This window comes from Carcharodon carcharias, chromosome 19 (assembly GCF_017639515.1).
Source record: "Carcharodon carcharias isolate sCarCar2 chromosome 19, sCarCar2.pri, whole genome shotgun sequence".
NCBI lineage: Eukaryota > Metazoa > Chordata > Chondrichthyes > Lamniformes > Lamnidae > Carcharodon > Carcharodon carcharias.
This window is the reverse complement of record NC_054485.1, coordinates 103,666,632-103,954,989: the sequence shown is the minus strand read 5'-3', so window position 1 is coordinate 103,954,989 and position 288,358 is coordinate 103,666,632. Positions and strand designations below refer to the sequence as shown.

At 44.2% G+C, this 288,358-nt stretch overlaps 7 protein-coding genes and 1 pseudogene across 16 annotated transcripts; 4 read left to right on the top strand and 4 right to left on the bottom strand.

The window, feature by feature from the left end:
• Positions 1 to 17,857: 17,857 nt before the first annotated feature.
• zcchc17 (zinc finger, CCHC domain containing 17) lies at positions 17,858 to 41,912 on the bottom strand. 6 transcript variants are annotated; one of them, XM_041213001.1, is made up of 8 exons: positions 38,671 to 38,912; positions 37,124 to 37,288; positions 36,965 to 37,022; positions 36,494 to 36,594; positions 35,055 to 35,146; positions 34,604 to 34,704; positions 31,972 to 32,099; positions 17,858 to 17,964 (listed from the first exon to the last, which is right to left on the bottom strand). In XM_041213001.1, the coding sequence occupies exons 2-8, from the start codon at positions 37,163 to 37,165 to the stop codon at positions 17,950 to 17,952; spliced, it is 537 nt and encodes a 178-aa protein (XP_041068935.1). In that variant the 5' UTR covers positions 37,166 to 37,288; positions 38,671 to 38,912; the 3' UTR covers positions 17,858 to 17,949. The 6 variants fall into 6 exon arrangements, with proteins under 6 accessions (XP_041068935.1, XP_041068932.1, XP_041068933.1 ...); XM_041212998.1 differs by lacking the exons at positions 17,858 to 17,964; positions 38,671 to 38,912 and adding exons at positions 27,086 to 28,623; positions 41,829 to 41,912; XM_041212999.1 differs by lacking the exons at positions 17,858 to 17,964; positions 38,671 to 38,912 and adding exons at positions 27,086 to 28,623; positions 41,746 to 41,764.
• Positions 41,913 to 45,099: 3,187 nt separating this feature from the next.
• Positions 45,100 to 48,157, bottom strand: LOC121291584 (zinc finger protein 623-like). Of its 3 annotated transcripts, none has more exons than XM_041212992.1 (2): positions 48,023 to 48,157; positions 45,100 to 46,141 (listed from the first exon to the last, which is right to left on the bottom strand). In XM_041212992.1, exon 2 carries the CDS (start codon positions 46,035 to 46,037, stop codon positions 45,168 to 45,170), a length of 870 nt encoding a protein of 289 aa, XP_041068926.1. In that variant the 5' UTR covers positions 46,038 to 46,141; positions 48,023 to 48,157; the 3' UTR covers positions 45,100 to 45,167. The 3 variants fall into 3 exon arrangements, with proteins under 3 accessions (XP_041068926.1, XP_041068928.1, XP_041068927.1); XM_041212994.1 differs by having other exon boundaries at positions 48,096 to 48,157; XM_041212993.1 differs by having other exon boundaries at positions 48,019 to 48,144.
• Positions 48,158 to 64,285: 16,128 nt separating this feature from the next.
• Positions 64,286 to 80,091, bottom strand: LOC121291303 (annotated as a pseudogene).
• On the top strand, positions 68,132 to 77,791 carry LOC121291585 (zinc finger protein 239-like). Its single transcript, XM_041212996.1, has 2 exons — positions 68,132 to 70,317; positions 77,638 to 77,791. Exon 1 carries the CDS (start codon positions 69,119 to 69,121, stop codon positions 69,959 to 69,961), a length of 843 nt encoding a protein of 280 aa, XP_041068930.1. The 5' UTR covers positions 68,132 to 69,118; the 3' UTR covers positions 69,962 to 70,317; positions 77,638 to 77,791.
• Positions 80,092 to 85,839: 5,748 nt separating the features above from the next.
• Positions 85,840 to 282,959, bottom strand: LOC121291302. Its single transcript, XM_041212375.1, has 37 exons — positions 282,398 to 282,959; positions 281,346 to 281,466; positions 276,084 to 276,137; positions 221,154 to 221,250; positions 213,969 to 214,335; positions 173,346 to 173,799; positions 171,215 to 171,738; positions 171,015 to 171,110; positions 170,660 to 170,893; positions 169,793 to 169,815; positions 169,576 to 169,688; positions 157,673 to 157,792; positions 156,859 to 157,409; positions 152,251 to 152,379; positions 150,555 to 150,601; positions 146,468 to 146,655; positions 144,744 to 144,757; positions 135,619 to 135,813; positions 135,243 to 135,521; positions 135,108 to 135,159; positions 133,921 to 134,030; positions 129,044 to 129,415; positions 128,833 to 128,928; positions 128,426 to 128,659; positions 125,902 to 126,012; positions 125,601 to 125,653; positions 124,890 to 124,944; positions 120,742 to 120,798; positions 120,548 to 120,572; positions 119,380 to 119,426; positions 112,119 to 112,559; positions 111,938 to 112,033; positions 111,611 to 111,844; positions 107,205 to 107,227; positions 106,990 to 107,105; positions 102,152 to 102,694; positions 85,840 to 86,556 (listed from the first exon to the last, which is right to left on the bottom strand). Exons 7-37 carry the CDS (start codon positions 171,632 to 171,634, stop codon positions 86,399 to 86,401), a joined length of 5,232 nt encoding a protein of 1,743 aa, XP_041068309.1. The 5' UTR covers positions 171,635 to 171,738; positions 173,346 to 173,799; positions 213,969 to 214,335; positions 221,154 to 221,250; positions 276,084 to 276,137; positions 281,346 to 281,466; positions 282,398 to 282,959; the 3' UTR covers positions 85,840 to 86,398.
• Positions 187,815 to 193,747, top strand: LOC121291582 (nuclear factor 7, brain-like). Of its 2 annotated transcripts, XM_041212988.1 has the most exons (6): positions 187,815 to 188,268; positions 188,365 to 188,460; positions 188,554 to 188,787; positions 189,973 to 189,995; positions 190,084 to 190,199; positions 192,366 to 193,747. In XM_041212988.1, exons 1-6 carry the CDS (start codon positions 187,858 to 187,860, stop codon positions 192,905 to 192,907), a joined length of 1,422 nt encoding a protein of 473 aa, XP_041068922.1. In that variant the 5' UTR covers positions 187,815 to 187,857; the 3' UTR covers positions 192,908 to 193,747. The 2 variants fall into 2 exon arrangements, with proteins under 2 accessions (XP_041068922.1, XP_041068923.1); XM_041212989.1 differs by lacking the exon at positions 188,365 to 188,460 and having other exon boundaries at positions 187,816 to 188,268.
• LOC121291301 (E3 ubiquitin-protein ligase TRIM39-like) lies at positions 213,417 to 222,334 on the top strand. Its single transcript, XM_041212374.1, has 6 exons — positions 213,417 to 213,941; positions 214,030 to 214,125; positions 214,219 to 214,376; positions 216,290 to 216,370; positions 220,813 to 220,916; positions 221,751 to 222,334. The coding sequence occupies exons 1-6, from the start codon at positions 213,417 to 213,419 to the stop codon at positions 222,332 to 222,334; spliced, it is 1,548 nt and encodes a 515-aa protein (XP_041068308.1).
• On the top strand, positions 254,317 to 266,966 carry LOC121291581 (zinc-binding protein A33-like). Of its 2 annotated transcripts, XM_041212986.1 has the most exons (7): positions 254,317 to 254,763; positions 254,858 to 254,953; positions 255,047 to 255,280; positions 257,122 to 257,178; positions 259,526 to 259,572; positions 259,660 to 259,775; positions 260,966 to 266,966. In XM_041212986.1, the coding sequence occupies exons 1-7, from the start codon at positions 254,356 to 254,358 to the stop codon at positions 261,520 to 261,522; spliced, it is 1,515 nt and encodes a 504-aa protein (XP_041068920.1). In that variant the 5' UTR covers positions 254,317 to 254,355; the 3' UTR covers positions 261,523 to 266,966. The 2 variants fall into 2 exon arrangements, with proteins under 2 accessions (XP_041068920.1, XP_041068921.1); XM_041212987.1 differs by lacking the exon at positions 257,122 to 257,178 and having other exon boundaries at positions 254,319 to 254,763.
• Positions 282,960 to 288,358: the final 5,399 nt, after the last annotated feature.

Genomic DNA, 288,358 nt, shown 5'->3' with positions numbered 1-288,358 from the left:
GTCCCAGAGAAGAATCAATAACCGCAAAATCCAATCCAATCCCTCCAGTCACAGTGTGTCAATCAGTGGGATGAACAAGTGAATCTCTTCCCTCATACAGAATATTAAAATAACCCCTCTCCAGTAAGAATGCACTGATCGTATATCAAATTATTGGAACTTAACTAGGCTGTTAACAGGTGGGAAAACTGAGTGAATCCCTCCGCACATGTGAAGTATCTGAGCGGTCTCTCTTCATTGTGACTGTACCAGTGCGTATATAAATGGGGTGACTGAGTGCTTTCCTTTCCTCGTGCAGCTGGTGATCAGTCTCTCCCCAACATGACCGTATCATTTTTCAAGTTCAGATGAGCAACTGAATCCCTGCCGACAGTCAACAACACCAACAACAACCTGCGTTTGCATAACACTTCTACCATCACACAAACATTCCAAAGCCTTTTCACAGGAACATTACAGTGCCTACTTTAAGTTCTGTTGAAATGTCATTGATCTAAAGCATTAGCTATGTTTCTTTCTCCACTGATGCTGCATAAATTAATGAGTATTTCCATTTTCCCAGTCCTTTGCTTTGGCCCCACTTTAAGACTTTAATTCCTGACACGTCTGTGCTTGTAGTTCCAGCTTGGACCCAAAAACACTGTTAGATTATTTTTCTGTGCAATAAAAAAATGAAAATGCACATGTTTTAAGGTGGTTCCTGCAGACAGGTTTCAGGGAGCTAGAAAAGTAAATTAGCAACCAGGACCTCTCCCGATTAGTCCCAATGACAGGTGCTGGCGCGTATTAAGGCCAGCGAGCAGGATAAAGCAGATCAATGCACTGCTAGAGAGATGGTGCAGGAAGTAGGGCTTTAGATTCTTGGGACTTTGGGGCTGGTTCAGGGGCTGGTGGGACTTCTTCACTCTGGACGGATTACACCTGAACAGGGCCAGGACAAATATCCTCGTGGGGCAGTTTGATTCTGCTGCTGGGGAGGATTTAAAACAAACTTGACAGACGATTGGAAAACAGGAGGCAACATTAGAAAGGAAAAACAAGGAATATAAAGTGAATTCCACAGACTAACGAACCTCTGAGAAAAAAATAAAATCTGCCATCGCCACCTTAAATGGCAGAATCTTCATTTTTAATCTGTGCTGGTTCCTGCAGACAGACTTTAGGGAGCTAGTTCCTCCAATAAGGGCGACACTCTCTCAGTGTCCATCCTATCAAGTTCCCCTGGGGATATTATGTGTTTCAATAAGATTATTATATTATTATTCAATAATAATGGAGATCTAGCTCAGCGGAGCAGGACTGGACACTAAATATTCATGGGTAGATATATAGGGAAGGAAAAAGAAGGTTCATGACAGTATTGATGAAGGAGATCATTGCAGTGTTGAAGAGAGTGGAAGTTCCAAATGGGTCAAGGACGGAAGCAATTTGGTTAGAGCTAAGAAACAATAGACGTATCCTTACAGTTCTGATGCATTCTGTTGGACACAAATTACTGGGAATGATATAGAGGAGCAAATTTTCAAGAAAATTGCGGAGGTTAGTCGAATTTGGTGGACTTGTAATAGATGGAAGTTAATCCAAAGTGTGAAGCAATACTGTTTTGCAAGAAGAACGAGGAGAGGCGAGATATACTAAGATGTACAATTCTAAAGAGGATTCGGGAGCCGAGTGACCTGGGGATATATGTATTCAAATTGTTGAAGGAAGCAGGGCAGGTTGCAAAGATGGTTAATTAGACGTATGGGATCCTGGCGAACCCTGGAAACTGCAAGGGAGCTAGACAACGCGCGATTAGACACAACTGTCTCTTGCTATATATTCATTCAGAATTTTGTCTGAGTGAAAAATCGAGTCTTTGACCAACTACTCGCATTCCCTTTGAGCATGTCTTCCACACTGACCCTACACAATCCTAAAATCACCCCTATTTGACATTCAATAGTCATGCTGATCATATTTTGCAAATACTTGTCCATCAAGTGTTTTATGAAGACCTGAGAACTTTAAGGCATAACTTTGGCTTGCATACGTCTTCCAATATTAAACAATATTGTTACTTGTACTTTAACATTCGTTGTAAGACAAGTATTGTGTCAAACGTTTAGAATTTCATTCATCTTCCAACTCCTTTACATGGCGTCATCGCATTCTTTACCGGTGAGCACTGAGGGCTTTAATCAGTTTCAGGAGTCATGGGGAACGTTTCAAAGCCAGTCATTACGTTTAGGTCATTTCTTTATTGGGGAATTCTTTCCTGCAGCACTGGGATTCTGTCAGCAGGTGGCAGCGGTGCACTTTGTAACAATGAAAACGACTTGCGTTCAGGCAGTCTCAACCCATCCCAGAAACATTCTGCTCCCGCAATGAATTACTCACAAGTGCAAGTGATCGCCATGATGTCGGAAATGCAGCAGTTATTTTACACACAGCAAGATCCGACAAAGAGAAAATGAGATAAATGAACAGTTCATCTCTCTTTTTGGTGCTGTTTGAGGGAGGAATATTGCTTAGGACACGAGGACAACTGCCCTGCTCCAGGGCAGCTAGCTATTGGTAATGATTCTGCTCTGTCCATTTACACCTCTTTACTTCTCCCATATCACCCCCTTTTACCTTACACCATCATCCCTTTTGTCATTTAATCACTCCTTGTATTCCACTCTTTCGCAGAACTTCCCTTCTGTTCCATCTTCCCTTTTCCTTCCTCTGTACTTGTTTCAAACCTGTCACATAATAGGTTCAGAGGTCAAACCTGTCCAGGGTGTCAGGAAGCGGCTAACGTTTGTCCCCGAGTCTCACGCTGGTCCGCTCCTCAGACAGGATGAGCTGGGGATTCGCTGTGTTCAGATCCAGAGTCAGAGAAGCTGAAGTTCAATAACACAGTCAGTGATTCAGTTTCTTGTTTGGATTTTTTTTAAGTTTCTCCTTGAAGTGTCCAATCGGAGTCTCTATTGTTTTCAGGAATCTGTACCCACTCCAAGGTTTGAGTCCCAAGGTAAATCTCTCTGGGCCGATTCTGCGCCGCAGCATAATCCGTGTCCAAAGAGACTGGGGTGAAAATGGGGAGGGTGGTGGGCAGGGGGAGATGAGGAGATTGAGGCCATTGGGGTCACTCAAATAACTAACCCTGCTAAATCTAAGTTGCATTATCGCCCTTTCTTCTCTTAACTTGGGCCTCTCTATCTTTTGTCATTGAGAATGAGACTATATTCTATCTGTGGTTATTTATCTTGACTATGGTAGTTCGGATCTTAAATACTCCATTAAGTTCTCCCTAAATCCTTTATTTCCCAGTGCAAACCCTCCCAGTTTCTGTAGCCTCTCCTCTTGACTAAGCTGCACATCACCGCCAAACCGCACCCCCCCACCCCCCCCCCCCCCCCCCCCCCCCCCCCCCCCCCACCCCCGTCACCACCACCACCCCGTATTAGATTAGTTACTTTTTAACACATGCTCTCCAATGCCTGTATGCATCCCTGATAATACGTTGATCAAGATCTTACCTAGAACTCCAGATGCAGCTATACCTTCTGTTCTACAAACACGGTTTCACATCCTGAGATTCATGCTCTATTCCTCTGGTTATATAGATCCCTTCACTGCTTTGACACACAGTGCTGATGGTTTCAGACACTTACCCAGAGGAACACAGAAAGTAACATATGAGAATGGAGATGCTCCGGAGAATTAGCAACCATGAATATGAGCACTCAATTTGGAGTCTGGAAACATGTTTAGGTTCTTCCATCCTGGTTTATAAATCGGGAAAAGGGAATAGAAGAGTCTTATCAAATTTAATGTTCACCCACCTGTCCTCTCCATGCCGAAAAGGGCTGTGAACTTTTCGATTTTCTGTTACTGGGAGAAAAAGAAAGTCCACACGTATCCTCTAAATATTAAACAGTTGATGTTATAAGTAAATCACATTTTCCTACACAGAGTTACCATGACAGAGTTTCAGTAAAAAGCATATCCTATCTTCACAGAAGAGCTGACAAAGACTGACCGCCTACATCCAGACAGCAGAAATTGCACCAGAATTGTTACAAGTTGGCAATAATCAGAATTCTCACTGCTGCTGACATAGAGATATAAAAATAAAATAACTTTTATATTACTTGATCTTGGGATCGTGGGGCATAGCATAAACATTTGCAGATGATTCAAAACGTGCAAACTTAGTAAACTGCGAGAGCTGCAAGGGAGTTCAGGAGGACATAGACAGGCGCATGAAAAGTGGAGATGAAATTTAACACAGAGAAATGTAACTTGATGCACTTTGAAAGAACGATTAATGAGAGGCAATGCAAACTTAATGCTACAATTTTTGAGGCATTTAAAGAAATGAGAGACCTGGAGTCGCATACAAATTTGACAAGGTCGGATAAAAACGCTAAGAGAATCCTTAGCTTGGTAAGTAGAAAGTCAAACTACAAAAGTGAACCTTAATAAATCATTGAAAAACTGAACTTGAAACATTGTGACCAAATCTCAGCATCACGCTTTAAAAAAAATGTCCTGGGCTACAGAAAGGACTGATGAAATTGACAAGAGTGTTATAATAATGAGGGACTTCAATTATGTGGACAGACCGGACAAGGTGGGATTGTTATCCATTAAACAGAGTTAAGGGGATATTGAGCTGAACTGAAGAAAATTATGAGGGATTTTGGTAAAGAAAACAATAGCCAGTGGGAGAACGTTCTTAAACTGAGGACAATGATTAAAATTAATTTGGAAACAGAGTGAAGAATGTTGGGCAAGGGAGATACAGCTTGAAGGGCAGTGGAGATAGAGGCAGAGAAGAGACCCCACAACAGGAGGAGTGGAGAGTGAAAGTAGGAGATGGAGGGGTAACAAAGAGTGGGGAGACAGAGTACGGGAGCAAAGAGATAAATTGCTGGTGGTGGAGGGAAGAGTGTGCACAGCATTGGGGATATGTGGCGAGGGTGAGGGAGAACATCATGGAGAGGAGAGAGAGGGAAATCGTGAGGAAGAGGGGAGAGTGAGAGAGGTCATGATGGGAGAGGAAAGAGAGAATAGAAGGGGAAGAAATGATAGCATGAAGTGGGAGTGAGAGAGCCAGGGGAGAAAGAGGGATGGGGGGATGGGGGTGGAATGGGAATGAGAGTGGGCGTAGTGAAACAAAGCATGAGAGGGCCTGGATGGGAAAGAGACTGGGTGAGAAACAAGGCATTGAAAGAGGATGTGAGGGCAAGGGGCAGAGAGCGTTTAAGGGGGAAGAAAAGGGGAAGAGAAAGTGTGGTGATGAGGGTAGGAGCAAGGAATGGAGGGATGAGGGAAGTTGTAGCAAGACAGTGAGTGGGAGTGGAGAGAAAATGCTAGGAGATAGAGAAAGAGTGTGTGAGGATGTCATGAAAGTGTAATAATTTTCATAATATTCTTCTGGTTTATTGTAAAGTATGTTTATGGGGGTAAATATAGTTGGGTCTGTCTGCGTGTGATTTAATTACATTTGAGGTCAAGTAGACTGCAAGCTTTAACTCATCAAAAGAAGCTAGATGCTTGACATGCTAATGAGTGAACATGGATGCTGGCTTAGCATGTAAGGTGTGAAGGGAATTTGCATTTTCAGAAAGATGAAGGGAGATTTGTATTTCAAAGGGATTTTAGTCTGTTTGCATAGCCAGATAAGCAAGGCTAAGGAATGTTTTTACTTTTCCGAAAGATTACTGGCAATATTGGCACCATGATAATTTTTATGTTATAATGAAGATACAGTTTCAAAGACATATGGAACAATAGAATTTACATATTAAAAAGAGAGAAACGTATATAAAGGAGAATGAAATGTTATGAGAGAAGGTTAAATAAGATCTAACAGAAGTGTGTGAAATAGCCTTAATGAAGCCTCTCACATCTCTGCATAAGTCTGCTATCGACTGAACTGAAGCTGGAGAAACGCCGTTTGGAATTCCACTGTCCAGGGGTTTGTGTGAATTTGCTAGATCTGTTTACAATCCAAAATCTATTTTCAGACATTGCCTTAAAGGAAGGGTAACTGGGTATCAGGTTAATTAGGAATTTTATAAGTTATAATTGTAAACAATTTGTAGTCATATATGTACTTGGAATCTTTTATTTTGTTAATAAATATTCTATTTTTGTTAATCTCTAGAAGCCTTGGTGGACTTATTACTTCTGAATTCAGTGCACACATTTTGTAATAAATACAACTTGCAAAACCGTTGTGATAGCACAACCAAGTTTCCCTCATGGATTTGGCCCACCTGGCACACATCATGACAGATGAGGAGGAGAGAGAGGGGGAAGGGAGCCAGAACAAGAGGTGGCAGGCAGAGAGGGAATCACGGAAGTGAGGGGAAGCATTGAGGGAGAGTGTGAGGACAAGTTTATAGAGTGAACATGGGAAGGGAGAGAGATGGGGAAAGAGATTGTGGAGAGATGACAGGGAACAATGAGGAAGAGGGAAAGAATATGGAATGCTGTGGGAAAAGAGATGATGGAGAAGGGAGAGAGTGATGGGGAGGAGGGAGAGAGAGAGAGAGTAGGAGAGTTGGAATGAAAGAGAGAGAATGGAAAGGGTACTAAGAAAATTATTAGAACTAAAAGCTGACAAGTCCTCGGGCCCGGATGGACTTCATCTTAAAGTCTTAAAATAAGTGGCTGCTGAAATAGTAAATATATTGGTTTTAATTTTCCAAACCTCCCTACGTTCTGGAAAGGTCCCATCAGATTGGAAAATAGTGAATGTGACTCCTCTATTCAAGAAAGGAGGGAGAAGGAAAGCAGGAAACTACAGGCCAGTTAGCTTAATATCGGTCATAGGGAAAGTGCTGGACTCTGTCATTAAGGAGGTTATAGGCAGGCACTTAGAAAATCTCAATGGGTGATGCAGAATCAACATGGTTTTGTGATAATAAAATGATCATGGCCATTAATAAAATGATCACCAAAACTCAACATGGTGCCAGACTAGTCTCCTTTACAAACTCGGTTTCACACCCTGAGATTCGTGCTCTATTCCTCTGGCTATACAGATCCCTTCACTGTGTTGACACACAGTGCTGATGGCTTCAGACATTTATCAAGAGGAACCCACAGAAAGCAAAATATAAGAATGGAGATTCTCCCGGGATTAACAGCCAGAAATTTGAGTATTTAATCTCTAACCTCGATGTTCCTTCACAACTTGATTTATAATCAGGAAAATTAGAAATTTACCTGGGTTAATGGAGTCAATCATTTCTTTCCACGCTGTGTACTGTAAAGGGCATTTGAACTTTCCGATAGAGAGGAAGTCATTTGTTGCTGAGCATGTGAGTATTTCGGTACTAAACCTGTAAATATTAAACAGGTGGTGTTATAAATTAACCTTTGTTAGAATATTTAAGAAATTATTTAAATGATTAAGCTATCCCACATTTCCCATCTTTCAGCACTTTTCCTGTTAGACCGAATATGTTAGAAAGTGGAATGTTACTATTGTTTCTATAACTGAACAAAATATAACTTGGAAATGCAAAGACAGAGTATAAAACACCCATGTCAAAAGAAAGGCCCATAGTCTGATAACAACCTCGATGCCAGAATATCACATATTACAAGGAAAAGATAAACATTTAGCCTACACACTTACTATTTAATAAACAAAACTTGTAGAACAAAGACACAGACTGAAAATACTACCAAGTGTCGCAAAAATCCAAAAATTGGGCATCAGCTTATAGTCCAGCTAGGTAACGCATGGGCTCAACAACCATCCTAGAAACAGCGCCCTTCTATTCTGGTGTCTTGAACATCTCTGAATTCAGTTGCTTCCCCCTCCCCCGCCCCCACCCCCCGCCCCCCCCCCCCCCCCCCCCCCCCCCCCCCCCCCCACCCCCCCACCCCCACCCAATGGTGACTGTGCCCTCAGCTACCGAGGCCCTAAGTTCTGGAAACCCTTCCCTAAACCTTTCTACCTCTTTCCTCTTTTAAGACACCACTAAAATCTACTTCCATCCTTTGTGTTAATACCTCCTTGTGTGGCTCCTTGTAATTTTATTCCTTTCTAATATGTTAAAGACGCTATATAAATACAAATTGTTGCAGTTGTGGTTGTTGTCGGGAGAATGCAACTTTCAATGATATTGTAAAAATAGAGGCGGGTTCTCGTTTAAGGTAAGACCTTCTCGGGTCCGTCAGGTGCCGTGCAGGTGCTTGAATGACCCACACCTTGGAACCGTGTGACTCTCTCAGAGTCAGTCTGAAAGTCACGACCTCACAGGCAGCTTACAAGCCATAATTACCCTTGAACTGAGTGGCTTGCTAGGCCATTACTGCTGTGAGTCTGGAGGCACATGTAGGCCAGATACATGAGTGGCTGATTCCCTTCCCTAAAGGGTATTAATAAATCGGTTGGCTTTTTAGGACAATTGACGATAGCTTTTATGGTCACAGTTGCTAAGAATAGCTTTATATTCCATGTTTGTTAACTGATAATCACCAGTTACCCTCGTGGGATTTGAACCCAGTCCCCACAGAATTACGCTGGTATTCGCACTTGCCAGTCCACTGACATGAAACCACTCCGCCACCACCCCGCCTTGCTACTTTAACAGAAGCACTTGTGCACGAATCATAAACGGAGTTAACGTCACCCAAATAATTACCCCTTCAAAATATAATTGTGGAACTGTAGGTAGAAAAGAAATCCGCCAACAACCATGACAACACAATTCTGAGGGGTTTTTTTTTAAACCAAACTCTGCAAAGTTTCAGTTAAGGGCCTGCCCTATCCTCTTCTTCCGACAAGCTTCCTCCTGAAATAAATAAATCGCAGTGAGGATGATTGTAACAGATTTCAGGAGATCGACAGGATGGTGTAATTAACAGACTTTGGAAAGATGTGATTGAACAATGAATGGTAAGGGAATGCATCTTGGAAGGAAGAGTGAGGAGAGGCAATTTAAAGGAAATCCTTCGTTTTAAAAGGAATGCGGGAACAGAGAGATCTGAAGGATTAAGTCCCAAAATCTTGAAGATAATTGGGGAAAAAAGAGAGGGGATTTTCTTTTATCAATGACTTGTGATGATCTAGAATGGGTTGATTGGCATCGTGGAGAAAGCACGATGTTTCGATAGTAATTTTCAGAAGGGATTTGGATATGTATTTGAATAAGAAACAAATATACCCCCACTAGACCACACCTATTTTTTTCAGGAAATGCTATATTATTTTAACGATTATAATCAGTTACTTTGTGACTGCATGAAGTTTCACTGAGCTGAACCACAATTTATTCCCTCACCTTCAGAAATATCAGTTCGTCTTTTTGCTCCATCTGCTTCTGCAACTTTGAGAGCTTCCCCTCAATCGAATTTAAATTCTCCCGAATCTCTCGACGGCTTTTCTCCATTGGTTCTCGAATCCTCTCCTCTTCTTCCCTGAGATCTCTGAGTGGATCGGATCAAATCTTCATTCTAAGACTTGGCTTCATTCAATATTGTCATTTGATTATATGTTCCTCACCCATTATTGCGCTATAACTGTAAAATGCGACGTTAATATCCACATTTATGTGGAAATATATACTCGTTACGGTCCGTCATTAATGTGTAAGATGTGTTACATCCTGCAGTATTTAGCTGGTTTTGAACTGCCCTACATGAACCAATATAATCGACAGCAGGGCATTGCTATGCCAACAGAATGATTTATGTAGAGCAATGGTGGAGAACAAGTGATTGGAGACTCAGGTAATGATCGCTGTCAGATTTTGTATCAAAACTCTGGCTTGGTCCAAATCAAATCCATTCTGCGCTTTTGGTCTTTCGGTTATTCCGGTAATACTGAAATGAGATTCACGTGCAGGACAAATTGTTTGACGCTTCGGGCTTCATTAGACTCGTCAGAGGACCATAGGGTCACCTAACGTTAGAAAATCGAATGTAAACGCCACCTAAAAGGCGTTTACTGAATTCACTGTTAACTCCTGTCTATGTTCCTGTTACAAAAGGGTTGGAGCATAAGAATAAACAATTTTGCCTTCAATTTTATGCGACACACCTAGAGTGCAATTCTGACCTCCTTACTGAAGGAAGGATATACTTGTCTTAAGATGAGTGCAGCGAAGGTTCTGTTTTCTTGGGGGCGGGGGCGGCCCACCGGTCGTTGTCCTGTGAGTAGATCAGGTTTATGTTGTTCAGAGTTTATAAGAATAGAAGGTGATCTCTTCGAAACATACACAATTCTTAAGGGCCTTCACATGCTGGGAGTATGTTTTCTATGGTTAAAGAAGCTAGAGCTGGGGGCCTTGGTCACGTAATGTTAATGCTCCTAATCTAATTATCCACAGGCTCAGGCTAATGACCAGGAAGCTTGAGCTCAAATCCCAGGATGGCAGCATGGAATTTAAATCCAATGAATGAAACAGACCTTGAATACAAAGCTAATTTCAGTAATGGTGAACATGAACGCACTGAATTGTCGTTAAAAAAAACCCCTTTGGTTCACCAGGGAAGGAAATCTTAAGTTCTTACTTGGTCTGGCCCACGTGTGACTTCACATACACAGCATCGTAGTTGGCTTTGCTGCCCAGCAAGCCCATCAGTTACCCAAAACATCAGTGGAAAAGTCAAATAAGTAGAAAATGAGCTGGACATCCTTTACAACAAAGGCACGCCCTGCCAGGTGGACCCGTCTTCAAACCCCTGCTCAATAATACCTGGGAAGTTGTGCCAAAACTGTGAGAGCCAGATGTGTTGACATTCACTGAGTCATCCCTTAAAAAAAAATGTCCTAGACTCCACCATCACCATCCCTTGGTTATGTCCCGTCCCACCAGCAGGACACACCCAGCAGATCTGGTGGCACAATTGTATACAGCAGAGAGGAAAAGGTACTGGGAGCCATCAAGAAGGAATCGGGACCACTGGAAGTCTCATGACATAGTTTTTATTTGTTGTTATGACGTGAGCATCACTGGGAATTTCAGCATTTATTATCCTTCCTGGGGCTGAGCTGATTAGCCTCCATCAACCATAACGATCTTCCTTTGTGCTTGGCCTAACTTCAACCATTGGAGAATTTTCCTCCTGATTCCTATTAACTTCTGTTTTCCTGGGGCTGTTTAATGCCACACTGTCATCAAGAAGACCATGAATAAACTAGATCTATATTTCATAGCGTTTAGAAGAATAAGAGGTGACCACATTGAAATATATAAAATTCTTAAGGGGCTACACAGCATAGATACTTGGAATACATTTATTCTGGTTAGGGAATCTAGAACTAGGCACCTTGGTAGCATAATGGTAATGTAATCAGACAAGTAATCCCTAGGCTCTGGAGATATGATTTAAAATCCCATCATGGCTGCAGGGAATTTAAGCTAAACTCATTAAATGATCCTGAACTAAAAAGCTAGTCTCAGTGATGGTAATCATGAAGCTGCTGCATTTTCGTAAAACCTCATCTTGTTCATTAATTTTCCTTTAAGAAAGTAAATCTGTTGTCCTTGCCCAACTGCACATTGTGGTTAACTACCTGCTGAAATGCCACCACCTGCAAGTTCCCCCGAAATCACACACCATCCTAACGTAGAACTATTTTGTAGTTCCCTCATTTATGGTGGATCAAAATCATGCAACTCTCTGACTAACAGCCCTGTTGGGTGCATCTACACCTCATGGACTGCAATGATTCCACCAAGCCACTTAGTTGTATCAAATAGCTATTGTAAAGTAAAAGAAGAATACACCAGTATAGACAACCTGGCATGATGTAGGCATCATTTAGGACAAAGACACATCCAAGCCTGTCAGGATTTCAAACATCTCCATCTGTTGACTTGCCCCAAAATTGGGAGAGCTGTCCCAGACATGAGTCAACCAACAACCTGACATAGTCATGTTCACAGAAATATCCCTTATAGACAATATCCCAGACTCCTCCATCACCATCCCTGGTTACATCTTGCATCACGAGGAGGACAGATCAACCAGAGATGGCAACACAGTGGTATACAGTCGGGAGAAAATGATCTTAAGTGCCCTTAACATTAACTTCAGACCCATTGAAATCTTGGAGAATCAGGGTTTTCAGTTTTATTCATTCATGTGACTGTCACTACCAGATCAGCATTTATTGCCATTGCCCATTGCCCTTGAAAAGGTGGTGGTGAACGGCCTTCTTGAATCAATGCAGTCCATGACTTGTGGGCACATTCATACTGCCTTCCGTGAGGGAGTTCCAGGATTTTGACCAAGTGACAGTGAAGGAATGGCGATATAATTCCAAGTAAAGATGGTGTGTGGATTGCAGATGGTGGTGTTCTCATGCCTCTGCCGCCCTTGTGCTTATAAATGGTAGAGGTCTTGGGTTTGGTTGAAGGAGGCTTGGTGAGTTACTTCACCATATCCGGGACTGGGATTATTGATCTCCAACAGCCATCTTCCTTTGTGCTGGGTCTGACTCTAACCAGTGGAGTGTTTTCCCCCTGATTGCCATTAAGTTCAGTTTTGCTGGGGCTCCTTGATGCTGCACTGGGTGAAATGCTGCTTGATGTTCAGGGCAGTCACTCTCACTCCACCTCTGGAATTCAGCTCTTTGCTCTGGCTCGTGGAGATGTTCAGTTTGGGTTCCTCCAGGACCACTCGGCCCCAGACCTCAGAATCACAGAATAACAGAATTACACAGTGCAGAAGAGGCCCTTCAGCCCATCAAATCTGCACCGACATGTGAGAAAAACCTGACCTACCTACCTAATCCCATTTACTAGCACTTGGCCCATAGACTTGAATGTTATGATGTGCCAAGTGCCCATCCAGGTACTTTTTAGAGGATGTGAGGCAACCCGCCTCCACCACCCTCCCAGGCAGCGCATTCCAGACCATCACCACCCTCTGAGTAAAAATGTTTTTCCTCACATCCCCCTCAAACCTCCTGCCCCTCACCTTGAACTTGTGTCCCCTCATGACTGACCCTTTAACTAAGGGGAACAACTGTTCCCTATCCACCCTGTCCATGGTCCTCATAAATGACACTGTAAAACTTACTCCAGTCTGAAAAATAACCATTCACCATATCAATGTTTCCTGCCACCAAACAAATTCATATTCGAGTTGTCACTGTCATTTTAATACCATGGGCTTCAACTTTGCTTGTGAGCCTATTATGTAACACTTTTGTCAAATGCCTTCTGGAAGTTTTAATAATCACATTAACCACATTACCCTATCAATCCTATCTGTGATCTCATCAGAAAACTCAACCAAGCTAGTGTAACACCACGAACTTTCATCAAATCTGTGTTGCCTTTCCTTAATTAATCCACACTTGTCTAAATGTTTGTTAACTGTGTCCAAGATTATTATTTTGAAACGCTTTCATATCACTGAGCTTATTTCCTGTAGCTGCTGGATTTATTCTTAGATCCGTTTCTGAAGAAGGATGAAACATTTGCAATTCTCCAGTCCTCAGCACCATCCCTGTATCTAAGGGGATTGGAAGATTATCGTCATTACCACTGCAGGGAAGATTAAGGGGATATTTAATAGAGAAGTTCAAAACCATGAAGGGTTTTGTCAGAGTAAATGAGGAGAATCTGTTTCCATTGGCACATTGTTCAGCAACCAAAGGATATGGATATAATGTATTTGGAAAAAGAAATAATGTGATGAGGAGGGTTTTTTCCTGCAGCCAGTTATGATCTGGAATGCACTGCCTGCCAGTGTAGTGGAAGCAAAATTCAATAGTAGCTTTCATAAGGGAATTGGATATGAACATTCACAAACATATGAAATAGGAGCAGGAGTAGGCCACATGGCCCCTCGAGCCTGTTCCACCATTCAGTAAGATCATGACTGACCTGATTGTAGCCTCAGACCCACACTCCTGTCTACCCCCAATAACCTTTCACCCCCTTGATAATTAAAAAGCTTTCTAGCTCTGCCTTAAAATATGCAAAGACTCTGCTTCCACCGCCTTTTATCGAAGAGAGTTCCAAGGACTCACTAACCTCTGAGAGGTAAAAAATTCTCCTCATCTCTATATTAAATGACCAACCCCTTATTTTTAAACAGTGACCCTTAGTTCTAAATTCTCTGACAAGAGGAAACATCCTCTTCACATCCCTCCCATCAAGATCCCTTAGGATCTTAAAGGTTTCAAACAATTCACCAGAATTCTAAATTCTAGTGGATACAAGCCTAAATGGTCCAACCTTTCCTCATAAGACAACCTGCTCATTCCTGGTATTAGTTTAGTAAACGTTCTCTGAACTGCTTCTAATGCATTTACATTTTCTTTAAATAAGGGACCAGTACTGTACACAATACTCCAGATGTGGTCTCACCAGTACCCAGTACAACCGAGGCATAACCTTCCTACTTTATTATTCAATTTCCCTTGCAAGAAATGATAACATCCTATTAGCCTTCCTAATTGCCGGCATACAAGCCTTTTGTGATTCATGCACTAGGACAGATCCCTCTGAATGTCGGAGCTCTGCAATCTCTCATCATTTATAAAATAATCTTCCTGCCAAAATGATTTCACATATGCCCACATCATACTCCATTTGCCAGATCTTTGCCAACTCACTTAACCACATTTAACAATGTCACTTTGTAGCCTCCTTATGCCCTCATCACAATTTACTTTACTACATATCTTTGTGTTGTCAGCAAATTTAGCAACCATTCCTTCACTCCCTTCGTCCAAGTTATTTATATAAATTGTAAAAAGTTGAGGCCCCAGCATGATGACAGTGGCAAACCACTCATCACATTCTGCCAACCAGAAAAAGACACGTTTATGCCAATTCTCTGCTTCCTGTTAGCTAGCCAATCTTCCATCAATGCCAATGTGTTACCCCCTACACCATGAGCTTTTACTTTACGCAATAACCTTTGATGTGGCATTTTGGCAAATGTCTTCTGGAAATCTAAGTGCAGTACATCCACTGCTTCCCCTTTGTCCACAGCACATGAGACTCCTTCAAAGAACTTCAGTAAATTGGTTAAACAAAATTTCCCTTCCACAAAACCATGTTTACTCTGCATCATTGCCTTGATTTTTTCTAAGTGCCCTGCTGTAACGTCTTTAATAATAACTTCTAACATTTTCCCAGTGACAGATGTTAGGCTAACTGGCCTGTAGTTTCCTGCTTTCTTTCTCCCTTCCTTTTTGAAAAAAGAAGTTACATTTGCTATTTTCCACTCTAATGGAACTTCCCTGAATAGAGGGAATTTTGGAAAATTAAAACCAATGCATCAACTCAACTATCTCACTAGCCACTTCTTCGAAGACCTTAGCACTTGTCAGCCCACAGCTCCAAAAAGTTGCTTAATACCACCTCCCTGGTGATTGTAGTTTTCCAGAGTTCCTCCCTCCCTTCCATTTCTTGATTTACAGCTATTTCCAGGATGTTACCTGTGTCATCTATAGTGAAGACCAAAGCAAAATACTTGTTTAATTCATCCACCATCTCCCCACTTTCCATTATCAATTCCCCAGACACACTATCTATAGAACCAACATTCAATTTGTTAACACTTTTTTTATTTAAATATCTATAGAAACTCTTACTATCCATCTTTATATTACTAACTAGCTTTCTCTCGTACTCTAACTTTCCCTCCTTATTAAACCTTTTATCATTCTTTGCTGTCCTTTATATTCTTCCCAATCTTCTGACCTGCCATGTGTCTTTACGTAATTATATGCTTTTTCATTATGCTTGATCCTGTCTTTAACATTTTTTAGTTAACCATGGATGGTGGGCCCTCCCCTTGTAAATTTTCTTTCTCACTGGAATGTATATATTCTATGTATTCTGAAATACCCCTTTAAATGTCTGCCACTGAACTTCTATTGGCATATCTCTTAACCTGATTTGCCAGTTCACTTTAGTAAGCTCTGCTTTCATGCCCTTATAATTTCCCTTATTTAAATTGAAAATACTAGTCTTGAATGTACTCGTTTCTCCCTCAAAATGAATGTAAAATTCAATCATATTATGATCGCTGCTACCTAGGGGTGCCTTCACCAGGAGGTTATCAATTAATCTGATCTCATTGCTCAATACCAGGTCTAGTATAGCCTGCTCTCTGTTTGGTTCCAGAACATGCTGTTCTAAGGAACCATCCTGAAAACATTCTATGAACTCCTTAACTACGCTACCTTTGCCAGTCTATATGTGGATTAAAATCCCCATGATTATTGCTGTATCTTTCTGATAAGCTCATATTATCTCTTCTTTTATACTCTGTCCTACCATGTAGTTACAATTAGGGGGCTAAGTGATTTCTTGCCTTTATCATTTTTCATCTCAATTCAAATTGCCTCTGCATATTGGCTTCTGAACTTAGAATTGGAACTGGATGAACAATTCAATGTAAAAATATTATAGGGCTTTGAGGAAAAGGCACAGGACTGGGACCAGTTGAATAGCTCTATCAAGGCACCTCTACATACACAGGGGGCCAACTGACCACCTTCTGTGCCTTCTGGTTTGTATAAATAAAACAAAATACATATTTTATCTGCTTCTTGGATTTACTTGTAGGGAGTTATTATTGAGGGGAAAAATTGCTTCTATTCTAGTGGTTCTCAATTTTTTTGGTTGAAGATTCCCTTTTCAAATGCAAACATGGACCTCCAGTATGAATTATAATTCAGTATAATAGCCATGCAAAAGTTACATGTATAGTATGTTTTAACAATACTTTTAATAAAACAGTTAGTAATAATAAGACATACTAGTGATTTGAGGACTGCTTCACTGATGTGGACAGTGATGAGGCAGGCCAGACAAATCAGAGATAAGTGATGACTGTGACTCCAATAACATTCTGATGCAGCAGCTGAACTGCTTTTCATGTAGTTAAACATTACCTATTAATGGCATACATACCCATCAGTTCACACATCATGTTCAATACAAACTGTCAAATCAGTATTCACAGCAGTGTCACATCATTCACATGTTAAAACAGTCTCAAATAAAATCTCTCATAAGCACATAGTTTCCTTCCCTCCAATTTTATTACAGAGTAGCCACTTAAGCGTGACAATCTGGACAATATTTACAGACCTGTACAAACCCAATCCAGTTTGTCTGTGTTATTTAATCATGCAAGGAAGTTACATGTTGAGAGTTTGAAGTAAGTCAAACTGACAGTTTTATCACGATTACAAGAAACAAACCAACTAGAGATTAATATAAACAGAAAATGATGGAAATACTCAGCAGGCCAGGCAGCATGATAACGGCACTTGCTCACTGCCTGAGCCCAAATTGAAGACAGCCGAGAATCACAGCAGCAGCTGGTCTCCCAGCTCCCCTTCCCTCCCCTCCGACCGAAAGGAAATGTCAGACTCGCCGCTGAAAACCATGACAGCCGAAATGTCCATCACCGTGAAAAAGGGGAGAATTCGGGAGTGGAAATCTTGACAGCTGCTCATGCTGGAATAACACTAACTCCTGAAAATTTATACAGAGTGGGGAACTTGTTATTTCCCCCACTTCATTTCATGTTGTCCGCATTGTAAAATGACACCTGTCCACATTCATAGTCAAGGAAAACTCCGATCTTCCGGGGATTCACATTCGGAGTGAGGAGTGGGTGTGGGCTGGGGTAGGGGGGGTGGTGGTATCAGATGGGGGGTCTACTGGGCAACATAGCCTCCTCTGGGATTCAACCACAGAACCCAGTATCCGGACTCAAGTTTCTGGTCGGTTCCCCCTTTCCTCTCAGCAGACTCTCGGGCCATTCCGATTTCGCACACATTCTTGTTCCCCACCTCCACCTCCCAGTAATGTCTCCCTGATGTGAATCTCTCTAATCCCAGGACACAGGCCCAGGGATCAAACCTCTCCGGGGTGTCAGGGAGCCGCTGCGGTTTGTCTCCGAGTCTCACACTGGTCCGGTCCTCAGACAGGATGAGCCGGGGATTCGCTGTGTCTGGATCCAGAGTCAGAGAGGCTGGAGCTGGGGGAAAGTTAAAATAACATATTCAGTGATTTAAGAATCGGATGGAAGCATCAAAGTTGAGAGTGGGGGGTGGGGGGTGGAGGAGTGGGTGGGAGGTGGTGGTGAAAGAGGAGGGAAGGCAGAGGAGAGCGGGAGGGATGAGTGAAAGATGAAAGTGAAGGTGAAAACGAGGCCAAGTGACAGGGAGGGTAGGGAGAAAGAACAGAAGGTGAGTGGATGGGAGAGTGGAGGGCCAGTGCAAGGAGGAGGGTAATGGAGAGGTGGAGGACTGAGTGAGGAAGCAGAGGAGAAGGCGGGAGACACAAATATAAAGATAGCGAGAGGCGGAGAGGCAACAGCGAACCGGAGGGGCAGCGGACCGACTGGGAGAGGGGAGAGAAAGAGTGTGGCAAAGGAGAGATAGAGTGTAGGCATAAAGAGGGAGAGCGGGAGGTGGAGTTGGAGAGGGTGAGATAGGAGAGAGAGTGCAAGAGGGAGGGAGAGAGAGATGGACGGAGTGAGCAATCAGGTAGTGCAGTGAGGGAGCAGATTGAAAGAAGGGGAGGACAGAGTGTAGGGGAAGGAAGAGACAACAGGAGGGGGAGGATAGAAAGAGGCAGAGGTGGGTGAGTGAGCGGGAAATGGACGGGTGATAGGTATTGGCAGAGGGGAAGAGAGAAGTGTGGGAGCAGGGAGATAAAAACCGGGATTTCAAAGGGAGAGGCCTTGCATGAGTGGGGAAGTAGAGGAGAAGTGAGGGAGAGTGGCAGGAAGATTGGGAAGGTCTTTGGGGGGGGCGGGGTAGGGAAGAGAGACAGAGAGAGGGAGAGAATATGGGACACAGAGTGATTGACAGGGAGAGGGAAAATGGAAGATGGGAAATGGGAGGGGCCATGGAGAATGAGAGCAAAGGGGAGGGAAGAGAGAAAATGTGGACAAGCAAGGAGCAGAAAGGGAGTGCAGTATAGCGAGGGGAGGGAGACAGTGCCAGGTGAGAGGGAGTGAGTGTGGTAAAGGAAGGGGAGGGAGAGAAACAGCTAGAGGAGAGAAAGGGTTGGGGAGAGTGGGAGTGTGAACTGGTGCAGAGAGACAAAGCATGAGAGAGTCTGAAGGATAGAGAGAGGGAGCAAGTGCGTCCAATCACGGGATCACATCTTATGTTAAACATTAGGTTCGAAGTTTTGCTAGCAAACTTTTGTAGATGTACTGGAACAGCATGGCTAGGGTCGTGGCAAGTTCTGGAGCAAAAGTCTTCGGTACTATTGTCGGAATATTGTCAGGCTCATGGTCTTTTCAGTATCCAGTGCCTTCAGCCGTTTCTTGATATCATGTGGAGTGAATCAAATTGGCTGAATACTGGCATCTGTGATGTTAGGGACATCTGGAGGAGGCTGAGATGGACCATCCACTCGGCACTATGAAGGTAAAAGGGGCAAGTTGGCTGTGGTGGACTGGGAAAATACATTAAAAGGTATGATGATAAACAGACAATTGCTACTATTTAAAGAGCCAATACATGGTTTACAACACATATAAATTCCTTTAAGACACAAAACCCCTCCAAGAAAAGTGAGTCAACTGAGGCTAACAAAGAAAGTTAAAGATTGTAATAGATCAAAGGAAGAAACTTATAAAGTTGCCAAAAAGGAAGTAGTAAACCGTAGTTAGCCAGAGGATTGGGAACATTTTTAGAATTCAGCAAAGGGCTAAGAAATTGATATAAAAGAGAGAACAGAATATGAATGTAAATTAGCAAGAAACATTAAAATCGACTGTAAAATCTTCTTTAGCTATGTAAAAAGGAAACGATTAATGAAGGCAAATAAAAACAGAAAATGCAGGAAAAACTTAGCAGGTCTGACAGCATCTGTGGAGAAAGAAACAGTCAATGTTTTGAGTCCATATGACTTCTTCAGAGCTAAAAGGAAGTAGAAATGTGAAGAAGGCAAATGTGGGTTCACTAGAGGTAGAGACAGGAGAATTTATAATGGGGAACAGAAATAGCAAGAAAGCAAAAATGCTTTGCGTCTGTCTTTACAGATAGATACAAATATCCTCCTGGGAATAACAGAGGAATACAGGACTAGTGGGAATGAGGAGCTGAAAGAAATTAGTATTAGTAAAAAGGAGGTACTGGAGAAATGAAAAGGTCTGAAAGCTGGTAAATCCTGGGAGCTACATCCCAGAGTGTTGAAAGAGGTGTCTACAGAGATGATGGATGCATTGGTGGTCATCTTTCCAAATTCTATAGATTCTGGGATAATGCCTACAGATTGTAAGGTTGCAAGTGTAACCTCACTATTTAAGAAAGGAGGGACCGAGAAAACAGGAAACTACAGACCTGTTAGTCCGATGTCAGCTGTAGGGGAAATACCAGAAGCTATTATAAAGGATGTGAAAACTGGACACTTAGAAAACAATGATCTGATTGGGCAGAGTCAACATGGATTTATGAAAGAGAAATTATGTTTGACAAATCTGCTGAAGTTTATTGAGAATGTTACTAGCAGAAAAACTAAAGAAGAACCAGGGATGTGGTGCATTTGGATTGTCAGAAAGCTTTTGATAAGGTCCTACACAAGAGGTTAGTGAACAGAATTTGAACACGTGATTGTGGGTAATGTACTGTCATGAATTGAGGATCAGTTAATGGACAAAATACAGAGAATATGAATAAATGGGTCATATTCAGGTGGACAGGCTGTGACTAGTGAGGTACCACAAGGATCAGTTCTTTGGTCCTGGCTATTCACAATCTATATGAATGATTTAGATGTGGGGATTAAATGCAATATTTCCAAGTTTTCTGGTAACACAAAACTTGGTGGGAATGTGGTGTTGTGACAATGATGCAAAAAAGCTTCAAGGGGGTTTAGACAGACTTAGTGAATGGGCAAGAACATGGTAAATGGAACATAATGTGAATAAATGTAAGGTTATCCACTTTGGAAGGAGGATCGGAGATGCAGGATATTTATTAAATGGCGAGAGAGTGGGAAGTGTTGATGTCCAAAGGGACTTGGGTGTCCTTGTTTATAAGTCACTGAAAGCTAACATGCAGAGGCAACAAGCAATTAGGAAGGCAAATAGTATGTTGGTCTTTATTGCAAGGGAATTGGAGTACAGGAGTAAGGAAGTCTTGCTGCAATTGTATAGGTCCTTGGTTAGACTACACCTTGGGTATTATGTACAGTTTTGGTCTTCTTATCCAAAGAAGGATATACATGCCATTAAGAGAATGTAGTGGATGTTCACCAAACCAATCCCTGGGATGATGGGACTGTCCTTTAAGGAGGTATTGAGGAGACTAAGACTATATTCTCTAAAGGTTAGAAGAAGAGAGTGATCTCATTGAAACTTAGACAATTTGTAAGAGACTAGAAAGAATAGATGCACAGAGTATGCTGGCCTTGACCCAGGGGGTGGCGGGTCTAGAAAAAGGGGACATAGTTTCAGAATAAGGGCAGTCCATTTAGGACTGAGGTGAGGAGGAATTCCTTCACTCAGAGGGTGGTGGCTTCTTGGAATTCTCTGCCCCAGAGGGCTGTGAAAGTTCAATCACTGAGAATGTTCAAGACAGAGCAATAGATGTATTGATACTAAAGACATCAGGGGATATGGGAATAGTGCAGGGAAATTGTGTTGAGGTAGGTGATCAACCATGATCGGAGCAAAGTCGAGGGGCTGAATGGTCTACTCCAGCTCCTATGTTCCTATGTTTCTATGTGAGACTTTCTATATCTGGGAGCATTTGAGGCTGTGATCCACAGATCCCCAACATTGCCTGGGTGAAAAATACTCCCGTCAAATCCCATCTGAATTTCCTATCTCTTAATTTAAATCAATGTCCCCTGGTTAATGATCCCTCCACCAAGGTGATAGGTCCTTCCTTTCGACTCAGCCTACAACCCTCATAACTTTATAAAATTCATTCGTTGTGCCCCCTATTGTGCCTCCTCTATTTCAATGAAAATAACCCTGACTTATCCAATCTTTCCATGTAACTAAAATTTCCCAGTCCAGACAGCATCCTCGTAAATCTCCTCTGTACCATTGCTAGTACAATCATATTTTTCTTTTGTGTGGTGACTTACACTGCACCCAGTATTCCAGCTGTGATCTAACCATTCCAGAATAATGGGAGCATTTGGTGCAAAGCTGAAGGTAAATCAAACTGTCTCCTGACCCACAGTCAATTGAAACTACTGCCCTGCAGAGTTACTCTGCAGACCTCCCTTCGCCGTCAATCTGAAACTGCATTACATCAACAGAAAGTAAATGGAATAAATGTGCCGATCACATTGAGCCATGACATCCTCCGTTAGGAAAATCAGATTCAGTTGAACTATAAACAGAAGTACTGAGCTTTATATACTGACACATTACAGCTTCAAAATAAGATTCGCCTCCTCCTCCAGCCGACATGATGTCCTGAAATTTAAATAGAAACATCAAGTCGCGCAATACCAAGTTTCGCATTGAGAAAGAAAAGTGCAGTGTTCACCCTCGTGTCCTGGCTAGGATTTATCCCTCAATCAACCGCTGAGCTGACCATTTGTCAGATTGCCCTTTCTGGGAGTTTACTGTGCACTATTTGGCTGCCGTATTTCCTGCATATCAACAGCGACGACACTTTCAAAAGCATTTCATTGGCTGTAAGACTCTTGGGAATGTCCTGAGATTGTGAACGGTGTTATATAACGGTGTTATGTAAATGAAAGTCTTTGTTCCAACAAGATTATTGCACCATGACATGCCTTGTGCTAGTATCTATCAGATACAAATCAACAACAGTTTGCAATTGATGGATTGGAGAAGATCAATTCCCGTGGTCGCTGATTCCATTATTTCCGCCTATCGCCACATTCTCTTTACTGTAGTATTTAAACAATAAAAGGCACACCTTAATAATAAAGGCAAAATACTGCGGGTGCTGGAAATATGAAATGAAAACAAAAAATGCTGGAAAAGCTCAGCAGGTCTGACAGCATCTGTGGAGAGAAAGAGATAGAGATAACTTTTCGAGTCCGTATGACTTCTTCAGATCTGAAGAATGGATGACAACCACTCACAAAAGATAGAAGGTTCTGTGCCAGATTGTTTTTATCCCATTACCATTGCCCACAATTATATTATTGGGATAATTTGCACTGAATGCCCATTTTTCTGTCACTTATTGCACATTTTAAGTGCTTTGATACTTCAATTGCTTGAGTTTGAATTCCAGGAGAGCGTAGTCTGGGAGCAGAATCCTGACAATTGCATCGCTATATCCAACCCCTTCTCCTGGAAGCTGAGCTGTTCCTTCATTTATCTTCACACTTGGACGCATTTTCTTGTAGTAAAGACAGTGCAACTCCTCACCGCTGTTCCTGTCACCACCCCAACCGGCCCCCAGAACACTATAGTCACGCGTTTGTGACTGGGATAAGGGAGCGGGATTTCAACAAACGTGGGGAGCAGGCATGCAGTCTTCAAACTAAAACAGCTCCAGTACGACAGAAATGAACAACCTGCATTCATATAGCGCCTTTAACAGAGCAAAATGTCCCAAACAGCTTCACGGGGAATGTCTTCAGACTGTTATAAAATTAAAGCACATCCAGCCCCCTCCTCCACCTCGCACCATCCCCCTCTCTTGAACACGCCATTCCCCTCCTCCTCCTCAATCCACCAACCACACTTCTTCATCCTCAATCTCATCTCTTACATCGTCCTCACACACCCCATTATCCCTCCTCACCCCAAAACCCCTTCCTACTCCTTAGTCCCCAGCAATTTCAATTTATTTGCCTTCACTGAAGTGTAGGAATTGCTAGTTGGAAAAAGAAAGGTCCACCTGGTTCATTGTCTGTTGTCCTGATCTTGCTTCTTTTCTATGTCTTTAGGAACATAAGCTGTGGTCACAATTTTAATGTCAAGTTCCCTAGACAGTCCATTGACCTGCCAGAGAGCAAGTATAACTCCAGGATGTAGTCCTCAGAGTGGGGGAAAGATATTATATGGTTTTGTCAGGGTTTCCACAGTCGCAGCCAGGCAAGGTTTTGAGGTGACACTTATACATCAGATGGCCACATTGGCCATGTCCAGTCCATAATCTATTGGGAGTTGTTCACATCAGAGGGAGGTGAAGTCTGCCTGTTGATATGTTGAGTTGGACACAATGGCCAGGATTTTCCAGCCCTCCCAACTCGCAGCAGGTTCCCCTGAAGCTGGGCTGACAAGCCATTGAAATCTCCTTTCACATTGGTGGGACAGTGTGAGGGGCTGGAATATTCTGGCCAATAAGTTTAATTGTGAAGCTGTTATCTGCCTAAGCTTTCCTCGAGGTTTCATCAGCATTATAGAGATGAAGATTTTCAATTCTTGTCCAGAGAATATTTTGTAGAGCTGGGGTATCTTGAAGGTTTCTGTGGATGGGCAGGTCCAAGTTGCTGCTTACACAAGTTATTTCTCTGCGTGTTGCTGTGACCTGTTGAATGGAGGGATGGGCAATATTTGAGAGGACTGGCAAACACTGAACTGGAGTTGATCACAGAGTTCCGGAGATTATCCTCATTACTGAGTGAAGTTGTGTATCAATGAGTTTGGTGTGACAACTTGAGGCCAATGCTGGTGCACAGTACTCAGCTGTCAAGAAAACCAAAGCTACAGCAGAAATGCAGGGGCAGCAGTCTTGGCACCTCAGCTTGTACCAGCGAGCTTACAGATGATATTCACACGTGTCTTGATCATTTTGGCAGTCTTTTAGAGGTGGCATTGATAAGTTAGGGAGTGGTCAAGGATTCCCTAGATTCTGGAAATGTTCCTCAGACTGGAAAGTAGCAAATACAACCCATCTATTCAAGAGGTTGGGGGGGTGCGGGGGTGGGTGGGGAGTGGCAGAAACCAGGAACCTATAGGCCATTTAACTTGACGTCTATCAAGAGGGAAGCTGTTGGGGCCGATCATTAAAGAGCTTATAACTAGATGCTTAGAAAAACATAAGGTAATCAGAGAGAGTCAGCATCATTTTATGAAAGGGAACTCATGTTTAACCAATTTATTAGAATTTTTTGAAGGAGTAAAATGTGCTGTGGATGAAGGGGAGCCTGTAGACATACTGTACTTGGATTTCCAGAAGGTATTTCATAATGTGCCACATCAAAGGTTATTGCAGAAAATAGATGCTCATGGTGTAGGGGGTAACATATTAGCCTGGATAAGATGATTGGCTGGCTGGCAGAAAGCAGGGAGTATGCATAAATGGGTCTTTGTCTGATTGGCAAGATGTGACAAGTGGAGTCTCGTAGGAGTTTGTGCTGGGGCTTCAATTTTTTACAATTTACATCAATGACTTAGATTAGCAGAGTGAAGACATGGTAGTTAAATCTGCAGATGACACAAAGATAGGTAGGAAAGTATGTTGTGAAGAAGACATAAGGAGTTTGCAGACTCTTTAGCTAGGTTGAGTAAGTGGGCAAAAATCTGGCAGATGATGTACAAAGGGAAAAAGTGAAATTGATTACTTTGGCAGGAAGAATAAAAAGCAGAGTATTACTTAAATGGAGAATGACTGCAGGATTCTGCAGTGCAGAGGAATCTAGGTGTTCTTGTGCACAAGTTTCAATAAGTTAATCTGCAGGTACAGCATGTAATCAAGAAGGCTAATGGAGTGCTATCCTTTATTAAAAGAGGAACTGAACATAAAAGCAAGGATGTTATGCTTCAATTAGGCAGGGCATTGGTGAGACCACACCTCGAATGAGGGGTAAATTGATTGAAGTATATAAGATCCTGAATAGTCTTGACAAGGTGGACATAGAAAGGATGTTTCCTCTTGTGGGCGAGTCCAGAACTAGGAGGCACTATTTTAAGATTAGGGGTCGCCTTTATAGGACAGAGATAAGGAGAACTTTTTCTCTCTCAGCACTGTGCAACTTTAGAACTCTCTGCCTCAGAAGGCAGTGGAAGTAGGGTCACTAAATATTTTTGAGGCAGAAGTAGATAGATCCTTGTTAGGCAAGGAAATCAAAGGTTAATGGGGTTGATGAGAATTTAGGACTCAAAACACAAACAGATGTCCTGATCTTATTGAATGATGGGGCAGGCTTGAGGGGTCAAATGGCCTACTTCTGCTCTGATTTCATATGTTATATGATCACTGCAAGACAGGGGTTATGCCACACTATTTCTCCACGGGTAACACGTACCTTACAATTTTCAAGGTGGATTGCACGAATTATGGCCTTGGCTCTGTTTGGACATACCCAATTGTAGAAATATTTAACTATTTTTGACACATCAGCCTTTAGCATGCCTTCCATGTCCTGGAAAGATTTTGCCTGAGTTGTCAAGGTAATATCATTGGCATAGATGCATTTTCATGATGAAGTGACAGGCATGTGGCTTTTGTAGATTTTAATAAGTGGGGTGGGTGATGACAGTCTTCTCGAGGCTAACCCTATCAAGTAGATTCTCGTACTCTTGAATCCATAACAAATGTCATTGAACCTGCGACCAAACATTCCTTTTAGGCCTCCCAGTCGATGGGCCAAAATTTTATGTGAATCGGAATTAGGTTCACTTCTGAAGTTATACATATTGGACATGGAATGTGGAAAACCATTGTGGAGTGTAAAGGACCTAATCTCTGCTTATCATTAGAGAAAAGCAACAAGCTGGGCATATTACACAGGGCATATAAAACAAAATTGGCCTGAATGCGCTGAAATTGACAACCCGAATAGACAGCCAGTGAATAAAACGGGAAATGGAATATTTTTACACGTGTACCAGAGGATGCGATTAACAGGGTAAAATTAAACATCATTATCCCAGTGAGACATGCATGATAGAATAATAATGCTGTACTTAACAGAGTAACCAGTTTTGCTGAACTGAGAAGTTTTAGCACAAAATCCAAAAATTGTAACAACATGATAAAACACTCTGATCAGAATGTCAGCACATTCAAGTCACCAAATTTTGTTTTCTGACAGATGGCATGGTTTCTTTTTTCTAGACTCTTATCTTAAATTCTCACATAGTTCCCCCAAAGGGAAACAATATGAGGAAACTCCATTCTTCAGCTTCGTTATTTAATGCGCCTCCTTGTATAATAACTTCATATGTAAAAAACCATCTTAAAATAACCGTCTTAACACTGTACCAGCGAATCTTTATTATAAACTGTGAAATAAACCTCAATTTATTCCAAGGCCACGACCTTCATTACAGGTCTTTTGTGACATTAAATATGAATTAACAAAAGGCCGTTCAGCTCAACATTCCCACCGATTGTATATAAATCGCATCCTGTACTCTCCCAACTTTTTTTTCTTAAGCTTAAGAGGTTTAAGCCCCACAATCATCATTACTACTTTCCCCTGGACCTTCTCTACCACTTCTTTCGAAGTAAGACGTTCAAATTCTATTGCAGTAGGGTTACAATAATGCAAATTCATTTTTACCTCATTCATGGAGTAGGCAATAATTTTTTTTAAAAGGAGCTGAAAATTAAAAGAGAAAAAAGTTCACACGCGTACACTCGGTAGGCCTATTTACTGTGAGGCTGGATGTATAATAGCCAAGGAGCTAAATAAGAGTACATCAACATTAATGTCACTCGTTGAGCTACTAATCTGCATTTAAACCTGCAAAAGTTGCCAAATTCTCTTTTATACTCAATACGCCTCCAAATGTTTTGGTTTTGATTGGAAACTGGGTTGTGACTCTCTGACTTTTCCAAGATAGATTATTTTATCATAGACAGAAAAAGAAAGCTTGCATCCCATAAATCCTAAACAAAAAGGTTCCAGAAGTATCTTAACCCACTGAACTGCCTAGTAGCTGAATACAGATTTTTTTTTTGCAAAAAGAAACAATTTACTGAAACTGTTCTCCGAATCAAAATTCAAAGCTAAAGATTCCTATTAAAATCTACATAGTTACATTGAAGAAAATGTATCTTCGGATAAGGTGATGTAACAAAAGCATTGAAAATTGTGAACTGGGTGAAGTAGACTGGTAATGCAATGCCTTGGAGTTGTGATGCTATGTACGAATACTTAATATATTCATAAGAAATTCCTGACTCTTCTGTCTAGTATTTTAATGATGATATTAATTCCTTTTAAATAAGCAGTTTCCAATTCTATTAAAATAGTGAGCAAAGGAATTTTATACAAACAAGGTGAAGTATTTCTATGTGAATATCTTAAAGTGCAATTGTACGGCTGAACTATTCAGGTTGGAGCAGTGAGATGTGCTTTGACTAGAAAATATTTGAACTGTTTCATTTTGTAATAACATTTTGCTACTACAGAACAATAGAGTGTATTTCAAATTGGATTCCATTTCGGGGTAAATAGAATGCAAAACAGTAAATTATTCTAAGGAACCACATCATTTCAACCTCCTTGAGTGTTAAGATTTCATATACCAACAACTTGAGCACAAAAGATAGGATTTCCGGTTTTCTACATCAGATACTCTTCCTTAATCTGTCTTTCTGGACTTCTTATGCTTGTGTTTTTTATGCTTTTTCTTCTTGTGTGATCGTTCAGTCTTTTCTGAATGCTTAAGTGTTTTGTTATCAGCACGCTCCTGCCTACTGTCTGAGTCTGACATCTCAGAAGAATAGGACTCGGAGGAAGATAACTTGTCTTTACTCTTCTTCCGTTTCTTTTCTTTTTCCTGCAGAAGATCAAACCTTTACTTTCAGCAACATTGATAAAATAGCTGTGATTTCCTTTCAAATGACAGGTTCAGAACTGCAGAACCCTAAAATGGGGCTTATACCTTGTTTTCCTTGAATTTCATCAGTCTTTCCAAACCTGAAAATATTACCTATTGTGAGATTGGTATGATCCAGCCTTGAATATTTAATAGGACACAGAAACCATCACTCAATCACCTCATCAGATCCACTGTTGCATTTCTTCTTTACCTCAAACAAGAATGCAAGAATTCTGCCTCAGGCATCAGAAGCACCAAATCAGTTCAATATTCAGGTGTGGCTCTCAGCAATCACATTTTATATGTTACAGATACTGAACCATTTGCAAAATATTTGCATGCCAGGTTTGAATAATATTTCAAGATTTGAAAGTCATATAAAATAGGCATTACCATCGTCTGCACAGCTGGAGAAACCTAATTAATTTGGAAAATATTAATTATACATATCTATTAGTTGTAAATGTTAGATTGCTTAAATTATATGATGCAATAAGACTTGTATGTGCAATAAGTACTTATTGGAGACATATTGTTTCCACATATCTGGATAACAAAGTCATTCTGAGGTTTTAATCCTACCAAGTGAATGCATATCCACATGGGAAAATACGCCTCCTACTGCTTCAGAAGTCAGTGAAAACAATTATTTTTACCAGCAAGGAATCCTGCGAAAAGTGCAAGTTATAAGACCTCAAGACATAGTGCTGTCTTTTACTTACACTAAACAATATACCTTAAAGCTGCACTGTATTATACTGTAACACAAGGTATCTGCAAAATGGAATCCAACAAGCTTACAAATGTAATAATGATTATACGTGTACATGTGTGTGTGAGGAAGTGAGAGGGAAAGGAGATTTAATGCCTATTTCTTATTCCCTCACTAGTTCTCTTGATCAAAGGATTAAAATGCAGGGGTATGGTTCCACAGAGGTTGGCAGTGCTCCAGTGTCATCCCCAAGAGGTAATTCATGTATGATCACAGACAGTGACACATAGGCTATTTGAGTACAGAGGTGTTATTGCCCAGTTCAATCCTTTCCTGAACTAATGTATACAAACATCCACCTTCTAGAAGGGGGTAATAACAGTAATAAGTGGGGAGCCTGTCTGATTTTTTCCCTGCCTTGGCCAAGCATAATTGACTTTCTTTAGCAAAATAATCAAGACAGCTATCAGGATTACAAATAAAAGACAACTATAAGAATCTATCAAACTGCATTCAACCACCATGGGAGTAAAAATGACTTTAGGAATGCAGGAGACTTTTGTAATAACGGTTTCCTTAAAATAAGCCTCACAAATATAGATTTGAGCATTACAGAACTTCCTATTTTTAAAGAGACTGTTGCTTGATTCCTTCTCAATTTCCCAGCCAGCTGCTTGATTGAGTTACTGTTGCAGAATATACATGACTCACCTTACCAGTCTGCGAAGAGATCAAATCAACGGATTTCCTCTAAAAGTACTCTTTATTAATTTACCTGAATAATCTCCCCAGTCCAGACTGTGGACATTTCCCTGTGCTGATGACAATGTCTTTGCTCCTGAAAAATGCACTCCAATTAGTGCATTTTCCACCTTGCAACTCACACCACTAATGATATGAAACTTATAGCAGGGTACTGGCTGAAATAGCATCTTCAAAAAATCCCACCACCACAAAACTTGCACCCTTCATCTTTAACTTATAGAATGCTAATGCATCTCCAAATGGTCAACTTCTTAAACATCATACTCATCTCAAATAACAGACCATGACCCTTGGCCAGCTACTAACCTACAACTACTGAACAGAATGTGTGACAACATTATGCTGCCAATTCACTTGATTTATAATAATCATTAACCTGCACACCAAGGGCTGGATTTTCACAGGATCGGGGAGACTTAGGACTTTTAAAAATGGGCTGGAACCCAATTCTGCGATTCCTGACGACCCCAATTTTCACTTGCGTGGAATAAGAGTACAGGCGACAGCCCATACTTTGCAGTCCTGACCTAGCCGGCTCTATTGTAGGCGACAGGCGCCTGATTGACCCTTGCAATATTTCTGGAGTTGGGCCATCTTTTCAAGGACTAAATGGATAAAGGTAAAGAGGTTTCAAGTGCTTGTAGTTTTTGCTCTTAATACTTTGAATGGTCTGGATGATTGACACTTTTACAGGGCAGTAGTAAAGGCAAATTTTTTAAAGAAAATATAAAGTTATGAATGAATGACTATTTTTGTAAAGCTTTTCCACACATGCTATTGTTACTATAGGGTTCACTGGTTCTGTACAGTGTATATACTAGGTCAATGGGCTTGGAGATAATGAAGGTTGGCATGGAGATAATGAGGGGCCATGGGGGTGAGTGGAGTGACATGAGGTGGCATGAACTGGCATTGATGGGGCAAAGGCAGTGTGCAGGAAGTGAGGGGGTGTGAGGGGTGAGGAGTAGAGGGCATTTTTTTGTTTTATTGTGACTGAGAGGAAGTCCCATCTCGGCACCTGGCAGCCCCTGTGGATGCCTCCAAACTCCTTCCGGAAGTGGCAGGCCTGACTCCAGTTATCAGCCATGCCCCCTGCCCACCCACCGCCCTCCCCAAACAAAAAAAAATCCTGCCATTTGCAGGCACTTTGTCCCAAGTCTGAAATTTCCTGACTCCCACTTCACGCCTCAAGGATGAAAACCAGCCCCAAAACCTTCCCTGATTCCATTGACTGGCAAGGATAGTGGAAAGTAGATGGCCACCAAGCTGCCTTCGACAGAACCAACCTCTACAACTGAGAAGGACAAGGGCAGCCAATGCAAAGTAATACCACCAGCTGAAAACTCCTCTCCAAGCTATATACCATTCTGACTTGTAACTATACTATGTCACTGGGCCAAAATCCTGGAATTCCTTTGCCAGCAGCATTTAGGTGTACTTCCATCAGATGGGCTGCAGCAGTTCAAGAAGGCAGCTCATCATCACCACCTTCTCAAGCGCAATTAGGGTTGGGCATCAAATACTGGCTTTGTCAGTGAAGTTCGCAACAAATGAAAGAAAAGGAAATCACCACATCATCTCCGACTCTCTGGACCATCATCCGGCCATGTCAGTGCTCGGTCTTCTCAACTGCTTTTGGACTGGACAGAGACAAAGCACAAGAAATCTTCACCTACTCTACGCAATGACAAACACAAACCAGAGTAGAGTCCATGTCGTTGAATCAGACCCACAAACTAGACTACTGGTGATTTGCAAGCTGGTGAAGGCAGTGCTCCCAGGTGGCTGTAATTATAGGCCGAGCCTGCATCCTGTAAATAAATACCTACCTTCTTTTTCTTCTTTGGAGGTTGACATTCAGATTGTCTGGAGCAGTCGGCTGGTTCCACCTCATCATCAGGAACTAGGCTGTATCTAACACCCCCAGGCTGCATAAAGCAGTCTTTTGCAAAATGTCCTGGGAAAGAAAACATAGTTAACTTACAGGTCTGAAGTTGTGATTCACTCACAGTAAATGTAAACGGGGTTACTACAATGGAGTCATGTAACGTGATACATTTATGTGAGTGCAGTTGTCCGCTGAACACAAATAGAAGAAAGTAAACATGAACACTGAGTGTGTTGGGCTATTTGACCACAGAGATCATCACCAATGGGTCCAGTCCTGGCCTTAACCATGCATTTCTTAAGTGTGCTTGTGTGTTGGGGGTGAGAAACGGGTCGGTCAGTCACAAACTACTATAACCTAGCCAATTTTCACCTTCATAACCTGGGACCTGTGAGTCTTCCGTTGCATGTGGCGAACGCAGCAAAGAACTGGCACCTCTATGGTCTGCCCAGCACATGGTGAATGCAGCCATCAAAGGAGGAATTTTTCCACCTTATTTCTTCAGACTAACTTTATCCTCCCTCTTCCCTTTCGAAGGCTTTGGTCTATTCTGGAGTTTAGTTCCATAATCACTGGTCTAACATCCACACAGCTGCAAAAAGAGTTGATGGATAGTACTTAAAACCAGAGAAGGACGATATGCGTATCACAACAAAAAAGAGTTCAACTGTGAAAGATTTGCATACGTGCTTGTATTGTTTTCCCCTTCATTTCCATGTTAATACCTCTTCGACAGGGTTGGCATAAACACACACCTCTAACAATACTTCTCTGTGTTCCGCTAGACATTTTCTATGCTAAAGGTGCTACACAGTGGAAATTGTTGTTGAGAGATGGAAGATAATCCTAGGAATGTCCAAAAGTATCTTGGCCTGACAGTCAAGACAACAGTCCCTCTGCCCAAGAACTACTCAGTTTCCTTTCAAGATTCCAATATCTGGATCAAGCGTTCATTGTATGGGAAACTGCCTGCAAAAAAGTTTTTTAATTATCACTGCCGCTGGTGCCATCACAGTTGATTTAAATCCTGCTCTAAAGCACACATTTCCAGCATCATACTGACAACTCCATGCACTGGGCTATCTTTAGTCAATGCCTGCCCTCTGAAACGCATAAAAAGAGTAGATTTTACAACGTCCAATGATTGTAATCACCATCAGTTCATTCTCACAGTATCCTGTACCCACAAACAACAGAAGTTGCACGAGATGATACATTTAATGAGGATTCACTATTAAGGCAGTAACATAACTTTTGCACAATTGTCACAAAGTATCATTAAAAACCTTTATGCTAATATCCTTTTCGTTCACTGGTACGTCTATACTCTCTATGTATACAGTAACATTTTAAAGCAGTTCTACATCAGCACAATATCACTGCACAAATGCTTAATTTTGTTCCAAAATGCTAAATCCAGAGGACCAATTAAAGTTCCTGCACATTCTTATAATTCCATTTTTCAAGTTTCAAAAATATAGCAGATTGAGATGATTCAGGGCAGAAAAAGGTGCATTTGCAAAGCTTCCAGGCACCAAAAAAGATCTTGCCACTTTAAGAACCCTCCCAAGTGCTGGCCACAAATTAAACCTTGCAACACAAGTTTAATTTTCCAGGTAAACATCTTCCCACCATCTCAAAGTTGACTGCTGATCATAATATTTGAATTGACCATGGTGGCTGAGTTCACTGGCAAACAGCTGCAGCATCAATTTATGAACTAGGTCACTGGGAAAGTTATTAAAATGCTCCCCATCTTTACTGCTTTTCCTCAAATTCAAAGCCTTCAGTTATTTGTGTTTAAATGAGATGTGTTGTTGCTTGCTTAGATTTTTTTAGGGTGCATTAATTTACCTACTTCCCTAATTTTGCAGACAAGGCAAACCCAGGCCTCTACCTGCATTACTCCTGAGCCAATGGTTAACTAGCCTGTTCAGGGAGAAATGGATTGTTTATACTGGGATCCTAATCCAACAGTGTTCTTGAGGAGTTCCCTGCAAGGTGAATTCACTGAGCACTGGTATGCAAATCCAGTCTACCTAGATCACTCCGGACATCACAGACCAAGCTTTATATTGTGTTGTGGGGTTCAGTTACACACCAGAGATTTAAAGTTGGTGCAAAGCTGAAACCATATTGCACCAGCACTAACCCTCTGGGTGTAATTTATGTACCAAGACTCAAACTGACTCCTAAACAAGTCTAAACAAGATCAACTCTGCCAGGGTGTCTCATTCATCTTCAATTGGTGTCAGATTGGGTCTAGACTCCAGATTCAAACTGCAATTCGAATATAATGCCCCCACATCAGTGCAGAGTAAAACTGTACTGTAAAAATTCTCCAGCTGCGATGCATTTCCACCCGTAGATAAGTAAAAATCTTAAAAGGAGAAAGAAACCCATTTATCACCCTGGAGCTTGACAGTTGCAATCAATTTACTGACCTGTAATTGACTTCAGCTATAATTAACAGCAGTTACAGTTTACCGGAATTAAGAAAGGGTGAACTTAAGTTAGTTTTATTTTACAAACTCCCAGCAGAAAATGAAAACAATTACGCACGCATTACATACCCTTACATCCACATTTTTTGCAAACTGTGTTTAGAACAGCTTCAAGTTTTATCTTTTGCCCTGTAAAGTCTTTGAACTTGCGTTTCCTCCTCTCGTCCTGGCTGCAAACAACATCACAAAAAGATAGAATTAATCCGCTGTGAAAAATAGATTCTATTCTATTTATGGGAATGGCATCCTCCACCTGCAAAAGCATTTGTGTGTAGTTCAGCATTGTAAATGAGGAACTTTATTCATCTTTTTTCATTAACCAAATTACTTGAGTTGACTACAGAATTTTTAAAAAAATCATAGTTTGGGAGAAGGATTGCAGTATCTGCCAAATGGACTAAAACCCTGAGCTTTGGGAAGTACCGCAACAAATCATTATGTTAGTGCGCAAATCTTTCACAGTTATCATACTGCATTTTATTTTAAAAAACAAGTCAAAGCCATTAACCAAAACACATACTCAAGAGCAACGTTATTGGGATCGAGATCCTTCCCAGATCCTTGATTGACAGCCTTCATTGAAAGAGAAAGCTTGACTTTGCCATCCTTTACCTTAAAACAAAAGCTTGGTTTTAATTATAGTCAGGAATCTTACACATACAAGGTTCATTAAAAAAAAAACCCTACTGTAGCAACTCACAAACGTGTAAAGAGCAGAGCAGGGGCTTCACAATTTACAGAAGCATAGAATTAAAGGTGATTGTCCATCTTTTATCATTAACTAAATTGCTTGTTTTGATTATCCTTCCCCACCCTTCCATGCTTATAATCCTGCTTAAAACATGTTATGTCTCCAACATCATCCAGTTCAGATGAAAGGTCACTGACCGGAAAAGTGAACTTTGTTTCTCTCTCCAAAGATACTGCCTGACCTGCTGAGTATTTCCAGAATTTTGCTTTTATGTCAGATTTCCAGGGGAGGGAGAACAAAAAGGAAGTTCTGTGATGGGCCGTAAGGCAGGGAGAGACTAAATGGCAAAAGAGATGATGGCACAAGGCAAAATGAGATGTTAATGGGACAGGGGGAAGAAACACAGCATGGGTTTAGAGGAGGCATGAATGAGCAAAATAAAACCATCACCAGCCTCTGCCATTCAAATAAAAAAAGGTGGGGCAGCACATTAATGTTGCAAATGCCAAATTGAGTGCGTGCTCTAGTTGTGATTAAGAGGTGATACTAATTGGGGAAAGGTTAGGGCACATAAATAAGAACCAGCTTTGTCTTTTGTTACAGTGCCCCTTTGAGGGGCTGTCAATTTGTCAATTAGTTTATTTTTTATTGGTATACTCAAAAGAGTATAAGAATCAGTTTCCACCTGTGGTGGGGGCTGCTGTGTGGAACGGAAGAGTAGTCTGTACTTACGTTATATTGGATTTTTTGAATAACCCTATGTTGAAGACCGACTAGCTCCAGCTTCTTGCTTTGTGATATGGATGTTCAGCAACTCAACACTGCAGAGGTCCTGATCTGAATTTGCTTTTGTCATTTAATTTCTCCTGCATTCCTGATTCCACATCATGGTCCTTACATTTTGTTGCTCCCTCCCCCCACCCTGCTCCTGTGCTTGCTCAAATCCTGCTAGATTTCTAATTTTTTCCAATTCTGATGAAAGGTCACCGACCTAAAACATTAACTCTTTCTCCCTCTCCACAGATGTTGCCTGACCTGAGGATTTCCAGCATTTTCAGTTTCTATTTCAATAGAACTGCTCTGATTGAGAGGGTTTTACTTAAACTGTGAGAAACAAAATTGCTCGTCCATTTATAACAAAAGTTTACCGAATTCTGTTGCACATTGCACATTCAGCAAATCTTCCCCACAGATCAGTAAAGAAACTGGGGGAAAAAAATCTCAGAATCACATGCAGCTATGAGAAAATCCAGGGACAGCTTCCATACCTCTTTCCCAATTATTTTAACCCAGACCCTTTCTCCAACATCAACAATCTCAGACGGATTATCCACCCGACTTGCTGACATGTGCGACTTGTGAACAAGACCTGCAAAAAAAAAAAGCAAGCATTAAGTGAATAGATCCTAACCATAATGCCCACACCACCCATGGCTATTTAGCCCTTGCTATGGCACATCCCTCTGCTCTGTTTCTATTTCTTATTTGTACTGCTGAGTTTGTTGACTTGAATTTGGAAGATCAAGTTTGGAAAAGTCACAATTGATGGAAAATATTGATCAGGCATTTTATAAAGCAGGGAATATCAAATTTTGTAGGATTCACAACAGTAATGGCGTACGTTTAGCATTATTTTGCAAGTGGAAATGATTTGTGGAGCTTAACAATAGTGCCATCTACATTTAAATATAAAACAGATTGATATACATAATGTGTATAAAGCTGCTGCGATACTGTACCTTGCCGTTTGCAATCAGGAATTTTGATAAATGCTCCATATTCGGTTACAGATGCAACCTGAAAAATTAATTTGAGCAGATTTTTTTTTGGCCAATAAAAACTGGAAGATGTTTGTGTACACTTAAGGAAAGAATCTGTGTACATGTTGAAAGATATACCTCGCCCTGGAGGACAGTGTACATTTCAGGCAAATCCTCCATCTTTACACAACCTACAGTACGTGAAGGAAAGAGAAACACCCTTGGAAGATTCTTGAAATGATGATCATATTCCTGGTAAAGATTATTTCATTGTGTCTTCTTCTCACCTTCTATCAGGAAGTTCTAAATGAAAAAAACATACACGATTTAGAAAAACACTTGTTGATGTGGTACAATGCTGGCAAGGTTGCATTTTTTGCTCGTTGTTGAGTGTCCTGAAAAGATGGTGATGGTTCTATGTGAACTGCTGCAGATAATAAAATCTCATACAACGGCAACCAATATTCCCTAAAGTAATCAGAAATATCTAACTAGGTGGCTTTTGTTTCCAAAATCGTACATGCACAGTTCTAGTGTTTAAATCTGTTACATCATTGCGAGCAACAGAGTAGGCGGCGGCCAGGAGCAGAGATGCTTATCGAGCAGTTACTGGAGTTGCAGGGCAGCATTTTATGCCTTCTGCTTCTTCCGAAGTATAAACAAAAGCTTCCAAAAAAAAAATCAAGGAAGCAAAATTGAAACTTGACCCATGAGTAAAAAAACAATTTTCAATATAGCTGTGCAGAAAATTGGATGCCCCTGTTTGCCTGAGTAACAACAGTCTAATAACCAGCATAGTAAACATTCAACAAGTTACGTGGGGTAATCTGTACCGATGTTAAACTAGGACAGCAAAGTTCATGAGTCTTTGATTATTAAGGTCTTAAAAGAACAATGAAATTGTAACATTCAGGAAAAAAAGAACATTTCTCAGTTTGCAGCTTCTAATTATACTTCAAAAAATATTCAGCCTATTTCTACCAAGGGAGCTAATGTCTCAGGAACAAATCATGTTTATTAAAAAAACATTGCCACCAGAACAAACTTTCTGGCAGGCTGGGTACAGCGGAGTGATGACATTGGTTTTCTCCATGCACGCACAGGGTATCGGTGGCCATCTTGCATTGGCAGGAGGCACAGTGGTCCTGCTATGGTCAGTAAGTTACTATGGGGAAAATAACTGTTACATTGTCAGAGTGTTTATTTTTCTTGGGCAGCCTTTTTCAACCCCTCCCAGTGTAGCTTTTTTTTCCACTCTCATTCATGGATGGTTCTCATGAATTAGCCAGTCAGCCTCAGTGATTGAAACAAAAGCTGTGGCATTCAGAACTTCACAGCATCATTAATCAGTAATAAATAGTCCAAAGAAATTAACTGAGGCTGTCAGCATTGGCAGAGGCCATTGGAGTCCCTACTGCAGCAGCCAAATCAATTTAGTGTTTGCAACGTGAGTAAAATGACCTCACAATCTGGATTGAGGTTTGCCTATATTAACTGGCATGCAACACAATACTCCTCAGACATTTTGTTCTTAATTATGAGTTTCATATTAGCCAACCCATCCCAGTAACAAATTTGCATATATCTCAGGCTGCAGTTATGTCACTACTGTTGTTCTGCTAAGCAACAGCTTTGGTAAACATTCGTGTAGTTTCTGTGGTCAGCAGCCAAACAAAGGCACTCACCTCTGATTTCGAAGAAAGTTGCCCTCAGAGATCTGGAGATCTCAGAGGCGTAACTTCCCCCTTTCCTGATAGCTGTGTAAATCCGCTGCCAAATCAAGGGGATGGTTTGCCGTGCAGCAGCATTGATGGTAGCAAGCCAATAAAGCAACCAATCACAGTGAAATTTTGCAGTTCCACCACAGCTTGTGTAAGGTCACGTGAGGGTGAGATGGCCTGTTGAAAGGCTCTCCCTTCACTTGGCTTTCAATTGAGGTGTGACAGCTGAGTTATCCTTGCACATTTGTAGCCCAGAGCTTGCAGTCTGTGCTCACTGTCACTACTCAACTAAATCTGACAGCAACATTTGGAGTCCACGTGTGAACAAAGTAACGCAGAAATCTAGGAGTCATTGCCAGTAATTCTTCACTTCCCCATCGGATGCGCTGCTGAATCACCCCATATTACAATCAATGGAAAATCTTCTGAATTGATGAGAACTTCCACTCAGAACCTTTTACGTTTCAATAAGATTACCTCTCATTCTTATAAACTCTAGGTGCTTGGCAGCAATCATGAAGTTAGTACTTCGTTAAAAACCCAGTTACACCTCATTCAACAAAGTATGAATTTTTTTAGATTTTTTTATAGTGAAGCAAACATTGTATGAGTAGAAGTTCTCATCAATCAATAAGGTTTCCCATTGATTGCAGTCTGGGGTGATTCACCATCACGCCGGATGGGGAAGTGAAGAATTACTGACAGTGACTCCTAGAGTTCTGTGCAATTTTGTGCGCATGTGGATTCCAGAAGTTGCTGTCACATTCCATGGAGAAAGAGCAGTGAACACAAAGCTTCACCATCATTAACAATGCAAAATCTGGACCATAAATGTGCAAGGACAGCTCAGCTGCACCTCAACCCTCTGCTTGTCAAGAACCTATCTACCACTGCCTTAAAAATGTTCAAAGACTTTGCTTCCATCGCCTTTTAAGGGAGTTCTAAAGACTCACCAACCTCAAGAGAAAAAATTTCTTCTCATCTCTGTTTTAAATGGGCGACCCCTTATTTTTAAACAGTGACCCCTATTTCTGATTCTCCTACAAAAGGAAACATCCTCTCCACATCTACCCTGTCAATACCCCTCAGGATCTTATAGGTTTTAATCAAATTGCCTCTTACTCTTCTCAGCTCCAGTGGATACAAGCTTAGCTTGACTAACCTTTCCTCATTAGACAACCTGTCCATTCCCACTCAACCTTACAAAAGCTGTAGTCCAACTACAACTTGATGGGAATTTATATTTTCAAAGCATTTATGACATAGGCGCTGCTGATGCACAGCCTGCAGCAGGGTAAACAATCATCCCAGGTTTTCCGGGACTGTCCAGGGATTTGCCCTTCTGTCCTATGTCCTGGGTGTGGACTTTGCGAGACAGTCATTGTTCCGGATTTTCTGATCTATTGTCGCTGCCCAGTCATGGTTGGTGACTGCACAAGTATACTGCACTGTGCTTGCGCAATCCAGAACCAGTATTGTGCGCATGGGCAGGCATGACCACAAGTATTGGCTGGCACCACATTCCTCCTGGCTTTGACAGGTGCGTGGTTGGGGCTGGGGTAGTCAGGGGAGGAGGAGGGGGAGGGGTAGGGATGTCCAATCCTGTTGTGAGGCTAAGTGAATTGGGCTTATATTCCTTGGAGTTCAGAAGAATGAGAGGTGATCTCATCGAAACCTACAAAATTCTGAAGGAGCTTGACAGGGCGAACACTGAGATATTGTTTCCACTGGTTGGGGAATCTAAACGGCGGGGGCACAGTCTCAGGATAAGGGTCCGATTATTTAGAACTGAGATGAGGAAAACTTACTTCACTCAAAGGGTTGTGAATCTTTGGAATTCTCTACCCCCTAGGCCCAAATATAAAACAGTTAAATAAAAACCGAAAATGCTAGAAATAATCAGATTGCAGCAGCATCTGCTGAGAGAGACAGGGAAATATAGTTAATGCATAAGGTCTGTGACCTTTCATTAGAACTGGGTACAGTTTTGACCAAGGAGTGGATGGGACAAGAGCAAAAGGAAGGTCTGTGGCAGGGTGGAAAACAGGAGAGATTGAATGACAGCAGGGTTAGTCTTTCAAGGCCAAAGGGAGTGGTGAGGGGCCAAGAAGTAAAAACAAAGAAACGAAAGATGTTCCCATCAAGTGGGTTGTGGGTGTTTCACCAATGAATATATTTAAGGCTGGGATAGACATTGGTCTCTCGGGAAATTAAGGGGCTTGAGGAGTGGGAAAATGGAGTTGAAGCCCAAGATCTGTCATGATTGCATTGAATGGCAGAGCAGGCACGATAGGCTGTATGGTCTACTATATAGATTTTTCTTTTCCCACCTATTTCCATTATTTTTAAATGTATTCCACCCATGGTTTATTTCACCCCACCCCCACTAGAGCTACCTTGCTCGTCTTGCTCTCCAATCTTAATTAGCACATTCTTTTAGATAATATCACCACCTCTTTGTTCTTTTGTCTGTGATATCTTTTGGTTATCTGCTCCTATCACTGCTTGCTTGTCCCAACAACCCCCCGCCTTCTTTCCCCCGCCCCCCCAAACCAGCTTATATTTCACCCCTTTCCTATTTCTACTTAGTTCTGTTGAAGGGTCATGAGAACTCAAAACATCAACTTTGTTCTTCTCCGCCGATGCTGCCAGACCTGCTGAGTTTTTCCAGGTATTTCTGTTTTTGTCTCCTGTTTCTTGTGTTCCTGACCTGAGAGGAGTGTTCTGGGCAGACCCGAGGGGGGAAAGCAAGGGTGTGAGCAGGAGAAGCCAGGGGTGTGGGTAGGAGTGTGGACGACAAATAAACTGCTCCACTGGTCTCGTTAGCAACCCCTTACTCATCAAGTCTCACCACCCCACCCTACAGTCTTATCAACACCCGCCTCTTCCTCACACATTCCCATTCCCACCGCACCAAAGTGCCCCTTACTTTCCCCTCCCACAGTTGGTCACACTGGCCTGCAGTATAAATTGAGTCCAGTGGTTGCACATAACACTTTACAGCACCAATTGCTACAAGATAACCGCAGCCCAACTCACACACTAAACTATCAAACAGTTGATCAAAAGATCCAATTCATTGACGGTACAGAGAGGAAAATGATGGAATAAATTCCACAAACCAGGTTCTGGCCATCCCGCAGGGCCCCCGCAATCAAGAGCCAATAGAAAGCAGCCTTACTCAATGAGGACCGGTCTAACGGTTAATTGAAACCCAGTTTGTCCAATAGAGTTGACGATCTCCATCGGAACCGCCCACTGAGGGGTGATAGATAGACAGGACAGCCAATCGTAGTGGCGAGAAAACAGGAGGATGGGGGGCCAGGCCTGATTGAGCAATGAGGAACCGCCTTGTTGAGAGGTGGAGGTGGAGGGGATTGGGCATCAGCAACCAGTCTCGAGGCGGAAGGTGGAAAATGGCCCGCGGGGAGGGGAAATGGCGCCGCTGGTCCAGGGCCGAGCAGTTGAGACCGAACAGCGGGGAAATCCCCGGAACTGCCGGTGCACTAGGCTTCTGGAGGCCGGTTTGAGTCTCCCCAGGCGGCGGTTGACCTCTCATCATGGACACGTAGCCCCCCAACCCTTCATCACCGGGCACCTCGTTCCCCCCGCCCCTTCTTTCCCCCCTCCCTCCCTCCCTCCGCACCCCCCCGCCCCTTCTTTCCCCCCTCCCTCCCTCCGCACCCCCCCCCTCCCTCCGCACCCTCCCGCCCCTTCTTTCCCCCCCTCCCGCCCCTTCTTTCCCCCCCTATTTTCTAAATGGGGAGAGAATTCAGAAATCTGGAGTGCAAAGGGACTTGGGAGTCCTAGTCCAGGATTCTGTTAAGGTTAACTTGCAGGTTGAGTCGGTAGTTAGGAAGGCAAGTGCAATGTTGGCATTTATTTCAAGAGGACTAGAATATAAAAGCAGGGATGTGCTGCTGAGGCTTTATAAGGCTCTGGTCAGACCACATTTAGAATATTGTGAGCAATTTTGGGCCCCGTATCTCAGGAAGGACATTCTGGCCTTGGAGGGGGTCCAGAGGAGGTTCACGAGAATGATCCCAGGAATGAAAGACATAACATATGAGGAACGTTTGAGGACTCTGGGTCTATACTCGATAGAGTTTAGAAGGATGAGGGGGGATCTGATTGAAACTTACAGAATACTGAAAGGCCTGGATAGAGTGGAAGATGTTTCCATTAGTAAGAGAGACTAGGACCTGAGGGCACAGCCTCAGAGTAAAGGGAAGACCTTTTAGAACAGAGATGAGGAGAAACCTCTTTAGCCAGAGAGTGGTGAATCTATGGAATTCATTGCCACAGAAGGCTGTGGAGGCCAGGTCATTGAGTGTATTTAAGACCAAGATAGATAGGTTCTTGGTAAGGGGATGAAAGGTTATGGGGAGAAGGCAGGAGAATGGGGTTGAGAAACTTATCAGCCATGATTGAATGGCAGAGCAGACTCGATGGGCCGATTGGCCTAATTCCTGCTCCTATGTCTTATGGAAGGGCGAGGCCAATCAAGGATTGAAAATAAGAATAACTTTGAAATCAAGGCAGTGAAATGTGATTTAGTGTGTGTTCAGACACGGGTAACAGAACTTTGGATCACCTCAAGTTGATGGATGTAGCATATTGGAGACCGGCCAAGAGTGAGTTGGAACAGTCAAGTTTAGAGGGAACAAAGGCATCAGTGTGGGCTTCAGCATCAAAAGAGCTGAGCCAGGGGTCGAATTGAGCAATGTTACAGAGGTAGAAATAGGCAGTCTTGGTAATGACATTGATATTTACCAGAACAAAGCCACCCACTTGATTAGCACTCCATCCACCACTTTAAGCATTCACTCCCACCACCATGGACCTACAGTGGCAGCAGTGTGTACCATCTAGAAGATGCACTGTAGCAACTTGCCAAGGATCCCTCGACAGCACCTTCCAAATGCAGGACCTCTACCACCAAGAAGGACAAGGGCAGCAGATGCATAGGAATACCGCCAGCAAGCCCTCCAAGCACACAACATCCTAACTTAGAACTACATCACTGTTCCTTCACTGTCGGTGGGTGAAAATCCTGGAACTCTCTTCCTAATAGTGGGTATACCTACACCACATGGACTACAGTGGTTCAAGAAGGCGACTCACCACCACATTCTCACAGGCAATAATGGATGAGCAATGGCCTAGCAAGCGACGCCCATCTCTCGTGAATGAATAAAACAAAAAATGTGGTTGGAAGCTCTTCTCAGGGTCAAATATGACATCAAGCTCGCGAAAAGGCTGGTTAATCTCAAACAGTTACCAATGAGAGGGTATAGAGCCAGTAGCTACAGAACAAAAACAATGGCTTAAGTCTGCAAAATTTAATTAGAGGAAATTTCTGCTCATCCACCACCGAATCTCAATCTAATAACTTAGCAAAAGTGGAGAGGTCAGGAGAGGTGGTGGTCAGAACAAGCAGGATGTTATCAGCGTACATGTGACAACTGACACTATGTTTTCAGATGATGTTGCGGGAAGTATATAGATTAGAAATAGGAGGGGGCCCCCAAGGATAGATCGTGACACTAAAGGTAACGGTGTAGGAGTGGGAAGAGAAGTCATTGCAGGTGATACTCTGGCTGTGATTAGATGGAAAAGAAAGGAACCAGGAAGGTGCAGTCCCACCCACTGGACGAAACTGGAGAGGTGTTGGAGGAGGATGGTGTGGTCAACTGTGTCAAAGCTGCAAACAGGTTGAAAAGGATGAGAAGGGAAAGTCTACCTGCATCGCAGTCACTTACAATGTCATTTGTGACTTAGATAAGAGTCGTTTCAGTTCTCTGGCAGGGGCAGGATTCTGATTGGAGGGATTTAAACATGGGCTTACAGGATAGGTGGGCACAGGTTTGGTGGGGGTTGGGATTGAAAAGACGTTCAGGAACTTTGGAGAGGAAAAGGAGGCTGGATATGGGACATTTGTTTGCAAGGACACTGGTGTCAAGGGTTTGTTTGTTGATGAGGGGTTGATGATGGCAGACTTGAAGCAAACGGGTAGTAACTGAAGAGAAATATTAACAATACCAACTAAATGGGGAAGTTAGGTGGTCAGCAGTTCTATTGGGAATAGGGTCAAGGGAGTAGGAGGGGTGTGTCATTAACATGATGATCTCTGAGAGGACAGGAGGGGAGATAAGAGAGGGATAGAGAAAGATACAGGTTTGGGCTAGGGCAAGGGGGTTTGTGAGAGGACATGAATGGAAAAGAGGAAAGCAGCAGAGCCAGCTGTTGGATGGTCTCAATCTTAGAGACAAAGAAGTTCATGAGATCCTTGGATTTGTTGTTGGAGGGGAAGAGGGAGATGGGGGGAGGGAGAACCCTTTACAAAAGGAATTAAACTGTGTTTGAGATTTTAAAAAGAGTCAACACACTATGTTTAACAAAAAGCTGATTTATTTGACATCTACCAGAATGTTACTAACAGCAGAATTCAATCGCCGTCACTACTTATGAACTTGCTGGTGTCGAAGCAGGTTGGATGACTGAGTGAATCCCTTCCCACATATGGTGCAAGTAAACGGTCTCTCCCCTGTGTGAGTGCGCTGGTGTACCATGAGGTTAAATGATCGCCTGAACTGAGTTCCGCAGTGAGAGCATTTGAAAGGCCTCTTGGCAGTGTGAGCACTTTGGTGGGACATCAGTTCCACAGCACTTTTATAGCATTTTCCACAGTCCTGGCATTTAAAAGGTCTCTCCTCAGTGTGAGCTCGCTGGTGTCTCAGCAGGGTGGATGACTGAGTGAATCCCTTCCCACACTCGGAGCAAGTGAATGGCCTCTCCCCAGTATGAACACGCTGGTGTGTGAGCAGGGTGAATAACCGAGTGAATCTCTTCCCACACTGGGAGCAGGTAAATGGTCTCTCTCCAGTGTGAGTACGCTGGTGTGCAATGAGATCACCTGAGCCCTTAAATGCAGTCCCACACTGAGAACACCGGAACAGTCTCTTGTCACTGTGAACACGTTGATGGCATGACAATTCTCCAGAACTTTTACAGCGCTTCCCACACTCTGGACATTTAAAAGGTCTCTCCCCAGTGTGAACTCGCAGGTGGATCAGCAGAGTGGATGACTGCTGGAATCCCTTCCCACACATCGAGCAGGTGAATGGCCTCTCTCCAGTGTGACTGCGCCTATGAATTTCTAGCAAAGATGGGTAACTAAATTCCTTCCCACAGTCCCCACATTTCCACGGTTTCTCCCCAGTGTGACTGCACTTATGCTTTGACAGGCTAGATGATCGACTGAAGTCTCGTCCACACACAGAACATGTGTTTGCTTTCTCTCCACTGTGATTAGTGGTATTTCCTTCCATGTTCAAAATCCAATGATATTCAGCTTGCAATAAATTCCGAAAATCTGTAAGATCCTGGTGTGATGCTTGATTTTCCAAAGTGCAAATCCTCCAATTCTAGTATGCTGTGAAATTGATTTATAACAGAAAAAAGGAGTGTGAGAGAATGCACAAAGGCATGTTGTGAAATTGAGTTGAACAAATCTGGTAATTTGTGGTGCAGGCTCCAGGGAAAAGTGACCATGAAAGCTCATGGATTGTCGTAGGAACACCACTGGATCACAAATGTCAATTAAGGAAGGGAACGTGCTTCCCAATCTAGGCCTACACAAGACTCTGGCCTAAAAGGGAGAACAAGAGTGATGTGGGAAAGGTAAGGAGCAATGGAGAGGGTGTTTATATATCTACAACTCGATAAGAACTTTGACAGGATCTCCAAAACCCTCAATCTCCATCAACTGGAAGCACCAGAGAAGCATGTGTAAGTGAACACCATCACCTCCAAGTTTCCTTTCAAGTCACACATAATCCTGACTTTTTTGACATTCATTTCCACGCTCCTCCATCCTGTAACTCCTTAGCTAACAACATTGTCACCACAAGGGCTGCATTGGTTCTAAAGGAAGGCCCATCATTGCCTTCTCAAGGGGTAACTGGGGATAAATGCTGGTCTTACCAGTGATGCCCATATTCCAAGAATTAATTTTAAAATAAATCCAATACTGAATGAACAGACATTTCCTGCAATTAAATATTGGGAAGCATTGTTTTTCAGTCCCCACCAAAAACCCCACACATGAGCCACCAACTCCTAGGCAAGTCCCTGAGACTGAACCCAGGCTGTTCACAACCTTGGTGTCGTATTTCTCCACAAGATGAGCTTCCAATCATATATCTATGCCATTACTAAGGTGCCTAACTAAGACGCCACATTGCCTGACCTTGCACTGCTTCAGCTCATCTACCTCTTAAACTCTCATCCATGCAATTGTTACCTCTAGACTTAACCTGATGCACTCCTGGCTGCTCTCCATTCAATCCTCTCCATAAATGAGGTAATCCAAAACTCTGCTGCCCATGCTCTTCCTTGCAGCAAGTCCCATTTATCCATCACACATAGGCTCCTGGTTAAGGAGCACCTCAATTTTAAAATGCAGATCCTTGTTTTCAAAGCACTAACTAATTAAAAGCAGTTGGGCTGTTCAAGAGGACAGCACATCCCCACCTTCTCAAGGGGAATTAGGCATAGGCAACGAATGTGACCTTGGAGGCAAAACTTACATCCCATGATCAAATTAATTTAAAAAAATCCCTCTATGGCCTCACCCCTCCCTATAATTATAATATTCCCTAGACCTACAGCCCTCCAAGATATCTGGGCTAATCTAATTCTGGTCATTGTGTATCCCCAATTTTAATTGCTCTATCATTAGTGATCATGCATTCAGCAAACAAGGCCATAAACTCTGGAATTCCCTTCCTAAAACTTTCCGTTTCTACCTCATTTTCCCTGTAAGATAGTCCTTAAAACCTACCTTGTTAACCAGGCTTTTGGTCACCTGGTTTAATATTTCCTTATGTGGACAGTATCAAATGTGGCTGTATGACACACCTGTGAAACACACTGGAGTATTCAATTACTTCAAAGGTGCTACATAAACACAAATTTAGACGTATATCCACGCTCCTCCACCCTGTAACTCCTTATCTAACAACATTGTCACCACAAGGGCTGCATTGGTTCTAAAGGAAGGCCTATCATCGCCTTCTCAAGGGGTAACTGGGGATATATGCTGGTCTTGCCAGTGATGCCCATATTCCAAGAATTAAATTAAAAATGAACCTATATATGCAAAATAGATTAAAAGTTTCACAGAAGTAGTTGCTCCTAAAACTATTCTCTTTTACATTTGATCATAGGATGTCCAATAAAGGGCGATGGTAATACCCCAGTTTTAGTAAGTACTATGTAGATAGAGTCCTTATTTAAAGAGGGATATACTTGCATTGAAAACCACTCAGAGAAGCTTCCCCAGCTTGATTCCTGGATATCAATAGCACTGGAGACAGAAATCATACCGCTCAGGGAATCCGTGGCGAGTAAGGTCATGTCAACTTGCAATTGTCGGTGCGTGTTGTCGTCACCACATGCGCACGACTCTGCGCATGCGCAACTGGCAGTCGGCGGGTGGGGGGTGTTCCCATGACGTCAGAGGTGGAGAAAAGTTGCGCATGGGCAATATGAGGCAGGAGCGAATTCGCCTTTTCTGTTCCATGGGCAGCAATGAAAACCCAATTGTTGAGACCCCAGTGAGTTCACATGAGGGCTGCATTTTTCGGTTATCAATCACACAGCAGACGATGAGTTCACTTGGATTTCTGTGTGTCTTTTTTAATTAATTTTTATTTCACTCACCATTACAGGCTATCATTCCCTCTGCAAAAACAAAAACAGAATTACCTGGAAAAACTCAGCAGGTCTGGCAGCATCGGCGGAGAAGAAAAGAGTTGACGTTTCGAGTCCACATGACCCTTCGGCAGAACGGTTCTGTCGAAGGGTCATGAGGACTCGAAACGTCAACTCTTTTCTTCTCCGCCGATGCTGCCAGACCTGCTGAGTTTTTCCAGGTAATTCTGTTTTTGTTTTTGTTTTGGATTTCCAGCATCCGCAGTTTTTTTGTTTTTATCATTCCCTCTGCTCTATTCAGGTAGTCTCAATAAGGGGGCGGTGACCCAACATTCCTCGCAGAAGTGAAAGTGCCCTATTCACGCTACAGGAGCCCAGAGTGAGACTGTACCTGGAGCTCGTGTAGGGTCACTTTGATCCTTGGGCGTACTGGAGACGCTTGGTACAGAATCACATAATTGTTACAGCACAGAAAGCTTGTGCCGTCTCTCCGAATGAACAATGCACCTGGTACCATTCCTCACCTTCTCCCCATAGCCCTGCACGTTATCCTTTTCAGATAACGATTCAACTCCCTCTTGATTTCCTCGATTGAACCTGCCTCCACCACACTCTCAGTCAGCACGCTCCAGACCCCAACCACCCGCTGCGTGAAAAGTTTCTATAACGTTCCCATTGCTTTTTCAGGGGGTAAGAGACCATGGGGCGCTGGGGAGGAATTGGAGCTGGCGGCTGGATGTTGGGGCTTCAGAAACACCTAAGAACGTCCACTTTCCACGTTTGCAGCTTGCAAGCTTTTTCTCAGGAACAGGCTCTGGTTAATGGTCGCCAACTTGGATTCAGTAAATAGCAAAGTGCCTGCATAGCCACCTCGCTGAGGTAACATAGAGTGGGTGGAGATTCAGGATCCTGGTGAACAGGAGAGAAAATAATTCAATTATTGATTTTAATATCAGTCTTCACACCGGGGCAGGAGAACTGAACCCATCCAAAGTAGAGGGAGGGTAAAAACTGGGAGCAGAGGAAAAATGGTGGTATAGCTTTGGATTTTAGCACAGGGAAGAGGGAGAGTGTGTGGGATAGAGATTTACAGCTTTGAAGGAACAAAAGAGGAAAATATGCTCCAGAGAAACTAGAATTGTCTGTTCAGAATTTGTATCCTGTACTTGTAGTGAAGACTTTTGCAAGGCCCTTTTACAGGGGCTTAGAAAGGGAGAATTTGCAAATGGGAAACTCAAAATGAACATCACATCATCTGATAAAGACGCTTCATCCATCAGGACCTGAACCTCACATATTTGCTCTGCCTGTGGAAAAAATATTTCAAACATCAGTTTGACTGGAAAAGCACTGAGCAAACACATCCAAGTGAGAGTGTTCCATTGCACCGACAGTGAAAAAGCTTTAATCAATTACACAGTCTGAAAAAAATATTGCACCATGCACAGTGGGTAAAACTGTACACATATTCTGTGTGTGGACGAAGCTTCCACTGATCATCCAACCTGGGAAAACACGGTTGACACCTACACGATGGAGAAAGCAGGGAAATCTGGGGATTGTGAGAAGGGATTCAATTACCTATCCCACCTGGTAAATCATCGCTATAGACCCACTGGAGAGATACCACTTACTTGCTCTGTAAGTTGGAAGGATTCACTCGATCATCCAACATTCTGACATGCCAACTACTTCACTCTGGTAACAAAGCCTTTAAATATTCTGAAAATGAGAAGAGATTTAGAAGAAAAAGGATCTGCTGACACTCCACTGTATTTATACGGGGTGTGGGGGGGAGGGGAGGGGAGGGGAGGTGGAGGGTATTCACCTGCTCTGTGAGTGAGAAGGGATTCATCCAGCCTTCTCAAACACCAGCATATTCACACTGGGGTGACGTTTTTAACCGTGCCATTTTTCAGAAAGGATTCACTCAATTATCCACTCTGCTGACACGCCAACTTGTTCACAGAGATCAGTAACTGTCTAAATGTTCTGTCTGTGAGAAGATCTTTAAAACAAAAAGGGACCTGTTGACAGACCAGTGATTTAACGCCATTTTCATGCTTCAATTGTAGGAAGGGATTCATACAGTCTAAAGACCTTCTGTCACACCAGCAAGTTCACATGAATAAGAGACCGCTTAAAGGATCAGAAAGTGAGAAGATCTTTAAAAGCAGAAATCACTTGATGCAACAATTACACTGAGGAGAGGCTGTTAACCTGCTCTGTGTGTGGGAAAGAAGTCAATCATCCAACCAACCTGCTGACACACCAGTGAGTTTACCTGCTCCAATTGTGGGAAGGGATTCAGTCTCTCATTGCAATTGCAGAAACACCAGCTAATTCACAAGTGAATGCAGGGGTTGAATTGTGCTATTACTGATGTCAATCACATCCAGGGCTGAACCATTTTGATTCCAATAGTTGGGGTATGTTTCTGTTGATGATAATAACCCCTTGAACTGACCTGGAGTTAATCATTTGAGTTTTTTTTTTAGTGATTATTTGAATTTGATTTCCTCTGGCAATTGACTCACTGACTAATGAAAATAGTTTATTCTCAATTACCTGAGGAAATTGTGAACCAGCCCTCAGATCTCCATGAATATTTTTCGATTGAAAAGAGCCCCAAGTTCTCTGATCTCCTCTGAGAACTAAATCCTCTCTTTCCTGCTAAAATCCCAGTGAATCTCTTCTGCATCCTGTCTGCGCTTTAGATATCCTTCAGAACATATGAACAAGGAGCAGGAGTAGGCCATTCAGCCCCTCGAGCCTGCTCCACCATTTAATAAGTTGATGGCTGATCTGATGGTAACCTGAAATCTGCATCCCACCTACCACCAATAAATTATCACCCCCTTGCTTGCCAAGAATCTATCTACCTCTGCCTTAAAAATATTCAAAGACTCTGCCTCCACTGCCTTTTCAGGAAGAGATTTCCAACGACTCACAACACTCAGAGTGAAAAACTTCACCTCATCACCGTTTTAATGGGTGACCGCTTATTTTTAAACAGTGACCCATAAGTCTAGATTCTCCCAAAAGAGGGAACACCCTCTCCACATCCACCCTGTCAAGACCCCTCAGAAACTTATATGTTTCAGTCAGATCACTTCAGGCTCTTCTAAACTCCAGCAGCTACAAGCCTAGTCTCTCCAACCTTTCCTCATAAGACAACCCGTCCATTCCAGGTAGTAGTCTGGTAAACCTCCTCTGAACTGCTTCTAACGCATTTACATCCTTTCTGAAATAAGGTGACCAATGCTGCTATACAGTACTCCAGATGTGGTCTCGCTAGTGCTCTGTATAACTGAAACATAATCTCCCTACCTTTGTGTCTGATTTCCCTTACAACTGAAGGCCTGTAACTCTTTGGTAGACATGTGAAGCAGTGGTACTGTTGATAGATGAGTCAGTGAGACAGAGTGCAGGGAAGATAGCTTGAATGCATGTGGTGACCCAGTGGAGATGAAAACCAGAAGGAGAATTCAAAACCCTGGAGGTGAACCTTTGCAGATGGCATCTGAGAGAAAACATTGGTTTGGGAGAAAATTCCAAGGTGAGGTCTTGAAGGGTGAATGTGGGAAACCGTTGTGTGAAAGACAGAGTGCAGTGAGACTGAATGGTTCATAGTGTGACAACTGTCTGGGGGGAGTTAATGAGAGATCTGTAGCATCTGATTGAGGTGGCATCTGTCACTTGGTAACAGAGTGTGGTGTGTCTGACCATAGGGTACCTTTTGGTTTACATGGACTGTGAAAACTGAAGTATAAGATAGCTTTTGTAACTTGTGTTATCTTTACAAATCTGTATATATTTAAAGGTATAGTTGTGTGTGAAGGATTGTTGTAATATACTTAACATTTTCTTGTTGAATACATGTTTATTCTTCTGTTAAAAGTTCATCAGCTGACTCCTGTGGCTTTGTTCAGTAGCTACTCTCCACATATCTAAACAAACAAATAAAAGTTAGGATCTATCAAGCTGGGTTCCGCCCTGGGATCAAGCTTGTTCAGGGGTAATCTTAGCTGGGATCCTAATACTCTCTATAACTTTTTGTAGCCTCCTTATGTCTTCTTCACAACTTACTTTCCGACCTATCTTTGTGTCATCAGCAAATTTGGCAACCATATCATCCCTCCCTTCATCCAAGTCATTTATATAAATTGTAAACAGTTGAGGTCCAGGCACTAATCCCTGTGGCATACCACTCGTTAGATTTTGCCAGGATGAAAATACCCATTTTTGCCTACTGTCTGCTTCCTGTTAGCCAGCCAATCTTCTATCCATGCCAATATCTTACCCCCTTTTATATTCCACAATAACCTCTGATGTGGCACTTTATCAAATGCCTTCTGGAAATCTAAGGACAGCACATCCACCAGTTCCCCTTTATCAACAGTGCATGTTACTTCCTCAAAGAGCTCCAATAAATTGGTTAAACATGATTTCCCTTTCATAAAACCACGTTGACTCTGCCTGATTACCTTGAACTCATCCAAGTGCCCCGCTATAGATTCTAATATTTTCCTTATAACAGATGTTAAGCTAACTTGCCAGTAGTTTCCTGCTTTCTGTCTCCTTCCCTTTTTTGTGTAATCAGGTTACATTTGCTATCTTCCAATCTAATGGGACCTTTCCTGAATCTAGGGAGTTCCAGAAAATTAAAACCAATGCATTAACTACCTCACTAGCCACTTCTTTTAAGACCCTAGGATGAAGTCCATCAGGACCCGAGCACTTGTCAGCCTGCAGCTCCAGCAATTTACTCAGTACCACTTCTCTGGTGGTTGTAATTTTCCTGAGTTCCTCACTACCTTCCATTTCCTGATTTACAGCTGCCTCTAGAATGTTAGTTGTATTCTCTGTAGGAATAAACTGATGCAAAATATGTGTTCAATTCATCTGTCATTTCTTGTTTTCTATTGTCAATTCTCCAGACTCACTTTCTAAAGGGCCAATGTTTACTTTGATAACTCGTTTCTTTTTAAAATATTTATATAAACTCTTATTATCTGTTTTTATATTTCTGGCTGGCTTTCTTTCGTACTCTAATTTTTCCCTCCTTATTAATATTTTAGTCATCTTTTAATGTTCCTTATATTTAGTCCAATAATCTGTCTTTCCACCTTTGTAAAACTAAATACTTTTTCCTTAATTTGATACCATCTTTAACCTTTCTAGTTAACCATTGATGGTGTGTCTTCCCTTGGATTTTTCTTACTCATTTGAATGTATCTATTCTGTGTATTCTGAAATATGCCCTTAAATGTTTTCCACTGCATCTCTATTGACCTATCCCTGAACTTAATTTGCTAGTTCACTTAGCCAGCTCAACTTTCAAGCCCTCATATTTGCCTTAATTAAGTTTAAAAACATGATCTCGGACCCACTCCTCTCTCCATCAGACTGCATGTAAAATTCAAATATGTTATGGTCGCTGCTATCTAGGGGCTCCTTCAATATGTGGTCACTAATTAAACCCATCTCATTGCACAATACCAGATCTAGTATAGCCTGCTCTCTGGTTGGCTCCAGAATATGCTATTTTAAGAAACTATCCTGGAAACATTCTATGAACTCTTCGTCCAGGTTACCTTTGCCCATCTGACTTTTCCATTCTATGTGTAGATTAAAATTTTCCATGATTATCGTTATGTCTTTCTGACAAGCTCCCAGTATTTGATCCTTTTTTCTCCATCCTGCCAGATGTTACCATAGGATGCCTGTGCACAACTCCCATAAGTGACTTCTTGCCTTTATCGTTTCACATCTCTATCCAAACTGTTTCCTGGTTTCTTGAACTTAGGTCATCCCTGTCTATTGTGCTAATGCCATCATTAATTAACAGATCCACCTCTCCACCTTTTCCTCATTTCCTGTCCTTCCTAAATGTCCTATACCCTTAAATATTCAGGTCCCAATCCATGTCCTCCTGCAGCCAAGTCTATGTAATCGCAATCAAATCATACTTTTTTATTTCTATATGCACTCTCAGTTCATCTCTTTTGTTTCAAATGCTTTGGGCATTCAGATAGAGTCTTTCATTTGATCCTTTCATTATTTTTGTAACTTCTAGCCTGATCTATTGATTTACAGTTAGATTTGTACTCTATCCCTTTCTGTCAGAGCTTATTTTTCATTTCCTGTAATCATACCTTTCTCTTTTGCCTTGCCTCTACTCTTTGATTCAGCACATCTTCCCAAATTTGTATCCTTTCCCCCTCTGCTTAGGTTAAAATCCTTGCTACTTCCATAGTTATGTGGCTTGCAAGAACACTGGTACCAGCACAGTTCTGGTGTTGACTGCCCCAGTGGTGCAGATCCCACTTCACCCAGTATTGGTGCCGTTGGCCCATGAACTGGAACACACTTTCCGACCCCAGGCTTTGAGCCACTCATTCACCTCCCTAAACTGATTTGTCCTACATCAATTTGCACCTGGCTCGGGTAATAATCCAGAGATTGTGATCTTTGAGGTTCTGCTTCTTAATTTGGTGGCAAGCTCCTCATACTGACTATGCAGAACCTCCTTCTTTGACCTGCCTATGTCATTGGTACCAACATGGACATGACTGGGTCATCCCCCTCCCACTGCAATTTTCTCTCCTGCCCTGAGCAGATGGCTTGGTACCAGGCAGGCAACACAGTCACCTGGACTCACGCTCTTTGCTGCATAGAGTGGTGTCAGTCCCTTTGACTATACTATCCCCTATTATCACTACATTCCTGGTAACTTTCCCCACTTGAATGGCTTCCTGTACCACGGTGCCATGGCCAGTTAGCTCATCCACCCTGCAGACCCCACTCAATCCAAACAAGCTGAAAAAACCTCAAACCTGTTGGACAATTACAAGGGCGAATGTTCCTGCACTCCTGTCCTCTGGGTCCCCTTACTTGTGTCACTTGCAATCACATCCTACTGTCCCTGACCACTGACCAAATCAGAAGACTCCATTCTAAGGGGTGTGACCATCTCCTGGAATAACGTGTCCCAGTAACTTTCCCTCTCTCTGAAATGCTGCAGTGTCTGCAGCTTGGCTTCCAGCTCAATAACTTGGAGCCAAAGTCCCTGCAGCTGCAAAGACTTACTATAGATGTGTGAGCCCTGGATCACACCAGTATCCAGAAGCTCCCATACCCTGCAATCGTAGCACATCACCTGCCCTGCCATCTCCAGTATGTGCTCATTAATTAATAGTTGCTAATTAATTATTATTATTAAAGCTTATGCCTCCCAATAGGTTTTGGCATTGCCAGTGAAATTCACAATACTGATAAAAGAATAAAATATGAATAACACCAGTTACCTGTTTACCTGTTCCTTCTGTTGAACCAAGTAGAAATCAAATACTGGAGACTGAAAAAGAGTGGAAGAAAAAGGAACACCTCCTCACTGCCCTTCACTGAAACCATAACCAATCCCCTCGCCCCCACCTCCCCCACCCCACCACTAACCCCCCTGCCCCCACCCCACCCCCACACACACTCCACCACAATCAGCACACTTTAATTCTTGGAGTAAACCTTAACTAAAGCACATCCTTACCCCTATGCACTGAATTCTCACATTGAACCAAATTCCTAAATATACTCACACAATTTCTGTCTCACTCAGGCCAAAATCTCCCCTCTCTGACCGTGCACCTCTTACCTGTGTAAAATTCCCAAAACCTGACATGATGTTCTAACTGCAGTCTAACCAATGTTTGTACAGTTTTACATGACTTCTGCTCTTTTGTATCCTACACACCTAATTATAAAACCTAGGATCCCATGTGCTCTTAAACCAGATTAGTAATATGGTCACTGGACTTATATTCCAGACACCCAGGGTAATGCTCTGCGGATCCAGGTTAGAATCCCAACATGGCAGATGGTGATATTTGAAAGTAATAAAAATCTGGAATTACAAGTCTATGATGACCACAAAACCATTTTCGATTGTTCTAAAAACCCATCTGGTTCACTAATTTCCTTTAGGGAAGGAAATCTGCTCACTTTACCTGGTCTAGCCTACATGTGAGTCCAGACCCACAGCAATGTGGTTGACTCTTAAATGCCCTCTGATCAAGGGCAATTAAGGATGGGCAATAAATGCTGGCCCAGCCAGCGACACCCACATCCCATGAACGAATAAATAAAAAAATCAACTTGTGCCCCCAAAATTAAATGTTTGTGCATCTGAACTCCTGTAGGGTTTAGAGACATTATCATTACATCATAAAATGCATTGACATAAAATGTCTGCTATAATGTGTATTATGGGATAGAGAAGCTTAGTCAGTGTTAGAGCCTCTGTGGGAGAATAAAATACATATACAGGATAACAAAGTGTTAAGTGGTTAAACCATAGTGGAATACTACAATGAAGTGTCCTTGCACCAGTACATCATGTAATAGACAAACCTGCACTGTCAGCTATTGTGGAGAAATAAAAACAAGTATAATGAGCAAACTACCAAGCGCCCTTGAAACAAAGCTAGTATGTCTGTTATCAGCACATGAGACAGGGCCTAGTCACGCTATCTGTTGTCTGTCCAGATGACTAATCACCAGATGGGCTACTCAAGGTTTTTGTGTAACTACTCAAGGTTCTGTGTAATTATAAACTAAGATAGACAATTGTATGCATGCCAAAAATAAAAATTTCAATGCTGTTAATTACTAAAAGTCAAGCAGCTTTGTAATTTGCATGACCTCTGTTACGCATGCTTTTGCTATAACTATGTGTGTACTCCGATGCTTCCTCAGAGTGCCGGCTAGCTCCATTGTATGCTGCTGGGCTCTCTGTGATATCACGATTCAATAAAGACTTCCGAGACAAACCTCCTGGGTCCGAGTGTTCACTCCATTTTCCATGACAAATTGGCAATGAGGATGGGATCCGACTGGAGTCCAGTAGCCTCTTAAGTTGGAGAGGTGATTGAAATTCTGGGCCGTCGGATCTCTGAAAAAGAACCCTCATGGATACAGGGAGGAACTACTCTCCCAAGTTAGGGAGAGTATGAACTGCATCCTAGCTGATAGGGGGAGTGCAGTGAATTAGCATCCTAGCTGAAAGGGGGAGTGCTAGAAAATGGGTAGCTACTAACCAGAGACTCAAAAGACCCAAAGAATCGGAGGACTTGTTAAGGAACTCTTAAACATCGGTGAGCGCATAGGTAGGGAAACGCGCTGCACTGTTAATTGTGTTCCCTTTCTAGACATAATGGGAAGTCATAACAGCAGAGTGGCATCTGCCACCTCCCCGGTTCCACGGGGTTCCAAAAACAAACCAAAGCCAGAGCCCAAATCAGGAACTTTGAAGATGGGTAAGAAAATGGAAAAAAGTAGTAGTAGTATACCCAAGGGTTCGAATCCCCTGGAGGTGAAAAGTAAGTAATTTCTGTGTTTTCTTTTGTGTATATTATTAAGTAAAATGGGAAATATGACATCAAAGAAACCCCAGGTTCCCCCTTTGAAGGGAACCCCAAATGCTTATATGTATGTCCATTATGGTCCTGAAATTGTCCAATATGTTTCTGATTGGGTTAAATGGACTCAAAGTAAAGGAGAGAGCTTCCCACCAGCTGGAACTTTTAATCTGGACAGAACTGAGCACTTATAATATGTTTTAAGTGAGGTAGATAGTCCACTACTGAATTTTCTGTAAGTTATAAAAAAAAATGAATTGATCTAAGTTACAAGAGCTGTTTGTGCTGAAGAGAGAGAGAGAGAGAGAGAGAGAGGGTACCCCTAGGGGGTTAATGAGCAATTGACAAGCAGCATCAGAGAAAATGTGAGCTTTCATCAGTTTGAAGGTCCCTATAGGGTGGAGCCTTCAAGATCCCTTTATTCCCCCACTGCTATTCGAAGCTTCATTTAGAGTTAAGTTCAATATTATAGGAGTATTGATACATACCTTTTATATATGTGTTTCTTTGTGTGCAATGAAGCATTTGTATGTGAGCTTTAATGTGTTTTCTTCCCTGAATTGTCTTGTGTGTGTGTAGTTGAGCACTTTAGAGTCAAAAGCCCCATATTAGATTAAAGGAAAAGTTTATTCAAATATTCCAAAGTTTTGAGTATAAGGTTTGAGTTGAAATTTCTGGAAAAAATCATAATTTGAAGGTAGTGTAAAGATAAAATGGGGCTTGCCTTTGTTTGAGATGAACCAACACTTATACCACCCTCTTGCAGACTAGTAGGGAATAACCCTCATCATCAGCTTCCAATCTGATTGGGATTAATACATACAAGCTCGTATTCTAAAATTCTGAAAAAAAATTACTTGAAATTCAGAAAGATTCTAGGAAAACCAAAAGACATAAACACAAGGTCTAGATGGTTCCAATGGATAAAAAGGGGTTTCTTATGAAGAGATGAATTAAATATTAAAGGAAATCTGCTCTCCACAAGCACTGGAATTTGAATTTAGGACAATCTTGAGATGTAAAGTGCAGTGTAATTTAACAGGTTACTTTTGAATCACTAGGATGCTATCTAAGATAAAGAATGTGTCGATAAACATACAGAAATTATAACTTGGATACAATTCCTTACAATCAAAAGGAGGTTGTTTTAATTCTGATAGTGTAAATTACAGTTCTTAAAAGGTTTAAAAAATTTGAGGTTTGGTTCCTGATAATTTCTCAAAAGGGAATTTTCATTTTAAAAGGTTTTTACAACAATTGGCAATAACTCAAATGCTGCAAGCTTTTGTGTTTGTAATTCTGTTCCCAAAATGTGAAGTTGACCTCGACAAAGTTTGGCAGAAATCCATTTTTTGGCCGAGTTAATGAATCTGGGATAATGCAAAAAAAAATTAAAAAGTCAGACATAATTTAGTGGGACAATAAGATGTTGTTTGAGAAGAAAATAAGGAAGCAAAACATGTCAATGCTTGATTTCTGTTTTAAAACTGTTATGAGAATATTTTATTGGACTGTAAAGTCTCTCCAGACAACCTGAACAAAATAAGATAGCCATCAACTGAGGCATTGGAACTGCCTAAAGAGTAAGGAAACATTTTAAACAATCAAGACAATAGAGAAACTGACCTCAAGAGAATCTTAGGATGATCATGGTCAAAAAAAAACTTAGAGGTAAAACTATGTGGAATCTGTAGTTCAGGAATTGAAATGTAAGGAGAAATAATACTTAACAACAATATACCACAAGATGGATACAGGTAAAGGGAAAGCTGGAAAAAGGCTAAATAGATGTATTACGGACTATATTAATGTGCCTGCAAGCTACAAAGAGTAAAACCACAGGAGTAACACCTTGATGACAGGCAGAGTTAAGCGGTTCCCAGAGAGAACCCCATCACTGGAAGTGAAGATACTGAGCCATTGAAAGATATGATAAGAAGGTGCAATGTAGAGTTGACTTCAGTCGGATCTGATATGAGACAGCAGCAGGAGAGAGTAAACTGGAAGGAGTGGGGGTGCCTACCCAGATGGATTCAGAACAGGAAACTCATTTCACAGGAAGAGTCATTAAAGAAGTGTGTAATCTTATGGAGATTAAACAGAAATTCCATATTCCTTACCACCCCAATAGTCCAGGGATGGTGAAAAGGATGAACTGAACTTTAAAAACATCTATAACCGAAGCAATTCAGGAGACAGGCAACAACTGGGCCACAGTATTGCCCAGCATTCTGATACACTTTAGGGCTACACCAAATAGGACTACCAGGTTCACCGCATTGAAATGATAACAGGAAGGGCCATGCAATTACCTGAAGGCATTATAGTAGGAGGTGTAGGGCCACAGAAAGGAAAAATACAGGACAATGTAAAGGAATTAAGTAAGCTATTACATGAGTTGAGAGAGGAAGTTAGAGACTGACAGATGATTAAGGATATGGAAACAGACAAATCCAAAGAGCAACAATGGACCCCTCCAAGTGGGGAATAAGGTGATACATAGGGTGAGCTCGGAGTGAACAGACAGGGAGCATACGAGATAATTATGACAGGTGATACATGCACACTTGTAGATATGAGAACGAGAGCCAATGTTAATGTCTCCACAGATCTACGATCCTGGTCGTGGGCGTATCAGTACTGGCAACAAGGTCGGGGATCATCACTGCTCATCCCGCACCGCAGGAGGAACTTTGGTACAGCATGGACAGTGCCTAATGCGACATGCAATGGGGAATGATAAATGTAACAGCAGAAGAACAAGTGCTTTCAAATTGTAGTAAGGGTTTGCTTCAGATCGGGCATGGGAGGTCCGCCTCTACCCAGCCACCTCCCACCTTTACTTTCACAGTCTGAGTAGAGATAATTGAAGACCCTCAAACCACACTGACCCATCTTGTCCGACTATGCATCCAGGACCGACGAATGGTTTGGTACTGGTTAATCAGAAGTTTTGTATGATAATGTACACCATGAGCTGGTACCCGTAGTCTTGAATATATCCGGAATCGTCCTGCCTCAGTGGTGCTCAACCCATACCCAAGCACTCTATATGGATCTAATACGCCAGTTGATGACTGAAGTAGTTCAGTTCAATGGCGAGATGCGATCAGGCTTGGGAGGGAACCGTGTTAAGCACAGCCTGATAAATGATGCCACTATGATATTCACTATAGGGACATCATTGGTTAATCCAAAGTCTGGCTACCGTGCTCGAAAGTCATGCGGGGACTATGAATAAATTAATTTAAATAGGGAAAAATATTTCAGACAAAGCAAGCAGAAATGATTTTTGCAACACCTATGGATCTTGGGCACTGGAACAAGCCTAAGAAAATTTAAGACAGATTAAAGAAGGGGTAGTCCCTTTATGGGTAACTAATGAGCATTTATTGAATCTCTCACGACTCAAGAATCATAACTTGACCAGAGGTTTAACACGTGTATGTAGAATGAATGTTGAATGTATAATGAATAGAATATGCTAATAGGCATTGTATTAGTAATACCTGTCATACTTATGTCAATGACATAACCCAGGCAACACGCCCACAGTGACTGCTGGTACGGGACCTCAGCCATAGGGCCCATTTGTACACCTACAAATGGATTTTATACAGATGCCTAAATGTATGGGATATAATTATGTTTTAGTTCTAGTATGTTTGTTCTCCCGATGGGTGGAGGCGTATCCCACCCGACGAAATGATGCTGTTGTTGTTGTAAAATTGTTGTTGTGTGAATACATACCCAGATTTGGGATACCAGAGATTTTATCGAGTGATAATGGGCCTCATTTTACTGCTAAAGTGATAAACGAACTGTTGAAGGCCTTACAATGCAACCATCACCTTTCCTGCCCATACACCCCCAGTCTACTGGGGCGGTGAAAAGACAGAATGGTATTCTGAAAAACAAACTAGCTAAATTATATGAAGAAACTGGTTTGAAAGGGCCTGAAGCTCTACCCTTGGCGCTCATGACTATATGCTCTCACCCTAACTGTACCACCTCCCTCTCTCATTATGAAGTTGTAATGGGATGTCCTATGCACCTCCCAGTGACCCCACCCTTGTCTGCTAGGGAAATGGACATCCATGCTATGGATGAGGGAATGATTATGTACTGTATAGCGCTCACTAATTCTCTCAAGAGCTTGCATATACAGGTAGTAGAAGCTCAGAAAAAGCACACCATTGAAGATTGTCATCAATACCAGCCCAGGGACCTAGTCCTAGTAAAGACCTTCAGGAGAAAGAACTGTTTAGAACCTCGATGGGAAGGGCCTTTCCAAGCCCTGCTCACCACCTATATGGCCGTGGAGGTTGAAGGACGCCCTTGTGGATCCATGCATTGCACGTCAAGCGGACGCTGACCTCGGACTGAAGTGCTTGTGCAAGAACTTTACCTGAGCCATCAGAATGCTGACTCTGATTTGGATCCTGTCCTGCGTGGTCCTTGTGGGGGCATGGACTACCAATTCTGCAGTTCAACAAATGCAGTCCGTAGCCTCGCAAGTTAATCAGACTAAATGTTGGATTTGTACTCATTTTCCTCAATGCAAAACAACAGCTGAATTGCGTGAGAGGGTGGAAAGGACCCTACCTTGTGCTGCTAACAATTCAAACGGCCTTGAAGGTTAAAGGGAAGGAAGACTGGGTCCATGCCGCTCGCTGTAAAAGACATTGTCCGGCAACAATATAGCAGCCATTATCAAGTGATTTGATTTGTATTATGTATTGGATACTGCTCCTTGCTATATTCCGTGGGGTATACCCAAACATTTTTTTGTCCCTATGCCGTACCTACGCTAGACAGGTAGGGCAGGGTGCCTGTTGGATATGTGCCCAGTCTCCCCCATATGGGGGTGAGATGAGTGATTGGCATGCTGTTCCTCTAAATGACACTGAATATGCTGACGTCCAAAAGTTTAGCACCGTAGTACAACTTCTCCATCAAAATCTCCATGTCTTGGGAACGCTTAGTAGCCAGGGCCGCGAGGCGTTACTCAACAACTCAGACCCTGGACTGCGTAATATGTTCAGGGGTTGGTTCTGTCACTCTCCACCTACTGATGGGTGGAACTATACAGATCATGGGATTAGAATCAGGCTCCCGCAAGAGCCAGTAAACGCCACCTGTTGGTGTTCCAACCTTACACCCATCACTTACGATCTGGGATGAAGCTCCTGTCATATTACGGTATCCTACCTCTATGGCCTATCTATCTGAAAGCCCGTCAGTACTGGTAGTAGCGAACAGCCACCAAACCCCCTCAAGGGTACATACTGGGTTTGTGGAGATAAAGCTTACCCCTGGTTGCCTGGGATGCCTCAACTATCCTTTTTCCTTTATGTACCTATAGGAAATTCGAAAAAGAACGGAACCACTCCCACCTGGAGTGGCTGTTGCTACCTAGCATGGTTGCTATACGTCTTAATTGGGTTGGTCGTAGTAGGTGTTTTAGGGTGTTGTGCATGTGTTGCTTTGCGGATTTGCTGTATCCAATGTATTAATGGAGCCATGAATGGAGTCACCACTGGGTTAGGAGGAGCTCCAGTTGTCCCTCAAATGATGCACACTGGTCCCAGTGAGGCCCACTGGTGGGGAGAAAAGTTTTACCCTGCCAGAGATCGGTCTTTTCCTTATGGTTATGAACCCCATATGATAATGAAGATACTATTCCTCACTGGTGTTAATCTAGAAGATTAACAAGGAGGGACTGTGGGAGAATAAAATACATATACAGGATAACAAAGGGTTAAGTGGTTAAACCATAGTGGAATACTACAATGAAGTGTCCTTGCACCGGTACGTCAAGTAATAGACAAGTCTGCACTGTCAACTATTGTGGAGGAATGAAAACAAGTATAATGAGCAAACTACCAAGCGCCCTTGAAACAAAGCTAGTATGTCTGTTATCAGCACATGAGACAGGGCCTAGTCATAATATCTGTTGTCTGTCCAGATGACTAATCACCAGATGGGCTACTCAAGGTTTTTGTGTAACTGCTCAAGGTTCTGTGTAATTACAAACTAAGATAGAACAATTGTATGCATGCCAAAGATAAAAATTTCAATGTTATTAATTACTAAGGGTCAAGCAGCTTTGTAATTTGCATGAGCTCTGTTAAGCATGCTTTTGCTATAACTATGTGTGTACTCTGATGCTTCCTCAGAGTGCCGGCTAGCTCCATTGTATGCTGCTGGGCTCTCTGTGATATCACGATTCAATAAAGACTTCCAAGACAAACCTCCTGGGTCCGAATGTTCACTCCGTTTTCTGTGACAGCCTCAAACGGGTGCTTCACTGCAGACAGGTCGCCATGGCAACACTGTTAAGCCATTCCAGTCCACAGTATAGACTCGTTGGAGACTAATCAGGCCAGGGAAAAGGACAGTGTTTGTTATTAACTACAGTATAAACTTGGATCACAGTGAGCCACAGAATTGATTAGATTTTAATATGTGATATTTATCCAATAATTATGAATCTATAACATATAACAGAATTAACAGTAGACAGGATAGCTTAGAAATAATCAAAGCATGACTGAAAAAATGTAACTGCTGAGAATCCAGAATGTGACCTTGTAAATCACAGATTAGAGACGTTCCAGTTGCCTTTCCCTCACTTCCTGTCAAATCCTAGCAGAGAAGACAAATAGGAATCAGGTATCACTGATCGGTCACTGCAGGGTATAAACGTGACAGGATACTGATGTAAGGGGATAGTCTGGACTGGGGACCCCAATGAATAAGCTCAGAGCAGCCCATGATCCATTCAGTGAGCTGGCCTGTGTAAGTGACTATGGGCACCGGAGGACTTGCATGTTTAGTCTGATTATAAATTGCATCAGAGTACAGATAATCAACTCAGCTGATATTCCTGAGTAAGATATTAAATTTTTTCACACTGGACTCTTAACTTGCTAATTAATAAAATAGGTTGTTAGCTATAATTTTCCTTCTTTGCTGTTGTGCCCTCTATCTATTTAAATTTTTACCATTTAGTGAGCATTTTACCTTATTTAACTTTCAAAATGCATCACCTCATATTTCCCTGCATTAAATTTTGTCTGACACCTACCCATTTACTGACTTGTGTCGTCACACTGAAGTCCTCTTCTCAGCTCCCACACTCCCTATTTTAAAGTAATCTGGACATTTTGATCTTATACCCATATCCCCATCCAAGATCTTTTCTCTATATTGAGAAGAGCAATGGTTCCAACACTGACCCCAGGGATACCATTGTTTACACCACTCCAGTCTGCAGAACATCCATTCACCGCACTCTCCCTTTTATTCCCTTTACCCAAATTCCTATCCATGTTGCCCCTCTCTCTTTAATATCATGAGCTTTAATTTTATCAATGAGCCTCCTGTCCAGCACATTAGGAAACACCTTTTGACGCTCCATCTAATCAACATTTGCTACCTTTCCTTTCTCACTACACTATGTCATTCCTGCAAATAATCCCTACCCTCTGTCCTGAATTAATTCATTTTACTAACAGATGTTGAAATGTTTGCTCCACGCCCACAGGATTTCAGCTGTTTAAAGCCATAGAGAAAGATCCAGTTTTCTCCTGTAATTTGAGATAAAACTTGATGTCTTCCAAAGAAGAATCATATTGGACTTGAAACGTTAACTCTATTTCTCTCTCCACAGATGCTGCTAAACCTTTTGAGTTTTTCCAGTGTTTTCTCTTTTTATTTCAGATTTCCAGAATCTGTAGTATTTTTCTTTTACCCTTTAAAATTAATGTGCTTCCGCTGTTGTGTGTTTACCCAATCTAATGCTCCATCATATATGCCACCTGCAGTATAATGCCTGTGTTTTCAGTCCAATATCACCTGGTTCCTGGCTCCACCTTTACACCAGTGATGTACAATGGGACAGGAATTGTGTGCTGAAAAAATGAAAAAATTAGAGACCAAATAACAGGTTCAGACACATTGTTAATCTTACACAATGTGTGAAATACTGAGCCCAACATTTCACCAACAATCATTCTTGTGCATATATTTTTCAATTATTCCTTTTCTGAAGCCATGGTTTTTGTAAGGGTCCAGTGCCCACGGATGGTTGTGCGAGCATTTCCTTTAGATAGCAAAACTTAAAGCATGGAACTCTGAAGACATATTCCATAAACATGACCATTTCCCCTTGCCAGCATTCACTGAATCACATCTGGGACTTAACCATGATAGATGGGAGTTTTATTTTTACTGATGTTATTAATGTATATATAACAAAGCTGGTGCCTAATATTTTACAAATGTCAATCAATCAGATTTGTTTCAAACACGGCATGAAATTCCTCGATGTTTCAAAGTTAAGGGGAAACGAGTGCATGTCTTGGTGCCACTTGTTCAATTTCTGTGCCTTTTTTACTCTGGAACTCTAGACTCTTTCAGTTCTCACCTTCTTGGTCACAGCTCCCTGTACATGCAGATTGCCTTGACAAACCTTAGTATCTCGAAACAAAAACAGAAAATGCCAGAAAAACTCAGCAGGTCAAACAGCATCTGTGGAGAAAAAAAACAGAGTTAATGTTTCAAGTCCTTATGACTATTTCAACACAATTCCCTGCTCTCATGCCCACATGTCCATCCTTGGTCTGCTACAATGTTCCAGTGAAGCCCAGCACAAATTGGAGGAACAGCACCTCATCTTCCGATTAGGCACTTTACAGCCTTCTGGACTTAACATTGAGTGAAACAATTTCAAATAATGAACTCTCCCCTCCATCCTCATCCTCGTTTTATCCTTCTTTTCAATATTCATTCTCATTTCTTAATTTATATTTTTCATTTTTAAATTTTAATTATTTATCCAATTATTTTTATTGTTATACTTATTTTTTATTTTATTTTATTTATTTTCATTTTTATTCTTGTTTTAAGCCCACCTTTTATCCTATTTTCAACCTTTTTTCCCAACACCCTCTCCTCCCTCCACCCCACCCCCAAAAGGACCATCTGTCATTTGTTCATGTTGTTCTTCTCAGAGTGCTTACCCATATCTTGCCGTTGTCACATTCTGTTTTCTTACCTTAATGCTAACATCAGCACCTCCTTTAGCCAGTATTACTATCATTAACACCTATTTGTCCTTATGTCCATGACATCTCTGGCAATCTCTCCTTTGCCTCCACCTATCACTGGCCTTCTATCCAGCTTCACCTGCTCCACGCCCCTTAAACAGTATAAATTTCATTACATTTTTACTTCTCTAGCTCCGAATAAGTCATAAGGACTCTAAACATTAAGTCTGATTTTTTTTCTATCCAGATCTGCTGAGTTTTTCCAGAATTTCCTGTTTTTGTTTCAAATTTCCAGTATACACAATATTTTCCTTTAACTTTAGTATCCCGAACCCTATTTCATTAATAACCTGGACCGTTAATCATAAAATCCTAACCTAAACACTAACATAATCCCTAACCCCAGCCTCAAATTCTAACACACTAGCTTGAAACAATAATGTCATCTCTAACCCTATCCTCTAACACTAACACCCTAACTATGGTCCTAATGCCTGTCAATGATCCCTGAAGTACTCAGGTAAAATATTGATTGTTCTGGGAACAAAGGGTTTAGGAGCAGGAATAGGCCTTTCAAGCCTGCTCTGCCATTCAACACAACCGTGGCTGATCTGGTTGGGGGTCTCAATTCCACTCTCTAGTCTGCCCCCCAGAACCCTTGGTGTGTCATCGAATATGCATGTGTCACATCAGTTTTTAATATACTCTCCTCTCCCTATTCCCGAGTAAAAATGATGGTAATGTCACTGGACTAATAATCCAGGGGCCCCGTCTAATGCTCTGGGCAGCTGTCATTGAATTTGCTTATCACAGAGGGCCAATTTTTAAAAATTCTTTCATATGGTCTTAATAAAAATTTGGAATCCAAAGCTAGTCTTAGTAATGGTGATCATGAAACTATCATTGACGCACATATCCCATAAAAGAATAAATTTAAAAAATGGCCCTCTGTGATCCTCAACAGCACCTTTCACCCAAAACCCATAATATCATTTATTGGCCAAGCCGCTGGTACGTGGAAAAAAATTATGTGTAATTCTGTAACGCCATAATAGCTCCAGTAATTACACAAAATGCAGAACATGTTCTTCCTGAATTCCAGAGCCAAGTGAGCACCGACTGATGCGTTACCCAGAATCCCCTGCGCGGTAGAGTGTCCCCTATCAATGATCGCAGGAGCCCAGTGCGCCGGCGCGGGGAGCCAGGCAGTGCTCTGACATGCGCAGTGCGGCTGGTGGAGGCGGACTGAGGTGGAAATAACCGCTCGGTAGGCGGCACGAGATCGTTTTCTACGGAGGGGAGGAATTAGAGCCGTGGGTGGGCTGGACAGCTTCAGAAACACTTGGGGTAGGCTGGAGGTCCTGCATAAGAGCATACGAGCCCCGTGTTTACGCTGGAGTGACAGGCATGTGGGAGCGGGCTCACTGGCTGCCATCTTGCGAGTGGGAATCAGCACGGACCAGGGAAGCGGGATTTCCTCCACGGTCTTAGGCCGCGGTTACCCGAGCAACCGGCCGCCATCTTGGCAGAGGAGGGAGGGGTCGTTCATGGAGTAGAGCAGAAGTGCAGCCATCTTTGCAACACAACAGAGGGTGGGTGGAGCTTCAGGGTCCCAGTGACCAGGAGGAAAACTCATTGACTCTTTGATTTTATTCTTACTCTGCACACAGCGGCTGGAGAACAGAACCCAACCAAAGTAGAGGGACGGAGAAATCTGAGATTGGATAAAAGATACAGTGTGATGGATTTGGATTTCAGCACAAGGAAGAGGAAGAGTGTGTGCGACAGAGATTTACAGCTTTGGGGTAACAAGACACGAAAAAATGTCCCATAGAAGCTAGAATTGCCTGTTATGGATTTCTATCCTGAACTTACATTGAAGACTTTGTCAACTCTTTTTACAGGATTTTAGAAGGCAAGAGTTGCCAAGAAACCCAAGCTAAATATGCAGTCAAGATCTGACAGTCACTCGATTCATTAGGACATGAATATCGGTGCCTTTGAATATGAAAGGAGAAATATTTGTCTGTCGTGGCTGCAGAAAAGTACTTCACACTGACTGACTGTCTGACTGGACAAGGACCAAGACGCACATACCTGAGTGAGAGCATTCCAGTACACTGACTGGAAAGAGCTTTTTCCAGTTACACTGCCTGAGAAAACATTCACAGTGGGGAGAAAGCATACACGTCTTGTGTGTGTGGACGAGGCATCAACTAATCTATCATGGAGAAACCGTGGAAATGTGGGGACTGTGGAAAGGGATTCAGTTATCCATCCCTGCTGGAAAATCATCATCGCATTCACACTGGGGAGAGACCCTTCACCTGCTCAGTGTGTGGAAAAGGATTCACTCAGTCATCCAATCTCCTGACACACCAGCGAGCTCACACTGAAGTGAAGCCTTTCACCTGCTCAGTGTGTGGGAAGGAATTTACTCAGTCATCCAACCTCCAGACACACCAGCGAGTCCACAGTGGGGATAGGCCATTCACCTGCTCTGTGTGTGGGAAGGGATTCAATCATCCATCTAACCTGCTGAAACACCAGCGAATTCACACTGGAGAGAGGCCATTCACCTGTTCTGATTGCGGGAAGGGATTCACTCAGTCATCTACCCTCCTGATACACCAGCGAGTTCACACCGAGGAGAGGCCATTCACCTGCTCCGTGTGTGAGAAAGGATTCAATCATCCATCCAACCTGCTGAAACACCAGCGAGTTCACACTGGGGAGAGGCCATTTGCTTGCTCCGTGTGTGGCAGGGGATTCACTCAGTCATCTACTCTCGTGATGCATCAGCGAGCTCACAGCGAGGAGAGGCCATTCACCTGCTCTGTGTGTGGGAAGGGTTTCATGAGTTCATCCAAACTCCTGACGCACCAGCGAGTTCACAGTGGTGAGAGGCCATTCACCTGCTCTGTGTGTGGGAAAGGATTCATGAATTCATCTATCCTCCTGATACACCAGCGAATTCACACCGGGGAGAAACCTTTTACCTGCTCTGTGTGTGGGAAGGGATTCACTCAGTCATCCAATCTGTTGAGCCACAAGCGACTTCACAAGTGACTGTAAGGTTTGGATTGTGATGTTAATGACATCTGGGACTGAACCACATTCATTCTGACAGATTAGGTTTGTTTATGCTGATGTTAATAATGCCTATAACTTGGCTGTTATTTAATATTCTGGATCACCACCTACCTCAACTCCTCCACTGTTGCTAAGTTATCAGACTGCTTATCTAACATCCAGTACTGTATAAGCAGAAATTTCCTCCAGATAAAAATTGGTAAAGCTGAAGCCGTTGTCTTTGGTACCTGCTCCAAGCTCCATTTCCTAACCCCTGACTCCTTCCTTCTCCCTGTAACAGCCTGGGGTTAAGCCAGCCTGTTCACAACCTCTGTGTCACATTTAATCCTCAGGTAAGCTACCTTATATCCATGCTATCACGAAGACTGCCTGTTTCTACCTATGTAATATCACTTGTCTTCTCACCTGACTCAGTTCATCTCTTGCTGAAATCCTCATTCATGCCTTTTTTTCGGCTAGACTCAATAATTCAAACACATTCCTGGCTGGTCTCCCACATTCTACTCTCCATAAACTTGAGGCCATCCAAAACGTGGCTCCCCCCGTCTTAACTCACGCTAAGTCTTGTTGCCCCATCACTCCTATGCACACTGACCTAAACTGGTCCATGGTCATACATTGCCTTGACTTTAAAATTCTCATCCTTGTTTTCAGATCCATCCATGGCCTTGCCCCTCCCTATTTCTGTAATCTCCTCCAGCCCCACAGTCCTCTGGGATAATTGTGCTCCTTTAATTCTGGCCACTTGTGCATTCCCGATTATAATTGGTGATCGTGCCTTTAGCTGCTTAAGCCCCTACCACCTCACTTGACTCCTCCACTATTGCTAAATTAACAGCGTGCCCATCTGACATACAATATTGAATGATTGGAAATTTTTGGAATGCTGAAGCTATTGATTTTGGCCCTTGCTCCAAACGCTGTTCCCTAGCTACTGACACCATCCCTCGCTCTGGCAATCATCTGAGATTAAGCCGCTCCCTTTGGAACCTCTGTGTCATGTTTGGCCCAAAGATGAACTTCCAACTTCATATCTGTGCCATCACTTATACCGTCTATTTCCAGCTCTGTAACATCGCCTGACGTTGCCCATGTCTCAGCTTATCTGCTGCTGAAACCCTCATCCATGAATCAGTTCTAGACTTGGTTGTTGCAACACACTCCTGGCTGGTCTCCCATATCCTACTGTCTGGAAACTTGAGGTCATTCAAAACTGCTCCCCACATCTTAACTCGCAGCAAATACCATTCCTCCATCAACAATGCCCTCACTGACTTACATTGGCTCCTGGTCAAGTAATGCCTTGATTTTAAAATTCTCACCCTTGTTTACAAATTGCTTCATGGCCTTGGCCCTCCCTGTCTCTATAATCTCCTCCAGCCCCACAACCCCCCCCGAGATATCTGCATTCGTCTAATTCTGGCCACTTGTGTATTCCAAATTATAATTGCTGCACCATTGGTGGCCGTGCCTTCAGTTGTCTAGGCCCCAAGCTCTGGATTTCCCTTCCTACACCCCTTCTGTCTCTCTACCTCACTTTCCTCCTTAAGATACACCTTAAAACCAACCTGTTTGACTAAGCTTTTGGTCATTGAACCTAATAGCTCCTTATGTGTTTTGGTGTCCGACATTGTTTTATACACCTGCTGTGCAGCGTTTTGCGACATTTTAGTGCTACATAAACATAAGTTGTTGTTGTTTTTGAGGACCTGTCACTCAGTGTGAGGGAGGCAGGTTTCCTGGGTGTGGACCCTTTTTAAGTGGATTGGTCAAAGCAGATTTCATTCAGAACGAGGGAGGCAGGATTCTGGGCCCAAGGGGCAGCAGATTGGCCAGGGTGTCTGTCATCAGAATGAGGGAGGCGGTCCTGTACCCTGTTGGAAAAAGGTTGCATTTGTTGCCAATGTATAGTTTTAGTGTTTACCTCTGTACATCGTTCCAAGCAACCGAGTAGGCAACAGTCAGCGTCTGTTTAGTATATACCAATCGAGAAAAGATTTTAATGCACCAACCTGCATGTCTTGTTTGCCTTGGCACTGCTCGTTGCCTCTTTATTAGAAATTAAAGGGTTCGAAACAGCCTCATAAAATGCCTGACCATTTTATTTGTTAGACACTTGATGTGATGATACTGCTTTATAATTCAGGCCCTTCAAGAAACAAGGAGAAAAAGTACACTGTCACATTGTTAATAATGCTAATTCAGTTATAGTATTGGTACAAGAACAATACTTGGAGTAGTTCCTGCTCACCCCGAACCCCAGCAAAGTAAAATGGATTTGCTCCTGTAATATTACCAGTGCATGGGCCACATCACCTGTTTCTTTTCTTCAAAAGACAATCCAAGGCTGATTAATCTGGCTAAAAGTGAAAGTCACTGTTGGATGAACAGAATGCGGATCATAAACCAATAATTTACAGAGAAACACCCATTGTTACAGCTGCTGCATCCTAACTCAAAGTCACTTAAATCAATCTATCAACAGTTCAAAATGTTGGCACCAATTCACATTACCCAAGCATTCACATTTTAGGGCAAAATACAGTAGCTTTGGATGGAGTGACAGCGGAGTGATGTCATTGGGTTTCTGTGCATGTGCAGACCAGTGCGCATGCAGAGACGGATATGGGTGGCCATCTTGCATTGGCAGGAGGCACAGTGTTGGAAAAATCCCTGTCAAAGGTCCCCAATGATTCACCCTCAGTATGCCTGTCCTCTTCACAAAACTTTGATTCTGCTAATCCAGTACCATGCACTTGCCTTTGCTAATTATCTTTACATTAGTTCTCACCTGCTCCGCTCAAAGAGCCAAACTTTTTTTTTCAGATTTTTGGCAGCTGAGACCAGTGAGTTGCTAGACCTTTTACTATTGACTCTCATGCTCTTTCATACTGCAAAGTTGAGCCTTGTTTAGTCTGTTTGTGCTCTGTCGTCTATCTGTGTGTTAATGTTAATGTTTCAGAAAAATGTGTCTGAGAAGCAGAGGTACAACACATTCTCTGAAAATAACTGAGCAACTTTATAAAGTGGCACATTGGAGTGTTTGTTTTATTTTTCCTGTTAAATATTTCATTTTCACATAATTAATGAAGATAAGCCAAACAGCAGTCTGTCTCCCAAAGCATTTAAAGGAACCCCAGTACAGTGTGTTGAGACTGTAATAAATATTCTCAATCCTGGTGCTAAGATCTGCTCCTGTTTTCTTATCGAACCCATAAAATTCTCGATAAAAGTGCACATCTTCTGAATATCAGATAATGTAAATATTCATACTGACTTAAAATAAATGAAATGTAGTCTGAAATATGTCTGATTCATACCTTATAATACAAATAATAATGACAATAAAAGAAGATTTAAAAAATGTTAGAAGCAATCAATCAGTATTAGGCTTGCTAGATTGGCCCCTGGGATGAGTGGGTTGTCCCCAATGATGGGAGGCTTTTTTTAAATTCGCTCATGGGATGTGGGCGTCACTGGCTAGGCCAGCATTTATTGCCCATCCCTAATTTAAGAGTCAACCATGTTGTGTGTCTGCAGTCACATGTAGGCCAACAGATTTCCTTCCCTAAATGGTCATTAATGAATAAGAGGGGCTTTTATGATCGTCATCATTAGACTTTTAATTCCAGATATTTTATTGAATTCAAATTCCACCATCTGCCAGAGCATTATCCTGGGTCTCTGGATTGCTAGTTTAGCAACAATACCACAATGCCACATCCTCACCAGGCTGAGTAAATTGGGTCTATGCTGTCTTGATTTTAGAGTGATGAGTGGCGATCTCATTGAAACATAGAAGATTGTGAAGGGCTTTGACAGGGTGGACACTGAGATGTTGTTTCCCTTAGCTGGAGAAACTAGAAAACGGGGGCATGGTCTCAGGATAAGGGGCCTTTAAGACTGAGGTGAGGAGAAATTTCTTCACTCGGTTGTGAATCTTGGTACTTGTCTGCCCCAGGGATATGGCTGGGATAGACAGATTCTTGGCATCTCAGAATTATGGTGTACGGAGAGTGGATGGGAAGGTGGATTTGAGGCAGAAGATCAGTGATAATTTTATTGAATTACAGAAGGCTCTTGGGGCTCTAGCTCATAATTCATTTGTTCCTATGGTCTAATTTAATCAATTCATTAGTAAGAAACACTGTTCTCAATCATTAAACCTGCTGGAATGGGTTTTTCTATTATTTTAACTGGAATATTATTACACAAAGATATTCAGAGCTGATTTGGTCAAATTGCTTTTGAGTGATATTTGTTTCTTCTCTCCCCCTCCTCCTATCCCCCAGACTCGCAGAGGTCCTAGCTTATCTTTCAGTTCCCAGTTCCCATACAGGATTTGTACCCACAATGTTAACCTGGCTTCTCTCTCCACCTTTGACTGAGACCGACACCCATCAGTTTACAGCTGGCAGGAGGAGTGAAGTTATGGGATGGATCTGTTAGTGACCTTTAATCCCGCAGATTGTCAGCGGTGCGGAGTTTTTCCCATCGATATTCCATCCAGGGTGGAAGAAGGGAAAGATTCTCTCAGTGAAAGTGTGGGTGAAAGTGTGGAGATGGGACATGTTGTCCGCATTGTAAAATGACACTTGTCCACTCTCATAGTCCAGGAAAATCCCGATCTTCCGGGGATTCACACTCAGTGTGAGGGGGGGGTCAGTGAGGGGGTAGTAACCGCGAAATAGTAACTTCCAAATTCCAGCCAAACAATCCAGTCTCAGGGCTCAGGTCGATTCTCCCCTTCTTGTCCACAGGCTCTTGGGCCACTCCCACAATCCATTGAGTCTTGTTCTCCACCTCCACCTCCCAGTAATGTCTCCCCAATGTGAACCCCTCCGATCCCAGGACAAAGGGCCAGACATCAAACCACCCCGGGGGATCAGGGAGCCACTGCGGTTCATTTCCAAATCTCACACTGGTCCGGTTCTTGGACAGGATAAGCCGGGGATTCACTATGTTTGGATCCAGAGTCAGAGAGGCTGGAGCTGGGGGAAAGTTAAAATAACAGTCAGTGATTTAGGGAACTGGACATGGAAGGGTAGCATGTGCAGGAGAGAGAAAGCGTGAGAGTGGAAGGGGATAGAGCAAGAAGGTGAGAGAAGAGAGATGGAGAGCAGGAAAGGAGGGGAGAGAGAGCAACAGAGGAGAGAGAGGGGAGGTGAATGGAGATGAGGGAGAGGGGAGAGAGCATGAGGGGCTAGAGAGAGGGGGAGGTGAAAGAGTAGGAAGCAAGAGAGATGGGGCTTGGGAATGACGGAGGGGAAGTGAGAGATGGGGCTGAGAGGGGGAGATGAGAGAGAGGCGGAGGGGTGTGAGGTTCAGAGGGGGAGGTGAGGGAGAGCTCAAAATAAGTGGGAGGTGAAAGACAATGGGAAGGGGAAGTGAGAAGAAGAGTTGGAGTAGGAGGTGAGGCAGAAAGGGGGAGGGGAGAGAGTGGGTGGTGAGAGAGAGTGGGAAGAGGAGGGGAAAGAGATGGTGGGATGGGGAGAGAGCAGATTGTGTGACATGGGCAATGCTGAAGTTGCAGCTCATAACACATTCTGCTAAATATTTGTTTCAATTGAATTCAATGGAAATTAACATTGGGCTCAATATCTGCTGAATGGCCTGACCACTGATCTTATAGTGCTTGCTGGAAACCCCATCAGAAATAAATCCCGCTGTTCTGGCCAATAATTATCCTGCAATCAACATCTTCAAAACAAATGACTTTGTTATTTTCACAATGTTCTTTGTGTGACATTGCTGTTATCAAATTGATTCTCTCATATCAAACATTACAGTAGTCACCATTCCTCAAAAGTACTTTATTGTCTGCGAAGCACCTTAGGCTTAACTGCAATTGCAAAAGGCACTATTAAAATGCAAGGTATTTTTCTTTCTCTTTTGTTTCTCTTACTAGGAGGTGCATGATTTTTTCTTACCACTGCTCATTGCTCCTTTGCTTTCCCACTCATTCCCCTCCATTATTTATACGGCCCCTTCCCCTTCCTGCCCATGCTTAACAAAGGAGTCGGTTGAATTCCTGACTCTCACCTGCAATCTCAAGAACCATCAAACACTTTCCCACACAATTCCATGAGCAACTCTCCAGCAATATTGTACTGGATCTCAACACTTAGAATGAAATCATCGGAGGAGCACTCAGCTCACTGGTTGACTGTCTACCCGATCAATGGGTGTCGCTGAAAATCTTAATCTTGTTCACTCTAAACTATCTTTTCACACTTCCTCAGCTATGTTTGACCCTCTGCTTTGTTGTAGACTCCATAACTGTGTTAAACCTATGGATGTTCCTCTTCCCTGTTCTGTTTTGAATCATGTACGCTTTCAAAAAGATCAACACACTTCCTCCCTTATCCAGTGCAGACTCGCATTTTCTGCAAGCACTTCTTTTGACTAATAGATTAGTTGCCTTTTAATAGATGATCTCCTATGCCTAACTTGCCTTCCTGATAATACATTGATAAAAATGGTACCCAGAACTCCAGACTAGACCAGACCAGTCTGCCCCACAACTGCGGTTTCACACCCTGAGATTGTTGCTCTGTTCCTCTGGTTATACAGATCCCTTCACTGCTTTGACACACAATGCTGATGGTTTCAGCCTCTTGCCCAGAGGTTCCCACAGGAAATAAAAAAGAAATGAGAATGGAGAGTCTCCTGGGATTAATAACCAGGAACCTGAGTATTTAATCTGGGCATTGGGAGTTCCTTTAGTCACTTAACAAGTGGATTTGTAATCAGGCAAATGAATACAAGAAATTTTACCAGGGTTGATGGAGTCTATCATTTTTCTCCATACTGTGTACTGTAAAGGGCCGTTGAACTTTCCGATAGACAGGGTGACATTAGCTACTGAGAGAGTGTGATGGTCACCACTAATCCTGTAAATATTAAACAGCTGATGTCATAAATTGATATTTATTAAAATATTTAAAAAATATTTTAAATGGTCAAGTTAGCCCAACATTGCATTCTTTCAGCACTTTCTGCAATAGAGTGAATGTGGTAGAAAGTGAAATTTTAACCTTTTCCTACACTGAGCGAAAGATAACTTGGAAATACAAGAGCAGAGAATTGAAACATTCAAGTAAAAGGCTCATAGCCTGAGAACAGATTAGTTGCCAAGACATCACATTCCACAGAAGAGATAAACATTCATCCTACACACTTGATGGATTATAACCAAAACTGGTTGAATAAAGACAAATTTTGAAAATATTAGAAGCTGTGTAAACATTAAAGCAGCGTACATGGGCCCCACAATGCTCTGAGAAACCCACAATTCTTGAGTTCTGGCCAATTGAACTTCCCTGATAATTGAAGGGAAAACATTTAACTGACAGGCTGGGCCTTCAGTTGTCGATGTCTTAAGATCTGGAATTTCTTCCCTAAACCCCTCTGCCTCTCTCTCTCTCTTTCCTCCTTTAAGAAGCTCTATCTAAAACCTATCTCCGTATTTGTGTTAATATTCCTTATGTGGTTCTGTGTCAATTTTGCTTTATAACACTCCGGTGAAGCGCTTTGGGACATTCTATTATGTTAAAGGTGCTATATGAATACAAGTTATTGCTATTGTGTTTGTGGGGGGGCACAGGACACGTTGGTACTCTAATTAAAATAGAACCCATTTCCTCTTTAAGGTATTCATTTCTCGGTTTGGTCAAGAGCCATGCAGCCAGCCTACAGACTCACATGATCACTTCAGGCCTGGGATCTAGTTTATATTATTTGCATGCAATCTTGTCAATTAATGCAATAATATAGCACAGTTATATGAAATCTAATACAGATTAATCACTGAATAAAGTTTTTATTATATAAAATTATGTGTGAACCGTAAGCAGTTATTGTCGCCTGACTAACAAACATTTGGGCCAGATTTTAACTCTGTGAGAGTGAAAGGGTATTATATGGGCTAAAATTGGGCTCAATTATTAATGTACCATGATAAACAAAAGAATTTAGCTAACAATAACAACACTTTGCTGAGTTATTTTCACAAATATGTGGAGCTTTCAGTAAAAAGCATGCCCTACCTTGTATTGTGACAAGCTTCCTCCTGAAATAAATAAAACACACCATGAGGAGGATAGAAACAGACTTCAGGCGGGTGCAGACAGCTTGGTGAAATGAACAGACACAGAGCAGGGGAGATGTAACGGGCATTTTGGGAGAAAGGATGCAAATTAAGTGATAATTTTAAGGGCATGCAGGAGCAGAGGGATCTGGTGGATGGCATATACAAATCTTCAAGATAATTGAAGGGAAAGCATCTAACTGACAGAGTGGAGAAATCATATTCAATAATAATTTTCAGAAGAGGTTTATTTAAAAGGGGTAACGATTTCAGGGCGATGGGAAAAGAGCAGCAGGGGTGGGACTAATTGGATAACTCATTCAACGAGCTTCTTCCATGACCAGGCAGATCTAGGATGGCCCAGATTTTTTCTTCCCCTGCTGGATGATCCAAGCGGGTCTTACAATGAAAATCTGATCTTTATGTCAGGTACTGGAATTCAGCAGCCTTTCCACTCAGATATAATGACTCTCTTTCTCTCAGCGGCACACAAACACTGACAACATTGTACTCCAACTGAATTATAATGTGAATCCAAATAGAAAATTAAACTTAGATAACACAAATAATTACAAATCACCAGAACAACTCATTCATTGCAGGTATTCCCCAGATTCTGCAGACAGTGCCGGAACCAGTTTGTTTAGTTAAAAAAAAGATCCGCCCCGGAATAGGCAAAAAAAAGCAATCAGGTTAATTCTGTTTCTAATATTTCAGTAACTGCGACACTTTTTTCACAATTAACACAGGTATTTTGGAAAGCCTTACTGAACTGACCCGCAATCTATTCCCTCACCTTCAGAAATATCAGCTCGTTTTTCTGCTCCATCTGTTTCTGCAGATTTGAAAGCTTCTTCTCAATAGAATTTAAATTCTCCTGAATCTCTTGAAGGTTTTTCTCCATTGTTTCTAAAATCCTCTCCTCTTCTTCTCTGAGATCTGAGTAAACGCTGCTCTTTCTCAGTGAGAATCTGATGCATTTTAGTGAAGTCGAATGTGATGTGGGTCTGCAGACTGCTCGACTGTTCCTAACAAATTAAATGTGAAACATAATTAGTGTCCCGTGATAAAGGGAGCGAAACTAACCGAGATCCCAGGAAATCAGCACAGGGGGACCTCACCTTAACTTCGGAAATTTTCCGTTTCTGTTTCTGTTCCGTTTTTAGAACCGCCGATTTCTTCTGTGTGAGAGAATCTAAGGAAGATTTCAGCTGACCCTAGGATTGGGAGAGAAAAATCACAGAATGAGAGTGTTAAACCATGAAAATGTGATAAAACTATCAGTTTAGAAAATATTTCTCTTCTACTTTGTAGATTTCAACAGCTTCTTTAATCGGCAGGAAGCGGTGCTCTCTGTGTTCCCGCGAACCCTTGCAAGTGTAACAGATCAATTTCTTGTCAATTTTGCAAAACAGCCTCAGTTCTTCCTGATGTTCCTCACAGTGAAGTTTACTTTCCATCTCTTTCTGATTCAGGTTTAATTTTCGAGCTTTCTCGGCCAGATTCGCTAAGGCCCGATTTACTCTGAGGTTTCTTTTCGGAAATTTCCCTCTACATTCCGGGCAGGAGTTTATCTTCTTTTTCCAACACTGGGTGATACAGGAGCGGCAGAAGTTGTGTTCACAATCCAGTATTACCGGATCGGTGAAGAAATCAAGACAAATGGGACAAATTGCCTCCTCGGTCAAACTTTCGGCCTCCTCTCTGGAAGCCATGTTCACACTCAGCACTTCAAACACGCTTTCAGTTTCGATGTTCCAGTACTGCACTGCTTCAGTTCCGCGATTTCCCGATGAAGTTCACTGCAGCCCTCAGGGAATTATTATTATAAACTCGTCTACATCACGTGGATCTTTAGACAGACAAAACGGCGAACCGTATCAAGGATGAACAGCGTTAGATAACAGAAGGTGAATTGAAGCCTGGCCGAGAGGGTGAATCTTCCATGAGTGCTTGGCAGTGGAGGATTGGGTGAGAGCGAGAGGAGACGGAGATTGAGATTCCATTGTCCGCTTCTCCAGTCTGGACTCGCTGCCGAATACAAACCCTCTGGTGAAACACGGTGTAAGATCTCTTAACGGACTGCAGCCACTCAGCCCAAAACGCAAAGTGCAATAAATGCCAATAAATAATTTTTGATAACAGTGAAACGGTCAATGCGCGAGTTATGTATACGCATGAGATTACATATTTTGCTTAGTCTTGCTGAATTTGCAGGAACGAATTAGGGCTAACAGAATAATTAGGGTAGGAGTAACAGGAAGCAGCTGGAAGCGTAGAAATGGCGACATATAGGGAGATGGTTTTGCTGTAAACGACAAGTATATGGTTATAAGGTTGAGTGGATTAGGGCTTAGTTATTTTTGATGAATTGTTGAATCATGATAAAAGGGGAGCCCAAAGGAACATAGAAACATAGCAGGAGTAGGTAATTCGGCCCTTCCAGCCTGCTCCGCCATTCAATATGATCATGGCTGATCCTCTGTCTCAACACCGTCCTCCCGCTCTCTCTCTCCGCAAACCCCTTCGCGCCTTTAAAATCTAGAAATCTATTTCCTTCTTAAATACATTCTGTAACTTGGTCCCCACAGCCTTCGGTGGTAGAGAATCCCACAGAAGGGAATGGAAAGTTGAGAAATTCAGCGTAAAATAGGGGGCGGGTGTTCTTGACGCGAGAAGGGGGAGAATAATGGAGGAACATGGACCAGATGTGGTTTACTTTGACATAGCCATGTATGTGTGGAACTGAAAGTATAAACAAGGGCACATGATCCATGATATAATTATGATTAATGTTAAAATGTCCGAAGAATGGTATAAAGGTGTTGGAGAAACTTTGAGCACAGCAATGAAAACGCGACCAAAACAGTTGTTTTATGGGTGTTGATTGAGAGAGAAATGAATGTCGGGTCACAGAGATGATATTCGATGTTCATGTTAGAATAACGCCATGCAATAATTTACGTTCAGATGACAGAGCAGACTAAGGGTCAGTTTAAGGTCTCGGCGGGAAAAAGAATGTTGCATTAGACATTCTATCATTCCTTTAGCACTGCAGGAGAACGACTGTAGGCTAAATCCAGAGGACTCTATCTCATACTCTTCTACCTCACAGGCAACAACACCATCACCAAGCTACAGCTGACACCTGGCATTGCTGTAGAGGGGGGGTCACCACCAGTCACTGGAATGTTCATTTGCAGAGCAAGCCTGGAGAGATGATGCAATGGATTTTCTGTCGAGGCCGGGTCCTACCAGACAACGCCATAGAATCAAGAACAAAGAAAAGTACAGCACAGGAACAGGCCCTTCGGCCCTCCAAGCCTGCGCCGATCATATTGCCTGTCAACTAAAACATTTTGCACTTCAGGGGTCAGTATCCCTCTATTCCCATCCTATTCATGTATTTGTCAAGCTGCCTCTTAAACACCACTATCGTACTTGCTTCCACCACCTCCTCTGGCAGCGAATTCCAGACACTCACTACCCTCTGCGTAAAAAAACTTGCCCTGTACATCTCCTCTATAGTTTTCTCCTCTCACCTTAAATCTATGTCCCCTAGTAATTGACTCTTCCACCCTTGAAAAAAGCTTCTGACTATCTACTCTGTCCATGCCACTCATAATTTTGTAAACTTCTATCAAGTCGCCCCTCAATCTCCATCGCTCTAGTGCGAACAGTCTGTGTTTCTCCAACCTCTCCTCATAGCTAATAACCTCCAGACCAGGCAGCATCCTGGTAAACCTCCTCTGCACCCTCTCCAATGCCTCCATATCCTTCTGGTAATGTGGTGACCAGAATTGCACGCAATATTCCAAGTGTGGCCTAACCAAGGTTCTGTGCAGCTGCAGAATGACTTCCCAGCTTTTATACTCAATACCCCTGCCAATGAAGGCAAGTATGCCATATGCCTTCCTGACTACCTTATCCACCTGCGTTGCCACTTTCAGTGACCTTTGGACCTGTACACCCAGATCCCTCTACCCGTCAATGCACTTAAGGGTTCTATCATTTACTGTATAATTCCTGCCTATATTAGACCTTCCAAAATGCATTACCTCGCATTTGTCCGGATTAAACTCCATCTGCCATTTCTCCACCCAAGTCTCCAACCGATCTATATCCCATTGTATCCTTTGACAATCCTCTTCACTATCTGCAACTCCTCCAACCTTAGTGTCGTCTGCAAACTTACTAATTAGCCCAGTTACATTTTCCTCCAAATCATTTATGTATACTACAAACAGCAAAGGTCCCAGCACTGATCCCTGCGGAACTCCACTAGTCACAGTTTTCCATTCAGAAAAGCACACTTCCACTGCTACCCTCTGTCTTCTATGACCAAGCCAATTCTCTATCCATCTTGCCAGCTCACCTCTGATCCCGTGTGACTTTACCTTCTGTACCAGTCTGCCATGAGGACAGGTCTCTGTGATGGTATGGTGGTAATGCTACTGGGCCAGTAATCCAGATACCCAGGCTATTGTTTTGAGGATATGGGTTCAAATCCAACTATGGCAGTTGGTGTAATTTAAGCTCAGTTATTAAAATCTAGAATTTAAAGCTAGTCTCAGTAATAGTGACCATGAAACTGTCATTGATTGTTGTAAAAACCCATTTGGCTCACTAATGTCCTTTAGGGAAGGAAATCTGCCATCCTTACCCATTCTGCCCCATGTGTGACTCCAGACCCATAGCAACGTGATTGACTCTTAAATGCTCCCTGAAATGGCCTAGCAAACCAATAATTTCAAGGGTGATGAGGGATGGGAAACTAATGGTGGCCTTGCCAGCATTGCCTGCATCCCATGAAAGAATATTTTTAAAATACATTAATTTTAGTGGAAGGAAAATCTGGGAAGGCTCTGTCATTCATGACAATCCTCCCCGCTGGAAGGAATTCTACTCTAGTTTGGAAAATACTTTCACCTATCACCAGCATGGTGGGACTTCTGTCATCACCTTTGAAATTAGAGGTAGGTAGTTCAGTTCACAATTTTACAACCAAAATAGGAAAACTTGGAATTCTCTCCCCTGAAATGGCAACGAGTACTTGGACAATTGGAATTTTCCAGGCTATCAAGGGATATGGAGCTAAGGCATGTAAATGTAGTTGAAGTAGAAGTCAGCCATGCTTTAATTGGAAGATGGAAAACATTTGAGGCTGGTCCACTTCTGCTATTATCTTTACATGACCAGCTCAACCCTTCCATTGAGATGCCTCAAGTGGGTGTTTCAGATCCCAGTGAAGAGGAGCAGGAGAGTTCTCCCGGTGTCCTGGACATCATGCCTCCCTCAACCAGCGTCACCAAAAAGAGGTCAGCTAGTTATTTGTATTTTATTTTCTCTCTGGTAGAACGGTGCTGCATTTAAATTGCTTTTAATTTTCCTACCGAGGGGCGGCTCTTGAACTTGCAAGTAATTTATTACGGGTCCAGTAAGTTTCTGGAATGGGTTGAGACTCCGTATGAATGAAAGTCTTTCAGCGTTACAAGGTGTATTGCTGCCACTGGCCTCATCTGTGCTGGATCATACTATGAATCTTATAATTAATATTACACTTGAATCTGATCAAATCCACCTTTGCAAAATTGATTTCCTTCAATCCCATTCTTAATTATGCATTCCATGACTATCAATGGGAAAGGTTAGATAGAAAATGCCATATTTATATCACAGTTACGTGGCATTAGGATTCAACATTAATGCACTGGGTTTGATATATGTTGCAGCATTCAGTTTGCTGGTGCCAGCGGACAAGAGATTTGAAAATGTAACACCCTTCTTCAAATAAAGATTATCATGATAAGGCCAGCATCTGCACACCAAGCAGTTTAATCTCAGTGGCGGAGAAGGTTTCACAAACGATAACTTCAGACAGCATTAATAGTCATGTGAGCAGGATGGATCAATTATGGGCACGGATTTGTTAGGGAAAATCGTCTTTAACTAACTTACTTGAGTTTATTTGATGAGGTAACAAAGAAAGCAGAGGGGAATGAAGTGATTAGTGTGGTGTGCATGGCCTTCCAATCAGTATTTGATAAAATGCAATATATGTGGTCCCAAAGACTCCATGCCACACATGTGAAACTCAGACATTATCTTAAACCATTAGGTGACAGCATTGCATCATTATTAACTTACTGTTTTTCATTTAAAAAATACCAGGCCTGTCAGCAAAACTAGAGCCCATGGAATAAAAGGCGCAGTAGCAGCATGAAGACAAAATTGGTTGACTGACAGGAAACAGCTGAATTGTTGTTTTTCAGACAGGAGGAAACGTTTTGTAGAATAACACAGGAAATTGTTCATGATCACTTTATACCATTAACTGTTTAACATTTATAGGATGAGTGATGACCGTCAAGAACATTAGTGGCAGCAGGCAACCTGTGTACTGGAAAGTTCAAATGCCCTTTACCATACACGGCGTGGAGAGAAATGGTAGACGCCATTAATCCCAGTAAAACTCACATATTCCTTTTCCTAATGTATAAATCCAGATGAGAAGTGTTAAGGTTACTTCCAGACATCCAGGTGGTTTTCTTCTGGATATCCCCGGGTAAGTGGCTGAATCCTTCAGCCCTGTGTGTTAAACCAGATAAGTGATTTGTGTAACCAGAGAGATGGAGCACAAATCTCAGAATGTGATATAAAGTTAGTAGAGCAGAGACTGTGTTCCGTCTGGAGCTCGGAGTAATGTTATAAACAATATATGATTAGAAAGACATTGGAGGACATGTGTTAAAAGGCAACTAATCTGAGAGGTGGGGTGAGATAACCTAGTCATGAGGAGAAGCTGGGAATATTTGCATTGGATAAAGGAAGGCCGACGGCGACCTTAAGCATTAAACATCTGAGGCAGTATAGAGGGATTGTAGGAACATAGGAGCAGGAGTAGGCCATTTGACCCGTTGGGTAGGCTCTGCCATTCAAAGGGATCATGCCGATCACCTACCTCTATGCTACTTTTCCCACTATCCCTATATCCCTCGTTGTCATTATTATCCAGAAATCTATCAATTTCTGTTTTGAACAAGCTCAATGGTTGAGCTTTCACAGCCCTCTGAGGTAAAGAATTCCAAAGATTCCCTACCATCTGAGTGAAGAAATTCCTCCTCATTTCAGTCTTAAATGGCCTAACCCTTATTCTGAGACTGTGTCCCCTGCTTCTAGACTCACCAGCCAGGGAAAACATCCTATTTACATCTACCCTGTCATGCCCTGTAAGCATTTTGTCAGTTTCAATGAACCTCTCATTGTCCGAACTCTAGAGAATACCAGTTTCCTCAATGTCTCCTCACAAGATGATCGGGATTAGTATTCAGAGGTTTTAATAAACTAATAAGTGCATTACGAGTAGGGTTAGCCTTGAAAATAGAAAAGAGAGAGAGTGGCATGGCAGTTTAGACGGAAAGAGTTTATTTTTGAGTGACCCCATCAATCGAGCAGGGACTGTGTAAATGAGCCCACTGCTCGCTTCATCAATTTGACCAGAGGCCCAATCCAATTTTAGTGTTGGTTGTTAGCACAGTATTGAGGGAGCCTTTCTCAAGGATTTAGAGCACAAATCTTGCATGGTTCTTGAGAGTGGAGGTGAATCCAGGAAATCTACCGACTCCTCCGAAGAGGCAAATGAAGTTGTTTAAATGTGTATGGGGTTAAAGGGGTGAGAGAGGGGGTTGAAAAGCCAATGAGTGACCAACATCATTAAGGATATTTCATGCAACCCCTGGCCACATAGAAATGATTACAACGGAGGTAAAAGAAAGGACTTATATTTAGACATTTCACCAACACAAAATGCCACAAAGCTTTTTATAGCCAATGAAATATTTTGAAACGTAATCACTGTTCTAATGAGATTCGGAACCTGTTACAAACGTTTGACCTTTACCAAAATTTCAACCTCTCCTCATCCACTGTCTTAGACTTTTCTAGACAGTTTGCAACCTTGCTGACCAATTAAACCTCGAACTGCCCTTCTGAGCAAATGTTGCCTACTGCAATCCCTAATACATGTGTCTAAATGAATGGAATTTGAGTGCGTAAAAATCTCGTTATCTTCAATACAAATTTTTTCCATCTGATGCTGAAAAGCTCCTGTATGATGTTTTCAACCCCAGTCTCCACAGTTCCAGTGTTTTCCTGATTGGCATCCCATCTTCAACCCTCCATCAAAATAACTAATAAAACTTCAGATGAACTGCTGCCTCCAACGGCCTGCAATAGTTGTTGCGCCCAGTTGGAGAAAACCCGCTGGGAGCCTTACATCCTCCATGGTGCAACATTTCCATACCATGATCATGCGATGTCCAAACTCAAGTCATTAAGCCTGATGAAGCATGGAAACAAAGCTTAGCATGGCTTTTGATGCAGGAGAATTGGCAAGAGTTACAGAGGTAGCTAATGCAGACAAGCCTGAATCCATTCCCTGACTGTATCATCATTTTCTGGCCATCAAGATCCCAGTCACCAACTAAAAGAAAACAGTGAAGAATTTGTATGATAAACATTTGGTGATATTCTTACCTTTTTATGTATTAACATGGTTATGATAAATCTAAAAGTTCCTAGGACATTATCTCAAGTGCTTGGTGTAGGAATTTAGATCACAGGGGAATAAACTTTGAGATGACATTTGCATTTGTGCCATATATAGAGAGGTAGTGGCATAGTGGTAATGTAGTAACACTCCAAAGGCCCGGGCTAATGTTCTGTAGGCATGGGTTCAAATCCCACCTTGACAGCTGGTGGAATTTAAATTCAGTTAAAAAATCTAGAATTGAAAGCTAATGGTGATCATCAAATTATTGTTAATTATTGTTAAAAACCTATCTGGTTCGCTGGTGCTCTTTAGGGAAGGAAATCTGCCATCCTTACCTGGTCTGGCCTACATGTGACTCTAGGCCCACAACAATCTGGTTGACTCTCAAGCCATTCATTTCAAAGGGCAATGAGGGATGGGCAATAAATGCTGCCTTTGGCAGCGACACCCACATCCCATGAAATAATGGATTTTAAAAAAGTTTGGAAGTTATGTGTTTTCTTTTTGCAAAATTGACTGATGGCCCATATCCCTGGCAGGGACTGACACACATGGTTGGCTTATCAAAACATTTCAGAGCTATTGACCTTAAATTTTCATCCATATAATGTTGGTGTATACTTGGAAGTGACTGGCTGGTGGAGGAGAAGAAGTGGCAAGCTTTTCTGATAATACACAGACTGTGAAAAAGCCTACATTGGTGATACTAGATGTAAGATAACTCTACTCTGGAAGTTGATATCTGTTGGGTCGGAGGCAACGTTAATTCTGTCATGCATTTTCTAATTTAGGAAGCATCAGAGGAGATGACCTGAGCCCAGAGGTAGGCCTGGCGTTCCAAGTCAGCAGGAGGGCGGGGCTGAGTCTCTGATATCTGGGAATGGATGATATGATGCATGTCCTGTTGGTCCAATATCAGAACATGTGATGTGGGATCGATGGCCTTCCTTCAGGAAGAATCATGTGTCCTGGAGTGTATCTTGTGTGTGTTCAAGTGGGAGATGAATTCCTTCTCTATGGCTTTTGGGGTCACTGAATTTGCTGGTATTTCTGGTCAGGCTGTTGGTCAACTCATGGGTATAGTTTCTTCCTCAGCTTCTTTATTCCTTTTTGTTTAAATTTTCCAAATTTCTCTGTCTCCAATTCTTTATCTTCTGCCTCATTTCTCTTTGTTCCCTCTTTTACTCCCCTGCTCTTTAGTATATCTTTCTTCTTTTGTACAGCAATAGTGTCTTACCCATTTCACAGAATCACAGAATATCATAGTGCAGAAGAGGCCCTTCGGCCCATCGAGTCTGCATCGACACGTGAGGAACACTTGACCTACCTACCTAATCCCATTTACCAGCACTTGGCCCATAGCCTTGAATGTTATGATGTGCCAAGTGCTCATCCAGGTACTTTTTAAAGGATGTGAGGCAACCCGCCTCCACCACCCTCCCAGGCAGCGCATTCCAGACCATTACCATCCTCTGAGTGTGGGAGAATAAAATACATCTACAGGATAACAAAGGGTTAAGTCGTTAAACCATGGTGGAATACTACAACAAAGTGTACTTGCACCAGTAGTAGACAAACCTGCGCTGTCAGCTATTGTGGAGGAAAGAAAACAAGTATAATAAGCAAACTACAAAGAGTCCTTGAAACAAAGCTAGTATGTCTGTTATCAGCACATGAGACAGGGTGGAGTCATGCTATCTGTTGTCTGTCCAGATGACTAATCACCAGATGGGCTACTCAAGGTTTTTGTGTAACTACTCTAGGTTCTGTGTAATTATGAAGTAAGATAGAACAATTGTATGCATGCCACAGTCTCCTCTACTTTGGAGAGTCCAAACGCAAACTGCATGACCGCTTTGTAGCACACCTTCGGTCTGTCCGCAAGAATGACCCAAACCTTCCTGTCACTTGCCATTTTAACACTCCACCCTGCTCTCTTGCCCACATGTCTGTCCTTGGCTTGCTGCATTGTTCCAGTGAAGCTCAACACAAACTGGAGGAACAGCAACTCATCTTCCGACTAGGCACTTACAGCCTTCCAGACTGAATATTGATTTCAACAACTTTAGATATTGAACTCCCTCCTCCATCCCCACCCCCTTTCCGTTTCTTCCCTTCCCCCCCTTTTGTTTTTTTCCAATAAATTATATAGATTTTTCTTTTCCCACCTATTTCCACTATTTTTATATAATGTTATATAAACATTAAGATAACATTTGGGTATATAGTAATCCTATCTCTCACTGTAACAAGAGTTCATTTTCCATGGGATCCTCTCATCATATCCTTTTAAGCCCTGTTAGTCTTATTTCACCCCACCCCCACTAGAGCTGTACCTTGCGTGTCCTGCCATCCATTCTTAATTAGCACATTCTTTTAGAAAATATCACCACCTTCAACACTTCTTTGTTCTTTTGTCTGTGCCATCTTTTGATTATCTGCTCCTATCATTGCTTGCTTGTCCCTACAACCACAGCCACCCCCACTTCTCTCCCTCCACCGCCACCACCACCCCCCCTCCCCACCTTAAACCAGCTTATATTTCACCCCTCTCCTGTTATTACTCAGTTCTGTTGAAGTGTCATGAGGACTCGAAATGTCAACTTTGTTCTTCTCTGCCGATGCTGCCAGACCTGCTGAGTTTTTCCAGGTAATTCTGTTTTTGTTTTTGATAAAAATTTCAATGTTATTAATTACTAAGGGTCAAGCAGCTTTGTAATTTGCACGCTTTTGCTATAACTATGTGTGTATTCTGATGCTTCCTCAGAGTGCCCGGCTAGCTCCATTGTATGCTGCTGGGCTCTCCATGATATCACGATTCAATAAAGGCTTCCAAGACAAACCTCCTGGGTCTGAGTGCTCACTCCATTTTCCGAAACACTGGGTAAAACGGTTTTTCCTCACATCCCCAACCCTGCCCCCCCAAAACCTCCTTCCCCTCACTTTGAACTTATGTCCCCTCGTGACTGACCCTTCAACTAAGGGGAACATCTGCTCCCTATCCACCCTGTCTATGCCCCTCATAATCCTGTACACCTCGATCAGGCCGCCCCCTCAGTCTTCTCTGCTCCAACAAAACCAATCCAAGTCTGTCCAACCTCTCTTCATAACGTAAATGTTTCATCCCAGGCAATATCCTGGTGAATCTCCTCTGCATCCCCTCCAGTGCAATCACATCCTTCCTATAACGTGGCGACCAGGACTGCACACAGTACTCCAGCTGTGACCTCACCAAAGTTCTATACAACTCCAACATGATATCCATACTTTTGTAATCTACACCTCGACTGATAAAGGCAAGTGTCCCACATGCCTTTTTCACCACCCCACTGACATGCCCCTCCACCTTCAGAGATCTATAGACACACATGCCAAGGCCCCTTTGTTCCTCAGAACTTCCTAGAGTCATGCCGTTCAATGAATACTTCCTTGTCAAATTACACCTTCCAAAGTGTATCACCTCACACTTTTCAGGGTTAAATTCCATTTGCCACTCCATTTGACCATCCCATCTATATCTCCCTGTAGCCCAAGACACTCAATGTCACTGTTAACCACCTGGCCAATCTTTGTGTCATCCACAAACTTATTAACCCTACCCCCCACATAGTCATCTATGTCATTTATATAAATGATGAATAACGGGGACCCAGCACAGATTCCTGTGATACGTCACTGAACACAGGTTTCCAGTCACTAAAGCAGCCTTCTGTCATCACCCTCTGTCTCCTACAACTAAGCCAATTTTGAATCCACCTTATCAAATTGCCCTGTATCCCATGTGCATTTGCCTTCTTTATAAGTCTCCTATGTGGGACCTTGTCAAAGGCTTTGCTTAAATCCATATAAACTACATCAACTGCACTACCCTCATTTACACACCTGGTCACCTCCTCAAAAAATTCAATCAAATTTGTTAGGCATGACCTCCTCTGACAAAGCCATGCTGACTATCCCTGATCAAACATTGTCTCTCCAAGTGGGGATAGATACTCCCCTTCAGAATTTTCTCCAATAGTTTCCTTACCACTGACATGAGACTCACTGGTCTGTAGTTCCCTGGCTTATCTCTCAAACCCTTCTTAAATAGCAGAACCACATTAGCTGTTCTCCAGTCCTCTGGCACCTCCCCTGTGGCCAGAGCGGAATTTAAAAATTGGGTCAGAGCCCCTGCGATCTCCTCCCTTGCCTCCCTCAGCAGACTGGGACACAAATCATCCAGACCTGGGGATTTGTCACTTTTAAGCCTGCCAACACCTCAAATATTTTGTCACTCCCTATATCAATTTGCTCAAGAACCTCGCAGTCTCTCCCCGAGTTCCATATCTTCATCCTCATTCTATTGGGTGAAGATGGATGTGAAGTATTCGTTCAACACTCTACCGATGTCCTCTGGCTCCACCCATAGATTGCCCCCTTGGTCCCTAATGGGCCCTACTGTTTCCCTGGTTATTCTCTTCTCATTGATATACTTATAGAATACCTTGGGATTTTCCCTACTTTTGTCAGCCAGAGCTTTCTCATATCCCCTCTTTGCTCTCCTAATTGCTTTCTTAAGCTCCACCATGCACTTACTGTACTCTACTAATACCTCCACTGATTTACCCCCCTTGTACCTGCTAAAAGCCTCTCTTTTCCTTCTCATTCCCTCTGTTGAAGTTTGTTTAAATTTAGCTCCCCTGCTCATTTTATCCTTTTAATAATTTTTCTTTCCTTCCCTGCTGTTGGTACTTTAAGCGGAGATAATCGATACCCACTTTTTCTTGAAACTATTTATTCATAATATTTACAAGACTTCATGATAAGAAAATGATTCACTGGGCAGTCTGTTCGTGTCTTGATCTCTCGGATTCTCTAGGTCATCTGACCCTGGTGTCATGCTTGCAACATCATTAACATCATAGTCTCATTACCATAACCATTAACCCTTTACTCGGCATTTTCCCCCCTCTCCCCACTTTGACAGTGCCGATTAGTGGTGTGTGACTGACGCCGCCTGCAGAGATAAATTGCAGTGTTAAAAACAGGTGGAAACGCAAGGCGGATGACAGCAAATCGGTCGCTCATTTTATGTCGAGTCCAATATTAATCTCCATTGAAGTTAACAGAAACGAACGTTGAGCAGAGCCCGATAGGAGCATCTAATACACTAGGACCTAAAACATGCCTCCAAGACACATTGGAGCTTCTGTGATAAACTCTTTGCTAATGTTAAAGGGTCTTGACGCACTCTGAAGGCCCTGAGAATAGCGGGAGACTGAGGCTGCAAGAGTTCCTCACAGTCGGTGAAGAAATGAGCAGGATGGGAGCGCCAAAAGGAAGGCCTACCGCCCACCCTTCCCCCCTTCCCACTCTCCCACATCAGAAAAAAACGCACATGTATCTCTCTGTACCAAGTGTCGGTCGTGTGTCTGTTAGGGAACAAGGAGATAGAAAGTGACACCCCCCACCCTCCACCACCCCACCTCCTTTACGTCAGTTTTACAGGTATAAATAGGACCAATTCCAGGTTTCAGTCTCTTGCAATAGGCCTCAGCTCGAATACTATGTACAATTATGGTCAGCCATAAGATGTCGAAGCCTTGGAAAGGGGCAAAGGCGATTCACCAAGGTGGCACCTGGTATCAAGGACTCCTGTTATATGGAGAGAGGCTGGAGAAACTGGGGTTGTTGTCCTTAGAAAAGAGAAAATTAACGGAGGATCTAATAGAAGTGTTAAAAGTTATGAGGTGTTTTGATGGAGTAGATAGATACTGTTTACTCTGGCAAGGGAGTCTCTAACCAGGAAGCATATAATTAAAATAACATTCAAACTAACCAAAGGGAAATGAAGATTTCTTTTTCACACGCAGTGTTTTTATGATCACTACCCGAGAGGATGACGGAAGCAGATTTCATAGGAAAGTTAGAAAGAGAATTGGATATAGAGCTGAGGAGAGTTCATTTGCCAGGCTGCAGGCAAAAGCTTTTTGCTGTGGGACTGAAATAGACTGCCCTTTCAAAGAGCCAGCACAGATACGTTGGGCCGAATGTCCCCCTCCGCTGTTGTGAAATTCCCTGATTCTAGCCCAATAGGAAATTGGGTTGGGTCATTTTGTTTTGGGCAGTTGCCGAAAACGCCCAAGCACTGGGCCCCATCAACATGCTAATGACGGCCTATTGGTTCTTTAGAATCCTGTTCAGAATAGGGATAACATGAGCTCATCTAGATGTGGGGACCAGCGAGAAAGGTATTTATTTTTCTACTTTTGATGTAGAGTGGGGAAAATCAGCCATTTTTGTCTTGGTACTCGCCGTTGGGATTTCCCCGCCTCCTCCCAACCTTCCCAGCTTCACAGTAAACCCTTCCCATTATTCCACTCTCCACCCATTGCCGCCTCTCTCCCTCCCGCTTTTTCCCACTCCCACTCATCACTGTCCACCACTCTTCCCTCCACTTCCACACTTTTTCCTCTCTCCCACCTGCTCTTTCTCCTCACCTCTCCTGTTCTCTCCCTATCTTCCCTCTACCTCCGACACTTTCTTCTCTGCCTGTGCCATCTCTTCCCCTCTTCCACCTCATGCCCTCTCCCTCCCTCTCCAGGAGGGTGCTCGCCCTACTCCACCCCTTTCCCTTCCTTCCCTTGTCTCACTCCATCTCCTTCACGCAGCATGCACTTTCTCCCCTTCCCTCCTTCGATATCTCCCTTCCTCTCTCTTTCTCTGTCCTCTCCACACTACAGAATTGCCCCCTCTCCATCTCCCTCTTCCCACTCACCGCCTCCTGCTCTTGCCTCCCTCACCATCCCTTCGTCCTCCCAGACGTCTCTCTCCCCCCTTCTAACTTACTGGGTAGAATGTGAACTACAGGAACCCGGTGACTTTCCTGCCTGTAATGTTGGTCCACAGGTGGAAGGTGGTGAGACATCACTGTGTTTGAGATGAATCAGTTCGACACCTCTGCGACCAGGGGCTGTTTTCTTCTTATTGTTCCACGGGTTGCTGGCATCACTGGCAAGGCCAGCATTTGTTGCCCATCCCTAATTGCTCTTGAGAAGCTGGTAGAGAGCTGTCTTTTTGAACTGCTGCAGTCCATGTGGGAAGGTACACCCATCGCACAGTTAGGGAGTGAGTTCCAGGATTTTGACACAGCGACATTAAAGGAACAGCGATACATTTCCTAGTCAGGATGGTGAGTGACTTGGAAGGGAACTGGTAGGTGGTGGTGTTGCTATGCAACTATTGTTGCTGTCCTCCTGGGTAGTAGAAGTTGCGATTTGCAAGGTGCTGTTGAAGGAACCTTAGTGACTGTGTCCTATAGATTGGCACTGTGGGCTCGTGGTGGATGGAGAGCCAGCCAAGCGGGCTGCTTTACCCTGGTTGGTGTTGACGTTCTTGAGCATTGTGGGAGCTGCACTCATCTAGATAAGTGGGGAGTATTCCATCATACTCCTGATTTGTGCCTTGTAGATAGTGGACAGGCTTTGGGGAGTCAGGAGGTGCATTACTCACCTCAGAATCCCCAGCCTCTGACTATTAAAATATGCCATGAAGCAGCAATGTTTGTTTTTAAATACAATGATTCAGTGCTTTATGAAATCAAATAATTATGAAGCAAAAGTGTTGTCTGTTTTATTTTCACCTTGTTCCAGACCCTCGTTTGTTACAATGTCCCAGTCTGAACTCACTCGGTCGATAATAAAAGGCGCCTTGTGTTAAGGAAGTGGCTCTAAAAGTTTCCAGTGGCGCTTCGATCATTTCCATCGGGAAGACCCAAGTGTTTCAGATGGGGAAACCTCATGAAATCATATAATCATTTTTAAAAATGTATTCTTTCATGGGAATGCCAGTATTTGATGCCATTCCTAATTGCCTTGAAAAGGTCATACAGCACAGAAGGAGGCCATTCTCCCTTCTATGCAGTGGCCCAGGGGACACGGGTTCAAATCCCACTGCAGCAGCTGGTAGAATTTAAGTTCAATTAATAAATCTGGAATGCGACATCTCAGTAAAGTTGACCATGTAACATCACAAATTAGGGAAGGAAATCTGCCATCCTTACCCAGCCTGACCTCCATGTGACTCCAGACTCACAGCAATGTGGTTGAGTCTAAAATGGCTTAGCTGTTCAGTTCGAGGGCAATTAGAGATGGACAACAAATACTGGCCATTGACAGCAATATCTACATCCCATGAAATAATGAAAAGAAGGTTATGTTGTCTGTCCTCATTGTGCTGACCAAAATGTATCATTTCAGATTTCTCTATGTTAAACTATATCTAGTGTTTAACTGCCCATTTCACCAGCCTGCCCATATCCTCCTGTGTCAGTTACTATCTTCCACACTGTTTGATACATTTGCAAATGTTTTGCCACCTGCAAACTTTGAAATTAAGCCCTTGATACCCAAGGCAATTTAAGTTAAAATGCAGATCAACCACTATCTAGATGAGTAGCAGATGGAGCTCGAGAGGCTGAATGTTCCCATGTCAGCCAAGAAAGTGATGTCACGAGTAGTGAGCTCTGTAAAACAAGCGAGCACATTGTCAAGAACTAATCATCCCATGACCAACTGGAGGTGAGGAGGAGGGGGAATGATGGGGATGAGGAGGAAGGGGGCTAAGTGAAGAAAAGGAGGGGGTGGAGGATAGGAGGAGGAGGAGATGGTGTTGAGGAAGAGGAGGGGAGATTTGGTCAGGAGGGGATGGGGAGAGAAGGAAAATAGGGTATGGGGTGAGGAAGGAGAATGGGTCTGACAAGGGTAGGTGAGGACGAGGAGGGGAGGTGGCGCTGAGGAGGAGGAAGGGAAGAGATGGATGGAGGTGAGTGATGTGTGTGACGTTGGAGAATGGATGGGATGAGGCGGAGAAGGGGATGGGAATGGAAAGGAGGGGTATGTGTCTGAGGAGGGGGAGGAATTGGGGTGAGGATGAGGGTATGTAGGGGTGAGGGATTGGAAGTGATCACATGAAGAGGAAGAGGGGAATTGATATTGAGGAAGAATGGGATGGAGGTATGAGATGAGGCGGAGGGCCAGGGCTTTGGGGGAAGAAGAGGGGCGGTGGTGAGGAGGAGATAGTAGAATGGGTGTCAGGAGCAGGTTAAGGCTGGGCAGATGGGTGGAGTAATAGAGAAATGGGGAGGAGGGGGAATTGCAGAGGAGGAGGGAGGTTGTGGAGAAGGAGGAGCGGGGAGCAATGGTTCAACAAGAACAGCATCTGGGGAGCAGGAAGAGGAGGGAAACGGGCAGCAGGATGGATAATGCTGTGAGGAGGGGGCTCTGAAGGAGGATGGAGAGGAGGACGAGGAGGGGGAAGTTAGGAGGGGGTTAGGGAAGAGGAAGAGGAGGATGCTGGGAGAGGCAGGATGGGGAAAGGATTGCAAAGGCTGATTCACTCCCTCCTGCCGTAGATGAAACCATGTATGCAAGTGGACATTAGACTTGTGCCCCCTCAGTGCTGGCTGCTTATTGCCTCACCGTTCAGTCTCTCAAATCTTTTAATGAATCATAGAATCATAGATTCATAGAATCATCGAAAAGTTAAAGCATGGAAGTAGGCCATTCGGCCCATTATGTTCCCGCTGGCCCTCTGAAGGAGCAATTCACCTAGCACCACTCACCTGCCTTTTCTCTATAGCATTGTACATCTTCCCTTTTCAGATAATGATCTAATTCCCCTCTGAATGCCTCGATTGAACCTGCCTCTGGCACAGTCAGGCAGTGCATTCCAGATCCTAACTACTCGCTGCGTGAACAAGCTTTTCCTCATATAGCCACCGCTTCTTTTGCCAATCACTTTAAATCAGTGTTCTCTGGTTCTAGACCCTTCCACCAATGGGAACAGTATCTCCTTATCCACTCTTGTCTACGCCCCTCATGTTTTTGAACACCTCTATCAAATCGCCCCTCAACCTTCTCTTCTCCAAGGGGAACAGTCCCAACTTCTCCAATCTATCTACCTAACTGAAGTAATTTTTTTGTCTTTCTGCATATAACTTGCCAGCACCTTATTTACCTTGCTGTTTGCTGATCAGTAACATTACAATGATGCCTCTAAACAGTTGAAATTCCATTTTGCGAGCTAGGACCGATGTGGTCACTGTAGGGGAAGAGCATGTGTGCCCGTGATTACAGGTTATCTCTGGCTGCATGTCAGAAGGGATTCTTGGCATGGAACAGTTGGGAAACTGCTTCAGCACTGTTCTAAAATTTCATGTAAATGAAATTCACAGATGATGGTCGCCAAATCATGCGGGAGAGAAGCAAAGTGGTGGGAAGCAAATACGCCATTATTTCTCCGGTTTCATACTTCTAATGTTCACAAATCACCGGAAAACTGAAACAAAAACAAAAATAGCTGGAAAAACTCAGCAGGTCTGACAGCATTTGCGGAGAGGAACACAGCTAACGTTTCGAGTCCGAATGACTCTTCACTGGAAAACTGAACCTTGCAGTTCCGAAGCAGGAAGGTGGCAACCCCAACAATGTGTAACATTGTCAGACAGCTTTCAAGTGGGTGAGGAATACTGGTCAAAGATTGAGTCTAATCGGGAGTAAGGAGTTTGCTACGGTCTGTACTATAATGTTTTAATCTTTGTAGAGGATTATTATACACATGGGCAACTCATTTAAAATATGTTTGCAGTCACGTGATCTGCTGACCAGTGAGGGAGCCATAATCCTGGCGGCTGGGTACAGGATATACCGCGGGGGATATAGATCAGATGTGTAATCCATTGGAAGGTAATGCACGAAATTGCTTGCTTTCCAAATCTCAGTTGTTTGGAGTGAGTGTGATATGTTGAATCATTTGAAATTGAACAAGACCATAGCCATGTCTTGAACTGCCTAGGCCTGAAGATTCAGAAGTAATTCCCTAAACCTTTCTTTCTCGTTCGTTAAGAATTCCTTCAATTCTACCTTTTTCTCTCTTCCTCTTTCAGCTTTCCACATATTACATGGAATCTTCGCAGTGCTGGTTGATCACCTTTCATATCAACCATGATTAGTTTGGATTTGGCTGGTGTTTTACAGCCACCCCTGCCACGCACCCTCCCCATTTTTCTGAGCTGGGCGTTGACACTGTCACGTGCTGGTAAATCTAACTTTTAGTCAGATGTCCTAATACCCCCTGATGTGGCATAAATTTCATGGTGTTTGGTGAAAGAGCAAGTGGTAACATGAGGAAGCTTTAACATTGCGAGATATGATGTGGAATGCACTGCCTGAAAAGCTGGTGTGGGCAAATTCAGCAGCAACATTCAAAGGAATAAATTGGATGAATATTTAAAAGGGAGAATTTTAAAAAGGAAGAAGATAGATCAGGACAGTGGGTTTAATGGAATAAAATTCCCTAATAGCTGACGGAGGCATGATGGGCTGAATAGTCTCCTTCTGTGTTGTTTCATTGAGAAAAGTTCTTCTGTAATTACACTGGCGCTGCTTCTGTAAGCTCTCCGCCCTACCCCACCCGGGGGGAGACTGTGGCCTAGTGGTAATGTCACTGGGCTACTAATCCAGAAGCCAGGCTTATGCTCTGGAGAAGTGGTTTTAAATCCCATCACAACAACCAGTGGAATTGTTAAATGTGGAACTATTAACGACAATGCTAGGAATTTTGACCATTTGGTTCACTAATGTCCTTTAGGGAAGGGAATCTGCCATCCTACATGTGACTCCAGACCCACAGCAATGTGGGTGACTCTTTACTGCCCATGGAATGGCCTAGCAAGCCATTCAGTTCAGGGAAAATTAGGGATGGCCAACAAATGTTGTCCTTGTCAGCGACGCCCACGTCCATCAATGAATGAAGCAAAAAACTGCAATCCAGATCTCTTATCTCAGTAACAAATTTGTGACCTCATTTTTTTTTTTGCTGGGGGGGCAGAATCATGTTAGGGATCATATAAAGATAAAAGCAAAATACTGCAGATGCTGGAAATCTAAAACAAAAATAAAAATACCTGGAAAAACTCAGCAGGTCTGACAGCATCTGCGGAGTGGGATACAGTTCATGTTTAGTATCCCTATGACCCTTCATCAGAACTAAGACATATAGAAATGAGATGAAATATAAGCTGGTAGAAGGGGCTGGGACAGGAGATCTCGATAGGGGGCTAGTGATAGGTGGAGGCCAAGAAAAGACTGCCAAAGATGTCATAGACAAAAGGATAAAGGGGTGTTGACGGTGGTGATCTGATCTAAAGAATGTGCTTGCTAGTGGGGACATTAAGGGAAGCAAGCTAGTGGCAGATGACCCTAGGGTCGGGTTGGGGAAAGGGCCATCTGCCAGTAGCTTGCTTCCCTTAATGTCCCCATTAGCAAGCACATTCTTTAGTTAATATCACCACCATCAACACCCCTTTGTCCTTTTGTCTATGACATCTTTGGCAGTCTTTTCTTGGCCTCCACCTATCACTGGCCCCCTATCGAGATCTCCTGTCCCACCCCCTTCTACCAGTTTATATTTCCTCTCATGTCCATATGTCTTAGTTCTGATGAAGGGTCATAAGGAGTCGAAATGTCTACTGCATCCTTCTCTGCAGATGCTGTCAGACCTGGTTTTTCCAGGTATTTTTGTTTATGTTCATATAAAATCTCCCATAACACACAGATATTCTTTGAATATTTTTAAGGCAGATATAGATAGATCCTTGGTAAGCAAGGGAGTGATAAGTTATTGGTGGTAGATGGGATGCAGGTTTCAGGTTAATATCAGATCAGTCCTGATGGTATTAAATAGCAGAGCAGGCTCGAGAGGCTGAATAGCCTACTCCTGCTCCTTGTTCATATATCTGTAATGGAATGGATTTAACGGTGTAAATGCTTGGAGCCAGCTTCCGGACTAAATTCTCCTGGAATTCAAATTGAATCAATTCCAGTATCAAAGTGTTTGAAATGTGCAATAACCAACTGGGAAATGAGAGTGCATTTAGTGCAAATTATCCCCAAAGCATATCAATGGGAAACCTGAGTCATGGGTTAAAGTTCATCGTATCTTCTGTCGTGCATGTGTGTGGGAGTGGGGAGGTGGTGGGGGCTATCATCTATTGTAAGGTATGCTTGTGTTTATTTCAATTAGGCTCACAGTGAATAGAATCTGTTGATAACTGGGGCGTGGCTCAGAACTGATGATATCACAACGGCACTAAATGATGTTTGGAAGGGCCATGTCAGTTACATATTATACTGTGGCTGACTCGTGTTTGACAGTTTCTAACAGAGGGCATGTCATGGGGCGATAATGCTGTGTATTAGCCCCAAGAAAGACTTGGATTTCATGAGATACTTAACATTTTACTATTGACTCCCGTGCTCTTTCAGCCTTGCCTTGCCTAGTTTAGCCTGTGCACTGCCATCTCTGCCTTGTGCTAAAATTTGTGGAAGGGTTTTGTATTTCAGAAAGGTATTTTTCTCCAAATCAAAACTGAGCGTTAGTATAAAGTAGCATATTGAAAGGTTTGCTTTATTTTCTGCTGTTACATATTTCACATTTACATTAGCAGAGAATACAGTCAGCGAAAAATAACAGACAGCAGTCTTTCTCTGGGAGAATGTAAAGGTCCCACCCAGTATAGTTTGTATAATTGAGATTGTAAACCTTGGTAAGGAATTCTTTTCCTGTTTTTTTTTTAATTTAAGCTGTAGAATTCCCAGTAAGTGTGCACGTCTTCAGGATATCAGACAAGAGGACAAGAATTTCAATATTATCAATACTGACTTCAAATAAAAACATGAATGAAATTGTAGCATGTAAATGTGTCTGATCCGTTGCAGAGACGACAACTATCAATTAATCAATAAAATTATTCTAGAAGTTGTTGAATCGATACAAGTCATTAGTGTATGAAACACTGATCTGAATCATCAAACCTGCCGCGATGGTTTCTCCCATGGCTTAAAATTGGGTAAAATGAATGTACAAGGCTATTCACAGCTGATGATCAAAGCAATTTTGCAAAGGAAACTTTCAACATGAAATATTCACACTTCGATTGAAAAAAGAATAAGAAATGGACTTGAAGGGGGTGGTACACGAGGAAAATTGAAAATATTTGGAAACGAAACGAACTAAATCAGAAAGTAATGGCTCAGTGATTTCAGGAATGTGTCATCTTTAATCTGTAGATTTTAAAGGGAAAGGGATAGAGTTCGAGAGAGATCAGAGATCTCGGGTTGGAATTTCTCCATAAATCTAACAGGGTGACGGATATATTGTCACCAAAGGAAGGATCGAGTATTTGATGGGTGGAGTTTCCCCACCGTCCGTCCCTTTCCACCGTGAGGGCCTGGTGAGGCCTCTGGAAAGTAATTAAACATGGAATCTCTTTTTCTTAAAGCAAGTGTTGTTTCTCTAAATAACAGGCTTAATAACAGGGCTTGACAGCAGAGGTGTTGCACTGATCCATCTCAATCATGGTGACCTGTTGCCACCTTCCGCCTGTGGAGCAACATTACAAGCAGGAAGGTCACCGGGTTCCTGCAGTTCACAGCTCATTCTACCCAAATGTTTCTTCTCTCCCCTCCTTCTTGCCCCCAATCCTCGCTGATCTTACGCTTTCTAGTTCTGCCTCAGGAGTATATAACCGGAACTTTAACCTGGCTTCCTGCTCTTCCGGCGTCGACTGACCTATGTATTTCCAGCATTTCCCTTTTTTTTATCATTTCATTGCTCTGGTTGTAGAAATTATTAATCGTTTCTAAGTGTATTAGCCACTAGCTAACCCCAGTTTAATCCAAAATGAGCCTGTAAATTAAGAGACTGCTTTGCAGTTAGAACTGGCCTCAGAGTTAATCCCAGATCATTCTTACTCTGTTTTACGTGAAGCGATCCCAGTGGAAGGAAAATCGCGCTATCCGCCCTGAATGCATGAATTGAAATCACATGTATATTCGCGCCCCAGCAACGAGCAGCTCCGCCAACGACTGTCGAAGTTTCCTCCCCTTTTAACCAGTTCTTCCCACTCACTGCCGGGTCCTCTCATTACCCAGCTGCCCCCCCTCTCCCCCTCCCTAGCCCTCCTCCTGCCCCCTCCTTCACCACTGACCCTAAATAGTTTTGCGTTCAGGAGTGTATATGAAGATTATTACAGCCTCTCATTAAAACATTTTGTCACTTCTCGCATTTCCTCCTTTTACCTGTATAAAACAAACAACCTCCCCCCGCCCCCCACCCCACCCACTACCCTCCAACTTTATTGTTCACTCTCCATTCTCAACACGTCACCCACTGACATGTTCCGTTCATTACCGTCCCCTCGGCTTGGCCATGTTTCTGATACTCCCACCTGTTCCCTTTTGATTTCACTTCTATCTGGTCACCCTTTTTATTGCTTATTTCCTTCGGTTATTATTTTATTTCTCAGGTCCCGGTTGGTTTTGTATGTCACGTCCTTCCCACTGGTGTCCAATTTCATCCTGGTTCCTCTCCCCCTCCCCCTCTTTCGCAGTTGGAGTCTGTTGTTCCCTTGGTGTATTTCAGCCCGGGGTTCTAATTCTCCCCTGGAAGAGGAAGTCTGAAACTATGGGGTGGATCTGTTACTGACCTTTAGCCCCGCAGATCGTCAGCGGCGCAGAGTTTGACCCGTCCTCGTTCAGTCCCGGATCGAAAAAGGGGAAGATTCTCTCAGTGAAAGAGTGGGTGAAAGTGTGGAGATGGGACATGTTGTCCGCATTGTAAAATGACACCTGTCCACCCTCATAGTCCAGGAAAACCCCGATCTTCCGGGGATTCTCGGTCGGAGTGAGAGGCGTTTTCGAATGGGAGTTAGCAGCAAAGTAACCTTTTTCGGGTTCCAGCCACACGGGCCAATACCCGCTCTCGGGGTTCGGGGCCAACATCAATTTCCTGTCGGCGGACTCCAGCGTCACTCCGAGCTCCCATTGAGTCTTCTCCCCAACCTTCACCTCCCAGTAATGTCTCCCTGATGTGAATCCCTCCGATCCCAGGACGCAGAACCAGTAATCAAACCTCTCCGGGGTGTCAGGGAGCCGCTGCGTTTTGTCTCCGAGACTCACACTGGTCCGGTCCTCAGACAGGAGGAGCCAGGGATTCGCTGTGTTCGGGTCCAGAGTCAGAGAGGCTGGAGCTGGGGAGCGAAAGTTAAATTAACACCGTCAGTGATTGAATTTTTGGCCGTGATCTATTCAAAAACTTCGGTGTTTAGATTCCACCACCCCCCCCCCCCCACCCCACCACCCCGCCACCCTCCACCCACCCCAACACCCCCTCCCCCAACGCCCAACCCCCCCGGCTGCATTTTAGGCTGTATTTCTGGAAGCTGCTGCCACTCGAGGGTTTATGTGGTGCCGATGGGCCGATTGGCCTCCTGTGCCACAAATGATTCTCTGTCGCTAGGTGAGCTGAAAGAGACAGAAGGGTTTGGGGAGAAGGTACTGGGGAGACAAAATGATGGAAAGGATAGACACGGAGGGGGCAGAGGGCAGGTCAGGGGAGAGAGTAGGGAGGAGGAAGACATTGGGCGAGGAGAGAGGCAGCGGGGCGGATACTGAGCCGAGAGAGGTGTGGAAGGAATATTCACTCAGCTGAAGAGGGGAGGGCGGAGGGTTGGAACTGGCTCTGAAATCTCTCCGTATAACAGAAGCCCCTTATCCCTGGTCTCCACCGAGTAAATCTCCCCTCTATATCCTAAAAGGTATTGAAGCTCTTCTGAATCTGTGCTGCCTACAACTGTGCACATTTTTCACCTAATGTCTAATTCAGGCGCCTTTGGGTGCTGAATGCTGCAGGGTGAGATAGGGACCCGTTTTATACCTGCAAAACCAGCAAGAAACGGATCAGTTTCTATGCACTGCTTTTCTAACCTCAAAATTATTGCTGAAAAAAGAGACATGCTGTCGAAGCTTGTCATCTTTACTCATCAGAACAGGCGCAAGAATGCCAAATTTCAAAGGGAAACAACAATTTATAACGCAAACAAGGAAAGGGTGCTAATTGGTTGGCAAGTGGACTCTGAATGGCTGGGGCATTGCCATGGAGAAAGCACCAAGGAACAGTCGCCCCAAAGCTTTTGTTTAAATTCATAAAAGGAAAGTCAACTCTGACTTGTTGGGAGGTGGGCCTTCACCGATCAGAGTCAACCTGACTTTTTGATTTTAAACAGCTGGGGTGACTGCTCCTTGGTGTATTCTCCATGACAACACCTCCACATTCAGCACTCTGTTTCTCATACAGTAGAAACTGCTCCCTTTCAAATTTGTTATTCTTTTGTATGTCCTGGTGAGCGCATGAGGAAAATCTTCAACAACATGTCTTTTCCAGCAATGTTCAGGACCTGTGCTAGCAAGTGACTATTCATATAACCCAGAAAGTGCTCTGCAGGCAGTTGTGAATCTTTGGAGCTCTCTTTCTCCCTGTTCCGATCTTGAGCCCAGGTGAGAAACCCGGTTCCTCAAATCTCTCACTGCAGAATGTGACATAGGTCTATAAAATACATAAGGAGTCAGCGACAGCAGCTCCAATTTGACTTTGAGACACATATGCTCCTTTCATGCTTCACTTAATATTAGTTTCCATTAACTTCAATGGAAATTAATATTAGGTGCAATGCGAATTGAGCGACTGATTTACAATACCACCCAGATTAATCTTACCCTGTAATCTCTCTCTTTCTGAGGCACACACACACACCTCATCAGCAATGATGAGTTGAGGAGAGGGGTAAGACCGAACATCAAGACAAAATAGAAAATGGGATAAAGAAGGGTAAAAGCAAAAGAAAAAAAAAACAGGCAGAGTAATTAAATTAAAGACAAAGTCTCACAGAGTGTGGAAGACAAAATTCCTGCAACAAAAAAGAGATATCACAGAAGAAGCGAGGGCAGGGGATAACAAAGCAGAAAGTAGAAGAATAAATAAATTCAAGACAGAGACCAGAAACGTGGAAACAAGAGAGTAAAGAAGTTGAGGAAATAATTGCAGTCACATTATAAACTGAACAACATGCTGAGCTGGAATGCAAGCAAAACTGGAACAACCAGTTAATCCCCAAATTGAGAGACCACAACACCCACAGAGAATGAACCCACCTTCTACTCCAACCTACATTAGATCGGGTGGGGTAGATGATTCAACCTGAACAAATTCTATCGATTCCACAATACATGATGTGGCTTTGGGCAAATAGGATAGGTACCAATTATTCTTTCTCAACGCACCCGAGCCTCCGCCCTGCCTTCCTGCAGGCTTCAGGATCATAGCCCTATATCTGGGCTCAGCTCATCTCTCCTGACACACCGTAAGGTAGAAAATGATTGACAGAACTATTATATCATTAACCATACTTCCGAACCTATTGACATAGCCCTCGGAAAAATCTTGCCATTCTTCCTCCTCTCCTATTAGTCGATCACTTCCAAGTAATTTCCATTCATCAGCATTAGGTGAATGGAGAATCGTGGGCTTTGGACCACACCTTGTGACTCCACCCACAGTAATAAGTATGCTCCCATAACCTCCACAACTCTTGCCAATCCTCCTGCAAGAAGTGCAAGAATTTTAGAGTGGTTATAATAATATAGACTGGAGCGGTAAAGTTTAATGGGCAGAGAGGGTCTAGTGTTCCTAGATAAGAACATAAGAGTAGGCAACACAGCCCTACAAGTCTACTGTGCCATTCAATAAGATCATGGCTGATCTAATTGTGGTCTTAACTCCACTTACCTGCCTGACCAACACCCCCTCCCCCCGCAAATAAATCTTGACTCTGCTATCAATCAAAAATCTGTCTAACTCAGCCTTGAATGTATTCAACAACGCAACCTCCACTGCTCTCTGGGGTAGAGGATTCCAAAGACTAAGACTCTGAGAGAAGAAGTTCCTCCTCATCACGTTTTAAATGGGAAATTCCTTATTTTTGAAACCGTGCCCCTGGTTTTGGATTCCCCCACGAGGGAAAACATCTTCTCAGTATCTACCCTGTCAAGCCCCCTCAGAATCTTTCCCTAAGATCACCTCTCGTTCTTCTGAACCCCAATGAGCACAGGCAGAACCTGCTCAATCTTTCCTCATAAGACAAACCCCTCACCCCAGAAATCAATCTCGTAAAACTTCTCTGAACTGCCTTCAATACCAGTCTGCCTGTCTTTCTAGAGGATGTTCAGGAGAATTTTGTACATCAGTGTGTTTCCAGTTTCCAGGGAGAAGGAGGCATTGCTGGGTCTGCCTATGGGGAATGAGGTGGCTCAAATGGATCAAGGTTCAGTATTGGAACCAGCAGGAGACAATGATCATTAATATTATTATAAGGTTTAGGGTATCTACAGAAAACGACAAGAAACAATCCAGAGTGAAATAAAAGTAATTAATTCAGGGATGGCTAACTTCAATGGGAGTGAGAATGGTTCTTGCCCAGATAAATTGGAATCAAAGATTGGCAGGCAAAACTGTAATTAAACTATGGGCTGTCTCCAAAGAGTAGATAGTTCAGGTGCAGTCAAAGTACATTCTCAAGAGAGGGAAAGACAGGGCAAAACATCCAGAGCTCCCCCAATGGCGAGAGTGATAGAGAGTGAGATGAAGCTGAAAAGGTGTGCACATGAGATATGTCTGGTGAATAGCACAATTGAGAACCAGACTGAATATAAGAGTTCAGAGGCGAAGCCAAAATAACATGAGTGAAGCAAATAGATGGTATGAGAAGAGACCGACAGCTAACAAAAAGAGCAATCAAAAAGTCTTATATAAACAGATGAATATTAAAAGGTCGGTTAAAGGAGCAGTGGATTCGATTAGCGACATAAAAGGGAATTAAATGCGGGGAAGAAGGGGGGTGGTTGAGATACGAAATTAGCACTTCGTATTTTCTGAGGAAAAAATGCTGCCCAAGTCATAATGAAAGAGTAAACATTCGAGAAACTGGATGGGCTAAAAATTATAAAGAGTATGTATTAGTTAGCCTGGCACTACTTAAATTTCCTAAGTCACTGGGACCGGATGTGAAGCATCCAAAGATACCAAGGGAAGTAAAATGTTGATGGATTGCCCATAATCTCCAATCCTCCTTTGCTACAGGGGTGGTGCCGGAGGACTGAAGAATATAAATGTCACGCCCTTGTATACAAAATGGTGTAAGGATCAGTCCAGCAACTACGGGCCTGTTGGTTCAATCTGCAATTCCGGCACCGCATCATGAGATCTGTGCTCTATTCCTCTGGTTATACAGGTCCCTTCACTGCTTTGACACACAGTGCTGATGACTTCAGACACTTACCCAGAAGCACTCACAAGGAAACAATATGAGAACAGAGAGCATCCTAGAAATTAACCACTAAAGGTGTGATAATTCAATATGGTGTATGCGTGCGCATTTAGGCTCTTCTGATCTGAACCAATAAATTCAAGAAATGAATATAAGAGTTTTACCAGGATTAATGGCGTCTATCATTTCTCTCCACATTCTGTACTGTAAAGGGCCTTTGAATTTTCCTATGGACAGGGTGGCATCTGCTATTGACAATAGCTGATCGTCCCCACTCACCCTAGAAATATTAAACAATTGATTTTGTAACTTGACCATAAACAATTTTCTGATTTATTTTACAAAACACTGTAGATTTTCAGTAAAGAGCATGCCCTACCTTCTCTTCTGACGAGCTTCCTCCTGAAATAAATACAACACAACCTGAGCTGACAGGACTGGCCGTCTATATACAGATAATCGAAATCACAGTGTAATTGTTTGAACATTCATGATGAAATGAATTTTCACTGAGACACATGCAGAAGAAATACAGAACTGCTCTTTGTGTTATACATCTGTGAGGAACCAATTTTTGGAAAATTTTGAAGAACATTGAATTTTGAACATCCTTCCTCCTGAGTTCATTTTAAATGTTTGTAATATTATTTCGGGGCTGTGAATATGCCATTCTTCAAGAAACCATGGGTCAGGATAGATGTCCGGCAGGGTGCACCTGCTGCGGGAAGAGATAGTTTGTATATTTAAGTTAACAAAGAACTGCTGGTGCCAGGCTATAGGCTCATGCTGTTTGGTTAAAAATACCTGGCTTGAAGAAGCATTCTCCAAACAGCTCAGTCTTTAAGACTCTCAGTCATTGTGAGGGCAGTGGTGTGCCTTAGAAGCAGGCTGTAAGAAAAAGACTCTCTCTTTCCCTCTCTCTGCTCCACCTTTGTGTTAAACTTTCCTCTGAAATGCCTCGCCAGGGTAACTCATCTGTTTTTCCTAAGAGTTCACAAAGTTGTGATATATAAGAGCCATCAAGGACAGTTTCACTAACAAATCCACCTGAAAGAACTTCCAATCTATTGTGACCAGACGTCTAGAACAAAAACAAAAATACCTGGAAAAACTCAGCAGGTCTGACAGCATCTGCGGAGAGGGATACAGTTGACGTTTTGAGTCCATATGACCCTTCATCAGGACTAAGAAATATAGAAATGAGATGAAATATAAGTTGGTAAAAAGGGGTGGGAAAGAAGAGCTCGATAGGGGGCCAGTGATAGGTGGAGGCCAAGAGACTGCCAAAGATGTCATAGACAAAAGGACAAAGGGGTATTGACGGTGGTGATATTATCTAAAGGATCTGCAAATGGGGACATTAAGGAAAGCAAGCTACTGGCAGATGGCCCTAGTGTGGGTGGGTAGGAGGGAAGGGATCGAAATGGGCTAAAAGGTGGAGATGAAACAATAGCTCGAAATAAATTTAAAAATAGGAGGGAAAAGAAAAAAAATTATAATTGTAAAATAATCTTAAATTATTGGGAAAAGGGGGATCAGAAAGGGGGTGGGGATGGAGGAGAGAGTTCATGATCTGAAATTGTTGAACTCAATATTAAGTCTGGAAGGCTGTAAAGTGCCTAGTCGGAAGATGAGGTGTTGTTCCTCCAGTTTGTGTTGAACATTGGGACCAAGGCTGTTCATGTCGGCATGAGAGCAGGGTGGTGGGTTCAAATGGCAAGCGACTGGGAGGTCTGGGTCATGCTTGTGGACAGACTGATGGTGTTCCACAAAACAGTCACCCAGTCTGCATTTGGTCTCTCCAATGCAGAGGAGACTGCATCGGAAGCAGCGAATGCAGTAGACTAATTTGAGGGATGCGCTGCTTCATTTGAAAGGAGTGTTGGGCCCTTGGATGAGGGGGGGGAAGTAAAGGGGCAGGTGTCGCACCTTCTGCGGTGACCAGATGTCTGCAGGGCTGTTTTGTCTTTGTGTGTGAGGGTATGGGGGTTTGAATATGTGTTTTATTTTTAAAAAGGGGAAAATCAGTATGCTTCTAAATTACAACTTGTTTGTTAACTCTTCAATTGTTTTTGAAAAGTAGTTTGTTTGATGGTAATTTATTTGTTTGTGTTTATTGAAAGAAGCCTGGTTAGAGTTTTTTGTGCCAGGAATAATAGTATCGCAGGTAAACAATTGACAGATTTCTGGGTGAATTAAACATTTATTGTTACGACCTGTGGAGAAGTGGGGCTAGGATTAACTGTGCACTCCTCCCATCTCGATACATAACACTTCAAGGACCTTAACTTGTGTGTACAAGGCACAAATGAAACGTTTGCAGTTGCCAAAAACTTCACATTGTGGTCAATAATGAGGGGAGCAGCAGCAGACTTCAGGAGAACAGACACATAATTGTGAAATGAGCAGTAAAATCTAATGCAAAGAATTGTGGAGGAAAATATGCAGAAGCAACATAAACTGATTTTAAGTGCACTGGAGTGCAGGAACAAAGATAGCTGGGGTCTCCCATAGGCAAATCTTTGAGGGTTGCAGGACAAGTGAATGAAGCTAATATAACGAATGGGTTCTTGGTTTTGTAAATGGAGTTATAGAATACAAAAGAAATTACTTTATGTTGAACCATTATAAATCACAAATTATGCCTCAGCTGGAGTATTGTGTTGAGTTCTGGGCACCCTACTTAAGGAGATAGGTTCAGGATTGGAAAGGTTGCAGAAGAGCTTCACAAGAATTGTATAAGGAATGAGGGACTTCAAAAATGTGGACATATTCGAGAAACTGGGATTATTCTTCATGCAGCATGGAAAGTTATAGAGAGATTTTATGGGGGAGTTGAAAGTCATGAGGAATTTTGGTAAAGTAAATAAAGAGAAACGATTTTCATTCCTAACAAGAGGAAGAATATATGTAATGAATGGGAGATAACCAGGGTGGAGAATTGGTTATTTTAACCAATGAATTAGGATAATCCGAAAGAGAATTACTGAATGATCGGTGGAAGCTGATTCAACTCAACATTCAAAAGGGAACCAGCTGTACAGATGGAAAGAAATTTAAAGGCCTCTTTCTGGAAAGAATAGTAGATTGGGACTTTTCAAGTACAATTAAGAGCAAAATAGGAAGAAATGGGGTCCTAAAATCAACACACAGCTTTAATAGAATTCACGGAATGAATTAATTAATTGAATGCGCCAGAGAAGCAAATTTAAACCTCACATTTTAAACTTTTTGTTTTCAAAATGCTCTATCGTCTTTTCCCTCCTCAAACTTTAACCTCCTCCAGCCCTACAAATCTCAGTCAGTATGTTCAGGACAGAAATCGATAGATTTCTAGATAGTAAAAACAACCAGGGAAATGGGGTCAGTGCGGGAAAATGGAGTTAAGATAGGACATCAGTTATGACCTAATCGAATAGCGCAGCAGGCTCGAGGGGCTGAATGGCCCACTCCTCTTCCTATTTACTATATTCCTGTGCTTCTATATTCTATATCCCTACGTTCTCTCACATTCTTGCACATCTCCAATTCTAGCCTCTTGTGCATCCCAAATTTTCATCGCCCTACCAATGGCAGCCATACTTTCGGCTGCCTGGGCATTAAGCCTCCCAAAACTCAATCACTCTCTCTTCCCAGTTAAATATTAGGAAAACGGAATCTATTGTCTTCAGTCCCTGCCACAAAGTATGTTCCCTTGTCACCGCCTCCACCTTTCTCCATGGCAATTGTATGAGGCTCAGCCACACTGTTTGAAATCTTGGTTTCATATTTGACTCCGAATCTGCTTTCAACCTTATATCTCTCCTGGCATTAAGTCCATGTATTTCCAGGTCTGCAACATAGTCCGACTTTTCTCTGCCTCAGCTCTTCTGCTACTGAAACCCTCGTTGATGGCTTTGCCACCTCTAGGCCTGCCGATTCTAATGCGCTCCTGGTTGTTCTCCCATATTCTACCTCCATGAACTTGACGCCATCCAAAACTCTGCTGTTGTACCCTAACCTGCACCAAGTCCTGTTCATCCACCAGCCCTGTGCTTGCTGACTTGCATTGGATTCGGGATTGAGAAACGCCTTTCTACAAATCCCTGCATGGCCTGATCCCTCCCTTTCTCTCTAATTTGTACCAGCACTAAAACCCTTCAAGACAACTGCCCTCTTCTAACTCCGACTCCTTGAGCTTCGTCGATTGTAACCGCTCCACAATCGGGAGCCGTGCCTCGGCCCTAAACTCTGTAATTTCCACACCCGCCCCCCTCCCACCCACCCCCCCTACCTCGCCCACACTCCTCAGCCTCTATACCTTGCTTTCCACATTTTAGCCACTCCTACCTTTCTTACCTAATATCTCCTTATGTGGCTCGGTGAAACCCTTGGGACGTTTTGTTACGTCCAAGGCGCCATATTAATAAAATGTCCTGTTGAAATGCTTCGCCTTTACCTTTCTCCTCCTTAATTAAGGCGCTCTTTACAATAGACCCCTTTGGATAGACTTTTGGGCAACTCTATTGATATAGGACATGATGCCGACTTTTGTTGGTAAGATTGGAGTGACGCGCCCAGGGATGCTTTATGCTGTGAAATGCGCTATATAAGTACAAGTTGTTGTTGAGGCTCTTTTGACCATTGGCGGGTTTCGGGACATGGTGTGAGAAGCGGTTAGATGGAAGGGAATAGTGGAATATCCCCAGAATACAAAGAAAATTAGGTTTCAGCCCATCTCTTTTCAACAATTGCAGCCTTTATTTCTATGTGAAGTTTCATTGACCTGCAAAATATTCCCCTCACCTTCAGAAATGTCAACTGGTCTTTTTGCTCCATCTGTTTGCGCAGCTTTGAGACGCTCTCCTCAATAGAATTTAAATTCTCCTCAATCTCTTGAAGGCTTTTCTCCATTGTTTCTAGAATCCTCTCCGATTCTTCCCTGAGATCTCTGAGTAAACGCTGTTCTTTCTCAGTGAGAATCTGGTGCATTTTAGTGAACTCGGATGTGATGTGGGTCTGCAAACTGCTCGACTGTTCCTAACAAATGAAATGTGAAACATAATTAATGTCCCGCGATAAGGGGAATAAAACTAATCGAGATCCCAGAAAATCAGCACAAGGAGACCTTACCATAACTTCGGAAATTTTCCGTTTCTGTTTTTGTTCCGTTTCTAGAACCGCCGATTTCTTCTCTGTGAGAGAATCTAAGGAAGATTTCACCTGGGCCTAGGATTGGGGAAGAAAATCTTAGCTTCAAGTTTTAGAACATTAAAAAAAAATAAACCAACTGATAAAACCTGTCCCCTTTTACCTTGTAAATTTCAACAGCTTCTGCAATCGGCAGGAAGCGGTGCTCTCTGTGTTCCCGCGAATCTCTACAAATCACACAGATCAATTTCTTGTCAGTTTCACAAAACAGCTTCAGTTCTTCCTGATGTTTCTCACAGTGAAGTTTACTTTCCTTCTCTTTCGGATCCAGCTTTAATTTTCGAGCTTTCTCGGCCAGATTCGCTAAGGCTCGATTTACCCTGAGGTTTCTTTCCGGAAACTCCTCTCTACACACTGGGCAGGAGTTTATCTCCTTCTTTTCCCAAGACTGGGTGATACAGGAGCGGCAGAAGTTGTGTCCACAATCCAGTATTACCGGATCGGCGAAGAAATCAAGGCAAACGGGGCAAATTGCCTCCTCGGTCAAACTCTCTGCCTGTTGCACGGAAGCCATGGGCACGTCAAACACCGAGCGCTTTTTGATTCAAACCGCGTTTGGCTGGCTGTTACTGTCTTCTGAATACCTCCCGTGTCCGATTTCCCTGTAAAGATCGTTGCAATACGCAACTAATCTTTGTCCCAGACACTTTTACGCAGGCAGGTAAGAGCAACTAAAGGAAAAACAGGGCGGAGGGGAAGAAGTGAAGGAGCTGGTGAAATCACATGGAATGCTGTTGGGGGGGGGGGGAGGGGGGGTGGGGGCGAGGGGGGAGGGGCGGGGGAAGGTGGGGGGAGGAGACTGAATTGGGCAGGGATCCAGATTCCGCTGCAGTTTGCTCCAGTCTGAACTCGCTGCAGACTATAAGCCCTTTGGTCAAATATGGTGTAAAGTTTCCATCCTTAAACGGAACTGTTTTTATTCATCGCCCCTGCTCACCCTAAAGCACAAATTGCCATAAACGACAAAGAGTGGATTTATGTGACAGGCACGGGGAAGATATTCACAGGGATTGGATCTGTGATTTCCTATCTTATCTGCCAAGGCATAGCGCCTTTCAAATACCCAAGACCTCTCAGAGCACTCTAAAGTAGTTGTGACACTTTTGTAGTATATACACTGCTGTGATGTATGGATTCCCATTAGACTAAGGGAGAGTTTCAAAACTGAAGGATATCTGTGCTGTCAGAGGGTCAGGACTGAGGGAGCTGCACTGTCAGAGGGTCAGGATTAAGAGAGTGCTGTACCATCAGAGGGTGAGAACTGAGGGAACGCTGCCAAGTCAGACGGTCAGGACTGAGGGAGTGCTGCACTGTCAGAGGTTCTTCCTGATGCCCCTCACAGTGAAATTGATTTTCCCACTCTTTCTTATTCAGCTTTAATTTTCAAGCTTTCTCAGCCAGACTCGCTAAGGCCTGGAAAATCCTCTCTACATTCTGGGCAGGAGTTTATCTCCTTCTTTTCCCAACACTGGGTGATACAAGAGCAGCAGAGGTTATGTCCACAACCCAGTGTTATCGGATCTGTGAAGAAATCAAGACAAATAGGAGAAATTAAAATCTTCTGTGGAACTTGGTCCTGCTGCCATGATCGACTTGTTGTGCTTCCGGAGTCAAGTTGCAGCTGTCTTATTTCTGTGGGCGGGCCCAGGCATGGTTCCCAGCCTGAAATCACACTTCTGTTACTGAAAGTGTTGTTCCCATCCGAAATAATGTCAAACACACAGAGGGACAAAGCAGCCTGTGACATCATCTTCAGGCTGATCCGATCAATGATCATTTCGCTAACATCTGGATAATGAAGAAGGATGAGAAATCACCACTGAATCCCCCACAATCAAAATCCTGGGGTTACCATTGGCCAGGAACTGAACTGGACTAGTCATATAAACATTGTGGCTACTAGAGCAGGTGAGAGGCTAGGAATCGTGCAACGAGTAACTCACCCCCTGCCTCCCCAAAGTCTGTCCACAAGGCACAAGTCAGGACAAGGCACAAGTAAGGAGTGTGAAAGAATACTTCCCACCTGCCTGGATGAGAGCAGCTCCCACAACACTGAAGAAGCTGGACACCGTCCAGGACAGAACAGTCTGATTAATTGGCACCACATCCACAAACATTCACTCTCTCCACCACCGTTGCACAGTAGCAGCAGTGTGTACAATCTACAAGATGCACTGCAGGAATTCACCTAGGCTCATTAGACAACACCTTCCAAACCCATGACCACTGCCACCTAGAAGGACAAGGGCAGCAGATATATGGGAATACCACCTTAAGGTTCCCCTCCAAGTAACTCACCATCCTGACTTGGAAATATATCGCCATTCCCTCACTGTCGCTGGGTCAAAATGCTGGAACTCCCTCCCTAACAGCACTGTGGGTGTACCTACACCACATGGACTGCAGCGGTTCAAGAAGGCAGCTCACCACCACCTTCTCAAGGGCAACTAGGGATGAGCAATAAATGCTGGCCCACATCCCGTGAATGAATGAAAAAAAAAACATAAGAAATAAGAATAAGAGGAAGCTATGACTCCCGCTGAGCCTTGAACTGACATTCCAGACAGGAGTTTATCTTCATTTCTCAAGCAACAGAATCGGTGAAGAAATCAAGGCAAAGGGGATGAATTAAATCTCTCTGTTAGCCAACGTGAGATCATTACTGATCTTTTACCCCAATTCAAATTTCCCGCACTATCCTGGTAAACCTTGCCCAAAAGCTGTCCATTTCAGTTTAGAATGTACTCGGTGACTGAAAATTCACAGCCCCCTTGGAGAGAGAGTTCCACAGAGTCGCAGCCTTGTGAGTGAAAGCTCAGACCTAGTCCCGAAAACAATATGAGGTTAAGCTGATATTTCTAGACGACCCTTCAGCATGAATCATAGAATGGTTACAACACAGGAGGAGGCCATTCGGCCTGGCATGGCTGTGCTGGCCTCTGCACGAGCAATTCACCTCATGCCACTTCCCCGCCTTTCCCTCGTAACCCTGCATATTTTTCCTTTCAAGATATTGATCCGATTCCCTTTTGAGATCCGCACCACATTCCAGATCCTAATTACTCGCTGCATAAATAAGTTTGTCCTCATGTCGCCTTTGTGTTTTTTGCCAATTGTGTTGAATCGGTGCCCTCTAAGTTGCCGATCCTTCCGCAGGTGGGAACAGTATCTCCCCATCTGGTCTTTCCAGACCCCTCATGATTTTGAATACCAAACAACGTTGTGTCTGAAAGGGAGAAATGTGGAAGAACTATTAAGATTCTAGATACATTTAAGACTTACTTCAACGGGATGAGGCAGAGACTGTCGACAGATAATTGGACAAATCTGTTAATGGGTGGGAAGGAATCTAATGTGACATCGCACGAGTTCATTCCCCCTACTTTACAAACAAGACAGGTTTGGGAAACCGAATATGCAAAGGGGTGACCAAAATTTAAAAAAAAACCCTACAAAACGCAAAAAGCAGCAAGAAATGCAAGTGGAAGCAAAGGTGACAACTGAGACGTTAAGAACTACAAATTTGGGTTGTGGAATGAAATATACAAGGGATACCCAAACCAACACAATTTTAAATATATATAATTATCTCGGGGAAAAGAGGATGGTCCGAATGAAGGCAGGTCCCTTAAAGACTAATATTGGTGATGCTGCAGCTGTACAGGGCCTTGGTGAGACCACACCTGGAGTATTGTGTGCAGTTCTGGTCTCCTTACATAAGAAATGATATATTTGCCGTAGAACTAGTGTAGCAAAGGTTTGCCAGACTGATTCCTGGGATGGCAGGACTGCCGTATGAGGAGGGATTGGATTGACTCGGCTTACATTCACTGTAGCTTAGAAGAATGAGAGGGGATCTCATTGAAACGTATAAAATTCTGGCAGGGCTGGACAGACTGAATGCAGGGATGATATTTCCTCTGGCTGGGGAGGGGGTGGGGCTAGAACAAAGAGTCACAGTCTCAGGATACGGGGTAGGCCATTTAGGACTAAGATGAGGAGGACCTTCTTCACTCAGAGGGTGGTGAACCAGTGGAATTCTCTACCACAGAAGGCTGTGGAGGCAAAGTCACTGAATATATTTAAGAAGAAAAGAGATTTCTGGACTCTTAAGACTTCAAGGGGTGTGGAGAGAGAGCGGGAGTTTGCCGTTGAGGTGGAGGATCAGCCATGATCACGTTGAATGGCGGGGCAGGATCGAAGGGCTGAAAGACCTACTCCTGCTCCTATTTTCTATGTTTCTATGTGTATGGGAAATCTGTTTCCCTTTCCTTTGACTTTAGTAGAATGGAACAATGGGCAGAGCAGAATGATACCAGCTGGTTTACACTATCACCAATAGTCAAGATTACCCTCTCTAAACTAATATTAAAGGCTAGTTGGGAAGTCTGGTCCCCATGTGGTAAGTTCTATGTAATTCTTGGACCTCTACCACCTTTAATGTTAGCATGTAAGAAATGTCCTTCAAATAAACTTTAAAAATCTTAAGAAATTAATCGAATATTATAGAAATAGATCTCTCCGCCCCACCCCCATCTCTCTCTCTCTCCTTCTCTCTCTCCCATGTTAATAAATATTCTATTGCCAGCATTGGCTCAAGCACAGAACAGCACGTTCTGTTTATTTCTGCCAAGGGCATGATGCTATGGGCCCGTGCAGAAGACATTCCTAAGTCTGATAAGATGGAATCTCATGGCCCATATCTGAAGAAACCGATAAGATATCCCAGGAAGAGATGAGGTGAGATGAGAATGGTTGCCTTTGATCTCAAGGCAGCATTTAACCGAATGGAACCCCAGCAAAACTGAAGCCAATGGGAATCGGGGTGGAGGTAGGGGATGGGGAACCTCTCTACTGGTTACTGGTTAGAGTCATACCTAGTACAATGGACGGCAGTTATCATTATTAGAGGTCAATCACCTCAGTCCCAGGATATTGCTGCAGGAGTTCCTCAGGGTAGTGTCCTGGACCCAATTATTTTCAGCTGCTTCATCAATGACCTTCCCTCCATCATAAGGTCAGAAGTGGGGATGTTTGCTGATGATTGCAAAGTGTTCAGTGCCATTCACAACTCCTGAGATACTGAAGCAGTCTGTGTCCACATGCAGCAAGACAAGATCAACATCCAGGCTTGGGCTGACAAATAACAAGTAACACGCACAAAACACAAGTGCCAGGCAATGACCATCTCCAATAAAATAAAACCGAACCATCTTCATTTGACATTGAATAGAATTACTATCATTGAATTCCCCCATTATCAATATCCTAGGCATTACCGCTGACCAGAAATTTAACTAGGCCAACCATAAAAATATTGTGTCTACTAGAGCAGGTCATGGGCTGGGAATTCTGCGGCCATAACTCACCTCCGAACTCCCCAAAGCCTGTCCACAACCTACAAGGCACAATTCCGGACTGTGATGAAATACTCCCCACTTGCCTCGATGAGTGCAACTCTAACAACGTTTAAGAAGTTTGACACCTTCTCAAGGGCAATTTGAGATTGGCAATAAAGGCCCAGCCAGCGATGTCCACATCACGTGAAAGAATATGTTTTTAAAAAATGACAGGACTTCATGGGCTATGGACTGGGATTTAGGAAGAAGAGACGCCCACTAATTCCCTAGAAATGAAATAGATAAACAGTTACTCAGGAAGGAAATGTTACAACAGATGATGGAATGTTTTCTGAGGTAGATCTATGCTCGTTTTGACCTCACACCCTGGTTAACTCAAGAAAATTGAGAACCGAAGAGACTACAGGCCAGCTACAGAGAAAAGCATCACTGTACTCCATCCACCCATTCGTTAAATCCAGGATTGGTAAACCATTCTCATATACTCTGGGTCTTTTCCATCAATTTAGGTTATGTGTCGCATCTAAATTGTTGCTTTTTAAGTAAACTGCTCTCAACCATTTGTGACCGAGACCCCAGTTTTAGGTAATCTGTGATTCCCGGACCAAATCTTACAAGCATGGAGGAGAGTCATTCAATTACAGAATCATATGGCACAGAGGAAACCTGTTCAGCCCATTGTAAATGTGTATGCCCCAGCTTTTTGAAAGGCCTGTCCAATTTAGGGATGCACCCTAGATTTTTCCCCAAACTCTACAAATTTATTCCCTTCAAGGACAGAACCAATTACCCTTTGAAAGTCTCCGTGGAACCTGCTTCCACCCCCCACTTTAACGGAAAACATTCAGATAGTAACAAAAAAACAATTTATCCTCATTTGCAATTACTTTAGATCTACTTTAATACCCTTGTTAGAGAGAACTGTTTTTCCATCAACATCTCCCAGTTTTGAATAAAATCGCCCAAGGGGCTACAAAGTCAGGTACTTCACTCCCTTCAAATAGCTCTACCCTGATGTCTTACTTGATGCACTCCGGCCCCTCAAGTCAAACCCTGACTTTGTTATCAAACCAGCCGACAATGGTGGTGCTGTTGTTGTCTGGTGTACTGACTTCTAACTCGCAGAGGCAGAGCGCCAGCTCACAAACACTTCCTCCTACCTCCCCCTGGACCATTACCCCACCACCGAACATCAAGCCATTGTTTCCAGGACTGTCAATGACCTCATCTCCTCTGGAGATCTTCCTTCCACAGCTTCCAACCTCATAGTCTCCCAACCTTGGACAGCCCGCTTCTACCTCCACCCCAAAATCCACAAACAGGACTATCTCAGCAGACCGATCACGTCAGCCTGTTCCTGCCCCACTGAACTCATTTCTTCCTATCTTGGCTCCATTCTCTCTCCCCTTGTCCAGTCTCTTCCTACTTACATTCACGATTCCTCTGATGCCTTACATCATATCAACAATTCCCACTTCCCTGGCACTGACCACCTGCTCTTCACCATGGACATCCAATCCCTCTGCACCTCCACCGCTCACCAGGATGGTCTGAGGGCTCTCTGCTTCTTCCTTGAACAGAGGCGGGACCACCATTCCCCTCCATCTGGCTGAACTTGTTCTCTCATTGAACAATTTCTCCTTAAACTTGCCTCACTTCCTCCAAATAAAAGGTTCCTGCAATCGTTCCCAGTTATGCCTGTCTCTTTATGGGTTATGTGGAGCATTCCTTGTTCCAGTCCTGTTCAGGCCCCCTCCCACAACTCTTTTCTGGGTACATCGATAACTGTTTCAGTGCCGCTTCATGCTCTCGCCTGGACCTGGAAAATGTATTGATTTGTTTCCTTTCTCACCCCTCTATCACCTCCACATGGTCCACCTCTGACACTTCCCTTCCCTTCCGTTCCTTGACCCCTCTGTCTCCATTTCTGGTGATAGACTGTCCACCAATATTCATTACAATCCAACCGACTCCCACAGCTACCTTGACTACAGCTCCTCACACCCCGCTCCTTGTAAGGGTTCCAACCCATTCCCTCAGTTCCTTCGCCTCTGTTCCGATGATGTCACTTTCCAAAACATCTGACATGTCTTCCTTCTTCCTTAACTGAGGTTCCCCCTTCATCCCCCCACACTGGTTGACAGGGCCCTCAAACGTGCTTGACCCAGCCTTCACACCTTCCTCTCCCTCCCAGAACTATGATAGGGTCCCCTGTGTTCTCAGTTTACACCCCACCAACCTCCACATTCACAGGATCATTGTCCGCCATTTCCGCCAATCCCAGCATGATGCCACCACCAAACACATCTCCCCTTCACACCACACCAACCCCTCACCCCCACCCCCCGCCCTCCCCATTGGCATTACGTAGGGACCATTGCCTCCGGGACACCCTGGTCCACTCTTCCATCACCCCCAACACCTCATCTCCTTCCCACAGCACCTTCCCATGCAATCACAGAAGGTGCAACACCTGCCATTTTACCTTCCCCCTCCTCACAGTCCAAGGGCCAAAACACATTCCTTTCAAGTGAAGCAGCACTTCACTTGCACGTCTTTCAATTTGGTCCATGGTATTCGCTGCTCCCAATTCGGTCTTCTCTACATTGAGGAGACTAAACACAGACTGGGTGACTGCTTTGCAGAACATCTTCGGTCTGTGTACAAGCATGGCCCAGAACTTCCTGTCGCTTGCCATTTCAACACTCCACCCTGCTCTCATGCCCACATATCCATCCTTGGCCTGCTGCAATGTTCCAGTGAAGCTCAACGCAAACTGGAGGAACAGCACCTCATCTTCCGACTAAGCACTTTACAGCCTCTCAGACTTAACATTGAGTTCAACAACTTCAGACTCTCTTCCATCTTGACCCCCTTCTCAAATCCAATATTTATTTATTTATTTATATCTTTTTCATTTTATTCTTTTATATGTGTTCTTTTTAATGTTTTTTCCCCAAGCCCCCTCCCCAACAAGGCCGCCTGTCACTTGTGTTTACATTTTACTTTCACAGCGTGCTGACCCTTGTTCTGCTATTAACACCTTTTGTTACCTCACCTTTATGCCACTATCAGGACCTTCTTTAATCTTTGCCACCATTACACTCACTTTTCTTGTGTCCAAGGCATCTTTGTCAGGCACCTTAGCCGTCACCTACCCCTGACCTCCTACCTTGTTCCACCTGCTCCACCCCGTCCTAAACAGTCTAAAATCCATCATGTTTCTACATTCCTTTAGCTCATACAGACTCAAAATGTTAACTCTGTTTCTCTCTCCACAGGTGCTGCCAGGCCTGCTGCATTTTTCCAGTATTTTCTGTTTTTATTTCCTATTTCTAGCAACCGCAGTATTTTGCTTTAACCTACTCTGATATCATCCTGGTGAGCCTTCTTTTTATCCTCTCCGAAGTCTTGGCATCCTTCCTGAGGTGTGGTGTGAAGAATTTTACACAATGCTCTAACTGAGGCATAATCAGTGATTTATAGTTTAGCATGACTTCTTCATTTTTGTATTCAATGCCTCGACTTACAAACCCAAGTAACACATAGACTTACTTAATTGTCTTATCCATGTGCCCTGTAAAATACAAAGTTTTGTAAATATGCACCCCCCCACCCCCATCAACCCCCCCCCCCCCCCACCCCCCACCACCCCCTTGTTTCTTTACCACACCCAAACTCAAAATAATGCCTTTGGATAATAATGTCTCACACTGTTGGTTCTGCTGAAGAGCAGCATTTCACACTTATCTGCATTAAATTCACGTCTGCAGATACCATATATTTTTGACACTTTGATCAACTTGTCCTATTACCTTCAGAGATTGTGGACGTGATTCCCTTCCCAAATGCCCCACCCCACGCCCCACCACCACTACCACCACAGGTTTCTCTGTTCCTGCTTCCTCTTGGAAATGGTATCATTTACATTTATATTGCTTTCCCTCATTTTCCTTCACTTCCCACTTGCCTGCATTACACCACATTTCATCAGGATGTCCACCTGTTACTATCCTGCCTATCATGCACTACGTTGCTCTGTTTTGTATTAGCTACAAATTTCGAAATGTTAATCCTTATTTATGAGTCCAGATCATTTATACACACCAAGAAATGCAATGGTCCTAAAATCGACCACCTGTGGACCTCATTGCACACTTCTCCGCAGTCAAAGCGAAATTTCCACCACTAGTCTCTGCCTCTTATCCCTCAGAAAATTACATACCAAAGTTATAACCGTCCCTTTAGCACCATGTGCTTCTATATTTCGAATCAGCCTGTCACATGGTGTTTTATCAACTTCATTCGAATATCCGTATATACATATAACAACTGCTGCACGTAACTCCACTTTAACTTCAACAGATAACTCAAATGGTTCGTCAGCTATAATTTGCCTTCAAGAAATAGATGCTATCCACCAAACCACGCCCCCCCCCCTCCCCCCCCCGCCCCCGGTTAACTGGTGCTTCTCCAAGAGGGCATTTAATTTTGGGCTACATAAATGGTCTTTACTTTTCACACTATAGGCATTCGACCGGTTGATCTCTGGTAGAATTACAGCACGTCTGAAAGCCCTTTATGAATTCTGTTTTGATTACATTCGTAGTGCTGTTCCATTCTTTTCCAGATCTCAAGCAAAACGCAACTGAATTCTGGACCTTGTTTCAGAGTTGCCCGAATGCACTTTATCTAGTGTCCGTCCAGAATGAGTGGAACTAATCAATTGATCTGAATGAACTATTCCATGCTTTCTTCTTATATAACCTTTACACTGGCAAAACATAGCAACTCAGTGCATGGTGAGCAAAAATTATGCTGGCAACTAATTTAAGATTGTCAGTCAGGCTCTCAGTATGGCGTATTGGTGAGCCACAAATGGAAGCTATATATATTATTTTTTCAAACCCATTTATGGGTTGTGGGCTGGCTAGGCTAGCATTTATCGCCATCCCTAATTGCCCTTGAGAAGGTGACGGTGGCCCTGTTCTTTGCAGACAGACAGATCAGGTACACACATTGCACCTGCTTCATAGAATAAGCTATAGCTATTAGCTGGCTCATTACTCAGGGCAATGCCTTGACCAATCAGAGAAAAGTTCCCTGGTTTAAATTTTCAAACAATGCTTGGCAGTTAACTGACAGTCACCATTAACTGGTGCATTCTCTGTGGCAACGCATCCACCAATCAGAGTCCACTTGCCAACTAATCAGCACTCTCTTCTCATACAGTTTGGAGTTGTTGTTTCCCCTGACATTGGTATCCTTGTAATTGTCCTCATAAGTGCATCACGAAAAGCTTCAATAAAAGGTCTTTTTTCAGCCATAATATGAACTTGTTAAATAAACTGATGAGACTAGACTAGACACACTCAGACTAGAATTTCTTATGAATGAGTAGGGGAGGTTAATCATTAACTTCTAAAGTTTCAAATTGCTATTTTATACTTTTTATTATAAAACAAGAGCTAAACAGATTAAAAGCTAAATTTTCATCTACAACCATAACTGAAGCCAACATGGAAGGTTTGGATTGGCAATTCGTAACGAGCATGGATAGGCGACTTAGAGATGTGTAGGATATAAATTTATCTGGAATATCAACGTGTGGGGATGGTCAAGCTGGTCCTGAATTGGGATCTGGATAAGGGGTTATGCTCAGCACATTGTTTAGGTTGACAAAAATAAAAATAGGAGTTAAGTCAATTCAAGAAGTACTTTCTTTCTTCAAAATTGCACAACCTAGAAAAGAAAAGGATTCTGTTGTTAGAAAAAAGTAATGGATCTTCTGATTTACACATACACACACACACACACACACACACACACACACACACACACACACACACACACACAGACACACACACACACACACACACACACACACACACACACACACACACACATAGATACAGACAGACAGACAACAGGGGCACACACTCACTCACACATAGGGACACACATGCACGGACACACACACACAGAAACATACACACACGAACACACACACTCACATACATACACACACACACACAAACACACAGTAACAGGAATCAGTGAAACATCAAACACATGCACGCACACATGGACACGACATACACATAGACAAACACACACACACACACAGTAACAGGAATCAGAGTGAAACATCACACACTCGCACACACAAGGGCCCAAACTCACACAGAATCACACACATACACACACACAGATTACAGACTGAACACACTCATTGTTCCTATAGTTGCAGCACAAGTATGCAAGTTTTCATCAGCATAAACACCACGTAAAGAGACAGCTTATTCAATTTAATTCGAAAATGAAACTTCTCTTTTGTTACACCTTTAAAACTGAGATGAAGATTTAGTTAAGGTCATAAGAACTAGGAGCAGGAGTCGGGCCATTTGGCCCATCGAAACTACTCCACCAATCAATAAGATAATGGCTGATCTGTCTGTGGCCTTAGCTCCACTTTCCTGCCTGTCCCCAATAACTCTTCACACTCCCTTAAATAAAAAAAACTTGCCCAACTCGGGCTTGAATACATTTAATAACCCAAACTCCACTGTTCTGTAGGGAAGAGAATTCCAAAAATTAATGACACTCTGAGAGAAGAAATTCCTCCTCATTTCCATCTTAAATGTATTGTTAATCTGTGCCCCCTAGTTCTAGATCCGCCCTCGAGGGGAAACATCCTCCCAGCAGCGACCCTGTCAAGCCCCCTCAGAATCTTATATGTTACAATAAGGTCGCCTCTCCTTCTAAACGCCAAGGAGCATAGGCCTAACTTGCTTAAACTTTCCTCACAAGATGACCCCTTCATCTCAGGAATAAGCCCAATGAACCTTCTCTGAACTGTATCCAATGCAAGTATGTCCTTCTTTAAGTCACGAGACCAAACTGTACACCATTGGTCTCACCAATGTCCTGTACATTGCAGCAAGACTTCTCTACTTTTATTTTCCACCCACTTTGCAATAAAGGCCAACAGTCCATTTACTTTGCTAATTTCTTGCTGCACCTGCATGTTAACTTTTTGTTCTGATCCGTGTGTGCTCAGACACCCAAATGCCTCGGTACCACATCATTTTGCACTGTCTCTCCATTTAAATGACATTCTGCTTTCCTATTCCTCCCACCAAATCTGACAACCTCACATTTTCCCGCAGTATCCTCCTTCTGCCAAATTTTTGCTCCCTCACTTGATCAATCATATCCCTTTGCAGACTCTTTGCATTGTCCTCACAGCTTGCTTTCCATCCATGTTTTGATTGTCAGCAAGTTTGACTACAATACACTGGGTCCCTTCTTCCAAATCATTCATATAGATCCTAAATAGTTAAGCCCCCAGCACTGATCCCTGTGGTACTTCACTCATTTCAGTCTGTCAACCTGAAAATGACCCAACTCTCAGTTTCCTGTTGGTTGGCCAATTCTCTATCTATTCTAAAATATTAGCCTCAAATATCTTGGGAAGTAACATTAGTTAAGCGAGAACTGCCTGTAGTTTTTACCAATTGGAGTCTTCCTGAGCCCATTGGACATTTACCCTTATACTCATTATTGCCACTGTGAAAACAAAAGGTTGATTAAACCATTACTGCTTTAATTTACTTGGTTTTAATTGCAAATATTTTCAGTTTTCCCCATATTCCACAGCCTAAAAGTATCTTTCTAATCTTCCCTTCAATCACGGATGTAAATGTTACATGTTTAAAGTTTCTTCTTATCATCATTCGAAAATCATTGGTGAATGTCCCTGTGCATCACTGTTCCAGTGTTATACCATGAAAGAAACCACAATGACAGGCTGGATGACCGGATGGCTGTTTTTTATCAATGATTCATTCACCTGATGGATTTCTTCATGGATAGTTTTGATTATCGTGATAATTCCACTAAAAGATATGAGTTTAAGAGGCATGTGCTTTCATTTATTTTCTTATTAAAGTGGATATGAATGTTATTTACAGTCTTACTCTCTTGTCTGGTATCCTGGAGATAAGCACAATTAATGAGGACTTTGCTAGTTAAGGAATAGTCAAAGATCAACATACCAGGGTTGAGAATGTCTATTACATGTCTCCACACTCGATATTGGGTGGGTCCTTTAAATGCTCCCAGGGTCAGACTGCCTTCCGCTATTTTTGGCTGATACTCTTCTTCACTATTAATGTAAAGATGAAATATTCAACAATGGAAATTAAATGAACATTTCAACATACGATGACATAGCTTTTGGAAAGACGCCATACCTCTGCTCCTCGGGCGCATCCTCCTGAAACAGATAAGAATACAAATGTTAACACGCAGCAGACAGCAGTGCACAAACAGACTAAACTAGACAGGGCTTTGCAGCATGGTTGCACCCAATACCACGGGTGAGTCACAGGAGAGCTGTGACAGGGTTCCTTGCAAACAAGCACGAGGTCTGCAAGAAACTGAAGTAGGCCCTGGAGGAGACCAGAGCTAAGAGAATAGGGGATGCACTGGCTGAAAGAGGAATTGTAAAGACATGGAAAATACCTCCAGATTGTGCAAAGATAGGAATAGCATGAGCGGACCATTCAACCCGTCAAGCCGGTTCAACCATTTGATAAGATTGAGCACTAATACGCAATGCAGAAGACCAAGGCACTGAGGAAGAAGAGGTAGTTCAGAAGCCAGAGAACATCGTCAGGACCAATATGGAGTGGGAAGGTGCACAGAGATTCTGTATGTATCAAGGTGAGTAGTGATGATGTGTTGGTATCTAAGGAAAGATATACTGGCATTGGAGGCAGTGCAGAGGAGGTTCACTAAGTTGATTTTCTTATGAGGAGAGGTTGAGTAGATTGGCCTGTACTCATTGGAGTTTAGAAGAATGAGAGGTGACCTTATTGAAACATATGAGTTTCTTAGGAGACTTGACAGGGTAGATTATGAAAGGTTGTTTCCCCTTGTGGGACAGTCTAGGACAGAGGACATAATCTCAGAGTAAGGGGACGCCCATTTAAAACAGAGATGAGGAGGAATTTCTTCTCTCAGAGGGTAGTGAATTTGTAAAATTCTTTACTGCAGAGGGCTGTAGAGGCTGGGTTGTTAAAGTATATTCAAAGTGGAGATAGACAGATTTGTAAACAGGGAATCAAACATTATGGGGGCAGGGCAGGAATGTGGTGTTGAGGATTATCAGATCAGCCATGATCTCATTGAATGCCGGAGAAGACCGATGGGCCGAATGGCCTACTTTTGCTCCTATGTCTTATGGTCTTATGGTTACCTACAGATAAGCATATGCACATTGAAGATAAATGACAGAAGGTACTGGATGCGCAGGAAGGGCTAAATTACAACATGGGAAATGATTTAAGGACTCTGAAAGCTCCCATGCAAGGGGTGGTCTGGAAATTGAAGGCCATTTTTTATTGTTGCATGCTGTCATGCTGGAAAAAAAAACTTTTGCAAAGAAAATCTCAATTGTCAATAACTGTCAATTCCCTGTGGAAAATAAACCCGGCACTTGGAGGAGTAGTTAAAAAAAAGATCACAAAACAAAAACTGCAAAACTGTTCGGGAATATTGAAGCATTTACATTTCACAGGAAGGAGAAAGCAGTGAGGATACGTGAGCTCACATGACATTGATTAAATATGGGAATCTGGACAACAGATGTTTGACGTACAAAAACCAGATAACATTAACAATGGGAAACTGGGGCCTAGAAGGATGGGAACATCTACAGTGATTGCTAAATCCATTAGAGATAAGCAATCCTAAAGCACGAGATCAGCGTGGTACTAGGGAACTAAAGTGTTATAGGAATGTTATAAATACACACAAGATGGCCACGCGGAACAGGAATAGGCCATTCAGGCCTATTTTCACGCCTGTCTCGCCACTCAGCTAGTCCAAGGCCGATTTCTACCTTAAGCGGATTCACCCGCCTTGGTTCCGTATCGTTTGGTGTCGTCAACCAGCATTGATCTATCCATTTCAGCTGTAACGTTTATTGACCCTTGCATCCATAGTTTTTGTGGGACAGATTTGCAGGTTTTCACGACCCTTTTTGTGAATGCTTTGTAAAAACCATTAAAAACAAACATTCAGGATTAGTAGGCAGGAAAGTTGTGATGTGACCCTGGATATCAAAGACTCCTAGGAGCCACCCTTGTGGGTGGTGTACAGTTGGGCCATTTTAATTACAACCTATCAGATAGGAAAAGGAAGGTGGGCATTTCACCCAATGGAGAGGTGAGAAGGGAGTGGGGAAGCAGGTTATGACTCAATATTGAGGTCAACAATTTTAGATCATAACCTCTGTCCCCATTTTGTTGCGTGTTTCTGTGCTCGCTGGCCTCTAATAACGTTTCTTTCTTGTTCCCTTTACTTTGCGTTGGGCCGCCAGCTCCTCTGTCCTTCATACCTCCTTCAGGCACATCCGTTGTTTGTTTTGCTGGTCCCATGACCACTCCCTTTGGCCTTGCGCCATGTAGCCTTTTCTCATTTTATTTCTCCTACCCTCAGCCACCATAGGCATTCAATATTGTTGTTCGCCCTGCTCTCCCCTTTCACTTGGTCAAAACCTAATACATTCCCAACTTTTCCCAGTTCAGGTCTGAAACGCGAACTCTGTTCTTTTCTCTCCCGGGATGCTGCCTGGCCTGCAGAGTATTTCCAGCATTTTCTGCTTTGATTTCAGGTTTCCAGCGCCCGCAGTATTTTGCATTGGCATTCAGGTTGTGCTAATGCATCCTTCAACCACGCAACAGGACACCCATGTGGTTCTGAATCTAATTTGATGCATGGAACTCATGACCGCCTCATGGCCCATCGCATTGGTGAAGCTACGGAAAACAAAGCGCATTCTTGCTTGATGATGGTAAGTGATTGATGAATCCAAGAATGAAAATAGCAGAAGGCCTAGATGGAGTGATCCTAGAGTGAACCGGCTCCACATCATCTGGGATGCGAAATGGCGACGACCAGCAACAATGGATGCCATTTTTTTTTACAAAACAACATAAACTAAACGAGAGAAGAGTTTATGTGACCAAACTAGCCGCGTTACCATGAGTAAAGTGACTCCGTCATCCATGCTCAATTGCCTCTCGATATTCGATAGCTTTTGCTGAGCGTTTTGCGAAATGCCTTGGATTTCACGGAGATTGGTTTCCATTCTGCCCAAAATATCATCCTTTTCCGCATTTAGTTCTTTGACCAGGTTCCGCTCCTTTTCGTCCAATAGGATGCGCAACTTCGAAAATTCAGAGTCTATGAGGATCTGCAATTTATTTGACTGTTCCTGTGAAGATAAGAAAATGGCCTGTTAGGGAAAGAAGCTATCCCGGGTCACATGCACCATGTTTAATTCACACTTCTGCAAGCGCACAAGGAGAGGGTTCAGCTAAATGGACTTGGGGTGCATAACACACCACCCGGATTAGTGGGACTTACACCGACCCACTGAGAATTTACCTTGATTTCAGAGATGCTCTCTTGTTGTTTAAGTTCAAAATCTTGATACGAGGTTTTCCTCTGCTTCAGGGAGAATAAGATTGTGTTGATTTTTTCCTGGAATTGAAATTCAAAATTGGGAAGAGGGGGTGGGGGTGGAAATGTTTGTTAAAGATAAAGGCGACAAGCCAAATGATATTAATATCAGCCACAAAGTCTGTCGGTCCCTTACCTTGTACATGTCGACAGCTTCGTTTAGCAGCATAAAATTATGAGCCGTGTGGCTCTTCTCATCCCTCCTATCCAGGCAATTCACACAGATCAATTTCCGCTCTGTCTCGCAAAACAACTTCACCTCCTCCTGGTGTTCCTCGCAAAAGGGGCGGCTTCCTTTTTTCCCTTTCCTATTCTCTTGGGGATCGGTGGCTTCCAAAGGTTCGTAGACCTGCTGCTTCCTTCGCTTACATTTGGGGCAGAAAGAGAGCCCGTCACTTTGGCGGGGCGGCGGGGCGCAGTCGCGGCAGAAGGTATGACCGCACTGCAGCGGTACCGCGTCCGTAACGATTTTCCCGCAAATGGGGCACTCGAATTCAGCTCCCAAACTCTGGTTCGGGTACTCAGAGGTCATGGTCCAGACTGCGTGGACTCTCAGAGGGCTGCCGCGCTATCAAAAGTAACTGTGGATGAAGGGAGTGTGACTTTGCTATCAGTGTGGGTGTTTGTCTTCCGCGCATGGGCGACATGAGATCGTTGGCTCTCTTTAAGTAAACTGGCTACTTCTATTCTTTCCAAATATGGAATGTCAATAAAAACTTCCTGTCGCAACTGGGAAGGGGGGGAGGGGGGAGGGGCGGAGCAACGCGACCGGAGGAATCCCTGGTAAGGACCCAATGTGAAGAGACTAACGCAAAGGTAGACCCAAAGACGTTGGATCTCCGCTAGAGTTCTGTCCACCTTCATTCAGTGGGATCGCTACCGCACCCCCCGCCCCTGCCCCACCCCTCCCGCCTTCCTCTCCCCAATAAGAGACTCGGCGAAACTGGCTATCTGAGATCACAGCTGCTGCATTTAAACAGGAAATAAACCGAATCCAGAGAGCTTGGGAAAGGAGAGCGTGGGGTCGAAATTCACCGAGACCCTCTCGCTCTGAGCGCGTTTTGGTGGGAAATAAGCAAAATCCAGGGAAAGAGTCTCAGGGAATCTTGGGTCTCTTGCCCGCCTCCTGAAGATCTTTGGATGAAATTTGGGCGAGGGGCAGGAGGGACTCCGGGGTTACCTACCATCCATCCCCAAAATGTATAATGGGGGCCTCAAATGCCACCGCTGAACCTCTGTTTCTTCTATGCAGCTTCCCCTGGATGGTCTCAAACCCCTGGAAAGGCTGTGTAAAGATTCGTTTTCACGCCAGTTGCTCCATCGCCAAGGTTTCTGCCCATATCTCACGCAAGTTATGCTGGGAGACCAGACCAGAAATTTAGAACTAATTGGTTCATCTGGAAGATTTAATCGAGATTGTGAAAATGGGATGACAAATGGGTAGTTTTTTTTAATTTATTGGTTCATGGAATGTGGGCATCACTGGCTCGGCCAGAATTTATTGCCCATCCCTAGTTGCCCTTGAGAAGGTGGTGGTGAACCACCTTTTTGAACCGCTGCAGTCCATGAGGTATACGTACACCCACAGTGCTGTTAGGAAGGGAGTTCCAGGATTTTGACCCAGCGACAGTGAAGGAAGTGTGATATATTTCCAAGTCAGGATGGTGAGGGGCTTGGAGGGGAACTTGCAGGCGGTGATGTTCCCGTGAGCCTGCTGCCCTGGTCCTTCGAGGTAGTAGGGGTCATGGGTTTGGAAGGTGCTGTCTAAGGAGCCTTGGAGAATTCCTGCAGTGCATCTTGTAGATGGTACACACTGCTGCCACTGTGCATCCACTGTGGTAGAGGGAGTGAATGCTTGCTGATGGAGTGCCAATCAAGCGGGCTGCTTTGACCTGGATGGTGTCAAACTTCTTGAGTGTTGTTGGAGCTGCACTCATCTCGACAAGTGGAGAGTATTCCATCACAGTCCTGACTTGTGTCTTCTGGATTGTGGACAGGTTATGGGGAGTCAGGAAGTGAGTGACTTGCCCCAAGATTCCTATCTTCTGACCTGGTCTTGCAACCACAGCATTTATATGGCTCTGAAGAAGACTCGAAACTTTAACTCTGTTTCTCTCTCTACAGATGCTGCTAGACCTGCTGAGTTGTTCCAGCATTTTCTGCTTTTGATTTAAATGGCTATTCCAGTTCAGTTTTCAGTCAATGGGAGCCCCCAGTTAATGCCATTAAATATCAAGGGGAAATGGTTAGATTCTGTTTTGTTGCAGATGGTCATTGCCTGACAATTGCGCGAGTGTTACTTGTCACAAATCAGCTCAGGCCTGTGTGTTGCCCAGGTCTTGCTGCAAATGGACACGGACTGAGGCATGTTTGTGGTAACCTCGCATGAGCATATCCAGCAAGTGAATTTATGCTGAAAATCCGCCATGTCTATTACAAAGGCGGAACTCTCTCGGTGGGGGCATCTCCAATCCTGTTCTATCAAAGAAATACGATGTTTATTTTTCTATGATTCCACACATATGTTTACATTATGTTCGCCAATAATTCAGGAATACTTAGGGGATCATCTGGAGAAATCCAATTTCTACTTGACACCTTAATAAATGAGCCTTTCGTGGCCGAAGCTATCAGTCAGCCATCAGCTTAATAAATTGTGTGACACATTCAGAGGCCGTTGGCATTTGAACTGGACAAAGGAATTTTACTCTCTGAAATTAGCACTCTGAGTCCATATGTTTTAACAAAAATATTTCGAGCCATAATTTGAGAGATCTTTTATTGTCCATAGTCTGTGAATGTTGAATGGACCTCCGTATGCTGTTTGTAATTTCCATTAAATTTACAGTTTAATCGAAGTAGCGTTTTTTTTAAACTGAGCCAATGCATTTTACCCTGTCTTTATTGAAACTTGGGTGGGTGAAACGAGGGGGGAGGAGAGGGGGTGGAGGAGGAGTTTCTATTGTGTGTTGGATGGGTTCATAAATTCGCTATAACGAGCGGCCTTCGGAATCCAGCCCCCACCAGCACCAACGCCTTCCCCGCTTCCTCCCACCACCACCCCCTCCCCCACCCTCCCCCCACCCACACACACACATACACACACATATGCACACACATACACACATTTACACACACACATAAACACACACGCACACACACGCACACATACACGCGCACGCACCTCAGCCCCTTCACCAACTTTAGCAGTCAAACAGAATTTGGCATCTGTTTCAAACGTCCTTGTGTGATTCTAAGTAACCATCGCAGTAACAACGTTGCAATGTTAAATACGCGTTCTGTAATAACACTCAGTTACTTTAAGGCAATGCTGACCTTGCTGAACAACTTAACTGCATCAGCGGGGTCAGAATGCCTTTCCTGAGATCGTTTTCTTCTGAAGCAACAATGAAACATGTCTCCTGCCGCAAAGTCCAAGAATCAGACAGCGATGAGTGAGACCATTCGTCCCATCGAGACTGTGACCGTTCTTTGAAAAGGTTATCCAATTAGTCGCATTTCCCCACCCCCACGCCCCCCCCCCCCGCCCCGACCCACCACGCCCTTTTCCCATAGTTTTAAATTTCTCCCCATCAGGTATTTTATGCAATTCCTTTTGCAAGTTACTGCTCCCTCTTGCCGTTCAGTTAGTGCATCCCAGATCACATCAACAGGCTGTGTACAATTCATTTCCCTGATCTTGCTCTTGGTTTTTTGCTGTTTACTCTATCAGAAACCTTCATAAATTTGAACACCTCTACTTCGTGTCATTTAAATTTCGGTTAGGAAGGAAGCCCCATTGTCACAGAACTGGCGTCTTGGGGGGTTCTTTTGAACATTCTTGTTAATCATGTCGTAACGCACAGGCTCCAGTCGTGAAGTTAGAAATCTTCTCTTCCTGCCTGCATCCCTTGCACAGCAATTAACACTTTGTTCAGTCCCCGAGATAGCAAAGCCGGTAGGTTACCTAGACACTCGTCATAAAAAAAAACTCATCTGGTTCACTAATGCCCTTGAGGGAAAGAAATCTGCCGTCCTTACCTGGCCTGGCCTCCCTGTGCCTCCAGATCCGCAATATGTGGTTTACTCTTATCTGCCCTGTGAATCAGTCCTAGCAAATCACTCAGCCCAAGAGCAATTAAGGATAGGCAACAAATGCTGGCCTTGCCAGTGACGCCCACACTCATAAAAGAATAAATAAATAAAAACTCGCTGGATTGATATGATGCTACTGGACCAGTCTTAGAACAGTAATAAGAAGATACTGGCCATTGCAGCCTCAGTTCCTCGGCTTACCCGGGGGGGAGGGGGGGTGGGGGGTGATGGTGGGGGGGGCTCTGGCACCAAGTTCAGGGTTTTTCACCATCATTAGAATGAGCGAACAGGAGGTTGGAATCGCCGAAAACCCTGGGCCGCCCTTAGCCCGTTGTTACAGCTGCCAGCCAACGGACTAGGGCTAAATCCTGGCCTTGGCAATTGGTCTGGTCGGATAACGCTGAACCGGATGGCATGACAGCGACGGCCCATTATTCGGCCCGCCCGAAATCTGGTTCCATTGCGGCCAGTGGAATGGAATAACGGGCGTGGCCCATAGCAGGAGGTCGGTGCGGTAGCGCCCGTTTTGCTCTACCAGCCAAGGCCATTAAAATTTCTACCCCAGATTCTCACCTTCTCAAGGGCAACTTTAGGGATGGGCAATAAGTGCCAGCCTAGCCGGCGACGCCCACATCCCATAAAACGAATTTTGAAAAAAAAATGTGAGTTGTCCTTGTTCACCCGCAAACAGACAGCGGGGGTTTGACGGGTAAGGGTAACCCAGTTTGCTCTTTAACCCTGACCCCTGGTCATGATGGCTGGAGCACCGGAAATAAACACTCCTTCCCCTCCTGCACTATCCCCAAAGCCCTCTAGTCCTTAAAGACCAGGAACAGTTTCCCCTCCCAGCAAAGCAACTCCCTCGGAAATGGGAAAGGAAACCGTTTTTTTTAAAGGGGCCAAGAAGGAAACAAATACTCGGGAGAGCTCCACTCCCAGCTCCTCAGGCGTTCGCAGCCAGCCCTGGGAGATGACGTCGACCATGCTGAGTTGCACATAATGTGCACACCGAGCAAGGCAGGGGAGGGCTGGAAGCGGGCAGGGGAAGAAATTGAAGGGGGGCTAAACTGTTTTCCCTGAAAAGCTCTTAGCGCTGCCTTTTTATGGATGCACTCGGGGCGTGGGCAGCAGGTAAGGAATCGGCACTTTCCTTAGCGCACGTGTTAAATCGTAGGGCCAAGTGCGGCAGTTGTTGAGAACTGAGAAGGATATGAAATCCAAACACCATGCGCCAGCCCCCTACAATAGATTTGATACCGTTTCCACGCAGGAGTTTCCTGATCGCCCACATGATTTGGGCGGAACAGCTGCGGAAAATCATAAGCAATTATGGAGCCGAAAATTCGCCTCTAAGGAAGTTCACCTCCACAGTCAGCAAAATTGAAGTCATTTATCTTTAGTTTTAGGAAATAATGTAACATTACTTCAGTGAAATAACGTATTTTGAAGGTTACTCAATGCATATCTGTGCAAAAGGAAATTCTAGAAATGTGGTAATTGCCCAGAAACATTGAGACGTGTTGAGCAGCGTCAAAGTTAAATCTGCCAACCCTACTAGCGGAGCCAGAAGTCCAGGGTTCGAGACCCACTCCGGGACTTGATGGCCACGGAAGGTGCGTTCATAATCCGTCCAAACAGGTTGAAAGCCAGCTTGTAAATCCTTCCTATATGCCTATGGCCGACAGTAAGAGGGGGGAGTCTGCTGGGCGGCGCTGCTTGATACCGAGTGGCGCTTCTCAAGCTATAGTGACAGGCTGACTACATGCTCCAGGAAAACAGACGTGCCTTATTTGCCTGAGGGGTTAGATCTACGTAAAGCAGGGAATTCGAAAACCTAAAACCCTGGGATTATGAAATTGCATCAACATCTAGGAAAGAAGGAGAAATACCCGTCAAAGTGCCCAGTTTTTAACCACTGAACTTTTTGAATTAATATTCCCAACTGAGTATGTCGTTAACGAGCCAAATTATGATTTTAGCTCATGGTTTCGTTAGCGGTGGCTCACTGCCTCACTGATCTAGGCAGTTTACCAATTCATTAACGGGCAAGACATATAAGGGATCTGGAATTTTACAAAGCTCTAACTTGGACTCTTTTTATTTACCATTCAGCACCTTCTGAAAGCCATCAATAGCGACGGACGCGGATGCCACCTCCTGACACACATTAGGTAAATGGAAAGAGCCAAAGTCTCTAGTTCTTAAAGAACAGGAACTGTTTCCCATCCCCCACGCGCTACAGAAATCGCGAGATCAGGTGCAGCTCTTCCTCTGGTAATCTCACTGAAAGCTTCAATCTCCTTGGCCAGGCGCTTTATTACTTCTGATACCGCCGCGGAGAGCGGCGGGCGACACAAGCGAACAACAAAAAGTGAAGGTGAATGCAGTTTGAGGCAGGAAGAAGTGAAGCCGGCCATGGCTTCCAAATCTTCAAGCCTAAGCTTGGGCGATGAGCTGAATTGCCCCATTTGCCTCGACATCTTCATCGATCCGGTTATGCTAGAATGCGGCCACGATTTCTGCCGTCAGTGCATCTTGCAGTGCTGGGAGAAAGAGAAGAAAGCCTTCTGCCCAGAATGCGGCGATGTCTTCCGGGAAAAGAACCTGAAAGCTAACCGTGCTCTGGGAGTCCTGTCCAACAAAATTCGAAGCTTGAACATAAAGCATGTGGATTCCAGCAAAGCCTTCCACCCGTTCTGCGATGAGCACCAGGAGGAACTGAAGCTCTTTTGTGAAACTGACAAGAAATTGATCTGTGTGATGTGTCTCGATAGGAGGGACGGTCGGAGCCACAAATCCCACAACTTCATGCTAATCAACGAAGCAGTTGAGATCTACAAGGTACGGGTTGCCACGAGGCGGTTCTTAGGCGGCGCTATAACTTTTAATTGGAAATTTACTTTTAATTAACCAACCCCTTTGTTTTCACTGCGGTTGTAACTACAGGAGAAGATGAGGGGAAACTTACAGGCTCTGAGTCAGAAAAAAACTTCCATACAAAACGTGCTACTCAAGCAACAGCAAAGCATTTCAGAAATCCAGGTAACCTGATTGCTCGGGTCACGTTCTCTTGGGTTAACTTGCCGGATTCAATATTGCACGGCTCATTGCTCTCTTTCTATTTTGTTTGGTTTTATTTTTGTCTCAGGAACAGTCCAACATTTTGCAGAAGCACATCTCGTCAGAATTTACCAGACTGCGCACTGTGCTGGAGGAAAAAGAGCGGGCTTTGGCCAAAGAGCTGGGGGACCAAGAAGAGGACGTTCTGAAGCAAATGGAGTCCAACCTCCGGGAAATCCAGGAGCATCTGAATGAGACGGAGGAGAAGTTAACGAGCGTCCAATCCCAGCTAAACCAGCAAGACGCTTTCTCCTTGCTCAAGGTAAGTTGAGGATTTGATGGGTGCAGTCAGGCTATAGGCAATGGGAAACCGTCAAAGGAGCTCATTCAAGAAAGTCAGGCATGCATTGACAAGAAGCGAAATAAAACATTTTCAAATGTTGTTCTTTTGAATTATCCTTTCTCTAATTCCTCATGCGCGGCGCTGCCGACTAGTTGTGTGAAATGTGCCATAGATTGGTCCGAGTCTACAGGGGCAAGTTATTCGGACCAGACCATGTCCCGCCACTCATAACCTGCTTCAGCTGCATGGCCATCCGAAGGAGTGCGGCGAACTGTTCTAGTGTTCTCGCCAACGATTGTTCTCCAAATCTGCGCAGGTCAAAGGCAGGTTGGCCGGCATCCATCTTGACAGTGCAGATTGTTAAAGGCTCGCTTTGCTCGTCCTCAGCCCGTTCAGAGAGTCCTCCCGAAATTCGCCCCAATGATTCGCTCATCTCCCCTATCCCTCTGAGGCTTTTCCATCTGCCGCGGCTTCCGATTTTTCTGCACGCAATCAACCAATGTTCCCTATCCCGCTCGCAGCGGGGAAATTCTCGTGGTCAAACCGGGCAGTGAGTTGTGACCCTTTCAACCACGCGATTGTCTGGAGTAGAATCTATGTTCGGATTCTCATAGCCCTGCGTCGTAACTTCGGTGCAGTTTAGCTCCCTGTGCAATTCTTCTGCGCTTTCCATCCAAATTAAGGCGGGAAATTGGGAGGACGCTGATGAAAATTCTACCCCCTTATCCCCACGTTCGATAAATAATTCCGATCTATGCCCCAAGTTGGATTCGACCCTTATCTCTATTCTTATCTACAGTCCCAATTTTCTCAAGGGCCGAGACATGGCCTCAGAACCGATGCCCAGACTCATTCAAAATGGCTCACCCATCAACCGCAGTCCGTAAACACCTACCACAGCTTTCCTGGCTTTGGGGTATATTTTCGCAGGATTTCCCCCATATTGAATGGACTCTCCGGTGGAAGATGGTCAGGAATATGGTATTAAGTCATAAAGGGTTCTTTGCCACCTTGTCACCGAGGTTTCTTCGGCCTTTCCAATGAAATTAAGGCAGCAGATCAGACGAATACCCCACTTGTACTCCTGATCTGTGGCCCTAAAGCTTCGCTACTCGGCTAAATTGCAGGTTGTAGACCGATAGTGGTTTGCCGCAAAGGAAGCGGCCGCAAGACATCTGTTTGCGTGCTGGAACTTGTCTGGAGCGACCCAAGAGCAACCCCACCGCCCTATCCCCAGATCCTGACCCTGTATCTCCCTTAGATTCAAATGGCTAATTTGATGATTCTATTGACTTACACTCATTTGTCATATGATGCAGGGAAATTAACGAACTAAATTGATGTACCTGTTTGAGTGAGGCGTACGGTATGTGGCCCAGGCAATAATTCTATTCATAGCCTTGAAATTACTGTTGTTGATTGTGGTGGATTGTCGGCCAACTCATCGATATACCGTTGATCTGTTACTTGAACGTAGTTGCTATTTTAACACTGGGCAATATCTCCTCTTCAAGTAGCAGACAGAGGAATGCCATACTGACCTGTCCAATAATACCTCAGCAGCAATTAATTCTAGCCGGTCCGATTTGAATACTCATCCAGAAATAGTTTACTTGCATAACTCTTTTTCTATCTCTCGGTGGGGCAGGGGAGAGGGGGAATTTCTCGAGCGGAACTGGTGAGTTTTTGACTATTCCAATTAAACCCGAAGCTGTACTGGGTTGCACGTCGCCATCATCCGGCATATGTTGCAAAAGATACCAAACGAGTGCTGTGAACTCCAATCTCTGTTCTGTTTATTTTAGGATGATCCAGATAAGGGGAAGAGGTATGGATGACCCTTCATTGAACTTGTGTAGAATTAACACAGTTCCAAATTTTGGCGCCTATTCTCAGTTTCTAACGTTTCCCGTTTCCATTGTTAGTGAAGGGAACTATCTGACGACAGTCACAGAAGGCAAGCTCCCTCTGGGGTCATTCAAAGGACCCATCCAGTACAAAGTGTGGCGGGACATAATGGACGTTATCAACCCTGGTAAGGTGGCATTTTGCTTCCCATTACACCATCAATGAGTACAATAAATTCAAGCACACGAGGCAACGGAGATTGAACATGACATTTTCAAACCTGTATTTTTAACTTAATGCAGGCAATTAAAGGATCACCGTGCAAGGACACTCGGTAAGTAGAAAAGCATAGGTCAAAATGGAAGCAAATGGAAGTGCAGTGGCCAAGCTTAAAGCATAATAGTCTATAGCTTGCTGCAGACAGGAAAGAAAGGGGGCTTATAACGAAATATAATTGCAAGAAGCTTTCTACAGTTATGAAATAACTGACTAGCTGATGTGAAGTAAGTATCTCTGCTACAATGCAAATACAACACCGTACAGTCATGCGGTGGTACGGCACAGAAGAGGGCCATTCGACCCATCGTGCCTGTGCCGAATCGTTGAAAGAGCCATTCAACTAATTCAATTTCACTGGCCAGTCCTAACAGTCCTACAAAGCTCTTCCCTCCAATTTCCCTCTGCAAGTCATATTGAATCTGCTTCAACCATCCTTTTTTTAATGCATTACAGGTCAGAATAACGCGTTTTTTTTTTTAATTCTCCTTTCCTACTGTGCTTCTGCTAATTAGCTGAAATTTGTCTCCTCTGGTTATTGGCCCTTCTGCCACTGCAAACAGATTCCCCTTGTTCCTTCTTTCAAAACCCTTTCTGATTTTGAACACCTTCTGCTAAATCTCTCCGTAATGGTCTCTGCTCGAATGGAAACAACCTGACCCTTTCTCGCCCACAACCACCACCCCCCCCCTCCCCACCCCCCCCCACCCCCCCCCCACCCCCCCCCCCCCTCCCCCCCGCCCATGTAACTGAAATCCCTTATCCCTGGCATGATTGCAGGAGAACTTCTACTTGCATTCTCTAAGGCCCTGACTTCTTTCCTAAAATGGGTGGTTCAGAATTGGCATAACATTCCAGCTGGAGCCAAAGCAGTGCTTTGTAAAGTTGAGCACAGCTTCACATTAGCAGTTACAAAAAAGAAGCAGAATTCTATACTGATCAGGCAACTTGTCCTTCCGAATCTAGAGAATAATGTTAAGGAAGGTCAGCACTGTGACTATCCAAATAATCATCTGTTATGCCTGCTGGCCAATGTTCCCCTTTATTTGTTTATTTTTGTCATCTAGTTTTGGACTCCCCTTCAAATGCCAATAAATCCCCTCTGCCTATTGTATCAACCACATTTATTGTTTCCTTAGGGCGCCCCCTCAGTTTTCTCTTCTCTGAAGAAAACAGCTCCAAATTTCTGCAAATTAAAAGGCCTTTAGAAAAGAAAAGGCCGATCTTTGCCGCCTGTGTTACCCCAGCACCCAAAATGAAAATAATCCTTAATGATTTGGAGATCTACTATTTGGTGTAAGACAGGTCAGAGAATCAGAGACGTGGGATAGATTATTTAAACTGTCTTAAGTGTGAACTTTGTGTCAGAGATATGTGTTCAAGACCTTCCCAGTTCAGGACTAAGGAGCTATTGCATTGTCAGAGGCGTGATGATATCTTGGACACGCAGGTGGACATGAAAAATCCAATGCGTCCAATTTTAGCCACCCAACCCGACGGAAACAGGTTTCAAACAGCTTTAAGATAGCAGTGCTGCAATTCACAAACTATTTCTTCTCCGGTTGCACTGGGCTCCACATTTCCTGGGAACTCCACTGGGAGACTAGGCCTTGGCCTGAATCTGTTGGGGACCGCAGTCCTGCCTGGAAATGGCGCAATTCCTGTAGTCAACTGGACGGAACATGCGCACTCTGTCCAGTTATATCAATATGGCGCAGCAGTAAAGCTCCCAAATTGTAGACATAGCTATTTTTTTAGCTGCGATTAGGAAGTGCAGGAATCCTTCTTTGGGCTCCACAACATTACAGTTGATCACTGCCATACAGAGGTCTTCATCACCTTACCCTCCCCCACCACCACCTTCCTGCGGGCCAGTAAGCTCAGCAGTTGGACTTGCTGATATTTGGTTGGCCTGCAGAGGCCACGTCGTGCATGTGTGAAGAGGCTGGTGACATGTTATTGAGGCCAGGCCCCAGAAATGGCTTCTCGCCTTTGGCCAGTGGAAACATATGAACAGGAATAGGCCATTCATTCCTCGAGCCTACTCCAGCATTTAACTAGACCATGGCTGATCCACCTCAACGCCATTTCCCTGCACCAATTCCATATCCTTTGATGTTTTAATATGTAGACAACAATCGATCTCAGTCTTGCACATACTCAATGACTAAGCCTCCACAGCCCTCTAGGGCAGAGAATTCCAAAGATTCACCATCCTCTGAGTGAAGGAATTTCTCCCTTTTTCATCCTAAGTGACCTATCCCTTATTCTGGGAAATGGACAACCATTCCACCCATGCCTGTCGGTTCCACCGCAGCAGTTAAAATCCACTGCAAGTTGCTATTTGGGAAAAAAAATGCTCGCCTGGGCAAAATCCTTCCTCAACCGATGGCTACAAAGCAGATAGTAGGATGGAACTCGACATAAAAAAAACAAAAATTGCTGGAAAATCTCAGCAGGTCTGACAACATCTGTGGAGAGAGAAGCAGAGTTAACGTTTGGAGTCCGTATGACTCTTCTTCAGAGCTGAAGAGAGGTAAAAATGTGATGGGGTTTATACTGTTGAAGAGAGGGAGTGAAGCAGGTGGAGAAAGGTAAGGGATTGGTGGGAGCTCAGGAGAGGTTTGGCAAACATGTCATGGACACAAAACAACAGGAGTGTTGTCTTATGTCCATGACTGATAGTGTTACAGATTAAGGCAGATGATAATAGTAGCATAAAGGTCAGATAGCAGGATTTGCTAATCGCAGAACAAGGGTCAGCTTCTCTGAAAGCAAAATATATGAACAAGTTATAGACTGGCCCTGGGGGGAGGGGGAAGGAAATATATTTCAAATGGAGGACAGAGTTCATGGTCTGAAATTGTTGAACTCAATGTTCAGTCCAGAAGGCTGAAAAGTGCCTAAGCGGAACTCAACTTGTCTAGGACACCAAACGGACGGTATCGCATTTGCACTCGCCCCACAGCCTTTAGCATTGGCTGTAACGCGGCTGTCTATCACACTGTAGCTGCCTGCAAACGTGATATCGGCCGCGCCGCCCGAGAGGGCTTTCGCCCCGCTTCCTGGTTGCTCAGGAACAGTGCACCCTTGCAAAGTGACCCATTTGCCTGTCAAACAGCTCTGGACGCACTCCCAGAGGCAGTGGAGCAGCTTGGGACGCCCCCAGGGCTTGAAGGGAATGAATCTGATCTTCGACGAAAGCAGATCACTCGGAGCTTCTTCGATTGAGAGGCAGGTTTGTTATCACCTTTTTATGCAGCCACCCGAGACCAATTTATACCACATTGAGTTCAAAATCCTCCCTTAAAGGAAGGATAACGTCGTTTGGAGTCATATAACAGCACATCCACTTTGCTTCTGCGCATCAGACTGATTCGAATGGCCAAGATGTGTTCTATTTAGAATGTGATTCCCCAGCCTGCCATTGCAAAGCGAGAAACGGCGGGAAACAAAAAAATAAGTAAATAAATCTCGTTTTATGCAATAAACTGGTTCTCTTCTAAATCGCTGACCAATTATTTTCTTTAACCTTCCCTCAGCACCCGCCCCCCTGACCATGGACCCGAGCACAGCCCATCCCCAGCTCGTTCTGTCCGAGGACCGGACCAGTGTGAAACTCGGAGATAAACTGCGGTCCGCCCCGGATCCCTCTGAAGTGGCCGAACGCGAACTTAGCGTACTGGGCTCCGTAGGATTCACGTCAGGGCGTCACTACTGGGAGGTGAACGTGGGAAACAAAACGTCGTGGGATGTGGGCGTGGTCAAAGACACCTTCCGAAAACGGGGCTCAAGGTCGGCGCAAGATACAGGATACTGGATTGTTGGGATGAAGAATGGAAGCGAGTATTGGGCTTCCACAGCCAATCCCACGCGTATTTCCATAAATGCGAGGCCCAAGAAGATTGGGGTGTACCTGGACTATGAAGGTGGACAGTTGTCCTTCTACAATGCGAGCAACATGTCCACCCTCTTTACTTTCATTGACTCATTTACTGGCAAAATTTATCCTTACTTCGGCCCTGGTTCTAATGAGGACAAGAAAAACACAGATCCTCTAATAATCTCTCAAATCAAAAACCTTTAACAACCATTGTCATTATTTTTACTCCTTAAGGCCGCATTATAGACGCTTTTCACTCAAGTTTTTTTTTTGGTGTAACAATCGCAGTTGTAAATCAGTTTCTATTTGGTGTGGAAGGCTGAGCGCGCTGGTCTCCAGAGCTAAGTTTCAATCTTACTTTTTCTACCACCATGTTAATGAGGTTAATGGACGGACAATTTCCAAACAGCCTCTTACAGATTCTCAAGATACCCTGATTTTTAACCCAGGCAAAGCCCATTCACTTACGCAGAGTTTAAATCGGACTCTCTTCCTCTATCTTCTGTTTATTTTTACCTATGTATCTGTATTGCTTTGTTCCAGTGTTCCTATTATTACACTCTCACTGACACTTCACTCCTGTCTTTCTTCATAATTGTCCAATGTTTCGATGTACCTCCATCTGGATTGTTCTATTCAACTACACCACATTGTTTGACCCCAATATCACTGCTGGTTCCTTTGTGCATATATTGTGCTTTTGTTCTATGATTGTCTCTCGCATTTTAATGCTTTCTTTAGCTTTCTGTGGTGATGGCGTGTTACAGTTCACCCATTTGCTGTGACAACATGCACTTCTGGACATACATCTATGGACAGCGATGTTGGAGGCCCCGACTTTCTTTCCATCACATGGCTGACCAGGAATCGCTCCCACTCTGACCACCTGTCATTGGCAGGTGTTGGAAGGATTGGCAGATTCATATTCAAATTGCTTGGCTGTGTTATGAACGCACTTTTCTAGGGGACTGGAACCCGGAGTTTTAGGCTCAGGGGCAGGGACACTACCCCACTGCGTCACAGGGCCTCCTTCATCTACCTGTGCACTCTCCCAAATGTGCCGTTTCCCTCCATTGAACTCCTAAAGGCTTCCCTTTCCATCAGCGGTTTCACCTAAACCCTGCAGCCCAATAGGGCAAATTTCTGTGACAGCTGAACAACTGTATATATTGCAGCTGGCGCCTGGCGCCCGAACATCTGCGCTTCTGGATAAACTGCTCATGCCTCTGATTTTGTCTCTTCTATCTGCTATAGAAAGTTTGGTGTTTGCCTTCCAGTGTTTGGTGCTATTGGATATGTTTTTTTAAAAAATATTATTATTCTGTGCCACCGAATGTGCTTAATTACTGACGGTAAAATGCGGTTTCTGAAATTACACAGCCAGAAAGTAGCTTTGTGCAGAACTTGACATTATCCTTGCCAAGTTGGTGAACACAAATAGGTGAATAGCAGATACACCAATTTCAGTTCAATTCGAAATTTTAGGAATTCACATCCAGGGCCAATAATTGAGGCCAACAACGTTAAGGTCATTGTCGAAGACATTTTGCAAATTGTCGTTCTGGGTTGTTACAAGAATAGATTTGTCTGAATTTCTCTGGTAGCTACTACGTTCATAAACATATCGGTAAAGATTCCTTTTCTCCAAATTTCACCCGAGAAAGCTAAACATGTTCTTTGTTATAGAGCATGACCATCAAATTATGCCGTGCAGCACTCGGGAAAATACTCAATTGGAAATGTCTGCCCAAATCCTGAACGTGGATGATAGCACAAGGAGCGTTCAGGAGAATTCACAAAACTGCCTGCCTAAGTATTTAACTGGAACGTTATTTCCGTTGTGCACAGATGAGGTAATTGGTGGGAGTGGGGAGGTGGAATTTTAAACTCACTTCCCCATCGTGAAACTACGGCGATGGATCACAGCACTGGTTTTACATTCGATCAGATCTAACTCTCTCTTGAAGCCATTGCGTCTTTATAACGGGGAGGGACAAATATCCATTAGTCAATATGCTCACCCAGGTCAAGGGACCACTTCTTCCGCAAACAAAATTATTCAGGTATTTCAACAGGGTGGATTATCAGTTTGCTAGAAAAGATGGATCAGAGAAAAGCTTTACCATGCAGAAACCAGACGAATTTACACAGGCACAGCGCACTTACTGAGATTCTTATTTCCTTGGACTTTTTTCGAGGGGATTTATGTTTGTAGATAATGCAGATACACGCAATATCAAAAGTCTAGAAAGCCCATAATGCTACAACGAGGTAGTCCTTACGTTCTGTTTATAACTACAATAGCGAGGTCTTAAATCAGCAGGTACTTACTTGATGTTTCAACTCTCGAAATAAGAGAGCAATTTATCATTTAGTTTCATCATAGCTTTAGCTGCTTGTGATTGCACTGAGAACAATAAAAGAAACTCATGATATAACATTATTCAATATAGCTTACGGATATTTCTGGTGTTTTTTTTAATTGGTCATAGAAATGTTTTGTTTTTTACTTGAGATCGAATATTGAAAACGATGAGCTATTTTAATAAATCCACCTAGGAACTCGACTTGCACTGCTCTGTGAGTCGGTCACCAGAAGGTAAAATTAAGATCTCCACCAAAATAAATGGAGGCCTGGAGTTTTTTTTTTAGAAACACAAGAGCCCTTGAGACAAGTAATTGCCTTTTTTTATTGCCTACACATCGTTGACTAGCATTTCTGGGCATTTATTGCCCATCACTAGTTGACCTTGAGAAGGTGATGGTGAGCTACCTTCTTAAACTGCTGCAGTCCATGTGGTGTAGGTACTGTTGTTAGGGAAGGAGTTCCAGGATTTTGACCCAGTGACAGGGAAGGAACAGCGATATATGTCTAGGTGTGTTTCCGGTGCCTAGGTCGATGCCGGGTGATCCATCCGGTTTAATTCCTTTTTTTGTAGGTCTCATCATGGATTTAATACAACTGCATGATTTGCTAGGCCATTGTCAACCACATTGCTGTGGGTCTAGGGGAACAACCTTCTAAGGATGACAGATTTCCTTCCCTGAAAGAACCAGATGGATTTTTCACAACAATCGCTCCATGGTTCGAGATTTAGTAATTGAGTTTAAATTCTACCAGCTGCTGCTGGTGATCTCGTGTCCTTTCTTTCTTCCTTCCTTTCTTCCTTTCTTTCTTCCTTTCTTCCTTTCTTTTTTCTTTCTTTCTCTCTTTTCAAAGTAAGCAAACTTTGGGAAGGTTAACTTATACTTAGAGCGTAGCAGCAGAACACATAGCTGTGTAGGGGCATGGGGACTGCAAAGGATCAGAATGTCCTATGAAATCAAGAACCCTCTAGAATGGCTTTAAAGGTTTATGGCCATGGACATTCATGTGTTCATTACAGCCTTGCACCTGGAGTGATGGGGAACGATACACCACAAGCAGAGCCCTTCCTACTGTTCAAACTACTACATGGGAGTTTACATGAGGGAATGATCCATAGTGGATTGATAGGCCATAATGTAAATCTGTGCTAAATTAGGAATTTGATTATGTCTGCAATCTGCAACAACAGACAGGAAACCACCCTGGAGATTCATTTTTCCTCAGAAGTGCAGAGTGAATTTAGTGTCACTGTGGTTCACTATATAGCACTCCCTCCTCTGATTTAGAAGGTCATACTTTCAAGTTCCACGTAATCTAAGCTGACTCACCCAGTTCAGAGTGGAGCGAGTCATCCACTGTTGGTGGGGGGGAGGGTGGTGGTGGGGGGGGGGTAGGTGCCATATTTCGGCTGAGGGACCGAAACCGAGGTCCCGGCTTTGCGCTCAGGTGGAGGCCAAAGATTCCCGTGGGAATCAGAGCAGAGGAGCTCACCCCAATGTATTAGTGAACTTGCGCCTCTCAACCAATATTGCCAGAAACAGATGATCTGAACCGGCCAGATTGTGGATGAATTTTCGTGCATAATAAGAGAACAGGGTCTACATTTTAGTAGCAAGCATTTGGGAAGGGTGGAGCTCTATGGGACATCCTGGGCTCACGTATGGTGCTCTATAGATGCAAGTCTCACCTTTGTGACATGCCAAGGTAGCTTGAATGAAAGAGAATGTGCATGTAAAAGTAGTGGGATGAATCTCTTCGTGAACTGCCTGCACCTCTGCAAAGAGCTTGATGACTTCAGTGGGCCTGAGGTATTGAGGTAGACAGATCTGAAGCCTCACCAACAGCACAGCTGTGAACTTAACAGCTTGGGTCAAACTATTGGTCAACAATCAAATCCAAAGTTAACATTTAGTAAACCAGAGCCCGTCAAAGGAAATCAATTTGCACAGCTGTACAATAACGGCTAAATCTTTTTGGCTCTAACTGCAGTATGTTGCCTCTCATCGACTTTCAATTAAATATTGGGAAGACTGTTTCCCCAACTACCACTCCACCCGCCTCCCTGGCAACAATTTGACATTAAACCAGTTTAGTCCCCATCTTGGCGTCACATTTGATCCTGAGATGAACTTCCGAACTCATATTCGTGCCATTGCTGAAACTGCCTATTTCCAGTTCCGGAACATTGCTCAACTTTGCCCTGTCTCAGCTCATCTGCTGTCGTATCCATCATCCAAGCCTTTATTGGCTCCAGACTTGACCATTCCAAGGCACTCCTGGCTGGTCCCCACATTCCACCCTCCGTAAACTCGAGGTCACCCAAAATTCTCTCGCCCAAGACTTAAATCATAGTAAGTCCCATTCCCCTGTCGAAACATGACATCCAGTTACGTAGGTCAGATGACCAAAAACTTGGCCACAGAGGCAGATTTTAAGTTAGTCCAGTTCCGCTGTTACCCTTGTGCCCGCTGACTACATTGGCTCCCGGCAAGCAACATCTTGATTTTAAAATTTTCATCCTTGCTTTCCTATCTTTCCATAGCCTTGCCTCCCTGTCCCTACAATCTCCTCCAGCATCACAACCTTCCAACATAACTGCGCTGTTTTAATTTGGGCCTCTCAAACATTCCCAATTATAATTCCTGCACATCAGTGGCCCTGCTTTCAGTTATCTGGGCCGCAAGCTTTGGAATTCTCTATCTTCTCCTTCCCACCTCTTTACTTTGCTTCCCTTCTTTAAGACACTGCTTAAAATCTACCTATTTGACCGAGTTTTTGGTTATCTGACCTGTTATCTCCTTATGTAGCTTGGTGTTATGCTTTGTCTTATAATGCACCAGTGAAGTGCCTTTGGACCTTTCGTTACGTTAAAGGCACGATCGAAATATCAATGTTTATTGTTGTAGTTGACTATGCATCAAAATATCCTGGATAAAAGCCCAGAGCCTTTAGCATGAGAATCTATGCTGACATTCTGGTATAGTACCAGGGGAGTGCTGCATTATCGGAGCTGCTGTCTTTCAGTTGTAAATCAAACCAACCCTGCCTTCCAGCACCCCGCCTCCCCCACCCCTCCCCAACCAAACCCACCCACCCACCCACCCCCCTCCCGCATCCTCACCCCTGCCCTCACATGTAGATGCAATTTCAAAAAAGGGCAAGATAGTTCTCCCCGATGTCCTGGTCAATATGTTACACTCATACAGCAACATATAAACAGATTGTCTGGGCATTGTCACATTGCTGTTTGTGAGAGCTTGCTGGCTTGGTCTCTGCGTTATAATGGGGATTACATTTCACTAAAGTACTTCTTGAGCTGAAAAGTACTTTTGCCGTCCTGAGGTCAAAAAGGCCCCATAGAAATGCATTTTTCCCCTTTTCATGAAAGCCTGTTTAAATCAGTTCACCTCAGGAACTTATGAGTTTGCCAGTTTATGTGATTGATCAATGTTAGGTAAACTTCTAGCAGCAATGTTCACTAATTCCTCAGTTACCCCTCTTTCAACGTCCACTCTCAGGATAGTTTTACATGACTTAATCATTAAATGTTAGTTGGCATAAAAAAAAACACAAGAGAGCAACTAACAAAATCGACAAAGGATGTGCGTGATCTTTTCCCATTCTACTTAATTTTACACTTTACAGAAATTTAAATTAAGTTTGTTTGATATGAACTGAGCAAAACTAACAACACCACAATTCAGTATAGCACAACCATAAATGCATGCGGCAATACAGTGATAAATAAATATGTTATGTGTATCATTGTAAAAGTAAACAAGTAGGTCGTGTTAGTGGAGAAACAACAGCCAGAACGAATTTGAAAATAGCCAGAAAAGACAATTTGCTTTATATCTGAACATCTGAAGCCCGTCTGGAAAAATGATAATGCCCGCTGTGCTGTGGCATGTCCTTTGCATCAAAGGTACTCATGTTCCATAGTCTATAAATGGTGCCCATAGATGAGTTGGCTGAATTCGCTTTCCGTCCAGCTGTTACATTACAGTTAAATTACAAGGACGTCTCACTCCTCTCAATGAACAATGTGTTTCCTTTCCACGAAATAAAAAAAACAATCCATCAGCACATTTATTTATTATCTTCACATTGGCTGGACAACTTTGTTGCTATACGCTTGAAGCAAAAGGTTCCAGGGAGTTGCAATATTATCATTGAACCTTGAGGCTCATAACAATATTCTGATTAAGAGGCAACAACCAGGAGAGAACACATCCGTTTGATTAGCATCACTAGCTCGTTTATTCTGTTCGAGCACCCCGTGTTCTTTCATTTGTGTAGAACATTTTATTCTTGGAAATTTCTCGTTCAGTTTCTCTTTTTACTTAACTCCACTATCAGCTGTGGTCACCGTGCAATTTAGCAAAAAGAAAAAGCTTCTATGGTTTAAGAGGGGACATCCAAACGGTTCGTTAGAGCCCTCTGACATCTCCGCACTCCTCAACTTCTGGCCTCCAGCCAATCTCAGGTTTACATCGACCTAACATTGACGGATTTCTCATCATCCGCCTGGGTCCTAACCCCTGGAATTTCCTCACTAAACATTTCTGCCTCCCTGCCTCTCGTTCTTCCTTTGTGAGGCTCATTAAAGCCTAATTATTTGATCAATCTTTTGGATGCCAATCTCTTTAGGTGGCTGGGTGGCAAATGTTGTTCTGTGCCTGCACCATGACGTCATATTACGTTAAAGGCTCGATATAAACGCATGTTGCTCTTGTTGTTGTTGTTGCCTATCTTGGGAGCCATAGTTGTATACCACAATGCCTAGCGGACAATTGAATTCCATGTTTCCATTGAGTCATATATCACAAGTGGCTGGTGCGGACAGATTCTGATGTTCTCATCTGGTTTGTCCAGCAATGCGGCAGAAACACTAGACATGGATCTTCTCAAACCTGCAATCCCACACAGTTCGAACAGGACAACAAGAAGGAATAGATTTGTTGTGCCTCGGCATTGCAGTTGCATGATTAGGGGCTTAGAAACTGCATGTTTCAGTTTAGATTCCTTGGTTTATTAACTCTTCCTACACTTTGCACCATCCTTTCAATGTGTGCATAGGTAAATCGCCATTTGTTAGCAATGGTTGACTAGGGTTGTCAGTGATCCTGAAGAAAAACCTGTTCTCCACTCTTCGTGGAATCTCTTGTCTTTTTCCTTTCATTGGTGAGAATCCACAATTTCGCAAGCTTGTGGGTGTGTGGGGTGGGGGGGGGCGGTGGTTGGTGGCTGCACACAGCTCTGCAACAGCAAAAAGAAATCGTGAATAAAACAGGATACAAAATTGGTCATAGGCGATGTTGCAAAACGGGCATTATCAAAATTGTCACCCACATGAACCACATGAAGAAACAGGCGACTAAGTAAAGGGGTCTTAAAATAGGATAGAGAGAGGAGCAGAGGATTAGGGGTTGAATTCCATTGGTTCCAGCCTCTAGTCGCTAATGGGGAAACGAAGGGAGTGGAACATGGATAAGATGCCGGATTTAGAGGCATGCAGGATTCTGGGGAGTTTAGATTGTGTGACCTGGTAATCCAGTTTCATGGATGATGGCCGGATGGTTCACTACCACCCATTTTGCACCATCACATAAGAAAAAAGCTGAATGCTGCGGGTGCTGGAAATCTGAAACAAAGAGCCAATCGGGCTCGAAACGTTAACTCTGTCCTTCTCTCTAAAGATGCTGTTATACCTGCTCAGTTTTTCCAGCATTTTCTGTTTTTGCACCATTACATTACGGTTTTCTACCCCTTACCGTTTAGCCCAAGTTCTTAATTCTTTTTTCACATTGGTATAATTTGTCTGTTGAGATAACAGTTTTCTATTTGTGAAAGTCTACAGATGGCCCCTCCAGTCCATCTTCCATAAACTTCAGTTCATCTGAAACTCGGCTGCCAGTATCCTTACTGAAACTATTTACTCCCTTCACCCTTTACCTCTAAGCTCGCCTCCAACATTGACCAATATACTCTAAACACATTGATTTGAACTTTCCATTCTCCGACTTCAAACTTCTCTCTGAACCCACCTGTCCCTACCTCTGAAACCTCCCCCAGCTCTCCAAACCCCCGGGAACTATGCATGCCTCTTAATCCGGCATCTTATCCATGTTCCACTTCCTTCGCTCCCCCATTAGCGACCATGTCTGCAGCCTCCGAGGCTGGAACCAATGGAATTCAACCCTTAATCCTCTGCCCCTCTCTCTATCCTATTTTAAGACCCCCTGTAAAACGCAACTCCTTATTTAGTCGCCTGTTTCTTCATGTGGCTCAGTTTGAAATGTTGTCGAATTATGACCCAGTGAAGCGATTTGTGACACGTTACTTGGTTAAAGATGCTATCTGAAGACAAGATGTTGTTGTGGATTTCGGGTTGTATGTTATTACAATTGAACAGCAGAAACATTATTTGAGACATGGAGGCAAATGATTAATGTAAAGATAAAAGCGGCTTTTCAGCAAGGAACTAGAGCGCATCCGTTTCCTATGAGTTAACAGCAAATATTTTTCAATCAATTAATGCACCCTATCCGTGTTATCAATCTCATTCACTCTGCCCGGTCCTCCTGTAACAAAGGTCCTTTCCTTCCTGAATCCCGCCCATACTTTAGAGCTTTCCCATAGGATTGTCCAGTGGTCCATTGACCAGACTCTTCCCACCAGGGAATGCTTGCACATATCCTATGAGGTAAATGGATATTAATGAAACATCCACTTTTAAAAGATTGTGGAAATAGGTAGGACTATGACAAATAGACTGGACTATGACATCTATGGGTTTTCTGGACGAACTCTCCAAAGTCTGAAATACTCAAAATGTTGAGGGCAATTTTAACTTGGACTTCAATCAAGGGAAGGAAAACCGTGCGTGGTGCATCAAGGATAACTATTTCCACATCCAATTAAAACAATTTTGTGATATGGGCTCACAGCACAGGAGGTGGGCTTTATCTCAGGAACAGTACCGAAAACCACTACTTGCAGAACATACCCGCCATGCTTGACAAAGATCTGATATGAAAATGCCTGCAGCCTTTGTACCTGCTGAATTCCGATATAAATTCCAAAAGGTATTACAACTTTATCAATGCACAGGTATACAATGTGCTACTCAAGACGCAATAAATATGAATGATAAAGAAGAGCAGAGACTTAGAGGTTATCAAACACTTACCAATGAAAATGGGAAACGGAAAAAGGCGGGCCAATCAAATTGCTTAGTATTTCGTCATGTTTCCTCACTGACGCTGGAGGTAATCGTCTGGTCTCATGGAGACAAGTGAATTTGCAGAATCCACAAGGAAAGTATTAAACTTAATTGCAGAATTTAGCTACAACAGTTTGAGAAGGCGGCTCGCCACCACCTTCTGAAGGACAATTAGAGATGGGCAATAAATGTTCGCCTATCCAGGAACCTTTAAGTTCCAAGAGCGGATTTTTCAAATATGTTACCTTGTGTCCCCGAGTATCTTTAACAGTGTTTTTCTCGTTGTGGGAACTTACATTTTCATGAAGATTGATGCGCTGGTGCAAACATAAGAAAAAGAGGATGGTGGAGAAAGACAGCTGCTCAGTTAGTACCTGTGAATAGAAGATAATGTCAATATTTCCCGATTAAGCTCATGGCTTTTCCTATGGGAAATGTTGTGTCAATTAAATAGAGAGACGCAAGTGGACAGCAGACTGTTGAGATGGTGCTGGTCTTCAGCGGCAAAAGGAAAGAAGAGGTATAAAACAGGCGGCCAAATTCACTATCGCCTGATTTTCCTTACGGTCCAAGACCAATTTTAGCCCCTTATAGTCCCCGTGTGCTCCAATGTTCCCGCACTGAAGGTCGCAGTGGGCAAAATGCTCACAATTAATCACTTAGACTCTCTGCAAGTGCCCAGTACACGACACATCCAGGAAATAAATGCATGGTTCTCTCCTTTCTGGCTCTAATGAAATAGTAACTTTCACTTTTACTGCCAACCCAAAATCGGGTGGTAACGGTTCGTCGCCATGTGTGCACACGGCCAATTATTGTCTTCTATGAGCTTCAGTGAAGAATAACATCGGCCACAGTGCAACAAGAGAGGTTGGACACCATCCTGCTCGTTCCTGGCTAGGCCAGCTATGTTAAAATTAACTCAAGGTATAAGATAAATGTTTAAATGTTACCCGACAGAAGAACGATGCTGCAAGTTAGTCTAGAAAAATGACTTGTTTTTTTATGAAACAATATTCACGGATTCATCAAGTGTGCAGAGTGGTGGACGGAACACACCTACGCGCTTGCCTCGGTACCTAGTTTTGAATGTTCCAGAGACCAGTCAGGAAACACGCACATCACCATATTCGCACTATTTTCCTCGTACATTTTCTCCCATTTTGTTTTTGCTTTCCGACCCGGCGATAACACGGGAATTGCTGACAAGTCATTACAGAAACTGCAATTTTGAAAATGCACTGGGAAAGTGGGCGGAAAAGCAACACCACTTTAACACCCGGATGGCAATAACAAACCCTACCCCAATGGGTTTAGGGAAGACTTAATCTGATTACTATCGATCGAAATATGCTTTAGGGAGCTTCTATATCAGCCATTCAGCAGGAGATCACCAAAATCCCTTTTTTTTTAAATTACATCTTAGATTTTAGGGAGAAGATTCCCTCCATCCCTGCCTCTGGTTCACAGTGCCCAGACCTCAATCTGGCGGGTCGGCTTTCAAATTGACAGAGATTCCCGGTTTTGAATTCTATTATAACCAGCTGCAGAAGAGTCAAGAGGGTGTATCGATTGGGCGGCCAACACGCAACGCCAATTGTGCTCTGGGCGGTAAGTTTAAAATCTTCTCTTAAGACTTCAGAACATTGGAGGCTAAAGCTCGAGTGCAATACTGAAGGCAGTGCTGTTTAGCGAAGGTGATCTGCATTGGACAGCGACTCATCGGCCCGATCTTCAGGTGATTCGGTGGTTTTAAAATGCAATGGCATTATGCGCAACGAACTAGGCAGCCAATGGGATTGAATATCAGGTGAGGTGTGGAAATGGGTGGCCGAAGCGATCGCATCATTGGCCAAACACGTTTCAACTCCCGCTTCCCTTGACATAAATGGAAACAGAATCCTGACGATTTCACGAATGCTCCCTCCTGCGGTGACTTTTTTTCATTCATTCACGGGGTGTGGGCTTCGCTGGCTGGGCCAGCATTTATTGCCCATCCCTAATTGCCCTTGAGAAGGTGGTGATGAGCTGCCTTCTTGAAAAGCTGCAGTCCGTGTGGTGTAGGTACACCCGCAGTGCTGTTAGGAAGAGAGTTCCAGGAATTTGACCCAGTGACGGCGATATATTTTCCAAGTCAGGATGGTGCGTGACTTGGAGGGGAACTTCCAGATGGCCGTGTTCCCATCTATCTGCAACCCAGGTCCTTCTGGATGGTAGTGGTCGTGGGTTTGGAAGGCGCTGTCTAAGGAGCCCTGGCGAATTTCTACAATTCCTGCAAAGGTTAATTTCACATCGCAACACTTATCCAATGCAATCAGTTGAAATGAAGCTAAATTATCGTTTTCATTCTCATAGGCTTTTTATTTAAACGTTTCTGTTACAAATATCATAAATTGTACATCATTCAATCACAAAGAAAATTCAAACACCAGTCCAAAAGGCTGAAGGTGCAACAGTTACGCCTTCAGTGAGGGTCGGCATCGGGCCAACTGCAGAGTGATGCTGATTTACAGGATATGAAGGCTCAAAGACATTCAGTACAACAGTTAACATTACTGATAGAAGCCTGACTCTGGAGAAATATTAGCGAATTTTCCCAACAGAGCATGGCCACAAGCACCATATGGTGGGTTACTAAACTACTCAAACCAGCCACAACCCGAAATAAAAACATAAAATGCTGAATCAGAGCTGAACAAGAGTCATACAGACTCGAAACGTTAACTCTGTTTCTCTCTCCACAGCTGCTGCCAGACCTGCCGAGTTTTTCCAGCATTTTCTGTTTTTATTTCAGATTTCCAGTATCCGGAGTATTTTGCTTTTATCAGTCATAACTCGACTTGCTCATCCAAGCCCGAGTTCAGACTCCTGATTCCTTTCTGGTGCCTGCTGCTAGAAAGTGCATGTGTGAGGAGAAAGTTGGGATTTGCCATTTTTTGCCCCTACTTCTCAAAGCCAGTCAAATGCCGATAATGAATTGCCGTATGTCCAAAGTACTCCAGTACAAATTTGCCTGACTGGACAGAATGTGGAGATACCGGAACAAGTGCAGCGGTTCAATAAGGCCCCCCACCTTTCACAAGGGCAAGTAGAGATAGGCAATAAATGCTGCCCTAGCCAGCCTCGTCCACCTCCCTTGAACGAATATATTTTTAAGTTCCTGCGGCCTGTGCTATTGGATCAATTGAGCAGGGAACCTGTCCAGCTCCCAGGCTGTTCATTAACATAAAAAGAAAATCGTGCAAGTCACATCGGTTTGTGCTTTTTCCAGTATTGATGGTGGTGCTCAGTGGAGCCAATGACACCTGAGGAGTAACAGGAAAATCTTCCCTGCCCCCACCACCCCAACCGCCACGAGGAACAGGGAAATTCACGAGTTAATCATGGAATGGGAGATGTCAAATTGGATTTTTCATAGGCTCATAGAGGATACTTACAACACAGAGGGAGGTCATTCGGCGCATCGGGTCCATTCTGGCACTCCGTAGAGCAAACCAGTCATCACCGCCACCACAACCCCCTCCCCCAGCCCCTATCCCCATAGCCCTGAAAGTGCATGTCCTGTAAGTGTCCCTCCAACTTCCCTTTAAAACCATTGATCATCTTCGCTTACACCATCCTCGTAGGCAGCGAATTCCAGGGCATTACCCCTTGCTGCTTAAAAAAACTAGCTCACGTTCCAGAACCTTAAATCTGTGTCCCCTAGTCGTCGTCTCACCTGCTATCGCAAACAGCTTGTCCCTTGTCTACCTTCTCCAGATTTGGAAAAGTTGATTAAAACTCCCCTTAGTATTCTGGTTCCAGGAAATCAGCCTCAGCCTAGCCTTGCAACCAAACGACCACCCTTACCCACCTACCCCCTTACCACCACCACTCCCCCCCCCCCACCCAACCCCCCACCCCCCAACCCCCTTCCCCCGCACCATCTATTCCTGGAATCATTCTGGTAAATCTCTTATCCATCCAGTCAAGGGCACTTGCGTCCTTCCTAAATTGTTGTAAATCTGGATGCAACACTCTAGTTCTGGCCCAACCAAAGCTCTGTACAAGTTTAGCATAACTACCAAGCTCTTTTTATTTTTAATTTATTCTTTCGTGGGTCGTGGACAGCAATGGCAAGGCCAGCATTTGCTGCCCATGCTTACGTGCCCTTGAACTGAGTGGCTTGCTAGGCCATATCAGAGTCAACCACATTGCTGTGGGTCTGGAGTCACATGTCGGCCAGACCAGGTAAGGGCGGCAGATTCCCTTCCCAAAAGTACATTAGTGAACCAGATGGGGTTTTTACGACAATTGACAACGGTCCCAGGGCACTAAAATAGGTGACTGGATTACTAGTCCAGTGGCCTTATCACTACTCCTAGTGCTTCATCGCCTCTGCTGATGAAGCCAAAACTCTCTACTAACCGCTTTGTCACTATGCCCTGCCATCGGTACAATCCTCCTTACAGGCCCTGTCTCCAGAAAAGCGATTGAACCCGCCTGAACAACAGTCCAACTGCATTATAAAGGGAGTGGAGATACGGGCCGCAGAGCCACGCCGAAGAATGCTTGTCCTCACTGAAATGACATTCCGAAGCCGCTATGGCCTCGCCTACCCAACTGGTGTTGCCCATTGCTCAGGGGATACATGCAACCATTGACTCAGTGAATCAGAATATGGAGCCTGGTGCAGTCACAGTGCCAACCCAGGAGCGTGACGTTATGTTGCAGTTAGGCACTGATTAGGAACCAATCTACAATTCAAAATATAGGTCGCTCAGAAAGAAAAAACGGCAACATATTTAAGTAACAAAGATAATCTGGCCTTAAGAAAGACAAATCTTGGTAAAAACAAAATAAAAATCATATTATTCCTCGTGACACCTGACTGGGAGGATTCTGAGGGGTTCTGCGTTTTCTCCGTCGTCATTGATACCGGGACTGAAGTAAGGGAAGAGTCTCTCGCTGAAAGTGTCAATGAAAGTGTAGAGATGGGACATGTTGTCCACGTTGTAAAACGATACCTGCCCGCCCTCATAGTCCAGGTACACCCCGATGGCTCTAGGCTTCTTAGGCACGTTCAAGCGCGTTCGAGGCACGGTGGTCGCCTTGTACTCGTTCCCATTTCTCAGCCACACAATCCAGTAGCCGGATTCCGGTGTCGCTGTGGTGTGGCCCTTCCGGCTGATGGACTCCTTGACCACGCCCAAATCCCACTCAGTTTTGGAGCCCACTTGGACCTCCCAGTAGTGCTTCCCGGAGGTGAACGCCTCGGAGCCCAGGACACAGACGCAGGTGTCGAACCTCTCTGGGTTGTCCTTGACCTCCTGCTTCACGTCTCCATAGGTCACGACGGTCAGGTCTTCGGACAGGAGGAGTCGGGGGTGAGCAGTGTTCGCATTCAGAGTCAGATAGGTTGGAACTGACAAGGGAAACAAAAAAAGAGGGAAACAAACGCACCATCAGAAAAGGGGTCATTTGAAAGAATGTCATCAATTCTAGGACAGTTTCTAGAATGCTGCATGCGGCGATTTAACGTTATAATTTGATGACGGCTCTTGAAGGAACCTCGGCGCTTTAGGACCCGAGATATTGGAGTGAAAAATCCCGCCAAGACAAGTTCGAAAAACTACATAGATCCTTGCTATCTATTACATTAGATTATATCGATATATAATTTATTACATTTTCTTTTATTCTCTTCGGTGCTATTTTTAAAGGAGCGTTTCCTTGGCGTGTCTTCGCTCGCATCAGTTCGGGAAGTAGGGCTACTGGCTGGTTCAGAGCAGCCTGCATATTTATAATCTATAGAATAACGGAGCAAGAAATTAAAAATAATCATTTTTATTGCAAAGTGTAATTCACGTTTCATGTTAACATTAGCGGCTTAAACGCAACTTCTCCCCTGTGGCTCCAAATCCGGGCTTCTTTTGAAAGCTGAGTTCATCTGAGCTCGCACAGTGCGAGGTAAAACGGTGGACCGGAGTCAGACCGCCAAGTGTGCCTCCCGAAAGGAACTGTGCTTTCAAACTCGTGCTCAGAGTTTACTGCTTGGAGCATGCGCCGAGCTCACAACCTCTTAATCCAATTGAATTGTGGGCCGGGGCGCTAGCTCCCTGCCGGAAGGGTTTTCTTGTAAAATCTCAAGGATCGCTCGAGCACATATAAAATACGCTTGGTACCGGGGTTGGAGTTATATAGACAACGTGAAAGGAGCAGGCTCCATGCCGGAGAGTCGTAACGTCTTTCAATGCATTCCCTTGGGGCAGTCAATGGTGGATGTGGCCATCTGGTTAGGCAATTAAAGGCTGCAATATTGGGATCTAGGGCCTCGGCATAACTTGGAAATCTTCGTGAAATTCATTACCTACGCAAAGCTCCCCAGGTGAAGCACAGAGTTGGAAAAATGTATTTGCATGAATGTCACTCACTAATGCAAGGGTTGGAAGCCTTAGGCATTCCGTACATCAGTTAAGGTGGATAAAAAGAGACACATAGTTCACATTATTCTACAAGGGGAGCATCAACCTTACTGTGGGTCTGAGTGACTGATATTTTAAAGCTTCTATCACCAATAGCTGGTTCAGGTTTTGGCAGCTGTCGGCAGGCTGACACCCACCAAAGCAGCTGGAAGTCAAGTGAGAGATGTGTAAACATATTGGGAACATTTCTTATCTCTTCTTCGGGAAGAACTAACTGGTGCTGGTGAACCCCTGATTGGCCATTTGGTGCCCCAGTCAAGTTACCATTCCCCACCAACGAATCCACGGACTTTCCCCTAATCACACCAAGTCCACACAAGCGCTATTTCAGTCGGGGTCTCTTGATAGCAAGACGGCTGCGGCCTAATTTTCTATCTCCACCTCCCAGCGCCATTGCAGTTAATCGCAGCGTCCTACCGCCTCCCAAATTGAGCTAAGGGCGTATCCAGCCTGGGACGGCGTGGGTTAATATCGCACATGTTTGATAAAAGAATCGAGCGTGTTAAAATTGGAGCCCTATTGGCTGATGTGGCTGAAGACGTTTCAACAAGAGGACTCGGAGGGACCAAGGAGTCTAACATTGTACTGCCACCCAATTCCGAATCCAGCGGCCTGAGCAACGGGCGAGCTGGCCGATAGCGCCAGTTTTCGGCTGCGGCCAAATCTGAAAGTTCATCCATAGGAATCAAGGGAAGAATTTCCACCTGCTTCCCAAAGGGAAAAGAGTTAGAATCCCCATGTGTTCTCCTGGTGCCGCCTTCCGGTCATCTGGTGGCCTCGCGGCACATCGCTTGCTGTTAAACCAACACAGCCTTGGAAGTAAAACCAATTTTTTTTTTGGATCAGACGCGGTCGGCTGCATTTTACTTTCATTTAGTGCCCGTTTACAGGCAGTTTAGGGGTGAAATGGAACAATGGTAAGTTGCTGCCGTTTAAACTGAACCAATATAAAGATGCACCTCAGATAATCCCGCGGAAGTACAGCCACTCCTCTTTAGCACGCGCCCAAACCATTTCGCATTATTTACATGAATCTGGTATACATCGCTCATGAAGCCTTCCATTTCATCTAACTCCCAATCCAAACACCATTCATTTATACAGGCCGATGCCGAATTGCAGAGAAACCCCTCCTGCTACACCTGAAGATTAATTTCACTTTGCCCACAAGTAATTATGGCTCCCCACCGCTATAGGAATCCTGAACTACCCTTTGAGTTTACTCGGAAAGCCTAGTGACACAGTCCAGAGAAGGTCTCTACTACTGTTGTCAATCGATGGAGTTTACAGTACGTCCGAATGGCGGTAGGGCTGTTTCGGGAAGATGAGGGGTGAACTCGAAGGGAGGAAGCAGGTACTTCCATCCCCACGGCGCGTGTTCCGATGAAGTGTCATATTGGACACGCACTGTATACTCTGTTTCTCTGCTGAGGTTTTCAGCACTCCCTGTGTTTATTATATGAGAGAAGGCTCTGCAAGAAGCGAGAAGGTGTGAAACGGGACAGTCAGCATCCTGGGAAAGAACCGGACTGACAATCCGGAATTTACAATAAATAAAGTAACTTCACACCTTCCTGCTCTCTCTCCACACCGTCCACTCCCACCCCCACCCCGCCCGCCCCTGCCAATGTCCGATTTCTCTCTACTCCCGCTCTTCTGCTGCCTCCTGACACAATGCAAAGGCTTAAATATTGCAATTACACACGCTAAAGAGTTCTGTGCCACCAAGTCACCTTTACTCAGAAAAGCAGCAATCAAGCAAAGGTTTACAACCCTTCAGCCTGTTTACCATTACTTCTGACTGCCTACTGGCTATCTGAGTTCACATGATGCTTCCGGGGTTCCGCTTTGCGTAAATGAGCATTTCTGAAATCCGGCTAATGACGGTGGAAAAGTATCAGAATAAACAAAAACAGAATTACCTGGAAAAACTCAGCAGGTCTGGCAGCATCGGCGGAGAAGAAAAGAGTTGACGTTTCGAGTCCTCATGACCCTTTAACAGAACTAGGTGAATCCAAGGAAGGGGTGAAATATAAGCTGGTTTAAGGTGTGTGTGTGTGTGGGGGGGGGGGGGGGGGGAGAGAAGTGGAGAGGGGTGGTGTGGTTGTAGGGACAAACAAGCAGTGATAGAAGCAGATCATCAAAAGATGTCACAGACAACAGAACAAAAGAACACATAGGTGTTGAAGTTGGTGATATTATCTAAGCGAATATGCTAATTAAGAATGGATGGTAGGGCACTCAGGGCATAGCTCTAGTGGGGGTGGGGGGAGCATAAAAGATTTAAAAATATTTTTAAATAATGGAAATAGGTGGGAAAAGAAAAATCTATATAATTTATTGGAAAAAAACAAAAGGAAGGGGGAAGAAACAGAAAGTGGGTGGGGATGGAGGAGGGAGCTCAAGACCTAAAGTTATTGAATTCAGTATTCAGTCCGGAAGGCTGTGAAGTGCCTAGTCGGAAGATGAGATGTTGTTCCTCCAGTTTGCGTTGGGCTTCACTGGAACAATGCGACAAGCCAAGGACCAACATTTGGGCAAGAGAGCAGAGTGGAGTGTTAAAATGGCAAGCGACAGGGAGGTTTGGGTCATTCTTGCGGATAGACCGCAGGTCAGTATCAGAATAAAGCAGGCGAGCCAACTGTCCAGCAAAGAATTAGGCACTAGCTTCCAACTTACATTGGTCATCCTTTTAGGAAAGTTCAACCCCTCGCTGCACTCTCTAGTAGCTCTTAGCGTGATGGTGCTTATACTGCAAAGGGTTAAGTTTAACGTGACCGTCTCCCCAACACTCCCAAATCATCCACTTCGCCCACTGGGCGAATTTGAGGGGATCGAAGGCGAGTCTTAAACCCCACCCGATTTTACCCTCCACTGAAAACAGTCGTAAAAAGATCGATTAATGCGATATCGTCAGTTTGCCGCCAGATGGGTTAAAAATTAGTACACGCGAACGTTTTTTATTTTCAACTCCCAGAACTACACTCTTACCATATAACACTTCCTGCCCTGAACCTCAAATGGCGGTGGTTGAGCAAATGCTTTTTGAGGATCTGCCAGACTTTCACTCTACTAGCGCCCTCCCGCACCACCCACCTCAACCCGAGGCTAATATTCTTACAATAGATCCCTGCAAATCTACTTCCTGCAGACCAGCCAGCCTCTTCTCAAAGAGCTGTAGCTTTTTAAAGGTTGCCACAACAACCAACTCTCCTCGGCCACTGGAGCAGCAATTTAATGAGGATGGGAATCAGAGCCCCTAACAATTCTGCAAGGCCAATGAGGGATCAAAGTTCAGCAGGTTAGCGGTGGAATTGCGTGGCCGGGTGTTAGCCCCGCCCAGCCGCTAACCTGCCACCAGGAGGAGAATTCAGCCAATCAGGTTCTTCAGCGTCTGAAAAGAAAAAAGATAGGTTAAAGTTTTGGTTAGCGTCCGGAAGCTCCAAGATAAGGGAACCCCTCTAAGACGGATCAAATTTAACTGAAGACAGGAGAACGAACAGGATTCTTAGACAGCTGGAGAGAAAGGAAAAATGCCACCAACGGGCACTCCTTTCATGCTCTTTCCTCCCTCGGATGGACCAGTGGAGGGCAAAATGCAATTCTGGACTGGGTGTAAAGTGCGGACTGGGTGTAAAGTGCCGCTAGCATTTCGGGAGCTCATGTACACCCTGCCCAATGTCGCAGTGCATTGGCTTTAGACAAGCGATTGAATGGTAGAGGTGGTGGTCAAATTAGTATTGCTAATGTTGTTGCCCCCGTGAAGTTGTATTCCCCCCCCCCCCAACCCCAGTTCACTCCACTAGTGTACCCACCCACCAGATAGTTCTGGCACCTTTCAATGGAGACTGAAGCAAGACCAACACCTGTCCAATCAGCTCTTCTCACATCATTTTCAAATGGCCAACAGAAATTTATTTCTGTTGTTATTCTGCTATTCATTTAGCCATAGAGTCTTTGCGGCATGGAAAGGGGCTATTCAGTGCATCGAGTCCATGCCCACTGTCTGTAGAGTAATGCAGTCAGTTCCATTCTCCTGCCATTTCCTGTGGCCCTGCAAGTTTACTTTTTCTCGTGATCATCCAAATTACATTGCAAATCCTTGTTCATCTCTGTTTCCACCACCCTCATAGATAGCGACCTCCAGTTTATTACCACTCGCTGCCTAAAAAATGTTCTAGCTCAGATCTACACTGCATCCCTTGACTAAAATCTTAAACCTGTTTTGCTTAGCCGTCATACTATCAGCCACTGGGCAGAGCTTCCTTGACTCCCTTATCATAACCTATCATAATCGTGTACACCTGTATCAAATCTTCAGTCCTTTGCTTCAAGGACAACAACTCTAGCTTCTCCAACCTTTTGTTAGTAGGATCCTAGCTGATTGGTGGAGCTTAAACCAAGATGCCAAGCTCTTCTTTACTGAGAGAGTTTATTAAGCTGACCAGTCTCACAGCTCTCCTTCCATTCCCCCAGCGTCACAACTAGCCCCTATTTGTAGACTCTTTTGTTAAAAAAAAAACCAAAACCAATAAAGTAAATTAAAATCAACAACTAAGACGTGGTCAACAGCCTCTGGTGGGGCACCTATTTACATGTGCTCAGATACCACTAATACCTATCACCTTAACTTTAACAATGTAATTGCCATTAACGAACCTTAACAATGTAATTCACATAACATTAACGAACAGTGTAATTGACATGACATTAATAATCTTGTAGCTAGAATCCCTCTACCCTGGCACCATTCTGTTATTTTCCTCTGTGCCCTCTCATGGACCCTCACATCGCCCCTAAAGTATGGTGACTCGAACTGGACGCATTACTGTACTTACGGCCTAACCCGAATTTTATAAATGCTAGGCATAACTTCCTTGTTTTGGCACCCAATACCCCTATTTACGGGGCCCAATATCACATTTGATTTGCTGACTACTCTGTCGATATGCTCTGCTACTTTCACAAAGGCCCATTTGTTGTGGTGTCCCAGCGGGCTGAACTGTGCCATTAAGTCTCTATTGCCTTTCACTACCCATTTTGCCAAAATGCATCACCTCACAATTATCTGAATTAAATTCCATCGACCAATTTTCTGCCCATTCTTCCAGTCTATTCATGTTCTTTTGCAGTCGATTGGTATCACCTTCACTGTTTGCCACGCTGCCAAGTTCTGTAATCATTGGCACATTTTGAAGTTTTCCTCCGTATTCCAACATACGAGTAATTAATTTATATCGAAACAGCAGCCTTATATATTGAAGTCCCAGGTTAAGGTACTATTTCCCCAGTATGTAGGAATAAATTGTGGAACTGTTGAGGGAGAGGGGAGGGGGTGGAGGGAGGGAGAGGGAGGGGTGGAGGGAGGGAGAGGGAGGGGTGGAGGGAGGGGGTGGAGGGAGGGAGAGGGAGGGGGTGGAGGGAGGGAGAGGGAACAGGCGGAGGGAGGGAGAGGGAGGGGGCAGAGGGGGAGAGGGAGGGGGTGGAGGCAAAGAGGGAGGGGATGGGGCGGGGATGAGGAGGGGGAAGAGAGGAGGGAGGGGGAGGAAAGGAGAAGAGGGAGGGAGGGGGAGGAAAGGAGAAGAGGGAGGGAGGGGGAGGAAAGGAGAAGAGGGAGGGAGGGGGAGGAAAGGAGAAGAGGGAGGGAGGGGGAGGAAAGGAGAGGAGGGAGGGAGGGGAGGAAAGGAGAGGAGGGAGGAAGGGGGAGGAAAGGAGAGGAGGGAGGGAGGGGGAGGAAAGGAGAGGAGGGAGGGAAGGGGAGGAAAGGAGAGGAGGGAGGGGGAGGAAATGAGAGGAGGGAGTGGGAGGAAATGAGAGGAGGGAGGGGGAGGAAATGAGAGGAGGGAGGGGGAGGAAATGAGAGGAGGGAGGGGGAGGAAATGAGAGGAGGGAGGGGGAGGAAATGAGAGGAGGGAGGGGGAGGAAATGAGAGGAGGGAGGGGGAGGAAATGAGAGGAGGGAGGGGGAGGAACTGAGAGGAGGGAGGGGGAGGAAAGGAGAGGGGGAGGGGGAGGAAAGGAGAGGGGGAGGGGAGGAAAGGAGAGTAGGGAGGGAGGGGGAGGAAAGGAGAGTAGGGAGGGAGGGGGAGGAAAGGAGAGTAGGGAGGGAGGGGGAGGAAAGGAGAGTAGGGAGGGAGGGGGAGGAAAGGAGAGTAGGGAGGGAGGGGAGGAAAGGAGAGGAGGGAGGGGAGGAAAGGAGAGGAGGGAGGGGAGGAAAGGAGGGGAGGGAGGGGGAGGAAAGGAGAGGAGGGAGGGAGGGGGAGGAAAGGAGAGGAGGGAGGGAGGGGGAGGAAAGGAGGGGAGGGAGGGGGAGGAAAGGAGGGGAGGGAGGGGGAGGAAAGGAGGGGAGGGAGGGGGAGGAAAGGAGGGGAGGGAGGGGGAGGAAAGGAGGGGAGGGAGGGGGAGGAAAGGAGCGGAGGGAGGGGGAGGAAAGGAGAGGAGGGAGGGGGAGGAAAGGAGAGGAGGGAGGGGAGGAAAGGAGCAGGAGGGGGAGGAAAGGAGGAGGGAGGAGGATGAAAGGAGAGGAGGGAGGGGAGGAGGGAGATGGAGGAGGGGAGAGGAAGAGGGGAGGAGGTAGGATGAGAGAGGAGGAGGGAGGGGAGGAGGGGGAGAGTAGGTGGGAGGGAGGGGAAGGGAGGGGGAGGAGGGAGGTGGAATGGGAGGAGGCAGAGGGAAAGGGGAGAGGAGGAAGGGAAGATGGATTTGGGAAGAGGGAGGGGAGAGGGAGAAGAGGGATGGGAGGGGGGAAGAGGGAGGTGGAGAGGGTAGGAGGGGTTTGGGTAGATTTGAGAAGGGTTGTGGGACAGGGACATGGATGAGTGGAGAGGTGGGAAATTGAGGCATGGGGAGGGGAGGAGGGAGGGGGAAAAGTGGAGGTGGGAGGGGGAGGAGTGGGGAGAGGGAGGGGAGTAGTGGGGAGAGGGAGGGGAGTAGTGGGGAGAGGGAGGGGAGGAGTGGGGAGAGAGAGGGGAGGAGTGGGGAGAGGGAGGGGAGGAGTAGGGAGAAGAGTAGGGGAGGGAGTGGGAGGAGTAGGGGATGGAGGGGGAGGAGTAGGGGAGGGAGGGGGAGGAGTATGGGAGGGAGGGGGAGGAGTAGGGGAGGGAGGGGGAGGAGTAGGGGAGGGAGGGGGAAGAGTGGGGTGGGAGGGGAGTTGTGGGGAGGGAGGGGTGATGGGGGGAAGTGAGGAGGAGGAATGGGGGAGGGGTGTGTGGGGGAGGGAGGTGGAGGAGAGAGGGATGTTGGGGGAGGAGTGATGTAGGGGGTGGCAGAGAGGAGGTAGGGGGGAGAATTGGGGAGAGGGAGAGGAAGGGGGTCAATTGCAGTCGAAACCAGCAGAAAACTTACGGTAGTCGGTCGGTCACCCCCTTTCCCGCCAGATATCCTGTTCCTTTCAAGTCAAGCTAATGGGTCAGAATTTCAACTTCGTGCGTAGTCGTAAAAGTACTGTTCCCGATGGCTACCACCTCATCAAAACTGCTGGATTTCTCTCTCCGGGAAGAGGTTTGACAGTATAACAGGCAGGAGATTGAAAAAGCCAAATTGACAACTCTGGTAAATTTAAAACGGATCTCGGTAGAAAGGACTATCAGGTTGAATAAATAATATGCAGAAGCCGCCAGTTATAAGGCCACATTCAAATTAAAAATAACTATTGTTGACTCCCACCCCCACCTCCATGACACCGTTCTTGACTTTTCTTCCAGTGTGATTCCAAACAACCTTATTACAAACCAGCTGAGCAATATTCTATATTCCATGTTTCCCCTGATCCGAACAAATTCCAATCTTTGTTCATTCCAATTTTACTGTGTACTTCTACCGGGCCTGTTTCATTACATGATTCATTCTTTTTCGAGCAGTCCTTACATCCTCTTCACCTCCCAATGTCCCTCACTCTCTGACCCACACACTAAGGATGAAACGGCGCAAAATGGACGACAGCAACTTGAAGTCACGAGAAGGAGCTCGGGCGGGGTGAGAATCTGGCGGCAATTCTCTGTCGTCCATTCCTGCCACAACCATTAACTTCATAATCATTTTCATCTGTTTTCACTCCTTATGCAACCTTATAAGACACGCCTCATATTTTAACTGCCCCCTTCCGATAACAATTCAAAGCAAGTGGCCGTTGGCTTTTACCTATTGTCCCCTCCAATGTCCATTTTGTTCAGTCCTACGAAAGACGCGCTTATGTTATACATCCCAGTTATGGAAAAGGGCCTGCATCCAAAACGCTAACTATGGGTTCTCGTTTCATATACTGCCCTGTATTTGCAAAAAAAAAAATCTACTTTAACTTCAAATTTCCAAGATTTGCTCTTTTTTAAAATATGTTGACAGCCTTTTTCTGCTTAGGAGAGTTTACAGCCGCTCCTTGCCATTTTCGCCAGTTATCCTGACAAGCGAGGAAGTGATTGGTAGCGGCCGCTACTTCACTCAATGGGGTCATTTTTCATGGGTGAACTCAATCCGTGGGGAATTGCCCTGCTGCTTCTAACTGAAGAACCAAACCTAACAGGGTCCAGGGCAGTGAGAAGGAGTGACAGTTGGGCCTAGTTCCTTCCTGCCCTCTCCTTCCCAAGCAAAGAGGTAGAAAGTCATCATGGCCGATAGCGCAAAGCGAGCGGTATTGCAGGGGGCACTCGTCTCCGTCCAATATTCTGTTCCATTGACATGCGATCAAAGGAATAAGGTCATGGGGTAGCGACCACAGAACGAATCGAACAGGGAGAACGAAAGGGGATGGGGGACCTTAGGATGAAAGAAAACTAACAGGGCAACAGCCACCAGGGAGCAACTTTAACTCACGCGCCCAATGGGGATCTGGGGAGGTCGCGTCCGACTTTAGTTTTACGTCCTTACCATTTTTTTTTCCAAAATGGGTCAACTGAGACAAAATTTGGGCGGGATGCAAAGCTGGCGTTTGGCCCGACCTTATGGGGTTCTCACCTGGTATACAACGGGCGATATCGGATTCATCACTCAGGGCACACCAGGCTGACTTTCAGTTTCATTAGACACAATGGAAAGGAAATTTAGGCGCCGTGCCTAACGGCACTTAGTTCAATATCGCCCCACGACACCACAGCCCAATGTTAAAGATAACTCCAGAGAGTGGCAGAGTTGCATGATAAATATTAACGATTAGCCCTGCTGTCAATTAATAATGTCCTATGAGATGATTTGCTTCCACTATTCCTTTCCTGCGCCTGTAACTGCATTGGAGAAGTGCAATGGCCCGGATCTCCCTGAATTTGGATTGGGTAAAAAAAAACATTTTAAAGCGGTTATTTCCGGTATTGAAGCAGTTTTTGGAACCGGAATAGTACCTTCCGAATTTCGAAGCCACATTTTCAAACCAGAACTAAAAGACTGATGCTTGGGGTTGCTATTCTTGATCGCATTTTCCCAATGCTTAATTCAATACGACAGAACAAATAGATTCAAACAAGCCGCCGTGAGAACGCTTTAACTTGGGTGGGATTATTGACCAGTTACAGACACTCTTGCAAAGGCCCATTAAGGTTTTGGCTCACCCGTCTTATTTCAATTTTCAGGCTGGCCTCTCTCCAGAACCCAAACAGTTGCCGTTTCAAGAGCTGCCGGCAGGAGGGGAAATTGGGGCGGCAGATGCAAGATGCACAGCAGCAATTCTCCGAGGCTCCTTTGACAGCTCCTTCCAAACCCACACCTGGGAGAATAGGGAATGGGAACACCACCAACTGCGAATTCCAGCCTGCCTGCCGCCCGCCCCCTCCCCACACAGGCCCCCGATCCACACATCATCCTGACTTGGAAATATATCACCGTTCCTTCAAAATCCTGGAACTCCCTTCCTAACAGCATTTTGGGTGTTCCTACACCACATGGACTGGCACTTCAAGACAGCTGCTCACCACCACATTCTGATAGGAAATTAGTGCTGGAGAATAAATTCTGGTCGTGCCAGCAATACCCACATCCAATGAACGAATTTTACAAAGGAGCCCACCGCTGGGGATTTGGCCGCCAACATTCTGGTCAGTCCTGGCGAAGGCAATCACAGCGAGGGAACGGCTAAAGGCAGGGGCGGGGCAACTTTCCTAATGAGCTGGGGGAGAATTATTCTCATAGCTGTGTCCTCTGAATGTGCTTCATTTATACTTACCCTCCGCACAGTTCTAATTGCAGATCATCTTATGTACTCTGTCCTGCCAGTATTCAACAATGTGAGAAAACTAACAAGCATTGGAAATCGCCCCAGCGTTATATTGTTAACAGAAGGCTTTCCACCAGATAGGTATAAGGAACAATTCATTGGCACATTGGCATTTCATTGGCGATGCGATGACAATCAGAAGTCATAGAACGTTTAACGGAAACGCTGATTTAAACAATCACCCAGAAAGTAATTTTGATTCTTGTCTTCACTGCCAGGTTACCGAGAAAATGTTACTCCAGAACAGTGAAATGTGATTCCGGCATTTTCGGGCAGGAAGCAACAGGACATGTTCCATTTGTAGAACAATACGTCACAGGGATCTGCTTTTAACTGCACCCCCGTCATTTCAGAAGAAATTATTTCACCCTGTGTTTTACACATTCGCTCACCCCTTTCCATTCTGCAGTGGGCTGTTCAAACACTCAAGGTTGCCCGCTAGCCATTCCTTACTGACATACCCCCTGGGCTCCCTTACTCTGTTGAATCTATGCAGCGCCCTGCAGCATTGTCCCGGATCTCTCATCCAGGGCGTGTGGCAATGATGGATAAATGTTTGAACTCTCTGAACCTGAAACTCCATGGGGCTACCACCCTATAGGAACAGCAGCTGACCATTTAGCCCCCTCGCCACTCATTGAGATCATTGGCTGACCTGTGATCGAACTCCATTTGGCCACCTCTATAGGTTGAGTGTCAGCTTGACATTAGCTCGAGGCAAAGGGCCGAAATTAGTTTTCCACACTTAACGCCCATTGTCAGGGCGTTTTCCCACAGAGGTTAGGGCGGGAGACTTCTGGTGGTGCTACGGAATTTCAGAGTATTGTCCATCTTCAAATTGAAGCGCTTCATATTGATCAGGTGGTTAAACTCACTGAAGATTTTATGGGTACAAAAAGACTTCCTTACCAGGGCTTATTACGTCAATTACTTGTTTCCAAACTCTATACTGGACTGGACCTTGGAATATCCCGATAGGCAGATTGCCTTCTGCTATGGTAGGCTGATAATCGTCTTCAGCACTGAAGGAAGCATGAAAGAGTTAACATTGCAATATGCACAACAAAAGCACTTTCAATGTCTTCCTTAATTGTTCTATGGAATTCCTATGAAGAACGTGTCTTACCTCTTCTCGTCCAGCGGAGGTTCCTAAAAGCAAAATAAAATGGGGTTTCAGCTCACAGAAGATAGGTGTAAAGTTACATCCGACTGGAAATCACAGGCACGGGAAAGGGTGGGATTCAATAGAAAAGTGGCAAACTCTTTCGTGTCATTTAAATAAGCCAGGCATTCTCAACTAATCCCACGTAGAGACTTCTGTGTGTCGGTCTCCCATTCAATTTAGCCCACCCTACCCAATCCAAGGCAGGTAGGAGTGAACTCGTTCGACGCTAAATGTTTCAACACTGAGAACGATAGGTTTCTACATCATAAAAACGTCAATGGATCCGGGGATAGTACAGGAAAATGGTGTGGCAGTAAAAGGTCAGTCATCATCTCATTAAGTGGAGAAGCGGGCTCGAAGGGCCGAATGACCTTTGCTCCTGCTCTTATTTCATCTGTTCTAAAGTCCAGTATCTAGGCAATCAGATATCCTGCAGACGTTGTGGCCAGATTAGGCCTGTAGTGAACGATAAGACAACCACAATAAATAGGAAAAACGCGGTCGAAAAGAGAATAAATTACTTTGGGCAATTCTCGGGACTGTGCAACAAAACCTGCCTAAGTACTTGCGCCGAGGTCCTTCCGATCTGCCGTAACTATGGCGAAGTCGGTGTGTGGGGTGGGGGTGAGGGGGTGAGGGGCGGGGGTAGTGAGGAGCGGAGGGGGGGAGGGTGAGGGGTGTGGGGGTGTGTTGGTGGAGGGGGGGGGGTTACTTGGGCTTGGCGGTCAGAGGGCCAGAGGAAAAAGCGGGTCAGCGGGCGAGCAATGGTGTCTTTTTGAGTCGTTTGTCCAATGACTGGGCCAGATACGGGCCGACCGGGCTGCTCACCTTCAGCATGGTGTAGACGTCTTGATATTCTAATCGTTTCTGCACGTTTGATAGCATTTGCTGAGTGCGGTTTAAATTGTCTTGGATTTTCCGAAGGTTTGTCTCCATCCTGCTTAAGACGTCGCCTTCCTGCGCCGTGAGGTCAATGAACAAATTCTGCTGCTTTTCGTCCAGGACGCTGCGCATTTTAGAAAACTCGGTTGTGATATGGGACTGCAGCTTATTCGATTGGTCCTACAAACAAATGCACACACAAAAAAAAGAGGCGAACCGTGATCAGCACTCGCCAATTCGAAGGGTCAGACTGAAAGAGAACCCAGAGTCAAGCGACTCGGGAGGACACTGGGACATTTACCTTGATCTCTGTGATCTTTTCCTGTTGTTTAAATTCGAACTCTTGGTAATAGGACTTCTTCTGTTTCAGGGTATTCAGGCTCACCTTCATTTTCTCCTGCAATTAAAGTCGAAATTCTTAGCGGGATCGGGCATCGGCAGCTTGGCCTTTCGGGAAATCCCGCAGTTTGGCGGCGAAAGGGTGTTTCGTTGCTCGCTTACCTTGTAAATCTCAACCGCTTCGTTGATCAACATGAAGTTGTGGGCTTTGTGGCTCCGTCCGTCTCTCCTATCCAGGCACATCACACAGATCAATTTCTTGTCAGTTTCACAAAACAGCTTCAGCTCCTCCTCGTGTTCGATGCAGTAGGGTTTGTTACCCCTCAGTTCCAGATTCAGCGAGTGGTTCCGACTCTTTTTGACCAGCTTCCCCAGCGCGCGATTGGACTTCAAGGCCCTGTCCTGGAAGACCTGCCCGCATTCCGGGCAGGCCGCTTGGCTCGCATTGTCCCAGTGCTTCATGATGCACTGCCGGCAGAAATCGTGGCCGCAGTCCAATATAACCGGATCCGATAAGAGCTGAAGGCAAAGGGGGCAGTTCAGCTCATCTTCCAACCTCAGGGTGGTATGGCCCGAAGCCATATTCGGCGCCAGCGGTTCCTGCTTCACTGTACATCCACTCCTTCTGCGTCCACAACTCTCAACTCTGCATCCGCAGTTCCCAGTGGCGGTATCAGAAGTAATAGCTGTTGGTAGAGGGATTGAGGCGTGTGCCATTCATTATGATTGTCAGGAAAAAGGATTGCACTTTATCGCGCGATTTTCCCCTACGTGTGGGCTGAATAAAGCAGCTGGTATTCTCTCAGCGACCAGCGGCTTTCGTTCTGTCCATATATGGAATGACAAATAGTCTCTCCAACATCAGCTTTTCTGAGGCGGAGCGGTATGTGTATATACGGCGGACTGAATTAGACCCGGTTCCATCTTGTTCTGTTCGTTATGCTCGCCAGCCCGTAATTTGACGTCTACCAAAGCGAGTTGGTCGGGGCTGTCGAAGAATAGGGAGGAAGGATGGACTGAGAGTTGGGAAATCGGACAGCTGAGAGGTGGAAAGGCCTGGCTACGATTCCGCGGCCCTACCACCAAACTCCTGCTGTTAGTCAGGGCGGTAAATTTAAGGATGTGATGGAAAAGGCCCACTGTGCCGCTTTACTGCGGAGGGAATTCCGCTGGTCCACCGCTGCCGTTGCCGCAACAGTTCGGGAGTCGCCCTGTGGAATTTCAGGGACTATGATATCCAATATCTGCTGGATTTAACTCTGGTGGAAGATGGGAAACCGCCCTCCCCTCCTTACAAGCAACCCACCCATCCTACCCCCTCCGTCTCATCCTAGCACCACCTCTCTCCACAAATACGCACACATACACGCACAGGCACACACGTGGAACACACACACACAGACACATGCACACACATATACACACAGACACACACGCAACACACACGCGCGCGCACACACATATACACACAAATACACACATGGAACACACACACACACATGCATACTTATACACAGACACACACATGGAACACACACACACATGCACACACATATACATACAGATACACACATGGAGGACATACAGACACATGCACACACGTACACACAGACACACACGGAACACACACACACACATGCACACACATATACACACAGATACGCACATGAAACACACACACACATGCACACTTATACACAGACACACACATGGAACACACACACACATGGAACACACACACACATGCACACACATGCACACACAGATGCACACATGGAGCACACACACACATGCACACACAGATACACACATGGAGCACACACACAAATGCACACTTATACACACAGCCACACATATGGAACACACACACACATGCACACACATACACACAGGTGCATGAACAGACACATACACAGACACAGAGGGGCACAGATACACCCAAACACACAGGGACATAGGCAGACACACACACACACACACATACACACACAGACACACATTAGCGGAATTGTCTAGCCTGTGTATATTCATCCAACTACTGAATATCACAGATTTTTATAGCCTTCAAGGAAGGCATTCGGCCCATCTTGACTGCACTGGCTGTTTGAATGAGCTGTCCTATTCATTCCCACTAGTCTGCTCATCCCAACGTCTCTGATTTTTTTTCTCAAGCATTGGCCAACTCCCCTTCTGATAGTTTATTGCTGAATCTGTTTCCAGCACTCTTTCAGGTGGCGCATTCCAAATCGCCATAACACACCACACAATAAAATAATTATAATAATAATCTTACCATTGGCTCTTTGAGAATTGCCTTAAATCAGGTATCTTTCTGTTTAGTGCTGGTCAAATGAAAGGAACGTGATTCTCCTTGTTAACTGTATCAAAAGCCTTCAAAACGTTGAACTCCTTTGTTAAATCTTCCCTCATTGCTCGAGGGTGAAACATCACAGCTTCTTGACCTGTCAAAATTATATTTACATTTGTTACGTTAATGAAAGAAGCGTCAAGTAGTTTGAACCTCCCACGGAGCTGTGCACAGAGAGGCCATTCTGCTGACTGCATGTGTCTGTGCGTATCCACTCGTCACTGGAGAAGGCTGAATCTATTCTCACAGCCGCCTCTCAATAGCCCTGTTGTCTTCATGCGTTTCAAACTTCACCCAGTTGTCATTCTTCAGTGTGTATTGACCTCAGACGCCCATTGTGGCAAAGGATCCTCTGGTTGAATAATTCTCTGAGTGAAGACTGGGAATTACATGGAACAAGCAGGTCACTGAATCTGCAGACAATGGCTTTCCACTCTTCAAAGTATCAAATTTATCAAGTAGATATTCAATCTCCACAGCATTCTTTGCTTCAGTAAAAATAATCCCCATAGTTTATGACTGCTCAGCTAATCTGATGAATTCAAGCTGTTCGTTCTCCATGTATTTAATATATTTGCTATAATGGGATACCGATAACAGTGCACTACTCTGTGTTACCTTGGCCCAAATGCCTCTAGCTCTTCCATTGTCCTTGCATTAGTAAAATCTATTGATAATGTTATTGGCCTTTATTATTGTGCATTCATCTGAATTCACACCTGAGGTTAATTGTGTATTTGAAGCTCTAGCTCCCTTACTTCATACACAAGGTTTTACATGTTCTCCTTGAGTGCATAATCACACTCCTCATTGTTATCCCCAAACTCCCTCACTCACACGTTTATCAATAAACTTACAGCTGCCACTCGTCCATCTATCCCAGTCATTGGGCCTGTATCAACCTGAAGTGCTTTACCCAAACCTTCGCTCTTTCTAAAGCCTTCTGACTGGGGTAAGGGTTCGGTTGTACTTGAAATGAGCTGGCAAAAACAGGATGGCACAAATGGCCTATTTCTACCTTGCAGACATCAGAGGTTCTGTTTTAACCGGGTCTCAGTCACCTACATACATGGAGGGCATGAAAAACTGTCCAGTAGTGATTTCCAACCCTACACACCACACCACTGATTGGGACAAACCCTCAATTATGTATCCCTCAACTAACTTGCCGGCATGGACTTGATGGGCCAATTGACTCACACCCAGTGCCATAAATAACTCTACGGCTTGTAGCTCCATTTGTTACTGATTAATCAGTTCAGGAAGTCCGGTGACACTGCAAGGTTCGGCGACAACCCCCCACCACCCCCCCCCCCCCCCCCACCCCATCATTTTATGGGTGAAATCCCTTTCCAATGTTTCTGGTCATTTTTTTTTTAAATTCCAGCGTTCACTGCTTCTTTGTTCTCCTTATAATGGGCACCCTGGCGGAGTTTTTTCGCAGCCTGTTTTAAGCGCGAATTAAATATCAGGTAACTTTCAGGGAAATTGGCTACTTTGAAGGTTAGCCGATTTTAAGAAAAGAATGTTGAAACATGGCATTGAAGTTACTTCAGGGGAAATCTCTGGAACTGCCTGTGAATACCGGGGAGGCTATTGAACTTGTTCTGTACAATTCAAAGTTAATCCAAAATCACAGTCTTGCAGCAATGTTTTCCATTTGCTGACAGTGTGATTTTTCTGACTTTATTGAAACATGGTTACTAATCTGGGGAGGTCAACTGGTTTTGTGGGCCTTAATTTGGCCTTCCGGGTTTCAAAGTAAGTGTTCCAACACGCCATGGCAATTTGAACTATGCGGCTGGTGGCAACTTTGTGTTACATTATGTCAACGCTGAACTCAGTGAGCAAGCTGACTGGGTCAGTGGACCATTCTCTTTTAACGTGCTTTGCCATAGGGGGCTCAGTCTATACCCTTTCAAACCACGCTGGGCCGAGACTGGTGGCAAACCTGAAACTGGCCACATGAAAGCAGAAAAGCCCTACTTTCCAGGCACGGTGTTAGGGTGGTTGATCTCACTTAAGATGACAAATTGCCCCTGGATTGTTGGAGGTGGGATAAATCCACACTTCTATTCATTTTTTTTAATATTCATTCACGGGGTGCGGGCATCATTGGCTAAGCCAGTATTTATTGCCCATCCCTTGTTGCCCTTGCGAAGGTGGTGGTGAGCTGCCTTCTTGGAATGCTGCAGTCCATGTGGTGTATGTACACCCACAGTGCTGGTAGGGAGAGAGTTCCAGGATTATGACCCAGCCACAGTGAAGGAACAGTGATATATTTCCAAGTCAGGATGCTGTGTTGTTTCTGTACATTGTCTCCAAGTGAGAGTAGCATCCACCTGTGCCATGTCTCCGGCCCTGTTGTCACACACACACACGACAGAATCACAGTGCAGAAGAGGCCCTTCAGCCCATCGAATCTACACTGACACCTGAGAAACACCTGACCTACCTACCTAATCCCATTTACCAGCACTTGGCCCATAGCCTTGAATGTTATGACGTGGCAAGTGCTCATCCAGGTACTTTTTAAATGATGTGAGGCAACCTGCCTCCACCACCCTCCCAGGCAGTGCATTCCAGACCATCACCACCCTCTGGGTAAAAAGGTTTTCCCCACATCCCCCTAAACCTCCTGTCCCTCACCTTGAACTCATGCCCCCTTGTGACTGACCCTTCAACTAAGGGAAACAGCTGCTCCCTATCCACCCTGTCCATGCCCCCATAACCTTGTACACCTCGATCAGGTCGCCTCTCAGTCTTCTCTGCTCCAACAAAAACAACCCAGGTCTATCCAACCTCTCTTCATAACTTAAATGTTTCATCCCAGGAAACATCCTGGTGAATCTCCTCTGCACCCCCTCCAGTGCAATCACATCCTTCCTATAATGTGGCGACCAGAACTGCACACAGTACTCCAGCTGTGGCCTCACCAATGTTCTATACAACTCTAACATGACCTCCAACATCGCCACCTGTACACAATTTGCAGTCTCCTCCAGGTGCACTGTTTCTTGGGTCAGGAGGAGGAGACCGGGTGGTCGGCTTGTTGTTATGTGTGATATGAGAGGAGTCATAGTTTTTGGGAGAGAAGGGGAAAAAGCAGGAAGGAGATGAAAATGGAATGTCTGTTAAAGGGGCTCAAGAAATCAGAGAAACTGTCTCCTGTATAAAACAGCACCCCCATTGAAAAGATTAATTGGGTTTCATGCGCACTCTCTCAAAAGCTCAAACATTTGAAGGGATGTTGCTCTAGCCTGACATTGTCACTGGAGTTGGCAATTTGCAGCCTAGAATTAAGCTCAAATGAGTGGAGGTTATTGATGAATAGTTCGGCGTCACCAGGAAGTGTCACAAATTCTGTCTAGTCAAATGATAACAGCTCTTCAGTTAGTGCAGTATGTTAGAAATATGCAGGGAGTGAAGATTTTTGGCTAGACCGTCAGGGTGTTTAGTATCCAGTACACATTTGGGCGCAGATACCACGAAATAACAAAAAGAAAAAAAATACATTTGCCAGCCTATATCATTGAATTAAATTGGATTTAATCACTCACTATCTCTGAGTTTTTGAGATCATTGGCAATGTCCCAGCCGTGCCCTCGGGCGGAGCGCAGAAAGGAAACTCTGGTGGGGAGGTTGGCAGTGCCCTCACAGAATATGCCTGATGTTCCTTGCAGCAAGATAACATCAGGAAGGCTTCTGTTGCTGGCCTGGGATCTTCCCCACGTGATTCCATTCTGCCCAGGAGCTGCTTGGCAACAAGTTAGCGAACTCAATAATCATTAGCCACAAGTGTTGGGTAATTTTTTTTTCTTTTGCTGTACCTCTGGTGTGCTGAGTCATCACTCTACAAGCCAAAAGGCTACCATATAATCTGTCAAAAAGTTTGAACTATACTGAAACCTCAATTGGCCACCGTGTTCATCCCTCCTGGCAAAATTGGTTCATGCCAGGGCGTGGGGTGTGCCCTGTGTCTGAGTGCCTCTGTGTGCCTCTGGTTGGACGCACATCACATGTCAGTACAAAGTATGAGACATGACGGTTCAACATGAAGTTGTTTCGTCCAAACCCTTACTTATTCTCAACCAATTTGAACAGATGTAGTGGTAATATCACTGGATTCATAATCCAGAGACCCGGGCTAATGCGCTGGAGATGTGGGTTCAAATCCTCCCACAGGAGCTAGAGGAATTTAAATTATTTTAATAAAATTTGGAATTCTGAACTAATGGTGACTATACAGTAATGATGTTTGTCATAAAAATCCATCTGTTTCACTAATGTCCCTTCAGGGAAGGAAAACTGCTGTCCTTACCTGGTCTGGTCTACATATGACCCCAGATCCACAGTTGTGTTTGACTCTTAACTGCCCTCGGAAATAGCCTAGCAAGCAAGGGCAATTAGGGATGGGCAACAAACGCTGGCCATGCCAGCAATCCCTACATTTTATGAAAGAATAAGGAAAATGAATGTACACTTCCAGCCTGGGTCATTGGATTAAACTTAGCTGATTTAATCACTCACTATTTCAGACTCTTTGAGACCATTAGCAGCACCTCTGCCATTTCCCAGCTATGGCCACCTATCTCAAAATACATTAGGGATAAATGCTGCCTCCTATCTGGCAGGCAGTGTACGTGGGAGAATCAGTCAACTCATCTTCACAACGGAATGAAGAGGAAAGCTGCAACAACACTCAAGAGGCTCGACATGACGCCAAGCGAAGAAGAGTCATACGGACCCGAAACGTTAACCCTGTTTCTCTCTCCACGGATGCTACCAGGCTTGTTGATTTTTTCCAGTGTTTCCTGTCTTTATTTACGCCAAGCAGTCCAGTTTGATTGGCACCCCACCAATCCCCCAGCACAATCTATAGGTGCGTACCACCTATAGGATTCACTGCAGCAGATCGCTAAGCCTTCATCAACAGAGCCCACCCACAGGAACAGCAAGGTGCTTGGGAGTGTCATCACCTTCAATTGTTCTCCAAGTCAAACACCACCCAACTTGGAAATCTGTCACTGTTTCTTCTTCCTAGCGAGATCAGAATCCTCGAACTCCCACCTAAACAGCGCTGTGGGAACGCTTTCATCGCCTGGACTGCAGTGACAAAAAGACACCTTCTCAAGGGCAATAAATGCTGGCCTTGAACTCGAAGCCAAATCTGGAAGAATGGTTTCGAAAAGAACTGAATAGAAGTATAAATTTTATACCTGACCATCGTTCAGTAGGATTGGACGGGTATCGGGACTGATGCATATGGATCTTTCCCACCACCCATCCCGGCCCCCGCCCCAGCCTCCGCCCCCCTCGCCGCCCCAGTCCCATCCCCGCCCCCGCCCCCGCCTCCGCCCCCCTCACCGCCCCAGTCCCATCCCCGCCCCCGCCCCCGCCTCCGCCCCCCTCACCGCCCCAGTCCCATCCCCGCCCCCGCCCCCGCCTCCGCCCCCCTCACCGCCCCAGTCCCATCCCCGCTCCCGCCCCCGCCTCCGCCCCCCTCACCGCCCCAGTCCCATCCCCGCCCCCGCCCCCGCCTCCGCCCCCCTCACCGCCCCAGTCCCATCCCCGCCCCCGCCCCCGCCCCCGCCTCCGCCCCCCTCACCGCCCCAGTCCCATCCCCGCTCCCGCCCCCGCCTCCGCCCCCCTCACCGCCCCAGTCCCATCCCCGCTCCCGCCCCCGCCTCCGCCTCCTCACCTTACCCGCCTCCTAACCGCCCTCGCCCCTTCCGAAAATGTCCTCGGGATTAATTTCATTCCTTTTTCAGCTCAGCACAAACAATGGTTGCTCCGTCCATCTGCAGTTTCCACCGATTCGTCGCCGAAATGAAAGCGTTTGTTCGGGAGCACCCCGAGGATAATCCGGGCGTGGGCACATTACTGTTGCAGCCGTCGGCCCGCGTTCAATGGTGCCAATTGGGAATATCGCGTCAAAACTTCCTCCCTAATATGGACCAGGTTAATTTCTAGAATTATACAGAGCCGCCCGGCAAAAATTGCAGCCTGACCTTCCAGAGGCTTTGTTTCTGTCTCGTTTGTAAAATAATCACTTTGAGAGCCATGGATTACCAGCCCCACCAACCAATACAGGATCTGGCTTCCGCTTGTCTACAGTACGCGGAAACCCAGGAAATGCCTTTAACAATTTCCCCTCCGTTTGTGCTGTTCATCCGCCGAAGTTACAATGAAAAACCAGGGAAACCCCTGTAAAAATTCATCCGCCACTAACTAAAAGAGTTCCTATCGCATAATGGACGGAAAAGATGACCCTAATGGTTCGGCAGTCAAGTAAGCCATCCACCCCGCACACCCCCCAACCCCCGCAATTCTCCCAACACGATTTTAAGAAATATAAAGAAAATTGGCTCTTTAGGGTAATTGAAGTTTAAACCGGCTGATTAACAGTGACTCGGATTTTCTTGGTAATCACTCCCCCCATCGGATTTACATAAATCTCAGTCAGAAGTGTGCGTGAGCGGACCTTGTGAAATAAGACATGGAGGAACAGCATCTCATCTTCCGACTAGGCACATCACAGCCTTCCGGACTGAATATTGAGTTCAACAACTTTAGATCTTGAACTCTCTCCTCCATCCCCACCTCCTTTCCGTTTCTTCCCCCTCCCTTTTGTTTTTTCCAATAATTTATGTAGATTTTTCTTTTCCCACCTATTTCCATTATTTTTAAATCTATACTTTTATGCTCTGTTAGTCTTATTTCACCCCAACCGCACTAGAGCTATCTGTACCTTACTTGTCCTGCTATCCATTCTTAATTATCACATTCTTTTAGATAATATCACCATCTTCAACACCTCTTTGTTCTTTTGTCTGTGACATCTTTTGATTATCTGCTCCTATCACTGCTTGCTTGTCCCTACAACCACCGCCACCCCCACTTCTCTCTCCCCCCCCCCCACCACCCCCCACCCCCCCCCCCCCCACCTTAAACCAGCTTATATTTCACCCCTCTCCTATTTTTACTTAGTTCTGTTGAAGGGTCATGAGGACTTGAAATGTCAACTTTGTTCTTCTCCGCTGATGCTGCCAGACCTGCTGAGTTTTGCCAGGTATTTCTGTTTTTGAAATAAGACCTGCCTGCTCTCAGGTTCCAGGTACACTTCGATGATCCAGAGCTTTAGTCTTGGTAGGCAGCAGAGAGAGGCCGTCCTTTTCACTCATCACTAACACAGTGCAATATCCGGTCACTGGTGCTACTTTAATTTTCTCTTTTCCTGTTTCCTCAGGCTAGATTGCGTGTCCCTCTCAAATCTTGTCCCCCACCTCCAGCGCCCAGTAGCACTTCATTGTTGTGGTTCCAAAGGAACCAAAAATACTGGCACATTGATGAAGCCTTTCCGGATTGGCCGGAAGCTTCTGCCCTGTCTCACAATTGGTCAGGCCAAGAGCGGCTCAGGAGGCGGTGTCCAAAGTCAGAGAGGCTGCTACTGCAGGAAAGTTGGAGAAGATGCGATTTTCTTGCTTCTTACTTCTTTGTAGGCAGTCCCTTGGGACTGAGGGCGGCTTTCTTCCACTCTGGGGCTGTGGGTCCTGGGGTGGCTAAGAAAACCAATGCCAGATCTGCACACTCTGCCACAGGTGGGGCAGGTAGTGTATGATGAGGCGGTGGGGGGGGGGAGGTGGGTGGTGCGTGGGATGCTCGGATTTCGGTATGCTACTTGAGCTCAGCCTCCACCTGGGCCTGTCGGAGATGTTCCAAGTAGTTGGGACCTTTGCGGATGCTCCTTCTCCAGTTTGGGCATTCTCAAGCAAGAGATTCCCACAGATTGGTGGGGATGTTGCATTTTTTCCCTCAAAGCCTCCCTGGAACATGTCATCCACCCTCCTGGTAACCGAAGCCATGACGGAGCTTGGAGTTAAGAGTTTGTTTTTGGAGTCTTGTGTCAGGCATGTGGACAATGTGGCCCACACAACATAGCTGGTTAAGCATAACCAATGCCTCGATGCTGAGGATGTTGGCTTGAGAGAGGACACTGATATTGGACTGCCTATCCTGCCAATGAATTTGCAAGATTTTGTGGAGGCATTGCTGGTGATATTTCTCCAGGGATTTAAGGTTCCTGTTGTACGAGTATGGAATGGCAGGTAGAACGGCTGTCCTGTAGACCATGAGCTTGGTGATGCAAAACAGCTCTTTGTCATCAAACACTCTTTTCCTCAGACCATCGAAGGCTGCCGGGGCACACTGGAGGTGATGCTGAGTTTCATCACCGATGCCTGACCTCGCTGAGAGGAGGCTCCCAAGATATGGGAAATGATCCATGTTGTCCAATGGTTCGTCATGGATCTTGGCAGTCTGGTGGCAGTGTTGTGCAGTGGGAGCAGGCTGGTAGAGGGCCTTTGTCTTCCAGATATTTAGCCTAAGGCCCATTCTTTTGTACCGCTCCATGAATGCATTGATGATAGTTTGGAGCTCAGTCTCCGAGTGTGCACATATGCAAGTGTTGTCAGCAGACTGCAGTTCAATGGTAGAGGTTGGGGTGATTTTGATCCTGGATTGGAGGCATGGTAGGTTGAATAGTTTCTTGCCCATCCTCTAGAGTAAATTTTCTTTATTGATCGGATGTATTTTATTACCAGCTGATATGTTTATTTGCATGTTTGTCTGTCCATTTACCTTCCTACCTATCTATAATCTATAACCAGGCACCGATCAATCATCGATCATTATCATTATTGCATATTTATTTATCAACCTAACGATCCTCATCGCCGATGCCTGCATCTTCTATGTATGTATACACATACATATATATATTGAGAATGGTGACATATATATGCATTATATATATATATATATCACTATTATACATATAATATATATATTATGTGTGTGTATATATATATATATATATAGAGAGAGAGAGAGTTCTGCTTTTCAATACGATAAGTTGATGATCTATTTTAACTCCAACTTCCCTCCCAATCCCCACATAGCTTGATTTCCTTAGAATCCAAAAACTAATATATCTTTATGTATTTACTTACTTTGTGTCATTTGCAAAGCTACCTATTAAGCTGGATTGCCAGAGAATGCTTCAGCTCCATTCAAAAGTGAATGTCATGCACTTGTCTTGGACAGAATACTGGCAAATAGGGGAAAATGGGAAAAACGGGTTGAAAGCAAAATTACAACACGTCAATTTCTTTGTAAATACTCTTGGTCTTCCTTTCTCATAAGTAGCGGTTATACAGCCAGTTGAAGGATTTTTTTAAAGCCAGGTAAATGCATGACTTTAGAAATGAAGGCACGGTCGACATTAAATAAGGACCAGAGAGACAAGGTCATTATGTAGCCCAATGAACGTGGCGGGTGGGTTGCATTTCAAGCAGAATTTCAAATTTGGGGCTTGGTGGAAGGTCAGAGGCTGAAAAGTTATGGTGGATAAAATCCTCCATAGAAAAAAGAATAAATTGGGGGTGAGGTACGCATGCAGGAAATCTGCCCTCCTTAACCTGTCTACTCCAACTGTGAGCATTGTGTCCAGTTCTGGGCACCACACTTTAGGAAGGATGTGAAGGCATTAGAGATAGTGCAGAAAAGATTCACAAGAACTGAGAATGGTCCTAGGAATGAAAAGCTTAAATTACATAGATAGACTGAGAGGTTGGGACTGTGTCCCTTCGAGAAGAGAAGATTGAGAGGAGATTTTTATATGAGGGGTCTGGACGGAGTAGATGTGGAGAAACTGTTACCATTGGTGCAAGGATCGAGAGCCAGAGGGCAAAGATTTAAGGTAAATGACAAAGGAAACAATGGCGACATGAGAAGAAACTTTTTCACATAGCGAGTGGTTAGGATCTGCAAAGCACTGATGGAGAGTGTGGTGAGGACAGGCTCAATCGAAGTATTCAAGAGGGAATTGGATTATTCTCTGAAAAGGAAGAATGTACAGGTCTACAGGGAGAAAGTGGGGCAATGACACTTGGAAAGTTGCTCCTTCGGAGACTCAGCATAGAAACGGAGGGCTGGATGGCACCCTTCCATACTGTAACAGTTCTGTGGATCTGTGAATCTGTGAAATACTGGCCTTGTCAGAGACCTCCACATACAATGAGTGAGTAGAACAAATTAGCACATTGTCCGATTAGAGAACAGTTGCGGTTTAGTGCTCGACCTGGAAGGTACCAGGTGGGAGCCCTCTGCCAAGCCGGCCTCACATTTTTTGTGTTTGTAGCAAGAGCCATAAAAGCTTTGAAAGCACAGGAATCATCTTGCCAAACACGCTAGTTCCGAACCCCATAGCTTTCCCACCACCACCACCCATCTCCCGCCCCCCACCGCCCCCCCCCCACACCCCCCAACCACCCCAAACACCACCTCAACCCCAACACTCTCATTATCCCTGTAAGCCCCTGGAGAGCAACATTCCTCTGAGCTCCCTGGGCAACAGTGCTTTTAACAGACTGAATCCTAAACTCTGGAATCTTCTCCCTACACCTCCCCACCTCGCTCCTCCTCAAATCCTTCCAAATGGACCAAACTTCCAGTCATCCACCTTCATGTTCTTGTGTGCATCGTTGTCAGATGTTGTCTGATGTTTTCCTCCCTTAAAGGCGGTATATGTTATAGTTGTAGTTGTGTTAATGTTCCATTTCGATCTTCACACATCTCCCATCACCTGGAGTCATTTGACTAGACTATAGAGAAATCTTACCTTTCTCCATTTTTCCTCCAGGTACAGGAATCATGAAGACTTCGACACTGAGGATCACCCCCCTCCAATCTCTGAATATACTTAGTTTAGGCTGTTTAGCAGTTTCATTCATTGTGTTAGTGGAAATGAGTTCCACTCTCATCAGTTGCAGCAAATCTTCAACCTTGTAACGAAAGATATCCAGATCACAGTATGGTACAGACTCCAATGACTGGGAAGGGAGAAGGGGCATGTGAGCAGAATCACTTGCCTGGATGAGTGCAGCTCCAACCACACCCATGTAGCTCGACCGCATCCAGCTGTGATGAAGGACCATTACACCTGGAATATCTGGTACTTTAATGTTACAAATCATGTTACAACATATTTTTAAAGCACAAAAGAAAGGAAGAGGGAATGTGCTCTGACAGGTGAGTGGCTATCCTGTTAGTACTCGGAGTCCATTGTGGAGAACATCCTCTTCGTCTGTGATACTTGAAGGAACACCATCGTCGGGGTGAAACTATCAGTTTGTTTGGGATATCTGCCTTTTGTGTGGGCGTTCGACATTTTATGCCTTTGGGGTTTTGAACAATGGGAGTTTCATCTTCTCGCATGTGCTTTGAACATATTGATCTTGATCTACGTATGAGTTCACAGTCCACATAATTGCAACAGAACATTCACCCTGGATTGATGGAGGGCAACCTTGGAATAAAGCAACTCTGTTGTATCCATTGTGTAATGGATGTTTCATTTTGACTTTGATCCGACCATTAAATTAAGTGAGAGAAATAAGGTGAAATGTTGTTGATCGATTTTTCGTCATCACCGTTTGATGCTTACTGTCTGTTGACTCCAAATTGCATTGTGACTCAGGACTAAGTAGCCCTGTTGATCAGCGTCCCAGCCGCCACCTTCAACATTCGGTCCCTCCACCACCTACATACAGTGGCAGCATCGTATATCATCTACAAGATGCACTGCAGCAAACCACCAAGACTCCTTACGCATCTTCCAAACACGCGGCCTCTACCATCTAGAAGGACTAGGGCATCAGATACAAGGGAACACTATCACCCACATGTTCCCCTCCAAGAAGGCAGCTCATCATCACCTACTGCAGGGTAATTAGTGCTGGGTGATGAATGTTGACCCTGCTAGTGATGCCCAACTCCTGTGAACGGACAAAAAAAAGATCGCTGGCAAATTGCAGACTGAGAGCTGATGGATAGAGTAAGGGTGGTGGTGATGGTGGGAGGGGGTGGTGGTGGTGGGGGTGGGGGCGGGGGTTGGGGCGGGGGAGTTATTGTTATGGGAGAGAGAAACCGGTTTGACTATGTGGTGAATATGTTTCTATTGGATTTAGGATGACAGAGTTTGCGAGAAGCAGTTGAAATTTATCATAAGAATACATCTTTATTCTTCCCTTTAGGGCATTCCCACTGAGTCTGCTAGCTTCTTAAGGTTTTTTATTCACTCATGGGGTGTGGACATCGCTAACTAGGCCAGCATTTATTGCCCATCACTGGTGGTGAGCTGCCTTCTTGAACCGCTGCAGTCCATGTGGCGTAGGTACACCCACAGTGCTGTTAGGGAGGGGGATCCAGGATTTTGACCCAGTGACAGTGAAGGAGCAGCGATATATTTTCAAGTCAGGATGGTGAATGGCTTGGAGAGAAACTTCCAGGTGGTGGTGTTCCCACGTACCTGCTGCCCTTGTCCTCCTAGTTGGTAGCAGTCGTGGGTTTAGAAGATGCTCTAAGGAGCCTTGGTGAGTACCTGCAGTGCATCTTGTAGATGGTACACACTGCTGCTACTATACGTTGGTAGTGGGGGGAGTGAATGTGTGTGGATGGGGTGCCAATTAAGTGGGCTGTTTTGTCCTGGATGGTGTCAAGCTCCTTGAGTGTTGTGGGAGCTGCACTCATCCAGGCAAGTGGAGAGTATTCCATCCCACTTGTGCCTTGTAGATGGTGGACAGGCTTTGGGGAGTCAGGAGGTGAGTTACACGCTGCAGGATTCCCAGCCCCGACCTGCTCTAGTAGCCACAATATTTATATGACTAATCCAGTTCTGTTTCTGGTTAATGACCCAGGATGTTGATAGTGGGGGGGTTAGTGATGGTAATGCCATTGAATGTCAAGGGAGATGGTTAGATTCTCTCTTGTTGGAGATGGTCATTGCCTAACATTTGTGTGGTACAAATGTTACTTACCACTTATCAGCTCAAGCCTGGATATTGTCCAGGTCTTGTTTTTAATAAATATGGACTGCTTCAGCATCTGATGAGTTGTGAATGGTGCTGAACATTGTGTAATCATCAGCAATCATCCCCATTTCTGACTTTATGATGGAAGGAAGGTCATTGATGAAGCAGCTGAAGATGGTTTGGCCGAAGACGTTACCCTGAGGAACTCCTGCAATGATGTCCTGGAGCTCAGATGACTGCTCTCCAACAACAACAACCATCTTCCTTTGTGCTCGGTATGACTCCAACCAGAGGAGAACTTCCCCCTGATTCCCATTGACTCCAGTTTTGCTAAGACTTCTTGATGCCTCTTTCACTCAAATGCTACCTTGATGCCAAGGTAGTGACTCTCACCTCATCTCGGGAGCTCAGCTCTTTTGACCACGTTTGAACCAAGGCTGAAATGAGGTCAGGAGCTGATTGGCCCTGGTGGAACCTAAACAAAGCGTCAGTAAACATGTTATTGCTAAGCAAGTGCCTCTTGATATCACTGTTGATGACCCCTTCCATCACATCACTTATGATCAAGAGTAGACTGATGGGGAAGTAATTGGTTACGTTGGATTTGTCCTGACTTTTGTGTGCAGGACATAGCTGGGTAGCTGCCAGTGTTGTAGCTGTACTGGAACAGCTTGGCTAGGGCCGTGGCAAGTTCTGGAGCACGTCTTCAGTACTCTTGCTGGAATATTGTCAGGGCCCATTACCGTTGCAGTATCTAGTGCCTTCAGCAGTTTCTTGATATCACGTGGAGTGAATCAAGTTGGCTGAAGACCTGTGATGCTGGGGAGCTCCAGTGGTGGCTGAGATGGATCAACCACTCAGCATTTCTGCCTCAAAATTGTAGCATATGCTTCAGCCTTATCTTTTGCACTGATGTGCTGGGGTCCCCCATTATTGAAGATGGGGACATTTGTGGAGCCTCCTCCTCCAGTGAGTTGTTTAATTGCCCACCACCATTCACGACTGGATGTGGCAGGACTGCAGAGTTCAGACCTGATCCATTGGTTGTGAGGTCGCTTAGCTCTGTCTATGACTTGCTGCTTATGCTGTTTGGTACGCAATTAGGGCTGTGTTGCAGCTTCACCAGATTGACACCTAATTTTTAGGTATGCCTGGTGCTGCTCCTGGCATATCCTCCTGCACTCTTCTTTGAACAAGGGCTGATCCCCTTGTTTGGTGGTAACGATAGAGTGGGGGATATGCTGGGGCATGAGATTACAGATTGTGTTCGACTGCAATTCTGCTGATGTTGATGGTTCACAGGGCCTTGAGTTGCGAGATCTGTTCGAAATCTATCTCATTTAGCACTGTTACAGTACCACACAACAAGATGGATCAACGTGAAGACAGGACTTCGTCTCCACGAGGACTGTGCGCTGGTCACTCCTACCGATACTGTCATGGACAGATCCATCGGCAGGCAGGTTGGTGAGTCTCACAGACATGCGCGGTATGCTTGCATGGCCCATCACCACAAAAACATCGAAACTGAAATCAGTTTGAATCAGCAAGTGCTGTGTGTGAACATGGCTTCCAGGGAGGAGGCCGAGAGTTTAACCGAGGAGGCAATTTGTCCCATTTGTCTTGATTTCTTCACCGAACCGGTTTCACTGGAGTGTGGACACAACTTCTGCCGCTCCTGTGTCACACAATATTGGAGAAAGAAGGCGATAAACTGCTGCCCGGAATGTAGAGGGAAGCATCAGAAGAGTGTTTTAAAAGTCAACTGGGCGTTAGCGAGTCTGGCCGAGAAAGCTCGAAATCTGGTACTAAATCAGAAAGAGAAGGAAAGCAAACTTTACTGTGAGGAACATCAGGAAGAACTGAAGCTGCTTTGTGAAACTGACAAGAAATTAATCTGCCTGATTTGTAGAGATTCGCGGGAACACAAATCTCACAACTTCCTGCCGATAGACGAGGCTGCAGAGATGTACCGGGTAAAAAATAATGCTTTCTATTCGATTTCAATCTTTTTTTAGGGTACACTTCTTTGTTTCAATAATGGGGGAGTTTAATTTCTGTTGTAACTCCAGGATCAATTGAGTAAATGCTTAAAATCGGCTACAGAGAGAAAGGCTTTGGTTCAGGACACCGAACAGGAACAGAAACGGAAGATTTGCGAAGTTAGGGTAAGGTCTCCCTGTGCTGATTTTCTGGGACCTCGGTTACTTTTGTTCCCTTTACCGCGGGACATTAATTATGTTTCGCATTTCATTTGGTAGGAACAGTCGAGCAGTCTGCAGACCCACATCACATCCGAGTTCACTAAAATGCACCAGATTCTCACTGAGAAAGAGCAGCGTTTCCTCAGAGATCTCAGGGAAGAGGAGATGAATATTTTATTTCCAATGATGAAAAACTTCAATGCAATCCAAAAGGAGTTAGATTGTATTGAGGGAGAGATATTGGAGTTACAGAGACGAATGGACGAACAAGTTACAGCCAGATTTCTGCAGGTATATATTCTTTTCATAAACCACCACCGCGTTCGGAATGCTTGAAAACAACTTGAGCAACTAGTGCTGTTGCGAAACAGAACCCATAAACACTGTCAATTATTTGTCTGACGGGCCAGTAAAACTATCCTCAAAAGAAATAACCATTCAAGTCCCACTGTCGTCCCTACGCATTTCATGAAGAAGTTTCATTTCATCTTATCACCAACTCATTTTTTTTCTCTCATGGGGTGTGGGGGTCTCTGGCAAGACCAGCATTTGTTGTCCACCCTGAATTTCCCCTTGAACTGAGTGGGTTGTTAGGCCATTTCAAGGCGCCGTTAAGAGTCAAACACACTGACGTGTGTCTGGAGTCACATATCGGCCAGCTTTCTCCTTCCCTAGTTTATACGACAATCAATTATTGCTGCTATGGTCTTCGAGGGGAGGCGATGGCGTAGTGGTATTGTCGCTGGTCTAGCGGACCCGCGTTCGAATCCCGCCTCGGCAGATGGTTGAATTACAATGACGATGACCATGAACATTATCGATTGTTGTAAAAACCCATCTGGTCCACTCATGTCCCTTTCGGGAAGGAAATCTGCCATCCTTACCTGCAATGTGGTTGACTCTTAAATGCCCTCTGAACAAGGTCCATTAGAGAATGGCAATAAATGCTGGCCCTAGCCACATCCCATGAACGAATAATTGGAAAAAACATCCAGGTTTACTGATCCACCCACAATGGTGGGATTTGAACCCATGACTCCAACTTGAGTCTCTGGATTACCAGTGATATTACTAGTACGGCACCTTCTCCCCCTCATTCGCTCACTGACGGTTGTTGTTCCTTTCATCGGGAGAGAAGCTGGTTTTTCACTGGGTAGGCCTGACGATTCAGTTCAAACACAACCACGACTTGAATTTAGATAGCCCTTCTAACCGAGCAAAAATGCACTAGGGGCGCCTGATGAGGATCGATTACTGGACAAAACTCGACAACAAACCTCTAAAAGTGATATATGAACGTGGCCATACGCTTGGTCGAAGAGGTAAGTTTTAAGGAATGTCTGATACGAAGGGAGTCCTATAGAGAGACGTTAGGGTGTAGGATTATTGAGAACAAAAACTATAGCCACTATATTCTAATGTTACATGGCCAGACCGAAACCTAAGAATTTAGATCTCTCTCCTTGTTTATTTCAGGAGGAGCTGCGTCAGGGCAGGAGGTTTGTCACTCTCTATACAAAGCATTAATGAAGTCATAACTTGGAAATGGCCTTAAATATTCTAATATTGAAAATTTCACACTTGAAGGCTTGTTCGAAACACTCAGGGACTATCATCGGTCAATGGAAAACTGCCATTGGGAATATTCAAGGCACCTTTGCAGTACAAAATCTGGAAAGAAATGATAGACAGCATCACCCCAGGTAAAGAGATTCCTGCGTCCATTTTTCCAAAGCTTGTAAATCAGATTTTAAAAATAGCCCGAGTTTATGCCAGAGACGACGGTCCAGTAAAAAAAATTCGACAACCTGTTCTCTGTAAATATCTTGAAGGAAAGTGCTTTTTCAGTGAAAATCTCTACACAGCACGAAAGATCCAAAAAACAACATCGCACCTTTCGCAATCCCGGGGCTCCCTCAGTGCTTTACAGCCAATGTGTTGAGGTAACGTTCAATTTAGGAAGGGTAACAGTCAAAATGCGCAAGCCAGATCCCAGAAACCTATTTTGAGCGATCAACGTTAATAAGGACACTAGGATCACCCCCTTGCTCTCCAGAGTTGCACTATCGACCCATTTCGTCCGCCTGAAAGGCTGAGCGCAACCTCGCTTCCCATCCGAAAGACAGTACATCCGACAGCGCTGAATTCACTCAGTGCTGCGCTGAGTGTCTCGATCTACATTCTGGGCTCAAATCGCTGGTGTGGAATCCGAACCCAAAGTCTCGGACTCGGAGGCGAGAGTGTTACCAACTGAAACACAGGCGGACAGCTATAAAGCACGGGATGTGAAGGGAATCCCTAAACTATACAGTCAGGGTAGATTCATTCAAATCTCTTTCCTTCCTGGAGGTTTTAGTATTAAATCACTTTGAAGCCGATTCACAATGGGTAATAGTAAATAATAAAACATTCAACAATCACAATTTAAAACGGAGATGAGATCGGATTTCTTCTCTCGGGTCGTTAATCTTTGTAATGCGAGCAGTGGAGGTTGTGTCATTGAACATATTCGAGGTTGAGTTAGATTATTGATCGACAAGGGAGTTAAGGGTTGAGGGGACAGGCAGGGAAACGGTGTTAAGGCTAGAATCAGATCAGCCATGATCTTATTGAGTGGTGGAGCAGGTTCGACAGATCGAATGGTCTACTCCTCCTCCTATTTGCTATGATTTCACAATCACTGAAATTCAGGTGACAGTAGAATTCCACAGAGAGCCTGTAGTACCAAAGAATTCCGGACGATGGCGCTTCTCCACCATTGAACAGATTGCAGAACCGGCGCCTCCATACGGCTATTGCTACAGAGGGGGCTATAATCATTTCTTATCGTGCTGTAACAGTTAACACACCGAAATGGGCCTCATTATTGACAACCTCAAGGGAACCCCTGATCCAGGTTCAATGTTCATTGACTGGATCAGAATATGTAAAGGACTGTCACCCTGTCTGGTTTATCATCTGAGTGTGCCAAGAACCCCAGTGGTTATTTCCCCATTCTGTCCATCGTCCCGTTGTCCCTTCACTCACAGCACCAACTGTTCGTTGTATTGTCCTCGGGGCTCTGTCAGTACTTGAAGAATGTAGATGTAATGAAGTCCCCCAGTAGTTCCACGAACATGTTCCAAGTACTGAATTAAAGTACAGATTACGTATAATCGAGCATCCACATTCCACTTTAAAGGCTTAAAGGGTTTTGGCAGTTCGCTGTAATTTTATTATAAATTCTACATGGAGGTTCTGGTAAAACAATAGAATAACATCAAGACAAAAGTAAAATACTGCAGATGTTGGAGATTTGAAGTAAAAATAAAAAGTACTGGGGATACTCAGCAATCAGGCAGCACCTGTGGGAAGAGAAAGCGAGTTTCAGGGCGATGATCTTTCAGTAGAACGAGGATTTCACCAGAAAGGCCAGCTACCTGATACGTTACTGGAAAAACTCAGCAGGTCCGTACGACTCAGTTCAATGATGAATTCAGTTCTGATGAAGAGTCATACGGACTCGAAGCGTTAACTGTGTTCCTCTGCGCAGATGCTGTCAGACCTGCTGAGTTTTTCCAGGTATTTTTGTTTTTGTTTCAGATTTCCCGCATCCGCAGTATTTGCTTTTACCAGATACTTTAACTCGGTTCCTCTGTCCACCGCTGCTGAGTATTTCCAGCATTTATTCTGTGGAGCTTTTTTTTTGTTACGCTTGCTTAACTTCCATTGGATCCATAAACTATCTCGTAGGCTTCCCTATAACCCAAACAATCCCAAGTGGCAATAAGCCTCGGAACCCTCCTTAAATTACAAGAGACTTTTCTTAATAAAGTCATTCAGAATTCAAATAAATGACGGACTTGTGTTTATTTTAACGTTTCCCCCAGCTCCAGGCTCTCTGATTCTGGATCCGGACACAGCGAATCCCTGGCTCATCCTGTCTGAGGACCGGACCAGTGTGAGACTCGGAAGCAAACGTCAGCCGCTCCCTGACACCCCGGAGAGGTTTGAGCACTCACCCTGCGTCCTGGGAACTACCGGGTTTATATCAGGAAGGTTGTACTGGGAGGTGGAGGTGGAGGACAAGACGTGGTGGGGTGTCGGCCTGGTCAAAGAGTCCGTTAGCAGGAAGTGGAAAACCAAAGTGACACCTGAGACCGGATATTGGTCTGTGTGGCTCTTACCCGTAAGAGGCTTCATTGCTTACACCTCCCCCTCATTGACCCCCCTCACCCCGAGTGTGAATCCCCGGAAGATTGGGGTTTTCCTGGACTATGAGGGTGGACAAGTGTCATTTTACAATGCGGACAACATGTCCCATCTCCACACTTTCACCCACACTTTCACTGAGAAAATCTTTCCTTACTTCTGTCCGGGATTGAGCCATGGCTGGAAAAACTCAAAACCGCTGACTATCTGTCGACCCTAAGCCCAAAAACTGCGGAATCCCTGCCCAAAGTGGGAGCCTGATTCTCTTCACTCCCGCGAATTCCTGTCGAACTAATACTTTCAATTCAAATTATGTTGCTAATCAGGGCGTAACCGCTGTTTCAGCTCCGGATAACTGGCCGAAAAAGTTCTAAAATAAAAGCAAAATACTGCAGGTTGTTGGTAATCTGAATAAATTCTCCGAATAAATTCTCTCCCCTCCAATCACAGTAACTGATCTTCCAGCACCGATTTGCTCCGATGAGATTCCCACTCGCAGCAATGGAGCAATTCACTATTACCATGCTACCGTTTCAACATTTCAGCTATTTCCCTGCATTTGCCCGTTAAACTTTAGGCGATAAATAATCCGATGGCCGCCTTTCAGCGAGACAGGAATATCAGGCCAATGGGTTAACCGTTCATCCGTTGGTGTTAATAACTAAGTCATTTCTAAGCGCATGTTTCAAAAAAGTGTATCTTTTATTTAAATGAACTAAGCCGAGGAAAAGCCGGCCTCTGAGCTCCCGGGAATTACTTTATCACTTTTGTTTCATTATTAACTAACGTTAGCATGTATTGCCCATCTCTCGTTCCGCTTAAGCAGCTGGTCCTTGAATGACTGTATTCCGGCTGGTGAAACTCCCACAGTGCTGGGAGGTAGTGATTTCCAGCACTGTTATCCAGCAACATACAGGAAGAGTGATGCACCTCCTAGAGACTCACCTCTTGACTCCCCAAAGGTTGTCCACCATCTACAAGGCACAAGTCAGGAGTATGATGTCAAGCCTTGCCTGGATGAGTGCAGCTCCTACAACACTCAAGCAGCTTGTCACAGTCCAGGACTAAGCAGTCCACTTGATTGGCACCTTACACACAACCTTTAACATTCAGTTCCTCCACCACCGAAGCACATGGCAGCAGTGTGTATCATCTACAAGATACAGAGCAAGAACTCACCAAGGTTCCTTCTACTGCACCTTCCAAACTCATGACCTCTACCACCTAGGAGGACAAGGGTAGCAGATATATAGGAACACCACCACCAAGCCACACACCATCCTGACTTGGAAATATATCACTGGGTCCAAATCATGTAACTGCCTTCCTAACAGAACTGTGGGTGTACCTATGCAACATGGACTGCAGAGATTCATGAAAGTGATTCACCACCACCTTCTCAAGGGCAATTAGGAACGAGAAACAAATGCTAGCCAAGCCAGTGAGGCCAACATCCCGTGAAAGAATAAAAAAAACCGGCGTGGCACTTGACTTAGAAGGAAATTTGCAAATGATCCCCATGTGCCTGTTATCCTTGCCCTTCTGGTCTTCGAAGTTGGGCGGTGCTGGAAAAGGAGATTTGACAAGTTGCTGCAGTGCACTTTGCAGGTGCTGCTGTTAATGTGCGCTGGTGGCGAAGAGTGCTTAAGGTGATAGATGGGCTGATATTCAAGCAGGCTGCTTTGCCTTGGACTTGTATTGAGCTTCTGGAGTTGTTGGAGCTGAACTCATCCAGGTAAGGTAAACGTTTTCTATCACACTCCTGACTTGTGTCTTTTGTATGGTGGAGAGGCACTCATTGCAAGATACCGAGGCTATGAGCCGCTGTTGCAGTCATGGTATTTACATGTTTGTTCTAGCTGAGCTTTTTGTCATTGGTAGCCCCCAGATTATTGATGGTGGGGGATTTGATGATGGTCATGCCATTGAATCTGCGCCTTTATTAATATAATGAGACATGAGAGCCAAACCAATGGGATAACCATTGTTGTATTGATGTTAAAAACGAAGTAATTCCTGAGTGCAGATTGCAAAATTGTGTACTTTTTATTCAATAAACCAAACAGAAGAAAGGCTTGTTTGTGGGTCCTCAAGATTTATTTGATCACTTTTGTTTAATCATTAATTGCAAGCCAACTGGAGATGGATAGACTCTCTCTGGTTGGTGATGGCCATTACCTGGCTTTGTGCGGTGCCAATGCTATTTGCCAATAATCAGCCCAACCCAGAATGTGGTCCAGGTCTTGTGGTGCACGGCACAGACTGTTTCATCAACTAAGGAATTACAAATGGAATCGAAATTAATTATCAGCAAAACAATGGCCACTTAGACCATGATGCCAGTGATGGCTCAGTTCAAGGACTCACGCCTGAGGCAGAATGTTATGTATTCAAATTCTGCTCCAGAAACTTGAGCACAATAACCATCCAGGATACCGTCAGTTGTGAGTCGTTTGGGTCAGACGTTCAACCGAGACCCCTTCTGTAATCTCAAGTGGACAAAGAAGATCCTATGACACTATTACAAGAACATGGTCTGATCAATAATCATCCTTCATCTAACATCGTTATGAAAATGATTATTTGGGGGATATCGCATTGCTGTTCACGAAATCTTGCTGTGCCAAAATGACTGCCCCGTTTCCCACATTCCAACATTGACAACATCTCAACATGTGTTCAACTGACTTAAATCACTTTGTGGGTTCCTGAGGTCACAGAATGTGCTATATCAATGTCCATCTTTCTTTTCTGAGATTGTGCTTGACTTTATTTCCTCTGGAGATCTTCCCTCCACAGCTTCCAACCACATAGCCCCTAAGACTGACCAGCACCTTTCCAACCTCCTTTCCAAGCACCATAAATACAATTGCCCTGTTACACCCACAGATCCAGGCTGATTTGCTCGCACTCAACTGATTTCTTCCTATCTCGATTTAATTTTTCTCCCATTATCCAGTCTCTTCCCACCTCCAGCCAGTACTCTTCTGTTCCCCCCCTCTGCCCACCCATCCCCATCACATCAACAGTTTCCTGGTCCAAACCATTTTCATTTCACTATGGACATCCAATCCCTCCACACCTCCATCTGCTCAGCTGGATAGCCTGACGGCTGTTTACTTCCTTCAATGAATGCCCTACCAGTTCTCATCCAACACCACTCTCCTCCTCCTGGCTGAGCTTGTTCTCATTCTGAACAACTTCTCCTTCAGCTCCACTCACCCTCCAAAAGGTGTTGCTATGGGAACAATGACAATGACTCCTAGTTCCTTTATCTCCTTTGCATCTGTACTGATGATGCAGCCTTTCACGCTGGCACTTCTAGCATGTCTTCCTTTTTTTCTCGACCAAGGGTTCACCACCCAACCTTTGTGTACAGGGCCCTTCACCATGTCCGATTTATTTCACACACTACCGCTCTCACCCACCCCCCTCCCTTCCAGAACCACGATAGGGCTCCCCTGTCCCCACTTCCTATCCCATCAGTCTCCCTATTTAATACATCATCCTCCATCATTTCCACCATCACCAGTGTGAATCTGCCATCAAACATATCTTCCCCTCCCCTTTCAGTGTTCCAAAGGGACTTTGCCCTCCATGGCACCCCAATCCACTCACCAAATACCCCAAACACACCCAACCCTTCTCATAGCACATTTCCCTGCAACGGAGGGAGATGCAACCTCCCCCATTCTCACTATTCAAGTACCCAAAGACTCTTTTCAGGTGAATCAGTGAATTACATGTACTTCTTTCAATTGAGTATACTGTATTCACTATTCACGATGGGGTCCCTTCTATTTTGGGGAGGCCAAACGCAGGCTGGGGCACCGCTTTGTGGAATGCCTCTGATCAATCCACAAGCATGACCCTGAGCTCCCAGTGGCCCTGCCGTTTTAATTCTCCATCTTACTCCCAATCTGACCTCTCTAACCTCAGCCTCCTACACAGTTCCAATGAAGCTCAATGCAAGCTTGGGGAACAGCATCTGATCTTTTGATTAGGCACTTAACAGCCTTCCGGTCTCAGCATTGAGTTTAACACAATCAGATCACAACATCTGCCCCCATTTTGTATCCTTCCTCTTTCCTTGATTTTTTTATTTGCTTTCAAAGGGCAGATTTTCATGATTCTGCCATTCATGCCTCCTCTAGACATGACCTTCTTTTTCTTTATTTCTCCCATTTTCATTCCCCTTCCTCTGCACTTTTGCCATTTTATCTCTCCTGCATTCCACCCTATCACAGATATTCCCTTTTGTTCTCCCACTGCCTTTTGCTGCCCCTGGACTTGCCAAATATCTATTACCTCAGTAACTTGTCCCAGTTCTGATGAAAGGTCATCGACCTGTCTCCTTTCTCTCTCTCTCTCTCTCTCTCTCCTGTTGCTGCCGAGGCTGCTGGGTGCTTCCAGCATTATCTGTTTTGATTATAGATTCCCAGCATCCACAGTATTTTGCTCCTGTGGCAGCCTTTATTCCCTGTCTACCGAGTCGCCTCACACACTCTCCCACTTTCAGATTCAGAGCGGTGGAGAAGGATTGAAAGCTTGCAAAGGTGAGTAGGAGCTTTCTAGTTAAATCATTTTAATGTGACATGCTTAAATGTCAGCATTGGAAATGGTCTTGATAAACAAACATTCAGAGACCCCGCTATCCTTATCCAAAAACTACAATCAAATGGAAATGAGGAAGACAACTTGCTCAGTGATGTCCACCAAAGGTAAGACTCCAATGCACAGCATTTATTGTTAATCTATCCACTTACCTTCAGAAATATAAAACAACCTTGATCTTCTGCCTGTCTTTGTAACTCTGAAATTGCCAATTTAACAAAATGCAACCCCTATTGGATTGGCTGATGCCTTTTTTCTTTCACCATTTAACCATTCCACATTTAGATTATTTATTGATAAAGTTCATATCTGCCTTTTGATAACTCTTATTCCTTCTCTTCCATTCTGAAGTAGTTCTTGCCCATATGCAGCAAGACCTGGACAATATCCAGGCTTGGGCTAATAATTGGCAAATAACATTCACGTCACATAAGTGCAAGACAATGTCCATCTCCAACAAGAGAGAATTTAACCATCTCCCCTGACATTGAATGGCATTACCATCACTGAATCCCCCACTATCAACATCGTGGGGGTTACCTTTGACCAGAAACTAAACTGGACTAAGAGCAGGTCAGAGGCTGGGAATTCTGTGGAGAGTAACTCACCTTCTGATTCCCGTCCATCATCTAAAAGGCACAAGTGTGATAGAATGCTATCCAGTTGCTAGATGAGTGCAGCTCCAACAGCACTCAAGAAGCTTGACACCATCCAGGACTAAGCAGCCAGCTTATTCGACACCCATCCACCACATTCGACATTTAGTCCCTCCACCACCGACGCACAGTGGCAGCAGTGTGTACCATCTACAAGATGGACTGCAACAACTCACCAAGGCTCCTTCAGCAGCCCCTTCCAAACCCATGATCACTACCATTAAGGAGAAGAAGGGCAGCGGACACATGGGAATACTACCACCTGGAAGTTACCCTCCAAACCACTCATCATCCTGACTTGGAAATATATCACCATTCCTTCATTGTTGCTGGGTCAGAATCCTTGAAGTCCTTCCTGAATGGTTCACAAAATTCCCACAGTTTTCATATCATCAACAAGGATATGACTTTTGGACTTTTATGGCAGAGGACCCAAATGCTGAGTTAAGTGTAGAACCCTGCGGACAGGAGGCTAGGCCCTTGAAGGCCTGGGACTGGACATGCCCAGCCTTGTTGAGCACAGTGTGGATTGTTTGCCTGAAACTAGACAAGGAGAGGAGTCCGATTACGCATTCTTCCCTTTAAAACAATCAACCCAAAGAAAGGCTTTATCTTACATGAAACAAGCCCATCAAAATCTTGCATAAAAAATCAATACTAACTACCAAGGCAGGAAGGCAGCAATCAATGCAATTATGTGAACCTATCAATACTCCACATATGCAATGGCTTTCAGTTCAAGAGAGTGACAGAAACAAGAAGAAATACCCCTGCAAAAACAAGCAGGTGATTTCTCTCTCTCTTTTGCTTGGGGGGGTGGGACGGGGGGGCGGGGGGGGGGGGGGGGGGGGGGGGGGGGGGTGGGGGGGGGTTGGCAAGAGCTTTCTAGCAGAGACCACAAGTAAAAACAAAAACAAGACAGTCTCTTCAGTTACCCTGCAGATCGAACCAGGATTCCATCCCCTGGGACAAGCCAACAAGTGTCTCCAACAGGCTGCAAGTTTGCCAAAGGCAGCTTTACCGAAATCACCCAACTTAATGACTGCAATTTACCACCATCTACACTTCACGGATTAAGGGGAAGCATGAGCAGTTTTGGCGTGGTTGAAGCAGAGTTTCCAACAAGGCCGCAACCACAGCCCTCGTCGAAGATCAACCACCCACAACCGTGCCCTCCACCCAACTGAAGAACCTTCGCCAATTCCACAGTCCAGGACCACGTGGGGACGACAGGCCCCAGAGGACACAAAGAGTGTACCCCAAAACTGCAAATGGCTTAGCTGGCTGGATTTTAAACTGTCAAGGAACTCTGGTTGGTGAGCATAATCCCTGACCTCTCCTAGTTCAATTTAGTTAGGCTTTTGGGGTGAGACAAGGGTAAGGGGATTAGTAGCGTGATTTTCCCTCGTTATGCCATGCGTTCTCCATTCTTAACTAAGTGTACTTTGTAGGCCTATATAATCTCAGCGTGATCTTAATGTTATAAATTCATTTGTTGACTTCAATAAACTTAGTTTTTTTTTCTTTCACTAAAACCAGTTGTCTGCTGCACTTTGTCACAACCCCCAAATAAGTCCAAGGTCTAGAACCCAGGGAGTGGGAGTAATTCAAACTGCTCAGAAGTCAGAGATGAAGCTGACACACACACCACCACACCCTGCATAATGGCAACCGTGACAGGACCTTGGCAAAAGGGATGCGATGCCGTGGACACTGATTTGGAAGAGAGAATTGTAATGGAAGAGATGATTTCAAATTATTTGTTCAGTAAGGTGAATATGGAAAAAAAATGGGTTACTAATCTGTTAAAGGCTGGGCTGGTTGTAGGTAAATGGACAGAAGGAAAGGATCATAAAAAATCCATAGGAAAGGCAGTCTGGCTGATGTGCTTCAAGAAACAGATCCAGCTTTTGGACAGGCTTGTTGAAGCACAGGCAGCTGAGATTTGGAACTCAGCCCTGGAAGTCCAAACAGAGAGCCTAGCAGGGGAGAAGTTACTGTTAGCATTGCAGGCTCTGAACCAGGAAAGGGTGCAGTTAGTGGGGGAGCATAAGACCCAGCAGGAATATTTACAGTGTCAGGTCACCAAGGCCAAGAACAATGAGCTGGGGTTGCGGGAAAAGAATGCCCGCCTAGCAAAACAAATAAGAGAGCAGGAGGAGAAAGAAAAAGGCTTATAGGCAGCCTATAAGATAGTGAGCGCACAGGGGTTTGAGGATGCAGACCATGGCCCCTCCCAGAAGCAGATAGAGTCTGAACCTAAGGACGGCAAAAGGCATGGTGTGCCTCATAAGCCCTAGTGCAGCCCAGCTCGACTTCACAGGAACTTGGGGAGGATGGTTCAGACACCACAGGTAGTGCCAAGGGACTACCCGGTTGAGGAGCAGGAGGGCCCATGACCACCATAGCGCCAAGCTTTAGGAAAATCTGACAGGAGGAGGGTGCGAAATTAGGGGCAGAATCTGAGGAAAACCTCCAGCAAGAGAGGCTGGGACCGGGGCCAATGTGCCTGGCCGTTCAGCCCGTCTGCTGATAATGGGGATGAGGGACCCCTCCAAAACCAGTTCATAGTTCCCCACAGCACCCAACAGCTTAGGGCCATGGTAAGCCATTTAACTAAACATGCAGCAAATGGGGATCCCTCAGTCCACTTCAAGGAAGTGGAACAAGCAGCAAGCATCAATAAGTGCAATGATGCTGAACAAGCCATATTGCTGCTATTCTCCCTGGAGAGTAAGCTCTTCCAGTCCCTCTCTGACCAATGTAAGATGGGACAGTGTGATTATGGGGAGCTCAAGGAGGAAGATCTTGAGGCCATGTGGATGAATGAGGGAAGTCCTTTCTCCCAGGTGGAAAAAACAGTGCAACTCATAGGAGAACGCCCGCAGGCTTTTGCAGACAGGTTGTGGCCGGTGTATAGGAGCACATGCAGTGAGACGCCTAACCGGGCTAACCTGGACCAGGATCAGCGGGCCCACAGGCTCCATTGCCTGGTGGCAAACAGCTTGCCACAGGTCAGGGCCGCGGCAGGAATGTGGTTTGGCCGAAAGAATTCCCTGACTGCTGAACTCACAGACAATTGAACATAGCTTACAGTAGTGGTAAAGGAACCGATGCACACTCACCTGAAGAGAAAGTGCATGAAATGAAACCCAGCCAGAGTAGGAAGGAGCGGCATCAAGAAGGGAATAACCCTTCCAGCACAAAGCTCAACTGTTATGGGTGTGGGAAGAATGGACACTGGAGGAAGGAGTGTAAGGATCCTTGGAAAAATAACAAGGGAAAGAATTCCTCAAACACAGCCCAAAAGGTAGAGACAGGAATCCCTCCCGCCAAGGTCGAGTCATTTTTGGGTGCCATGAGAACCCTATTTACTTGCCCAGGGAAGGTAGCAGCCACCACCTGTGCGCTGACCCCATCAGCCCCATCTAACCCACAACCCTGACTAGAGCCAGCGCAGCCTGTTTACCTCTGTTCCCTTACCTACGACTTATGGAAGAGACCCCTCATTGAGATGGAGATAGAAAAGGTAAAGGGGACTTATCTGTTGGACACGGGAGCATCATGTACCTTGATCCATTCAGCTAACCCCACCACCTCACCTCTATTGACGGGGTCCCATACAGTCTGTCGGGATTCACAGGTAAAGAACAGGCTGGCTCATTTTCCATTCATTTAGGAACACTCCGCTCTAAGTGGACCTGTATCCTAATGAAGTGGGAAGTGGAGGGTGGAAAAGGGATCCTGGGAGCCGACTTTATTGTAGGCCATGGGATGCTAGTGGATTTGAGGAATCACTGCCTATGAGGGGCAAAAACAGGAAAGGAAGGCGGAGTAGCAGCCATCCCAGGGAAACAGGGGAAGGGGACCCTATGCACCATGAAGCCTAAAGAGGGTTATAACCTCGAACTCATGGTCAGTAATACTCCAAGGGAGTTTCAGGCATTTGTGAGCCCACCTTGCCACATTTGCCACACACAAACACGACTGTGGGAGTGTCAACGGGTTTGAGGTCAGTTTAATGGGGACCCTATGGCCCAACCACAAAAGCAATATAACTTCCCCAGGGAAGCGGACATGGAAGCAGCCATAGTTCAGCAGGGGTTCCTGAGACCGATAGCTACCTACGTCAACTCTCCACGTGGCCGATTAGAAAAGCGGACAACTCCTGGAGGGCCACAGTGGGCTATCGGGTGCTCAACAGTAACATCCCAGCCTGTGCACCCACAGTAGCAGCAGTTGCCGACCTGATAGGAAGTCCCAGCATCCACGACCATTTTCACGGTGCCGGATATCTCCAACAGGTTTTGGTCCATCCCTTTAAGGAGAGAGGATCAGTACAAGTTTGCTTTTACTTTTAGAGGGCAACAGTACACCTGGAACTGTCTGCCTCAGGGCTTCCACAATAGCCTCAGCATTTTCCACCAATTCATGGCAAACAGTTTAAAGGCTTCAGCTAGCCCAGGCGGCTGGTACAATACATGGATGACCTGCGCCTATTCACTGTGTCGAGAGAGGAGCATGGCCCACTTCTGGCCGACCTGCTGGAACTGCTCGGGCAGGAAGGTTTTAAAGTGAACCCAAAGAAAGTTCAAATCAGCCAGCAGGAGGTGAAGTTCCTGGGCCTGACAATATGCACTGGGGAAAGGGCCATAGATAAAGCTAGACGGGAAGCAGTACAGGAGTTACCAGTCCCCAACACAGTCACGGGAGTGAGATCGTTTCTAGGGCTAACCAGGTACTGCAGAGACTTCATTGAGGACTATGCGGCCACAGCAGCCCCTCTGCTCCGACTCCTGCATAAGGGAGTGGAGTAGGCTTGGGATGAGGGGTGCCAGGCACCATTTGTCAGACTCAAGAAAGATTTGCAGCCCGTACCAGCTCTAGGGGCCATAGATGGATGGAAAGAGTTCTTCCTGGAGGCAGCAGCCAGCAGGGACAGCCTGAGTGCTGTGCTGCTCCAAGAACGGCATGGCAAGCTGATACTAGTGGTCTACTCCTCCAGGATACTCACAGATGTGGAGAAGGGCTACTCCAATTGTGAAAGGCACCTCTTGGCCACACATTTGGGCTTTGAAAAGATCACTGGTCTTCACAGGCACCTCTCTCATCACCGTCCTTACCTATCACACACCCACCCAGGTGCTCCTGGATGGGAGAATCAAGGATGGGACAATGAGCAGTGCCCGCATTGCTCGCTGGGCCTGGCTTCTCTCACAGTTGGACCTAAAAGTAAAAGGACTCTGTGAGCCAAAGCTCGCAGCTAACCTGGTATATCCTGGAACAGCCCACCCGTGTTCCATAGAAGGGGTTTGGGAAGTAGACATAGGTTTACAGGCTGGGATACATCCCACAGGTCGTGAAATCTATGTGGATGGTTCCAGCACAGTATCTGCTGGTGAGCGACTCATGGGGTGTGGAGTTTATGACCCAGTGGCAAACCTTGTCTTGGCAATTAATCTCCCCAGCACCATGAGTGCCCAGCAGGCGGAACTGTCTGCGATAGTGTACGTGGTTACACACCCCGAGATCTTCCCCACCCCAAACACGATTTGCCCGGACAGCATGTTCACGTACAGCAATTCGTGTACAGAGTGCCTGGTCATCTGGTCCCGCCGCGGATACACCTCGGCTGATGGGAGACCCCTCACAGTGAAACCTTGCTGGAGAAAATCTTAGCAGCAGTGGGGGAGGAAGGGGAGGTTTTCATCCAAAAGATGAAAGCCCATTCCTCCGCAGAACCCCGGAACGAGGGCAACCGGCAGGCCGAGGTGCTTGCTAAGAAGGGTGCCCACACAGGCATTTTCTGGGGCTCATATGGGTCCCGTCCTATAGCAGCAGTCATGGGTAGGAATGGGACATGGGGGAGTGCAGGGCTAGCTTTAACCCCGGACCTTTAGATGGTCCAAACCCAAGACCCCGTCCTCAAGGCAGTTCTCAGTGCAGTGGCAGAAAGGAAAAGGGTAGAGGGCCCTTACACAGGGGCCCTCTCTGTAAAGGGAGGCATGCTGTTTAAGGGAGAGCAATGGGTAGTACCACAGCAGCACTTGAGAGAATTCCTTCAACTGGTCCATGAGGGTCCAGGAGAGGGGCATCCCGGGCCTGAGACCACCTGGCAGTGGGTGGAACGGGCAGGATGATGGCCAGGACTCAGGGAAGATGTCCGCGAGTTCTGTGCCAGCTGCCTGGTGGGTGCTGCTAACAATCCTGACCCACGCAAAAGGAAGGTACCTATGGGACACATCAGGAGACTAGAGGGACCATGGCAGTCGATCCAAGTTGACTACATCAGGCCCCTACCCACCGCCCAGGGAGGTTATAAGTATTGCTTAGTCCTGGTGGATGTATTTACAACGTGGGTAGAAGTACCGAACAGCCACGGCTCTGAGTACAGCCAGGATCCTGGTCAGGGAGGTGCTCTCACAATGGGGGCTACTACAGTACGTGGAGTCCGACCAAGGGAGCCACTTTACCGGGCAGGTCATGCAGAATACCCTTATGTTTCTCGGCAGGAGAAATGGCACGTTGCACACAACCCACAGTCCTCAGGGATTGTAGAGAGGATGTATAGAACCTTGAAAGAAAGGCTGAGGAAAGAGATGGTAGCCTCAGCTAGAAAGTGGGTAGAAGTCTTACTGTTGGTTCTAATGGGGATCCAAGCCAGCCAGTCAAAAAGCATGGGGTATTCCCCACGCGAGCTCATGACTGGTAGGGTTATGCGGACCCCCACCCATGTGCTAGCCCCGGTGCTCACGGAGAGTCAGCTCAGAGAGGTAAACTGGGACAGCTTCATCAGGAATCTGTTTGAACTCCTTAAACAGGATCACTGGCAGCCTGCTAGCAACATGGGAAAACAGCATCTGAGTAGCCAACTGCTGCTAGAACCCCGTACGCACCACAAATGGGAGATAGTGGATCAGATTATGGTTAGGAATTTTGCTCGGGTAGGCAGTCTAGAACCATTATACATGGGGCCCTACAGCATTGTAGATAAGGCAAGCCCCATGGTGTATGCCATAAAGCTGCCTCGGTGCACCAAATGGTTCCACATTAACCAATGTTAGTTGCTTAAATCCGAGAGAAAGGAGCAGCCAGTTGGGGCAAGTTCTGAGGATAAAAATCCTCAGCCTGCAGCAAGAGCACAAGCAGATGCAGTGGCTTGTTTTTGGAAGGGCCATCCCACCCACCATTTGGGACACTCTCCTGCTCATCTGGGACTCAGACAAGGTGGGACCTGAGGGCAGAGAGTTACCTGCCCCTGACACAGGTTTAGAAGGGGTACAGCCTGAGGATAGAAATCCCCAGCCAGCAGCTTCCACAGACTGCACAAGAGGGGACAGTGGCTCGAGTTGAAGACCCACCAGCCAGAAAACCTATACCAGCCAATGTCCCTAGAAGGTCCCCACGAACACCACAGCCAAAGAAACCATGGTCACCAGCTCCCCAGTTTAAAAGGGCAGCCCCTCAAGTCAGGGATCGATCTGAGGACAGGCTGCGAGGGACCAAAGGTACAGGACAGGGCAGCCACACCGAAGGGAGTAGTGTGCTGTAGCCTGAACAGGGATTAACCGGCAGCGTATGTACATAGCTTCTGTTATTTAGTTTTGAGATTAAGTTTGGGTGCCTTAGTTAAATTTTAAGTAAGATAGTTGGTAGTTTTTAAGTATTATTGTTTAAGAGTGTTTTGTATTGAGTTGAGGTCGCAAGACTCGACTATGCTTTACCCAAGCCAGCGAATCTGTCCAGGACCTGGCTATATGCTCTTATGTCTCCCTACAGAAAGGATTTTGATAGGATGGGGGGTATGCTCCCACTCACCCTGATAGCAATGGCCGATGGGAGGTGAGGTGACGTGGAGGACTCCCACATTTTTGGGTGCTCAGGGGAGAGAGCACCGGTTGTGACTGCAAGGGGCAGCGAAGGTAACGTGAAGGAGATCACTACCTATTCCCATGTGGGAAGATGGCCAGAGTGGCTGGGATCTAACTCCACCTGATACACCAGTCAGACCAGGTTCACCTACGGGGAGGCCTCCCCCCCGCCCCAGCATACAGGTTGTGGCCACACGGGTCAGGGTCACTGAGGGGAAACGCGTGTGCCTGACCTGCAGAGGACAGATTCCCCTGGGAAGGTGGTGGTGGCTCAGGAAGCTGAGCTGAGATATGGGGGATGATACAGCCGACTGGGAACGACTGGAGAATGACACCCATCGCACCATTACCGGGAACCATGGCGGGGTGAGCGTGCGCTGGGACAAGTGGTGGAAATCGGAAGAGGGAATCTATGTCTGCATGTGGGGATCGCGGAAGACCTGCCCCACGGGTGTATCCATTATCTTTTCCGCAGCATGGCTGGACAAGGGGAAGGGGGTGGAATGGGATTCCCACCTACACATGTATCCATCCTCTCCAGCCTCAGTTAAGGCCACTGAACTCGTGGCATGCGCCCAAAAGCCCCTGCCCACAGCCCCGACAGTAAGGACACATATGGAGAAGTGCCCTGCCACCACCAAGGGACCAGGGAATGGGCTGGTACTAGTGCTGACCGAAAAGGTGCTATACTGGGGGTGCACTATGCAGTAGCTTCTGTGATTCTAATCCTCACAGAGGTATGCTTACCTGAGTGGTGCCCCAAAGAGACGGAACAGCTATACCAGACCCTGTTAAGAGAAATGTTCAGGAAATTCTACGCATTCGATTTTTCCAATGTAGACAAAACAGAACTGTACACTACCCACACTGAGTACTTTAGCAATGCGGGGAGACAAAGAAGGGGAACCTGGAATGATGTTTTCATAGCATATAATACAGAATCTTCTGTGACAAACAGTCTGGATGACATAGAATTGCAGACACAAATAAATGGTTTAAAAACACAATTACGAAAAATCTTAACAGAGGAGAACACAGTGGTAGGCTCAGAGATACACGAGGACCAGGCCATGATGGTCCATTTAGCGATTATTGCTGAGCTGGAAAGGCACGCCAAAACAGTGAATGCACTCATTCGGGAGAATAGGAATGCATCAGACCAGGCTGCACAGAATGAGGTGTGCATGTTGTAAGGGGTATGGTTGCTGGGTGAGGGCCGCAGCAACCTGGAGGATTTAAAGCAAGGTTTAGTCCCATCCTGGGTCAGCAACAAGAACCTCGCAAACCTCCACCCATATGAGAATTCACTAAACCCGTGTCAGTTCCGCCTAGCCTCTGAAGCCTACCCTGTAGATTGTGGGTGCTCATCATGGGTATAGTAGTGAGGATGCCAGTCATGGGTGGGACAGCCCGACCTGCACCAGTATATAGGGTGGAGAACATTGGAGTCATTCAAGGGGGTGCACATGTCCATTTTGCAGCTGTCCCACCTTACGTCATAAAGTGGGAGCACATGATGACAGGTACAGACCTCTCTGGGTGCCGTAGCCGGGGTGCCCACGTAGTACTGTGTCCCCAGAACTTGAACGCCTATTCAAGATCACAGTGTAGCTTTAAAATTGCTGGTACACGGCCTATAAACTGTACCATGGAGATAATGGCACAAGGTCATGTTCCCCCACCGGTAACATTTTTAGGGGGTGAGATATATTGTGTCACCACAAGTGCGCCCCACTACCAGCTTGGACAGCACATCCGGTGTCCGGATTGTCCCCATTCCTGAACCCTCCACTGTTCACCTCACTGTTAGGGAAAACATTACCAATCTGCAGAGCTCTGTCGCACATTTTGGTTACAAAATTCCCCCTCTACCAGAACATCTTACTAAACTACTAAAAGCTGTAGAGTTATTACAAAAGTATTTCTATGCTTTGGAACAGAAAACACACGAGATAGAGAGATTCAAGGTATCACAGTCCACCCTGGTGGGACATTCTCGAAAACGTAGAGGTCCCTTCATGGGTCAGAATGGCTTCCCACATCCTCGTAGTTTGCCAGCTGGGAATAGTGTTGTACCTGTTGTGCTCTCAGTGCAAGGGAATAGGCAAAATCCTAGAGTTCCAAAATGAAAGGACCTGGAAGAAGCATTATGCTAAGGTGGAGAGAGATACACCTGTTTGAACCTTTCATATTTTTTTGTGTTCCTGAATAAAGGTTGCTCTTTTTGGGTTTGGTTATTTTTAAGAAAGACTTTTGCCTGTTGTTTTCTTTTAATAAAGATGTATGTGCACCAAGTGTGGTGTTGGACCCCCTAAATCTTTGAATGTATGTAAATAACTGTATTTCACCTATGCATGCTTATGTACACCACATTTTAAAGAATGGGGAATATATATCTCATGAGATCTTAGATAGGTAATTACAAGGGAAGATTGACTATGGAGTGTCGGGAATTTTGGGTTTTTTTCAGTATGATACTTGAAGCAAGGTTTAAGTATCACAGAGGGGGCTGAAGGGTTCTCAAAATTCCCGCATTTTTCATATCATCAACAAGGATATGACTTTTGGACTTTTATGGCAGCGGACCCAACTGCTGAGTTAAGTGTAGAACCCTGTGGACAGGAGGCTAGGCCCATGAAGGCCTGGGACTGGACATGCCCGGGCTTGTTGAGCACAGTGTGGATTGTTTGCCTGAAACCGACAATGAGAAGAGACTGAATACACATTCTTCCCTTTAAAACAATCAACCCAGAGAAAGATTTCATCTTACATGAAACTAAAGTCCATCAAAATCTTGCATAAATAATCACTACTAACTACTAAGGCAGGAAGGCAGCAAGAATTGTAATTATGCGAACCTATCAATACTCCACATATGTAATGGCCTTCAGTTCAAGAGAGTGACAGAAACAAGAAGAAATACCAGTCAGTCACCCCTGCAAAAATAAGCAGGTGATTTCTCTCTTTTTTTTGCTTGGGGGGTGGGACGGGGGGGCAGGGGGGGTGGGGTGGGTGGTGGGTGGCAAGTGTTTTCTAAAAGAGACCACAAGTAAAAACAAAAACAAGACAGTCTCTTCAGTTACCCTGCAGAGAGAACCAGATTCCATCCCCTGGGACAAGCCAACAAGTGTCTCCAACATGCTGCAAGTCTGCCAAAGGCAGCTCTACTGAAATCACCCAACTTAATGACTGCAATTTACCACCATCTACGCTTCACGGATTAAGGGGAAGGGTGAGCAGTTTTGGAGTGGTTGAAGCAGAGTTTCCAACAAGGCCACAACCGCAGCCCTCATCGAAGATCGACCACCCACAACCGTGCCCTCCACCCAACTGAAGAACCTTCGCCAATTCCACAGTCCAGGACCACGTGGGGATGACAGACCCCAGAGGACACAAAGAGCGTACCCCAAAACTGCAACCAGCTTAGCAGGCTGGATTTCAAACTGTCAAGGAACCCTGGTTGGTGAGCATAATACCTGACCTCTCCTAGTTCAATTTAATTAGGCTTTTGGGGTGAGACAAGGGTAAGGGGATTAGTAGCGTGATTTTCCCTCGTTATGCCATGTGTTCCCCGTTCTTAACTAAGTGTACTTTGTAGGCCTGTATAATCTCAGTGTAATCTTAATGTTATAAATTCATTTGTGACTTCAATAAACCCAGTTTTTTCTCTTGCACCAAAACCAGTTGTCTGCTGCACTTTGTCACAACCCCCAAATAAGTCCAAGGTCTAGAACCCAGGGAGTGGGAGCAATTCGGACCACTCAGAAGTCAGAGGTGAAGCTGACACAAGCCACCACCCCCTACATTCCCTAACAGCACTGTGGGTGTACATACACCACAGCGGTTCAAGAAGGCAGCTCACTACTACCTTCTCAAGGGCAATTATGGATGGGCAATAAAAATACTGGCCTAGCCAGCAATGCCCACGACCTGAGAAAGATTTTTTAAAACTGCATCGTTGTCACTGGATATCACATGAGGTTTTTTGCTTAATCCTTTCATGGGATGTGGGTGTCGCTGGCATGGCCAGCATTTGTTGCCCATCCCTAATTGACATATCATTTCAGAGGGTAGTTAAGAGCCAGCCCCATTGCTGTGAGTCTAGAGTGAGTCACATGTAGGCCAGGGTCGCGGAGAATGGCAGATTTCCTTCCTGAAAGGACATTAGTGGGAAGTCAACCTATTGGAAACAAATTGCTCTGTTTTGGATTATAACAGTGGCTGGTTCCTTCAAGTCCAGCCGATTTTGCCTGCCTTCGAATAGCAGGTTAGGTCTTTATCAAGATAGGCAGATATGATGACCGTGAAACCATTTTTTGAAAAGGAGATGAAAGGAATAACAGCCATCATGGACCATGTCAGAGATAAATCTTTCATTAGCTCCGCCACTGAATGTGGACTTGGGTTATGTTTTTGCCACTGTTTGTTCATCTCATTGACTGTTTGTAACGAGCATATCTTAAAAGCCAATGGACGGATTTCAAATCAACTTGGTTCGCTGATAGGGTATGGCCCAAGGAAGAAATGATCAGCTTTTGGCAAAGATGTGAATTCGGATCCTGGAATTTTTTTAAGGATTTGCTAACATAGGGTGATTTGGGCAAATTGACGTTTTAAAGAAAGTTGTTGATTGCGTCAGCTTTTTCAGGACATTTTCAAGTTGGCAGGTAGTAACTATTGAGTAACCGTAAGTATCAGTGTTGGGGTCTCAAATATTTGCAATCTATATTAATGACTTAGACAAAAGGACTGACAGCAATGTATCAAAGGTTGCTCACAAAACAAAGCTAGGTGCGAATGTAAGCATTGAGGAGATGTAGACAGGTTAACTGAGTGAGCAACAAAGTGGAACCCTGCAGAAATGTGAGGTTTTTCACTGTTCGAAGAAAAATAAAAAAACATTTTTTAAAGGAGTGTAACTTTGAAATATTTCCATTCAGAGCAACTTGGTTGTACTGGTTCAAGGAACATAATAAGTCAGCATGCAGATGCAGGAAGTCAAATGCCATGTTGGCCTCTATTGCAAGGGGACTGGAGTATAAGAATAAGTAAGTCTTGCTTCAGTTGTGCAGGGCTTTGAAGAAACAGCAACAAGATTACATTGTGTAGTTTTGGCCTCCATATCTAAGGATATACTTACACTGTAGGCTGTACACCAGAAGTTCACCGAATTGGTTCTTGGGATGAGCGGGGTGTCCTATGATGAGGTTAACTAAACTGGGCCTATACTGTCTGCAGTTTCAAAGAATGAGAGGTGCCTTCATTGAAACAATCAAGATTACGAAAGGGATTTAGAGGTTAGATACTTTAAGGTTTCTACACCTGACAGGGGAACGTGGAACAGGAAAGCACAGCCTCAGGACAAGGGATCGTCCCATTTAGGACTAGGGATGAAGGGGAATGTCTTCACTGAGAGAATGTGAATCTTTGGAATTGTCTGCCCCATAGCATTGCTATTGCTCCATCGGAGAGTATAACGTTTATTAGACAATTTTGACCCCTCAGGGAATCAAGGATAATGCGGGAAGGTAGAATGAAGTGAAAGATCAGTCAAAATCATATGGAATGGAAGAGCAGGCTCGAAGGGTCTAATGGCCTACTTCTCCTCCTATTTCTTATGCTGTTATGTTCTCCATCTGTGAATAACAAGGCAGATATTTCCAGCTTTGCCGTTTCCTTTTTCATTTGCGCTGATATAGCCCACCGCAAATTCGGGTACAAGGTGTGTACAGTTTTGACGCTTGTTCAGCCAGATGGATGGAACATTACGGGCAGTGTGTGCCTGAATTTGGGAAAAGTCGCTCTCGGGGACAAAAGCACAAGCATCCTCGCTTGCGTTTCAGATCTCTTCACTCGGGGTTGTATCAAATTTTCTTACCCAGCCGGTTTTCAGAGTGTTTCGAAGTATTAGCTCACTGCTCTTTATGAATTGAAAGTAGCCAAGGATGACCAACTGACAGTCATTTGCAATCTCGTTCCCTATCATTTTAAACTTGACCACTCAGTGTCCAAATAATTGGAAACACCTTCCACATCACACCCTTTCTGAACCTCTGAATCCTAAAATTATCCAGAATAGTAGTACAGAACTTGAGTATTGCTGAAAAGAAAACATTTTGACGAAGCTTTTCGTCTTGCACTCATCAGGACAATCGCAAGAAAATACCAGTGTCAGGGGAAGCATCAACTTTATACTGTCTACTCTTCTCATGCAGTATAAAGTTGTTGCTTCAGCTGACATTGGTATTTTCTTGCGATTGTCCTGATGAATGCAAGACGAAAAGCTCTGACAAAACGACTTTCTTCAGCAATTATCCAGAAAGTGTCGCAAGTGATCCACCTTTGCTCCTTTAGTTCTTTGTTCGCCTACTGCCCTGAGGCACACGTTTCATTCTGCTATAGTGAAACAGGTCAAAACGAAAGTCTCAGGAATCCGAGTTTCATTCACATAGGAGATGAAATTCGAGATTTTCCAGTATTTGCTGCTTTAATTCCCCTCATTTGCTTCCCCATTTACGCTAAACTTGGAATTTCCCATCACCTAAACACAGTAACAAGTCACCTCTAGTTTCCATTTACTGGGTAGTAGTGTAATATCTGAACTGATAATGTCTGAACTAGTAATGCTGACGTTCAAGGGGCAAGGGTTCAAATCCCACCACCACGGGAATTTAAACTCAATTAATAAATCTGGATTAACCGTAAATTACCACGTTAATGATGACAGCGAATCTACAGGATTGTCATAAAAACCCATCTGGTTCACGAATGTACTCTGGGGAAGGAAATCTGCCGTCCGGGCCCACATGTGACTCCGGACCGACAGCAATGTGGTTGACGCTTAACTGCCCTCTGAAATGGCCCTAGCATGCCACGCAGTTCAAGGACAGTCAGAGATGAGCAACAGATGCTGCCCTTGTTCGCGCTCAGATCCCATGAAAGAATTAAGGGGGAAATATTTAGTTTAGGCTGTCATTGGGATTGGCAAGCAAATCTTCAATTGTTTAGAAACGAGGCTAGATAAAATGACACAAAGAATTGCCTCGAGGCACCTAGAACAGCGCAAAAGCAGGTCGCTCGGCTCAACTGCACTGCATCTGCCCAGTTTTTTGTTTGCCAAAAAAAGATGCACAAGGGCACGGATAAAATTCACTGAGCTCTGCTTCAAACCCATGTCAACGAACAAGTTTATTCAATAACAGTCCCAATTCACCACCACCCACCCACCCTCCTGCCCACACACACACTCCCAACCACCCACCTCACTCTTCCTCCCCTCCGCACTTACCCCACCCACCCCACATTGGCTCGTGTTCATATTTGCCTTTCCCTTTAAGATCCCGAAACTCTTCTTCTTGTTCACGGTGAAACCACAAAAGCTTATCTGGAACGACTTGTAACACAACATTCAATTCGGCAGAAACCATTCCAGATGCGGGCCAAAACTTACTATTGGCGAATTTTCTCTCGGCTCTCGCCTTTTTCCTGGAAACCCATCCAGAAATTGCTACGGAAAGTGAAGACAAACCTCCACCCCACCCCGACACCACCCCTCCCCCTCCCCCCCACCCAACGCTCAAGCAGAAAGATGCCCATATTAAAGGAGACATGGGACAGTTTGGAGCGGAACCTGGATCACATCCAACCCGACAAGAGTATTGAAACTGAAAAGTGCTTCAATCACAAAATGCACTGTGTGAGCATGTCTTCCATGCAGCAGGCGCAGGGTTTGACCGAGGAGGCAATTTGCCCCATTTGCCTCGATTTCTTCACCGAGTCGGTAATCCTGGAGTGTGGGCGCAATTTCTGCCGCGCCTGCATCGCCCGGGGTTGGAGAAGCGGGAAGGTGTACACCTGCCCGGAGTGCAGAGGGAAGTCTAAGAAGAAAAACCTCCGGGCTAACGGGGCCTTGGCGAATCTAGCCGAGAAAGCTCGGAACCTGGAGTTCAATCCGAAAGAGACGCCAAGTAAACTTCACTGTGAGAAACATCAGGAACAACTGAAGCTGTTTTGTGTAACCGACAAGAAATTGATCTGCTCCATTTGTAGAGATTCGCGGGAACACTATTCTCACGAGTTTCTGCCGATGGACGATGCTGGGGACATGTGCAAAGTAAAATGGGAGGGTTTCATTTCTTACATTCTTTATCCCATTGTCCATGTGTGCCAACATCTGATTCATTTGATTGTTTAAATTCTAGGAAGAACTGAAAATATCCTTAAATTCAGCCACACAGAGATGGGCCTCGGCGCTTGACACCAAGCAGCGACAGAAGCAATTGATTTCCGAAGTTAGAGTAAGGTCTCCCTGTACTGATTTACTGTGATCTTGGTTAGTTTTGTTCCCTTTACCGCGGGACGTTAATTATGTTTCACATTTCATTTGATAGGAACAGTCAAGCAGTCTGCAGACCCACATCACATCCGAGTTCACTAAAATGCATCAGATTCTCACGGAGAAAGAACAGCGTTTACTCAGAGATCTCAGGGAAGAAGAGGAGAAAATTCTGAAAAGGATGGAGAAAAACCTCAGTGTAATCCAAGAGCAGTTAGACCGTACGCAGAGGGAGATATCAGGCTTAAAACAGAAGATGGAGGAAAAAGATAGTTACATTTCTAACTGTAAGATATAGTTTTCTTGCAATGAAATTACACAATGTTGATATAATTGACAATAACATGTGTACAATAGAACATTCAACTACTCAAACATTCCTTCCATAGCGACCTGCAGGAGAAAGTGAGAGAGTGCGCGAGTGACAGAGAATGAGTTGGGCTGACGAAAAGGCCGAGGCCCAGAGCTGAAAGTTTTCTGGTGATCTGAGAATTAATGTGGCAAATCTTAGGTGCAAAATTTTTGCACTACACAGAAATTCCGCAAAAAAAACCTTCTGATGGCGCCCTTGCACCGTGTACATTACAGAGATTGCAGTAAGAGGCTACTCGGCCCAACTGCTCTGTGCCGGTAAATATGTTTCTCCTGGATTTCCTACTGGGGTTATTGATAATTGCCTTTCTTGTCTTTCACCCGTCCTCATTCCCAGGGTTGGCCGCACTATGAACCACTTTCCTCCACTGCCCCCATTGTCTGTCCCATCCACGTTCTGATATTACCCATCCATGAAATATTGGGTGTTCCTTGGTGCACGTTTTTCAGATGATTTTAACTTGCATTACGTCTTATTCCAAACACTCCCCTCCTTCTCCCGTGTCCAAAACATGAGCCACCCACCCCCCATGCCATTGCCTCAAATAAGTTCTCTTAACACCAGCTACTTGATGACTACCTTATAGTTATGGCCCTAGTTTCGATATCCCTTACATCTAGTCTACCCTATCAGACCCCTTCGTCACTAAGTCGCCCCTCATCCCTCCCTTTCCCGACAGCACGGCACAGGCGTTCGCTGACCGGGTCCTCATACCGATAATGTGATAGCTGGCAGCACCGAGTTATGCTACTGACCTCCACTCCAAAATTCCCTCTTCATCCCTCCCCCACTGTACTCCCCTCTCCAGCCGGAAATTCTAATGTTGGGGCAGCTGACAGAAGCAGGCTCTGACTCTTCACCTTTAAAAGGTTAATTTCATGTCCAGCCGCGATAGGGATTAACATCGATAGGAAACTAAAGACGTGTTCTCAAATTGAGACTGATGTGGCATGTGTGTTTTGCCCAAAAGGCAAACCCTGGCTTATTGTCTGCTTCATCCTGAGCCGTTTCCTTGACGGCCATTTTGGTCAATGGTGGCTCAGTGGTCATGCCATTGGACTAGTGATCCAGAGGCCCAAAGTATTGCTTTGGGGACACGGGTTCAAATCCCACCACGGCAGCCGGTGGAATTTGAATTCAATTACATACAACATTTGGAATTGGAAGCTCGCCTCAGCAATGGTGACTATGAAACTATCATCGTTTGTTGTAAAAACACATCTGGTTCACTGATGGAGGAAATGAAACCTTTTGGCCATCCTTACCTGGTCTGGCATACACGTGACTCCAGACCCATAGCAATGTGATTGACTTAACGGCTCTCGGAGGCAGTTGAGGATGGGCAACAAATACCGGTCTTGCCAGCGACGCCCCACCCCACCCCCGTCCCATGAAAGGATTTTTAAAAAAGAAACACCCAGATTTAATAATTTTAACTGTTGCGAATATCCGCCGCCCGAGCTCTTTATTCTGCCGAGTGCTGACGCCAATGTCATTGCTGAGGGCAAATCCATCACACAACCACTGCCGGAAAAACTTAAGCAATAAATTTCCAGCAGAAATAATAAATGCTTCAAGAAATGAAGATGGTCCCAATATTACTTTAGAAAATATACCACAATCCGATGCATTTGCCAGTGTAAATTGTTGCCCACTTCACCCTTGTCGGATCTGTGCTGCTCCTTCATTGCGACAGACAAATGGTTACTAACTGAGAACATATTGCAAATAAACTGTGATTGATGTGCCACAGAGTTCTGATGATCCTTTTCCACATCACTCCACAAATCTGTGTCTCTGTTTCATTTCAAGAGGAAGTTTCCGAACCCAAGAGGTATGACAGTCTCAGTGTTCACATTTACGTGATTATTAAATGAAACGACATACTGACTCTGACTGTTCTATATTGACAGAGTTAGCCCGGTGGAATCTGTATTGTCGCCAGTAACTGGGTCTGTGTCACTGGGAATAGCCAAAGAACTTCTCCAGTACATAACATGGAAAGACATAGTGGGCCGCCTCACCCTAGGTAAAGGGCGTTTTGCCTCTCAATTTCAAACTTACTTTTTTCAAGCTAACTTTTTTTTGTACATTCTTGGGATGAAGGTATCGCTAATAAGACCAGGATCTATTGCCCAGCTTTAAATAGCCTTTAGAAAGGTCGTGGTGAGCGTCCTTCTTCAACAGCTGTAGTCCATGTTGTGCACGCACGCTGGTTTTCTTTCCTACAGCGGTTTGATGGAACTATAGGAGAAACAGGAACAGGAGTAGACCCTTTGCCCCATCGAGCCTGCTCGACCATTCAATAACGCCTGACTGTGGCCTTAACTCCAATAATCTTGCACTGTAAATCAAAAATCTTAACTGCTTTTTGGGCTCGTGAATTCCCAAGTTTAACGACCACCTGAAGAACACATTCAATCTCATCTCCATTTAAATGGGAGATCCTTTATTTTAAAACCGTGTCCCCTAGTTCTAGATTCCCCCACGAGGTGAAACATCCTCTCAGCATTGATCCTATCAAGCCCCCTCAGTATCTGATATGTTTCAGTAAGATGACCTTTCATTCTTCTAAACTCCAGTAGGTTCAACCTGCTCAGCATTTCCTCATAAGACAACCCCATCAGCCTAGTGAATCTTCTCTGAACTGCATCCAATACAAATATATCCTACCTTAAGTGAGGAGACCAAAACATAGTGCTTCAGGTGTGGTCCCCTCAATGCCCTGTTCAATTGTACCAAGACTTCACTACTTTTATACTTCCTCCCCTTTGCAATAAAGAATAACATTCAATTTGCCTTCCTAATTACTTGCTGTATTTGCCTGCTAACTTTTTGCATTTCACATTAAGGACACTCAGATCCCTCTGTATCACACAATTCTTTTGTTCACTCATTTACTGAATGTGGGCATTGTTGGTTGGGCCAGCATTTATTGTCCATGCCTAATTGCCCTTCAGAAGGTAGTGGTGAGCTGTCTTCTTGAACCGCTGCATTCCCTGTGCTGTGGATACACTCACAGTGCTGTTCGGGAGGGAGTTCCAGGTTTTTGATGCAATAACAATGAAGAAACGGTGGTATATTTCCAAATCAGGATGGTGAGTGGCTTGGAGGGGAACTTCCAGCTGGTGATGCTTATATGTGTCTGCTGCCCTTGACCTTCTAGATGATAGTGGTGTGGGTTTGGAAGGTGCTGCCTCAGGAGCCTTGGTGAGTTTCTGCAGTGCATCATGTAGATGGTACACACTGCTGCTACTGTGCATCAGTGGCGGAGAGAGTGAACGTTTGTAGAAGGGGTGCCAAACAAGCAGGCCGCATCGTCCTTTAGTCTTTCTTCATTGAACTAACATGTGACTTTTCTATTCTTCCAGCCAATATGGACATTATATTCCATGTGCCGAACTTTTGCGTACTCAACCTATCCATATTCCTTTTCAGACTCTCTATGTCCTCATCAAAGCTTGCTTTTCTACCCACCTTTGTATCATCAGTAAATTTAGCTACAATAGTACATTCGGTTCTTTCATCCAAATCTTTAATGCAGACTGTACCTAGGACTCATATATAGGCCTGAATGGATAAGGATGGCAAATTTCCTCCCCGAAGGACTTTAGTGAACAGGATGAGTTTTTATAACAGTCCGGTAGTCTCATCGTCATTATTGCTAAGCTGAGCGTTTTATGCTCAATTTGTTAATTAATTTAATTTAAATTGCCCCAGTTGCTATGCTGAGATTTGCACCCATGTGCATTGCCCAAATCCTCTGGGTTACTAGTCCAGAAAGCATTACTACAATGCTACAATCTCATTAGGTGGGAAAAACAAATTAAGAACCAAAATAAACTTCAGTTGGAAAATTCTGGAGAGAATATAGCTCATAAAATAATCCTCACAAAGAGCTTGAAACTGGCAGGTGCAATCAGTATCAGAACTGGGGAATGTCTGGTCAATAATGGAGAGATACCCTGTGGTTGTTGACTCAGAGCCACAACAACCTTCTGGACTGAGTGATCCCCAGAAGTACCCAGTTTGTGTCTCACTTTGAAAGTAATAAATTTATAGCAGAATGAATGACAGCAAGCTTCAACTGAGGAATCAGGCCTATTATACATTCTTCAGTGTCCAATGAGCATGAATGAGCATAAGGACGAGGTACAAGACCGGCTGGCGGTACTTAAAGTTGATAAGTCAGCAGGACAGGATGAGATGCATCTGAGAATGCTGAGGGAAGTTAGGTGGAAATTGTGGAGGATCTGGCCATAATCTTCCAATCTTAGATACAGGGATGGGGACAGAGAACTGGAAAATTGTAAATGTTACACCCTTGTTCAAAAAAAAGGTTTAAGGATAAATCCCACAACTACAGGCTAGCCAGTTTAAACCCGGTGGTGGGAAAGTTTTTAGAAACTATAATCCAGGACAAAATAAACAGTCACTTAGACAAGTGTGGATTAATTAAGGAAAAGCCAGCAGGAAATTGTTAAAGCCAATCACGTTTAACCAATTTGATTAAGTACTGCTGAAGAAAGAGACATGCCATCAAAACTCCTTGTCTTACACTCATCAGGACAGCTTGCAAGAAATACCAACAGTAAAGGGAACAATAATTTATACTACATAAGAAGAGAGTGCTTTTTGGTTGGCAAGTGAATTCTGATTGATAGAGGTATTACCATCGAGAATGCAATAGGGAACAGTACCAAGCTTTTGTTCAAATTCAAACCAGCCAGGTCGACTCTGATTAGTCAAGGAATTGTCATGGGGAATGAACCAGGGAATGGCTGTTCTGAAAGCTTTTGTTTAGTTGAAAAAGGCACAATGTGTGGACATGTTCCTTCTGTCTGCAAGGGACAGGGCCCTTTGTGTGAATATAATTGAACTCTAGTAGATAATCTTAAATTGATTTTCAGTGTAATTCAATTTGATTGAGCTATTTGATTGGATAAAACAGAGGGCTGAAGAGGGTAATGCAGTTGATGCGGTATGTATGGACTGACAAAAAGTGGTTGATAAACTGCCACAGAATAGGCTTATCAGCAACGTTGGAGTCCATGCAGTAAAAGGAGCAGTAGAAGCTTGGATACAAAATTGGCTAAGTGACAGGAAACAATGGGTAGTGGTGAATTATTATTATTTGGACTGGGGGAAATTATACAGTGTTTTTTTTGCATGAGTGTGCAGCAGGAACATCGTTTTTCTTGATACATATTGATGACTTGACATGGGTGAATGGGGTACAATTTAAACCTTTGCAGATGATAACACTTGAAAGCATTGTGAGCCGTGAAGATGATAGTAATAGTTTCAACAGGACAAAGGCAGGCTGGTGGAATGTACAGAAATATGTCAGATGAACTTTAGTGCAGAGAAGTACAAAGTAATGCATTTTGGTAGGTGGAATATAAAGAGTATACACTAAAGGCTATAATTCTGAAGAGGGTCAAGGATCAGTAGTCATATGTTTCCGAATTGTTGAAAATCAGAGGTCCAGCTGAGAATGTGGTTTGAAAGTCTTACTGGGTCCTGGGCATGGATTACAAAAGTAAGGATGATATGATGAACATTATAAAACGCTGACTAATTTAACCTCAACTAGACTAATCTGTCCAGTTCTGGATACCACATTTTAGCAAAGGTGTGAAAGCTTTAGAGAGGCTGCAGAGAAGATTTACTAAAATGGTTCCAGGAAAGATGGGCTTCAGTTGTAAGGATAAATCAGAGAGCCAGGGCTTTTCTTCTTAGAGGAGAGAAAGTTGAGGAGATTTTATACAGATCTTTAAAATTGTTAGGGATCTAAAGAGAATTGACAGAGAGAAATTGTACCCATTAGCAGAAGGGTCAAGAACCAAGGGTCACAGATTTTAAATTGTGAGGAAAAGGACCAATGCAGCTTGAGGAAAAATGTTTTCAAGCATCAAGTGGTTAGGGCCTGGAATACTCTGCCTGAGAGTGAAGTGGAAACAGGGTCAATTGTGGCTTTCAAAAAGGAATTGGATAAGCACCTGAAGGGGAAAAAATGCAGGCTTAAGGGGAAAAAATGCAGGCTTAAGGGGAAAGGGCCGATGAGTGACAGCAGCTGAATTGCTCACACAGACAGCTGGACAAGATTAACTAAATGGCCTCCTTCTGTGTTGTACCCATTCTATGATTCTATGGTTCTATGAAATCAGTCTCACAGCTGTAGACGTGGATTAATACAATATTCAAATGCAAACTACTTCGGTCCATTTAGGACTTTCCAACTTTAATATCTAAGCCCCGTTTGCTCCTTGCCAGTTGCACAATCACTCCAAATTTCACCAGGCTTCCTTTTATGCCACTGTCGAGGCAGAATTATTATGGATATTCCAAGCTCCGGCCCAGTGACCATTTTGCAGCAGGTATCCACTTGCATACTCATAACATGGATCATTGGACCTCCCCTAATCCCACTGCTTGGGCCATGAGTCTTGGTGAAACACCACGACTGGGTTTAATGATGGGCAAAGGGGCACCACTCTGTGACATGAACGTGATTGTCCTTAAGGGTCTAATATCACAAAGATCACACAGGTGAAGACAGACACATCCCTCCACAGAAATCTCAAATTACCTGAGTCAATATTATTTGCACTCACCTACAATAAACATCTTCATTTCAAACATCAAAGATCCATGTGCTTCTTAAATATTTTGATGCTGAACAGGGCTTATCACAAATTCATCAGAACTACACTGGGGGAAGAAAGGTTGAAATTATGAAGGCAGACTGTACAGATTAGTTTGTAATCTCTTCAACATAGAAGATTAAATGGTTACCTAACTGAAGTTTTGGTCTCCATGTGTAAGAAAGAATATACTTGTCTCGGAGGCGTTGAAGTGGATAATCCCTCCATAATATACAATTTCCATTTCAAATCCAGCTCGGAAGTAGCAGAGAGTCACCCTGGGATCGGTGATTTATAAATAGGGCCGTGAAAGTGAATGTGAGTGCAAGTATGAGCCGATTATATCAGTATATAAATATAGAGACCTATCGCCATACAAATACCTTTCAGTCCCAGAGTGGAGGGAATCCAAATTAGGCACCGACACCCGCTCCCTACCGCCACCACCCAACAATCTCCAAACCAATCACCATCAAATTGTCCAGCAGGGCGGGAGATTTACAAGTGTTTGAATAGATCAAAGCAAAATGTTAAATCACTGACTGTGTTATTTTAACTTTCCCCCAGCTCCAGCCTCTCTGGCTCTGGATCTGAACACAGCGAATCCCTGGCTCAGCCTGTCTGAGGACCGGACCAGTGTGAGACTCGGAGACAAATGGCAGCGGCTCCCTGACACCCCGGAGAGGTTTGATCGCTCTCCCTGTAACCTGGGATCGGAGGGATACACATCAGGGAGACAGTACTGGGTTGTGGAGATGTGGGACAATGCTGATTGGGGTTTGGGAGTGGTCCGAGAGTCTGCCGAGAAGAAAGGGGACATTGACCCGAACCCTGAGATTGGATACTGGATAGTGGGGCTGGGAAGTGAACATGGTTATTTTGCCCTCACCTCCCCCTCATGGACCCTCCTCACCCCAAAGGTGGATCCCCGGAAGATTGGATTTTCCTGGACTATGAGGGTGGACAGGTGTCATTTTACAATGCGGACAACAAGTCCCATCCCCACACTTTCATTGAGAGAATCTTTCTCTTCTTCAACCTGGGATGGTTGTATGGCAAGAAAACCTCGAAAGTTCCCAAACCCCTCAGGTTCAAATGTCACTAACAGTGAAAGCTCTGTTTGCATCATGCGTCCCCTGGTGGCAGAATAAGCCTATGATTTTGCTGCCTGATGTCTGAAATGGAACATTTGCAGTTTTTGATTTTCTTTATTCTCTGCTGCCTCTATGAGGTGGAATCCAAATTTCTGACGGTCTTTGTTTCTTGCTGCCTGACTAAATTTAATACTATTTACTCCTGCTATCTGAGCCAGGAATATTCCCGGTTTGCAGCTCACTAACTCATTGGTGTTTGTATAATTGGCATTCCCAGTTTCTGATTCTCTTCACTTCCACTAATGTGCAACAAACAATTCAATGTTGTCTCTCATTCTCTGAGCAATGCCAATTGTGACGCCAGCTTCCAGTGGAGAACCCATCCAGCAAATAATGCCCCCCTCCTTCCCCAGTCAGGGATCATTCCTGATCACGCTGTTTTGGAATGGATTCTCTTTCAGTCAGGAGCCAGAGCAAGGGAACTCCTATTAGGATATTGCCAGATGAGGCTGTAGCCAATGCTTTTTTAAAAATTATTTCATAGGATGTGAGCGTCTCTGGCAAATGAAATTAGGTTTGGACATTTGTGGCCCATCCCTAATTTCCCTTGAACTGTATGGTCTGCAAGGCCATTCCAGAGGACAGTTAAAGGTCAACCACATTGTTGTGGGCCTTGAGTCACATGTAGGCCAGACCAGGCAAGGACAGCAGATTTCCTTCCCTAAAAGGCAATAGTGAACCAGATGGGTTTATTACAACAATCAGTGACATTTTCATGGTCACCATTCCTAAGACTAGTTTTACATTCCAAATTTATTAATTGAATTTTAAATTCCACCAGCTGCTGTGGTGGGATTTGAACCCTTTTCTTCAGAGCCTTAATCTCTAAATGGCTAATCCAGTGACATAACCACCACATCACCATCTCCCTCCAATATCTTTGACATTCCTGTGACCACTGTCTTGTGCAGCCGTTAACCCATTTAAAATAGACTGGTTTACATAGCAGGGGTGAATGTCACACCAAGGGGCAAGTCCATTGCGGGCAATTCTCATCAGTGAATCCCTGTAATGAAAGGGCAGCTTGGTTATCAATTGACAAATGGGTGAGAAACAAGGCTTGACATTATGAAATTAAATAAGTAAAATATTGGAATTTTCAGATCCAGATGGAAAGTTGAAGCAGGGAGGAGCATGGAATGAGGGAAATACTTTGGACAATCGGAAATGAGTAGAAAGCGAGTCATGTTAATTCAACAGAGACACAGCTTAATGTAAAAGCAAAATACTGCGAATGCTGGAAATCGGAAACAAAAACAAAAACATTGCTGGAAAAACTCAGCAGGTCTAACAACATCTGTGGAGAGAAAGACAGACTTCACGTTTTCAATCCGTATGACCCTTCTTCAGAGCTGAATTGCTCTGAAGAGTCATACAGACTCAACTCTGTCTTTCTCTCCACAGTTTAATGTGTCGCGATCGTGCGCTTCAAAGTTAATGAGGTCTTATTGGAGAAAATGACTTTAATAAAACCAGGAGATATCGTGAGGCATGGTTTACTGGCACGGGTGTTGCCTGGTCCATGAGCAGAGGAATATTACAGATACAGACGAAGTCTCACCCTATGGCTGTTCCAACGATGAAATTGGGCATCCAAATTGAGTTCAAATGCAGTTACTTCTACCGAGGAGGCTGACGAAGGGGGCTGTATACTGAGGGGTTGGCAATAAAAGGACCAACTTTTGTTATTTATTGATGGCAGCACATATAATCTGAATTGACATTAGACACTGCTCTTATACAGATAATGTAGTTTATAATTCAGAGTAAAAGTCACTGCATTTCAGGGATTGGGATAGATTTGATTATACTCAGGGGTTTTAATGGTGTTGGTTAATGCTGATTTACATCTACTGTACAGTATTCTGTATTTATTAATGTCTAATTGTGTGATGGTGTTAGACAGGGTGCCATTGATATATCAATGAAAGAATCATTGCAGATTTTTGTGTCAGACTTTGTCAGAGAGTGGTTAACTAGTTAACCATTTACTCAATCATACATGGATATCTCAAAGCAGTTAACTTAGCTTGCATGACATACACTTTTGACCAGTATATGGAATTTGAGTCAGGATTCCAGGTCTGCACTCACCTTTTTCTACCTGGATGGTAAACTTCCAGCCAATATTCTCTGGCAGACTAGCGTGAAAATGGGCTAAAGATTTGACTGCACCTGTAACCTTTGACAGTCCCCAATAGACGTGTCCTTTTGTGAACACATGGAGCATTCCTGGTTCCAATCCTATCCAGGGTCCATTCCTTAGATGCTCCAGCATTACAATGAGGATTGTTTCGAGGTGCATCAGTCTAATCCAGATTTGTGTTGCATGTCCAGCATTATCTTGGCATAATTCATCCATGTATTTCTGGCACTTTTCTCCTTTTGTGAAATGGTCAATATCTATTCCTTTTCCATTCATACTCACTGATATGGGATCAGCATTCGTATTGGAAATTGAAAGTTAAGCCACAGAAAGAGACCATTTGGCCAATTGCCTATGTGTGGCTGGTGTGTTACAGCTCACTCAGGGAGTTCGAGTTGCTGTGGCAACATGCACTTTTATATGCATGTTGTAGTCTGAAGGTATGGACAGCAATGGCAGAGGCTCCAATTTTCTTTCCAACACATGGCTGACCAGGAATCTCTCCTGCACTTACCACCTGCCATAGGCCTGTGTTCCAAGGATTTCCAGGTTGATAATCAGTCTGACTGGCCGCGTTAAAAAGGCAACTTTCTCGATCACCATGTCCTGGGCTAGAACTTGAACCCAGAGCCTGTGGCTCAAAAACAGTGACACAACCCACTGTTCCACAAGACCTCCATCTAATACAAAACATGTTGTATAAAAAATAAATTTTCTCATCTCCCCTCCAGCCCCTTTTCCAACTACATTAAATCGCTAAGTTCCGGTTATTGATTCTTCTGCCTCGGGAAACGGATTCTCCTTTTAATGCTTTTGAACATGATTTTCGACACCTCCATTACATTTCCTTAGCCTTCTCTGATCTAAGAAGACTACCCCCGCCCCCGACCCCCGCCCTCCCCACCCACTGCTCCTCCAACCCATCGACCCCACCCTCAGCTTGAACTGGCTCAACAAAATAAATTTTGGATTTTTTTTTTACATTAGAGTGGAGTAGGGTTGCAGACTGCCCATTAAATGTATTCCTGGAGGTTTCATTGCATGACTTGCCCCCACACTCTAGCCATTAGTCGGTCAACACATCCATCCTTATGACACACTACCTTCCTACACCAATTGGAAAGCAAAAAGTCTCATTGCCCAATTAGATGGTGCTTGACTATCAGGCAAATGGTCTTTCTTCCCCATTTTTAATATTTCGAAAACAAAAACAAAGATACCTGGAAAAACTCAACAGGTTTGACAGCATCTGTGGAGAGGAAGATAGAGTTAACGTTTCGAGTCCATATGACTCTTCATCAGAACTAAAGAGAAATATAAATGAGGTAAAATATAAGCTGTTTAAGGGGGTGGGACATGTGAAGCTCAATAGAGGGGCAGTGATAGGTGCAGGCAAAGGAGAGATTGCCAAAGATGTCATAGACAAAAGGTCAAAGGGGTGTTGACCACCACGTTAGTATTTCTATATCTGGTTAAAAAAAAAGACACATTCAAAGAAAATTTTAAAATCAGTCTTTTTTAATGTCCCTGTGACTTCTCTCCAGGGTTGCACACAGCAGCACCCTGCAGATTGATCTTCAATTCCTGGAGACTCCAGGCCAATCCTGGAGGGTTGGCAACCCTGGTCAGTGGATGAAAGTTGCACAGACGTGGGTCCTAAGTAAATCTAGTTTGCATTCAGAACAATTGGGAAGATTCAGGCTGGATTGCCCTCTATGAGCTCGCCATTGGTATCAGCCCATGCAGCGAACATTAGCTTCAGGAGCAGAAGATAATTCGTCCTTCAAACCACCCAGGCCTTGTCCCCAACCAATTACAAATTGCCATCGCTTTCCCAGCAGGGGTCACTTGGGAGTTATCAAGATGGAATTTCCCGGTTTGTTTTGGTTGCTCTGAGCTCAGGAACTCAGGCAGTGTGAATATTGAAGCGGCTCACACTTGCCGCTGTTTACCACAGGCACGGGCCAGGTATCCAATAAAAACAAAAATACCTGGAAAAACTCAGCAGGTCCGGCAGCATCTGCGGAGAGGAACACAGTTAACATTTCGAATCTGTTTGATTCTTCAACAGAACTAAGTAAAAATAGAAAAGAGGTGAAATATAAGCTGTTTTTTTTTGGGGGGGGGGCGTAGGGCAAAGCTGGATAGAGGGCCAATGATAGGTGGAGATAGCCAAAAGATGTCATTGACAAAAGGACAAAGAGGTGTTGAAAGTGGTGATATTATCTAAGGAATGTACTAATTAAGGGTAGTAATCAGGACAAGCAAGGTACAAATAGCCCTAGTGGGGGTGGGGTGAAGGAATTGAAATAGACTAAAAGGTAGAGATAAAACAATGGATGGAAGTACATTTAAAAATAATGGAAATAGGTGGGAAAAAACATCTATATAAATTATTGGGAAAAAGGGGGGTATCGGAAAGCGGGTGGGGATGGAGGAGAGGGCTCATGATCTAAAGTTGTTTAACTCAGTATTCAGTCCAGAAGGCTGTAAAGTGCCTAGTCGGAAGATGAGGTGCTGTTCCTCCAGTTTGTGTTGAGCTTCACTGGAACAATGCAGCAGGCCAAGGACAGACATGTGGGCATGAGAGCAGGGTGGCGTGTTGAAATGGCAAGCAACAGGGAGGTCTGGGTCATGCTTGTGGACAGACCGCAGGTGTTCTGCAAAGAGGTCACCCAGTCTGGGTGTGGTCTCTCCAATGTAGAGGAAACCGCAATGGGAGCAACAAATGCAGTAGACTAAATTGAGGGAAGTGTAAGTGAAATGCTGCTTCACTTGAAAGGAGTGTTTGGGCACTTGGACGGTGAGGAGAGGGGAAGTAAAGGGGCAGGTGTTGCACCTTCTGCGGTTGCATGGGAAGGTGCCATGGGAGGGGGTTGAGGTGTACGGGGTGATGGAGGAGTGAACCAGGGTGTCCCAGAGGGAACAATCCCTGCAGAATGCCACCGGGGGGGTGAAAGGAAGATGTGTTTGGTGGTGGCATCATGCTGGAGTTGGCAGAAATGGCGGAGGATGATCCTTTGAATGCGGAGGCTGGTGGGGTGATAAGTGAGGACAAGGGGGACCCTATCATGTTTCTGGGAGGGAAAGGAAGGTGTGAGGATGGATGCGCAGGAGATGGGCCGGTCACGGTTGAGGGCCCTGTCAACCACCGTGAGTGGAAAACCTTGGTTAAGGAAGAAGGAAGATATGTCAGAGGAACTGTTTTTGTAAGTGGCATCATCAGAACAGATGCGAAGGAACTGAGAGAATGGGATGGAGTCCTTACAGGAAGCGGAGTGTGAGGAGCTATAGTCGAGGTAGCTGTGGGAGTCGGTAGGCTTGTAATGGATATTGGTGGACAGTCTATCACCAGAAATTGAGACAGAGAGGTCAAGGAAGGGAAGGGAAGTGTCAGAGATCGACCATGTGAAAATGATGGAGGGGTAGAAATTGGAAGCAAAATTAATAAATTTTTCCAGGTCCAGATGAGAGCATGAAGCAGCATCAAAGTAATCATTGATGTACCAGAGAAAGAGTTGTGGGAGAGGGCCGGAGTAGGACTGGAAAAAGGAATGCTCCACATACCCCATAAAGAAACAGACATAACTGGGCCCATGCGGGTACCCATAGCCACACCTTTTATTTGGAGGAAGTGAGAGGAGTTTAAGGAGAAATTGTTCAATGTGAGAACAAGTTCAGCCAGACGGAGGAGAGTAGTGGTGGATGAGGATTGTTCAGGCCTCTGTTCGAGGAAGAAGCGGAGAGCCATCAGACTATCCCAGTGGGGGATGGAGGTGTAGAGGGATTGGACCTCCATGGTGAAGAGGAAGCGGTTGGGGCCAGGGAACTGGAAATTGTTGATATGATGTAGGGTGTCAGAGAAATCACGGATGTAGGTGGGAAAGGACTGGACAAGGGGAGAGAGAACAGAGTCAAGATAGCAAGAATTGAGTTCCGTGGGGCAGGAACAGGCTGACACGATCGGCCTGCCGGGACAGTCCTGTTTGTGGATTTTGGGTAGGAGGTAGAAGTGGGCTATCCGAGGTTGGGAGACTATCAGGTTGGAAGCTGTGAAAGGAAGATTCTCCAGAGGAGATGAGGTCAGTAACAGTCCTGGAAACAATGGCTTGATGTTCAATGGTGGGGTCATGATCTGGGGGAGATAGGAGGAAGTGTCTGCGAGTTGACGTTCAGCCTCTGTGAGGTAGAGGTCAGTGCGCCAGACAATAACAGCACCACCCTTGTCAGCAGATTTGATGACAATGTCAAGGTTGGACCTGAGAGAAAGGAGTGCAGCAAGTTCAGAGAGAGACAGGTTAGAGTGGGTGAGAGAAGCAGAGAAATCGAGACGACTAATGTCACGCTGACAATTCTCAATGAAAAGATCAAGAAAACGTAAAGATCCAGAGGGAGGAGTCCAGGTGGAGGGAGAATATTGGAGGTGAGTAAAAGGATCCATTGAATGGGGAAAGGACTCCTGCCCAAAGGAAATGAAGGCAACGGAAGAAGGGTTCAGCATCATGCCAAGCCCGAAATTCATTGAGATGAGGGCGTAAGGTATGAAACTAAGTCCTTTGCTGAGCACTGAACGTTCAGCATTGGAGAGGGGAAGGTCAGCGGGTATGGTGAATACGTGGCCGGGGCTGGGATTGAAAGACAGGATGGGGACAGACGGACAGGCAGGGGTGGAGGGTCCTAGATGGGTGTTGGTGTCGATGAGTTGTTGGAGCTTGCATTCCTTTGCACCTGAAAGAAAGAGACAAAGTTTCTTGTTTCTTGTCTCCCAACCTCAGACGGCCCGCTTCTACCTCCTACCCAAAATCCACAAACAGGACTGTCCCGGCAGACCGATCGTGTCAGCCTGTTACTGCCCCACAGATCTCATTTCTTGCTATCTTGAGTCCATTCTCTCTCCCCTTGTCTAGTCCCTTCCCACCAACATCTGTGGTTCCTCTGACACCTTACATTATATCAACAATTTCCAGAACTTGAAGGGTCATTCGGACTCGAAACGTTAACTGTGTTCCTCTCCACAGATGCTGCCAGACCTGGTGAGTTGTTCCAGGTATTTTAGTTTTTGTTTTGGATTTCCAGTATCCACAGTTTTTTTGCTTTTATCCAGATATCCAATTACTTCAGTAAACACATTTGGATTCGAAGACTTGATTAATGCCATGTGTTTTCCCCGAAAGGAAGATCCATGAAAGTGTGGAGATGGGACATGTTGTCCGCATTGTAAAATTACACCTGTCCACCCTCATAGTCCAAGAAAACCCCAATCCTCCAGGGATTCACACTCAGGGTGAGGGATGGTCTCAGACGGGGAGGTGCCGGCAATACAATTACTCTTACGAATCAGACACATAGACCAGTGCAAAAACAAAAATAGCTGGAAAAACTCTGTGGGTCTGACAGCATCTTCGGAGAGGAACACAGTTAACATTTCAAATCCGTATGACTCTTCATCAGAACGTCATCACACAGAATTGAAACGTTAACTGTGTTCCTCTCCGCAGATGCTGTCAGACCTGCTGAGTTTTTCCAGCCATTTTTGTTTTTGCTTCAGATTTCCAGCATCCGCAGTATTTTGCTTTTAACATAGTCCAGTGTCCAGTCTCAGGACTCTTGTCAATTTTCCCGTTTCCTGTCCACAGACTTTCGGCCAATCCCAAATCCCACTCTCTAATGTTCCCCACCTCCAGCCCCCAGTAATGGCCCCTGATGTGAATCCCTCTGATCCCAGAACACAGAGTAAGGGAATCAAGCCTTTCCAAGGTGCCAGGGTGTGGCTACTGTTTGTCTCCGGGTCTCACGCTGGCCCTGTCCTTCCAAGATATGTCGGGGACTAGGATGTTTAATCTTCCCCTTTGCTCTGGTTTGATGATGGCTCATTGTGCTGGTGAGGTCTTTGTGACGCAATGAGTAGCATCCCTACCTCTGACACAAACTCCCGGGTTTGAGTACCCTCTTCTTTCCCGCCGCCTTCCTTCCCCCCTACCCCCTCCCCCACCCAGGGCCAAACAGGTTTATTATGAATGCTGGAAGGAAAATTGGAACTTCTACAATCACTATCCATAGTTCCAGATTGCACATCCATGTAAAAGTGCTTGTGGCCACACCAAATTTGTATTCAAATAGTCGTATGGCAGTAGAGAACTTGCGTGTTACTGAAAAAAAGAGACATGTCAAAGCTTTTCGACTTGCACTCATCAGGACACCACATGAATACCAATGTTGGTATTTTTGCGAAGTGTCCTGATGAGTGCAAGACAAAAAGCTTCAACATGTCCCTCTTTTCGGAAAAACTTGCATTCCCTGAGTGAACTGCACTGCATAGTGGGAGACGCTCTAACCTGGAACTGGGTGGGGGGGGTCAGATGGAACGGATGACCTGGTTAAGAAATGTTTCAATTTAAAACTTTTCACCCTTGATTTCAAATCCCTCCATTACCTCAACCCCCCAAGATTTGTGTAATCTCATCCAACCCCACAACCCTCTGATTTTTGCACTTAGTTAATTCTGGCCATTCATCATCTCTGATCTTAATCACTCCATTTTGGCCTTCAGCTGCCTAGGACGGAAACTCTGGAATCTCCTTACTAAATATCTCCGCCTCCCTACCCCACTTCCCTCATTTAAAGTGCTTCTTAAAGCCTTCCTCTTTGACCAAGCCATTGACCATCTTCTCTCATGTGGCCTTATGTGGCTGTGTGTCAATCACTGCTTTGTAAAGCTGATGCAGGACTTTTTATTAAGTCGGAGGTCATTCAAGTTGTCATTAGTGAAGGAAAAATGGGACACCAAGGGATTGAGGTGGGCAGATTAGGGAAGAAGCCACTCGGGTTCCTGAAACGCTTGGAGCATAATCCCAGACTGGGGGTAAAAGTTGACAGTCCTTTCACATTCCTAATGCAACCAATGGTGCCGAATATTGAACCTGGATCAGAGATTCCCTTTGTGCTATAAATATTAAGATTTATTTCAGAGTGTCAGGACAGGAGCAGCAATATAATGAGACTGTGAAAGGGGAAACCAAGGGAATTTCTTTCAGAGAGTAAAAAATCCTGCGCTCTGATAATGAACCTTGTCTGCATCACATGGTCAGCTGGCCTTTAATGAATTCCCAACGTGTTTAGACCGTGCAACAGCGCCACCCTCTTGAGGAAAGTTTCTGTACACGATTTAGCGACGACAGGCAATAATGGCTGAATTACCTATTGGTTTGCTGCTACCAATTATATGTGAATTCCAAGTGATGCAGTAATAAAAGTTTCTTGATAGAGGCGGAAATCTGAAAGAACCTGCCCTCGCCTTGTGAGCTGCCTATATAGGCACAAAATGACACGACAGCCTCGTGACCTTAAAGCGTAGGAGCAGAAGTGGGCCATTCAGTTCACTGAGTCTGCTCTGTGTTCAATGGGACCATGGCTGATCTGTTAATCCTCAACTCCACTTTCCTGCCTTTTCCCCATGACCCTTGACTCCCTTGCTGTTAAAAATCTGTCCATCTCAGCCTTGAATATACTTAACGACCCAACCTCTACAACTCACTGTGGTAAAGAATTCCACAGATTGACTGCCCTCTGAGAGATGAAATTCCTCTTCACCTCTATTTTAAATTGGTGTCCCCTTACTCTGAGATTATGCCGGTGGTATAGAACATGAATTTTGCAAAAAGAGAGACATGTTGCCAGGCATTATTCAATCAGGGTCAAGCTGCCTGGTTTAAATTTCAAACAATGCTTGGCAGTTAACTGTCAGGCACCATCAGTGGTGCATTATCCATGGCAATACCACTTGCCAACCAATTGACGCTCTCTTCACATACAGTATAAATTGTTGTTTTCCCCCTTATATTGGTATTCTTGCGAGTGTCCTAATGAGTACAAGGCAAAAAGCTTAGCCATGTCTCTTTTTTTCATCAATAAACAAAAAAAAATAAGATCAAGCTACCAGGGATTATTCTATAGGTATTCAAAGAGTGAGAGTGGGATAGAGAAACAAAGCTGCTAAACAAATGGAGAAGTGTGCAAGGAGTATAGAGTGGAGATATTGCGGGACTGAGTTCTGATGAAAGGTAATGACCTGGAACATGAAACCTGCCTCTCTCTCCCCACAGATGCTTCCAGTCCTGCTGAGCATATCCAGCATTGTCTGGTTTTATACCAGCACAGAGCAGTTGGACTGAATGGTCTATTTCCATGCTCTACATTCTAAATAATGTACATGGTACAATGGCTCTGTCAGCAGGTGTTGGGGAATTTCTATGCAGTGAGGGCTTACATGCATCAGGAAGAGACTTGCCACATTAATTATCAGATCACCAGACTTTCAGCTCTGGGTCTCTCTCTTTCTGTCAGTCCATCTGTTTCTTCCTATCTTTCTCTCATACACACACTCACGCACTCTCTCACTTTCTCCTGCAGGTCGCTACAGAAGGAATGTTTGGGTAGTTAAAAAGTGAGCACTAACTAATGACCAATAATCTCAATATCAGGCGCTGAAGTCAAACCATTCCTGCAAGGTCAGTGTTCAGAGATCTCGCTAGTATTTGTTTCAGTTTCACCTGTATTGCCTGTCTCACAACTGCAAACATGGTTTCCTCTAAATTCCCTCACAATCCCCTCTGGCAGTGAAACCCATGTTTGCAGTTGTGAGACAAGCAATGCAGGTGAAACTAAAACAAATACTAGTGATACAAAGGTTTTGCATAATAATGTTTAGGAAGACAGTAGAAAATGACATTGGTCAATCTAATGTAAATATAATCAACTGGCAGAAAGCAGACTTCAAGGGGGCAAGAACGGAGCTGGGTCAGATAGACTGGAACCAAAGGTTGGTGGGATAAACAGTAGCTAAACAATGGGCTAACTTCAAAGGTGAGGAGGTTTGGGCACAGTCAAGGTTTGTTCCTTCAAAAGGGAAGCGTAGGACAAACAAATCCAGAGTTCTCTGAATGACAAAGTGGATAGAAATTAAGTTAAAGAAAAAATGTGCTTATGACAGGTGTCAGGTAGCATATATAATTGAGAACCAAGCTGAACACAGAAGGTTCATAAGGGATGTGAAAAAGGAAATGCGAGAAGCAAAGAGGGATTATGAAAAACGACTGACAGCTAACATAAAAGGAAATCCCTAAATATTCTATAAGCACATCAATAGTAAAAGGGTGGTAAAGGAGGAGTAGGACTGATTAGGGATCAAACAGAGGATTTACGCATAGCGGCAAGAGGCATGGCCAAGGTGTTAAGTGAATACTTTGTATCTGTCTTTACCTATGAGGCAGATGCTGCCCAGGCCACGGTGACAGAGGAGGAAACTCAGTCACCATAAGGGTTTAAAATTGATAAGGAGGAGGCATTGGATAAGCTATCAGTACTTAAAATTGATAAGGCACCAGGACTGGATAAGATGCACCCAAGAATATTGAAGGAAGTGAGAGTGATAATTGCAGAGGCACTGGCAATAATCTTTCAATGTTCCCGGATTGACGGGAGGTGCCAGGGGACTGGAGAATTGCAAATATTAAGCCCTTGTTCAATTACAGACCAGTCAGCTTAACTTTAGTGGTGGGAAAACTTCTAGACACAATTATTGGCGATATAATTAGTAATCACATGAAAAATGTGGATTGATTCAGAAGAGGTAGCGTGGTTTGTTAAAGGAAAATCGTGTCTAACTGCTGGAATTTTTTGAAGAGGAAACAGAGATGGCTGATGAGGGCAAGGCCGTTGATGTGGTGTATGATACAAAAGTTGTTTGATACAGTGCCACACAACAGACTTGTGAGGAAAGTTATAGGTCATGGAATAAAAGGGACATCAGCAACATGGATTCAAAATTGGCTGAGGGACAGGAAATAGAGAGTAATGATTAATGGGTGTTTTCAGGCTGGAAGAAGGTTTGTACTGGAGTTCCGCAGGGGTCAGCATTGGGACCCTTGCTTTTCCTGATATATATATAAATGATCTAGATCTTGGTGTGCATGGGGACAATTTCAAAACTTGGGAGAATTGTAAACTGTGAGGAGGACAGTGTAGAACTTTAAGAGAGCATTGACACATTGGTGGAGTGGGCAGATATTTGGCAGATGAAGTTCAGTGTGCAGAAGTGTGAGTTGATACACTTTGGTACAAAGAACACAAAGAGACAGTATAAAATAAAGGATACCATTCTAATGGGTGTGCAGGAGCAGAGAGACCTGGGTGTATATGTATATAAGTCAATAGAGGTGGCAGGAAAGGTAGAGAGCTGTTTCTAAAGCATACAGTATTCTAGGCTTCATTAATAGTGGAGTAGAGTACAAGTGAGGGAGGTTATGATAAACTTATATAAGACACTGGTTAGACCTCAGCTGGAATATTGTGTACAGTTCTGGGCGCCATACTACAGGAAGGATGTCAACGCATGGAGAGTGCAAAAGAGGTTTACAAGAATGGTTCCAGGGATGAGCCACTTCAGTTATGAGGAGAGATTGTAAAAGTTGGGGCTGTTTTCCTTGGAGAGGAGAAGGTTAAGAGGAGACTTGATAGAAGTTTTCAAAATCATGAGGGGTCTGGGCAGAGTAGATAGGGAGAAACTGTTCCCACTCATAAACGGATCGAGAAACAGACGGCACAGTTTTTAAGTGTTTTGCAAAAGAAGCAAATGCGAGGTGAGGAAAAACTTTTACACACAGCGAGTAGTTAGGGTTTGGAATGCACTGCCTGGAAGTGTGGTGGAGGCAGGTTCAATTGAGGCATTCAAGAGGGCATTGGATGATTATTTAAATAGAAACAATGTGCAGGGTTACGGGAAAAAGGCAGGAAAGTGGCACTAAGTTAAAATGCTGAGAGAGCCGGTGCAGGTACGATGGGCCGAATGGCCTCCTCCTACACTATAACAGTTCTGTGATTTGTTCCTCCATCTGTGGTTTTAAGTCTGATATATGTCGCTCAGTACGGACTAACGCCCCTTGGATTACATTGAGGTTTTGCTCCATTGGTTCTAGAATCCTCTCCTCTCCTCTGAGATCTCTGAATAAACGTTGCCCCTTCTCAGTGAGAATCTGGTGCATTTTAGTGAACTCTGATGTGATGTGGGTCTGCAAACTGCTCGAATGTTCCTACCAAATGAAATGTGAAACATAATTAATGTCCCGCGATAAAGGGAGCAAAACAAACCGATATCCCAGAAAATCGGCACATGGAGAAAATCAGCCGCTTCTGTCGCAGTTCGGTGACCATAGCCGAAACATTTCTTCGTGCAAGCGATTCTAAATGTGGTTTCAGCTGATCCGAAAATTAAAATTTAAATTCATTAAATCAAATGTTAAAAAACAGGATAAATAATCAGGAAAATGCTACCAGAATTTAAGCCCTCCCATTTTAGCCGACACATCTCCGCAGCATCACCTATCGGCAAGAAGTTGTGAGATTTGTGTTCCCGCGAATCTCTACAAGTGTAACAGATCAATTTCTTGTCAGCTTCACAAAACAGCTTCAGTTCTTCCTGATGTTTCTCACAGTGACGTTTACTTTCCTTCTCTTTCGGATTCAGCTTTAATTTTCGAGCTTTCTCGACCAGATTCGCTAAGGCCCGATTTACCCCGAGGTTTTTTTCCGGAAACTCCTCTCTACATTCCGGGCAACATTGGGTGATACAGGAGCGTGTCCACACTCCAGTGAAACCGGAACGGTGAAAAAATCAAGACAAATGGGACAAATTCCCAAACCCTGCTGTCTGGAAGCCACGTTGATTCTGTGCAGTTCCTCACTGCATTTCAGCTTCGATGACTGGAATTTTCCAGCTCCCCTACAGTGTCTACTGCAATGGCTGCTCCCAAACGCAGACTGGTGACTGCTTTGCAGAACATCTTCGGTCTGCCTACAAGCATGACCCAGACCTCCCTGTCGCTTGCCATTTCAACACTCCACCCTGCTCTCATGCCCACATGTCCGTCCTTGGCCTGCTGCAATGTTCCATTGAAGCTCAAGGCAAACTGGAGGAACAGCACCTCATCTTTGGACTAGGCACTTTACAGCCTTTGACTTGCATTGAGTTCAACAACTTCAGACCATGAACTCTCTCCTTCATCTTGACTCCATTTTAAATTCAATTTTAATTTATTTTTACTTTTATTTATTTTTTATTTTATTCTTTTATGTATTTGTTCACTTTTTTACAATTTATCCCAACACTCCACCCCCACACCCACTCACCCCACAAAGTCATCAGTCACTTGTTTCTATATTGTGCTTTCACAGAGTGCTGATGCTTGTTCTGTTATCTTCTGCTATCTTACCTTTATGCCACTATCAGCACCTTCCTTACTACTCACCACTACCATTAACTCTCTCTTTGTCTTGTGTCCATTACATCTTTGTCAATTTCTCCTTTGCTGTCACCTTTCTCTGACATATTTTGCTCCACCTGCTCCACCCCCTCCTAAACAGTATAACATCCATCACATCACATTTCTACTTCTCTTTAGCTCTGAAGAAGTCATACGGACTTGAAACTTTAACTCTGTTTCTCTATCCACAGATGTTGCCAGACCTGCTGAGTTTTTCCAGCATTTTCTGTTTTTATATTATATATTATGTTAAAGTGTTGACCATCCAGAAAGGCGGATCTGAAATATAGCCCAGACCAGTAAGGGAAACGGTGAAAGCAGTATACTCTAACCACAAATTTCCAAACCTCCCTGGCTATAGGCCTAGTGCCAAAGGGCTTGAGGACATTCAATGCTGTACTGTAATTTAAAAAGGGACAAAGGGCCAGGTTAGTTAATTACAGGCCAGTTAGCCTAAGCTCACAAATGGGAAAATTTTTGGAAAATTCTGAGGGATGGTATTAATTATCATCTCGAGAGGCACAGATCAAGCTAAGTCAATCAGCATGATTTTGTTAAGGAAAGATTGAGTCTGACTAACAGGATTAAATGTTCTGAGATGTAACAAGGACAGTCAATAAGGATAGCACATCGGTTGTCGCCAACACAGAGTTTAGTGCAGATATTAACAAGGCAGAATGATCAGAAAATTAAACCACATGGGAAAGTGCATGGCAAGATGGATTCAAATTTGTCTCACTGGCGGGTAGCAAAGAACCAGTGTTTTTGTGACTGGAAAGCTGTTTCCAGTAGGTTTCGCAGGGCTCAGTGCTGGATCCTTTGCTGGGTAAAAGCAATGGATTAAACTTAAATTGTAGTTTGCAGATAATACAAGAAAGTGCAGTTGATAGTGAGGAAAAGTGCTGTAGACTGCGGAATGATATCAACGGACTGGTCAGGTGGGCAGAAAAGGTTTTTTTTATCCATTCATGGGACGTGGGCTTCGCTGGCTGGGCCGGCATTTATTGCCCATCCCTAGTTGTCCTTGAGAAGGTGGTGGTGAGCTTGCTTCTTGAACTGCTGCAGTCCCTGTGGTGTAGGTACACCCACAATGCTGTTAGGGAGGGATGTCCAGGATTTTGATCCAGCAACAGTGAAGGAACGGCGATATATTTTCCAAGTCAGCATGGTGAGTGACTTGGAAGGGAACTTCCAGGTGGTGGTGTTCTCATCTATCTGCTGCCCTTGTACTTCTAGATGGTAGTGGTCATGTGTTTGGAAGGTGCTGTCTAAACAGCCTTGGTGAATTCCAGGCAGTTCATCTTGTAGATGGTATACACTGCTGCTCCTGTGCGTTGTTGGTGGAGGGAGTGAATGTTTGTGGATGTGGTGCCAATCAAGTGGGCTGCTTTGTCCTGGATGATGTCAAGCTTCTTGAGTGTTATGGGAGTTGCACTCATCCAGGCAAGTGGGGTGTATTCCACAACACTCCTGACTTGTGCCTTGCAGATGGTGGACAGGCTTTGGGGAGTCAGGAGGTGAATTACTCATCACAGGATTCTTAGCATCTGACCTGCTCAGGTAGGCACAGTATTTATGTGGCTAGTCCAGTTCAGTTTCTGGTCACTGCTAATGCCCTGGTGGGGGATTCAGTGATGGTAATGCCATTGAATGTCATGGGACAATGGTTAGATTCTCCCTTGTTGGAGATGGTCATTGTCTGGCACTTATGTGGCATGAATGTTACTTGCCACTTGTCAGCCCAAATGGCAAATATAATTCAATCCAGATATGTGTGATGTAATGCACTTGGGAAGGACATACAAAGTAAGGGAATACACAATAAATGGTAGCATACCGAGAAGTGCAAAGGAACAGAGAGGCATCTGAAGATCTGTGAAGGTAGCAGGACAGGTGATCAAAAAGTATATATATGCTTTCCTTTGTTGTCCAAGGCCTAGAGTGTAAGAGCTGGGATGTTATGCTAGAACTGTATCAAACAGTTTGGAATTCACTTCCAGAAAGAGTGGTAGAGACAGAGACCCTCATTGCATTTAAAAAGAAAAAGCTTGATAGATACCATAACCTCCAGGGCTATGGCCCAAGAGCTGGAAGGTGTGTTCCGTCTTTTTCAGCTGATACACACAAGATGGGACAAATGGCCTTCTATTGTACTGTAAATCTTTCTGTTTTTCATGGATTTATTAACAACAATCTTATTTAAGGCCCCATGTTGTGGACAAGTGGAAACATACTCTTCATGTCTAACCTATCAAACACTTTCATAGTTTCAAAGAGCTCTAACAGGTCACCTCTGAGGTTTGTCTTTTCCATAGTAAGGAGCCCCAGCTGTTCAGTTTTCCCCTGAGAGTTATAACTGCACAGTTTTGGCATCATGCCTGTATATCTTTTTTTTAAAACTTTCTCCAGTGCTTTTGTATTGTATATCCTGCTTTTGAAGTATAGAGACCTGAACTGTGTGCAGCAAATGATGACAAAGAGGCTGGGGATATTTGTACATGCGAGTGGAATGAGTAATGGCATATTTCAGAGTTTCATATTCTAACCAAGAGTAAGACAATGAAGAGATCAGTTATACACATCAATGTATCTGTTTTTGGAGGACAGAAGGAAAATTTAGGAGAACCAGCTCACCTCCATGGAAGCAAAAGTATTCCTGTCTGAAAGAGTTATTTGCAGGTGTATTCAATGATCTGAGAGAAATCCAAGTAGCCTCATCCTCAGCTTCCCAGGAGGCAATTGAAGAGTAGAAATTTCCATTATTTTAGAAACATACGAATTAGGAGCAGGAGTAGGCCACTCAGCCCCTCGAACCTGTGCCGCCATCCAATAAGATCATGCCTGATCTGAACGTAGACTCAACACCATATTCCTGCCTACCCCATAACCTTTCACCCCCATGTTAATCAAGAATCTATCTAGCTCTGCTTTACAAATATTCAAAGACTCTGCTTCCACCTCCTTTTGAGGAAGGGAGTTCCAAAGACTCTCAACCCCGAGAGAAAAAATGTTCTCTTCATTTCTGGTTTAAATTGGCGACGCCTTATCTATAAACAGTGACCTCCAGTTCTAGATTCTCCCACAAGAGGAAACATCCTCTCTACATCCATCCTGTCAAGACCCCTCAGATCTTAAAGGTGTCAATTAAGTTGACCCTTACTCTTCTAAATTCCAGTGGATACAAGACTAACCTGTCCAGCCTTTCCTCATAAGACAACCCGCCCATTCCTGGTATTAGTCTAGTAAACTTCTCTGAACTGCTTCTAACACATTTACATATTTCTTTAAATAAAGAGACCAGTACTGTACACAATACTACAGATGTGGTCTCACCAGTGCCCTGTACAGCTGAAGTATAACCTCCCTACTTTTGTAATCAAATCCCCTCACAAATTATAACATTTTATTAGCTTTCCTAATTACTTGCTGTACCTGCATACTAACCTTTTGTGATTCATGCACGAGGACACCCAGGCCCCTCTGAACCTCAGAGCTCTGCAATCTCTTACCATTTGTATAATAAGCTTCTTTTTTATTCTTCCTGTCAAAATGAATGATTTCACATTTGCCCACATTATACCCCATTTGCCAGATCTTTGCTCACACACTTAACCTATCTATGTCACCTTGTAGCTTCCTTACGTCCTGTTCACAATTTGCTTTCCTACCTATCTTTGTATCATCAGCAAACTTAGCAACCATTTTGAATTTAAGAACAAAATTAACACTTAAAACTCCCCTCTAAATAAACTCCAAGTCTTCACTCAATTAGCTCAGCTACACTCTGTTTGCCAAGGCTGTACTAAAGAACCTTGAATTTAAAGTAAATTGAGCTGGAGCTATAGTGACCAGATTCAATCAGTTAGCTTATGAGCTACTCAGCTTCTACAGCTGAGAATGAGTATACCCTGTCTAAACTGCAAGAAAGAAAGAACTTAGCCTGCTTACACAGTACTTTCCAGTTACTGCTAATTACAGACTAGGTTAGGTTGTAAGGGCAAAATTTCAGAACAAAATGAACACAAAAAATTCCCCTCTCATTTGGGCAGAATTTTCTGCCTACCGAACGAGTGGGCCCGTCCCAATCTCCGGCAGGCGGGGAGCCAATCCCCGCCAGAGAAGCAGGCCCTGCTGCTATTTTACGTGCAGGTACAGCAAGTAATTAGGAAAGCTAATAAAATGTTATAATTTATTGTGAGAGGAATTGATTACAAAAGTAGAGAGGTTATGCTTCAGCAGTACAGGGCACTGGTGAGACCACACCTGCAGTATTGTGTACACCCTGTGCAGGCAGGGGGGTTGGGGGGGAATTCCCCAAAAGTGAGAGTGTGCTCTTTTACACATGCGAACTAAAGAGCGCACATCTCCCTGAGGCTAAGTGCAGCCTCAGGGAGATCGCTGACAGTTTTAAAAATATTAAAAATTAGAAAAAAAAAATCCTTAACATGTCCCCCTCATGTGACAATGTCACATAGATGGGATATGTTCATGATGTACACTAAAACTTTATTAATCTTTTAAAATCCCTACATGAAACCTCATCCCTCCAGTGGATGAGATTTCATGTTTTTTCTATTCCCCGCCAGGGCTCCTGGCCTACCCGCCAACCTTAAGGTTGGACGGGCAGGTCCTTTAATTGTTTTAATGACCCTGTCAATGGCCTCAATTGGCCAGACAGGTCAGCGGGCCAGCAGCTGATTTTGCTGCGGGCCCACCTTCCTGAAAATTTAAATGGAGCGGGATGACACAGGGGGTGTCCCCCGATGTCATCCCACGTCATTTTACGCATCGGTGAGCAGGCCCCGCCCCCGCTCGCTGATGGCAAAATTCAGCCCAAAAGTCTTCACTCAGTTAGCTCAGCTGCACTCCATTTGCCATATCAGATTTGTGTCTGTACCAAGAAAAACAGAGCTAACAAGCCTAATCCCACTTTCCAGCTTTCAGTCCTTCATCTTGTAAGTTACAGCACATCAAGTGCACATCCAATTTTTTTGTTAAATCTGAAGTGGGTTTCTGCTTCTACCAACTAAATCCACCATCTTCTGGTTGAAAAAGAATTTTCCTCAACTTGCCTCTAATCCTTCTGCAAATTACTTATGCCTCCTGGTTATTGACCTCTCTGCTAACAGAAATAGGTTTGTCTTATTTACTCTACCTAGGCCCCTCATAATTTTATATGCCTCAACTAAATTTCCCGTCAGTCTCATTGGCTTCAAAGGAAACAACCCCGACAATCTACCCTTAGAGTTAAAATTCTCCAGTCCAGGCGACATCCTCTTAGACATTTTTTGTAGCTTCTCTCATGCAATCACAAAGTTCTTGTAATGTGGTAACCAGAATTGTAAGTAATATTCAAGTTGTTTTTCTAATTAGTGTTTTATATAGTTCTAGCATAATCTCCCTGCTCTTATACACTAGGCCTGGCTAGGAAAGGAAAGTATCCTGTATGGCTTGTTAACCAACTTAACTACCTGTGATCTCCTCTAGTGATCTGTGGACATGCACTCCAAGATCCCTCTGTTCCTCTACACTTGTCAAAATCCGACCATTTATTGTGTTCTCCCTTGCTCACACTTCTAAGGATTAAATTCAATTTGTCACATTTCAACCCACTGATATCTTCATATAGTCTATTGCTTTCTCCCTCACTATCAATCATATAGCCAATGTTTACATCATCTGCAATCTTGATAATCATGCCCCCTACATTTAAGTCTAAATCGTTCATATATTCCACAACCAGCAAGGGACCCAGAATTGAGCTTTGCAGAGCCCCACTGGAAACAACCTTCCAGCCACAGTAAGACCCATTGACCAGTCCACTGAACAATTTTTGGATCCAGCATGCTACTTGCCTATCAATCTTGTGTGCTTTAATATTTTCCTACTAATCTGCCATGTGGGACCTTATCAAAAGCCTTGATAAAATCCATGCTGACTAGAACAAATACATTACCCTCATTGATCCTCCTTGTAACTTTCCCCAAAAAGTCAGTTGAGTTACTTAGGCATCATCTTTCCCTAACAAGTGCATGCTGACAGTCCTTAATTAATTTGCATTTCTAAATGACAGTTTACAGTATCACTTAATTTTTTTCCCCCAAAATGTCCACCACCAAGGTTAGGCTAATTCGATTGTAATTACTTTTGTGAACCACTTCCTCCCTTTTCAGATCCATTCATAATCTTAAAGACCTCTATAAGTTCACTCCTTAGTCTGCTCTTTCCTAGAAAAAAGAGCCAGAGTCAAAGCTTTCCCTGATAATTAAAGCCTCTCAGGTCTGGTATCAATTTTGTGAACCTTTTTTTTTACATCTATATGTCTCTTTATCCTTTGTAAAACATGGAGATCAGAATTGTGCACCGTAGTCCCGATACTGTCTAAGCAATGTTCCATACAAGTTGTTAGGAATGAGAGATAGTTTAGGAAAGTTATATTTGTACTTGTGGGTGTTAAGAATGACTTTTCGCTTAAGTTTGATTTGTGATTTTTTTTTATTCATTCAAGGGATGTGGACTTGGCTGGCTGTGCCAGCTTTTCTTGCCCGTTCCTAATTGCCCTTGTTTCTGCATTCTAATAAGATTTTACGACTCTTGAAGGGAAGTTAAAACAAACACAAGGTAGAAAAAACTGTGATGTTGTCTAGTAACAGTAGGCCCACATAGAGGAATGGAAAGCAGTTTGATTTCAGTTAGCCATTATGCTCTAAGGTGAAGGGAGCAGCTTAAGTCTCTCTCTAGCTGACATACTAGCAGGCTGCTGAGAAAAATAAGTCTAAGAATCTTAAATGAGTTGCTCTAAAGTTAAAGTAACAGTGAATGTCAAGTGAGTTCTGGATCTCAAGGGAGATACCAAGCTGTCAGCAGCCTAATGGGAGAGGTAACTGCAGGGATCAGGTCCCAAAGGAAAAAGGGAAAGGCCCGTTGAAGAAGAGGAGAAAATTCTGAAAAGGATGGAGAAAAACCTCAGTGGAATCCAACAGGAGTTAGATAGCGTCGAGCAAGAGCTATCGAGTTACAGAGACATTTTGAGGAACACGACACACACACTTTTCTGCAGGTAAAAGATTAGTTTCCTTTAAATAAAACAAAGTTAATAGAATTGTACAACGTGGGAGATATTCAGTGAGGCCCGCACTCCTACTCTCTCTCCATAGCTCCACAAATTATTTCCCTTCAAAATATTTATCCAATTGTCCGAAATGACTGACCGCTTATTCTGAGACTCAGCAAAAACATTTCCTCAGCTTCTACCCTGTCAAGTCCCTTAAGTTTGATTGCATATTTCAAATAGGTTACCTCTCATTCTTCCAGGGAATATAGGCCTAGTCTGCTCAATCTCTTTTCACAGGACAATCCCCACATCCTGTTACCAGACTTAATGAACCTTCATTTCTCTTCCTCTAGGGCAAGTAGCCCTTATGTTGGTAAGGAGTTAAAACTACACACAGTGCCCCAGGTATAGCTTCACCAATGCCCTTTATAAATGTAGTAAGGCTCGTTACTCTTGTACACCAACCTCTTTGTAACAAAAGCTAACACACCATTTGCCTTCCTAATTTGCTATTAACTTTCCGTAATTCATGTAGGATACCCAAATCCCTCTGAATGCAAACATTTCCCAGCATATAATTGTTCAAAAATTATTCTGCATTTTATATTTTTTCATGCAAAGTAGATAACTTTGCAATTTGCCACATTGTATGACTTTGCCATGTTGCCCATTCATCTCACCTATCTAAATCCATCTACTCTTTTTGTGTATATCCTCCCCAGTTATTACTCTCCCACCTAACTTTGCATACCTGGCTACAAATTTAGTCCACACATCTAGATCATTAATATACATTGTAAATAACTGAGACCCAAGTACCAATCCTTATGCTGCCCTATTAGTTACAGCCTGTCCATTGACTAATCCAGTACATCCACTAACTGCAGTTACCGCTTTGAAAACCTGAGGCCATCAGGTCTAAGATATTTATTGCCACTTAGTTTAATTGTTTTCTCCTATACTATTTCTTTACTTATAACAATTTCTTTAAGTCCTTCATTCTCCCTAGACCTGTGGGTTCTCCATTATTCCCAAAATGTTTGTGGTGTCTTCTGTCAAGAAGATAGATGCAAAGTTTTTGTCTCATGTCCATGCCATTTCCTTTTGGAAGCTTATAAATCTTTGCCACCTAGTGCCTGATTATGGAACATCTAACATCTGATACTATTTACTCCTTTGCTTATGTAAAGGATATTCTCAACTTTCAGCTCAATTATCCACTGGTGTCCGTATAAGTGACATTCCCAGTTTCTGATTCTGTTAACTCCCTGTGTTTCTGTGTAGCAAACATTTCCAGTTGCGCCTTTGAGCAGAGTCTAATTGTGACTCTAGGTCCCACTGAACAACAGGGCTCATTCACCATATCGATCATTATTAATCCAACTGTTCTGGAGTTTGCCCTCTCTACTTCAGGGACAATAGCCTGGGAATTCCTGCGAGGGCACTAGGGGGTTAGCCTGTAACTCATATTTGAGACATTCCTGTGGCTACTATTTTTGCAGAGTCATTAATCCATTTAAAATAGATGAATTAATGTCTGTGTTACACGGAAGACTAGAATTTCACACCAAGGGGCCTTTACTCCATATCCATTAATAACTTTAGATCACAAAAGTTTATCTAACCCAGTTAAATTCAACAATTTGTCTAGAAGTGATTGCCAGTTCTGGAAGAGTTCCAAGCTTCAACCACCCTTTATATTTTTATTTTTAATGAAGGTCTCTAGTTTTACACTCCACAAATGGAGAAACTGTTTTCTCTCCAACTACCCTATCTGCTCTCCTTAATATCTTGAAAACTTTGATTAAATCATTCCTTAACCTTCTAAATTTCAGGGAATGCTACCCTAGCTTGTGCTAATATCTCATATAAGTTAAGCGTTGGATTTCAGGTGTCAATCTTGTAAACCTACACTACATTCTCTCCATGGTTAATACATTCTTCCTAAATTGTGGAGCCCAGAACTATTCTCAGTACTCCAGGTGTGATTTAACCTGGGCCTTGTGTAACTGCACCATGACTTCTACCTACTTGTATTCTTTTTTTTATTTATTCGTTCATGGGGTGTGGGTGTCACTGGCTAATTATTTATTGCCCATCCGTCATTGCCCTTGCTCAGAGGGCTTGTTCAGGGGGCTTTTAAGAGTCAACCACATTGCTGTGGGTCTGGGGTCAACATGTAGACCAGACCTTCCCTAAAGGGCATTCATGAATCAGATGGGTTTTTATATTTCTAAAGCTCTAGATATAAAATCCAGCAATCAATTAGTCTTTTTAACTACTTTCTGTACGGGTTCATAACAATTTGTTTTTGTTACTTAATGGGATGTAGACGTCACTGGCAAGGCCAGCATTTGTTGCCCATCCCTAATTGCTGCAACTGAATGGCTTGCTAGGCCATTTCAGAGGGAAGATAAGAATCAACCACATTGCTGTGGGCCTGGAGTCACACATAGGCCAGATGCCATTTAAGGATGGCAGATTGTTCCCTATTTGTGAACCTAGTCAGTTTTATGATACTTTCATGGTAACTGTTACTGAGACAAGCCTTTGTTTCCAGATTTTTAAAAATTTATTGAATTTAAATTCCACTAGCTGCCATGGTGGGATTTGAACCCACCTCCCCAAAGTATAAACCTGAGCCTTTGGATTATTAGTCCAGTGTCATTACCACTATACCACCATTTACTCTCAATGATCTATGTACTTGGAATCCCAAGTCTCTCTGAACCTTCATTGTTTCTACTTTTCACAATTTAGAAAGTACCCTTTTCAGATTCAAACTGGGATGACCTCACATTTACCTGTAATGCAATCCATTTGCCAGTTTTTCAATTCATTTAGTTTGTCAATCTCTTTGTAATTTTATGCTTCCATTATCACTGCTTATAATGCTGCCTATATTTGTGGCAACAGAAAATTTGGATATGTGGCTTTCTATCCCAGTTAAGTCATTAATAAACTGGGTAACTAGGTAAGACCCCAACATAGATACTTGCAGGACTAGTCACATTCTGCCAACTATCTACCTGTTCATTGTCCCTATGTTCTGTCTCCTGCTGTTCAGCCAATTCCCTTAACCAGGTAAATAATTTGCCTTCAATTCCATTGGTTTCAACTTTAGCTAAATCTTTTATGAGGGACCTTATCAAATGTCTTCTGGATGTCCATATAAATAACATCTAAAGACATTCCCCTGCCCATCGGTTTAGTCACCGCTTCAAAAAATGCAATGAGTTTCGCCAGGCTTGACCTACCTTTTACAAATCCATGTTCGGTCTCTGTTCAGCTGAAGATTTTCAAGTTGTTTAGTCACCCTATGCTTATCTATAGATCTAGTTTAGAATGGATACCCAGATACTGCCTTCAACCACCCCAGTGAAGGGGACTACATACTGAGGGGCTGATAATAAGAGGATCAACCTTACTATTCATAGCCATTAATGCAAATAATCTGAGTTGAAGTTGCATGGTTAATTGACATTGATCTTGAACACAAGTTGAAGTTTCTATTGCCAAGTAAAATCCTCTGCAGTTCAGGAATTATGATACATTTAATTAGCAAGGACATCTGGGTGTTTTAACGTTGTTGATTAATGCTGATTTACATCTACTGCACTATTCCCTGTACCAATTAACATGTAATCATATGGTGGTTTAGATGGGACAACAGTGATATATCAGTAAAAGAATCATCCCAATTGCTGTGTCAGACTGTATATTAGTCAAGGGGTGGTTAACTGATTAACCAGTTAACTCGGTCATGGATCATTGTCTCAAAGCAGTTAATTTGGTTTGTGCAACTGCTAATACATGTTAATGGTTAATGGCCACAACTCCACATCGGTATTAACCTTTTCATATGCCTGGTAAGTTTATAACCAATGCTCTTTGGACTGGCATGAAAATAAGGCTAAAAATTAGGCTGGACCCAATGAACTTGTCTTTTTGCAGATAGGTAAAGCACTCCAAGTTCTTTCCCGAGATCCTCCAGGGTTGCAGGTTAGGGTGGTGCTGTTTTATGTTGTTGCTGTAATCCAGAGATTTTCTTTGATATGTGTCTCAAGTTCACCATTCTCTCACCCCTACATGGTTCATTTCTAACTCATTGATGCATTTCTGGCACTTCGCTCCATTTGTATAATGGGTGCGCCTGCAATATCTATTTTTTTGTCATTCATTCCCACAGATATGGGCATATGTAGAGAGGCCAGCTTTTATAGTCCCTCCCTAGTTGAGCTTGAGAATGTAGTAGTGTGTGGTGGAGCTGCGCCTACAGTGCTGTTAAGTAGCGAGGTCCAGGATTCAGAGTTTATGCTGTCTACAATTAGTCAGGAGGTGAGTTACTTTCCACTGATCTCCCAGCATCTGATCTGCTCTTGTAACCACAATATTTGTATGACTGTCCAGTTCAGTTTCTGGTCAATAGTAACCTCCAGAATGTTGATAGTGGGGGTTTCAACCATTGAATATGAAGGGAGATTCTCTTTTGTTGGAGATGGCCTTTGCCTAGCACTTGTGTGACATGAATATCACGAACCATTTATTAGTCCAATCTGATTGTTGTCCAGGTCTTGCTACATGTAGAAATGCACTGCTTCAGTATCTGAAGGGTCACAAATGGTGCTAAACATAGTGAAATCATCAGGAAACATCCCAAATTCAGACCACCTTTCAGAAGGAAGGTCATTGATGAACAGCTGAAGATGGTTGGGCCTAGGACACTACCCTGAGGGACTCCTGCATTAATGTCCTGAGAGTGAGATGATTGATCCCCAACAACCACAACCATCTTCCTTTGTGCTAGGGATGATTCCAATCAGGGGAGAGTTTCCCCCTGATTCCCATTGACTCCAGTTTTACTAGGGCTTCTTGGTGCCGCACTCAGACAAATGCTGCCTTGATGTCAATCTCACCTCGCCTCTTGAGTTCAGCTCTTTTGTCCATGTTTGGACGAAGGCTGTAATGAGGTCAGGAGCTGAGTGGACCTGGCAGAACCCAAACTAAGCATCAGTGAGCACATTATTGCTGAGTAAATGCTGCTTGATAGCACTGTTGATGACTCCTTCCTCAACTTTTCTGATGATCAAGAGTAGAATGATGGGGCAGTAATGCGATTGAATTGGACTTCTCCTGCTTTTTGTGGACAGGACATACCTGGTAAATTTTTCACATTGCTGGCTAGATGTCAGTGTTGCTATGGGTACAACTAGTTCTGTAGAAAAAGTCAAGATGGACCATCCACTCGGCTCTTCTGGCTCAAGATTGTTGCAAAACTACTTCAGCCTTGGCTCTTTCATTGATGTACTGCGCTTCCCATAGTTGAGGATGGGGATATTTGTCAGCCTCTTCCTCCAGTGAGCGCTTAATTGTCCACCGCCATTCACAATTGGATGTGACAGGACTGCAGAGCTTAGATCTGTTCTGTTGGTTATGGAACTACTACTACAGGTGGTTCAGCATGGTCCAATTACTTGGAGCGTTCCACGGCAGTATGGCCAGACCCATCCTCTGCAACGCCGGGGACAGGTAGAACCTCAGCACGTAGTGACACTTGGTGTTTGCATACCGAGGGTCTACGCACAGCTTGGTGCAGCTGCACACAAAGGTGGTGGACAGTATGAGGGCGATGTTGGGCACTTTTCTTCCCCCTTATCTAGAGGCTTGTACATCGTGTCCCTGCAGACACGATCCATTTTTGACCTCCAGATAAAGCAGAAGATGGCTCGGGTGATCACCATCACGCAGGAGTCTGGAATGGGCCACACCTGCACCATGTACAGCAACAGCAAGAGTGCCTCACACCTGATGACCAGGTTCTTACTTGCAATGGAGAGGGAGCGCGCTCCCACATGCCCAGTTTTCTTTGCACCATGGACACTCGCTCCTTCCAGTTTCTAACGCATGTCCCGGTCCCTCCGAACCATATTCCCAGCACCTTCAGGCCATCAACCTTGACGGTGAAGGGGACAAAGGATCGGTCAGCCCAGTTCCCAAAGAACATGGCCTCACTCTTCCCACGATTTATTTTGGCTCCCGAGGCCAGTTCGAACTGGTCGCAGATGTGGATCAGTCTGCGCGCTGACAGCGGATCCGAGCAGAAGACGGTGACATCGTCCATGTACAGGGAGGCTTTGACCTGAGTGCCTCTACTGCCTGGGATCGCCACTCCACCTATGCCCAGATCCTTCCTGATGGACTCAGCAAAGGGTTCTATGCAACACACAAACAGGACAGTGGAGAGAGGGCAGCCCTGCCTGACTCCAGATTTACTAGGAAAGCTATCTGATTCCCACCCATTGATTGAGACTTTGCTACTGATGTTAGTGTAGAGCAGTTGGATCCAATTGCGAATTCCCTCCCCAAACCCATTTTGGAGAGCACATCAACCAAGTAGGTGTGCAATATTCTGTCAAAGGCCTTATCCTGATCCAGGCTGATGAGGCAGGTGTCCACACCCCTGTCCTGCATATAGGCAATCATATCCCTGATCAGCGCAAGGCTGTCAGAGATCTTCCTACTGGGCACAGCACAGGTCTGGTCAGGGTGGATCACCAATTCCAGAGCAGACTTGACCTGATTGGCGATGACCTTGGACAGAATCTTATAGTCCACATTCAAATTTCTAATTTCCTCCCTTTCCCCCTTGTGCTTGTAGATGAGGCTGATGAGGCCTTTCTTCATGGATTCTGACATGCTGCCGACCAGAAGCATACTGTCGTACACTTCTAGCAGGTCTGGGCTGATCCAGTCCCACAGAGCTGAATACAATTCCACCGGCAAGCCGTCGCTTTTGGGAATTTTACTCTTCTCAAAGGACTCAAGGGCCTTAGTCAGTTCATCAGGAGTTAGCGGTTTGTCCAGGCTCTCCCGTGTACTGTTGTCTTATCCCTCCGTGATAGAGGACAGAAAGGACTGGGAGGCCGTGCAGTCTGTGGGCTTTACATCATACAATCCGGCATGAAAGGATTTGCTGATCCTCAAAATGTCGGACTGCGATGACTTTACTGAACCGTCTTCTTCCTTCAGGCTGCTGATCACAGAGCTCTCGCTATGTACCTTTTGGAAGAAGAAATGTGAGCACATCTCATCCTCCTCCACGGAGCGCACTCTGGAATGGGAGATGATCTTGGAGGCTTCCAAGGCGAAGACCGAGGTTTGCTGGCTCTTCACCTATTGGAGTTCCTCCTTGACAGCGACCCATCAACTGCAGCCGGAGCAGATCTGCATGTTTTTCTGAAGTCGGGACATTTCCCTCTGTTCCTTTCTAGCTTTCTGGGTGCCTTTGAGGATGAAAAACCTCTTGATGTTTCCCTTGATCGCTTCCCACCAGTGTGTCAGGGACTCAAAGAGGGATTTCACGGTTCTCCAACCTTTGTAATCCCTCTTGAGCTCCTCAATGTTCTCTGGAGTCAGCAGTTGCACGTTTAGCTTCCATGCCCCCCTGCCCACCCTCTGGTCTTCCTCTAACAGTCAGCCAGTAGGAGGCAGTGGTCAGAGAAGAACACTGGCTTGACATCGGTGGATCTGACTGCGAATGCATGGAACACAAACAGGAAGTCTATCCTGGAACAGATGGACCCGTCTGGCCGCGACCAGGTGTATCTACGCTGCGCTCTGTCTGCAGGGTTGCTGAAGACGTTGTGCAGCTTGGCATCCTTAACTGTTTCCATCAGGGATATGGACGTAGCATCCAATCTGCTGTCGGCCCTGCCGGATCGTCCAGCTGAATCGATGATGCAGTTGAAGTCACCGCCCAGGATGTCGACAGCAGCAGTGGGAGCTGCTGAAAAACCGCCAGCCGCTCACCCTTTTGTGCCTGGGTGTACAAATTAATTAACTGGAGAGGAGCATTCTTATACATTACGTCTGCTACGAGGAGGCGCCCGCCCACCACCTCCTTAACCTTGGAGACGGTGGAGTTGCCCCCCTGCAGCAGAATACCCACGCCGCAGGAACGAGAGTCGTTTCCTCCTGACCAGATCAATGGCCCATGGGACCCCATCGTGACCATTGCCTGTAGGAGCTGAGGTGCTGTATCAAGGTGCGGTATTGCACACTCCTACAGAAACAACAGGTCAGCTTTGACTTTGGCAAGATAGTCCAAGGTCGCAACACATCGTGTAGTAGATTTAACGCTATGCACATTTATAGATACAATCTTTACACCCATTTTAAAGCATTTAGTCTCTTACCAAACCTTTGTCTTTGAGAGTTCATCTGCTCCTGCGTACCCATAGTGTTCACAAATTGCCTCACTTTGGATGGTCTGAGGAAACTGTCCTGAACCACCCCATTGGAGATGTTCCACTCAGGTGGCATCTGGGGGTTCATGCAAGGAACGAGATTTGAAATGTCCTCTGCTGGAGAAGTCTCTCCATTCCTCTCCCCCTCTCGGGCGTTGCTGCTCCCGGCTTCCCAGAGCCGAGGTGCGCTAAGCGCTTCACTGCTCCCAGATTCCTGGAGTTGGGGGTGTGCTGGCCTCTTCAGGTTGTGGGCAAAGTTGGGGTGCACTGGTCTCCTCATTGTCTCCAATGTTCTGGAGCTCGGGTGTCTCATCCTCCAACTCCCTAGAGCTTTGCCGCTTCTTCTGTAGGTGTAGCCCTTGTATTTCTTCAGCCGAAGACCAGCTGCCCTTGTCATCCATGTTGAATGGGAGACACCTCTTGCCACTTGTCTGGGAAGTAGCTTGGTCCCTTCTTAGCCCGTTCTTCCTTTTGGCTCTCTTCACCAGCTGCCACTCCCCCTGCTGATTTTCCGTTGCTTCCTCCTCCACTGATTCGCTCTCCTGAGGAGTGGGAGGTTCAGGGGGCAGTGCAGTTGATTGGCTGTCTGCCGCTTCAATCTTTCCTGTTTTGCTTCTTGCTTATGCTGTTTGGCACTCAAGTAGCCCTGCATTGTAGCTTCACCAGGTTGACACCTCATTTTTAGGTATGCCTGGTGCTGCGTCTGGCATGCCCTCTGCACTCTTCATTGAACCAGCATTAATCCCCTGGCTTGATGGTAATGGTAGAGTGGGGGATGTGCAGGGCCACGAGGTTACAGATTGTGGTTGTAAACAATCCTGCTGTTCCTGATGCTCCACAATGCCTCGTGGATGCCCGGATTTGAGTTTCTAGATTTGTCTCAAATCTATCCCATTGAGAATGATGGTAGTGCCACACAATACGATGGAGGATACTGGCATCTGTGATGCTGGGGACCTCAGGAGGAGGTCACGATGGATTGTTCACTCATCAACATTCCCTATAATTTTTGGTGGTTGTTGTGCACGTCCTATTCACTTAAGTCTGTGGGCCCTTTTTTGCGCGGCCGTGCGCGCGCGAAGACTCAAAGGATCCAACTTGTGCTCCGCCTGCGTAGTTCAGAGGCAGTATTAGTGTCATCTATATTGTGGCTCGGAGCTACAAGCATTTGCCTACTCGGACTATCCTTTGTGCTTGAAACGGATGCAAGGAAGAAATGCAGCTTTAGCTGCTTAAGTCATTCTTGGCGTGCTTTAAAAAGTAATTCTGCCTTTCATTGACTGGGTTCAATTTTTCCTCATCCATTAAGGTCCCGAAACTAATACAAACGCAAAATACTGCGAATGCTGGAAGTCTGAAATTGAAAAAAAGAAAATGCTGCAAACATTCAGCTGGACTGACTTCTGTGGGAAGAGAAATTGAGTTCTAAAGGCCATCGATCTGAAACGCTAACTCTGTTTCTCCACAGATGTTGCTAGATCTGCTGAGTACTTCCAACATTTTCTGTTTTTATTTGAGGTTCCGAAACTTTACTGGTTATCTGAAGTTCCACTCTGATTTGTTATCTGAAATTTCATTGCAACTGATCGGTTCTCGGTCTATAGCTGTCACCTGAGATTCCACTGCAACTGAGGCGGGAGGCGGGGGCGGGGTTCTCTGTGTATCGTGGTTATCTGAAATTCCATTTGAACCGACGGGTTATCTGTCTATAGTGGTCATCTGAAATTCCACTGTAACTGATGGCCTCTGTCTATGGTGGTTATCTGAAATTCTACTGTAACTGACGGGCTCTCTGTCTATGGTGGTTATCTGAAATTCTACTGTAACTGACGGGCTCTCTGTCTATGGTGGTTATCTGAAATTCGACTGTAACTGACGGGCTCTCTGTCTATGGTGGTTATCTGAAATTTCTCTGTAACTGACGGGTTCTCTGTCTACAGTGAAATTACAATGCTTCTGACAAGTTTCTGAAAGAGTTTGAAAGCATTCCAACTGAGGGTTCAAACTGATTGGATGTGAATTTTCGTTTTCTTTCCCCCGGATCTCGGTATTCGCCCCCATACGAGAAGACCCATCCCTCATTCCCAAACCCACCTCCCCACAAACTCTCCACATACCCACCACCCCAACCCCTCACGCCTAAATGTCCACACTGCGGTGCATCTGGGGCTGCTTTGTGCGGAAGTTCAAACAGGTTCACCCAGCTCACAGACAGCGAAACTGAAACCCAAACTGAGGTCGTCCTCACTGCAGACATGGCTTCCAGAAAGAAGAGGGAAAACTGGACCGAGGAAGTAAATTGTCCCGTTTGCCTTGATTTCTTCACAGATCCGGTAATACTGGAGTGTGGACACAACTTCTGCCGCTCCTGTATCACCCAGTGTTGGAAAAGGGACATAAACATCTGCCCGGAATGTAGAGAGGAGTTTCCGGAAAGAAACCTCAGAGCAAACCGGGCCTTAAAGAATCTGGCCGAGAAAGCTCGAATTCTGAAGTTAAATTCGAGACAGAAGAAAAATAAACTTCACTGTGAGAAACATCAGGAAGAAATGAAGCTGTTTTGTGAAACTGACAAGAAATTGATCTGTTACATTTGTAGAGATTCGCGGGAACACAAGTCTCACAACTTTCTGCCGATAGGCGAGGCTGCGGAGATGTACCGGGTAAAATGGGGAGATTTCGCTTCCGGTAATTTTTCCTAATTCTCTACTTTTTTGTTCAAAGTTCTGAATCATTGAGTTTGTCTCCTAATTCCAGGATCAGCTGAAACCACTTTTAGAATCGGCCACATGTAGAAAAGATTCGGTTGAAGGCACCAAACGGCGACAGAAGCAGCTGATATCTGAATTTAAGGTGAGGTCTCCATGTGTTGATTTTCTGGGATCTCGGTTAGTTGTGTTCCCTTTATCGCGGGACATTAATTATGTTTCACATTTCATTTGGCAGGAACAGTCGAGCAGTCTGCAGACCCACATCACATCCGAGTTCACTAAAATGCACCAGATTCTCACTGAGAAAGAGCAGCATTTACTCAGAGATCTCAGGGAAGAAGAGGAGAAAATTCTGAAAAGGATGGAGAAAAACCTCAGTGGAATCCAACAGGAGTTAGATAGCGTCGAGCGAGAGCTATCAAAATTACAGAGACATTTTGAGGAACAAGACACGCTCACTTTTTTGAAGGTAAAAGATTGTTTTATTTAAAAAGAAACTAAAGTTAATAGAATTCTACAACGTGGGAGATATTTAGTGAGGCCCGCACCCCTTCTCTCTCTCCATAGTTCTACAAATTATTTCCCTTCAAAATGTTTATCCAATTGCCTTTAGGAAGTTATTATTTAGCCTCCTTCTACCCATCTCTTCGGCAATGCATTTCAGGTCAGAGAAGTTTTTACGTAAAAAAGTTACCTCATGTGGCCTCTATCTCTTTTGCCATTCCGCTTAAATCTATGATGGAGTATAAGGAAGAGTCATCGTTACCTTTATTTCTCTCCAGAGAATGCTGCCTGACGTTACCTGCTTAGTATTTCCAGCCCTTTCCATTTTTATTAGGGAATATGAACAAGGAGCAGGAGCAGGCCATTCAGCCCCTCGAGCCTGCTCCGCCAATTAATAAAATCATAGATCTGATAGTAACCTGAAATCTGCATCCCACCCACCCTGATAACCTTTCACCCCGTTGCTTACCAAGAATCTATCCATCTCTGTCTGAAAAATATTCAGACGCTGCTTTCACCGCCTTTCAGGAAGAGAGGTCCAAAGACTCACAACCTTCTGAGTGAAAAAAATTTCACCTCATCTGTTTCAAATGGGTGACCCATTATTTTTAAGCAGTGACCCCGGTTCTAGATTCTGCCACAAGAGGAAACATCCTCTCCAAATCCACCCTGTCAAGACCCCTCAGGATCTTTTTTGATTGAATCAAGTCACCTCTTACTCTTCTAAACTCAAGCGGATACAAACCTAGTTTGCCCAACCTTTCCTTCTCTGAATTGCTTCCAACACATTTACATCCTTCCTTAAATAAGGTGACCAATGTGGTACACAGTACTCCAAATGTGATCTCACCAGTCCCCTGTACAACTGAAGCATAGCCTCCAACTTTGTCTTCAATTCCCCTCGCAATAAATAAGAATATTCTATTAGCTTTCCTAATTACTTGCTGCACTTGCATACTAGCCTTTTGTGATTCATGCACTAGTACACTCAGATCCCTCTACACCTCAGAGCTCGGCAATTTCTCACCATTTAGACAATATACTTCTCTTTATTCTTCCTGCCAAAATGTACAATTTCACATTTTCCCACATTGAACTCCATCTGCCAGATCTTTACTCACTCATTTAACCTACCTATATCTGTTTGTAGCGTCCTTATGGCCGCTTCACAACTTATGTTCCTACCTATCTTTGTGTTATCAGTGAATTTCACAATCTTCAATCCTTTCATCCAAGTCATTTATATAAATTGTAAACAGTTGAGGTTTCAGCACTGATCCCTGTGGCATACCACTTGTTACATCTTGCCAACCTGAAAAAGACTCATTTATGCCTACTCTCTGCTTCCTGTTAGCCAACCAATCTTCTATTCATGCCAATCTGTTAATCCCATGTCACGAGCTTTTATTTTCCACACTAACCTTTGATGTGGCACTTTAGCAAATGCCTTCAGGAAATCTAAGTACAGTATCCTTTATCAACAGCACATGTTACTTCCTCAAAGAACTCCATTAGGTTGGTTAAACATGATTTCCCTTCCACAAAACCATGTTGACTCTGGCTTTTTAAAAATTCATTCATGGGATGTGGCCTTCGCTGGCTGGGCCAGCATTTATTGCCCAACACTAATTGCCCTTGAGAAGGTGGAGGTGAGCTGCCTTCTTGAACTGCTGCAGTCTGTGATGATGACCTTGAGCTTACCCAAGTGCCCTGCTATAATGTCTTTAATAATAGCTTCTCACATTTTCCCTGTGGCAGATGTTAAGCTAACTGGCCTGTGGTTTCCCATGTTTGTTTCCCTTTTAGAATAATGGAGGCACATTTGCTATCTTCCAATCTAATCGGACCTTCCCTGTATCTAGGGTATGTGTGGAAAATTAATCAAATATATATGTTGTACTTCCCACATGATGCAATATTGTAGACAGCAACAACGCCTACATTTATATAACCCCTTTTAGGTTACAGAGCGCCCCAAAACATTTAATCCGGTAATTACAAAAGATGCAACATCAAGCCACATAAGGAGTCATTAAGTCGGATGACCAAAAGCTTGGACAAGGAGATAGATTTTAAGAGTCATAAAGGAAGAAATCAAGGTAGAGAGCCAAGACAGCTGAAGGAATGACCACCAATGATGGTGATTAAAATCCAGGATATTAAGGAGACCCAATTTAGAAGAGTGCAGATATCTCGGAGGGTTGGAAGGCTGAAAATACAGAGACATGGATGGACTTGAAAACAAAAATGAGAATTTTAAAATCGACACTTTGCTTTATCAGGAGCCTGTGTGGGTCAGTAAGTACAGGAGTGATGGTTGAAAAGCACTAGGTACCAGTTAAGACACAGGAAGCAGAATTTAGAAAGACCTGCTAGTTTATGGAAGGCAGGAGGTGGAAGGAAATCTACCATGCTTACCTAGTCTGGCTGACATGTGACTCTTGAACTACAGCAATTTAGTTGACTCCGAAGTGCCCTCTGAAATAGCCTAGCAAGCCACTCAGTTGTAGCAATAAGCGATGTATAACAAATGCTGGCCTTGCCAGCGATGCTCACACCCATGAAAGAATTTTTAAAATGTTAGCTATCTGAAGACAGTTATTTCTCAATGATAGCTAACTATTATTTATACAGCAGAGTATATAGGCAAAATTGAAAAATCTTATTTTTCACAAGTTCCTCCACTATGTCTTCCTCTCTGTCATATATGAAAATTTGTCTCAGACTTTGTTCTCAGTGCTCTGCCTAAGACACTCCTGTGGAGCTCAGCATTTTCCTAACATTCTGTTTGAATAATCACCTGATGCTGTTTCAATACAGTCCCCACCCTTATATATTCAGAGGGTGTCTGTGCAAATGTATGTCACTTTGAGCCAGTGTAAATTTGTCACATTACGAGTTAGATGCATTATCTTAAATTGGTTGTTAGTGCAGCCATTAGCACACTCAGGATTGTTCAGCAAGTGCTGCCCAATCATGGAATCACATCTGATAGTGGGCATTCTGTTTTGGGTTTTGCAAGCATGGACTGGTTGAGTACAGTCTGTAGTCTGCCTATTACAAACAACTAAAGTAAAATGCTGTTTGGATAGATCAGCCAATTTCTAGGACACACAGCCTACATACCAGGCATTGCACCAGTACTGAAATTCACACACCATATTGCTCAATTGTTTACACTGATGGCTAACTAATTTTTGGAATTCTGTTCCCCAAGGAGCAGCAGAGGCTGGGTCATTCAATATATTCAAATCTGAGTTGCACAGATTTTTTATCTACAGGGAGTCAAGTGATTGGGGAGGAGGGGGTGGCAGCAGTGGGGCAGCAGAAAAGTGGAGTTATGATCACAGTCAGACCAGCCATGATAATACTGAATGATAGAGCAGGTTCAAAGGGCCAAATGGCCTACTTCTGCCCATTACATATGACTTTACACGGAACAATCACATTCACACGTTAATGACATGATTACATTTCTAAATACACTTTATGTTCACCATTTACATATTCTTCCATACCAAGCTGAATATTAAAATGAGAGCATGCAAGAGAGAGATGGAGAGGAAGACAAAGAAGGACTGACCCAAAATGTGTCCTGAGCTAAAGAATGGGAAGACTCTGTTTTTCCTCACATAAAATTCAGCTCTGCACAGAAATTGTTCACCACATTCTGACTGTGCCCTTCTACCATGTACATTAACCCTACAGCTGGCAGGGCTGATTTACACTGCTGGTCCCCCCTCATACTCCCCATGTCAAAACGAGCTGGGAACTGGAATCCTGGGCTAACAGATGTGTGCCATTACCAATGAGAGGTGATCACAGCCTGTAATCACCCATTAAACAGCAGAGAGAAATTAACCCAGATATAACTTTTAACTTTTGAGAATATCCCTCTCCACCATACTTAGCCATGTCAACTCTTTGTTTTGCCTACTGTTATCTCGTCTGTGGGAAAAATCTGTTTCCAAACAACAGCTGTAGAATAATGCAATATGTCTTGAGTAGGTATAACAAATTCTCATTAGGAATATCAACAGCCTCAATTTCAGTATTAGCCTGGAAAATATGCCGCTGTGTGTGAATTTCCCATTGTAAATTGTTACACCCAATTCATTTTATCCTTGTCTAATCTGTGCAGTCATTTGAATGATTGGTAACATGTCTGTGTCACTAACTTCTGATTATCCTCTCCCATCTCATTCCTCAGACCCACGATTCTCTTTTGCTTAAAGAGGAGGTTTCCAGGGACAAAGTGTATGTATTCTCTATATTCACATATAAGCTAACTTGGTAATCAGTGAAAAAACAACAATGATTACATTGAATGCTTTATGTTCACAGGATTAATGTTAATGGTGTTGCAGAGTCAGTGATACCTGCCCCAGTATTTCTGGGAATGTTCAAAGGCCCTCTACAGTACATTGTGTGGAGAGAAATGATAGCGAGCATTTGCCCAGGTAAAGAGCTTCCTGTTTGTCTATTTAAAAGCTTGCAAAGCTCTCAGCATGAGAACAGAGAAAATGTGTGACAGAGGCTGATGTTGTGTATGCACTTTCAAAAGTCATTTGCCAAGGTACCGCAGAATAGACATGTCATCAAAGTTAAAGCCCATTCAGAGTAAGCATGGATTAGCATGGATACAAAATCTCTCAACTTAGACGCAGTCAGGAGGTAGCCTCTGGTTCAATGTTTTCTACATAGTGCTGAGCAGGTGAACGGGAACCATCAGATATCAGAGTTTTATATCCTGCATATAAATCATTGCCTGTCCCTCCATTCGAGGTTGATGTCTACACAAGGTCACGAGTTCCTGCCCTGGGTCTTTATGTAACTGAACAATACGATTCTTGGCCACATATCTTTGGGCACATGGGGCAGAACATCCCAAGAGGTAGTGAACTCCACAGTGCAGGATTTGTTTCCTTTTCTTTCCTTCTCTGCCACCTCTCTGCCTCATCATTGAGATGGAGGGACTCAAACATGATGCCGATTGACAGACAAGTTTTCATCATTCTGAACATAAGTATAAAGAATGCAACAGTTTTGTAACCTGTTTACCCCTGCCTGCAATCTCTTCCCTATGACCCTTTGGTTCCAGAGCAGAGGGACTCATAGTTTGGAGTAATGCTAGCCAACTCCCCACTCCCATAACCTGTAATCAAATAACAACTTGTACATTGTGCCTGCAACATAATAAAACATCCTAAGGCCCTTCACAGGAGCTTAATAAAACAAAATTTGGCATCGAGATACATAAGGCAATTTTAGGGGAGAGGTCAAAGCTTAGTCAAAGAGGTGGCAGTTAAAAGCATCTTAAAGGAGCAAAGAGAGGTGGAGAGTCTTGAAAGGTTTAAGGAGACAATTCCAGGGCTTCAGTCCTAATTTCAGAAGTTGAAGACACCACAATCAATGGTGGGGCAACAAAATCTGGGATGCTGAAGAAGCTATAATTAGAGAAACACAGATCTTGGAGATTTGTGAGGCTGGGGAGATTACAGAGTCTGGGAGAGGTAATGCCTTGGACAAATCTGAGAAGGATGGTAATTTCAAAATCAAGGAAATTTTAGAGGAGGGTGGGAGATAGAGTTTGAATAAAGCATAGCAGAAAAACTAAATCACTGACAGTGTTATTTTAACTTTCCTCCAGCTCCAGCCTCTCTGACTCTGGATCCAAACACAGCTCATCCTCAACTCATCCTGTCCGAGGACTGGACCAGTGTGAGAGTCGGAGACAAAGGGCAGGCGCTCACTGACACCCCACTGAGATTTGATTGTTGGGCCTTTATCCTGGGGTCAAAAGGATTCACATCAGGGAGACATTTCTGGGAAGTGGAGGTGGGGAACAAGACTGAGTGGGGTGTGGGAGTGGCCCGAGAGACTGCCGAGAGGAAAGGGGAAATTGACCCAAAACCTGAGACCGGATACTGGACAGTGGGGCTAGGAAATGGTAGTGAATATTTTGCGAGTACTTCCCCTTCATGGACTACCCTCACCCCAAGTGTGAGTCCCTGGAAGATCGGCATTTACCTAGATTATGAAGGTGGACAGGTGTCATTTTACAATGCAGACAACATGTCCCATCTCTACACTTTCACCGACACTTTCACTGACAGAATCTTTCCCATTTTTGATCCAGGATGGAATTTTGGCAGGAAAAACCCAGGAGCTTTGAAAATTCTCTGGAAAAACAGATACCAACAGTAAAAAGTATATTTCCATTATTTTTCCCTGGTGGCAGTCTAAGCAACATTTCCAGTTGTGTCTGTGATTTCCTGCCCATCTTTATGAGGAGCAATCCCTCAGGACATTAGAAATAAGAGCTGGAGTCAGCCAATTTTGTATCATTTGTTCTTTCACAGGATGCAAAATGCAAGGCCAGCATTTGTTATCCATCCCTAATCAACTTTGAGAAGGTGGTGGTGAGCTGCTTTCTTGAGCAGCTGCATTCCATTCATATTGCAGTTAGGAAGGGATTAGGGCGGCCACTTGGCCCTTCAAGTCTGCTTTGGATGATCTTCTACTTCAACTCTTCCCACACTATTCCCAGATTCCTTGATTCTCTCAGTGTCAAAACATCTATCGACCTCTGTCTTGAATATGCTAAATAACTGAGCAACTACAACTCCATGGGATTAGAGAACTCCAACCATTTGATTGACGAAATTTCTGCTCATCTCAGTCTGAAATGACTGACCACTTATTCTGAAGTTGAGTCCATGTTCCGTCAGCAAAAACATTTCCCCAGCTTCTACCCTGTCAAGTCCCTTAAGTTTGATTGCATATTTCAAATAGGTTACCTCTCATTCTTCCAGGGAATATAGGCCTAGTCTGCTCCATTTATTTTCATAAGACAATCTCCACATCCTGTAACCAGACTTAATGAACCTCCATTGCCCTTCCTCTAATGCCCCAGGTGTAGCTTCACCAATGTCCTTTATAAATGTAGCAAGGCTAGTACACCAACCTCTTTGTAACAAAAGCTAACACACCATTTGCCTTCCTAATTTGCTATTAATATTCCATAATTCATGTCGGATACCCAAATCCCTCTGAATGCAAATATTTCCCAGCCTATAATTGATCAAAAAATTGTTCCGCTTTTTATATTTTTCCATGCAGTGGATAACTTTACAATTTGCCACATTGTATGACTTTGCCATGTTGCCCATTCATCTCACTTATCTATATCCACCTTGTTTTTTGTGTACATCCTCCTCAGTGATTACTATCCCACCTAACTTTGCATACCTGGCTACATATTTAGTCCCGACATCTAGATCATTAATATAGATTGCAAATAACTGAGACCCAGGTACCAATCCATATGGTGCCCTATTAGTTGCAGCCTGTCCATTGACTAATCCTCAATTCAGTATATCATAAACTGCAGTTACCGCTTTGAAAACCTGAGGCCATCTGGTCTAAGACATTTATCACCATTTAGTTTAATTAATTTCTTATGACAATTTCTTTAAGTCCTTCATTCTCCCTAGACCTGTGGTTCTCCATTATTCCCAAAATATTTGTGGTGTCTTCTGTCAAGAAGACAGATGCAAAGTTTTTGTCTCATGTCCATGCCATTTCCTTATGGAAGATTATAAATCTTTGCCACCCAGCGCGTGACTATGGAACATCTGAGATCTGATACTATTTACTGTTTTGCTTATGTAAAGGATATTCTCAACTTTCAGCTCAATTATCCACTGGTGTCTGTATAAGTGACATTCCCAGTTTCTGATTCTGCTAACTCCCATGTATTTCTGTGTAGCAAACATTTCCAGTTGCGCCTTTGAGCAGAGTCTAATTGTGACTCTAGGTCCCACTGAACAACAGGGCTCATTCACCATATCGATCATTATTAATCCAACTGTTCTGGAGTTTGCCCTCTCTACTTCAGGGACAATAGCCTGGGAATTCCTGCGAGGGCACTAGGGGGTTAGCCTGTAACTCATATTTGAGACATTCCTGTGGCTACTATTTTTGCAGAGTCATTAATCCATTTAAAATAGATGAATTAATGTCTGTGTTATACAGAAGACTAGAATTTCACACCAAGGGGCCTTTACTCCATATCCATTAATAACTTTAGATCACAAAAGTTTATCTATCCCAGTTAAATTCAACAATTTGTCTAGAAGTGATTGCCAGTTCTGGAAGAGAGTTCCGAGCTTCTACCACTCTTGATATTTTTATTTTTAAATGAAGCTCTCTAGTTTTACACTCCACAAATAGAGAAACTGTTTTCTCTCCAACTACCCTATCTGCTCTCCTTAATATCTTGAAAACTTTGATTAAATCATTCCTTAACCTTCTAAATTTCAGGGAACGCTACCCTAGCTTGTGCTAATATCTCATATAATTTAAGCGTTGGATTTCAGGTGTCAATCTTGTAAACCTACACTACATTCTCTCCATGGTTAATACATTCTTCCTAAATTGTGGAGCCCAAAACTACTCTCAATACTCCAGATGTGATTTAACCTGGACCATGTGTAACTGCACCATGACTTCTACCTACTTGTATTTTTTTTTTTATTTATTCGTTCATGGGGTGTGGGTGTCACTGGCTAATTATTTATTGCCCATCCGTCATTGCCCTTGCTCAGAGGGCTTGTTCAGGGGGCTTTTAAGAGTCAACTACATTGCTGTGGGTCTGGGGTCAACATGTAGACCAGACCTTCCCTAAAGGACATTCATGAATCAGATGGGTTTTTATATTTCTAGAGCTCTAGATATAAAATCCAGCAATTGATTAGTCTTTTTAACTACTTTATGTACGGGTTCATAGCAATTTGTTTTTGTTAGTTGATGGGATGTAGACGTCACTGGCAAGGCCAGCATTTGTTGCCCATGCCTAATTGCTGCAACTGAATGGCTTGCTAGGCCATTTCAGAGGGAAGATAAGAATCAACCACATTGCTGTGGGCCTGGAGTCACACATAGGCCAGATGCCATTTAAGGATGGCAGATTGTTCCCTATTTGTGAACCTAGTCAGTTTTTATACTTTCATGGTAATTGTTACTGAGACAAGCCTTTGTTTCCAGATTTTTAAAAAATTTATTGAATTTAAATTCCACCAGCTGGATTGAACCCACCTCCCCAAAGTATAAACCTGAGCCTCTGGATTATTAGTCCAGTGTCATTACCACTATACCACCATTTACTCTCAATGATCTATGTACTTGGAATCTCAAGTCTCTCTGAACCTTCATTGTTTCTACTTTTCACAATTTAGAAAGTACCCTTTCAGATTCAAAGTGGGATGACCTCACATTTACCTGTACTGCAATCCATTTGCCAGTTTTTCAATTCATTTAGTTTATCAATCTCTTTGTAATTTTATGCTTCCATTATTACTGCTTATAATGCTGCCTATATTTGTGGCAAAGAAAATTTGGATATGTGGCTTTCTATCCCACTTAAGTCATTAATAAACTGGGTAAATAGGTGAGACCCCAACATAGATACTTGCAGGACTAGTCACATTCTGCCAACTATCTACCTGTTCATTGTCCCTATGTTCTGTCCCCTGCTGTTCAGCCAATTTCCTTAACCAGGTAAATAATTTGTCTTCAATTCCATTGGTTTCAATTTTAGCTAAATCACAAAAATTTATCTATCTCAGTTAAATTTAACAATTTGTCTAGAAGTGATTGCTAGTTCTGGAAGAGAATTCCAAACTTCTGCCACCCTTTATATTTTAATTTTTAAAATAAGCTCTCTCTTTCTCTCCAACTACGCTATCTGCCCTCCTTAATTTCTTAACAACCTAGATTAAATCATTCCTTAACCTTCTAAATTCAGGAAATACTACACTAACTTATGTTAATATCTCTTATAATTTAAGCGTTGGATTTCAGGTGTCATTCTTGTAAACCTGCACTGCATTCTCTCCATGGTTAATACATTCTTCCTAAATTGTGGAGCCCAGAACTACTCTCAGTACTCCAGATGTGGTTTAACCTTGGCTTTGTGTAACTGCACCATGACTTCTACCTACTTGTATTCTTTTTATTTATTCGTCCATAGGGTGTGGGTGTCACTGGCTAGTTATTTATTGCCCATTCCTCATTGCCCTTGGGCTTGTTCAGAGGGCATTCAAGAGTCAACCACACTGCTATGGGTCTGGAGTCACATGTAGACCAGATCTGATAAGCATGGCAGATCTCCTTCCCTCAGGGCATTAGTGAAACAGATGGGATTTTACGTTTCTAGTGCTCTAGATATAAAAGCCAGCAATCAAATAGTCTTTTTGACTACTTCCTGGGATGTAGACGTCACTGGCGAGGCCAGCATTTGTTGCCCATCCCTAATTGCTACAACTGAATGGCTTGCTAGGCCATTTCAAAGGGAAGATAAGAATCAACCACATTGCTGTGGGTCTGGAGTCACATATAGGCCAGACACCAGTTAAGGATGGCAGATCGTTCCCTATTTCTGAACCTAGTCAGCTTTTATGACAATCAATGATACTTTCATGTTAACTGTTACTGAGACAAGCCTTTGTTTCCAGTTTTTTAAAAATCTTATTGAATTTAAATTCCACCAGCTGCCATGGTGGGATTTGAACCCACTTCCCCAAAGTACTTGTGCCTCTGGATTATTAGTCCAGTGTCATCACCACTGTACCACCATTTACCCTCTGATCTATGTACTTGAAATCCCAAGTCTCTCTGAACCTTCATTGTTTCTACTTATCACAATTTAGAAAGTACCCTTTTTAGATTCAAAGTGGGATGACCTCACATGTACCTGTATTGAAATCCATTTGCCAGTTTTTCAATTCATTTAATTTGTCAATCTCTTTGTAATTTTATGCTTCCATCATTCCTGCTTATAATGCTGCCTATATTAGTGTCAACAGAAAAATTGGATACGTGGCTTTCTATCCCACTTAAGTCATTAATAAACTGGGTAAATAGATGAGACCCCAACATAGATGCTTGCAGGACTAGTCACATTCTGCCAACTATCTACCTGTTCATTGTCCCTAAGTTCTGTCTCCTGCTGTTCAGCCAATTCCCTTAACCAGGTAAATAATTTGCCTTCAATTCCATTGGTTTCAACTTTAGCTAAATCTTTTATGAGGGATCTTATCAAATGTCTTCTGGATGTCCATATAAATAACATCTAAAGACATTCCCCTGCCATCGGTTTAGTCACTGCTTCAAAAAATGCAATGAGTTTCGCCAGGCTTGACCTATCTTTTACAAATCCATGTACGGTCTCTGTTCAGCTGAAAATTTAAGTTGTTTAGTCACTCTATCCTTATCTATAAATCTAGTCTAGAATGGATACCCAGATACTGCCTTCAACCACCCCAATGAAGGGGACTACATACTGAGGGGTTGGTGATAAAAGAATCAACCTTACTATTCATAGCCATAAATGCAAATAATCTGAGTTGAAGTTGCGTGGTTAATCGACATTTATCTTGGAAATAGAAACTTCAACTTGTGTTCAAGTAAAATCCTCTGCAGCTCAGGGATTATGATACACTTAATTAGCAAGGGCATCTGGATATTTTAACGTTGTTGATTAAAGCTGATTTACATCTTCTACACTATTCTCTGCACGAATTAAAATGTAATCATATGGTGGTTTAGATAGGACATCAGTGATGTATCAATAAAAGAATCATCCCAAATTGCTGTGTCAGACTGTATATTTGTCAAAAACAAAAACAGAATTACCTGGAAAAACTCAGCAGGTCTGGCAGCATCGGCAGAGAAGAAAAGAGTTGACGTTTCGAGTCCTCATGACTCTTCGACAGAACTTGAGTTCGAGTCCAAGAAAGAGTTGAAATATAAGCTGGTTTAAGGTGTGTGTGTGGGGGGCGGAGAGATAGAGAGACAGAGAGGTGGAGGGGGGGGTGTGGTTGTAGGGACAAACAAGCAGTGATAGAAGCAGATCATCAAAAGATGTCAACGACAATAGTACAATAGAACACATAGGTGTTAAAGTTAAAGTTGGTGATATTATCTAAACGAATGTGCTAATTAAGAATGGATGGTAGGGCACTCAAGGTATAGCTCTAGTGGGGGTTTTTTTTTATAATGGAAATAGGTGGGAAAAGGAAAATCTTTATAATTTATTGGAAAAAAAAGGAAGGGGGAAACAGAAAGAGGGTGGGGATGGGGGAGTGAGCTCACGACCTAAAGTTGTTGAATTCAATATTCAGTCCGGAAGGCTGTAAAGTCCCTAGTCGGAAGATGAGGCGTTGTTCTTCCAGTTTGCGTTGGGCTTCACTGGAACAATGCAGCAAGCCAAGGACAGACATGTGGGCAAGAGAGCAGGGTGGAGTGTTAAAATGGCAAGCGACAGGGAGGTTTGGGTCATTCTTGCGGACAGACCGCAGGTGTTCTGCAAAGCGGTCGCCCAGTTTACGTTTGGTCTCTCCAATGTAGAGGAGACCACATTGGGAGCAACGAATGCAGTAGACTAAGTTGGGGGAAATGCAAGTGAAATGCTGCTTCACTTGAAAGGAGTGTTTGGGTCCTTGGACGGTGAGGAGAGAGGAAGTGAAGGGGCAGGTGTTGCATCTTTTGCGTGGGCATGGGGTGGTGCCATAGGAGGGGGTTGAGGAGTAGGGGGTGATGGAGGAGTGGACCAGGGTGTCCCGGAGGGAGCGATTCCTACGGAATGCCGATAAGGGGGGTGAAGGGAAGATGTGTTTGGTGGTGGCATCATGCTGGAGTTGGCGGAAATGGCAGAGGATGATCCTTTGAATGCAGAGGCTGGTGGGGTGATAAGTGAGGACAAGGGGGACCCTATCATGTTTCTGGGAGGGAGGAGAAGGCGTGAGGGCAGATGCACGGGAGATGGGCTGGACACGGTTGAGGGCCCTGTCAACGACCGTGGGTGGAAAACCTCGGTTAAGGAAGAAGGAGGACATGTCAGAGGAACTGTTTTTGAAGGTAGCATCATCGGAACAGATGCGACGGAGGCGAAGGAACTGAGAGAATGGGATGGAGTCCTTACAGGAAGCAGGGTGTGAGGAGCTGTAGTCGAGATAGCTGTGGGAGTCGGTGGGTTTGTAATGGATATTGGTGGACAGTCTATCACCAGAGATTGAGATAGAGAGGTCAAGGAAGGGAAGGGAAGTGTCAGAGATGGACCACGTGAAAATGATGGAGGGGTGGAGATTGGAAGCAAAATTAATAAATTTTTCCAAGTCCCGACGAGAGCATGAAGCGGCACCGAAGTAATCATCGATGTACCGGAGAAAGAGTTGTGGAAGGGGGCTGGAGTAGGACTGCAACAAGGAATGTTCCACATACCCCGTAAAGAGACAGGCATAGCTGGGGCCCATGCGGGTACCCATAGCCACACCTTTTATTTGGAGGAAGTGAGAGGAGTTGAAGGAGAAATTGTTCAGCGTGAGAACAAGTTCAGCCAGACGGAGGAGAGTAGTGGTGGATGGGGATTGTTCGGGCCTCTGTTCGAGGAAGAAGCTAAGGGCCCTCAGACCATCCTGGTGGGGGATGGAGGTGTAGAGGGATTGGACGTCCATGGTGAAGAGGAAGCGGTTGGGGCCAGGGAACTGGAAATTGTTGATGTGACGTAAGGTGTCAGAGGAATCACGGATGTAGGTGGGAAGGGACTGGACAAGGGGAGAGAGAAGGGAGTCAAGATAATTGTATATTTGTCAAGATGTGGTCAACTGATTAACCAGTTAACTCAATCATGGGTTGTTGTTTTAAAGCAGTTAATTTGGTTTATGCAACTGCTAATACATTTTAATGGCCACAACTCCACTTCGGTATTAACCTTTATATGTGCCTGGTAAGCTTTCAACCAGTGCTCTTTGAACTGAGGTTATATAAGGTTAAAATATTAAATTAAAAGGTTATTGAGGTTAAATAAAGTTAAAAATTAGGCTGCGCCCGATAAACTTGTCTTTTTGCAGATAGGTAAAGCACTCAAAGTTGTTTCCCGAGATCCTCTGGGATTGCAGGTTAGGGCGGTGCTGTTTTATGTTGTTGCTGTAATCCAGAGATGTTCTTTGTTATGTGTTATAACTTCACCATTCTCTCACCCCTAACTCATCGATGCATTTCTGGCACTTCACTCCATTTGTGTAATGGGTGCACCTACAACACCAATTTTTTTGTAATTCATTCCGACAGATATGGGCATATCTAGAGAGGCCAGCTTTTATAGTCCCTCCCTAGTTGACATTGAGAATGTAGTACTGTGTGGTGGAGCTGCTCCTATAGTGCTGTTAAGTAGGGAGGTCCAGGATTGAGTTTACACACACTATAATTAATTTGCATTCTGAATCTTCCCATTCTGCTTCCTGCAAAGGCATGTACCATTTCGCTCATTTACTCCTTCAACTATTCCTGCTTTGCTGACTGTATGTTGTGCACCAAGCACTATATATTCCACACAGCAACTGTGCAGCTGGAAGTGTGGACGATGTCCAGCGTGATCTCTGCTGAAACCCTCCTGCAACAACAGGATTTAGGCTAGTCTTGTCTGATACCATGGCAGACCATGTTAAAAATTCCTGTTGATACCAATGGACCCTTTGCAACTGCATAGGCCACCACTGACCTGGGATTTATCCTCTGCTGATTTTATAATACCGGAGGTGGGGCAAACCCTGGCTAAGCTATTCTCTGGCAGGCTCAACCACAACAAGGAATAGAGGGGTGCAGCAGCACCATCCATATATTCTCCACATCCACTGAAAAAAGTCATTAGGTATAAGCAGAACAGCTGAGCCTGAATGCACAATAGTGACTTAATATGACATACCTTAGATTCAATAACTTCACAAGGCTTGGGAAGGTAAAGGGGAGAACTGCAATAGCCTCACAATTATTCTTAGTACTGTAACACTGCAGGTGTCATATTTTCAAACACCAAATCCTACCTGATTTCACCACTTGTCAATTCTCCGAAGCATGGGTAAATGTTCAGTTGCATCTTCAGCCTCATACCAATGATGAAAGGCTTTAGTTACATAGACATTTGATAAAGTGCTACATCAAAGATTATTGTGGAAAGTAAAAGCTCATGGTGTCGGGGATAACATATTAGCCTTGATAGAAGATTGGATGGCTGGCTGGCAGAAAAATGAGCATGCATAAATGAGTTTGTCTGATTGGTAGGATGTGACCACAGGTGTCTGTGCTGGGGCCTCAACTTTTTACAATTTACATCAATGACTTAGATGAGGGAAACGAAGGCATGGCAGCTAAATTTGCAGGCAGCACAAAGATAGGTAGGAAATTATGTCGTGAAAAAGACATGAGTCTGCAGACAGATATAGGTAGGTTGACTGACTGACCAAAAATCATGCAGATGAAGTATAACATGGGAAAATGTGAAGTTGTTAACTTTGGCAGGAAAAATAAAAAGGCAGAGTATTACCAAAACGTGGAACGACTGTGGAATTCCGTGATGCAGGGGGATCTAGGTGTTCTCGTGCATGAGTCACAAAAAGTTAGTATTCAGGTACAGCATGTAATCAAGAAGGCTAAGAATGCAGCACCTTTATTAGGGAAGGATATGAACATAAAAGTAAGGATGATATGCTTCAGTTATACAGGGCACTGGTGAGACCGCATCGCGAATGCTGTGTGCAGTTTTGGTCTCCTTATTTAAGGAAGGACGTAAATGATTTAGGAGGTGGTTCAGAGGAGGTTTACTAGATTAATAGCTGGAATGAGCACGTTTTCTAATGAGGAAAGATTGGACAGCTGCCACCGGAGCTTGGAAGAGTGACGGGTGACTTGTTTGAAGTATGTAAGATCCTGAATGGTCTTGACAAGGTGGACGTGGAAAGGATGTTTCCTCTTGTAGGTGAGTCCAGAACTAGGAGTAACTGCTTTAAAGTTAGGGGTTGCCTTTATTGGACAGACACAAAGAAATTTTTTTTCCTCAGAGGGTTGTGAGATTTTGGAACTCCCTGGTAGAGAAGGCAGTGGAAGCAGGATCACTGAATATTTTTAAGGCAGAAGTAGATATATTCTTGTTAAACAAGGGAATCAAGGGTTATCGGGGGTAGAGGGAGATGTAGAACTTGAAATACAAACAAATCAGCCATGATCTTATTGAATGGCAGAGCAGGCTCGAAGGTCCGAATTGCCTACTGCTGCTTTCTCGTATGTTCTTAGAAACAGTAAATGTTTCTCCATGGAAGACAGCAGAATAAGAGGAGATTTGGGGGAGGTCTCCAAAATCAGGAAGGGTTTTGATAGTAATAAATAAGGAGAAAGTATCTCCAACGGTAGAGTACAGAGATTTAAGGTAATTGGTGAATTCCGGACATTCTGCATTCACAAACAGCATTGATCCGGAAGAGTGCATTCACACTGCTCGGTGGAATGATAGGAACAGTCTTAATGATCCTGCTCTCCAACAGCACAGTAGGTCAAGCGTATTTGCCATGGCGACTGCTTTCTAAGAAGTTTCATATTAACTATGCATCAGAGACACGTTCCCACTGTCAAACTCCAACCTAAATAGTAATTTTCCCTCAAAGCAAACAACTATTATTTTGTTAAACTTGCAATAGAACAAAATGACACAATTACGTTAACAGCAAGATATCTTCTGGTCCACATGGGTTAACATTCATCTGCAAAACAACCAATTTGGTGGCGGCAGCTTCACAGGAAATTTGGCAGTTTATTTAAAAACTTACATACAACATTACAGGTGCCACAGTATGAAATGTCAAAATCTGAGTTTTCATATAATCAGGAGCCAGAAATTTCCAAGCTCTTGGCAATATGCAAATTTCTCTCATCAAATTGCAATCATACACTGGCTCGCCTTAGTGCTGACCCAGTCGTGTTAATGCAGCATGCAATGAATGACAGTTACAGTTAGCAGCTAAACCTCACCGCAGTTCTTCAGGTATCCAGACTACCCACAATCAAAGTCACAGGAAATCACCCAGTTTTCATTGTATTCAGAACCATGTGGATGACTAACAATTAATTTGATATTATAATCATGAATAAACTTGTGGAATGAGCTGCCTGGATCTCTTGCGATATCATTTTACAGCAGTTATAACCCCAAGGTATAGTACAAATACTGAAATATCCTTTAACACGTACATTTTGTTAGGCCAAAACATGGTATTTTCCTGTGGTCAAGTGCTATTTTATCAGTGAAAAATGTTGCTGCGATTTGATTATTTATCCAAGTGTATACAAACACTCAGATGAACAGCTTACTCAGTGCCTTGCCCGTTTTTTCGTTTTGAGCTTTGACCTGCTCGTTAAGAACTCTGAGTTGCTGTGCCGCAGCAGAGTTTCCCGGCTCCAATTTCAGCACTCTCCTCAAATCGCCTTTGGCTTTGTCAAATTCATTAATGGAGGCATAGGCCTGACCCCTTCGGTACAGACACTTCATGGAGTCAGGGTCGATCTCCAGTGCCTTTGAGCAGTTCTGGATGACATTTCTGTACTGCTTCTGTTTTATCTGGCAGGCAGCCAGATTCGAGTACAATGCCTTTCTAGCCTGGTCGTACTCCTCTCCCTTCTCGAGAGGGACGTCATATTTCGCTGTCACCAGCAGCCTCAGTGATTTTGCGTACCGCAGTGCTGCTCCAAAGAGATTCCCACTTTTAAAATATTCTGTACCTTTGGCTTTGTGTTGCATGGCCACCTGCCACTTTTCCTCAAATCCCATTTGCCAGGAGTCCCAGTGGAGGGTGAACTCTTCCAGTTTCACAGTCAATCTCAGTTCTTTCCCATGGTCTGTGAACATCTCCGTCAATCCCAGAGCCAGGAGTATCTCACACTGCTCTCCCAGCAGCATCGTTTCAACACATTTCTCAATTATTTGTGCAAACTGGGTATCGCTTTCCCCAAGAATCATCTCAACTGATCGATTGATCCCTTTCTGGAAATGTGTCGCTGTGTCAAAATTGCAGGAGGGTTCTACTTCCACACAAACGAGACATCTAGAGCCTTCTTTCGGTTTGTCGAGGCCACTACCCCTCTGTAGAATTTTCTTCACAAAGGAACCATCTGGGCACGCCAAAGTGAAAGGTTCAGGGTTAGTCCACTCTTTAGTGGGAGTATTTGGATTTCTAGCTTCTTCTGGTCCATCAGTCTGATTGGTGACCTCCAAGGTCTCACTCAATTGGCTTGCAGCCATTATTCCTCAATTTCAATGATCATTCTCACCTCACTGAGGCATAGTTGACGCATAAAAATCTGACTGAGGTAATGGTTCCCAAGTCACGTACAGAAATCGACTCACTCAGTAATCATCTGCAAGTTTATTTTTGAAAAATAAAATACCAAAGATTATATGAGCATTCAAAATTAAGTTCACAATTTTCCTTATAGTGCCTGATCCTTGGTGCTGTTTGCTTTTTAAAAAAAGATGCCATAAGCCATGTTGTACCACCCCCAAATAGCCACTCTTCATGCTAGTTTAAGGTACTGCAGTTAAATGTATTACCAGAGATGTCACAGCCTGATGTGTGCGTTTTTGTCACACACCCTTTTCACAATATTTAGCAATCAAGTGAAGAACCCTAGTTGATTTTACATTTCCTTAAGGACCAATAGCCACTGCAACAACAGCAAACTCATCACAAGGAATGTGACCTGTACAACTTAATTCCACAGCATGCTGCACATTAATAATCAGAACAGTTCTGGAAGGTTACACACCCAAAACACTAACTCCATTTCTTTCTCCACAGATGCTGCCTACCTGCTGAATATTCCCAGGATTTTCTGTTTTTATTTCAGATTTCCAGCATATGTGGTATTTCATTTCTGTAATTGTGGTAAATGGTTGTTTTACAAGTTGGAGGATGGTAGACAGTGGTCTTCCCCAAGGTTCAGTGCTAGAACCACTTTTATTTTTCGCTGTATATAATAACTTGCATATTAGAACACAGTAAAATTTCAAAATTTGATGATACCAAACTAGAGGTGTGGCTGACAATGAGGATGATGCAGGACATAGACTAGCAAAATGGGCAGACAAGTCGCAGATGGAATTTAATACAGAGAAGTGTAAGTTGATGCATTTTGGCAGAAGGCATAGGGAGAGGCAATACAGACTTAATGGCACAGTCTAAAGAGTACAGAAACAGGGTGGGATGGGGGAGGTTCATGTGCATAGATCTTTGAAGCTGGCAGGACATAATGAGTTAGTAGTTAACAAAACATATGCTCTTGAGGTTCATAAATAGACGAGTACAAAAGCAGGCAAATTGTGCTGACCCTTCATATAGCTGCAGTATTTCATCCAGCCCTGGTCACCACTTTAAGATAGTTTTGAGGGTTCTTGAGAATTTCAGGATGGGTCCAGGGATGAGGGATATTAGCTACACATTAGATTGGAGAAGCTGGAAATGTTATTCTAGGAGTAAAGAATATTGAGGACAGATTTGATAGAGGTATGCAAAACTATGACAGGTTTAGATAAAGTAGGCAAAGAAAAGCTGTTCCCATTGTCTAATCATACAAGGTCTAGGGGACACGAATTTAAGGTTTTGGGAAAGAGATATAGGGAAAATGTGAGGAAAACTTTTGTTATTTATGCAGTGTGTGATAATGACAAGTTACATATTTATATAACATTTAACATAATGAAATATCCCAAGTCACTTTAAGAAGCATTATAGAACAAAGTATGAGAATGAGCCAAAGAGCTATTAGATCACATGACCAAAAGTATAGTCAAAGAGGTACACTTAAAGAGGAAAGTGAGGTAGTGAGATAGAAAGGCGTTGGGAGAAAGTTCTAGAGCATACAGCCTAGGCAATTGATGGCCTATGCTCAACAGTGCAACAATTAAATTTTGGAATGCTCAAGAAGCCAGAATTAGGGGAGCACAGATATCTTGCAGAGGGGCTGGAGGGGATCACAGACACAGGCAAGGCAAGAACATGAAGGGATTTGTAAACAAGGATGAGAATTTTAAAATCAAGGTGTTGCTTGATTGAGACACAATGCAGGTCAGTGAGCACAGGGGTGAAAGAGGAACAGGACTTTCTGCAAGTTAAGACATGGTTAGCAGAGTTTTAGATGACCTCAAGTTTACAGCGGGTAGAATGTGCGTGACCAGCAAGGAGTGCTTTGGAATAATCAAGTCTTGAGGTAATGAAGGCATGGATGAAGGTTTCAACACAACATAAGCTAAAGCAGGGGCAAAGTCTAGCAGCATTACATAGATGGAAACAGGCAGTCTTCATGATTACATGAATGAGGTCAAAAACTCATCTTGGGGTCAACTGTGGCATCAAGGTTGCAAACAGATTGGCTCAATCTGAGACTGTTGCCAGGGAAAGGGATGAAGTTGGTAGCTAGAAAACATAGTTTGGAGTGCAGACTAAAAACGATGGCTCCAGCCTTCCCATTATTTACTTGGAGAAAATTTCTGCTTATCCAGTACTGATGTCAGATAAGCAGTCTGATAATTTAGCAATAGTGGGGGAGTCGAGAGACAGAGGTAGCGCTGAGGCAGAGCTGGGCATTGTAGATGTTAAAACTAATGCTGTGCTCTCAGATAGTATCGCCGAGGGGCAGCACATAGATGAAAAATAGGAGGGGCCAAGCATAGGTCCTTGGAGGACACCAGAGGCAACAGTGTGGAAGCAGCAGAAGAAGTCATTGCAAGTGAACCTATGACTATGATTAGATAGCTAAGAATAGAACTAGATGAGAGCAGTAGCACCCAGCTGGATGATAGAGATGGTGTTGGAAAAGGATGGTGTGGTCAACCATATCAAAGGCGGCAAACAGATCGAGAAGGACGAGCAGAAAATGTTTACCTTTATCACTATTACGTAGGTTGCCAGTTGTGACTCTGATAGCTGTTTTGATACCTATGGCAGGGACAGAAATCTGATTAGATGGATTGAAACATGGCATTCCAGAAAAGATTTAAATGCATTTTGTAGGCGACAACACAATCAAGTACTTTGGATAGGAAAGGGAGGTTGGAGATGGTATGGTAGTTTACAAAAACGATAGTTTATTAGTGTTTTTTTTTGAGGAGCGAGGTTATTACTGCAGATTTAAAGGAGGGAGGAACAACACACGAAGAGAGAGAACTGCTAACAATATCAGCTAAGTGGAGGACAAGAGGGAACATGGGTGGTCAGCAGTTTAGTGGGAATAGAATTAAGGGAGCAGGAGGTGGATCTTCTGGACAAAATGAGCTCAGGGAGGGCATGAGGGCAGGTAGAAAAGAAACTAGAGAATGATGTGAGTTCATGGCCTGGACAAGGGGAGCATTAGAGCAAGTGGGCTAGTGGAAGGGAGGAATGCAGGCAAAGGTAGCTGATTGGATAGTCTGAATGACCTTGATCTAAAAGACAAAGAAGTCAATGAGCCCCTTGCAATTATTGTTTGAATGATGATTACTTGGAACTAGTTGCCTATGCTGGAAGCAGAGGCGATGAATGATTTCAAATGGAAACTAGATGAACACTTGAGGGAAATAAATTTGCAGGGCTACAGGTTTAGCGTCGTGGAATGGGACTGCCTGGATTGCTCTACAGTGAGCTGGCATGGTCTCAATGGGCTGAATGGCCTCCTTCTGTGCAATGATGTTGTGCTATGCTTCTCCCATTCCTGTTGCGCACCTACAGTCTGATAACTCCTCTACTGTTTTACAGAGGTGGGAATTCCTACTCAACGGAAATGCCAGCAGGGACCCATAACTTAATGGGTCAGAAATGTAATTGAGATTTGTGATAGGATAATTTCTGATACCAGGGAAATGGCAATGTCTGTACATTCTGCGGAGGGATACTGTGTAGGTAAAGCTGGGCCCCTCAGCACATGCTACTTCAAACATATTGGGAGGCAATGGCATAGTAGTATTGTCACTTGACTAGTAATCCAGAGGCCCAGGGTAATGCTCTGGAGGTCCGGGTTTGAATTCAATAAAAATCTGGAATTAAAAGTCTAATGATGACCATGAAACCATTCTCGATTGTCATAAAAACCCATCTGATTCACTATTGTACTTTAGGGAAGGAAATCTGCCGTCCTTACCTGGTCTGGCCTACATGAGACTCGGTTGACTCTTAAATGCCCTCTGAAATGGCTTTAACAAGCCACTCAATTGTTATCAAACTCCTCAGAATAGGAATGAAACTGGACGGATCACCCGGTATCAACTAGGAACCGGGAATGACAATGGCAAACTCAGCCATGTCGCCCCTGCAAAATCCTCCTTACTAACATCTGGGGGCTAGTGCCAAAATTGGGAGAGCTGTCTTTCAGACTAATCAAGCAACAGCTGGACAGTCATACTCACGGAATCATATCTTAAAAATAATGTCCCAGGCACCACTATCATCATCCCTGGGTATGTCCTGTCCCACCAGTAGTCAGAGGGAGTTGCCCTGGGATGCCTAACATCGACTCCGGACACCATGAAGTCTTGTGGCATCAGATCAAACACAGGCAAGGAAACCTCCTGCTCATTACCACATACCACCCTCCCTCAACTGATGAATTAGTGTTCCTCCATGGTGAAAACCACTTCGAGGATGCACTGGGTTGGGGTGGGGGGGGGGGGGGGGGGGGGGCGCAGAATATACTCTGGGTGGGGGACTTCTATGTCCATCACCAAGAATGTCTAGGTAGCACCATTACTGAACCGAGCTGGCCAAGTCCTAAAGGACATAGCTACTAGACAGAGTCTGCGGCAGGTGATGAGGGAACCTACAAGAGGGAAAAACATGTGTCTGTCTATGACAGTATTGGTAGGAGTGACTGCCACACAGTCAATGTGCACACGAAGTCCCACCTTCATATTGAGGTAACCCTCCATTGTGTTGTGTGGCACCACCACCATGCTAAATAGGATAGATTTCAAACAAATCTAACAACTCAAGACTGGGCATCTATGAGGCGCTGTGGGCCATTAGCAGCAGCAGAATTGTACTCGAACATAATCTGTAACCTCATGGCCTGGCATATCCCCCACTCTACCATTACCATCAAGCCAGGAGATTAACCCCAGTTCAATGAAGAGTGCTGGAGGGCATGCCAAGAGCAGCACCAGGCATACCTAAAAATGAGGTGTCAACCTGATGAAGCTATAATACAGGACTGCTTGCATGCCAAATGGCATAAGCAGCAAGTGATAGACAGAGCTAAGCAGTCCCACAACCAACAGATCAAGAATAAGCTCTGCAGTCCTGCCACATCCAGCTGTGAATGGTGGTGGACAATTAAACAACTAACTGGAAGAAGAGGCTCCACAAATATCCCCATCCTCAATGCTGAGGGAGCCCAGCACATCAGTGCAAAAGATAAGGCTGAAGCATTCACAATAACATTCAGCCAGCAGTAACAAGTGGATGATCTATCTCTGCTTCCTCCAGAGGTCCCCAGCATCACAGATGCAAGTCTTCAGACAATTTGATTCACTCCATATGATATCATAAAATGGCCGAAAGCACTGGATAGTGCAAAGGCTGTGGGCCCTGACAATATTCCGGCAATAGTACTGAAGACTTGTTCTCCAGAACTTGCTGCGCCCCTAGCCAAGCTGTTCCAGTACAACTACAACATTGGCATCTGTCCGGCTATGTGGAAAATTGCCCAGGTATACCCTGTGTACAAAAAGCAGGACAAATCCAACTGGCCAATTACTGCCCCATCAGTCTACTCTCGATCATCAGCAAAGTGATAAAGGAGTGTTTGACAGTGTAAACAAGTGACACTTGCTCAGCAATAACCTGCTCACTGATGCCCAGTTTGGGTTTGCCAGGGCCAGTCAGACTCATCACAGCCTTGGTTCAAACATGGACAAAAGAGCTGAACTCCCGAGGTGAGGTGAGGTGAGAGTGACTGCCCTTGACATCAAGGCCACATTTGACTGAGTGTGGCATTAAGGAGCCCTAGCAAAACTGGAGTCAACAGGAATTGGGAAAAACTCTCCGCTGGTTAGAATCAAATCTAGCACAAAAGAAAATAGTTGTGATTGCTGGAGGTCAGTCACCTGAGCTCCAGGGCATCACTCCAGGAATCCACAGAGTAGTATCCCCAGCCCAACCATCTTCAGCTGCTTCATCAATGACCTACCTTCCATCATAAGGTCAGAAGTGGGGATGTTTGCTGATGATTGCTCAGTATTCACCACCATTCACAACTGCTCAGCTACTGAAGCAGTTCATGTCCAGGACAATATCCAGGCTTGGGCTGACAAGTGGCAAGTAACATTCATGCCACACAAATTTCATGCCACACAAATGCCAAGCAATGACCATCTCCAACAAGAGAGAATCTAACCCTGACATGCAAAGGCATCACCAAATCCCCCACTATCAATATCCTGATTATCATTGACCAGAAACTGAACTTGACTAGCCATATAAATACTGTGCCTACAAGAGCAGGTCAGAGGCTAGGAATCCCACGACGGTAACTCACCTCCTGACTCCCCAAAGCCTTTCCCAACATCTACAAGGCACAAGTCAGGAATGTGATGGAATACTCCACACTTGCCTGAATGAGTGCAGCTCCCACAACACTCAAGAAGCTTAAAATATAGAAAATGTATCGCACAGGAGGTGGCCACTCAGCCTATTGTATTCGTGCCAGCCGACAAAGAACTCTCCAGCCCAAATCCCACATTCTAATTTTTGGTTACAACACCTCAAGTGTGAATCTAAGTATTTTCAAATGCAATGAAGGTTCCTGCCTCTACCACCCTTTTAGGCAGTGAATTCCAGGCCCCCACCACCCTCTAGTGAAAAAATTATTCAACTCCCCTCCAATCCTTCTAACAATTGCTTTAAATCTATGCCTTGCTGGTTATTGACCTCTCTGCTGAGGAAAACCAGTCCTTCCTATCCACTGTATCAAGGCCCCTGATAATTTTGTACACTTCAATTAAATTTCCTGTCATTATGTTAGGACTGTGTAAAAAGCTAGGCCGCACCTAGAGTCTGATAGGAAGGATCACACTGCAGAAGGTACGGAGGGGATTTGCAAAGGTATTGCCAGGAATGAAGAATTTGAGCTGTAAAGAAAGATTGGATAAGCTGGATTGTTTGGAGCAGTGTAGGCTGCCTGCCTGATCTTACTTTACAGAAAGCACTGTACAGCCTTCCGAACTGAATATTGAGTTCAACAACTTTAGATCATGAACTCTCTCCTCCAACCCCACTCCCTCTCCGATCCCCCTTTTTCCGATATTTTATATATATTTTTCTTTTCCCACCTATTTCCATTATTTTTAAATGTATTTCCATCCATTGTTTTATCTCTACCTTTTAGCCTATTCACCCCCCACCACCACCACTAGGGCTATCTGTACCTTGCTCGTCCTGCCTTCTACCCTTAATGTCACCAGTAGCACGTTTCTTAGCTAATATCACCACCGTCAACACCTCTTTGTCCTTTTGCCTATGACATCTTTTGGCAATCTCCACCTATCACTGGCCCTCTATCCAGCTCTACCTGTCCCACCGCCCCCTTAAACGAGTTTATATTTCACCTCTTTTCTATTTTTCCTTAGTTCTGATGAAGAGTCTTTCTGACTCGAAACGTTAACTGTATTCCTCTCCGCAGATGCTGTCAGACCTGCTGAGTTTTTCCAGGTTTTTGTTTTTGTCCCTGATCTTATATTCTACATCTGAGCTAATAAAGGCAAGAACCCATTATGGCTTCTCAATCACCTTATCTATCTTATCTGCTATTTTCCCTCTATTTCTCTACACTTCTTGGTATCCTACCATTTATCGTGCGTCTCTTTGCCTTGCTTATGTTCCACAAATGTCTTACCTCGCACTTCTGAAGGGAGGTGTTTCAAACCATGCTTCCCTGACCCAAGCAGCGCTCAATAACCCTACTGGGTGTCAAAACTGGAAAAACTTTCTCCTACCTATTAGTGACATATTTTGACTGGACAACAGGAACTTAAGCCCTTCGTCTCCAAAAGCCATTTGATCTTAAAACATCAATACTGAAAACAAACTAATTATACTCCAGAAGCCCTAATTCTTGAAAACAATGCAGCTTAATGTGTCATGATTGCAACAAAGCAGAATAAAACAATTGATACTTACACAAACAGTAATGAGGAATTGGACTTCTTCCTTGCTTACTTGCTCTACAAGTTCATATCCATCAGCTGCCGTTATATCCACCATTGTACGAGATCAGCAGAATACAACAGATAAGGGTGCACTACATTTATTCACAAAAAAAATGGCATTAATATTTAGAAGCATTGCACATTCAGAAAGTTAAGCACAATGTTGTGAAAAAATTCTTGCTTTTGAAACTAAAAAAAATCTGCTTCAAAAAAAATACAGCAGTTACCCTAAAATTTGAAACATAAAATGATACTTTTCATGAAAGCAAAATACCAATAATTTTCATTTTGGATAACTATCCTGAAGGATACTTCTAAACTTCCAATATGTCAGCCATCCGTAACTCTGTGTCTCTAAGTTATGTAATCAATCTATCACTAATCGTTTATTTCAAGAGGACTAGAATATAAAAGCAGGGATGTGGTTTTATAAGGCTCTGGTCAGACCACATTTAGAATATTGTGAGCAATTTTGGGCCCCGTATCTCAGGAAGGATGTGCTGACCCTGGAGAGGGTCCAGAGGAGGTTCACGAGAATGACCCCAGAAATGAAAGGCTTAACATATGAGGAATGTTTGAGGACTCTGGGTCTATACTCGATGGAGTTTAGAAGGATGAGGGGGGATCTGATTGAAATTTACAGAATACTGAAAGGTCTGGATAGAGTGGACGTGGGGAAGATGTTTCCATTAGTAGGAGAGACTAGGGCCCAAAGGCACAGCCTCAGAGTAAAGGGAAGATCTTTTAGAACAGAGATGAGGAGGAACTTCTTTAGCCAGAGAGTGGTGAATCTATGGAATTCATTGCTACAGAAGGCTGTGGAGGCCAGGTCATTCAGTGTATTTAAGACCGAGATAGATAGGTTCTTGATTGGTAAGGGGATCAAAGGTTACGGGGAGAATGGGGTTGAGAAACTTATCAGCCACGATTGAATGGCAGAGCAGACTCAATGAGCCGAATGGCCTAATTTCTGCTCCTATGTCTTATGGTCTTATCACTAATCATTTCCTTTGCAATTTTCACCTCTCCCACTGTCTCCAATCCTTGTTGCTCCCTTGGTGAATGTGGTCCTCTCCCACTTCAATGCCTCTCTCCTCAGTCATAACCTCCCTGAACCCTTCCAGAAAAATAATCACACTCCCATCAACAATAACTCTCCCCTCCCAACAGCAGTTCCCCCTCAGTAATAATTCACCATCACCTCAATAATAATCCACCAATAATAAACCCCCACGGAAAAAAAATTCCCCATCTCCTCAGTATATATATTTCCCCTTTCCTGCTCAGTAATTACCCTCTCTCTCCCCTCAGTAATAATCCACCACCCTCAATAATAATCCCCATTTACTCCCATTCAGTAAAAATCTCCCTTTCATCTCAGTAATTAAGTCCTCTCTCCCCTCATGTAATAATCCCCATCTCCCCGCGTAATAATCCTCCTTTCCCCAGTATAATCCCCTTAGCAACAATCCCCCTCGCCCCCTAATAATCACCCTTTTGTCTCAGAAATAATGCTCCCTCCCTACACTCTTAATTTGCTATCCCCGCACTCAGTAACAATAACCACCCTCAGTAATAATCTCCTCGCCCCACAGTAATAACCCCACCTCCCTCCCCCTCAGTAATAACCCCGCCTCCCTCTCCCTCAGTAATAACCCACCTCTCGCCCCTCAGTAATAGTCCCCCTCTGCACTCAATAAAAACAATGACCTCCCTCCCCCACGTATCCAGGGTTTAGAAAGCAGCCTTACAGTCCCCCCTCCCCAGCCTCCCGGGGTATGCCGGCGGCTCGCTGTCCGCCTACCCCGCGCGAGCGACGGTTGAAGATTCAAAAACAAACCCCCTCCCAATCGCCAGCTCCCTTCCCTCCTCCACCAACCGGCAGCGGACAACAACATCCGGTGGCGTGTTGACGTCACTTCCTTAGCAACAGCCCTGCGGTTGCGTGGGTGGCTAATGGCTGACTTTTTTTTCTCACTTTCACTCTCTCTCTCACACACTCCCTTAGCATGACTGAGTTATCTGTCAGGAATCCAGCTGACCATGAGATGATGGCCCCCAAATTGGGAGTGAAGCGAAAGGAAGCCAAACCAATCAAATTGAAATGTTGCTCCTGGGGCCAACTGTGTCCTCGAGTGCCCGTCGCTCGTGGTTGGTTTGCCCATCCCCTCTTCAGGGGACCCCTGGGCACAAGCATAGCCAGGGAGGGGACACTGGAAGTCGCACTGAGCGACCCCCTCCACCACGCCCTGCCTGGACCTGTTAGTGGCCACCTTCACCAGGTCAGGCCAGGCCCAGGAAGAGCAAACCAAGGCCATCCAGCTGCCAGCTCCCCTCCTTCACACTGGGAGGGCAGGGATGGGCAAAGATGAGGAGTGAGGGAGCTGAAGTGCAGCCAGAAACTCAAGAGCAGCTCCTTCAAATGGTGCGACACCATGGTCTGAGGAAAAATGATGAGGAGAAAGGAGGAAAGAAAGGAGCTCAACAAATGATGAAGGCGCAATGGCTCGACTTTCGACTCAGCAGCCCTGGAAAACCTGAAGCCGACAGCCAAGCTGATAATAGTTCAGTTACCTCGGTGTCAAATAGAGGTTCTACTGATGTCATTAAGGCACCCTCTTACAAATGGCCACTGGCAAAGAGCACATTTCAAGCTGTGGCTCCACTCAGAGATCCTGTCTCATGTCTGCTAATTTCTACAGAGAATAAGGACATGGCAGAGAACACTTAATGCAAACTGGAAAGGAGAGTCCAAATGGAAAAAAATACACTGCTGTTAACTGTATCAACAGGTCAAGCCTCACGGGCAATCAGTTATTTTGGAAGGTGTTACAAAAGCAAAATACTATGGATGCTGACAATCTGAAATAAAAACAGAAAATGCTAGAAAGACTCAGCAGGTCAGGCACCATTTGTAGAGAGAGAAATATTTCAGAAATGTTTCAGGTCAATGAATTTTCATGCCAGAAGATCTTTTGATGCTGCAGTGGAATCTTCAGCCAGTCATTTGTACCTAGACGCATAAATCAAGACTCAGGTCTCATGTTTGCCAGGATTAGTACATTCATTGGTTTCACAGCCTCAGGGCATCCCAAAGTGCTTTACACCCAATAAAGTACTTTTGAAGTGTAAACACGGGTGCAATTAGGGAAATGCAGCAACCAAATTGCACAAGTAAGCTCCCACAGGCAGAAATTAGATATTGGCCAAATTATCATTTTTTTAATGATATTGATTGAGGGATAAATATTGCCGGAACACCATCGAAAACTTGCCTGCTCTTCTGAATAGTGGAATCTTTTACATTGGCCTGAGAGGGCAGATGAGGCCTCAGTTTAACATTTCATCCAAAAATGCAGCACTCCCTCAGCCACAGAAGTGTCATCTTTCACATGACACAAATGATGCTGCAGACTTCGGGTTACTCTGCAAGAACCCTGACTGCTGCCCTGTTTGACCCTTTCCATTCCAATCTGTTACATTCGCCTAAAGGTTCTTGTGCGGCAATGAAAGAGCTGCTATACTATTATTTCCATCCAAAGAGAACAAGGCAGTCACCATCTGATCTAAGCTTCAGTGTCAGTACGCAGGTTGGGGAGTGCCACCAGGGACCTGATGTTCCTCCCAGGAAGAGGAGGAGAAGGGTGTCCATTTAGAGGGAACTAATGTGCAGATAGCTGATCAGAGGTAAACTCCCAGATTGACAACTCGTTTTGGTATGGGACAGCTTTTGACACCACTGTGGGTGCTGGTGGCCCAAGCTTTGGGTCCACATGAGAAGATCCCTCCACATACCCCAGAACCCATCACCACAGGATGCAATGCGGAAGACCAGGTGACTATCCACATTCACCCATCTTCAGGCAATTGGCAGCCCAAATTCAAAGGCTGCTAAGTAACAATATGTAAAGTCAACCCAAATGTATGTAAGGTGAAAACGTCAGCTTAACTGCGGGAAACCTATCCTGCTTAAACCATTCCATTTTCCCAGAGGTTATTATCTAACAAATAAAAGCTGCTATAATTTCCATTCAAAGTAGAGTACAAACAGAACAATGGATCCAGATCCATCAATTGAAATCCTACAAGGGACCAGGGCTAATAGGCCTAAGAGAAAGTGTTGTAGGACAAATGCCAGTCAGAGTCCGAAGTTGCTTAAACCAAGGAAATATTTATTTTAAGCATAGAAGGGAAAGATTCAAAATGCAGAATCTCTCAAATTTCAGTTACAATAACATACATTTTTACACAAAAGCTACAGCTAACTGGGCATGTTTTGTCTGCAAGCTAGTGGGAAAGTACAAGATGTAAGAAAAACAAAACAGCTCAAGCTTATCGGCTACAGTGACTTCATCTCTAACAAAACACATCTAGAAAGACAGGCCAAGTGTGTGAGCTAAGAGTTATGGAAAAATACAGCAAACGACACAGCTTTCACAAGCATAACTCATAGTAATTTCATTAACCCTTTATTTCCCACATTGGACAGCATGCACATTATAATACTGGTAATGATAGATGAGTGGTGGCCACATCCTGACCCTTGAACGTGACATGGTATGAAGCTACAAGCTCGACTGACTTAACAACCTCAGTAGCTTTCCGTTGAATATGTTGCAGCCTGACACTCCGTCAATTGGTATCAAGAAAGAAAATAAAGAGAGGAGAATTACCTGGAAAAACTCAGCAGGTCCTTTCTTGGACTCGAACGCAAGTTCTGTCGAAGGGTCATGAGGACTCGAAACGTCAACTCTTTTCTTCTCCGCCGATGCTGCCAGACCTGCTGAGTTTTTCCAGGTAATTCTGTTTTTGTTTTGGATTTCCAGCATCCGCAGTTTTTTTGTTTTTATCTAAAGTAAAGAGAGGCCCTGGTTCTGTTAAAAGCAAAATACTGCAGATGCTGGATATCTGAAACAAAAACAAAAATCGCTGGTTAAACTCTGCAGGTCTAACAGCATCTGTGGAGAGAAAGACAGAGTTAAAGTTTCGAGTCCATATGACTCTTCATACAAGTTATATGTATTGCAAGAGGAAAAGTTATTCTTGCTGACCTTTGGCCTTATCAAAGGTACAGGTGAGTCACCGTACTAGCTTATCCATCTAGGTAGTCATCAGAAAAATCACTGTTGTTGCAACCGTCGATTTCTCTGCATGGTTGGTACATCATTTGTTTCAGACTGCTTTTCACACCATTTAAAAAGCTTAGTATCCGGGTGTATGTTACATATTTACTTTGACTATTAACAGAACCAGGGACAAAAACAAAAATTGCTGGAAAAACTCAGCAGGTCTGACAGCATGTGGCTCTAGAAATATGGGCGGTAGAATCAATTGGTGCTTGGGAGGTGCAAATGCATAAGGAATATCACCTCTACATACCTTTGAAATCATAGAATCATAAAGTGCTGCAGCTCTGACGGAGGCTATTTGGGCCATGGAGCCCGTGTCGGCTCTTTCAGCAAGCATTACAGTTAGGTCCTCTCTCCCTACTCACCCCTTTTCCCCTTTCTCCTTCAAGATTTTATCCAATTCCTTTTTTGAGCTACTGAGGAATCAGTATCCACCACCCTGTCAGGCAGTCCATTCTAAATCCTAACTACTCGTTGTGTAAAAAAAGTTTCTCCATTCTCGTCGCTGAACTCTGTGCCCTCTGGCTTTTGACCCTTCAGCCAAAGGAAGCAATTTCTCTTTGTTTGCTCAATCTAAACCCTTCAAACTTTTAATTACTACTTCCAAATTTCCTCTTAGCCTTCTCAACTGTAAGGAGATCAATTGCAGCTTCTGCAGTCAATCCACATTGTTATACTTCCTTATTCCTGCAACCATTCTGGTAAATCTCTTATGTACCTTCACCAATCCTTCCTAAAGTACGGTGCCCAGAATGGAGCACAGAGCTGCAGATGAGGCCAAAATAATGTTTTATATCGGTTTAGCACAACATCCTGGCTTTTTGTACTTTATTCATGCATTTGTAAAGCCCAGGAAGCACTCTGCCCCATATGCTATATTAACTGGTATTGTTAACTTGTATTGCCGACTTCAAAGATTTGTGTACAAAACATTCCCAGTGTCACTGATCTAGCACCCCCCCACCCCCCCACCCCCCCTTAACGTTGTACCATTTAGCCCCAAGTCAAATAAATAAAACATAGATAGTCTCACACTTGGCAGGATGTTTATTGATCAAAGTTACCTAGGTATGTCGACATAATCTGATAGAAACAAATAAACTGGCATGTTGGTTTGTTTGGAATAAGGAAGCCAAATTCCACCATGTCTGCAATGAGATGGCATCCAAGACAACAGAACCTATGTTGGACGGGGATGCTACTGTGTCACTGTGGCCATTTGTGAGTATGGACCCTCAACTGCCCTGGTCAAGCCACTTCTCTTGCTGGATTGAACCAACCCAGGTTATAAAGATAGATCATGAGGTCCTGATGCCGGTGATCAAGCATGTTGTCGTCTAGTCTCATAGTGCACAGCGATATCCCTTCAGAAACTGACAATTTGTTGATTCAACATGACCTCCAGCCTTCCAGCACTTAATAGAATAAGCCATGATCTCAGCTACATCAGGAAAATCAGAATTTAAGAACATATATTGAGGGGTTTGGGTTAAGAAGGAAACAATGGCAGCAGTTGAGTAACTTCTCAATACACCCATGGATAATTACTTTGTTATTTGCTGCTGCCAATTATCAGAAACCTAACAAGCCCCAACAAAACGAAAGAGGAAAACAAGGATCCAGGTCAGCTGAGAGCTGTCCCCAGGGTGACATGCAGGAGAGCTCCTGGCTGAACTCAACAAATGAGATAAAGCCAAAGGGACTTGTTGAGCAATGCATACATGCCATGCGTGTTTATAGAAATGTAAAAACTGGTGGGAGACTCAGGGTGAGCTAAGGCAAAGACAGAAAGAAAGATTGGGGGGGTCAAAGTGGAAAACTGATCCAGAGTGGGTTCACTCAGTTTCAAAAGGAG

What these genes read in the sequence shown, in the direction of transcription:
- zcchc17 (XM_041212998.1), bottom strand. Translation starts at nt 37,165, where the DNA reads ATGGAGGATTTGCCTGAAATGTACACTGTCCTCCAGGGCGAG. An exon ending in TCCTGATTGCAAACGGCAAG is followed by an intron (nt 36,595 to 36,964) that starts GTACAGTATCGC and finishes TTTTTTTTGCAG; the next exon opens with GTCTTGTTCACAAGTCGCAC. An exon ending in CCCAATAACGTTGCTCTTGA is followed by an intron (nt 34,705 to 35,054) that starts GTATGTGTTTTG and finishes TGTTGTTTGCAG; the next exon opens with CCAGGACGAGAGGAGGAAAC.
- LOC121291584 (XM_041212992.1), bottom strand. Translation starts at nt 46,037, where the DNA reads ATGGAAGGAAATACCACTAATCACAGTGGAGAGAAAGCAAACACATGT.
- LOC121291585 (XM_041212996.1), top strand. Translation starts at nt 69,119, where the DNA reads ATGGAGAAACCGTGGAAATGTGGGGACTGTGGAAAGGGATTCAGTTAT.
- LOC121291302 (XM_041212375.1), bottom strand. Translation starts at nt 171,634, where the DNA reads ATGGCTTCGGGCCATACCACCCTGAGGTTGGAAGATGAGCTGAACTGC. An exon ending in CTCACCAGGATGATATCAGA is followed by an intron (nt 120,573 to 120,741) that starts GTAGGTTAAAGC and finishes TAGACTGTTTAG; the next exon opens with GACGGGGTGGAGCAGGTGGA. An exon ending in GACGATCTGCGGGGCTAAAG is followed by an intron (nt 86,557 to 102,151) that starts GTCAGTAACAGA and finishes GTTTTCTTTTAG; the next exon opens with TTGGTGACTGGGATCTTGAT.
- LOC121291582 (XM_041212988.1), top strand. Translation starts at nt 187,858, where the DNA reads ATGGCTTCCAGGGAGGAGGCCGAGAGTTTAACCGAGGAGGCAATTTGT. An exon ending in AGGCTGCAGAGATGTACCGG is followed by an intron (nt 188,269 to 188,364) that starts GTAAAAAATAAT and finishes TTGTAACTCCAG; the next exon opens with GATCAATTGAGTAAATGCTT. An exon ending in GGAAGATTTGCGAAGTTAGG is followed by an intron (nt 188,461 to 188,553) that starts GTAAGGTCTCCC and finishes TTCATTTGGTAG; the next exon opens with GAACAGTCGAGCAGTCTGCA.
- LOC121291301 (XM_041212374.1), top strand. Translation starts at nt 213,417, where the DNA reads ATGCCCATATTAAAGGAGACATGGGACAGTTTGGAGCGGAACCTGGAT. An exon ending in CTCAGTGTAATCCAAGAGCA is followed by an intron (nt 214,377 to 216,289) that starts GTTAGACCGTAC and finishes GATGTGCCACAG; the next exon opens with AGTTCTGATGATCCTTTTCC. An exon ending in GAAGTTTCCGAACCCAAGAG is followed by an intron (nt 216,371 to 220,812) that starts GTATGACAGTCT and finishes GCTCCTTGCCAG; the next exon opens with TTGCACAATCACTCCAAATT.
- LOC121291581 (XM_041212986.1), top strand. Translation starts at nt 254,356, where the DNA reads ATGGCTTCCAGAAAGAAGAGGGAAAACTGGACCGAGGAAGTAAATTGT. An exon ending in AGCTGATATCTGAATTTAAG is followed by an intron (nt 254,954 to 255,046) that starts GTGAGGTCTCCA and finishes TTCATTTGGCAG; the next exon opens with GAACAGTCGAGCAGTCTGCA. An exon ending in GAGGTTTCCAGGGACAAAGT is followed by an intron (nt 259,573 to 259,659) that starts GTATGTATTCTC and finishes TTATGTTCACAG; the next exon opens with GATTAATGTTAATGGTGTTG.